Here is a 203,599-nt window from a genome sequence, read left to right as displayed (position 1 = left end):
AGCCACAAGTTTAATATTTGTACAATGTACGATTCAGAAAACCTGACGTAATCATGTAGAGATATTATGTAGAGATAATTAAATAATTTAATATTAGCGTATCTATTTTAGTATTTTCCCGAATTTACATAAGAATATATTTTTTGTACATAATCTAATAAACGAAATATCAAACAGTTATTAATCATTACTGTCAGATTAGCAAATTAGGTAGAATCTAAATATATAAAAGGAAAAGGTGACTGACTGACTGACTGATCTATCAACGCGCAGCTCAAACTTCTAGACGGATCGGGCTGAAATTTGGCATGCAGATAGCTATTATGACGTAGGCATCCGCTAAGAAAGAATTTTTGAAAATTCAGACCCTAAGGGGGTAAATTGGGGTTTTGAAATTTGTGTAGTCCACGCGGACGAAGTCGCGAGCATAAGCTAGTAAAATATAAGTTCGATTTTTATTGTTTATTCAAAGTGTTCGCACATAAAGACACAAATCACAAGAGCCATCAAAGCCGAAGGGCCGCCGAAACCGCAACACATTTTTAATAATAATACATGTACAAATGATTACATATCGAACTTTAAAAAGAGATAATCGGCAGCTTCAGCTTCGTAGAGCGTCGTCTTTGTCGCACATTTTGTTGCTGACTTGTCAAAGACAACGCTCTATGAAACCTCAGCTGCCGATTATCTCTTTCTAAAGTTCGATGTGTAATTTTTCCTGCCGCGTACTGTGTCTACTTACCAACCAGATTCGGGCAACCGAATCACGGTCAATGCAAATTGTCCGTATGCAATGCAATACCGAAACACTAATATGTCATAATGTGTTACGTTCATTGATGTTGGAATCCCCCTTCTAGGGTTACGTTCATACATCTTAGCATTACTATCTGAATGGCACTACTTATTATGTAATCTGTGGCATTACATGCGCTCGCGCTTTAATAGGTTGACATGACATGATCAACCCATTGCCGGCTCACTGCAGAGCACGGATCTCATCTCAGAGTGAGAAGGGTTTTGGCCATAGTCTACCACGCTGGCCATGTGCGGATTGGTAGACTTCACACACCTTTGAGAACATTATGGCGAACTCTCAGGCATGCAGGTTTCCTCACGGTATTTTCCTTTACCGTTAAAGCAAGTGATATTTAGTTACTTTAAACGCACATAACTCCGAAAAGTTAGAGGTGCGTGCCCGGGATCGAACCCCCGACCTCCGATTAGAAGGCGGACGTCCTAACCACTAGGCTATCACAGCTTTTAGTAGGTTCCTCGCCTACTAAAAATGCGCCTCTTGCTTTAGTGGCTCTTGCAACTCTATGATTGTCTCTTGCGATTTGTCCATCCGAACTTCTTTATTTCGACCGGATTTCGTAAACTTTAAGTAATAGGTAAATATATTCATATAAAATTCTAAATAGTTTCAAACATACAAACTAGCTTTACGTAATATACTTAAATAGTTTTCTTTTCAATAATTTCACAGTAGTTTTTTTTAGTTTTACATTTATGTGTCATGGAGTAGACATGTAAGTACGTCTCGATAGCTGTTATCTGGAACGTCAATATCGCGTTATCACAAATGATAACACTCGACACAGCTCGTTTGCAGACAACTCCAGCGTGTCTGGGCAAATATTTAGATAGCCAATGTCTGACTCTAATAAGGTCGGCCTCGTCTACTCTGTAGCTATCATGCCTTCAAATGTCCCACCTTTTGTTTAGTAAGCCTACCTATTGCGTTATTCAGGTTATTTACATAGAACATACTGTAGTTACTACTAGGCACTCGATTATTCAAGTATCAACTCTAATATTTAGGTATAGTACGTGACAGGCCGAGATGACAATCGGGGTATGAGGTTGGGGGCACTCCCGCACGTCACCCGCGTTATCCCGCACTGGGCTAGCTGCATCGCATCGCACTGCAGTGCACCACATCGCATCACATTGCACCGCATCGCACCACAGCGCACCGCAGCGAACAGCAGCGCACCGCAACGCACCGCATCGCATCGCATCGCACCGCACTGCACCGCACCACACGACACTGTACCACACCGCAATGCACTGCACCGCTTCGCATCGCACCACACCGCACCGCATCGTACCGCACCGCATCGCACCGAACCGCAGCGCAGTGCACCGCATCGCATTGCATCGCACTGCACCACACAACACCACATCCCATCGCCCCACACCGCACCACACCGCACCGCATCGCAACGCATCGTAGCGCACAGCACCGCACCACACCGCAAAACATCGCACAGCAGCGCACTGCACCGTAGCGTAGTGTACCGCACCGCACCACATTTTTCAGATTAATAGGAAATATTATAAAAGTGGACAAGCTCACACAAACATAAAGTCTTTGCTGCTGCTGATACCAGTAAAATGTCTTTGCTGATAGCTAACAATAAAATAAAATTATGAATCTATGTTTATGGTATGCATATTTATTAACATGTAGATTTGAATACGTCCCCGAGAATAAAGAACCGACAGTGCACAGCGGGGTCTCTTTCAATTACGCTTTACAATTCCCTCTGATCCGACTTCATGACGCCCGCATAACATGCTGCTCCTAATTAAGTAAATAATTATTTTACTCCCCAGTCATTTTCTTTTGCGACGGAGAAACAATGGTTCATCCCCGAGGTGAGGCTGTCGACATGGGCGGAAACAATTATTGAATGAATATATTTCCTTTGCGAAAAACCTACACGTTATTTTTTACGTTACGCGCGCTACTTTATACCTATCTACTTGTCTGGTTTTTTTTTTCCATTATGACATTACAAACCCCACCACATTACGAATTACCTATTTATATACCTTATTTAGTAACCTCTTCCGCAATTTTCTCAAGGGGAATTTAGTTTTTTTTGTAAATCCCGTGAGAACTCTAGCAATTTCCGGCACAAAAAATAGGCCGAGTCTGTCCCTAGGATACAAGCTATCTTTGAACCAATCGTCAGAATCGGTTACACGGATGGGTCATGAAAAGTCAGCAGACATACAGACAGACTCACTTTTGCATTTTATAAAAACTATCAAATAATAAAATGAATTATCTTTTTGTTAAAATAATCTCTTAATAACATCTGTTATTAAAATGTACAAACTGTTTGAGCAGTTTATTCAAATAATGATTCCATAATTAATTATTCAAACTTAATTGAGTTAAATACGCAAATGGATATAAACAAGACGAAGAAGATTATATTAATTAGGGGTTAATCTCTGTAATTAAGTCAGTTAAATTATTACAGTAGCCAAGCAATTATTACTTTGTGTTCGGGCACTGAACTATTTTTGCACTTCAACATTCAGTAGGTATTTACATCTTAATACTAAGCGTTCCGCACAACCTATCCACAAATTTTAGGTTGCATTTTTTCACAATTAATATGCATTATACTTACACCAGGAAAGCTTTCAGGTGGCTGAATTTTTGACTGAATTTAATCAACAGTTATTATCATCACAATAATATCATATAATAATATATGCCGTGTGGCACCGGCAGAGGAGAATGTTGCCACCCCTTTTCATCCCGTGGGTGTCGTAAGAGGCGACTAAGGGAATCGGGGAGCTGATTATTGTCAGCCAAGCCCCCCGAAATCTGGCGTGCTGGCCATAGAAACAGCCTCCTCGGGGACCCGAGTGGACCCCGAGTGATGTATCCACCACTCACCCCCCCCCCCTTTTTATGATGATGGAAAAAAATGAAATGAGTGTGCGAATAGGGCCGCTACCTGGGGGTCGCCAGGGCGCGCCTGGAGCTGGCGCTGGGCGTAGCAGCATACGGGCCGCCAGTACCATCAGTCGACCGGCACCGCCACCTAGCCGGTCGACACATCCATCATCCCCACCAGACGGCTTGGCTCCGACAGGGTCCACCAGGGCCCAATCTTCGGCGCCCGCCGCTGGTGGTGTACGCCGCATGAGATGGACGTCTCTCATGAACGAGAATGTCATGCGTGCGTACTACAGGGCGACGGGAGGGGAAACCGGACGGACTGGCTACCGAGCGGCAATGTACCGCGAGTTCCTGCTGCTCGAGCCGAACTTAACTGTCACGGAACAAAACCTGGCAGACCGGGCTCGGTATATTCAGCGCTCGAACATCTTTAACGCTGCCGAGCTCGAACGATTGCGACGTGAGGCTGTTCCAGAAGTGTCAGCACCAGTCACAGAGCAAATCGACTCCCAGGCGGTGCCTGTCCCCGAAGAGACGAATACCATCTCACAAGATTTGCCTGTGGAGGAAGACACCGAAGGAACAGTCTCCCTGGATATAGAGCGGATGAGAGGGATTCTAGAAGAGGCGATTTCTGAAATCCGGAGCGCTCCTCTAGAGAATCGTCCGCGGCTCTCCCGACTCACGCTAAATGTAGCGACGCGGGATGTCATTGAGGCCATAAACAAAATGCTGCCTCAACATCTGGAAAGCAGCACTGGCCTGGGTGATACGGCTTCTATCCTCTTCGGCGCGGCGCTCGCCGTGCACCGATTTATCGGTGCCAAGACTCCGGGACCGGAGCGTGCTGCTGCTGCAAGGCGCAGCGCGGAACCGGCCTGGAAGAAGAGAATAGAACGCCGTATCACTCTGGCCAGAGTCCTCATTGGCAGACTGCAAAGCTTCAGGTCGGGCAATACTAGGCCAAGGATTGTGCGCTCTGTTAGAGTTGCGTTTAATGGGTGTGGGGTCAGGCTGGACCAACCCAATATTGCGCAAAAGCTAACAGAGCGCATCGACGACCTGAAGCAGAAAATCGCTGCATGGGGGAACCGCATCCGACGATACTCGGAAAGAGTCGAGCGATTTCAGCAAAATCGCCTCTTCTTGAGTAATCAGAAAAGGTTCTACAAAAGACTGGAGTGCCCAGCAGTCTGCTCTACTTCTCAGCGACCAGACCCGGCCGACCTCGTCACTTTTTGGCGGGGTGTGTGGTCGAGGGAGGTGGAGCATGAGGAGGGCCCTTGGATTGCGGCGGTAGAGGAAGCATGTGCCTCAATAGAACCGATGAACCCGGTCGCCATCTCTGCGGAGGATGTAGCTGGTGCAGTAAGGCGGGCCCCGAACTGGAAAAGCCCGGGACCCGACGGACTGCATCACTACTGGCTGAAGGGTTTTTCGGTTTGCCATGCGACCTTGGCTCGACAATTTCAAGAGGCTCTTGAGCAGAGGGCACTCCCGAGCCTTTTCACTACTGGGATCACTCATTTAGCTCCAAAGTCCACCGATACCACTGATCCGGCTAAGTACCGTCCCATTACGTGTCTTACTACCATCTACAAGACACTGACATCCGTTTTGAGCCTCAAGATCTCCCGTCACGTAGACGAGAATAACATCATATCTGGGGCTCAAAACGGATGTCGGGGCGGTAGTCGTGGTACTAAGGAGCTCCTTCTCATCGACTCCGTTGCGGGCCAACTGGTCAAACGCAACCGTCGGAATTTCTCCGCTGCCTGGATCGACTACAGAAAGGCATTCGACTCGGTGCCTCATTCATGGCTCCTGAGGGTCCTTGAGCTGTACAAAGTCGATGGTACAGTCCGAGACTTCCTCGGGGCATGCATGGGGCAATGGAGTACGATTCTGTGTCTCCATGGCGAGCGGTTGGCGGCTGCCGATGACCGGATAAGGATAGGAAGGGGTATCTTCCAGGGTGATTGTCTGAGCCCGCTTTGGTTCTGTCTGTCTCTGAACCCACTCAGCACTCTGCTGGAGGGTTCGGGGACAGGCTTTCAGTTTCGGAGAGGAGGAACAAAAGTGCCTCACCTTCTCTACATGGATGACCTCAAACTGCTGGCACCCAATGCCACCCGCCTGCAGGAGCTGCTGAATGTCACCACTGACTTCAGCAATTCCATCAGGATGGAGCTTGGGCTGGACAAGTGTGCGGTCATGCATGTGGAAAGGGGACAGGTAACTCATTTGGCTGAGGTGAGTCTCGAGCCGTCCACCATCAGAACCCTCTCTGAAGCCGAGTCATACCGGTATCTGGGCATGTCACAGTCGCTAGGGGTAAAAGAGACGGACGTGAAACAGTCTGTTTGCGAAGCCTTTTTTGGCCGTCTGACAAAAATCTGTAAAAGTTATTTGTCAGGCGCCAATAAAGTCCGAGCTTATAACGGCTGGGTCATGCCCGTTCTCATGTACACCTTTGGCGTGCTCAGATGGACTCAGACCGAACTTGACGCCCTGGACAGAAAAGTCCGCACAACTATGACTCTTTATCGCATGCACCACCCAAAATCGTCTGTGATGAGGTTGTATATCCCCCGGAAGTGTGGTGGTCGAGGCGTATTGAGCGTCAAGACCATGCATAACCGGGAGATAGCCAACCTCAGAACCTACTTTGAGACGATGAGGGGGTCCCCCATGCATAGAGAGGTCATAGAATGTGATAAAGGACTCACCCCACTATCCTTAGCCCAAACCGAGTGGCAGAAACCGGTAGTACTTAGCACCTCTGACCGGGAGGCCGTATGGAGGGAGAAGGAGCTGCACGGACGCTTTTTTAAAGCTCTTAATGAGCCACACGTAGATAAAAAAGCGTCCGTGCAGTGGCTGCGCTTTGGTGACCTCTTCGGGGAAACCGAGGGTTTTGTCTGTGCGATACAAGATCAGGTGGTCAAGACGCGGAACTACCGAAAGTACATTCTGAAGGATGGCACTCACGACATCTGTCGAGCTTGTCGCCATCCCGGCGAGTCACTCAGACATGTGCTTTCGGGATGCTCAGCGCTTGCCAACACTGAGTATCTGCACAGACACAACCAAGCAGCCAAAATCCTTCACCAAGAGCTTGCTCTGAAGTACGGTCTCCTGGATGAGAGGCTGCCGTATTACAAGTACACACCGGTGCCGGTACTCGAGCGCGACGGAGTCCGGCTCTATTGGGACCGGTCCATCATCACGGACAGGACTATTCTAGCGAATAAGCCTGACATCGTGGTGGTGGACCGGGCACAGTCGAGGGTGTTTTTGGTGGACATCACCATTCCGTATGACGAGAACCTCGTGAGAGCTGAGACGGAGAAAAAGCGCAAGTATCTCGATCTGGCTCACGAGGTTTCCGACATGTGGCATGTGGAGTCCACTGAAATCATCCCAATCGTCATATCTGCGAATGGGTTGATCCCAGTCAGCCTCGCTCACCATCTGAGGCGACTGGGGTTCTGTGGCAGTTCGCTCGCAGCCAGGATGCAAAAAGCGGTCTTGCTGGACTCGGCTAGGATAGTCCGCCGATTTCTTCACCTGTCGCCCTGACCCCCGGCCGTTTGGTCTCCCCTGCCGGGGTGTAATCCTCCGCCCGGTACAAATATGTATGTATGTAATGTTTATGTAGGTTTATTTATTTTTGTGTATGTAAGTATATTATAAACTTTTTTGCCTTTTATATGTATCTATTTTGTACACGGGCGTGAGAGCAAATAATATATAATAATAATAATATATAATAATTTGATTAATAATAGTTTGTCCATAATAATTTGAGCCTCAATAGCTCAATCGGTAAAGGAGTGGACTGAAAACCGAAAGGTCGACGGTTCAAACCCCGCCCGTTGCACTATTGTCGTACCTACTCCTAGCACAAGCCTGACGCTTAGTTGGAGAGGAAAGCGGAATATTAGTCATTAAACATGGCTAATATTCTTTAAAAAAAAATTGCAATAAGTAACCTTTTTAAAATATCACCTTAACCTTGTCGCAGAATCAGTCTCTATCACATCTCTATCCTCCATCCTCATGGACTCAAGGTAACACGACATCAAATATTATGACATGACAAATTGACTGCACACGGAATATAAAGAGTAGATATTCGTCACTGGCAGCCAGCGAGCTGTAGCTTAGTGGTCAGAGCGTCTGGCGTGATCCCAGGAGACGCGGATTCGATTCCTGCCGGTCCGCAATTTTTGATATGTATTTAAAATTATTTAGAAATTTTCTTGAAGTGTAGTGTACCTACACTATAAAAATTATAAAAATACATATAAAAATAAGAGTAGATATACTTAAATTAAATTTAAATAGTGGCAATGTTGGTGCTTCTACCATAGTATGCCATGGAGCAGTGGTCACCTTTTGGGAAACTGTGACACTAAGAAAGAAACTGTTGAAAGGGATCGAGAGCGAGCTGGTCCTGCTTGGAAATGCAGACATCAGGATGGCAGTGATCAGCGCTCTGATCCATCCTTCCAATAGCTTTCGTCGCTGGGACTTCGGGTTAACGAGCGGCTGGAGTAGGGGCTCCAATCTATCCACCAACTACTATATGAACCTGGAAAGACGGCAGCTTGCTCCGGCACAAGCTGGCACTAGATTTACAAGTAGGTAGACCTAGGTACCTAAAATTACTGTCACCTATGTCTACCTACTTTTTTAATAGATATTATGTAAGTAGGTACCTATTGCAAATTGCAAATTCCCCTACTGAATGTTGAAAACGGCCAATGTGGCCAAATTGATCCAGACTAAGAGAAATCGTAACGTGTTCACTAGAAATTATGTACTTTTTAACACTAATTCGAACGGCTTGGTTCTTTTGAGCCTCCTTTTGATGTCCATGTTATCTAGAAGCTTCACAGCCTCCAAATTAATATGATGGCGAAGTCGATGTTGGTGAGCTTCTGCGTACTTTTGGATGATTTTGTTTACGAACTCTATCTTAAGGTCCCTGTGGAGATCGTGATTTCTTACATACCAGGGTGCATTTGTTATTTCCCTGAGTACTTTGTTCTGGAATCTCTGTATTACTTGAACATTGGTCGGTTTAGTACACCCCCAGAGTTGTATACCATACGTCCATACAGGCATCAGAACTTGCTTGTATAGCATAAGTTTATTATGTAATGAGAGCGTTGAATGCCTTCCAAGCAGCCAATACATTTTTTTGTAGCGTAATTCTAACTCCTCACGTTTCTTTTTAACATGAGCTTTCCATCGAAGCTTTGTGTCTAGCGTCATACCCAAGTACTTTGCTGTATTTACGTAGGGAATAAGTTGCCGATTTAGATAAATTGGGTGATATTTTGGTAACTTATTGGTAAAATCTATATGCATAGATTTCGACTCGTTTAGCTTAATTCGCCACTTTATAGTCCAATCGTTGACTTTATTTATGGCAGCTTGAACTTTTTCTACTGCTTCTTCGTGACTCTCTCCAGTTGCTATTATGGCAGTATCATCAGCGAATGTTGCAATAGTGTTATTTTCTAGTGCTGGAATATCACAGGTGTATAATAAGTACAGGACCGGACCTAAGACACTTCCTTGTGGTACCCCAGCTTTAATTTCCTTGAGTTCAGAATACGCATCTTCTTGACGAACTCTAAACCACCTATTTGAGATGTATGATTCAAGAATATCAGCAAATGACTTTGGTAGCATATTTCTGAGTTTATAGATAAGCCCTTCGTGCCACACTTTATCGAAAGCTTGCGCTACGTCTAAAAAGACTGTAGAACACACTTTCTTATTTTCTAATGATTTCTCTATTATGTCAGTAATTCTGTGGACTTGATCTATCGTTGAGTGTTTTTCACGGAATCCAAATTGGTGATCTGGTATTAATTTTCTCTCCTCTAGTATAGGTTTTAGTCTCTTGAGTAACAGTTTTTCAAATAATTTTGAAATAACTGGTAATAAAGAGATTGGTCTGTATGACGTTGTTTCATGGGGTGGTTTCCCCGGTTTAGCGATCATAATAACTTCAGCAACTTTCCATAACTCAGGTACATGTCTCAGTCTAAATGATGCATTTATGAGATTGGTAAGTTTCACTAAAGCTTTCCGAGGTAGGTTTTTTAAAATTTCTCCGGTAATGAGATCATATCCTGGAGATTTTTTTTTGCTTAAATTGAACTTTATTTCTTCAGTTACTTCCTTTGGTGTCACAAGTCTGATATTTTGCAGATCATCTTGTCTTTCTTCATTCTCACTGAAATCAATTGTATGGCCCTCATTTGGTTGGAATATATCTTCCAGATGCTGAGCGAATCTATTAGCTTTTTGAATGTTATTGATAGCCCATTTTCCATTTGATTCTTTAATAGGTGGTATATGTGTGATGGGTCTTTTTAAATTACCTGTTACTTTCCAAAGAGAATAGTCAGTTTCTCGGTCATTGGTCAAGCTTCGTAGGTAATCATTTAACTTAGTGTCATTATAACTTTTGATTGCTTTCTTGATTGTTTTCGCGAGTTTGTTCAGTATTCTTTTGTCTTGTGGTGATCTCGAAGCATGCCATTTTTTTCTCTGCTTTCTCTTTGTTCTAATGAGGTGTATAATTTCCTTAGGATAGGTGGTACCCTTACTCCATTTTTTTATCGATGGCGTATTATTCCAGGCTGATTTTTGTATGTCTGTTATAAATTTAGCTACTTCCATATTGAGCTGGTCTTGGCATTTTAAGGGGACCTTTAGGTTTATAGTACTGTCTAACTCTAGTTTAAAGCTTTCCCAGTCTGTATTGTTATTCACTAGAGTTATCTTGGTTTCTTTGAATGCAATGTTATGTTTATTCAATATTAACAATATTGGTGAATGGTCCGAATTCATGTCGTATTTTCCTTCAATATTTAGGTACCTTGGTGAGATGTTCTTAGATATAAAAAAGTCTATCAGATCTGGGGTTTTTTGAGGATCAGTAGGCCAATAGGTCGGCATACCTGTACTGATCACGTCGCATCCCAAGTCTTTGATCGCACTCAGCAATTCTTTACCTTTTGTTGTTGTTAGTCTAGAGCCCCAGAAAATATTTTTGGCGTTAAAATCTCCACCAATTATAAATCTGTGTCCATATTGTTTCAAGAAACTTAAGTATTCATATTTTTTTAGAGAATGCCTTGGTGGGCAGTATATGGCTACAATTGTAATTGGGTATCGTTCTGTTTTAATATTTACTGCCACTGCTTGGATTTCAAACTCTTCATATTTACTTTCTTCGTAGTGATAAATACTCTCTTTTATTATAACAGCACTACCTCCTCTGGCTGAATTATTAGGATGTAGGGCGTGATATACTTTATATCCATTAAATTTGATGTAGGATTCTTTTGTGAAATGTGTTTCGGAGATCAAACATATGTCGATATTTTCAGTATCTAGGACTACTTGTAGCTCATGTTGATGTTGGAATAGTCCATTAGAATTCCATGCCAATATTTTTAGTTCTTTTTCCATTATTTGGTTTTAAAAGGGGCTTTGTTAGTGCCATTTTCAAGTTTTCGCAGGCGATCATCGAATGATGACATAAATTTCAAGATCTCGTTTAGTTTATTTAAGGTAGGATCGCTCGTGTTATTACTGTTAGACATTTTGTTTGAGGCTACTTGTGCATATGTTACCTTTTTACTAGGATTTTCTTTGTTAATTTCGGGAAGTCGCACATTCTTAGCAACTGGAGTTTGTTTTGTAATATCACTTGTTGCTTGAGTGTTTTGAGAAGATGGTTTTTTGTATTTCCTGTTCCTGATGGATTGCATTTCCTTGGCTACTATGCAGCCTCTATAGTTAGCTGGATGAGCTTCCCCACAGTGTACACATTTAGGTTTCTGCTCAGCTGGTTTTTTGCATTCAACACTTAGATGTTTTCCAGTGCATTTGACACATCTTGGCTCTCTGGAGCAATACTTCTGGGTGTGCCCATACGTTTGACATTTTTTACACTGTGGTATGAGCTTCGATGATCTCAGTGGATGTATTTCCACTTTGCATCCAAGAATCGAGGTGATTCCATAAATTTTGTCGATGTCTTCTCCATTTTTGAAACTTAGCAGAAACATGTTTAGTGGTTCCTTGTTTTTCCACCTTAGCTTATTGACGGCATTTTCAACCTTAAACCCTTTATTCTGAAGGTCTTCGATTATTCTTTCTGGCTTACAGGTAAAATGCAGCTTTTTGGCCATGACTTTAATGGGCCTATCTTGCTTGTTTTCAAAAGAGTGCCACAGGAATTTCCCTGCAGTCAATGTTTTAGTGATTGACCGATATGTATCTTCATTGTAAGCATTTATTTTAACATTGTTGCCATTTAACATTTTAATTCGAAAAGAATCTCCAGAAGGACCTTCTGTTAATAAGTCATAGAATGACTGATAATTTGTAACGTCATCTACTATTATTGGCGGGGGTGGTGGAATTTTCTTTTTCCTTTCCCTACTAAGACTGGTCGAGGAATCATCATGCTGATTGATGGATGTGGACTGCTCGGGGGAGGTGTTCAATTTTCTTTTCTTCCTGCTTTTAGCTCTAATCCATTCTGTCTCTCTGGCTAATTCTTCTTCATCCGTTTGATATTCCGATGGTTGCGGTGAAGTTTCCTTGGTGGTATTATTCTGGCTCGTATCCATTGGGTTTTGTTTCGACAGAAATTTTATTTTATTCTGTAGCTCCAATATTTGCTTCTCCATAGTTGTAATAATGAGCTGAAGCTTCTCATTTTCTACCTTTTTCTCAGAGAATGCTTTAAAAAGCATATGCTCTGTTTCAGTTATTAATTTTATTTCTGTACCCATAGTTGCAGTATATAAGTAGTATAGCTGCGGTTTATTATTTTACAATTTATTCTGACACGACAAAACGCAAAACTAGGTCATTGTGTCGAACGCGGTCGATCGTCGGCGTCGGCGGCCGAGACGCGGCGTCAGCAGATTACGCTGCGATGCGCGTATTGCGATTAAGACACGGTTGTTTTCGACGAAAACCAAACACGGAATGAAAAAGTACATAAGTGCAGCGTTTGTGTAATAGTGCTTGTGCTACTTTATTTTTCTAGGTCACAAGAACATAGTGAACTGTAAGTACGTGTTAGAATAAACTAAGGACAGTTACTGGACTGTAAATTAGATTTAAAATTAATCATAAGTAGAAGTTTAAGCTAGAATAATATTACTAATTAGCCCATAGGCTAGATGGTAGTAGCAATAAAGCTACCATTTTATAATGGTGCTTTATGGTAGAAAAAAAAAAAAAAAAAAAACTAGAAATTATACCTAACACTTAGAAAGTGCGGCTGGTAATTAGGGCTGCCATCCATCCGGTTTTCTCCAGATTTGTCCTAGCGTGGGAGGGACGAGGAAGTTCGTAGAACAACCAGATAAAGTTTTTGTCAACGTCGGTTGACAAAAAAATAAACCGCGCTCGCTTCGCTCCTTCTTAAGAGAGATTCTAATTTTCTATTATTATTTAGGTAGTAAGTATAGGTATAATTATTGCTTAAGCCCCTAGTACGTTTTAACGTATTGTAACGCTAAATGGCTTGACATCTTTTGACGAAGGTTTAGGGGTAAATAACCCTGCTGCGGGTTATGTCACTTAACATCAGGTGAGATCGCAGTCAAGGGCTAACTTGTAATCAATCAAAAAAACGTATACACAAACTACACTTCAAAACAAGAGTGAATAGGCATCTTCTAGGCAAGCGCGCTGCAACCTAGACGTCATCATTGATTTTATTAAGCATGATGAGATTATCGTCAAGCGCAAGCCTATCAAGCGGTCAAAAAACCCTTCCGTAGTCGGGTAAACAGGACACGAAGTTTTCTCGAGGTGTTGTAGATGACAGCCCTAGGCTGGGTAATCGTCGCGACTCCGTGGCGGGCCGTGGCCGGGTGCTGAAGAGCTTTCAGGTGACGACTCGGAGCCGACCGTCTACCGTCTAGACGGCTGGCGCCTACCGTGTGTCGTGCTCGCGCCGGCACCACTCTCCAGTGCCATTCATTCTGCCTCGCTTGCAATTCTCGTACCTACGTAGTTAAGTTCATCCTCTTTGTTTATCTTAATAAATCTGTATCTATAATAACTAAATGGGATGAAAAGTCGCCATGCGGATTAAACTGTATTACTTATCCCTTATTGCTAACCCGCTCGGCTCCGAATTCGCTAAGGTGGCAGAGAAAACCTATACAAATTCTCAAGTTTATTGATCAGAAGTAGATACCTATTTGTTTTCTGACCACGGTAATTGTAAATTAGTCAGTTCATCCTTATTAGGTGACCATTATTAACTTAGTAATTTTTTGCCATCGTTGAGTTAATTTACTTAAAACTTCCTTGAGTTTTATAATATAACACATTCACATACGGGCCCCACTTTCTTACACATGGTTTTGATATAAGTACGGATAGAGATGTGACAGCCTAGTGGTCAGGACGTCCGCCTCCTAACCGGAGGTCGGGGGTTCGATCCCGGGCACGCACTTCTAACTTTTCGGAATTATGTGTTTTTTAAGTAACTAATTATAACTTACTATAACAGTGAAGGAAAACATCGTGAGGAAACCTGCATGCCTGAGAGTAATGTTCTCAAACGTGCGTGAAGTCTGCCAATCCGCACTTGGCCAGCGTGGTTGACTAAGGCTGAAACCCTTCTCACTCTGAGAGGAGACCCGTGCTCTGTAGTGAGCCGATAGTCATTTATTTAGTATGCATCTCTTATCGAGAGTTACATTTAAGTTCCGTTTGCCGTGGAGACCCTGGGGCCATGGAGTCTTTGCGCTAAAAAAATTACGAGACATTTCACCGCGTGACAGAAGGGCTGGCTCATTTTTTGCGCAACCAATCAGCCAGCGTGGAAATGCAGCCAGTATTCTTGTCACACTAGATAGGTACTATACCTACACTACTATACTACTATTTTTTGTTGGTACTAACGGATACGGAAGCAATTTATAAACATACTAGATAAATGATGATGCTTGCGTCTTCGTCCGCGTAATTTTAGATAATATTAATTTTAAAATCCCGTGGGAACTCTTTGGTTCCCCGGGATAACAGTAGCCTATTTCCATTCCGGGGTGCAAGCTATTTCTGTACCAAAACCAAATACAGTACGCGGTAGAAAATAATGTACATCGAACTTTAGAATGAGTTTTCGGCTTTGTAGAGCGTTGTCTCTATCACTCACACCTATGTGACATTTTGTCAGTCTCAACGAAAGAGACAATGCTCTACAAAACCGAAATCTCATTCTAAAGATCGATGTACATTATTTTCTGCCGCGTACTGTAGATGATGCCCATTCTGATGTAAAGGTCTTTTAAAATCCCGTGGGAACTGTTTGATATTCCGGGACAGCCTCGGGATGCAATCTATTTCTGTACCAATTTTGTCAAAATCGGTGGAAGTGAGGGGCGGTGAAAAGGTAGACAGTCATATAGAAACACTTTCGCATTCATAATATTCTCAGCATTCCGTCGCAAACTCGCTATTCCAGCGCCTTGATCCCCAAGCCTTAACGTCCATCCCAGCTATATTATGCCTCGCCTTTTTGCCACGTCATCTTAGAGGCGATTTGGATCCGACTCGTCGATCTCTATGAAGCAGTACATCCATATTTAATGTTCATAATTATAATATATTCATGTCATCTCCTGCCGTGTTCCGTAGCGAGGCGACATGCTCCGGTGCCTGGGAAAAACGCGTCTAGCAAGGAACTGAATCAATAGAAATAATAGACGCACTGCGCTAACGACCCCATTTCGTATGTCAAGAGGTCGTTCACTGGTATTGTTTCGTTGAGATCTAAGTAGAAATAAATTAAATTACAGTATTAAGAACTCTCGTTAGTTCAGTCAAGACAATTGTACGGAAACCTGACAGCATGACGCATTTTTAAGGGTTCCGTACGTTCGAATGAAAAAACGAAACTTTGATCACTTGTGTGTCTGTCTGCCCATCTGCCATAGCTAATTTGTTCCAAATCTGCTGGTCCGATTAAGTGAAAGGTACGCGTATGATTTTCTTTAACACGTATGATTTTGAAAAAAAAATTGAGAAAATAGTTTTTTACATAATATAGATTATAGGAAATTTTATAAGAAGTCTGAGGTTTTAAAATAACGTGATAAATCTTTCAATATTGTGCGTATTCGTCATACGGAGCCTGTGTACGGAGCCAACTTCACGCGAGTGCAACTCGCGCTTGTCCGGTTTTTTTTTGTTAGGATGGGTTCTATTATTTAGAAAACCACTTGTTTTGATCATTTTCCCGTCAAATTCAGGAAATGTGTACGTTCAGTGGTTCAAAAATGCTGCAACCTAACGCGGAGAATCAAGATAAGTCTGCGGGTTACATCAAAGTATTCAAAATAACTTTGTAATAAAGAGAGAGAGCCAGCGCGTGTCAGGCCTTCGTTATTTTATAAAAGCTGAAAGTTTATCTGCCTATTGTCCCAACACTGAGAGGAACGTACTTTGTTTGGATGTTTGTTTGGATCATGGTGGCTTTGAGAGATAACAGGTAATTAAGGTGTAAAAAACGTCTTACGTCAAAGTAAAAAGTCTTTTTTTTATATTTACTTTGGAGTAGATTTAGAAATTACGTCATGCATTGCCAGACAATTAGTATCATGGTAACCCCCCGCCAGACACCCTTTAAAGTTTAAAAATTTAAGGGTGTCTGGCAGGGGGTTTCCGCGACACTGTGTCTAGCAATGCATGACGTGATTTCTAATCGTCTGGCACGCGCTGGCTCTTAGTTCATAATATTGTGTACTTACTTATTCGACGCCACGCTCACCCACACGTCACCCGCGCTCTCCCACACTGCGGGCAAAACTTAAATCCACGCAAGCGAAGTAGCAGGCATCAGCTAGTAATATTATAAATCCGAAAGTGTGCCTGTCTGCTAACTTTCCACGGTCCATACGTTAACCAATTTAAACGAAAGATACACAGATAACTTACAGCCCGGGGCTGTAGGTAGGTCTCAGCTACTTTTTGTTTCGGAAAATTAAAGCGTTCCCACGGGGGCATCATCTATTTCAGACGGAGACGGTCATAGGCTACTTTTTATTCCGGAAAATCAAAGAGTTCCCACGGGATTTTGAAAAAGCGAAATTCACGCAGACGAAGTAGTGGACATAAAGGAACGTATAGGCACATAAGAGTACGTTTAGTAATATAGTTTAGTAGAATGTGAATGTTAAATTGACTGCGAGATACTAATGCGACGCGCAGCTCGTTAGTTCCCTGCACACGTTATTTGTTGGATTTAGGAGTAAATAAGCGTGACGGGCGCTGCAAATTGCTTTGCAAAAATACAAAAAGGCTCAATTATTTTGTGTTTTGAATATTTATCATAAACTCAAAGTTTTTCATCTTTAATATACTAAAGTAGGTACATAAATATTATACTTAGGTAGGTACTATCTGAAATCACCGAAAATTTTAAACTCACTCCCCGCTAACATTCGTAAATGTATTTTTTTTTTACAAAAGTGTGTACTCGTAGTTTGAAAATATTATTTACCAATTTACTTATATTATCATGTATCATTTACTGGCTAATGCTAGCGACTTCATTCGGATTGATTTACATTTTTAGGGTTCCGTACCTCAAAAGGAAAAACGGAACCCTTATAGGATCACTTTGTTGTCTGTCTGTCTGTCTAGACCGACAGACATACCTGTCGGTCTATCAAGAAACCTACAGGGTACTTCCCGTTGACCTAGAATAACGAAATTTGGTATGTCTTATAGCAGATATTAGGGGAAAAATCTGAAAACCATGAATTTGTGGTTATATCACACAAATAAAATTAAATTGTGGTCATAAACTAATAATTAGTATTTTCAATGTTCGAAGTAAGATATTAGATAACTATATCAAGTGGGGTATGATATGAAAGGTCTTCACCTGTGCATTCTAAAACAGATTTTTATTTATTTTTATGCGACATAACGACAAAATGTCGAATAAATACGACTGTAGTACGGAACCCTCGATGCGCGAGCCTGACTCGCACTTGGCCGGTTATTTTTTTAAATCTCGTGGGAACTTTTTGATTTTCCGCGACAAAAAGTAGCCTATGTCCGTCCCCGGGATGAACTTAAAGTCAAAATTGGTTAAACGATAGGCTGTGAAAAGCTAGCAGACAAACAATCAGATCAGACGGACACACTTTCGGTAATGGATGTGGTAAGTATATTCATTTGTTGAGTAGGTATATTTAGCCTTACATAATAATAGGTACATCATACAATTCGTGCACTCTGCTCTTCTCGCCAAAGGTAGTCTGTGAGAGCTAGCAGTACTTGCAGTTAGGTATAGGCAAAGATAATAAAATAGGTAAATGAAGAAGACTGGAAGTTTACATACTTTGTATGTTTTTATATTACCAATTTCCCGTTTCAGTCTGCAATAAAGAATACAATAACGATAATAGATTTATATTTTGATTAAAGTCTGATAAAAAATTAAATATTGACATAATATTATACTTATAACTTATTAGGCTATTATACTATAAAAGATTCCTGAAATTGTTTACAGTGAAACGTACTATTATTACCCTGAAAAGAACCAGAAGTTTCTAGAGAATGGAATTTAAGGTCATGAAATTCCATTCCAAATAAATAATAATAATTATATTTCTTGCACAAACTTCCAAATATACATGCAATTAATTATAGCTGATTCAAGTAAGAAGCAACATATGTTTGCGTCATTATTATTATCTTTTTGTCACGGACATGCGATTTTAGTTTATACTAGATGATGCCCGCGACTTCATCCGCGTAGATTGAAGTTTTTCTACCCTTGTATCTAAACCAAATCGTGTTCGACTGGAGTTCGACTCTTTTCGAGACGAGCTCAATTGGAGTTCGACTCTAGTTTGACTCGAGTTCAATTCTTGTTCGAATCTAGTTAAACTTGAGTTTGATTCGTGTTCGACTCTATTTCGACTCTAAGTCGACTCTTGTTCGACTCTAGTTCGACTCTAGGTCGAGTTTTGTTCGACTCTAGTTCAAATTGAGTTCGACTCTAATGTGATTCGAGTTCGAATCGAGTTCGACTCTTGTTCGATTCGAGTTCAACTCTAGGTCGAGTTTTGTTCGAAAATATTTCAAATCGAGTTTGATTCGAGTTCGACTCTTGTTCGAATCGAGTTCAACTTGAGTTCGAATCGAGTTCGACTCGAGTTTAAACTCTAGTTCGACTAGAGACGAACAAGTTCTAGTTCGGACAAGTCGATTCGAATTTCGAACGAATCATTCTATCTATTGGTGAAAGCCACATTAAAATTCGTTGCGTAGAGTAAAAGATCTACGCGTTCACAGACAGTTGGAAGCGACTTTATTATATTATACTATGTAGAGATGCATTCAGCAAAAAGTACTCGTAAAAAGGACCCGGTGAACACGAAATAAATACAAAAGAAGTGAACATTTTTTTCTAATTTGCACATAACAATATATTTTGTGTTATCTTTATATCCGTATAAGACATTGGTTATTTATTACATTTAAAACTGGTTACGTAAACGGTGTCTGATTTTATTAAGAGTGGCATGCCGAAATAATATCTGGAATATTTAAATTGCGTTGATATATATTATATTTCATTTTATTCTTAGTTTATGTTTATACCGTAACGGTACGGCACGGGTACGGTTCTTGCTCAAGCCAAAAGCCCAAAACCAAAAGATTCTCATTCTGAGAGGAGACCCATGCTCTGTAGTGAGCCGGCGATGAGCAGGTAGCTTATCATGATGATGAAGATGAAGTACCTACCTATACATCTATTATTTACGAATTTTTAAATCGATTTATTATTGCACTGACTCTACCCTGATTTTTGATCTTTTTTTATATTCATTGCAGGCAAACGCTTGACCACAATCACACCTGATGGAAATTGATGATGTGCCTAAGATGGGACGCGTTTACCTAGAAGATGCCTATTCACTCTTGTTTGAATGATACCCGGTTGAATCCGGGTTGATCAATTTTTTTGCTAATGCGCGTGGCCGCCATTTTAGCGAAGTTTCAAGCTGATGGTATATTTTTACTTAAATATAAGTCAAATGAAGTCAAAATGACGTCATTTCGATGTTAATGAGACATGGTTCCAGCGCAATAGCAATTTGCGGGACTAATAGGCATATTCCGCGACCCACACGTCAACCGCACTTGCCCGCACTGGGTTAGTGCGGGGGCTTTGTGGATGTGCGGGGCGTTTCCTCCCCGATTGCCATTTCGACCTGTCGCGTACTATAGGTAGGCACTTCACAAATAAGGATTTGATATCAAAAAAATCTTTAACTTTATCTCTTTAACATATTTTCGATATCTGTTACATTGTCAAACAGGTGAAAATTTGATTATTCTTTCAAGTTAAAGATTTAGATAAGTATATGTTATCCATCATGAACTCAGATCATGAATCATTATTATGATAGTGTCAATTTACAAATGAAGACAATATACCTACCTAGGTAAATAAAGGATATAATGTAACCTTTACCGATATCCATGTTGGTATTGGTACCTACTTACCAATCAGGATACCAGTAGAAAACTAGAAACTTATCCGTTACGGAGAAAACTATCATTGGTACCTAGGTGACAGCAACAAGTAGTACACCTGATTTGGTTGAATGCATGACTAGACCAAATCAGGTTGTCCGTTTTGGCAGATTAAGTATAGCGAATTAAGCTTGTGGTTCCTTATACAACAAAATTTACTTAATTGCAAAATCGTTAAACTCCTGAAGCGAAGCGAGTTTTTTTGCAAGATGACAACAAACATGCTAAATAAAAAGCAAATGATGAGGGTTCAGTTGGAGCTCGCTTACCTAAAGATGCCTATTCACTCTTGTCTTAAAGGTATTTTGGTTATACGAGGCAGGAAACATGGAAGGCGGAAGTTTATTACTTATTACACTCAGAAACGTTGAACAAAAACGTTTCGAGCGAGTAGAAAAGGATGCTTCTGCTTCTCAGACACCGAGCAAACAGTTGAGCATGTCCTGAACGAATGCCCACACTTTAGTGCACGCAGGTTGGAGCTCGAGTTCGAGGTTGACTCAGAAATTACAACCTCGAAATGGAATTCCCTGTTATGTGGTAAACGTTCAGACCAAAATTCGCTGATTTTTGCATCGGTGTCATGAGGGCAGTGAGAACCAATAAATAAATTTAACTATACCTACTATCTTATGAAATAACTAGCTTATGCTCGCGACTTCGTCCGCGTGGACTATACAAATTTCAAACCTCTATTTTACCCCCTTAGGGATTTAATTTTCAAAAATCCTTTCTTAGCGGACGCCTACGTCATAATAACTATCTGCATGCCAAATTTTAGCCCGATCCGTCCAGTAGTTTCAGCTGTGCGTTGATAGATCAGTCAGTCACCGTTTCCTTATATATATTTAAAGATAATTGAATAAACTTTCAAAGATTAAAGAAAATTTAATATTAAATTTACCGACATTCAAATATAAAATCATGGGTTTTGCCGAAAAAAAACTTAAGGATGCCAACGATCATGGTTTCTCGCTATTTTGGTAGAAAGGTGAAGGAGTAACAAGGTCGTGAAATCCTGAGCACACTCTCCAAAATATAGGTAGATATATCCGATAGACCGATAAGCGATAGCTAGGTATAAAATCTCACTGTTCACATGTTGCTGGCTATATACCTATTTAAAAGTTCAGGGTACCTATGTTGAGACCTGTATCCGGGGTAATACACTTTAATGTTTAAGCTGTGATCAGTTCATTGATTTCAATTGATCAGTGTACGCGGAAAACCGATCTACTGCGTTAGGTGATCGCATTCACTGAACCTCGGCAAATATGTTCATTCAGAGAAATCACGTACAATTCACTTGTTTATCCTTTGATGTTTGATTCCGAACGTACAGACTAACTACATTTTGCGCCATGAACGCTTTTGCTCTCAAATTACCTAGTAGGTACGCGTGCTTTGATGTTTACATTCCTCATAATTCTATGTTTAGGCTGAAAACTACACTACAGCCGATTTCACAGCTGAGTGCACATTTCAAGATGGGTGTTACAATTTAAAATATAGAGAACTAGTTTATGCTCGCAACTTCGTCCGCGTGAACTACATCTACATCATAATAGCTATCTGCATGCCAAATTTCAGCCCGATCCGTCCAGTAGTTTAAGCTGTGCGTTGATAGATCAGACAGTCAGTCACGTTTTCCTTTTATATATTTAAGAAGTAAGATCTCAAAATTTTAGATAACAGAATTGAGCTGATGCGCAAAAGCAACTTAAGTAGTTACTTTATCAATAAACTGAAAAAAAGCTATGAATCACCAAACAGTAAAAAGCAAAGTAGCAAATCGTTTATGAGTTTTTTTATGACTTTATGAGATGGTGGTTGGGCTATGTGCTCTCAATCAGAGATGCCTCATAATCAATAGCGCCGTGTTCCTTTGTCAGTCTGTCGGGGTAAATAACACAAAAGTTTACCAATTCATTACCGCTTTAATGATTTCTTTGACTCTAAGTTATAAACACAAATACAAGACAAGATAGGACCAGTGCACGCCGTGGCCGGGGAACAACTGCTTGACCGGGTTAAGTTTTACAAAAAGGCCAGCATGGCAAAACGCTAGGCGTCAGCAGTCCCCCCACAATAGCTTCTAAACTTTTTGGTGGACTACGATACAATATTCAGCATCATTTGAATATTTTTTGACCCATTACATCTAGATAGCACGAAGTACAGCCATTCGAAGGAAAAGTCAGTTAGTATTAGTAGTGGACCATGAATTTCTGAGGCCCAAGGCACGTGGCTCGAGGCTCATCTGGAGGCGTGCAAAACTGACCTTGCTAAGAACGGAATAGGAAAAGTTTTTATCAACTTGCTTTAGTCTGTTCGTTACAAATACAATAGTGATGATTAGGTAGGACTGGTATACTTTAAGCTATTTCACTTTAAGTTTTCGATAGCTTCCTATCCAAATCAAACTTACTTTAGCCTGATTTGTGATTTGACTAAAGTGGATTTTTCAAAATTAGAAGTCGCCAATTACTATTATAATTATTAATTAGAAGTGGGTACTTACGAAAAACCAGATAGAATTGAGAATCTCCTCCTTTGAAAACTCAAAACGTTGAATCTACTGTCGCAATAATTATTATTTATTTCTAAATGGTGCCCATAACTTCATCTGCGTGGATTAAGGTTTTTTTTAAAAATCTCAAGAGAATTTTGATTTTCCAGGATAAAAAGTAACCTAAAATCCGTATATGGAATGCAAGTTATCTTTGTATTCAATAGATGATGGCCGCGACACAGAGTAATAAATATAATAGTACTAACGTGCCGCGATTTTGTCCACGTGGAAGATTGATTTTCCGGGGGAAAAGTATCCTATCCCTGGAATGTACCTAAGCTATTTCTATACCACATTTCGTCAAAATCGGTTAAAGAGACGGACATACACTCTTTCGCATTTATTAACTCAAAACCTAGTATATGGAAATGGAATATAGATACCATAAATCTGTCCCGATTAGATAACTGATTTCCATTTTATTATCGTTTTGGCAATATCGTCATTTGCGGTTGGACCAGACTGGGTTGGACAGATATTGATTTGCGGTAGAGTTTGGCCAACGCTTACGTGGCTTTTGTAACTAACAGTGACGTTTTAATTATAGGTACAATACCTTACGTAGTAATATTATCTAAGTAGGTATATTAGCATGTATGCAGGTATATAATGCATTACGTTTATGATCACGCCTTGTTATAAATTCCTTCAGAAGTAAGTATTATCTATAGTTGCCGACTTTAGTACATGTTATATATTATATAACTGAAAATATTATAACAAATTGTAAATTGGAATGTTCACTAAGTAAGTAGTGTACCTTAGATACCTTCCGTTTAATATTTTTAGGGTTCCGTACCTCAAAAGGAAAAAAGGAACCCTTATAGGATAACTTCGTTGTCTGTCTGTCCGTCTGTATGTCGTATCTGTCAAAAAATCTTTTAGGGTTGACCTATAGAATTATGAAATTTGGCAGATAGGTAGGTCTTATAACTCAAGTAAAGAAAAAATCAGAAAACCATGAATTTGTAGGTACATCACAGGAAAAATGTTAAAATGTGTTCTGTGACTTATACGGATACCTTAAGTGAACAATGAAAGACTGACGCGGTGAAAGTTACGCAATTCTCCAAATCTAGCGCGTAAAATACGTGCGCGGAAAATCTCATCCTCCATTCAACATCGAAGTCATTCAAGCGTGATCGAGCAACGAATTTAAACACGGACAGATTGACATGATCAAGCCATTGTCAGCTCACTACTGATCACGGGTCTCCTTTCAGAATGAGAAGGGTTTAGGCCATAGTCACGCTGGCCAAGTGCAGATTGGCAGACTCCAAACACGTCCTTTGAGAACATTCGGGCCAGGGGTAGACTATTTTTTTTTCCTACTCACCCATTTCATGTTAGGGCGAGTTGCTTCGAAAAATCTATTTGTCCAAAATTTTATATGACTTTATGTAGCCGGTAATGGAATTCTACAAAAGTAAAAATATAAGTACCTACCTTACATTTACAACGTTTAGTTTACAAACTAATTGCCCGCGAATTCGTCCGCGTGGATGTAGGTTTTTAAAAATCCCGTGGGAACTGTTTGATTTTCCGGGATTGAAAGTAGCCAATATCACTCTTCAGGTCTTTGACTAAGTATATCCATGCCAAAAACTACGTCAATCGGTTGCTCAGTTGCTGCGTGATTGAAGGACAAACCAACATACACACACACTTTCGCATTTATAATATGGATAATGATTTTGAATGGCTGTGACACACAGACAGACAGACTGGACGAAACTGTGAGGGTTTCTAGTTTCACTACGGATTTCTAAAAACCAGTCAAGTGCGAGTCGGTCTCACACACAAAGGGTTCCGTAACATCGCAAAAAAGACGGACAGCGGAGGCCGAGTAATAGGGTCCCGTTGGCAACCTTCGGGTACGGAACCCTAACAAAAAGCGCATAAGTCTGGACTGTAACAGGTTAAGGGTGCGATGCAGGCTGTAGCCAGGTAGACAGGGCAGGTCGTGGCGAGCCGGGCGCAGGGTGACCGCCGGGCGGCGGACGCCGGGTGCCATATTCGGTCAGTGCACACTGTTGTTTACCGGCCGCGGTATCGCGAGGCCGCGTGACGTAGCGTCTAGACGGCCGCCGCCCCCGCCGCCCGCGCACCCCCCTCGCCGTGCACTCGATGCTCGAGCACCGGTTTATCTTTTCAAACGGTAATGCTGCAATGTAAAGCCTCGGATGCATCGGCCTAGACACAAATTAGGTAAAGCGCGAAAGGTCGCCGCTACACATTCGACAGCTCGGTACAATGCGAGCACAAATAACGTATTTTTAGGGTTCCGTAGTAAACAAGGAACCCTTGTAGTTTCGCTATGTCCGTGCGTCTGTCCGTCCGTCCTCGGTTAATCTCAGAGACTATTAGTGTTAGAAATCTTTAATTTAGCATGGGTATTTAAATATTAATCACGCCGACAAAGTGGTGAAATAAAATTTTGATACTTAAATATATTTTTTTAGGATAGCTCCCCCTACATGTAAAGTGGGGATGAATTTTTTTTTCTCATCTACTATCATATATTATCGGCTAGTGTGGGGTATCGTTGAATAGGTCTTTTAAAAATACTGTGGGTGTGGGAACATCATTTTTCGATTTTTAGATCTGTTTGTAAAATATGATGTTTTGAAGTGCTAATTTTTTGTTAGAGTAAAGTCCCCCCCCCCCCCTGTATCAGCTAAATCAGGTATATAGGAACGTGAAAAAATTCACAGCAGTAGTATATATAATCAATTTTAAAGGAAAACTATCATGGCTAAGTAGGGTTCACAGGTTAAGGAGTTATAATCTGTTTTTCGAGCATTGTGACTACGGAACCCTACACTGCGTGTAGCCCGCAACGCACTTGGCCGGTTTTTTATTTATAACTAGCTGACATCCGCGGCTTCCCCCGCGTTGATTTAGGTTATTACAAATCCCGTGGGAACTTTTGATTTTCCAGGACAAAAAGTAGCCTATCCGTAGTAGCCAGTAGGTAGTAGTAGTAGTAGTAGGTAAATTCACTTTACCAAATGTTAAGCAGGTGAAAACCACTGTGCAACTTAATAATGAGGAATTAGATTTAGTGGATACCGCTATTTTTCTTGGAATAACGTTAGATGCAAAACTTCAATGGGGCTCTCATATAAATAACTTATCGAACAGACTTAGTTCTGCCGCATATGCGGTAAAAAAGATTCGCCAGTTGACAGACATAGAAACTGTGAGACTAGTATATTTTAGTTACTTTCACAGCATTATGTCATATGGTATATTATTATGGGGTAATGCTGCTGATATTAATTCTATTTTTGTGCTGCAGAAAAGGGCTGTTCGAGCCATATACAGTATGGGGCCACGAGAGTCGCTGAGAACTAAATTTAGGGAAGTTAAAATTATGACAGTGCATAATCAATATATTTTTGAAAATTTACTGTACGTACATAAAAACATAAATAAATTTAAAAAAAAAGTGACTGTCATAATATAAATACTAGAAATAAAAATAAACTTGTAATTCCCGCCTCTAGGCTCAGTAAAGTTAGCAATTCATTTGCTCGTAATTCCATACGTTTCTATAATAAGCTTCCAGAAGACATATTGGAGATGTCTCTCAACAAGTTCAAAGTTTTCATAAAACGTAAACTAATTGAAAAATCCTATTACAATGTACCTAAAGGATTATTGAAATGATAAGTAAGCTTGGGAATGAGTTGCTTAACGCCTTTGTGATAGTTCTAATAAGTTTCAATAATTTTGTAAAGTGGTGATAATAAAAAGAATACCCGGCTGAGTTTGTTGTGGGCTCTTCTCAGACCTGGGCGCGTTTGGAACCCTCGTAGCTTTAGTTTTAAGTTTGCGTTATAATTATCACCACTATATTATCTTACAAATCTAACACTATACCAGACAATCAATAAGAGTAATTTATTACCTATTTTGAATAAATCATTTGACTTTTGACTTTTGACTTTTTAGCCCGTCCCCTAGATACAAGATATCTCTGTATACCCGTAAAACCATTTAAACGCATGAATCTTTAAAAATCCCGTGGGATCACTGCGATTTAAGAATGCAATTCCTTACAGTATCAGGGCTGAGGAGTTCAAGAAGTCCTTGGTAGGTACCTTCAATATCAATTATTCCTAACCGACAGTTTCTTAATCTCATCAGTTTTTGTGGTCAGGTCATGTACAGCATCAGGATTGAAAAGTTGGAATCCAAGTTTTTTATGGGACAATGTTGCAAAGTTATACAAAATATATTCAATTCGGTTCAGAAATCACGGAGATTTCGGTGTATAAAGGTAGAAAAACACAACTCCTCCAAAAGAACTTTCAAAAAATTGAAAGTCTGTTAAAAAGTAGCCTTGTTACTCCTTGATTGATTCTCTATTTGTCTGTGAAAGTCTCATCAAAATAGGTTCAGATGTTTCAAAGATTAGCCTGTTCAAACAGACAGACAAGCAGACAAACAGACAAAAATTTTCGACTCGCCCCTTTCATGTTAAGTTAAGTGGGTGCTCAAATTATTAAAATAAAATAAAAATTAAAAATTAATTTTTTTGAAAATTTTAATAAGTAGGTATAGTACGCGACAGGTCGAGATGGCAATCGGGGTATGACCACTCCCACTCCCACTTATAAGACCACAGCGCTGCTGGCTGCTGTCCAGTGTGCTAGGGAGGTCGTCAGGAGCCTACGTAGGTAGATAAATATGCTGCACTTTGCATCAAACTGAACATGTCTTGAGTAATCAGGTATATTGTACCTATAGGTAGTGGTAGCCTAGTGGTTAAGTTTTCAGCTTCATATTCGCGAGGTCCGAGTTTTGATCCCGCACGCACCATAACCTTTCAGAGTTAGGTAGGTAGGAGGTATATTATGTGCGTTTATTTTTAAGCAATTTGTAGTGTTCAAGGTTCAAGTGTATTTAATACTTGGCGGTGTGTAGTCTGCCAATCCGCACTTTGCCAGCGTGATGGACTATGCCTCAACCTTTTCTCTTTCCGAGTAGAGATCTGAGATTAGTAGTGCGCCGGCCGCGATGGGTTGAAATGATGAATTACGTACCTTCCCATAAAAACTGCCATACCCCTTCCAGGTTAGCCCGCTTTCATCTTAGGCTGCATCATCACTTCCCACCAGGTGAGATTGTAGTAAAGGGCTAACTTGTCTGAATGAAATGAAATTAAAAAAATACATCAGACGTAAAAAAACTAAAGAGCGAAGTTATTGGAGGCACAGTTGGAAGTAAGTAGGTACAAGGTAAAATAACATAACATACCTACCTAGTCGCTAACTGCAAATAAACAGATCACACGACGTGCTTGGTATGTTATTGTTTACTTTGAAGCAGACATCAGCTGCCCCTAATCGGTTCTCTGATTTACAGAACAAAACAACATTCATAAGTCATAAGATCATGCTTATTGAAATTAATAATGAATACTTAGGTATACGTAACTTTAACTTATCATCTATACCAAGTGTGATAACCTGGCGGTAAGAACGTCCGCCTCCTAATCGGAGGTCAGGGGTCCGATCCCGGACCTCTAACTTTTCGGAGTTATTAAATATCACTTGCTTCAACCATGAAGGAAAACATCGTGAGGAAGCCTGCATGCCTGCGAGTATCTCCATATTATGTTCTCAAAGGTGTGTGAAGTCTGCCAGTACGCACTTGGCCAGCGTGGTAGACTATGGCCAAAATCCTTCTCACTCTGAGAGAAGACCTGTCCTCTGTAGTGACCCGGCGATGGGTTGATCATGATGATAATGAACTTATACAAATACAAATTTCTTTATTGCGAATATGGGTAAACAGTGGAGATATGTTACAAAACAAAAAGGTACAGCCAAATTCAGCATGCAATATGTTATGATATACCTAACAACGTGTACATAGTCTTGATAAAATTATATTTAGTCACAAATTAACATTCAGAAAATAAAATATCTGGCAAAAGTAGAACTTGTAACTCTACTTTTGCCAGATACTAATGTTTTTAGTTTTAGTAAATTAGTAAAGACACGTTTATTTTTTGTAAGTTAACTGACCAAACGAAGCAAGATCTCAGAGCAGAGTCTACGTGGGTTTTCCAATCGTCTGTCTGTCTATCTGTCCATTTATCTGTCTGAGCCGTATATCTCTTGAATATTAATCCACATGAATATTTCAATCTTAGACCATTCAGGTGTTAATAGTAGGAATTTGTAAAGGTTGACTGGTAAAAATATAGTTTAAAGATTTGAAAAATAGGCATGATACACACCTTCAATATAAGTAAAAAGATTACATCGCATTCAGTGGCGTACACACGTTTGAAGCCAGGGTAGGCATTAGTTAGCTAGGAACCTGTTTATTGGCAGGTCATAATGAAAAATATGCATTGAGCTATTACAACTGGGGTAAGCAGTGCATTTATGCCTCTATGACGTGCACGCCCCTGATCGCATTTATTCCGATAAAGTGCACCTTAAACTGTTTCGGTTCCAGTCAACTGCCTCGCCCACTTTTTTCACGCCGCGTGACCGAGACAAAATATCATGACCTCCAAAATTAGTTATGACTATCTATTATGACGATTGGTTATTATAAGTATGCATATCTATAAATTAAAGTAAAATAAAAGCTACGATATTATTAAATACCTCTGCTAGCAGTCTTTTTATTTGAGTGGTGTAGTCGTAAAATAAGTAACTAAGAGATCTCGTATATTTGTGCGAAGTTGCGAGCCTCTGAAAGTTGTTAATAGCCTTCGTCTAGACAGCATAAGTACTAGGGCATAAGGAAATCTAGCGGGCACTGCGTAGTTAGACATCTCGATTAATTACGATTCCGTAATCTAGTCGTACCTAATTGACACCATAGATAACTGGATGCTTCAACAAATCCGTACTACACTCCATTTCATAATTAGGAGTATCGGTTCATTAGAAATTTTGGCGATAATTTATTTAATTAAAGTTGACACTAAATAAATGGTAACCCATTTCTCACTTTGCTAATGACTTGTATTTCTATTTTCTACCTTCTCGTTCCGTACCTTCGCCCTCAGTAAAGGGCCAATGATGGGTAATGATGACGATGATGATGAAGATCCGAAATGGTTGTCGTAGATGTCACCTGTTAGTGACATGTTTCGTAGTGTTGTTGGACTACAAAACGCTAAAAAATTACTATCAGACCGACTCAATAGTAAAATAAAATGAATGTGCAACAAAATTAATGTGCAGTCTATCCTGAGTAGGTAGGTGCGTTTTGGCACAAATTGCATGAGTAGATATAGAGGAAAAATAAGTCAACAACAAAACATTTTTAGAGACCTGTACTTATAAATAACCGTGCATGTGTAGGTGCATGAAACCTGTAAGTACTTGTTTTCAACATGTTAATATGAACTTACCACACCAAGGTAAGGCAGACCAGGACAATATTCATACTCGGCAACTAGGTATAACATAATATTATGTGCCATGCACACGCACAGTAATAAAAGTCCGCTATGAGGAAACATCAACATAAATTCTCACTCAGTACACGAGGCAGAAACAAATGACCTAGACAGATAGTTATCACGTCTGTCTGGGTCATAATTGTGTACCAGACAATTAAACTAAGTATCCACATACAACGCTACTAAACACAATTTTTACCAGTTATAAAAGTTCAGAGTTCGCAAACACTATTCGTATATGTACCTACCTACCTACAAGCGACCGCCCGTGGCTTCAATAGGTGAAAATATATATTTTTTTCCCTGTCCCATGGGCATTTCGGAAAATCCAGGCTTATTTCTTTTCAAAATATTATAAAGAGAATCTCTATACAACTTTCTAGGGTTAAGGTATTAGGCTGGGCAGGCTGTCAGTCACTAGGTGACTTATACGTATGTATCGATTGATTGATTTAGTAGTATTTAGTAGTAATCTCTACAGACGATGATCTGTACGAATACTCGGATGATAAATCCAATCCATCAGCTAGCATGTGGCCACTACTGAATCAAGGCCTTTTTGAGAGCTCGCCACCAAACATGGTCCTCCACCTTTCTCATCTACCCGCTTCTTGCCATCTTGTTCAGGTCATCGGTCCAGTGCTAGTATCAATAATTGTTAAGTAATATAAAACATTACTTAAATATTAAAAATTATGAAAGGAAAAGATAACTGACTGACTGACTGACTGATCTATCAACGCACAGCTCAAACTACTGGACGGATCGGGCTGAAATTTGACATGCAGATAGGCTATTATGACGTAGGCATCCTCTAAGAAAGTATTTTTAAAAATTCAACCCCTTAGTGGGTGAAATAGGGGTTTGAAATTTGTGTAGTCCACGCGGACGAAGTCGCGAGCCTAAGCTATTGTTTAAATATACCACGTTTTTACCAAACTGACGGGTACCAATGAAACTTTAGATAGGTAATAATCAACCAGGGAACGTATAAAACATGTAAACATAAGTATTTCAAAATACTTTTTAAGAAGTAGGTATGGTATACCTACTTTAAAAAAATGAGTTTGGAAAACTTGTGTAGTTTTTAAAAAAATGTTGCTATTTGTGAGACGAGTGATTTCAATCGCCAAAAAATCTTTAACTGACGAGTATTGACATTTTCTGCCCTACTCAGAGTCGCTTAATCGTTACTTAAGTTTAGTTAAAACGAGACAGAGCTAAATCTCTCACATAAATCTGTCTCGTTTTAACTCAATCTTAAGTAACGATTAGCGACTCAGAGTGCGGCTGTTAGATACATTTACACAACCCAGCATTTATAACGTTTACATTTACAATAAGTACATTAAGAGCGATCACGCACTCATCCAATCCGAGTCCGTGAAAATGTATTCCTAGGACAGACAAACAGATAGCTGTTTGTCTGTCTTTTCGTCTCTAGGAATCATTACCTTGGAGCCCATTTAGAAAATGGAAACCGTGTCTGATGGCGCACAAGCGTTAGTAGTCACCTATATATCGTCAGCTATAACTAACCGACATATCAACGTACCCACAATCACACCTTTTTCTGTATCATCATGATCATCGTCAACCGATAGACATCTACTGCTGGACATAGGTCTCTTAGGACATAGTCTGTCTCTGTCTGTCTGTCTCATAGGACAGCGGCTCCCTGCGACTCGTTTGATGTTATCTATCCAGAAACTTTTATCATACCACGAGTAATTTTTAGAAATTCCACCAAAGCAAAGCGGATCAACTAGTTCGAAATACAACTCTTATAGTTTTGTTTTTTATTAACGTCTGTCTAGTGCCTAAAGTCATTAACCAGACTGAAGGCAATTTAAAATCAGTAAAGAAAAAGAATGATACGTATCTTATTGCATAAGCTTCATATATGTATGTAGGCTAATAAAATCACTAAAACAAATGGCAAATGTGCACAGTTCCCCGAATGTTTTTGCCAACACGTCTCTGAACTCTTTTTTTGTGTTAATTAATTTATGTAGACGAACAAGCAAGTCCGTCTCTTCGCGTCAAAGGATATTTAATCTTAAACATAATAAAAAGGTTAAATTTTATAGTTCCGCTAAGAAATTATAGTGTAACTTAATAAATCAGTAAGGTATGTTTAAATTGTAGAGGTCCATGATTTAATTTTCTTCTATTTCTTTCTGGTCACCTCAAACGCATCAAAACCAACAACTGGTCAAAAGCGAGTTGGACTCGCACTCGAAGGGTTTATCATACAAGAAAAAAAACACTTTTTAATTATTATTTTTGATGTAACCACAAATTTATAAGTTTTTGGCTTTTTTCCTTTCAATTAAAAAAAATTTCAGCTTCAGTTCTAAGTATGGGGCCCCAAAATTTATTGGTTTTTTTTCTATCTTTGGTTGAAAATCTTAATGCCGGTTCACAGAATGCATCTACTTACCAAGTGACAACAGTATAGTTCTTATAGTTTCGGAAAAAAGTGGCTGTGACATACGGACGGACAGACAGACAGATCGACATGACGAATCTATAAGGGTTCCGTTTTTTGCCATTTGGCTACGGAAACCTAAAAACGGGCCGAATTGAGAACCACCTCCTATTTGGAAGTCTGTTAAAAAAGTGTACAATGGCACCCAACACAAGAGTGATACCTAAAATACTCTGATTATACAAGAGCGGCCCAGTAGAGAAAAAACTTTTGGAGAAATGAGCGGTTCTACTAGGAGGGTAATATTAGTATGGATTATATAAACGTGGATCAGCTGATTGAAAGCAAAGCCGAAGGCCACTACGTGCGGACATCTAGGCTGACGCGCCCGTCTAGCGTCTAAAGTCTAGACTCTAGACTTTTAGAGCAGAGGACTTGAACATTTTTATGGTTACGTCGCGTTGAAAAATTACATAAAAATATTTTGCATGGAATATTTTCTACACAGCAAACAGCAAGTTACTTTCAAATTTAAATTTGTATTTTATAGAGCTGTGTTATATACATGTTTATAATGATCCACGATAGTTTAAACACTCAGGTATAGATGAAATTGTGTACCTACCTAACATGTACCAACTATTTATGTGTGCTTTTCTATGGGTAAGTTATTTATTTATATTGTGTGGCTGTGTCATGATAATGCAATGATATTTAAAACTATTGCAGTTAAGACCCTAAAAATATAGTTTGACAAGCTTATGCTCGCGACTTAGTTGGGCCTGGGCCCCACGTTGGGCGCCACTGTAACGTTGCCACTCTTCTTACTTGCGTCCTAGTTGTGCGTTGCAGTAGTGGCGTTATCAGATTTGCTCTGTGCAGCTTGAGGGGTACCTCAGGTTATTTATGAAAACCACATTATATGTAAGAAACTATATCATTTAATAAGAGTTTATCAGGTTAGTATTTGATACACATATTCAGCTACACTCGACCGGCTTAACTCTATGCACAATATTTTATCAAGGGGTGCGTTCGTGCAACGCAACGCACTTAGTATTACACAGTATATCTACTTGTGTAAACCATCAATTCCTTTTGAATTTAATGATAATAAAACGTTCAAATATAGTAGTAAAGAACTAAAACACCTAACTTGGGATCTATTCCTCAGCGTGTCCACCACGCTCGATTGAAGGGAAATAACCTCGCGTTGTGAAGGTCCCCACGTGTCCCTTGCAGTCCTCGATGGCCACGCGTGCGACTAGCGACGGATTGCTCAGCTTGCGATGGATTAGAATCCTCGGAGCCGCGTGCTGACACACGAGATCTTGTTCCCCACGTCGCCCATAGTTTTAGGTTATTTCAAAAATAAATAAACAATATAAAATCCCATTTGTAATCAATATTGCCTACGGATGCCTACGTCATAATATCTATCTGCATGCCAAATTTCAGCCCGATCCGTCTAGTAGTTTGAGCTGTGCGTTGATAGATTAGTCAGTCAGCCACTCAGTCAGTCACCTCTTCCTTTTATTTAGTTAGATTGCATAAAAACTTTTAAAAAATACACCTTTATGTAATGAATTTTGTGTGCCAATGGTTTGCCAGCACTGAACTAGTCTAGCCGACCCGCCCGCTTACACAATGGACAATGCTAAATTATACCTCACTTCATAGGTTCAAAAGCAACCGTCGTCGGTTCAATACAGGTTCAAGGTTGAAGATGATACTCGCTTCATATATTTTACTAGCTTATGTTCGCAACTTCATCTGCGTGGACTACACCAAAAATCCTTTCTTAGCGGATGCCTATGTCATAATACCTATTTGCATGCCAAATTTCAGCACGATCCGTCCAGTAGTTTGAGCTGTGCGTTGATAGATCAGTCAGTCTGTCAGTCAGCTACCTTTTCCTGTTATATATTTAGACCAGCTTATGCTCGCGACTTCGTCCGCGTGGACTACACAAATTTCAAACCCCTATTTCACCCCCTTAGGGGTTGAATTTTCAAAAATCTTTTCTTAGCGGATGCCTACGTCATAATAGCTATCTGCATGCCAAATTTTAGCCCGATTCGTCAAGTAGTTTGAGCTGTGCGTTGATAGATCAGTCAGTCAGTTGCTTTTATACTTATAGTTAGACTAGCTTATGCTCGCGACTTCGTTCTCGTGAACTACAGAAATTTCAAACCCCTATTTCACCCCCTTAGGGGTTGAATTTTCAAAAATCTTTTCTTAGCGGATGCCTACGTCATAATAGCTATCAGCATGCCAAATTTTAGCCCGATTTGTCCAGTAGTTTGAGCTGTGCGTTGATAGATCAGTCAGTCAGTCAGTTGCTTTTATACTTACAGTTAGACTAGCTTATGCTCGCGACTTCGTTCTCGTGAACTACAGAAATTTCAAACCCCTATTTCACCCCCTTAGGGAGTTGAATTTTCAAAAATCCTTTCTTAGCGGATGCCTGCGTAATGTAAGCTATCTGCATGCCAAATTTCAGCCCTATTCGTCCAGTAGTTTGAGCTGTGCATTGATAGATCAGTCAGTCAGTCACCTTTTCCTTTTATATATTTGGATTCAGCCACCTCATATGAGGTGTGTATATGTAACTAGCGTAAATGCCCGCAACTTCAAACCCCTATTTTACCCCTTTAGGGGTTGAATTTCGAAAAATTCTTTCTTAACAGATATCCACGTTATAATAGCTTACGCACGTAATACTTGTAATTTAATATGAAACAGTTGAAATGTAATGTTACATTCTCGATTCTATTTTTGCACAGGTACCTACGCATGGTATAAGAAAGGTTTTCTCAATAACTACAATAATTCGCTGATAAAAATCAATCTGGTCTAAATAATAAACTTATTGATTAGGTAGGTAGGTACATGAGCTCGAGGAAGAATAAAATGCGGACGCATCGTCGTCGTCGTCGCTCGCTTCATTAGCGGTGTCGAATGTGCACGCGCGTGCCGATTATTTACCTGCTTACGTACCTACAAGTGAATGCGTTCGCGACTTGGGACGGGAAAGATCGCCAGACAGCTACCGAAATTTAGGTTAGCCGCTTTTTTGCTGCGCGGGCGCCGGTGGAAGCTCGGGCCGAGGTCGTTGAGCTTGAGCACACCTCGTCCCCGCACCCCCCTCCAACCCTCGCGACCAGTTCCACCACAAGGTGCAGCGCCCGCAGCCGCAAACCCTACATACCTACCACCTGCCAGACACTTTGTGAGTATAACACATGAAACAACCGATTCAACAGGAAATGGCCTGAATAAAGAATAGCTTAATTTTAACTAAGTAGGTACTTTAACAATCGATTCACGTGACCGTTTGATATATCTGTTGCGTATAAGAGAGATCCATAGATATTTTGATTCGACATAGTAAAAAAGTTTAGTTAAATGATAGTTAATAGTTATATCATAATTGCTTAGATTTTCAACTTTGATGTCTACGTACCTACTTAAATATTAGCTGTTTTAACCAACTTCCAAAGAGGAGGTGGTTATCAATTCTCACCCGGTTTTTTATGTAGTGTACACAGATTCTTCCGAGGTCCCATAAAAATTTATAGATCCAACTCCTTAATCCTGATGTTGCAGGGTTACTGCCCGCCTAAGTTATAAAGATTCAGAAAGTGTTCATAGTGAATTAGTATTATGGGTACCAAGCAACGACTTCATGCTTGAACTCCAACTCCCATCTCCTCAACCCTAATGAAGTAGGGTAGGTACAGCACTCCTAAACTATAGTGATTAGAAACTGCGGATGATGCAATATTATTTTAGGTAGCAAGCATAGACTACATCATTGAATTTCGGATCCCAACTTCTCAATCCTGGTGTTGCAAGGTACTGAACTCCTAAGCCGTGGGATTTAGGAATTTCTGATGGTAAATTGATATTTTAGGTATCAAGCACCGGCTTCATGATTACACTTTAAGTCCCAACTCCTCGAACCGGATGATGCAGGGTACAGCACTAATAAACCATAGAGATTCAGGAACTGTTCCTAGTGAAATAATATTGTAAATGCTGAGCATAGACTTTGTTATAGAATTCCAATCCCAACTCTTCAATCCTGGTGCTGCATTTGGAAAGTTTTGCTGGTGAACTGATAGTTTAGGTACCAAGCAATGACTACCTACTTACATTAAAAATCTTTAAAAAACCGACTTCCAAAACCACTACAAAGTAAAAAATGACTTTTGTGTCTACACGTGTATGTATGTTGAAGTCTGACGATCTTCACGCTTTGATTTCTCGTTTGTTTTATTATGCTTGCCCGACTTCATAGATACATAATGGGGCCGATTCTCTTGTCACAATCGCTAGACTAAACTAAATAAACAGGTCTAAATTTAGTGCTATCCTTTTCTGCAAACAACATTATGAAAGGCATAGCAATAGATTTAGACGTGTCATTTTAGTTTAATTTAGAGATTGTGTACAACGGAATCAGCCACAGTATAGAAACAAAAGTTATTTTTTACTTTTTAGTGGTTTTGGAAGTCGGTTATTTAATTTTTTTTTTTGTATAAGAAATACAGCGATTTAGCAAACAAATAGTAAAAAAAAATTCAAAGCTCCATGGGGTAGGTATACCGAAAATTCCAAATATTTTACATCATTCTCTAAAATACATAAAAGCACGACTCAAAGCCATCTTGTAGAAATTAGAGATTATAAAACAAGATTGATTTTATTTTAGTATCAAAATCAAATAAGAACTTGTTTGAAAACGTCATGATGTTTAGAATCATAGACAAAATATTGGTTCTGTAGACCACATCTACTCACAAATAATATAGCATAGTAATATAGTATGTATATTGTATAGGTATAACCTGTATAATACATCTACGATCTGTACTCTTCAAGCTAAACAATCTAATCTTTATAATAAGTTGTGTAGATATAGGTAAATTTGTATATTTTAGATCCAGCATATTGTTAGTTTAACTATATTGACCTTAAAATAATAACGCCGATTTTTACTGTGCCTTCCCTTCCGTCTTTCGTTTTATTTTGTTGATTTTTAGTTTTCCCAAATTGCCTACAAAAATATCTTTTCCTTTCTAATAAAAAGGCTTGAAGCATGTCGCTGGCACTTGGCAGATCAAAGTTTTAAAAGACGTCTGCGTCAATTATTGAGGTCTTCAACTGTTTAGAAGTGTAAAATGCACCGTCTGCTGGCGCGGGTACAACGTCTCAGGCTATAATAACATGTCTATACAATCCACATCTCCTAATTGCCAGTTTTGTTTTTACTGCAGCTGCTTTGTAAAAGCATTGCTTTTATTGCTCTGTCTCTGCCTCTGCATAGAGTATAGATTACATCTTAAATTTTTGAATTTGAACTTTCGTGACTCCTTAGTGTAGCAGGTGATGTAGGTACTCGTAGGTATAATAATATATCTGTAGTACAGCTCAGCTAATAAGTAGACTATGGCTAGCTATGGCCTAACATTGTTACCTGCTATCGTTTTAAAAGTTTTTGACTTAATTGGTCGCGGAATAGATACAAAAAATATTTTATGAGCGATCGGCCTTCTATTAGGGAGGTCCGATTGGAGGATCCGAAACTCTAACTTTTCGGAGTTTATGCGTTTTGAGCAATTTTGCCTGAAAGCTTTCCATAATGTTCTTAAAGGTGTGTAAAGGCTGCCACTATCGCACTGGGCCAACGTGGCAGATTATGACCTGGACCCTTCGTTATTCTGAGAGAAGGCCTCGTCCTTTAAAGGTTCGGTGATGGGTTGATAATGATGATGATGATGATGAAGAATTATTTTACTGACGTATTCTGCAGACAGATAGAAAAAAACATTTGCCAAAATAAGTGTAGACGTGCGTCTTGTCATGGCTAAGCGCATTTTGTCCATGTTTGTTTACGAATATGCGCGTCTAACTGAATGTGCTGCTAATAATGAATTACATGGCATCATGGCACACATTTTTATCCTCGTCGCCGTCTGTCCCCGCTTTAAATGTATATCGAATGATCTAAATTGTCGTTAAAACGCTGCAAGAATGACGTAACCTGGGTATTTAAAATAATAATGTATCGAATGAAGACAAGGATACGATATGTTTCCTTGTGTTTTTTGGAGTTTTATTAGTCTACAATCTACATACCTAAGGCGCGATGCGATATTCCGTGAACCGGTAGTTTTATTTGATCTACTCTGGTGAGCATTCTGAGCAACAAATTATGGCTGATGGTAATATGGCTAGAGGCAACCTATCCCGCAACGATAAATCCGCAATATGCACTAATTTCTTTTGTGACAGATGATTATGGACTAAGAGCCAGCGCGTGCCAGACCTTCGTTATTTTATACAAGCTGAAAGTTTCTCTGCGTTTTGTCTCCAACACTGGGAGGAACGTTTGTTTGGATCATGGTGTTTTATATTGATCCAGGTGTTTTATTTTCCTGGTTAAGCTTTAATTTAGTGTTCAATTTTATGATTTAAGAGGTTGAATTCAAGGCTAAAGACACAGGCGGAATTTTTCTTGTTCCTGCAGATCAGGCACTCCTCTAGGCTCTAATAATTCAATATTATAATTTTAGTATGTCATAGTGCATAATTGGCGTAGAATTTGGGAACGTAAAATTCCAATAGATATGTCCCTATAGCTTAATTCAGAATTTGGATAATTAATTAAAATTCTTGGGAAGTTAGTATAAGTAAGTACTTAAATATTTGTTAAGAGCTCTGAATCACTGACACGAAGGACATCGAACCCGTTTTTGATAAGAAAGGTGAGACACTCTGCACTTGGCTTCGAGTTAAATGTACACGGAGCACGATATTAAATATTTTAAAAATTATCAATTTTTCGTAAGTAAAATATGTTTTTCCATATTGTTTAGGTATGTACTTACTGTTATCATCAATATTGTGAAGAAATAAAAGGAATTAATTAGTATTTTGAATAACGTAAATGAAACCAAGTCGTAAATTTTTACATTTAGACTGACTGTTTATTATATTTTGACAGCCTCCTAAGCGTAGTGGTGAGCGCTGTGGTCTTATTAGTGGGAGGTCCCGGGTTGGATTCCTGGCAGGGGAACTATGGAATTTTATAATTTCTAAACTTTCTCTGGTCTGGTCCGGTGGGAGGCTTTAGCCGTGGCTAGTTACCAATTACCATCCTACCAGCAAAGCAGTGCCGCCAAGCGATTTAGCGTTCCGGTGCGATGCCGAAAACCAAAAATTTCAGGGATTTCCAAAAAGTACTCAGTACTTACGTCCTACCAAAACTCCTTTTATAAAAATCTATCATGCCTTTACTAACTTGGTACTTAAAAACAAACTTATTTTTTCGGCTGACAAATACAATTGAAAGTCACACATAAAATATTTATTAAGTAACCTCCACAACCAATGCCAATAACCTCTACAACTCATATTTTTCTGGTTTATATACCTACTTAACTTTTTTTATTCTGATAGGTAAGTAGATACAAGTGAGCCCTTGACTGCGATTTCATATGGTAGTAAATGATGAATTGATGCAGGCTAACTTTTAAGGGGTATGGCAGTTTTATAAAACCTTAGCCCTATTGTTTTTGCAAAATAAAAAACTTGCTAAAATAGTCAAGCTCCCAATTATTGATAGGTATTAACAATGAACAGTAAGTATGACGAATTATGAGCTCACAAACTAGGGGATAATAATTTTATATAGTTTAGATCTAACTTTATACAATGAGTAAGTAGTACTTAATTGACGTAGGAGGGGCAGGAAATTCGTATCTTCCAACATGGCAACCTGAATTCGAACATTTTATTAAACACAGTCATGTGTTTATATCAAAAACATAGCAATTATGTTTGTATATTTTTGTATTTAAGTACATAATAAAATATTACACTTGAATTATACCTACATGTCTACAAAGCTAAGCTATTTTCTCGTAATTGAGCAATGAGTAAAGATAAGCTGCATGATAATTTACATAATTAAATATATGTCAAAGTATCTAGGCCAAGAGAATCAAGAGATGGTAGTCTAGTAGTGGTTAGTTAGTCAGCCCCTCCATTCGAGGGCTCTAGGGTTCGATCCCGAGGACGCAATTCTAACTTTTTCGGAGCTATGCGCGTTTTAAGCAATAAAAAGTCACTTGCAAGGTATAGCGGTGAAGGAAGACATCGTGAAGACATCTGCACTCTGCATGCCTGAGAGTTCTCCACAGCGTTCTCAATTTATCACATAGAGTGCCCATGGATTGCAAAAAAAAACTAAATTCACGCGGCCAAAATCGGAGGCATCATCTAGTCAAAAATATATCAGAAAATTCCGTCATCAACACGAACGGATTCACAGGTAAACTACTAGTTGAATATTACAAAGTATTTGGTGTCACGTCACAATGTAAGCGGACCGCGTCTAGACAGACGGCAGACGAATTTTTAAACCGACGACGCGACCGCGGCTAGGCGCTGCGCTGCGTGATACATAGTCACATGTTAATGTCTAGTCACTCGATATAAAAGGATGACTTTTTGCGCAGCAAATTTTAATATCGTTAAAAATAATTGCACTCCAACAGTATGACATCAAATCGTCGGTTAGCAAACAATATCGCCTAAGTAGTAGGTACTTATTTGTTTTACTACTTTTCAGCAGAGATGAAACACTGTTTTTATTTTGGCAAACTTTTAGTTTGGCAGCTTGTAAACCGGAAAAAACAGGATAGCCGAATGGTGACTTGTGCGGTATTGTTGGCGACTTGTGAGGTATTAAGTAGGTATACCTACAATAAAATTGTGTTACAATTTTTTGAAAAACGGCTGCTAATTAATCGAAAAACTGCATCCAATGACATTTATTTTAAATGTCGGAACCGCCAACGAAATGTGAATCGTTTTATGAAAAATTATACAAGTTAGGTACCAACTTACTTCCTATTTATGAAAAGTAGCTACGAATTTCAATTGGATACTCTTAGGTAGGTAACGAAGGTGAAAAGAAGCATCGTGAGAAAACCTGCACGCCTGACAGTTCAATTTTTGAAAAGCTTGTTGAAAAACACACTGAAAGACTGACAGTCAGTCAGATAGACGGTGAAGGACTGGACGAAACTATAAGAGTAAAAAACTATAAGACTGTCCTTTCGTGTCTCATTAATGCGCGTCGTCTCTTTGCGTGGTCGTTTATAGCACCACCTCCATTGGCCATCGAAACTAAATTATCATGATCCCAGAACTCCCATGACAAGAAGATGTATCGTAGCATTACCTGAATATACCATACTAATATTACAAATTTGAAAGTGTGTCTGCCTATCTGTCTGTCTATGTGCTAGCTTTTCACTGCCCAACAATTTAACCAATTTGTTAGCTTACATCTCGGAGACAGATATAGGCTACTTTTTATTCAGGAAAATCAATAAGTTCATACGCGATTTTTCAAAAACATAAATCCACTTTGACGAAGTCTTGGGCCTTATCTATTTGGTACAGAGATAGCTTGCATCCCAAGGCGGGCGGCTATTTTTGTTCCGGAAAAATGCCCGGGATTTTTTAAAACCTGAATCCACGAAGTCACGAGCATCATCTAGTTGGGAAATAAATGGATGCGGTCAAGTTGGCATCGTTTTGACAAATTGTGCAAAGGCTACACCCAGCAGTAAAGGAATCCAAACCAATCATTCGTAAAAAAACAACCACCACAACTGGTTTATCCTTACAAGTCGCGGAGGTCAGATGGCAATAAACACTTATAAAAACAGGTAGCTTGTGAAATCTGGTTTAGGATAATACCTAACATACCCAGCGAAATTTTTTTTTGGTGTTCCGTAGCAAAACAACGAACCTTTAAAGGTTCATCCAGTCCGTCTGTTTGTCTGTATCTCACAGCTTGTTTATTCAGAAACTTATAAATGACAGACGTATTCAAATTTTGAAAAAATAACCTTTCAGGTTAGCAGCATCAGTCAAAAGCAAGATTCAATAGCTCTATCTCAGGCTGCATCCATACTTGCCAGCAGGTCTGATTGCAGCTAAGCCCTAATCTTTATAAATTAAAAAAATTGGCAAACTCTTTCGAATGAGACCTTGTTTTAAATGTATTATTATAGGTTTATCGAAAAGTGTTTTGAAAAATCTTTCATTTACCTATGTAATAGTCCTAGAGATGAGTGATTCGGTCTCTAACTTTTAAACTATTATAAAAAATTTAAGTACATACGAATCTTTGAGCCGGTGTAACTTTGAAACTATACATTTTACGGAAATCTGACAAACAATAGGAAGATATTTGTTTCTAGAAAGTGTCTATAAAGTTTCATTGAGTTTGATTGGTTAATATTGAAATGAGAACAAAACGAAAGTTTGTATGGAAAGCGCTGGGGAGCTATAGTCCACTACAGGTTGAGTTGGCAATCGGGGTGTGAGACGGGGGGACGCGCCGCACACCCGCACGTCACCCGCGCTCGCCCACACCGGGTTAGCACGGGCTGTGCAGGTGCGCGGGGCGTTCCCTCCCCGATTGCCATCTCGACCTGTCGCGTACTATAGGTTATTCTCTTAAATACACACTGAGAGCTCCTTCCTAAAAATGAAAAATACTTTAAAACAGAGGAAGAGAAAACCCCTCATTCCGAATCCAGTCATGGTAACCTACATTAAAGAAGGGGAGGGTTTCTATTCAAAGTATTTTTAAAAGTACCCATTATAATATTAAGATTGCCGTTATCAAATAATTACAGATGAATAAAAAGAATGCAGTAATTTTCACAAGCAGCCTAAAATATAGGTGTCTCGTGCATTGACATGCAAACAGGGTTACCGTACTATTATTATGTAAAACTGAAATATCCTAAGTAGTATATGCTTCACCGTGACATTTCCGTGCACGGACACCACACGGTGAAGCATGAACTGCTTCATATAAAATGTTCGAGATGTTTTGAATCCGTGCCACGTTCGCACTGTGTACGTGGCACGGCTCCTGCCCGCCACATAAATCATCCCTATTGCTACAATCTTAAAAGTAAGTAAAATTAGCCACCATGTACAAAACGATCTTTAAAACCTCCCGTTGATAACCCTGCATCACCTACATGCAAATTGCAAACAGCCGACCCCAACAGCTTTATTGATTGACAATCGCACAGCACAGCAACATTCGGTCAGTTGGCAGTCGTCGAAATTACTATGACTGTACGTTACTTACATTGACCTCTACTAATTACAACAAGTACGCTGGACTTGCGATTGCCTACCTGTTTTTGAAGCAACTTGATTTTCGCCATTTTGGCGCTGATAGCAGCGGAGAGCGTCATGTGAGTGAAATTGAAATCAAATGTTAGTGGTAAAACATCTGTCAACACGAAGACTATTAAAACACAAAGCATTAATTTTAATTCCCGCCTCCCGGTACGCTCGGTTGCTTCGAATAACGGCACAAAAAATAACTGACATTTGTATGCTTTGACAGTTCTAATAACTTTTATGTGATATTGTGAAATGGTAATAATAAAAAGAATACCTGGGTGAATTTATGTAGGCTTTTTCTTCAATTCGAAAATTGACAGCCAAAAAGTGTTTCGTGGTACCTATTTTGAATAAATGGCTTTAACTTTAACTATGGCATACCTTTTCCAGCATTCTTGTATATGTCTATTTCAGTGGTAACATACGAACGTCAGGTTTTTATGGGCATTGAGCGGGGGGGAAAGCCCGCCTATTTGCCAGCCACGTTTCTAGACTATGACTATGTGTCTAGACGTCTGTTCATGGAGGTCATGAGCCAGCAGCTTTCACGTGTATTCGGATAATACAAATTACGCCCTAAATTGCCATGACGCAATTGCATAACGCGATGTGTCTGTGCCTATTGTCTGGCGATTTCGATTGAAAACCAAATTATTCATTCGTTACATTGTTTATTCGAATCAAACTTGTGTGCTAGCAATACGTTCGTAGGTAAATTCTTACGTATATTATGCATGCTTCTCCGTAAATAGGCATTGAAAACAGGTTCATAGATAGTCACTAGTTTTAATATCATCATCATCATCATGATCAATCTATCGCCGGCCCACTACTGATCACAGGCCTCCTCTCAGAATGAGAAGAGTTTAGGCCTTAGTCCACTACGCTGGCCCAGTACGGATTGGCAGACTTCACACAGCTTTGAGAACATTACGGAGAACTATCCGGCATGCCGTTTCACCGTTTTAAAGTAAGTGATATTTAATTATTATTGTTGTTCAAGCAGGTACAGTAGCCAGCAAGAAATATTGTACATTGACCTTTAGAATGAGATTTGGGCTTTATAGAGCGTTGTCTATGTCACCCATGCCTATGTGACGTTTTGACGGTCTATCTCTCGATCTCTTTCTAAAGGTCGATATACAATATTTTCGCGCCGCGTACTGTACTATCAAAGATTCTCAGTCGCATCCAATATCTGGGATCCTGAGACGCCTCATTCCTGACGCAGACTGTGCCGCTGGGTATCCTGAGCAGTGCCAGCGAGTCCCGCTTTTGTGGCGGGATGCGTAAGTGCATTTTCCCCAGCGAAATAAAAAAATAGCATATACTTAATTCCGAAGACGCGTTTAGATAAGAATCGTCGCAATTTACATTAAGCGACTATGCGATCGAAATATTCTAAAACTATTTTGGAAGCCCAGGTAATAGTATTCCATACTTACGAGTACAAGAGTCTCGACGTAGTTAAATATCAAGCCGCTTGACCGGTTTGGAAGCCCTTAGGCTCAATAGACACGACAGACAGATAGACAGACAGACAACGAAGTGATCCTATAAGAGTTCCTTTTTTCTTTTTCAGGTAAGGAACCCTGAAAAGTGCTATCAAAGATAGACATTCTATATTTTAATCTCCGAGGTACACATATAGATATTATGGCTTGTAAAATGCGTTCCTTGTTGATCCCATGAATAAAAAATACAGGAAATTTCACCACTGCCAGGTGCATGCCTGGTTGCAGTCGCTGAGTGCCTTCGGCAGGTGGCTGGTTCAACTCTTATATGAATGTGGCATTTATTTATAACCACACGACTACTGTTTCCAAATATCCCAGATTAGGAGGGACGTTCCGACTTCCTAATTTATCAAACTGGAGGTGGGCGTTCACAACTGTAACACAGTTTCTAGAGAATAATAAAGATTTTTCATTTTTTTTTTCATTTTCATTTTCCGATTGACATTTGGTCTCAGATGATGTTTAGCTCATTTGACGGTATGCGATGCTGGAGATGTTTGGGCAGTGGGCACTAAGTCATCATGAAACACCGGAAATTGTGTTCATGTTCAAGGACATAGGTTTTGAAAGAAGTTTTTTTTTCAAATTTGAATATAAGTACGAAGGTATGTTTATGTAGCGGTAACTAGTTTCTATACCTATAGCTGTACCTAATTTTAACTTTACAGTTTTAATTGTCCAATTAAAAAAAAACTGCCTTTGAAAAACTTGGTGGATTAAAAATTCCAATCTTCAACCATCAAAAGTGGTTTTAAATCAATAAATGATTCTGCAGTCTTTGTACATTTCCGCATACAAAATAACTTAATAGATATAAAGTAATTGAAGTACTTAGGTAACTAAAATCATGTCCCTGCTGCAGAATCCTAACTGGCAACACTACTAACCACATACAATGTTGTGGTGCCGGCTTGGTTTATTTATTGCGCTACTTGGCCCGGCGCGGTGTGGTCGTACAACTCGCAAAGCCGTCCCGTAACTTACGAGTACCATTCCTGAATTCTACATCCTTTTTGTACGTCTGCGCCGCGCCGCTCTCAACTAGCTATGACTTGCCTCTTAAGTCTTGCCTAGAACTTTAATGCATCTACCGTTTGTTTTAATTACGTTAATACTTACTCGGTTTTCCCGGCTTAGCACAGTGGTACTGAAACTAAAGAAATTATTTGTAGTCTACTGTAAAATGAGTAATACAGTCATACTACTGACGAAAAATAACTAGCTTAAAATCCGTTTAGCAATTTTGAGATTATCTGTTAAAGATTTAAAACACTAACTAAAAGATAGATGCTTTTGAAATGTGGTGTTGGAGAAGGATGCTTCGGATACCATGGACTGCGAAGAGAATCCAACAAATCAAATCTTCAACAGCATCGTGTCGACATCAGGCTCTCGACTGCATAATACTTAGTTACTTTAGTGATTGATTTTGTACCTACTTATTAAGATTTCTTTTTGTAACCTGTCATTTGTGTTTCTGTGGTGCAATAAAGTATATACATACATACATTGATCACATTTACCGACGCCTACTAGTAACTTAGATAAGTCGTAGGCAAGATGAAATGCAAAAGACTAGGCGGCTGATCATTCAATTGCTGCTGGGCTAAATTAAATTATTGAGACTATTACAATTAAACTTAAAGCTAGCCTTATAAAATTACACTGCACAAATCATGCTCACGTGGAAGAACGTTAGCTGAAAAAATGTGCTAGCCGTACTGTCCCCAGAATATGAGTCTATTAATTGCGGTGAAATGTCTTAGTGCTAAATTATTATTTTTGCACTAAGACTACATGGCCCCAAGGTCTCCACGGCAAACGGATTAGAAATGTAACCTCTCGATAAGAGAGGCATCATATAGTTCTCTAACATAATATTCTAGGAGCCCCGGACATATCGTCATCAGCTTGAGGACAACGTGAAAGTTAAATACAAAATTTATTTATTTCATGTAGAACAACTAGTGTCTCCTATGTTCTGAATGCAGAAGATTGGTATCTGAGTATTTTCGATTAACATTGTTTCGGACCCTTATTGTAGGAACGGTTCCAGTAATAATCGGATGCTAGATATTTGCATATGCTATTCAGCAATTGGAGTTGGCAGCAGAAACAGCAGGTGGCCGGCGCAGTGAAAGGAGAGACCGCTGGAAGTGCAATGGGGAGGGGAGTCGGGGAGACTTAAGGCATGGCTCTCATCTACGCGACCAAAGCTAAAGCGAAACTATTTACCTATATAATGTGATCGTAACCAAATAAAAGAATCATCCAATAAAAAGTTGCGCCCAGCGTGTACATTGATAGGACAAACCTAGATAGGTCCATCTACGGAGTGTAACCACAACGCTAGCTAAAACTTAGCGTTATTGTTATACTACCTAAACACAATCCAATACCAATAAACATTTGCCTCATTTTGTAGTTTAGTGATTTAGAATTTTTAATCCCGCAGTGTATAGCGTGCAAAACTCGGGTCAATGCCCCACTTACGACGCGGCATTGACTCCAAGTGGCCTACTTATGCAACATTTGTTGCCCTCTAGCGTCAGTCAGATGTTTTATATACAATATATGTGAACTTTTACCAAATATTGGCTTTCTTTTATCATTTCAGTAATCATCAGTACTACCACCTGTCTTCGTTTTTGCTAGCGTTCTGGTTACACCCTGTATAAATAAACATACAGAACGAATCAAGAGCTCCTTTTTAAAATCGGTTAAAAAGCGCTAACGTGTAGAATTTTCAAAAACTTATGTTTCTAAAGAAGAATGCTACGTAAGATTTTCAGTTAGTTTTAGTTTAATTTTACGTAGCAAACTTTTTTAGAAACATTAGTTTTTCTAAATTTTTGCCGACCACTCATAAACTAAAAAACATTTAGCTGCTGTTTATTTAAAAAAAAACGAAAAGTGCGAATCAGACTCGCGCACCTGATGGTTCCGTACTCGGGTATGTTATCGACATTTTGCACGATAAATTAAAAACCACTATGCATAAAAATAAATAAAAGACGGTAATCTTGCGGCGGTGAACAAGACAAAATTGGGGAATTTTCGACTAAGGTATTTCTTGTAAAGTGACCAACAGTTTTGCGCTATAGCTCCGCTGTAGCTCCATTCACGCAGTTATAGCAGGTGCTTAATGCGGGGAGTGGTACGTGTGCGGTGGCGGGGCGAGGGGGGGTCGTCTAGACAGGCCGCAGACGCACGGAGGCTGCGCCGCGCCCGGCTCACTCACACACGCGCACAATGCATCGCCCGCCTGCATGCACACGGCGCACACTAACACATTGCAGTGACCTCTAATGCCCAAGGTACGATGCATCTAGAATCGATTAAAATACAGAATTCACTAAAGGTTTTTCTGGTGAACAATAGCCATAAAATATTAAGTCATTTTGCGAACAAAAAGTATTTTTCAATAATTCTATGTACCTACATCTACTTACCTACCGAGGTACCTAATAAATATTTTACACTAGCTGAGGCCCACGCGCGGATTTACATTTTTCATAATCCCGCGGGAACTCTTTGATTTTCCAGGATAAAAAGTAGCCTATGTGTTAATCCAGAGTATAATCTATCTCCATTCCAAATTCCATACAAATCCGTTCAGCCGTTTTTGCGTGATTGAGTAACAATCAAACATCCACACTTTCAGATTTATATCTACCTAAATAAACATAAGTAGGTAGGTACATATATAAAAAATAATTATTTATCGATGGTTTTTCGTAGTAATGTAACGTCTCGGTATAGGTAGATATCAACCTAGCAGCTAGCTCCTAGCTATATACTTACCTACAAATCTTTAAATATATAAAAGGAAAAGGTGACTGACTGACTGACTGACTGACTGATCTATCAACGCACAGCTCAAACTACTGGACGGATCGGGCTGAAATTTGGCATGCAGATAAGCTATTATGACGTAGACATCCGCTAAGAAAGGATTTTTGAAAATTCAACCCCTAAGGCGGTGAAATAGGGGTTTGAAATTTGTGTAGTCCACGCGGACGAAGTCACGAGCATAAGCTAGTTAATGTATAAAGTATGCGCAAGAGCTAATATTTTTTTACTGTTATTATTGGTACCTAATTAAAACGTGTTGAGAACTAATTGTAAAGATCATTTATTAAAGTGGCTTCTGTTGAATTACTGTATTCTGATGTCGGCATAATTATCGGTCATCCTTCTCTCTTCTTCCTCATAAGCGCCGATATATTTATCACTAGGTAGGTACCCATTTTATCACTGCCTATATTATAAAATGCGAAAGTGTGTTTATTTGTTGGTTTGTCCTTCAATCACGTCGCAACGGAGTAACGAATCAACGTTATTTTTTGCATGGGTATATTTAAAGACCTCGGGAGTGACATAAGCTACTTTTTATCTCGGAAAATCAAAGAGGCGGACAAAGTCGCGAGCATCAGCTAGTTATATTAGCTAGTTTTATACCTACTATAAAATTTTCACCATCTCGTCGCTAGTTATAGGATAGTCTGTAGATGAAAGGTTTTGATATTTTTTGTCGATTTAGCGCGCGTACAAACTACTTCGGGGTTTCTACGCGGTTAGATTCTACGTAGCATAGGTATCTGCCGTATAACTATAGGTAAATATAACTGCATTACGACAAGATATCAATCCTAAGATAGAAGTGGGCTTATTTGAAAGGGTCAAATAAGCCCACTTCTATCTTAGGCTGCATCGTCACAACAATCATAGTAGGTAAATGGCTTTTGTCAGCAATTTAAATACACCATTAGTATACCGCACTGATTTTGTGTGGGCTGCAAATTCTGCAATCATACACAAGTTTTAAAACGTTAAAACTCTACCTAATCAAACTTGTACAAAATAAGCAAAGCACAAATCAGAAGAAAGCACCGGCGGCGCCGGCTGAGAGCCAGGTCGTCGCTCGTTGCTAGATACAAGGGTTGATTGTACTTACCCAGTCATCAAAGCAATTCGTATTACAAGTAGCCGGGAAGAAATATTGTACCTACATCGACCTTTAGAAAGAGATTTTGGCTTTATAGAGCGTTGTCTCTGTCACTCATACCTATTTGACATTTTGTCGGTCTCAACCACAGAGACAACGCTCTACGAAACCGCTATCTCTACAATATTTTCTGCCGCGTACCTACTGTACTAAGCTGTACTTGTACTAAGCTGTGATAGCCTAGTGGTTAGGACGTCCGCCTTCTAATCGGAGCTCGGGGGTTCGATCCCGGGCACGCACCTCTAACTTTTCGGAGTTATGTGTGTTTTAATTAATTAAATATCACTTGCTTTAACGGTGAAGGAAAACATCCTGAGGAAACAAACCTGCATACCTGAGAGTTCTCCATAATGTTCTCGAAGGTGTGTGAAGTCTACCAATCCGCACATGGTCAGCGGGGTAGACTATGGCCAAAACCCTTCTCACTCTGAGAGGAGACCCGTGCTCTGTAGTGAGCCGGTGATGGGTTGATCATGATGATGATGATGATGACCTACTGTACTTGCATATTGTTCAACGTCCTTTACAGACATCACTTCAAGTTGAACAGCTGTTTGCAAAGCCCTTTTAATGACATTCCTGGAAAAGTGGTGAGCTCTGTGGTCTTATAATATGTGGGAGGTCCTAGGTTCGATTACCGGTATAGGGGCAATTTGGGAATGCATAATTTCTAAACAGTCTCTGGTCTGGTGAAAGGGTAACTCTCGTGGCTAGTTACCATCCTACCAGCAAAGCCGTGCCGCCAAGCGATTGGAATAAAGAGAATGTAATATTATGTACCATGTAAGTATAGAAAACGATAAGGATTACGAATCTAAATATATAAAAGGAAAAGGTGACTAACTGACTGACTGACTGATCTATCAACGCACATCTCAAACTACTGGACGTATCGGGCTGAAATTTGGCATGCAGATAGCAATTATGACCTAAGCAACCGCTAAGAAAGGATTTTTGAAAACTCAACCCCCAAGGGGGTGAAATAGGGGTTTGAAATTTGTGTAGTCCACGCGGACAGAGTCGCGAGTATAAGCTAGTTAAAGTGCCATGTGGCATACCTACCCCTTCCGAGTTAGTCCGCTTCCACTTAGACTGCATCATCATTTAACCACCTGGTGAGACCGCAGTAAAGTTAACTGAATCAAAAAGCAATTAATGTCTTTAGGTTGGCACAAAGTTGCACCGCCAACTTGTTTACCGTTCTGGTACGATGCCATGTAGGTACTGCTGCCAACGAGCTGTCTGCCAACTGGAACTTGGAAGGTTCTTTTTACTAAAGCCTGTCTGCCAAAACCTTAAAGAAAATTAAATTTTCGTAGACCTATCTTTATTCTTTACCTATGTAGCTAATTTGTTATACTGCACCAAGTTATTGAGAAGCTCATAATTATAGTCTATACTTCTTTACTAATATTATCAATTATCATCATCATCATAGTCATCATCATGATCAACCCATCGCCAGCTCACTACAGAGCACGGGTCTCCTCTCAGAGAAAAGGGTTTTGGCCATAGTCTACCACGCTAGCCATGTGCAGATTGGTAGACTTCACAGTTCACACACCTTCAGGGCATGTAAACCTTAAGATGTTTACCTTCACCGGTAAAGCACGTGATATTTTGAGATTTGTTTGATTTTTTGTAATCGATAAACTGAGACCACTGAACTGGTTTTAATAATTATTTCACTAATAGAAAGCTAATTTATCCAGAAGTAACATTTAAGACTATAATGTGTACCGCGGACACAGTTGAAGGCAAAGGTTAGTAAATAATAAAAATATTGGGTTGTACTAAGCTATTTTATTTTTATTTTACTTTTTTATTGGTTTGCCAACAAACAAATACACAGAGTAAATGTATTATACACACTATACTTACACTTATAAAGTAGGTACCTACATCAAAAGAATACAACTCAAACCAAAATCGTAGTAGAATCCCATTAGATTCTTATCTCATTATGTCTGTAGTCGAAATCCTTTTGTAGTATTTTTGTTCTGGTTTCGAGTTGAATCGTGGTATGAGACGGGGAAACGCCCCGCACACCCGCGCTTCCCGCACTGGATTAGCGCGGGGGTTGTGCGGGTGTGCAGGGCGTCTCCGCCCCGATGGCTATCTCGACCTGTCGCGTACTGTACCACACTACACACTCCACAATATAATACCTACTTGTTTCGAGCATACTAGTAATCGGAAATGTTGTATCAAAAGCCAAGCATAAAGCGGCAAATGCTTGATAGCTGATAACACCAGCCGTCAGCTGTGCTCACTGCCGCGACGCGACGCGTCGGTAGTACGGGTCAGCGCACGCTTATAGATAACACCGATTAAAATAATTAATTTACATTACTATAAACACCACAGCACGCTTCCGCCCACTGAGCAACTAGTGGCGGCCACTAAACGCGACCACTAGTGGTTAAGTCACTAGACGCAGCCACTAGTCGCAACTACTGGCAGCTGGATGCGGTCACCAGTGGCTCTATCCAGTCAGTGGATGATGGCTTCAAGCCACACTTTCTACAGTATTTGACAGGAGTCGGACGTGTTTATTTGTGTAAAATGGCAACAACCTTGATTTTATTGATTTTATCCATCGTGTGCATTCGGTCACGGTACTTGCAAGAAGACTGGATGGTCCGGCGCGGCGGAGAAGAGAAGCCACAGAATTGATCGAATGTGCGCGGGAGTCTCGCGTAAAAACGCGGCTAAAACTAGCGAGCGCTGTCCACTCCCGTGGCTCGGGCCTCAGACGCGGCCACTCAAACGATCAGTTTGCACCAGTGCCTGTTTGAAAAATCTCATCCGCAACTTGTCAAAGTCAAGGTCAAAGTCAAAGTCAAATGATTTATTCAAAATAGGTAATAAATTACTCTTATTGATTGTCTGGTATAGTGTTAGATTTGTAAGATAATATAGTGGTGATAATTATAACGCAAACTTAAAACTAAAGCTACGAGGGTTCCAAACGCGCCCAGGTCTGAGAAGAGCCCACAACAAACTCACTTGTGGTGGGAACTATAGGCGTCGCCACCCACGGTTCACTGTTCTTCAAACACTTAGGGCAAGCCCGCACTGCAAACTTTCATCGTGCATTTTTTAACGCCAAATTCTATGACATATCAAGAAATTATAATAAAACAGACCAAATTGACGAATATTATGTAGTACATATAGTTAAAAGTTTTTAAGCATCGATAATGTTTCTTTATAAAGATACAAATTGAATAATTCATGAAACCATTAAGTCAATAAATAATTTATGAACGCCTCCATCGTTATTATTATGCATTGTGCAACTTCTAACATTTTAGTTCACATAAATTTTGCTGTTGCAAAAATGAAGCGTGCTGTATATTGTATCTATTTTGAGAAAATAACCGGAATAACATGAAAATATAGCCATAAATCGACATTTAACGAACACGGTGTGATTTGTTTGCGGGAAAAAAAAATATTTATTCGCTGTGAAGACTAAGTTTTAGCATCATACCGGTGTCATAATTTCCAAGTGAAATGGCCACAAGCAACTCTTATTAAGAATAAAGGAAAGTTTCCAACATCAAATGCGGTCTGCACATACGAGATAACTGACAGTGAGGGCAAAAAGGTCATTGGCACATACGGTACCGTATGGACATATTATTATTACAGACATATGCTTGTACATACATGTGTAATCGTGCTCATCGCATTGTACATAGCGCTTATGTACCTAGGTACTTGTTTCTTACTTACTTTTACCAATAACAACTTTTCTTTAATTACATACTTTTATTTAAATTGAAAATCTAAATTTATAAAAGGATTGACTGACTGACTGATCTATCAACGCACAGCTCAAACTACTGGACAGATCGGGCTGAAATTTGGCATGCAGATAGCTATTATGACGTAGGCATCCGTTAAGAAAGGCTTTTTGTAAATTCAACCCCTAAGGGGGTGAAATAGGGGTTTGAAATTTGTGTAGTCCACGCGGACGAAGTCGTGAGCAAATCATGCCCGCGTGGAATGGTGCCAAGAATACCGCCTGCATTTCCCCGCTGGACAGTAAGGCTGATCCGTTGCGCAAAGAATGAGCCAGCCCTTCTGTCACCAGATGAGGCTATTAATCGCGGTTAAATATCTCGTAAATTTTTTTTAGCTGTAATATGTAACAAATATGTAACTCTCGAAAAGAGAGGCATACTAGCGCCGCTTGCCGTTTTCTGCAATTTCTGCTGCGGCTTCCGGTTTTAATGCTGTCTCCCTGATATGACACGGGGCCAATGTGTCAACGCACGTTGCGTCCCACATTAGCGCCCATCCCCGTTTCCAGGGAACCAGCGGTCAATTCATTAGGTCTCTTGCCATCATACCGACTTACCCTTTTTTTTTCGTAGGAGGGGAAAATCCTCATGGACATAGTGCCCCCGACTTACCCCTGTCGGCTCAATGAGTGCAGGAATGTCTATGGTGGTAAAAGTAACTTTACCTAATATTAATTTCGGCCATTAGATAAAACGAGATGACTAATTTACACTAAAAAGCTTAAAATAAAAAATAAATAAAAAAATCGACTTCCAAAACCACTACAAAGTAAAAAATAACTTTTGTTTCTAGTTTCTACACGTGAAGGTATGTATGTATGAAATCGGGCGAGCATAAAGAAAAACTAGAAATCAAAGCGTGTAGCTCGCCCGACTTCAACATACATACCTACACGTGTAGAAACTAGAAACAAAAGTTATTTTTTACTATGTAGTGGTTTTGGAAGCTGGTTTTTTTAATATTTTTTAATTTTAAGGACCGTGCCACGTGAAAATCTTAATGCGGTTCACAGACTACCAAGTTTCAACAGTATAGCTCTTATAGTTTCGGAAAAAACTGGCTATGACATACAGACGGACAGACAGACAGACAGACATGATGAATCTATAAGGGTTCCGTTTTTTGCCATTTGGGTACGGAACCTTAAAAATCTCTTTAAGAATGTAAAGGTAAAACTCTTTTATCACATGATACCCCACTTGATATAGTTATCTTACTTTGAAAATTGTTATACCTACTAATTATTAGTTCATGAACACATTTTAATTTTTTTTGAGAGGTATTTCACAAATTCACGGTTTTCAGACAACATACATCTACTTACCAAGTTTCAACAGTATAGTTCTTATAGCTTCGGAAAAAGTGGCTGTGACATACGAACGGAGAAACAGAGAGACATGACGAATCCTAAAAACGTGCTAAGTACACTAGGTACCTCAAAGGCGGCGTGGAGACGTGTGCATATTATTATGACGATTACAACTCTTTCAACTTATTGAATCGTTTTATCTCAAAAACAGTATTTCTCTTAGGAAAAAAGTATGTAGCCATTTTTGTAGATAATTATTTGATCTACAATTTTTGTCTAAGCTAATTTTATGATAAACTTACTGTTTTGCTAAAAAACGCGAAAAACCCGTTTTTGTGACCTTTGACCCCGGAGTAATTTTTTTTTCAGGTGTCGGATCAATGAGGACTTTCCACATTTCATTTATAATAGTATTTTGAACAATCCTACAAATTTTCAGCCAAGTGTGAATTATTGTAACCTTGGAGTCTAAATTGACCGGGCTATTTCGAAAATGCCTATTTACGGGCTAGTATAAAAGACATCAACGAGTTTTCATTTTTATTTTGGGGTGTACAAAACAATCATAAAATTATTCCAATTAAAACTATTCCTATATTATGTTTCAGTGGTAGTTCAAAATGATGGTTTATAAAACTGAAATATTACTTCTATCATACTATGTGAGGTATTTTGTAAATTGGAAGTATAGTAAGTAGAAGTAAAGTATAAGTACGTTTATATTACTTTTATAGTAAAGTAAAGGGAGTAAAGGCATAATATTAATAATATAATATGTGACATTGCTTTTGTTTTGGTATTAGTTGTATAAAGTCAACTCTATACGTAAATACATATTATCTATAGCACTGGAGTTCAATGTCAAGATAGGGCTTAGATAGGCTTCTTTAAGGGACCATTCAGATGACATGTGTCATATTTAACTTTTACGCAAAGCCTTTAAGGTTGAATATGATATGTCGTCTAACTGGTTCTCTATCTCTATGGGTTCTCTAAACAAGTCCCTATCTTGACTATGAATTCCAGTATTAGAGGCCACCATATTAATATCCGCCCTACCATTATATGTACCTATTCTATTGATTTGTTTGTTTGTAGTCGATGAAACTCAAAAACTACTGAACCGATATTAATAATTAACCATTATAAAGCCACTTTGACCAGAAGTAAGATATAACTATAAATTACATAAATATGTGATGTGGATGAAGTCACGGGTAAAAGCTAGCAATTAAAAAAGGGGTCATGGACTTTAAGGAATGTGAAATATGACGCAAAGGAAGTCAAAATGATAAGCACTATCTAAATATATAAAAGAAAAAGCTGACTGACTGATCTATCAATGCACAGCTCAAACTACTGGACGGATCGGGCTGAAATTCGGTATTATGACGCAGACATCCACTAAGTAAGGATTTTTGAAAATTCAATGCCTAAGAGGGTAAAATAGGAGTTTTAAAGTGTATTCCACGTGGAAGAAGTCGCAGGGATAAGCTAGTGGTAAATATTTAAGGTCTTACGTAAGTTTCAGTTTTTTTAATCTCGTAGGAACGTGATTATCTAGGATGAGTATATGCTACTTTTCATGCTGAATTTCAAAGAGTTCCCTTATATCGATAGATGCTTCATCTTTGATAATACAAGAGTAAAATAGCGTCGTAAATAAAAAGACAATTCGTTTGCGAAAATGTAATTGCAGGCGCTATAGCGGCGGGCGGCGAGCGAAGTGCTAATGAAAATTTAAAGTAACCGGTGCGGGCAGTCGGCTTGGCCCAAGTTATTGATGACATTTTTTCGTCACTATTTAACAATTTGCAAGAGTTACAGCTGATACTAATATTATAAATGCGAAAGTGTGTTTGTCTATATGTGTCTCTGTCGGTCTGCTAGCTTTTCACGGCCCATCAGTTTAATCGATTTTGATGAAAGGTACAAAGATAGCTTGCATACCGGGGAAGGACATAGACTTTACATCGCAGAAAATTATAGAGTTGATGCAAGCTATCTCTGTACCATATAGATTACAGATAATCTCTGTACCAAATGTCATCAAAATCGGTTAAAAGGGATGTACCGTGAAAAGGTAACAGAAAGACATACAGACAAACACTTTTGCATTGATAATATTGTATAGATAATGCACAAGAGCGTGCGCAGGCCACAAGCCAGGTGCACTCTTTGTTATCTCACTGTCACAGACCACAGTCCTATGGGACGGCTATCCGATACGATATCAGGCGCATAACCTGCTGGGTGATTCGCTAACTCAGTGTCTAACACTGAATAGTGAATCACCGAGCTCCTTTGACATTGGTTGGTTCTACATTGCTGCTTCATTGAGTGACATAAAAATAATTTTTCATTTGTCCTTAGCCAACATAGTCGCACTTGTTTACAAGGTCGTTTGGAAAGAGGGCCCTAACCCAGAATGGGCGAACATTCAAATCGTGAAAAAATCAACTATTCCGTAAAAAGTCATAAGCTATCCATTTGTCACTACAAGTTATTGTCTTAAGCCAACATAGTCGCACTTGTTTACAAGGTCGTTTGGAAAGAGGGCCCTAACCCAGAATGGGCGAACCCTCAAATCGTGAAAAAAATCAACTATTCCGTAAAAAGTCATAAAGCTATCCATTTGTCACTACAAGTTATTGTCCTTACCCAACATAGTCGCACTTGTTTACAAGGTCGCTTGGGAGGGCCCTAACCCAGAATGGGGCGAACCCTCAAATCGTGAAAAAATCAATTATTCCGTAAAAAGACATAAAGCTATCAAATGGTTGCGATTACCTTTTCGTGTAAAACGCATCAGCTTATGAATTGGGCCAAATACCATAAAGGGTGTGCGAAGTAAAGGCTTGGGTAGATACGACGAACGACGACAACATGTCTAACGTGGCTCCCAGAAGCCGTTACACAAGGAATTCTAAACTTCTGTTCGGGGGTCCAGGGTTTGATTCCGAGTATGCACCTCAAAATTTCGGAGTTATGTGTGATTGAAATTTCATATTTTTAAATTAAAAATCATATTTTTAACGTTGAAAGAAAACAACGTGAGAAAATTTGAATTCCTAAGAATTCTCCATTATGTTCTCAAAGGTTTATGAAGGCTATCTGAACTTGGCCAGCGTGGTGGACTATGATGGCCAAACCGTTCTTTTTCTGAGCTGAAAACCGTGCTTATAGAGAGCCGGTCAGGGATTGATGATGATAATGAATATTCTGAGGTTCTGCTGCAATATCATTCGTCACTTTTTCTTCTCTTTGCTGTCGTTACGCTCGTGATAGAGCAGTGGTTTGTGACAGTCCAGTGTTTTGTGTGCTATGCATCACAAATCGTGCTGTGCGGTGACTCGTACAAAAACGCCCTTACAGTCGACAATCATGACCGCTCGTCACTACTGTCGCGCAAAGACTGCCCAGGCCTTTAGCGGGTGGGGGGCAGTGGCCACATGCTGCGGTGCATCGCGACCTCAGTGCGCTGACCTGCCGCTAGTGCAGCTTGCAGCCTGTCACAGCCGCAGCCCGCATTCCTATACATCTACGTACATATACATTTTCAGTCATAATTATAAAGTAATGTTTCCGAAAAATTTTTTATAGTTCCCTTATAATACGCAGCCGTCGGTGTGGCTTTTAAGTTAATTTATGCCAGTTGAGACTAAAATTTCTTTATTTATTTACTAGATGATGCCTGCGACTTCGTCCGCGTGGATTTAGGTTTTTTAAAAATCCCGTGGGAACTCTTTTTTTACGGGATAAAAGTGCCTATGTCAAACTCCGAAACGCAAGCTATCTCTGTATATAAAAGCGGTTAAACGGATGGACATGTAAAAATCCCGTGAAAACTCTTTGTTGCTAATGCATACTGCCAGATACTTCACGTGTTCCTTCGGAGTTACTATCGCACCTTGAATTTTGAGTTCTATAGGGTCTAGTCTCCGCCTTCCACTGAATACAGTCGCCTCCGTTTTTTCTGGTGCAAGCGCCAACTGCTTTCTTTGCATCCAGCTACTTATTCGCGCGAGCGCCCTATTTGCCCGGATCATGAGGGAAGCCTCAGTTTTAGCCACCACTACAAGAGCCAAATCATCAGCAAAGCCCACCAGCTGGATGCCCTCCTCATGTTTTAGCTTGAAGACACCATCGTACAAAATGTTCCACAGAGTTGGGCCAAGTATTGATCCCTGTGGTACTCCACTGCTGACTTTGATCAGGTCTTCAACTCCATTACAGTCTATAACTATTATAGATCTGTCTTCTAGGTAGCTACTTATCAGGTTTTGGATGTAGCCTGGGAAGCCTCTCTTACGCATTTCCAAAAGGATCTCTCGCCAGGACGCATAATTAAAAGCATTCCTCACATCTAGACAGATCAGGGCACAGAGATTTCTCGTTTTAAGCGTTCCCTGTCTCGCCACCATTGCAGTCTGGACTACTTTTTTTATAGCCATCAGTGTGGACCGGCCCTGCCTAAAACCTTACTGATTGTCAGAGAGACCACCGTGGTCTGGCAAAAGCTTCTCTATTCTCTTAAGAAGGAGTCTCTCCATAAGTTTGCCATAACTATCAAGCAAACCGACTGGTCTATATCCGGCCGGGTTTTGCTTCTATCTAACGAGTTTTAACCTCCTTAATTTTATTGAAGCTGGCTTAAAAGAAGTCGATACATTACATGACTACGCCACATTGGTCACATTTGTAGAGCGCTACTATTGTATGTATATTCTAATCTCTAAGGTTTTGTATCTTCTGCCTTACTCATCAGCGAGCATGAATTTTATACGCCACGTAATATGAACGTTACATGGCTGGGGCATGTGGTTTAATGTCATTGTCATTCACTTTTTAATTCATCTTTCGTCAAAATAATTAAACCGTTCATTCGGGTGGGCGTTTCAAAAACAAATCATGTATGCGACGATGCGGAAGTTCACAGTTGACTTAAAAATACCGACACTTAAAAATCATTCAACGTATAAGTATAGATAGATATTATCTCTATGCGTGCCTATGGAATCCACCGGAACTTATTACTACCCAAATGGTGAAACCAAAATACATGGTGGCGCCGACCCTCACGAATAATATAAACGCAAGTCGTTTATACAAAACAACTTTAAAATAAGCATCCTGTCTCTTTCTTTAGTTTTGGCTTCGGACTAAACGCTCAGAGCATTTCTGAGGATTGCCTAATCCAATCGCGATGTGAAAGGATTTCGACTTTGGACTGTAACATATGCACAAACAATCACTATATGTATGTGACATGGGATAATATCGAAATATAAAATTACTAGATATTATTTTCCGAAAGGTTATTTATATCTTAATCTTTGAATTTTTATTTCATTTTTTTTAATTATTTTCTATATGGCGCGTGCAGCGGCTATCAGCGCCGAACAGGCCAAGAGGCGCAAATAGGAAAACCTCGACGGGAGCTTCATATTCGTGCCTTTTGGTGTGGAGACCTTGGGGCCGGGGCCCGGGGGCTCGAGCTCTTTTTGTGGAAATTTCAATAAAGGTTATCGATTCAACCGACCCGAGAGCTGGCAGCTACCTTGGTCAAAGAATTAGTTTGGCCATCCAAAGTGGTAATGCTGCCAGCATCTTGGGTACAATGCCTCGCTGCGGTGGTCTCCATGAGGTTTTAGTTTTAATTTAATGTTGTTTTTTTTTTACTTTTAATTTAGATATTTAAAAAAAATTCTTTGTATTGTAGTAGGTAAGTAAATAAATAAATCTTTGAATACCTACCTACATTTTTAATTTACCTACTTTAAATCTAGACCATATAGCTCAATCACTACCCAAATTATAAATGCGAAAGCGTGTTTATTAGTTAGTTTATTGGTTTGTTGTTTTGTCCTTCAATCACGTCGCAACGGAGCATCGGATCGACGTGATTTTTTGCATGGGTATAGTTTAAGACCTGGAGAGTGACATAGGCTATTTTTACCCCAGAAAATCAACGAGTTCCCATGGGATATTTAAAAACCTAAATCCACGCGTACGAAGTCGCAGGCATCAGCTAGTCTCTAATAAGTACTTAGTTAGTACCCTGTAGGTACTACGGTAATACAGTATATAGGTACTTATTTTTACCTAACCTAACCTAAACCTATAAAATTGTAAATCATTAGATTAAATGAATGGCTACTAAGTATAAACGTATTTATTTCACAAAATATATTCTTCGTGTTATTAATTTATTAATTAAAAATTGAATTATTTTTTCTCTAGATAAGATTTACAAAAACTACTTACTTCAAAACCGATTTCAGTTTAGTTACAAGTAGGTAGCTATACTTCCGATTCATCATGATAACCAACCCATCCCTGGCTCACTACAGAGTACGGGTCTCCTCTCAGTATAGAACGCCATGGTCCAACACACTGGCCCGGTGCGGATTGGCATACTTCCGATGAATGGATGAAAAATATACCTTTGGCGTAACGTAATTCGATTGCAGACAGGGTTGAAAGAACGCAAAGGCACTCGAGTACGTGGCAGATCGCCCATAAGATGGACATTGAGAACTGCGATGCATATTCCCTTGCATGATGCACGAGAAAGGTAGCTGAGGTAGGAATGGAGTAAACTATCTACGCTCCAACAGTCAAGTGACGCTTCTCAAGAGTGTAGCAGCTTAGCTGTTGTCTCCATCTCCAAAGTTATTCAAATTCTATGGCCTTATTCTGAAATCTTCACTACCCATATTATACATGCACAAGTGTGTTTGTTTATTGGTTTGTCCTTCAATCATGGCACAACGGAGCAATGGATTGACGTGGTTCCGTTTTTGCATGGATAATAATAGAAAGACCTGGAGAGTGACATAGGTACAAAGTCGCGGGCATCAGCTAGTAAACTATAAAAATATGATTCATTTAAATTGGTTCACTATAAAAAAACAGTTATCTGTGCACAAAGACGAAACACAAATTGTGGATACAAACATACATGCACATAATCGAATTGCCAACCTTCTTCTTTTTTTATATTGATTAAAGAATGTGGCATTTGAAGTAACTAGGTAGGTAATTATATTCGTGATTTGGATTTATTATATACCTAGCTCAGAAGTATTTTTTTATATGTAGGAATGTACATGTTATTTCTGAAGCAGTAAGGAATATTACTTATTTATACAGGTGGAAGTTCCCGACGTATGAGAGTTCAACGTAATGTCAAACACCTATCTATATCAGAAATAATTTTAAGTCTAAATATAAACCATGCATAAGAATTCACAACACAGTGCGCGAGACAGTGAGATAGTGCGAGTCTCTGTTTCCTTGCCAATTGCTGCGACATTGTATCTATTGACACGGGCCGCTCCGCGTTCGTCGACGACTATTTTAAGTGGAGGAGCGGCGCACGTGTCGCGCGGCTGCAGCACGCTCACGGAGCCCTCGGCCTTCGCCAGCCTGGCTTCATACCCGACCCTCTCAATGAGAACAGGATCTCCTCCCAGGAGCACGATGACGACCGAGGCTCGGACACCGCTGCGAGAGACCGTGGTACATATCGCATCACCGCCCGCCCGCAATTTCGCGTAAAATTGGCAGCACGCGGCGGGCGGGCTGCGGCGGCGCGGAGCGTCGCTCCCGAAATAGTGTTCGGACGCGGTCGTGCGCCGTCGGTAGCGGCGCCGCAGTCGCCGTGTGGCCGCGCGCGCGCACCCGCGTCGCGTCCTAGCCGCTGTCTGCGCCGCCGCACGCTCGCCGCCCGACACACCGAAGCACGAACGCTCTGCACGGCTCCACGGTGCGCGTATTTCGGTCGCGAGGAGGCCCCGGGCCGCGTCGGGCGAGCTGCCCGCGCGCTGGCCGCCGTGCTCTGGTGGTGGTGCGTGGCGCTGCTGCGGCTGGTCGCGCTCTGCGCGCCTCCCCCCGGCCCGTCCGGCGCCGGCGCGCCGCCGCCCCCTGCCCGCGCCGCAGAAGATGCGCCCTCAGCGGCGAGCGCGGCCTGCGCAGGTGCGCCCGCCAACTCTACCGAGCCGCCGCCGCCGTCCGAGCCGCCCGACCACACCGGTCAGTATGATCGCTACCAATCCCCGTCCGCTCTTATGTGACCACCACCATTACTTCGTGGCACACCAATTTCTTTACCAAACGTGCTCCATTGATTCCTTTATCTTAATCAACGCTTTATATTTAATGAACATAATATGTGAAATTGTGCAGAGTTAGTAAGTATAAGAACTATAGGGCCTACATAAAAACAATATCTAGAGTAACAAATGAAGAACCTGTGCGCAAGTTAAAACCTAGATAAGTAGATATTTATATTATACCTACGTATAGGTACCAAAAATTAGTAGCCGTCTAGCCAGAGGAGATGGTGAATTGTTCGGGTGAATATAATTGAATTATAGATGAGTAGGTACTTCTAATAACTAGGCAGGTATAATTGCTAGTTCATTTAATTATTAGCTGTAGAGTTAGTTCTAAGATCACGCTTCTAGTTGTTTCTGATCGAGTTACTGCAATCGGATGGAACTCACTTTATGTCAGAGTCCACCGAAGAGTGATGATTCCTTGATAGGTCTATGTTTACGGAATTCAAGTTTGCTGTTACTTTTGTTAATCACGTTCAATCACGTTTCAGTCGTAAAACCTGCATCAATCATTATTATAATCTCAATTGTTGTGATTGGCTGAATTTGTGCGATTCTTGTTGCAACAAAGCATTGTAGCCAATGCTGAGCGAGCATCAACCAATCAGAGGTGATTGCGATCGTAACACTGTAGCTGTCATTCTGCCGCAATCGAGCATGGGCTCCAAGTGTCATTAATAGTCCCGTGGTCATTATTAGAAGTAAAATAATGTTCCCTAGTAAATATAAATAATTAGTCGACTAATATCTAATACAAGATATTTAACTATTGACGAGTTATATGAGGCAGCTAGGCTTAGCTCGTCAATTATGTCAGTAATTCAATTGTTTTCTTATCACACCAAATATTGCACTTGCTCTATTAATCCTGGATAACATACTTTTTCTATTAAATCTGCTCTACAGAGCCAATTTTCTGTTACAATTTTATCGTAGATCCGCACCCTTTTGGTTAAAATCAATACAGACCACCGACTCCGCCCACACACTGGTTGAATTGACTTTGTCAAGTTCCATAATCCTTATAGGATCACCTCGTTGTCTGTCTGTCTGTCTGTTGTTTCTATCAAGCCCCGTCAAGGGAATAAAAACCTATAGGGTAGGTAGGTACTTCCTGTTGACCTAGAATCATGAAGTTTGGCTGGTACGAGTTGCCATTTCTTATAACACAAGTAAAGAGGAAAATCCGAAAAGCATGAATGTGTGGTTACAGCACAAAAAAAACTTAAGTGTTATTTCTTGTATGATCGATCATACGTTGCAACTTCTATGTGATAAAAAAATATTTAAAAAACCAACTAGCAAAACCACTACAAAGTAAAAAATAACTTTTGTTTCTACACGTGTATGTATGTTGCTTCACGCTTCAATCAATCAAAATCGGTTCATTCGTTTAGGAGCTACGATGCCACAGACAGATACACAGATACACCGACACACATCAAAGTTATACAGATTCACACCCCTCTTTTTCGGTCGAGGGTTAAAAAAGTGATGTTAGCCTAATGGTTAAGACTTCCTTTCGCTTTCTTTTGAGGGGGTCGGGGTTTCGATCCCGGCCATGCACCTCTAACTTTTCAAAGTTATGTGCGCTTTATAAGCGATTAAATATTAGAAAGAAAACATCGTAAGAAAATCTACATGCTTGAGAATTCCCTTTCTCAAAGGTGTGTGAAGTCTGCCAATCCACATTGAGCCAGGCGCCAGCGTATCAGATTATGGCCAAAACCGTTCCATTCTGACAGGAGACCCGTTCTCAGTAGTGGGCCGACAATAGGTTGATCGTGATGATGATGATGATTGATGATAATATGGCTGCGAATTGTTTCTTAGTTCGCCGATGGTAGTCACTTTATCGCGCAGACAGGTCACAATGACAATTACACTGAGATAACCGTTCGACAGCTCTGATTATTGGGAACAATGTAGTATAACGAACTCATATTATGTTTTCGCTTGATATACTTTACTTCTCCACTACCTATGTATAATATTGTCAGTTGTTTAAAAAAACGTGTTGAAGTCGGGCAAGCTGAACGCTTTGATTTCTAGTTTCTTTTATGCTCGCCCGACTTCATACATACATACCTACACGTGTAGAAACTAGAAACAAAAGTATTTTTTTACTTTGTAGTGGTTTTGGATGTCGGTCTTTTAATTAAAAAAATTTAAGCTTTTTATTGTAAGCAGTCATTGCTTGATACCTAAAATATCAATTCACCATCAGAAATTCCCGAATCCCCACGGCTTAGGAGTTCAAACCTTGCAGCATCAGCATTGAGGAGTTGGGATCCGAATTTCAATAGTGTAGTCTATGCTTGGCCCCAAAAATAATATTGCATCACCCGCAGTTCCTAAATCACTATAGTTTAAGAGTGCTACATCATCAGGATTGAGGAGTTGGGATTTGGAGTTCAAGCATAATGTCGTTGTTTGGTACCTACAACATTAATTCACTATGAACACTTCCTGAATCTTGATAACTTAGGCGGGCAGTAACCCTGCAGCATCAGGATTGAGGAGTTGGATCCAGAAATTAAAATGGGACCCCGCCACCTTACCATCCTCTGTAGATTAATAAAAAATTTGCAAATCGGTCCAGAAACCTGAAAAAAATCGATGCTACATACATTTTAAAAAAGTCCTAAATAAAGTAAAAAAGTCAGGAAGTCGTGAGATTACAACTCACTCTAAAACCAGGCCGTTAAATTGTAAGAAATAAAGTCGATTGACAATCTACCGTTTAATTATAATATCACTAGTGAAATTGTAATATCACGGCTTTAACAATATACCTGCGACATTTTTGTCTGTCCATTTTATCCCTGATGCACGCTTCACGCTGAAACTACTGAACGGATTAAAACGCAACTTGGCATAAAACATAAAAAATGTTTATTGTGCACTGATTTGAACGAAGTAAATGTTAATAATAAAAAGATCCTTGTTATGACTATTTCACTGACTACGTAGGTACGATGAATATTTAGCAAACATCCGTTATCACTTATCAAACGAATGTTATTTGATTTATCTTCTTTTTAATTATGTTTTCATTAACCTATCTCTTAAAGCAAATACCTGCCTACTTAAATGGTTCACTTTAAACGTATAAGAGCAAAATAATAAAAATCGTATTTTCAAATGTTTATTTTTTTTAAACAAAAGAAAGATTAGCAAGTTCTTAATTTTGAGATCAGTAATTTTAATAGCATGGAAACTACGAAAGTACAATATGTTTTTGCCCTTGCATTTGACGATTCAAAAGTACATACGTTCTTGTAAAAGTTTAATTGAATTTTAAAAAATAGAATCTAGAATAATTCTTCATCGAATCGAAATTCATCATCAACTTCATGAATCTTGATCAAGTTCCTTCCTCAAGGTTTCCTCTCAGAATGACCCTTTTATTTTCCGAGAAAAAAGTATCCCAAAATCATTGACCAGTGGTACCAATCAATCAATATCAATCAATATATATATATATATTATATACTTATAATAAAACTGTAACAGGTCAAATTCTGTACATTGAAGATATTTTGAAATTTTTTTTCGAGGGCACTCTATAATCGATACTGAACCCAAAACTGTAATTTTTTTCATTTTTGTCTGTCTGTCTGTCTGTCTGTCTGTCTATCTGTCTGTCTGTCTGTCTGTCTGTCTGTATCACGGCCGCGCATCACGCTGAAACTACTGAATGGATTCCAATGAAACTTGGTACGATTTGAGGTCATACTATGAGGAAGAATATAGGATACTTTTTATCCCGAAATTCAGCATGGTTACCGTAGGAGAGGGGATGAAAGTTAAAATGTATACGGAGTTGTAATTCATTAACGCATAGTCCGATTTCATTCATTCTTTTTTTGTTAGAAAGAGGATATTTTAAAGATTGTTCCGTAAATATTTCAAGGTCATCGGTTTTCAACCGACTGTCAAAAAGGAGGTGGTTCTTTTTTCTACATCGAATTTTTCGAGGTTTCTGGACCGATTTGCAAATTTTTTTTTTAAATCAACAAACAAAGTTTTCATGGTGGTCACATAAAAAATTCTGGATTCAACTCCTTAATCCTGATGCTGCAGGGTTACTGCCCGCCTGAGTTATCAAGATTCAGGAAGTGTTCATAGTGAATTCATATTGTAGGTACCAAGCAACGACTTTATTCTCAGACTTCAAGTCCCAACTCCTCAACCCTGATGATGTAGGGTACAGCACTCCTAAACTATAATGTTTCAGTAACTGCGGATGATGCAAAATTAATTTAGGTACCAAGCATAGGCTACATCATTGAACTTCGGATCCTAACTCCTCAATCCTGATGCTGCAAAGTACTAAAGTCCTAAATCGTGGGGATTTTAGAATTTCTGATAGTGAATTGATATTTAGGTATCAAGCAACGGCTTCACGATGACACTCCCAGTCCGAAATACTCCACCCGAGCGAAGCCGGGGCGGGTCAGCTAGTATGCAATATTTCTTTATGCCAATTTTTGTTAAGATCGGTTCAGCTGTTGAGCCATGAAAAGGACAAACAGAGCTTTCGCATTTATAATAGTGTGGATAATCTAGTCTTTGCAAAATAAGGTAGACTCATTTCCTTATAAGCGGTGGTCATAGAATTCGGTAATTCACATCGGCAGCAACTTTTATTACAGTAGAACTTTAAAAGGTTCGTGAATTTGCGACCTGTAAAATATCTGACTATTTATGTAACGGTTTGAACATATAGATGTTTTACAATTTGTCATGACGTGTATTATTTACCTAAGCTTTTCGATGACCTATGAAGTACATAGTTCTCCTGACCGAATTTCAGCCTCAGTAGCTAATCAAAATGGAAACTAGCCTGCAACTACGGAGGAGATATTACTAGCACTATAATATTACAGAGTAAGGATGATGTTATTAGGTATAGGTAATACCTATAGTTTGGTGTCTCCTTATATTGTGATAATAGTATGTGTGCAAACACAAGTGCACTCTCTAAATTACCTCACTATCATAGTCCTAAGGAACTGCAAACCGTAATCAACATGACACGGGAGAAACAGGACCAACAGTTTTACATGCTCTCAACTAACAATGGAAAAGTGTATAGTGGTACACATTTTGGATAAAAGGCTTTGACTTTGATATCTTTAAGGCACGAGATAGGCACGGGAGAGTAATACCTATGTACTTTCTAAATAATATCTGTCCCGGCTGTACTCACGTGTTTAGTCGACGTTAGCCCGACTAGTTTCGAACCCATCCGGGGTCCTTTTTCAAGGGAGTCCGTTCGCGCACGCGCCGCGGTTTTGACTGCGGGCCGCGCGTGCCGCTGCCCGTAGAGCCCGTTGTGAGGGTGGAAACTAGTCGGGCTAACGTCGACTAAACACGTGAGTACAGCCGGGACAGATATTATTTAGAATGGAAATCACTCACGGTAGTATAAACCTATGTACTTCCCAACTCCGAACTAAGAATTTCTAAGGATGGTTAGAATTCTAGGTAGCTATCGGAACAAGGAGGACTTTTAAGAGATCTCCACTAAGCACTATAAGTGGCCTTTTCAAATGGGAAGAAAATCATTTGGTTTAAGTACCTATAGAGGGGTACAATGTGAACAACTGTGACCCCTTACTTCTTTGATGAAAAAGTACCTAGCCGATATCTTGACCTTCTCCAGGTCTTCAACTATACCTATATTAAAAATCAGGTCGATCCGTTGCACCGTTGCAGCGTGATTGAAGGACAAATCAATAAACCAACAAACAAACATACTTTCGCATTTATATAATTAATTGCATTGCATCGAACAAAACCAGTATTGAAAATCATCACAAATAAAACCCACACAGTATTAATCAAGACAAGTTCTATAGATACACAAGATGGGCTTTACCTAATTCCAATAAAATCAACATAAATAAAGACTCAAAGCCTACAATATAAAACCGAAACAGGTATCAAAGCATAAATTTCAAAAAAACTAAATCTTATTTAATGCCGCCTATTGCACGTAAATAAGCCTCGACGAATCCTTTGAAAGCGAATCCCCAGAATCAGGGATTACTAGGAACATTTTGGTGTCTCCGGGTATAGGAAAACGGGGTGGTGGGGAGGGGAGAGGTTTGTTATGGCGGCAGGAAGCGGCCGGTGGCACGTGTAAGAGCGGCCTTGAGACGGCAGGTCGACGAACGCGGCGCGCCGCCGGCAGATGAAGCCGTCGGCCCGCGCCGCCCGCCGACCGCCGCCGCCCGGCTCGCGACGCCCAAGGGACGACACAGACACCATAGCCTTTGTCCCAAAACTCTATCCACACTTATTACAATCCACACGCCCGTTACAGCCTGAGAGACCAACGAACATTTCCAGTGGATCGAATATATTATATACCTAAATAATTAAAAAAACTCCTGATACAAAAAATAAAATAAAACCGGTCAAGTGCGAGTCGGACTCGTACACTTCCGTACCACCGTACGAGTCATATCACTATGTAATTTTGATTTTATTCTAGTTGGCATGGCGGCCATTTTAAATTCACCGTCTTGTTTTTTCATTATTTGCTGTTATAGCGGTAATAGAAATCTTGAAAATTTCAACTCTCTACCTTATTACAGTTCATGAGATAGAGCCTGCTGACAGACAGACGAATGCATTGCATTGCAAAAACTGACATAGACTACTTTTCAATCAGGAAAATTAGAGTCCCACCGAGTTTTTTAAAAACCCAATCCACGTGAAAGAAGATGCGGGCAAAATCTAGTTTTTACATAAGTATTATTTTATTTTTTCGACCCCCGTGAAATATTGAGACCGTCTCCGAGACTACTTCAATCCTGCCACAATTCCAACCGACGCGCCTCGCACCTTTATCGATCCCACTCGAAGCTCAAATATCCAGATACCTCCGATATAATTATAATGTTATCAGATTTCACGGACTCGTTTATTTGCACTCTGTCAAAGGTCAACTGGTCATTCGTTTATTTATATCATTTACTCAAATTCTTACATCAAAAATACAGGTCCTATTTGAATAATGTTGAATGTTCTACACGAGTCTCAAACAAAACAACACCCGTCATCGCAACAATGCACTATTCAACATGACGTCACCGCGAATAAATTCTTTGCGATTTTTGATGGGTACCAACTACCAACACTTGTATCCAATTTTGCACTGCTTGCGCTTTGCATTGCAATGGACGCTGTAAGTACGCTGGAAGAGGTGTGCCATACAAAATGACAGTTATTTTTTGTGCTGATTCGAAGCATCTCACTCACCAGCGTACCTGTACGCCTGTAGATGCTTCGAATCTGCCTAGTGCCTGCCTAGAATTAAAATTGATACTTTGCGTCAAATGGTCTTCATGTTGATTGTTGACACTACTCGTATGACGTAACTCAGCATCACCCTCATCACTAACAGTACGCTCAAATGACGCTTGCCTGCTGTTCCAAAATGGCATCAAAATGGCGAAAATCAAGTTGCTTCGAAAACAGGTCGGCAATCGCAACGCTAGCTTTAGTAAGTTCAGGGATTTCTCGTCTGATTTTATAGATAAGATTTTTTTTCAATTTATTTATAATAGACTAATAAAGAATAGAGAATTATGCAGAAAGATGCATTGGCTGTCAAAATCATTCCTACGAAAAAAACAAACTAAATAAAGACGTGTGGTTTTCCAAAAGTTGTTCGTAAAAACAAAAAAATTGGTATAAGTAAACAAAAATAAAATTTACAGTTTTTCAAAATACTTCCCTCCCGCCTATACAAATCCATTAATTTGACTAAACCAGCTTTCAAAACATTAAGAAAAAATCTTGCGGAAGATCGCCTGAATTTCTCCACTGCCTCTTCAGAAGAGTTTTCCACCTCGAAGATGTTTTATTGCATGCAAAAATATTTAACATTTTTTAATAGTGAGATCATAGACCTATAAATAGTGGTGGGAAGTAAAAAAACATAGTAGGGCTTTTGGACTGTCAGGCTTGGACACCTGTAGTGGCTAAAAGTCCTTTGCTCTAACTGGTTCTAGCGGCCGTGTCACGAAATATTCACGAAGTACAGATTGAAGATTTTTTTGTTGTTGTTGTGCCTTATCATGCGATCAGTCGATGGACTATGAGCAGATTAGTTGGAGGACAGGTTAGCGTGATTGGAGACAACTTCCCCAGCGGAAAAACTCCATGAGTCTCAGCTAATTATCCAGTATATGCTTTCTCTTTAGTCGACGGATCGCCTGCGGCATTGTCAACTGCACTGCCAGGCTATTTGGATGGAACAGATAGAAGATAATATAGTATCTAGTCATGGAAGTAGGAACTACTAAGTTTGTATCTACTAAATATTCACGGAGCACACTTATTGAAATCACATGAAGATCGCCGCAAAGACGAAAAAATAATTTAAAAATTAATTGTATATGATCCAAGCTTTTGAAAGAAGGAAAAAAGGAACCATTACCTATAGGATCACTTCGTTGTCTGTCTGACTATCTGTCTGTCGTGTCTGTCAAGAAACTTATACGGTATTTCCCGTTGACCTAGAATCATGAAATTTGGCAGGTAGGTACTAGGTAGGTCTCACGAAAACCGTGAATTTGTGGATATATCACAAAAAAATTAAAATGGGGTCATGAACAATTAAATAATTGGTATATTCAACTTTCAAGATAATTGGTATTTGCAAGTATAATATGAAAGAACCTATACCTGTATATTCTAAAACAGATTTTTATTTATTTTTATGCATAATAGTTTTTAATTTATCGTGCAAAATGACGAATAAATATGATTGTAGAGTGTAGTACGGAACCCTCGGTGCGCGAGTTTGACTCGCACTTGGCCAGTTTTTCCTAGGAGGTTTATTTGTTATAATGGGAGAAAAAATGAGTAATGTAATTCATTGGCTAAAACTCTCTTAACAACCCAGTGCTTTATTATGTACAACTACGTAGACAAGGTATCGACCGCGTGTCTGGGTACTTGGACGGAGACTTGTTATTATCAGGCTGATAAAGGATGAGAGAGGGCAAAGGCAGGCCTACGAAGGGGCGCGGCGGGGAAAATAGGTCGCGAGGCCATCGGCCGGGAGCGGCCCCGGCGCAAGCCGCAACTGAGTGCCAAGAAGCGAATGCGGAGTGCCGTCAAACCGCTTCGCTACCCCTATCGCAGCCTGCGCCAATTCCACGCTACACTCGTCAATCCTCAGCCTTACTTATTCTTATAACTCTTATAATTCTTACTCCAGTTTTAATTTTGGTATTTTATATGTACACCGCAAAAAAATTAGTACCTAGTTGTAGTTGAATTTCCAAAAAACATGAAACACTATTTTATAATTTTTAACCGTCAGCCTAATAATTATACTAATTTTCATCGATATGACTTGAAAAATAACTTTCATATAACTTTCATCCCCTATTTAATTCTCAGGGGTGGAACTACCAAAAATCTTTTGCGAGAGTTCCTATACGTTATAAAAGTAATCCATTGTCAATATTACAAATTTCTGGTAATGTACTGAACTAAAGATGAGCAGTGATTTACATAAGTATTATAATATTTTCAGTTACGTTCCGTTCAAACCTCGATGACTAGAATAATGCACATTATTTTCTTCATAGTAAAGTGATTCATTTCAAAATCCCGGGATCTCAGAAGCATATCGACATTAACAATGTTTGAGATCATGGAACGTAATAGTACATTACAGTCCAGGCCTGAAATAAGCGATTACTGGCTGAGTAATTATTGGAAGGCTGAGTGAAAGAAGAAAGTGATTTTGAAACTATGTACCTACATAGTTTGAGTAATACGTTGTTTAAACTTTTACTATCAGTGTCTACACACTAAAATCTACGAGTTCTTAGATAAGGTAGATAGTAGAATATGATTTGCCGCGATAAAAATAAAAACATAGGTATTACAAGAGACAACTGATAAAAGCTATTTTGCGATTGCGACTATCTTTTTTACCGCAGGAGGCATTCTTGATAAGGTGAATAGGTAGATATATTTTCAAAGATGAAATACTTTAATTTTCCGGGATAAAAATAGCTTATGTCCGTCTATATCCGGAACTCAAGCTATCTGTACCTGCCTACCAAATTTCGTCAAAACATTGGTTATATGGATGAGCCGTGAAAACGTAATTTACAGATGGACACACTTTTGCATTTAAGTATAGTGTTAAGTAGTTGGGATGCTTTTAGTTCCAGTTAAATATATGTATAGTGGGGGGCTATTTTAACGCCTGTTGTATGAAGTAATAAATAGTGAATAGGCATCTACTACATATGGATCCGAGACATGGTCGCTAACTGTGGGCCTCATAAGAAAGCTCAGATTCACTCAGCGGGCGATGGAGAGAGCTATGCTTGGACTTTCTCTACGTGATCCAATAAGAAATCATGAGATCCGCAGGAGAACTAGAGTAACCGACATAGCTCAACGGTTTGCGAAGCTGAAGTGGCAATGGGCAGGGTACATATGTAGTTCGTAAATCCGATAGACGTTGGGGTCCTAAGGTGCTGGAATGGCGACCTCGCACCGGAAGACGCAGCGTTGGAAGATCCCGCACTAGGTGGACGGACGACATCGGACGAGTCGCAGGGAGCCGCTGGATTCAGGCGGCGCAAGACCGTGGCGTGTGGAAGTCCCTACAAAAGACCTATGTCCAGCAGAGGACGTCTATCGGTTGACGATGGTGATGATCAAGTTGCATCATAACACAGTGGTCTGTGCTTGCCAGCAAGTCTGATTGTCTGTTGTGATTGCGAGTTGAGTTGTATCTTTATGGGAATGCACTATATTTAGGCACTATGTATAGTAGGTCGAGATGGCAATCGGGATATGAGGCGGGGGGACAGAGGTAGCGCGAGGCGTTCCATCCCCGATCGACATCTCGACCTGTCGCGGACTCTAGTTATAACGCAACACCCTACTAAACATTAATAAAACAGTGTCAGATCATCATCTCAATAAAATGAATTGAGAAGCCCAATAAAATTAATTAAGTTAAATTAGCCCGTGTCGTGTCATCGCAAAGGGCGGGCATATTAATTTATCAATTTAGCTCTTAGTACAAGTAAGTGTAAGTTTGTTTCATAGGTTTTAGAAATGTAGGCGTTTTGTAAAGAAACAAACACAACTGGCCCCTTTCTTGGGGTAGGATTCTAGCTTGATCATAATATCTAGACATAATAATATTGGATTATGTCTATGGACATAAAATGCGGTTTTCTTTCATGAACAGTTTTGTGATTGACGTAGATAGGAGTGACGTAAAGGTAGAAAGCTTGTAAATTAAACAAAACCGGTCAAATGCGAGTCGAACTCGTGCTCGGGTACTACAGAAGAAGTAAAACTGTAAGGATCACTTGTTAACGAACCTCAAAAATAACTTTGTTTGTACAGGTTTATTGTTATATAATATTAAAAAAACCATGATAGTTGGAGCGTTAGTTTTATTTTTCTATAAAATGTACCTACATAAAATTCTATTGACCATAATTATTTCAAACTAGATGATGCCCGCGAATTCGTCCGCGTGGATTTAGGTTTTTTAGGTGTAAACAAACATATCATGTTTGAGGCACAGGTTTGGGGTCATGTGGAAAACCAGTATCTAAGAGTATGATCCTAGTTTTTAAAAATATTGGTTTGCCAACTATTTATTTATGGAATAAACTTTATAATTTTAGCATTGAAACGCATGTTTATGTATAGCATAAACTTTAATTATTTGTATTACATAGGAACACAAAAGATGAAAATCAATTTATAGTTAATTTCTAACATAGACATCAAATTGACATAACGTCATTACGTCATAACAAAGACAAGTGTTGCCACAGAATATTATGTGTATTGAACATAAGTTGCCACCTCAAAATATGCTTATGCCAGAACTCAATATTGAGTAAGCGTTTGAGAATGCAATCTATGTTTACAACTTAACAACTTATTTATCAAAGCATAAACTACAAAATTATTAATTTTATTTATCACAATTTAAATGCAAATTGTAATAAAATGTATTAGACTATTTTTATTTTACAACTATGAATTATTAAGTCTTACAAAGAAATCTTAATCAAATACTAAGTTACACAAATGGATTTTTACTAATATGACTATTGAAGGCTATACAGTTATAATTTCCACAATGAGGTGTTTCTTTTTCTAATTTGATATAAAATTATTCATTTATGGGAAGAGGACATAATTATTTTCTTATATGAACGGCTAAAAGTTTTGTCAGAATTTGCAAATTTTAGCTCAACTACCCTTACCTTCCTTATCTTTGCCTGGAATAGTCTTTACTATTCTGGCCATTGGCCATTGTAATGGAGTCATATGGTCATATTTTACTATAACTAAGTCTCCTACTTTTAAATTATCATGGGGATACTTCCATTTCGGTCTGTTCTGTAACTGACATAAATAATCTTTCGACCAAGCTTTCCAGAAGTCTTGACTTATTTTAGTACAAACGTTCCAAAACTTTAATCGATTAATATTGACATTAGTAAGATCAGTTTCTGGAAAACTTGTTATTGGAGCGCCTATGAGGAAATGTCCCGGAGTCAAATAAGCCATGTCAGAAACATCCTGGCTCATAGGAAGCAAAGGTCTCGAGTTTAGCACAGCCTCAATCTGTGTTACTACGGTATATAACTCTTCAAAAGTGAGACAGAGATCGCCTACAACTCTCTTAAAATGAGATTTGACACTTTTGACGCCAGCCTCCCACAGACCTCCAAACTCTGGGGAATACCCAGGTATGAATTTGAATTTTATAAGATTTGTAGCGCAAAAGTTCTCCACGTTATCGCAAAATATCTTTGTGGGCATGCCTTTACGAGCAATTAGCCTTTTCAAACATGCTAAAAAAGTTTCTGTAGTAAGGTCACTAACTACTTCTAGATGGAGAGCTTTTGTGGTAAAGCATACAAATAATGCAATATATGCTTTACTAATTAAAGGCTTGCGTACCCTAGCTATTTTCATGTTGAAGGGTCCACAAAAATCTACCCCTACAAATTGGAAAGGCCGTGAAGCGGTTACTCTTTCGGGAGGAAGAGAGCCCATCAATTGCGATGCAACCTTAGCCTTAAGACGTGCACATTTCACACATTTATGAAGTACCTTTTTGACAGTCCTAATGCCACTGATAAGCCAGTATTTTTGCATTAGAGAACTTAAAACCAGCTTTGGACCTGCCCCCCAATTGTGTAAGAATAACCATTTCATGGCTATCGCAATCGTCAAGAAATTCTGCCTTTTGATTGGTTGATTCGCTGTTTACATTTTTTCACAGCCAATCAAAGGGGCGAATTCTTGACGATTGCGATAGCCATGAAATGGTTATTCTTACACAATTGGGGGGCTGCATGCAAAAGGCGTAAATGTTCCCTACTTACAATTAACTCAGTTACATGGCAAGACTTGGGCAAAATTATTGGATGCATCTTATTGTATTTAATATTTTTAGCATTTTGTAGCCTTCCTCCTACTCTTATCATACCATTTTGGTCTATGAAAGGATTTAAACTTGCCATACTTTGCCTTATATTTTTGCTAGAAATTAATGCCTGCTTTTCTTCCGAAAAATATTTTGATTGAATTGTTACAATAATAAAGGTGAGCGCATTTTCTAATTCTTTTGGAGATAGTGTGCCATGTAATTTTTCTTTTGGCTTTGAAATATTATGTTTGAATCGCTGAATGAAAGCTATTACTCGTAACAGTTTGTTCAAGTTAGAGAATTTTTCAAACACTTCCAAAAATGCATTCTCTGTAGTACACAAATTGGTGCTTAGAGTGGTTTCAGTACTATCTGTTTCATTCAATTTTTGATATCTTGAAATTTTGAAATCGTTTTTATATATGTGGTGTTCGAAATTCGTATCTAATAAATATTGCGGTCCCTGCCACCATAATGTTTGACTTTTAAGTTTAGTAGGATCACATCCTCGTGACAGTAGATCTGCAGGGTTATCAGAAGATTTCACATATGACCATTGATAATTTTTTGTTAAGGTCAGTATTTGGGAGACTCTACTGTTGACATATTTGTCCAATTTTATTTTTTCCGAATTGATCCAGGAAAGAACAATTTGTGAGTCCGTATACACATATATTTTCAGATCAAACCGATTTTTTAAAGTTTTTTCGACTCTGCTAATGAGCTGTGAAAGTAAAAGAGCACTATTGAGCTCTAGCTTGGGTATAGTTAACACTTTATTGAGTGGAGCAACTCTTGATTTAGAACACAGTAAATTGACTGCTATTTGCCCATTGCTGAGCTTCACTCTCAAATATACGCAGGCACCAAAGGCTTTAAAAGAGGCATCTGAATATCCTACTAATTCTGCTTTTACAATGTCTTTAAAAGCAAACCCCCCGTGGGACTTCTATTACACCCATTTGGACCAATTTTGATAAAAATTCATTCCAGCCCTCCAGCTGCTGTTTTGTCAGTATGTCATCCCAATGAACTTTTAGTTCCCACAATTTTTGAATAAATAGTTTGCCTATCACTATTATTGGGCCTATCAGACCCAGCGGGTCAAACAATTTGCTGATAGAACTCAATATCTTTCTTTTTGTATTATTGTCAGGAGCATCAGGAAATTTGTAAGTAAGAGTGTCTGAAGTTTGTATACTAAACCTAAAGTTTTTACTGTATGCTCCTTACTGAGCTCAACTTCATCAGCAAAATATTTTTTATCATCATCAATATCATTTAATGCCTGATCCGAGTTGGAACACCATTTATGGAGAGTAAATCCACCCTTTTTCATTATAGCAATTAACTGATTTTTTACTTCTGTCCATTGATTCTCCTCATTAGAACCATATATCACATCATCTACGTAAGTGTGTTTAAGTATAGCTTCAGCTGCAAGAGGGTACTCATCCCCATAACGACGTGCCAGTTCTACCAAACATCGAGTAGCGAGAAATGTGGATGCCTTAAGACCGTAAGTTACTGTTTGCAGCTGCAAGCAACTGATAGGCTCTGATGGGCTATCCCTCCAGAGAATATTTTGGAGGCATTTTTGATGTTCATTAATTTTCACCTGTCTGAACATTTTTTGTATGTCACACATCAAGATGTATAAAAAAGTTCTAAATAGCAAAAGAATATCAAACAGGTCATTTTGTACTATAGGACCATTCAGCATGACGTCATTGAGGCTGATTTTATTTTTTGATTTCATACTACCATTAAAAACTACCCTTAATCTTGTGGTTTTGCTGTGCTCATTAAGGACAGCATGATGCGCTAGAAAGTAAACAGGACCATTGTAGATGTTATATAAGCTGATATCAACCTTTTTAGCATGCCCAAGTGCCAAATACTCTTCAATGAACTGTTTGTATTCTTGCAAATAATCTGGATTATTTTTAAATTTTAATTCTAAAGACAGAAATCTTTGTAATGCTGCAGAAAATGAATCTCCGAGACACAAATCTTCCAAAGGCGAAGCAAGAGGCATATCTACATGAAATACATTTTGTTCAAGCTTCACTGAACTGGTAAAAGTCTCCTCTGCTTTTTGAAACTCGCTATAATTTTTTGTTGAAAGTGTATTAGGCAACTCTTCGGAGAGCCAAAACTGCTGCATAACATTTTCCAATTTATCAATATCACCAATAACCAGATTATTTGTTACATAGTTATTAGAATTACAAGAGGGCATATTGCCACCGACTACAAATCCAAATACTGTATTTTGTAATACTATACCACTTTTTAACTTAATATTGCCTTCCAACAATGAGTTGAAATAAACATCAGCACTTAACAAGAGATCAATGTTTGATGGTACATTAAACTCATCATCCGCAAGTGTTACATCTTCTGGTAAAACAAAGTCAGACAACTGAATATATTTTTGAGGCAATTGCGTTGTTATTGAGTCGATAATGTGGCACTGAATATTAAAATCAATATACTCATGAATCTGTGAGTGAATATTTATATTGACAGATTTATAACTTTTATTGTTTTTATTGCCAATACTAATTATATTTGTATGTTGAGTTCTAGGATTCAATCCTAATTTTTTCATAAGTGAGCTAGTAATAAAGCTAGCCTGACTCCCACTGTCAAACATTCCTTTTACTATTAAACAATTACCAGAGCTGTCATATACTTTAACCTTGACAGTAGGTATTAAAACTGTGTTGGACAGTGAGTTCGAACAGAAATTAGCTATAGAGCTACTACTTTCCTGGCTGTTATTGACAGCTGAATTTGCCACGACATTTTGAGTTGGTTGCTCCCCGTACTGCTCAGTACATAAAAGTGAATTGTGCAATTGTTTGCACTTTTTGCATTTAAATGTGAGTTTGCATTTTCCACCATGCGCCTTCATACATACTGTACACAGTTTATTGTCAGTGACAAAGGTCTGTCGCTGACTAACTGAGGCTAATTTGAATTTAGGACAACTATAAAGTTGGTGCGGAGATACTTCACAATATTTACAGTTTTGGTTCACAACTATGTTAGTTATCTTACTGTTTGAAGACTTATTATAGGAAGTCTTATATTGAAGTTTGGGCGCTGAGCTATCTTCCAGCGCTATAGCACGCTGTTCCAAAAATGAAATGAACCCAGATACTGTAGGTAACTCCTCACAGTCCCTATCTAACTGATATGCCCTAAGAGTATATGTGTCGAGCTTTCTACACAAAATTGAAATTAATATCATGTCCCATTTTTCAACGGGTTGCTCTAAATTTTTTAGAGCATACAACTGCTGTTGTATCTCTGAGATAAATGCCCTAATAGAAGCAGCAGTACCTTTCTGTACCTCTGGCAGGTCGAGGAGCAAGCCAATATGGTTACTTATTAACCGTGACTTGTTGTCAAATCTTTTTTTAAGTAATTCAAGAGCTTTCTCATATGAATCATTTACAATAGGTAAATTAATTATAATACTGAGTGCCTCATCAATTAAATATTTTCTTAGATAAAACAATTTTTGCACATTTGATAATGTTTTATTGTTGTGTATTAATGCTTCAAATAACTCGATGAATGGCTTGTATTGTGTGAAGTCTTTACCGGAGAAAACAAAGAGTTCTATGTGAGGTAGCTTTGAATTTGACACATTAGCAGTAGTAGTAGACTGAGAAGTTTGTTCTTTAATCAATTTATTTAGTTTTGACAGCACTGTAAAATATTTTTGTTCTATCACTGAAACATCTTCACTGTCCTTCTCATTGCAAATTAGTATACTTAACTGCGTTTCCTCGTAGGCTTGGAAGGCTGATAGTAGCCTGTCCTTACGCACCTCTAACAGTTCCAAACTTGTTTCCACTGATGCATCATTTACAAAGGTTTCCACCCGGGTAATGTTACCTTTTAATGTACTACGCTTTGTGCGCAGTTCTTGTAAACGCTCTGCAGACATTTTACGTTAGTTTGTTTTACTTGGTAAAGGTATGTCGTGTTTAATCTATGTCGCTGACTGTACCCACGTCACGCCGCACGCGCCGCCGCGCGCTGAGCGATGCTATTGTGAAACACTATTGCATCCAATGCAAAAACCGGTCCAGCGGCACCTATGTTGCGCGCTGTCCTATGCACGATGCCATTATAGTAAGTGTGCTTCCTACCTACTTATGTTAATATTGATAAACTTATCCCCAGAACAGTGCATAAAACTTATATTTAAAATTCAATTCATCGGATAATTTTATACAAGACTTAGATTCATTGGACAAAATTGTATGTACAAAATTAAATGACCCATTAGAACTTCAACAAAATCATTTTAATTTAATCAGAAAACATGGCAATTTAATGGTTTTAACTTTAAATATCAGAAGTGTATACTCAAATTTCGATCTATTTACTGCATTTACCTCCGGTTTTGACCTAGCAATAGATATTTTTGTGTTAACTGAATGCTGGATTGACAAAAACAGCCTAATACCAAACATTGTGAATTACCAAGCATTTTCCACTAAAAATAGCATAAACCAGAATGATGGAATTATTGCATATGTAAAGGATAAATTCAATGTTTATTGCCGGGAACCCACACTTCTGGAAGGGAATTGTCTAATTCTAGAATTAGTAAATATAAGCAGTACCATAATATGTTCATACAGACCGCCATGTTTTCACAACCCAACTAATTATATTAATGGGTTGGACGACATACTGCGTAGCGTAAAAAATAACAATAAGAATATTATTTTTACTGGGGACATAAACATAAACATTTTAACGAATAGTAGTAATAAAATACATACAGAGAATTACTTAAATCTAATGGCAACTCATGGACTGCGGCAAGCAGTCGACCAACCAACTCGGTTATACACATGCATCGATCACTTTATGATCAGAACACCAAACAAATCGCATACATTTATTTTTAACGAATTGACAGATCACTCTCCCATTTTACTAATAACGGAAGGTGCATCAAAGTTAAACCTAACATCTTTTCATAATAAACTAAAACTAAATTATGACGGTATAGGAGAAGACCTTAAAAAAGTAAATTGGGATGATTACTATATTATTAACGATACAAATGTGGCAGCTGACGTTCTATGTAAAACCGTAGAAGAAATAGTAGACCATAATAAAACAATAAAGCGTATTCCAAAAAAATATCAAATAATCAAACCATGGATTACAAAAGGAATGTTAAAGTCAATAAGGAAGCGCAACAAAATGTACCATAACCATAAACAACAACCTGATAACGCAGATTTAAAACAAATTTATTTAACTTATCGCAACAAATGTAACTACCTAATTAAAAAACTAAAAAATGAATACTACCGAACTAAATTTGATCTAAACTCACATAACACTAAAACTACATGGAATATCATAAAAGAATTAGGATACTATAACAAAAATAAAAGTATATCACAGGAACTATTAAATATAAAAGAATCACCACAACAATCACTAAATTTCGTAAACAGGTATTTTACAAGTATTGGGAGAGATCTGGCTAACATAGCTTATAATAAAATATCTCAACGTCAAAGCGGATCTTCACCCGATATAAATTCAACTCGGTCCTTTCTTCATTCATTTTCGTTTCTACCTACTGATTGCATTGAGGTTAAGAATATAATTCATTCGCTAAAAAATGGAGCTCCAGGTTTTGATAACATTACTACAATAATATTGAAAAAGTATTGGAACTACCTATTTGAACCTATCACTCATCTATGTAATTTATCATTAGTAACGGGAATATTTCCGAATATCCTTAAACAAGCCATCGTAACGCCGATACATAAAAGTGGAGACAAATCCCTACCCTCAAACTATAGACCGATCTCACTACTGTCAGCGATATCCAAAATTTTAGAAAAATTAGTCCATAAAAGAATGTTCTCATACCTAAATAAAAACAACATATTAGCTGACCACCAATTTGGATTTAGACCACAACGCTCAACAGAAGACGCAGTATTAAAAATTACATCTTTAATTACATCATACCTGGATAAAGGTGAAAAGTGTGTAGGTGTCTTCCTTGACCTTCAAAAAGCATTTGACACAGTATCAATACCTATTCTAATATCTTGCTTAGAAAAAATCGGAATACGTGGTATGCCACTACAATGGTTTACTAACTATCTCTCAAATAGAGTGCAACGGGTACGTGTAGGAGAGCACCTAAGTGAACACTCAGTCTGTGACTTTGGCGTCCCTCAGGGCAGCACACTAGGTCCGTTACTCTTCTTAATCTACATTAACGAACTCTGCTTGAGTAGTATACCGAATGCAGATTTAATTATGTATGCAGACGATACTGTATTATTGTTCCATGATATCTCCTGGGACAGTGTACAAGTAGCGACTACTAAAGGACTATGTACAATAAGTCTTTGGCTGGAAAATCACTTATTAACACTAAATACACAAAAAAGTTCTTACATGTGTTTCAGCAACAGCAGACCCGGCGCTGTGGGCACAACATTTAGTATACAAATACACAATACATCCTGTAGCAGTCATAATAACAGCCTTATGACGAAATCATGTGCATGTCCAAATCTCGCAAGAGTTACAACCATAAAATATCTGGGAGTTATAATAGACGACCAACTCTCGTGGAAGCCTCATCTTATGGCAACAGCGCTTAGGGTAAGGAAATTGATTATAATTTTCAAAAACTTGAGACCCATACTGGACAAAAAGCGGCTGATACAAATTTACAAAACTCTTTGTGAATGCGTATTAACCTACTGCATTACATCATGGGGCGGAGCGCCTAAATCGAATTTCCTTCTAGTAGAACGCGCACAACGGGCAATACTTAAAGTGGCGTTAAAACTTCCTTATAGATACCCAACTCATTTACTATATCAAGAAGCTGAGGTTCTTAGTGTTAGAAAATTGTTTATATACAAAAGCATTTTAAGATATCACAACGAGACTGTTCCATTGCTACCAGCAAACACTAAAAGAGTTACTAGATACCCAACACCAGCAGTAAAAACTGCGCTGGCTCAACGCCACTTTGCCTTCTTAGCACCTTTATTATATAAAGCGATTGATAGGAAAACCACAATTAATAATATTAACAACTACTCGGCAAAAACAAAAATAATTTCCTACCTCAAGAACCTTAGTTATGTGAGTATTGAAGAACTTTTAAGCGCACACCACATTTCTACGTAAAAATAATACACACACTTACTTACACACACACCCACACACACACACACACACACACACACACACACACACACACACACACACACACACACACACCCACACACCCACAAAATCATACACCCACACACATATGCATACACGCCATGTGAATTTTTATTTTATTCTATTTTATTTTACTTATTTATCTTATTTTATTGTTTAATTTAGATTTTATTATTAAGTAATAGTTAGATACTCAATAATTGTATTGTAAATTAAAAAAAAAGCTTATGTAACAGGGAAGGCACTGGCTCCCATGACACAGTTTATACTTCTTTGGGAGCCAGTGGTCAAAGTCTTATGTGTCAAACCTTTTTTGCAAATAAAGATATATGTTATGTTATGTTATGTTAATGTAGGACGTAACGTAATCACATAGGATTTGGTACTTAATAGGTACATACCAACGTCTCTCATTTCACAAACTTTTCGAGCACAATCACTTTAACGAAGGACCACATATTTATTTATGGAATAAACCTTATAATTTTAGCATTGAAACGCATGTTTATGTATAGCATAAACTTTAATTATTTGTCTTACATAGGAACACAAAAGATGAAAATCAATTTATAGTTAATTTCTAACATAGACATCAAATTGACATAACGTCATTACGTCATAACAAAGACAAGTGTTGCCACAGAATATTATGTGTATTGAACACCAACAGATAAATACTCAAGTGAAATAAATCAAAGCAAAAATTACAATACACAGAGAGAAAATATTTGATTTTACACCCGATTACTTGCAAAACAGTATAAATTATTATAGGTACTAGGTGACGCCCCCGATTTCACCCGCGTTAAGGCTTTTAAAAATCCCTTTTAAAAAGTCTGTTCGATTTTCCGAAATACAAGGATCCTTTGCAATATACGAGAATAATTTACTGAGAAGTCCTACAAAAAACAATAACAACTGGTCTACTTCAGCTTCCTCCTCATATAGGAAAAGGATATGACATCCTAAACACAGGAGTTATGAACAGACAGGAGTAAGGCCCCACCCACGCAATTCTTTCTTTGATTACAAAACATTTGTGAGTCTTTATAAACTTTTGTGTACGTACATAATACGTAATAAGGTAATAAATAATACACGTTTATATCAATATCTAGTAGTGATGATCGAATATCAAGGTGTATAGTGGTAACGTTTGTGGACAGTAGGACGTACACGAATGGCTTGCACCGCGCCGCCGCACGCGCCCGAAATAACCTGCGAAACACGACGAAAACAATTGAGACCGCGCTTGCGCCCTCACGCACGCGCAAAAATGACAGGGAAATATGCACGGACGAAGTGCTAGCTCACCATCTGACGCCAGTGAAAGTGCCACTTATGTTGTTATCTACAGGTTCCGAACGATCCAGTTTGACAAGTAACTCACGCTGTCATACCCGAATGATTGCAGTGGTGCATTCTTGCTGCATGCCAACACTAGCCTGACAACTTTTCTCTACCACTTCTCATTCTAGGTAGGTAATCTGCATACGCAAATGTAGAGTTTGTGCTATAAGGTGACTTTAATATTGTTTACAACTTCTTATTTATATTCTCAAGCGTCGCCGTGAGCTATTAATGTATCTTACAAGCTGTTGAACGCAAGGTATTTTAGTATGACTAGGTACCTACCGATAGTTTTCGCTGGTGAGCAATTATTTCAATTCACTTAAAATCAAACAAATTAAACATGCCAAGTAAACATGCTAAGCAACTGACCGTTTGACATACACTAGGTGAACAAAAATTCGGGGCCGCCTTCTATAAAAAACTGTTTTATTAAATAGGTAAGTAAATCTGGAATATGTTATTTGGTCGATATGAACCAAGAAAATGCCCCGCCGAAACCCGCCTAAATTGCTGGACAAAACTCTACTCAGCCCCGGACTTTTATATCTATTGACCAGTCATGGTTCTCTTACCTGGAAAATATTTGACTTTTATGGGAGTTTCTGCAGATACTGTAGCTTTAGTTTCAAGTTTACGTAAACATACAAAATTAGACTTTATACTTTGACGTAAGATTTTTACACCTTTATTACCTGTTATCTCCCAAAGCCACCACGATCCAAACAAACGTTCCTCCCAGTGTTGAAGACAATACGCAGAGAAACTTTCAGCTTTTATAAAATGCGGAAGGCAAGCGCTGGCTCTTATGCCATTAGAAACCCTGTTTCTGCCAAGTGCTTTTACTCCATCTCATACAATATCGTTGATATATTATGTACTTTTTGATAACAATAATCCTATTTTGTTGGTCTTAGTGTCAATCAGCTGATTGGTTTGGTTCAGTTTGTGTAATATGCACAAACAAGTAAAAATATAAAAATATAAAAAACTGCCTGCCATATTCTTTTTTTTCCAAAGAATTTATAACCAGTGTTACTCGGGAAAGGTAGGTATGATACCCCATACATCAAAAATTTTGAAGTTATGGTGGAATAAAGAAACCCACATATTATATACCTCATCATACATACCTTACCATACCTGAAAACATTACACTCTTTTTTTGGGCAATCGTGTAAAAAGAGAGCTATTATTTCATTGTGTCCGTGTCTTTTGTGCATGATATTAACTTCAGTTGAATTGAAGACGAAGTTTCATCGATTCTGCTGATGCAACCAGCAACATTGACAGGTTGGCTGAATGACCGTGTAAGCGACTTCGGATATCTCTGTTCCACTTGTTTTTATGCAAATAAAGCGAAAAAATCAATGATCTAATAGGTATATTCTATCTTTACAAACTTGGTTTTTATTTAATATTTGTGCGATCAAATAAAAAGAATAATGTGAATACTGTAAATACAAGATTCAGTATGACACTTGCGAAACTATAAGAAAAATCTAAAATACAGATATATCATGTATTATGCATAACAACTCACAATACACCTGTTTATGTGACTTTACTGCATATTTTCCAAACACTGGACAAAAAATGTAGTATGAACTCGAGTCATATACATAGGTAAATATTTATTTGTTATTGCTATTTTCTATTATTATATATTATCAATCATCAATACTTATAATAAAACTGTAACAGGTCAAATTCTGTACATTGAAGATATTTTGATTTTGAACTTATAATAAAACTGTAACAGGTCAAATTCTGTACATTGAAGATTTTGAAATTTTTTTTTCGAGGGCACTCTATAATCGATACTGAACCCAAAACTGTAATTTTTTTCATTTTTGTCTGTCTGTCTGTCTGTCTATCTGTCTGTCTGTCTGTCTGTCTGTCTGTATCACGGCCGCGCATCACGCTGAAACTACTGAATGGATTCCAATGAAACTTGGTACGATTTGAGGTCATACTATGAGGAAGAATATAGGATACTTTTTATCCCGAAATACAGCATGGTTCCCGTAGGAGAGGGGATGAAAGTTAAAATGTATACTGAGTTGTAATTCATTAACGCGTAGTCCGATTTCATTCATTCTTTTTTTTTGTTAGAAAGGGGATATTTTAAAGATTGTTCCGTAAATATTTCAAGGTCATCGGTTTTTAACCGACTGTCAAAAAGGAGGTGGTTCTTTTTTCTACATCGATTTTTTCGAGGTTTCTGGACCGATTTGCAAATATTTTTTTAAATCAACAAAAAAGTTTTCGTGGTGGTCACATAAAAAATTCTGGATTCAACTCCTTAATCCTGATGCTGCAGCGTTACTGCCCGCCTGAGTTATCAAGATTCAGGAAGTGTTCATAGTGAATTCATATTGTAGGTACCAAGCAACGACTTTATTCTCAGACTTCAAGTCCCAACTCCTCAACCCTGATGATGTAGGGTACAGCACTAAACTATAATGTTTCAGTAACTGCGGATGATGCAAAATTAATTTAGGTACCAAGCATAGGCTACATCATTGAACTTCGGATTCTAACTCCTCAATCCTGATGCTGATGATAAAGTCCTAAATCGTGGAGATTTTAGAATTTCTGATAGTGAATTGATATTTTAGGTATCAAGCAACGGCTTCACGATGACACACCCAGTCCGAAATACTCCACCCGGGCGAAGCCGGGGCGGGTCAGCTAGTTATATAATATCTGTCCCGGCTTTACTCACGTGTTTAGTCGACGCTAGCCCGACTAGTTTCGAACCCATCCGGGGCCTTTTCGCAAACGCTAAAAAACTATTTTCTAACTTGTGTTAAAAATAATAATCAATTACTATTTTAAATCATAGATGTGGGCCTCATAAGAAAGCTCTGACTGAGTTTTTCTTATGAGGCCCACAGTTAACGACGAGCTCAGCGGGCGATGGAGAGAGCTATGCTTGGAGTTTCTCTACGTTTTCAAATCAGAAATGAGATCCGTGGGTATAGGTACTAGAAAACTGTCTTAGCTGAACGGGTAACGAAGCTGAAGTAGCAATGGGCAATGCACATAGCTCGAAAAACCGATAGACATTGGGGTCCCTAGAACGGCGAACTCGCTATGACCTCGCCTGACCAGAAAGCGTTGATGGAAGACCCTCCACTAGATGGACAGATGATATCAATCGAGTCACAGGGAGCTGATGAATTTGAGCGGCACAAGACCGTGGCGTGTGGAGGTCCCCACAAGAAACCTATGTCCAACAGTGGACGTCTATCGGTTGATAATGATTTTTCCATTGATTTTAAGCGAGCAAACAAGTAGGGGTCACCTTATGTTAAGTGATTATCACCGCCAATGCACATTGCAGCCCCAGAGTAACCACCAATGATGATGATAATTATTATAAATACGCATTTCTGTGGCTAGGTGCAAGCTAATATACATAATGTGTCTGTAATTTCTTATATTATTATAACTTTACAACATAACGGTATTAAGTAGTCGAAGGATACCGGAACTGTCTGCGAGTAAAATACTTATTAAATGCGAGACATGTTCCCGCTGCAGAGCAACATCTACGAGGCAATTATAATTTTATCCATATTAATTTATAGCCCTTGCGTGTACCCGTACATATACAACAATGTTGTCGTACTCGAAGGGTATTTTGTTAGGCGTGCGTCTGATGGAAATAACCGTGGTTATTCTTAAAGACTCGCCCCCTATTACGACCGACGCTTTGCTTTTGCTTTGTGAAAAATATTCTGTAGGTACTTAGCTAAATACAGAACTAGGTAGGCAATTCACGTAATTTTAGGTCAACATTTATAATCATCATTATCATCATGATCAATCCATCGCCGGCTCACTACAGAGTACGGGTCTCCTCTCAGAGTGAGAAGGGTTTTGGCCATAGTCTACCACGCTGGCCATGTGCGGATTAGTAGACTTCACACACCTTTGAGAACATTATTGAGAATTCTTAGGCATGCAGGTTTCCTCGCGATGTTTTTCTTTGCCGTTAAAGCAAGTGATATTTAATTAATTAAAAACGCACATAACTCCGATAAGTTAGAGGTGCGTGCCCGGGATCGAACCCCCGACCTCCGATTAGAAGGCGGACGTCCTAACCACTAGGCTATCACAGCTTTTATTATAGATTGTGAAGACATTAAAGATTATTATTATTATTATCATATATTATTTGCTCTCACGCCCGTGTACAAAATAGATACATATAAAAGCCAAAAGAGTTATAATATACTTACTTACATAAAAATAAATAAACCTACATAAACATTACATACATACATATTTGTACCGGGCGGAGGATTACACCCCGGCAGGGGAGACCAAACGGCCGGGGGTCAGGGCGACAGGTGAAGAAATCGGCGGACTATCCTAGCCGAGTCCAGCAAGACCGCTTTTTGCATCCTGGCTGCGAGCGAACTGCCACGGAACCCCAGTCGCCTCAGATGGTGAGCGAGGCTGACTGGGATCAACCCATTCGCAGATATGACGATTGGGATGATTTCAGTGGACTCCACATGCCACATGTCGGAAACCTCGTGAGCCAGATCGAGATACTTGCGCTTTTTCTCCGTCTCAGCTCTCACGAGGTTCTCGTCATACGGAATGGTGATGTCCACCAAAAACACCCTCGACTGTTCCCGGTCCACCACCACGATGTCAGGCTTATTCGCTAGAATAGTCCTGTCCGTGATGATGGACCGGTCCCAATAGAGCCGGACTCCGTCGCGCTCGAGTACCGGCACTGGTGTGTACTTGTAATATGGCAACCTCTCATCCAGGAGACCGTAGTTCAGAGCAAGCACTTGGTGAAGGATTTTGGCTGCTTGGTTGTGTCTGTGCAGATACTCAGTGTTGGCAAGCGCTGAGCATCCCGAAAGCACATGTCTGAGTGACTCGCCGGGATGGCGACAAGCTCTACAGATGTCGTGAGTGCCATCCTTCAGAATGTACTTTCGGTAGTTCCGCGTCTTGACCACCTGATCTTGTATCGCACAGACAAAACCCTCGGTTTCCCCGAAGAGGTCACCAAAGCGCAGCCACTGCACAGACGCTTTTTTATATACGTGTGGCTCATTAAGAGCTTTAAAAAAGCGTCCGTGCAGCTCCTTCTCCCTCCATACGGCCTCCCGGTCAGAGGTGCTAAGTACCACCGGTTTCTGCCACTCGGTTTGGGCTAAGGATAGTGGGGTGAGTTCTTTATCACATTCTATGACCTCTCTATGCATGGGGGACCCCCTCATCGTCTCAAAGTAGGTTCTGAGGTTGGCTATCTCCCGGTTATGCATGGTCTTGACGCTCAATACGCCTCGACCACCACACTTCCGGGGGATATACAACCTCATCACAGACGATTTTGGGTGGTGCATGCGATAAAGAGTCATAGTTGTGCGGACTTTTCTGTCCAGTATGGATAGGAAGTCCTCATCAATAACATAAAATTATTCTCTATTGAATCCAGAAAGATAGGTGGGTGATTAAGATTTGTAGTATTGTTTTTTTATTTTTACCTAATCTCTATATCTCTATACATAAAAATGAATCGCTAACTGTGTTGCTGATCGCAAATCTCGAGAACAGCTGAACCGATTTCGCTAATTCTTTTCTCATAATATTCCTTGAAGTACGGGGATGGTTCTTCCGGAGAGAAAAATTTAAAAATTTCCTAAAAAGAATCGACTGTTAGGCGGTACGAAGTTCGCCGGGGCAGCTAGTTTCAAAAAATATACATCGTTCAAAATGATCATTCATTGATGTGGTGCAAGACACACACGCTAATAAAATATTATTATAATAGTCCATACTTTATATAATAAATGTGAAAGTGTGTCTGTCTGCTAGCTTTTCACGGCTCAACAGTTTAACCGATTTTGATGTAATTTGCTAGAGGTAGCTTATATCCCGGGGAAGGACATGGGCTACTTTTTATCCCAGAAAATCAAATAGTTCCCACGTGATTTTTAAAAAACCTAAATCCACGCGGACGAAGTCGCGGGCATCCTATAGTAAGAAATAAATAATAAAATAAAATATTATTAGCGTCTCTGAATTGCGAGGTTAAGCCGTTGGGCTACATAAGGGCCACTTGCCGTCTTGGGTCACCTCCACCTGTAGTTCGACGAGTTAGTAAAGCAGTAAAGCTGTCTGTAGCGTGGATCAACTTCAAAGTCGCGCCATTGTGTTTCGTGTCCGACGACCATTATAGGTCCAAGCTCCAGGGTCGCAACCACCACAAAGATGTATCCCTTACTCATAAGCATACGAATTATAGTCCGCTTTTCACTAGATATATAGAAAATGATTTTGAACATCCAGATAACAAAGATATCAACAAGTAGGGTACTTAATAATTAGGACTCGCAAATCATCATCTGCAACGAATGTAGTATTATTGTTACTGGGAGTTCATGGTATTATACCTATATTATAAATATTACCTATATTATAAATGTGTATATATTATAAATGCGAAGGTGTGTTTGTTTGTTAGTTTGTCCTTCAATCACGTCGCAACGGAGCCACGGATAGACGTGATTTTTTGCATGGGTATTGTTAAAGACGTGTAAAGTGACATAGGCTACTTATTATCCCGAAAAATGAAAGAGTTTCCACGGGATTTTTAAAAACCTAAATCCACGACGCGTACGCAACTCTTGGGCATCAGCTAGTCTTTAATAATCCAATAGAAAGCGTCACACTTACCTAATGGGAAATGTTTCGACGCACGTCAATCAATACACGCATTGACATTATTGAATAAGGAGCGAAAGGTGCATCGATAATTATCTTTAAAGTACTCGCTGATGCCTGCGACTTTGTCCGTGTGGATTTAGGTTTGATTTTGCGAGATAATAGTCGCCTATGTTACTTTCCATGTCTTCAACTATATCCAAACAAAAAATCACGTTGATCCGTTGCTCCGTTGCGACGTGATTGAAGGACAAACCAACTAACCATCGACCAACGAACAAACACACTTACGCATTTATAAAATGGGTAGTAATCCTATTGAACTAGAGTGACGAAACTCTCAGTTTGATCTGAATCGACATCTGTCAAATATTAGGCTAGTTCTAATATGGATGTAGGAAATAATAATTCCTAGGTATCTACTAGTACTTCCAAATTCTTTGGCTAGGGGTGAAGTCAAATCAAAGATACCTAGTCTTTTCATATAGTCTACCTAACGTGAAATGTATATTACGCAACAGATCGAGATGGCAATCGGGGTATGAGGCGGGGGACGCTCCGCACATCCTTACGTCACTCACGCTGTCCCCCCCCCACCGGGTTAGAGCGGGGGCTGTGCGGGTGTGCGGGTCGTCCCCACCCATTGGTAAAATTTGACGCCTGACAGTCTAGGTGAAGCCTCGACGTTTTGTTACAAGTTTCATCACTGTTATGAACTGTGAGTGAACCGTGAACCTAAGAAGGCAAGGTGTCGTGATATAATGCCGTCGTTATGTATTTAAGCACTGAGTGACGGTTCCATGCTATAAATCTAATATGAAAACAGGTTTCCACCATGCTACGCCACTACGACGGCACACTCTTCGTTAATTGATTCATCCACATGCGTTCTTTTCATTTGTTTACTGACGCGGATGGACGGTACCATCATCATTATCAACCGATAGACGTCCACACCCGGTGGAACCACCCCCACGGTGGTAGTTATAAAGCACCAGTGGCGGATTGGCTCTGATTCTAAGGGCCCTCTAAATCTTTGAATATCCTCTTTAGTCAAATCCTAAATAGGATTGAAATATTTTTTAAATAAGAGTTGAGACAAATTGAAAGCCTTCAAATATCAGAGTGAAGGTCGCAGTTGCACATTGCGGTCGCGTATAGGTAAAGTTCAAAGCGTAAGATTTAGCGTAAGTTTCAAGTTAAGATTTAAGCATTATGTAGGAACATAACATGGGCGTAAATCTGTCTCTTAGTATTACATAGACAGCCATAGTGATTCAACATGGCAATTTATAAGTTAAAAATCTGACACCGTTAAAGCCTGTCGTCTGAGAACGCTCCACTCTTACATCTGATTAATAAATAGCTTTGTATGATGGTGATACTTGAACTGTTAAAAACAATTCTTACAAAAAACGAATAAGGGTCCAAAAGCCCAAAACTAAGTAGGTACCGACGAAGTCTTACGACGCACCGGTTAAAATATAGATCTGATTTTGACCATCAAACGCAGAAAGGACAGTAATTTGGAGCATATTGTCAGACATGACCGGTTCCGTCTCCTTCAGACCATAATGATGGGCAAAACTGAGAGAAAGAGCAGAGAGTTGTGACTTAGGAACATCCGGGAATGGACCGAATAGCCAATGTAGTACTACTTTTCCGTTTAACTAATAGAAAATTATCTAACGAAATGATGGCCAACCGCCAATAGTGAAGATGCACGAGAAGAAGGAACACTATAAAGATGTATCTATTATGCTTTATTCTAGTAACTGATCTAGTAGTCTGACTTGGGTAATACAGAGCAGAATAGTGACTATGAAGTATGAAGTAGAACTGGAGAGTGGACGAAAACACGAAAACCCTATTTTTGGCCTCACTAGTGCAGAAAAAAGAGAAATGGTAACCCTTAGCACAAGCGATTGTTCGACGATCTGCCGCACTGCTCAGAGTTCCTTCCGAGTATTTATAGCACCGAGTGACCGCGTACATCAGCACCATGCGACGTTAGCAAACAACAGTACTTATAGCCAGGCATAGGTTCATGAACGAACCTACTCGTACTACCGCTCTCATCACTCTTTTCTACGTCGTCGTCGGCGAAACCATATTCTATGGGGATTAATGGAATAACGTATAGAAGCAGGCGTTACTTTGCGGAAGTCCATGTCCAAGCATGCATGCTGTATATGCTGCATGTTGCATCATACAGATTCGACCTGTTTCAGCGGATTACAGCAAATTAAGCTTTTGGTTCCTAAAATCGATGTGCGCCATCGGCCAAGTGCGAGTTAGACTCGCGCACCAAGGGTTCCGTACTTTCGGAGGATAGTATAAAAATAATTAATTATTTATTTCATATCAGTCTTATATCAGTTTAATATTATCGCCTAATATTTACGCAAAGATTGAAATTAATGATTTTCAGATTTTTCTCTTTACTTTTACTACAGGTAAACTTGGCATGGCTTTTTTTTAATATTTGAAAAATACCATTCCGATGGGAAATTAGATCATCTACAAAACGTATTAGGGTACACACAATTAATACATCAAAATTTTGCTTTGTTTACGAGATATATTGAAAAAACCAAAGGGGTGGTTTTTCACCCCCATCTTTAATTTCCACCCTCTAAGTTAATAGCACTCCGCGGTTTTATCTTCTTTTTAGGGTTCCGTACCTCAAAAGGAAAAACGCAACCGTTATAGGATCACTTCGTTGTCTGTCTGTCTGTCAAGGAACCTAGAGGCTACTTCTCGTTGACTTAGAATCATTAAATTTAGCAGGTAGGTAGGTCTTATAGCACACGTAAGGGGAAAAATCCGAAAACCGTGAATTTGTGGCTATATCACGTAAAAATTAAAATGTGTTCATGAACAAATGATTAGTATTTTCAACTTTCAAAGATAACTGTACCAAGTGGGGTATCATATGAAAGGGCTTTACCTGTACATTCTAGAACAGATTTTTATTGTTTATAGTTTTTGATTTATCGTACACAATTTCAAAAAAATACGACAGTAGTACGGAACCCTCGGTTCATTGAACGATTCCTGTAATAAAAACCTATGAACGTCTTAGTTCCTTTCTAGATGAGATAATCCATAGCCTAAAGTATAGGGCGAACTTTTGATAACGTTGGTAGGTAGCTACCATATTCTGTACTTATTTTAAAAGAAAACTTCAGAAGTTAATCGGAAAATAATATACATGTTCTACCTTTAGATAGATGGATATAAAATTCCTTACATTATTGCAGGTTTTTCTGTACCCTCGCTATTTATCTACCTGTTATGGTATTAATTAGAACATGACGCAAGGCCGCCACTGCCTACGCTGTACCTTCCTAATTACGCTCTGTCTAGACAGACGTCGCAGCTCCCGCCTGGCTAGTGGCTCCACCTCCCCTCTGACCACCCCATATCATTTGATGAACGGATTGCCACGTGTAAGGGGTTGATTTCAAGTTTATCTACCCCGCCAATAGGTTCCTGACAATTTATAACACAAGGTTACTTCTCTTCGCAATATAACATTTTGTAAGTCCTCTCATTTGTTTTCAGTCGAGAGAGAATTTTTCTGTAACACTATGAAGTAATCATTAATAAAGGGTATATCCCCTTTTCCCTTCGTTCTGTAATGTAGAAAAATAATCTATTGTCTTAGCTCATAGTTTGCGTACTGGGTATTACTAAAGAAATTCGCATTTTTAATTATAAGAGAAATATATGTATATAATATTGTTACGAGCTAGGGGTTCGTATTGAAATGCCAGTTTCCGAACAAGAACGTTTATTTACACACTGTACACTATTGTCCACAAACACTTAATACTAGCACTAATTAGCACTAAACACTTGTACTGAACTCAAGAAACACTTAGGATCACTCTTACTTGTCACTCACTTCGATCGCTCTTAGGATTCAATCGTACTGAACTGAACTTCGTCGGGCCGGTCTGAGGCACCGCTTTATATACAGTTTCCCCACCACCGATCAAACATTCTTTGCTATTCGACGAAACGTAAACAACCCCGCCCCGAAGCTTCCAGCGAGGCAAAAAAAGGTACCTACGCTAAAAGTGATGTAAACAATGAGGTAGGTATTTGTCTCAAAAACATAAACACGCAGGTAGGTACTCCAAGCTTCGAGACTTCCAGTTATTTGTAACACTATCCCCTCCTTAGTTGTGCTCGTCCCGAGCACCATTGGTCCCTCGATAAGGTGCTAGGCGATCCACATGGACAATCTTTGGCCGTTTTCTGTCTCCTTGTTTTATGCGGTAGGTAACGTCATTAATCCTGGTGACCACCTTGTACGGACCTTCTTGTAACTTTGGAGATTTGCCCTTTCTTCTTAAAGGGTTATGCAACCACACAGAATCGCCTTCCTTAAAGCCACTTGTATTGGCATTCCGATCATAGCGTGTTTTCATTTTCTCGCTGGTCTTTAGGCTCTGCTCACGAACATGTTCATGAATCTCGTTCAACTGTTTTTGCAAGTCTGCGACATAGTCAACAGTTGGCTTCGGAGAATCAGGGGGAGTGCCAGTAAGTAAATCAACTGGTAGGCGTAGCTCTCTTCCAAAGTTAACCTTAGCGGAAGTAAATCCAGTAGTTTCATGTACCGCAGAGCGATAAGACATCAAAAATAGAGGGATGTATTGATCCCAATCTCGTTGATGTTCTTCGACAACCTTAGCCAAGTGATTTTCCAACGTTTGGTTGAATCTCTCGACCATGCCGTCCGACTGCGGGTGTGCTGGTGTGGTCCGAGTCTTATGTATCCCAAGCAATTGGCACATTTCCTGGAATAGAGCTGACTCGAAGTTTCTTCCTTGGTCGCTGTGCAATTCCAGTGGCACTCCAAATCGGCAAACAACCTCCTGAATCAGTTTCTTGGCCACGGTCTTAGCTTCCTGGTTTGGGGTTGCAAATACTTCTGGCCATTTGCTAAAATAATCCTGTACCACCACAATGTATCGATTTCCGTCTTCAGTTTGTGGGAATGGTCCTGCGACGTCGATGGCGATTCTCTCCCAAGGAGCTCCGACATTGTATAGCTGGAGTTTTCCTTTTAAACGGGTTCGAGGTCCCTTTACTGAGGCACATGTAGAACATTTTCTGCACCAATCTTCAACGTCTTCACGGCAGCGCACCCAGTAGAAGCGTTCTCGTGCCTTCACTAAGGTTTTCTTAACGCCGAGGTGTCCTCCAGAGGTACCATCGTGCAACTGTCTCAACAGTGAGGCTACCTTACTCCTAGGAACCACCATCTGCAGAGTCTGTTCTTTCCCATTTTCTGTACAGGACTTCGTCCTCCAAGACGAGGCTGTCCCACTGAGCCCAATATGCCTTAGTAGTTGGGCTTGCGGCAGAGACATCGCTCCATTGTGGTTTTTGTCCTCGAATTTTCCATTCCATGATGAGCTTCAAGTCCGTGTCTTCATTTTGTGATTTACTTATTTCTTCCTTGCTCCAAGATTCATCCAATCCTTGTGTTCTCAGTAACTTTACTTGATCCTTTGACTCCTGCCTTAAGCAGTGATGGCAATCTGGATCACATGGTCTCCTTGACAGGGCGTCTGCATTAGCGTGTGATCTTCCACTCTGATGTTCTATCACGAAATTAAACTCTTGAAGTTGTTCGATCCATCTTGCTACTTGCCCTTCGGGATTTTTGAACCGCAGGAGCCATGTGAGGGCTACGTGATCGGTTCGTAAAGTAAATTCTCTTCCCAATAAATACTTCTTGAAGTGCTGCAAGGTCTTGACTATAGCCAGCAATTCCCATCGAGTTACGCAATAATTCCTTTCTGGTTTCGATAACGACTTGCGAAATAAGCAATCACCACTTGCTGACCATTTTGTTCCTGTGATAAAACTCCTCCAATTCCAGTGTTACTTGCATCTGTGTCTACCAGGAATCTTCCTTCTCTACTAGGGTAACCCAATATTGGAGCGGAGCAAAGGAGTTGCTTTAGTTGTGCAAACGATCCTTCGCAACCCAGGTCCCAAACAAAATTCCTCTTATCTTCTGTGAGTCGATGTAAAGGCTTTGCAACTTCGGAGAAGTTCTTCACAAAACGCCGGTAGTATGCACACAGTCCAAGGAAAGCTCTTACATCAGTTTTGTTCTTCGGTACAGGCCAATCTTGTACTGCCTTGATGTTATCCGGATCAGTTTGAATGCCTTGGTCCGATATGATGTGTCCCAAAAATGAAACTTCCTTCTTGAAAAAGTCACACTTCTTTGGATTTAGTTTTAAGTTAGACTCTCGGAACCTTTTAAATACCTTCTCTAAGTTCTGTAGATGCTCCTTGAAGTAACGCCCCATGATGATAACGTCGTCTAGGTATACTAGGCAAGCATCTCCCAAAAGCCCCACTAATACTCTTTCCATAAGACGCTCGAAGGTAGCTGGGGCATTACACAGCCCGAAAGGCATCAGTCGGAACTGCCAAAGGCCATTTCCAGTACCAGTGGTGAAAGCAGTCTTCTCCTTATCTTCCGGGTGAAGCTCCACTTGCCAGTAACTACTCTTCAAGTCTACAGTAGAGAACCATTTCATTCCTCCAAGCATGTCTAGTGTGTCATCGATCCGGGGCAAAGGGTAGCTGTCTTTCTTGGTCACATTATTTAACATCCTGTAGTCCACGCAAAATCTAGTGCTACCGTCCTTCTTCTTCACAAGCACGACAGGTGAGGACCATGGACTGCTTGACGGTTCGATGACCTTATTCCGTACCATGTCCTGAATCATTTCTGATACTTCTTTTTCCTTTGCCAACGGTACACGTCTAGGTCTCTGCTTGATGGGTGGTGTGTGACCAGTGTCTATCCGATGTTTCACGAGACCGGTTCTTCCAAGGTCGTTATCACTCCTTGTAAAAATGTCACTGTAACCTTTGAGAGTGGCGTCGTATTTATCCACACGATTCTTCACTTGTTCCAGGTCACCACAAATAATTTTTAACGCCCCACCAAATTCTTTAAATTTGACATTCATGGCGTCCGTGATTGCATCTTTCTGATCTTCAATTTTGGCATCCCGGTTTTTCCCGAGGCTTTGTATAGCGCCTAGCAAAGTCGCCGTGTCTAACCCGCTTGCCACGGGCGTTGGGACTGTGATGGACGCCTGGGCCGGAGTAATCTCTTGTTCCGCTCCGGCATGATCCGCCTGGTCACGTGACGCGTCCAACGCCGTCTGCCGTCGCGTACGTACACCTTCGTCCTGTTGCGGTGTGGCTGGCATCGCACTTCTGTCACCAGTTGTTACGGGTTCGTATTGAAATGCCAGTTTCCGAACAAGAACGTATATTTACACACTGTACACTATTGTCCACAAACACTTAATACTAGCACTAATTAGCACTAAACACTTGTACTGAACACAAGAAACACTTAGGATCACTCTTACTTGTCACTCACTTCGATCGCTCTTAGGATTCAATCGTACTGAACTGAACTTCGTCGGGCCGGTCTGAGGCACCGCTTTATATACAGTTTCCCCACCACCGATCGAACATTCTTTGCTATTCGACGAAACGTAAACAACCCCGCCCCGAAGCTTCCAGCGAGGCAAAAAAAAAGGTAACTACGCTAAAAGTGATGTAAACAATGAGGTAGGTATTTGTCTCAAAAACATAAACACGCAGGTAGGTACTCCAAGCTTCGAGACTTCCAGTTATTTGTAACAATATATTGATTTATAGAGGGAGATATATTATATTAATTTTTAAAGGTATGTCAACTGCGATATTTGTGGTACGACAGGCGATGTCCACATTGTCCAGTAGTGAGTAGTGACTAGTGGATAGATAGTGGATAGTAGTGACAGATAGTGGACAGATATAACGTGCAGATAGCAATAATTCTTGTGCAGAAACATAACATTAATAAATATGACATAGGTGGTTTTACGAGGCTTCAACAGAAAGTTTTGAATCGAATATTCTACATAGGCAGATATTTATTCATAGTATATTCTTCATTATAGGTTATTTCTTCAGTTGTGTATCTGTTGCATTCCATTACGCAATTAAGACTATGATAAAAATTAAGAAATGACATATATCCTTGATTGCATATATTATACCTACGAAAGATGTTAAAAGTAACATTTTCTTCTGAATATGTATATAAAACATATTTAAATAATAAAAGTGTTCCTCTGATGTAGGTATCAGTATGGCACTCGTATCTGACCTATCTTATCTTGTCTGGGTTGAGATCTACCAATTAATCAATAAACTACATGATGCCTGCGTCTTCGTCCGCGTATATTTAGATTTTTTGTAAGAAAAATCCAGAAACTCTTGATTTTCTGGGTCTATGTCACTCTTCAGGTCTATATCAATACATAAAATTCAGTTAATCCATTACCGCTGCTCCGCTGTGGCGTGATTGAAGGAGAAACCAACAGACAAACACACCTTGGCATTTATAATGTTAATAGAGAAGTAGGAATTATTGATTCAATTCAAGAAGGTATCAAAGATTTGTCTACAGCTCTATGAACGCGAAATAATAGGGGACGTCTCGAACATCTACTCGTCTATCTCGATGTGAGGTGTGATGGCAGCTATTCTGCTTATCGGCGATGGTAGGTGAGGCAGGTAAGCAGCACCGCCCGCGAGCTTGCCACGTGGCCAGGTATTGCCAGCTGGAGAAGCTATTTCGGTGATCGGTGGTAGGCCCCGGCAGACCGACACCAGACGTCGGCGCCGCCCCCGCGCCCCTCCTATCTCTAAAAATAGCCGCACTGTGCATTCTTGGGCGAACGATTTTGAATTTTTGTCGAGTACGCGCGTCCACATGCCGTTTGTTTTGGCCCAAGAGACCGGCCGCAACCTTCGACCGCGGCTGTAGCTACTGTGATCTCATTTAACATCCGGTTCACGTGGATCTTGTTTTCGCCGATATTGCAAAACATGCCATTCTACATAGTTAGATAGAATGTGAAATATACTTGCAACGTGCATCATCCATTAAATACTACTAATCTATATTCACTCGACAGTTAAGTGCATAAATTAAAAGAAGAATCTTATCAGCTTCTCATTATAAAATTGATCCAAAATCAAAACCCATTTTTATCATCATCTAAATATATAAAAGGAAAAGGTGACTGACTGCCTGACTGACTGACTGATCTATCAACGCACAACTCAAACTACTGGACGGATCGGGCTGAAATTTGGCATGCAGATGGCTATATTATGACGTAGGCATCCGCTAAGAAAGGATTTTTGAAAACTCAACCCCTAAAGGAGTGAAATAGGGGTTTCTCTGTGTTGTCCACGCGAAGTCGCGAGCATAAGCTAGTCATAATATAAAATTGCAGAACTATTCTCATGTATTTTGATTAAAATCCATTTTTGAGCTGTGAACAACAACAAATTATTATCATTCCCCTCCCCTACCTTTGCTAGCCTAGCTATCTGTTGAAACTTTGTAAGTAGATGTATTCTGTGAACCGCATTAAGATTTTTACACAAAAATAGAAAAAAAACCGGTCAAGTGCGAGTCAGGCTCGCGCAATGAGGGTTCCGTACTACAGTCGTATTTTTTCGACATTTTGCACGATAATTCAAAAAATGCATAAAAATAAATAAAAATCTGTTTTAGAATGTACAGGTGAAGACCTTTCATATGATACCCCACTTAATATAGTCACTCACTTCGAAAGTAATCTAGTAAAAATACTAATCATTAGTTCATATGACCACAATTTTTTTTTGTGTGATCTAACCCTAAATTCACGGTTTTCAGATTTTTCCCTAAATGTCAGCTATAAGATCTACCTACCTGCCAAATTTCATGATTCTAGGTCAACGGGAAGTACTCTGTAGGTTTCTTGACAGACAGACGGACAGACAGACAGACAGACAGACAGACAGACAGACAGACAACAAAGTGATCCTATAAGGGTTCCGTTTTTCCTTTTGAGGTACGGAACCCTAACAAAGTGGATGGAACCCTTATAGGATATTAGGGTTTTGTTTTTCCTTTTGAGGTACGGAACCCTAAAAACAATAAATTTTGGGGTTCCCCATACTTAGAAATGAAACTCAAAATATTTTTTTTCATCAAACCCATATGTGTGGGTACCTTCCTACCCATATCTATGAATACTTTCAAAAATGATATTGAGGTTTCTAATATAATTTTTTTCTAAACTGAATAGTTTGCGCCAGAGACACTTCCAAAGTGGTAAAATGTGTCTCCCCCTCCCCTGTAACTTCTAAAATAAGAGAATGATAAAACTTTAAAAAATATATGATGTAGGTACATTACCATGTAAACTTCCTCCGAAAATTGGTCCCCCTCCCTGCCAGGTCAATTAGGCATCGCTAACAAGAGAATGAAGAGAAACTGTTAACCATGTTACGAGGGTACACCGGCCCAAGCGCCGCTCTTCCCTCGGAAGGGACTCGCAACACTCAGGCACACGGGGAGGTTACCTGGCTGGTACCCCACCCCACACAGCCCCTGCGCTAGCCCGGTACGGGTGAGCGCGGGTCACGTGCAGGTGTGCGTCAAGGGCGTCCTTCCGCCTCATACCCCGATTGGCATCTCAACCTGTCGCGTACTATACAGACAGATTCGTTAAAAATTGTTCATAAGCATTTCGTGTTTATATTCTCTACATAGTATAAAATAAAGTCGCTTCCTGCGTCTGTATGTATGTATGTATGAACGCGTAGATCTTTTAAACTACACAACGGATTTTAATGCGGTTTTCACCAATAGATAGAGTGATTCAAGAGGAAGGTTTATAGGTATAGTTTAATTCTCAAAAAATTAGAAATCCCTAGGGAAATTGAAATAATGTGAATTAGGTCGGAAAAATTCTCTCATTTGAGAGTTTCCGAGGTGTGCGCTGCATAAATGGTCAAAGTTACACGAAAACAATGTATGGTGAAATTGTTTGTTGTTGTTGAAAAAAGTCCGCGATAGCATACATGCATCTTTTAAAGTTGGCTCACAATAATCGATTTTATGGATTTAAAATGTGATCTGAAACAAAGCCCTACTTTCGAGGGTGTTTTTACTGACATACTATTAATTCTTATCAAAATAAAATAGTTGATCATCTGAAATATTCTATTTAGACCAAAATTACCCTTTACATCATTAATTTAGAATAATATCTTACGAGATATCACAAAATTAAAATTATATGAAATATCGTAAAATTAAAACTAACGCGCAACAAAACGAGACGGAGGCGGTTGTGCCGCGGCGCCTATAACCTCCTCACTGACACCACATTAGTATCTACATTGCACCCATGCGAAGCCGGGGCGGGTCGCTAGTATATACATATACCTATTAGTCCCATCTGTGCACGACGAAAAAGTGCATAATACTATTTTATTAAAATCTATTTGTAAATTATGGCCAATTTTGGTAAAAACCTGGATGACTACACTTCTTTAATTCTTCCCTGGATCCAAAGGAAATACCTATCTTGTGCACGAAACGCCGTAACTATAGTGTCTTACAGATGGGAAACTATATTTAAGTTAGATCTGCTTATCGAACTAAATTAAAATATACTAAATCGTTATTGACCGAACGAAGCGAGGTCTCAGAGTCTACTTGAGTGAATTTACACTTGTCCAATAATGTCCATCCGTCCCTCTGCCAGTCTGTTATGACTTTTGAATTACTGAACAACTTAATTACTTCAAACTTAAAAATTCTTTGCGAGTGTTCGTGTGCGAGTTTCACTCGCACTTGACTGGTTTTATTTCTTCTTAAAATTTCCAGTACTACCTAATAAAATAATCTCTTGTTTATTCCAGGGTGGTGGTGGGCGGGCGCATGCGTGGGCGGCGCCGTGCTGCTGTGTGCCGCGGGCGCGCTGGCCCGCCCGCACCTGCGTCGCCGCGCTGCACCAAACGCCGCTACCAACCCCGTAAGGGATATTGCCATTGACTAAGAGCCGATTTACAAAACTGCGTTGTGACACGGTGCTAATTTGCAACGCATAATACTGCGATGCAATGTTATTTCGCGCCGCAAAACGTCTTGCTGCTATGCTTCGGAGTTCGGATATAACCTAACAAACCATTTGTTTAGGAATCGTGATCAGTAGAAAGGACTACTAGTAGTCCGTAAATTTTGTTATTGAGGCTTTCTTCAGTCGCATAAAGCGGTTTCACTCCTGTTATTAGTAAGAAACGAAGTAACATTTTGGTAGTATGCACGATGTAAATTAATTCGTGAGTTATTACGAAGCATTAGTACGAGCGAGCAGATTTTGAGGATGTATACCTACCTAAGTAGGTTTTCTTATATCTTATAATATATTATACTCTCTCTCAAACTAATATACTTAAGCAATAATCATAGAATACATTTTCATTTCTTCCCTGTTAGTAACAGGTTCGATTCGCTAAAGAAAATTTTATAGGTACATACCCAAACTTTTCAGTGCAATTAATATTATGAGTTTCACTATATTATCATGCAGAACATATTTTTAAGAGCGAGGTTTACATGTACAGTACCTAATTAATATATTTAAACACATTAATATTTCTCTATGGAATAGATAAGCCCAACCGTGCGAAGCCGGGTATACCTAGTTCTTTTTAACCGACTTCGATAAAAGAGGTGGTTCACAAATCGCCTCGTTTTTTCTATGTATGTAGGTACTACACCGATTTTTTGAGGTTTCTGGACCGATTTGCAAAATATATTTTTTAATCAAGAGCAGAAGTTTCCGTTGTGGTCCCATAACAATTTCTGGATCCAACTCCTTAATCCTGTTGCTGCAGGGTGACTGCCTATTAAGTTTTCAAGATACAGGAAGTGTTCATAGTGAATTAATACTGTAGGTACCCAGCAACAATTTAATGCTTGGATTCAAAGTCCCAACTCCTTAACCCTGATGATGCAGGGTACAGCACTCCTAAACTATAGTGATTCAGGAACTGCGGATGGAACAATTTTATTTTAGCTACCAAGCATAGACTACTTCACCGAATTTCGGATCCCAAGTACTCAATCCTGATGCTGCAAGGTACTGAACTCCTAAGCCTTAGGGATCCGGGAATTTGTGATGGTGATTTGATATTTTAGGTGTCAAGTAACGGCTTCATGATTATTGATTACACTCCAAGACCAAACTCCTCAAACCTGATGATATAGGGTACAGCACTCCTAAACCATAGATTCAGGAACTGTTCCCGGTGAAATAATATAGTGAATGCCGAGCATAGACTTTCTTGTTGGATTCCATGTCCCAAATCTTCAATCCTGATGCTACAAGGTACTGAACTCCTAAGTCATGTGGATTTGGAAAGTTTTACTGGTGAGTTGATATTTTAGGTAGGTACCAAGCAATAACTACATTTTCCATTAGGTATGTGCTACGCTCAGAGAAAAAAACTGCTCTCGGTAGCCTGGTGGCATCCATGCAAACCAAGTACCCCCACCATCTACAAGTTGGCCTTTCATAATCAGCGCCTCGAATCCCTTGATAACGTCAATGCTCGATTTTCTTAAACTTCTGAGTTTAGACCTTAGGTCTAAGGAGTCTAACCATTTGGTATCTGTTTTGTACAATCAGCAAACAAAAGCATAGATAAAAGTACTAGAAGGACAATGGTTTTATATACCACTAGCTGATGCCCGCGACTTCGTCCGCGTGGATTTACGTTTTTCAAAATCCCGCGGGAACTCTTTGATTTTCCGGGATAAAAAGCAGCCTATGTGTTAATCCAGGGTATAATCTATCTTCATTCCAAATTTCAGCCAAATCCGTCCAGTAGTTTTTGCGTGAAGGAGTAACAAACATACACACACACATACAAACTTTCGCCTTTATAATATTAGTCGGGATAGCTTAAATTGCAACTTCGCTTCGTTACGAATCACTTTTGGGTAGGCCATGGTGATTGGTGGTGTATGGGTAGGCATTTCACACTAACTCGAACGGTTTAGTTCTTTTATGTCTTTTGATATCTGTGTTATTGAGAAGCATTCAGACTGTCATGGTGGTGAAATCTAGGATGACAAGCTTCTCTAAGTATTCTTGTAAAAATTTATTAATGAACTCTTTCGTAAGATCCCTTCATTCTTAAGAATTTCTTACGTACCTCTCCTACGTATGTTGTTCGGAATCTCTACTGTACACTGCCATGTATACCATACATCTAAGAACACACGAAGACACCAGAACTTGTCCTTTATGTAATGACTAGCTTATTCCCGCGACTTCATCCGTGTAAACTACCTCAATTTCAAACTCCTAATTTACCTCTTAGGGGTTGAATTTTCAAAAACCTTTCTTAGCAGACGTCATCATAGCTATCTGCATAACAAATTTCAGCCCTATCCATCCAGTACTTTGAGCTGTGCGTTGATAGATCAGTCAGTCAGTGAGCTGTTCCTTTTATATAGGTACATAGACTAATGAACTTATGACATCTTCCGAGATTCCTAACATCGTTTAAGTGCAGATTATCACCGAAAAAACGTAAACTACCTCAAAGATTACAACACATGGCAATACAAAGTTTATGCTCCAACCCAATATCTACTCATGTGCCAATACTGCCGTTTGAGTCTTGTTCCAAACCAGGTTTGGACTATGTTTCTCCAACCTCATGAGTCCTCATTGCCCATTTTAAATTCTGTCATTTAAAAAATCCTGTTTTGAAATTCACAGCAACTGTACCGTATCCAAATATTCTTAAGGCATAATAAAATTATTAATTTATTGCCTCTAAGTTTACATTATTATTTTTAGAATTATCTAAGCACGTTCCGCATTTTTTACAATTTGCATTTTGCGCCGTCTTCTATCCGTACCTACTTAAACTCACTTTTTTCTACATATATATTACAAAAAACCGGTCAAGTGCGAATCAGACTCGCGCACTGAGGGTTCCGTTCTACAATCGTATTTTGTCGACATTTTGCACGATAAATCAAAAACTACTTACTAGATCTCGTTCAAACCAATTTTCGGTAGAAGTTTGCATGTCAAGTCAAGTCAAGTCAAATGATTTATTCAAAATAGGTAATTAATAACGCTTTTTGATGGTCAGATGTTGGATTTCTAAGATATAGTGGTGATAATTACGCAAACTTAAAACTAAAGCTACGAGGGTTCCAAACGCGCCCAGGTCTGAGAAGAGCCCACAACAAACTCAGCCGGGTATTCTTTTTTTGTACTTCCGGGTATTCTCATGGTAATGTACAATGTACATCATAATATATATTTTTTTTAGGTTTATCATTCTCTTATTTTAAAAGTTACAGGGGGGGGGGACACATTTTACCACTTTGGAAGTGTCTCTCGCGCAATCTATTCAGTTTAGAAACCAATGATAATATTAGAAACCTCAATATCATTTTCCTATCCATAGATCACAAGTATATATGGGTTTGCTGAAAAAAAATACAGTATAGCTCTTATAGTTTCGGAAAAAGGTGCTGTGACATACGGACATACGGACAGACAGACAGACAGATATGACGAATCTATAAGGGTTCCGTTTTTTGCCATTGGCTACGGAACCCAAAAAAGAGAAATACCACTCACTGACTAATCACAAAATCTCAGGAACTGTAAGGCCTACAAACTTGGAATTTAGAAGGTAGGTTCCTTCTAGAACGTAGATGTCAGCTAAGAAACGGTTTTGAGAACCTCCCCCACTAAGGGGGTGAAATGGGGGGTGGAAGGTTATATGAAAGTCCTATGTTTTTGAAGTTAGAGACGTGAAAATCGACATGATCTCAATCCAGAGCGAACAACTAGCTAGTGTTGTCTTAGGTATTCTATAGAAAGTTTTAGACTTTCTATGAATGCCTATGTACCTATACGTTTCCGATGTTAGCGAAATAAGTATTAAAAAATAGCATATTTATAATATCCATTTTATTAAATTCAGTCATAAACATTGTAAATTTTTTTCTGTTATGGTAGTTGTTACGTACGACTCTCGAGTAGGTACAGCTCAGCTCAATCATTGAGCAATGCCAACCGTCTCGTCTCACGAGCCGACAAAACGCGTCATCGCTTACTATTACAATAATTATAGGTGCGCATACATAAACGAGGCGGCGCGGCGGTGGCAGCAATCGAGTCTCATTTACATGTGTGCCCGCGTTTGTGTACACATGTGCTACACACACTACTGCAAGCACAACTCACACATTCTGTTTCATCATATCTTCGTGCCTCCGAATGAGCACACGAATGCATCTAGACAGATTGTTTGGGTGTGTGCGAGTCAACATTACACACCTCATCGCTGTGTGCGACGACATCGGGGCAGCCGGTGCACCGTCACCCGCCCGTTCTCCCCGCTACGCGACTGCGAAACCCGCGGCGCGGCGCGGCCGCGTCCGCGTCATTGAACAACAAGACTCGCTCGATGGCAGGCGTCTTCCTGCCAATATGAAAAAAATAGTGCTAAGCAACTCTGTTACAAAATTCGTGATAGTGGAATTTATATGTTATCTTTGTTTTACAAATTATTTATTTTTATAGTGTTATTACAATGAAAACCATATTTTTATTTATTAGTGAATGATAGTTAATTATTGTAAAAGCGCTTTACGGGTGTTATAATCTCCGTGTTTAGCCCTGTGATTGTTTTGTTTTAATATTTTAAGCTCCTATGAGCTAATTGCAAAATGTGTGGCAGTGTTTTAAAAAGCAAGCTCGTTCTAACCACGACAGTGTGATCGATTATGTCTACAAGTGAATCCAACGGCGTGTCATCGCAATAGAAACAAACAGCCGTGAAATCTGGAAAGCTACACAATAATTGTGGCCAACACTGATTCAAATAGTAAGTCAATCGTTTAGCATTACGATTCACATATTACCTACTGTGTATATTTCACTCGATTTAATGCACGTCAGTTCCCTCAGTTGCAATAATCGATAAATGCATGTCAGTCACGTGCGAGTTTTGCATGTAGACGAGAGATGATGTTATATAAATCTGACAGAGGTTGAAGACAATGTTTGAAAAAGCGAAATGGTCGACTAGACGCGAGTCGGGCCGAACTCCCAAGTGGCTGCGAGTTGGACGGGCGCTCGGGCGCTCGGGTCGCGAGACAACGAGAGCGTGCCAAGTGATAAGAGCCGCGCCGATAGCGACGTCACGCCCAGACGTTGTTTGTGTGAATTTAAATAAATTTTCATGACAGACAGTTCCGTAATCACCTCTCGCGATAGTCATGACATGCCAACTCAATAATATCTGTACAAGTCTTCTGAATATTTTCCTCCAGCCAACTGGTATCATTCCTCGCTTAGGTACATACATTGCAAACATTTCTTCCCTTCATGTTATTTCTCGTTACTGACCTTGATCTACCATTTTACACCGTACGCTAGGCAGTTTGAGATAATTTGGCACGAGGTATTTTTATTATTTTTATTTCACTGCACACATCTAGGTACTCTTACAATTTATAAAAGTTTTTGGACAAAAACATCAATCCAAAAAATAGTAAAATCATTAGGTACTTAATTACCCATATTAATAATTATTAATCTTACTTTGAAAGTTGAAAATCAGTTCAAAATACTAATTAAAATATGTTCATGAACATATTTTAATTTTTTTTGTGATGTAACCACAAATTCACGGTTTTCGTATTTTTTTCCTTTGGTTGTGCTATAAGACCTACCTACCTGCCAAATTTCATGATTATAGCTCAACGGGAAGTACCCTAAAGGTTTTCTTGAGTCTTGACAGACACGACCGATGTACAAACTGACAGACAGACAACAAAGTTATCCTATAAGGGTTCTTTTTCCTTTTTGAGGTACAAAACCCTAAAAACAAACTAGGTACATGTATTAGGAACATGATAAATTAATTAATTATACCTAGAAGCGTCAGTGGTCAAATTAAGATCTAAAAAGTATTCAAAGTATTATTTTATAAAATATATTAAGTATTAATTAAGTATGTAGATATCTTTGTGATTTTTTAAATTTAAACAAAGATTCAAGTTGCTAAATTAAGAAACTGTTGTCTGTTACTTAATCTGTTTAGAAATTGCAATATGCATTCATTTTGCTTGATGCCCTGGCTATAAATCAAAGTGCTTTAATTTATCACAACATTAAGTAGGTACTTACTTGTATGATTGATTAGGTTATATACTTATCTTCTTATATCTTATATATATATAGTTAAGTACTTATCTATTTTATAATTCCTAATATAAATTTTATATAGTACTTAGTCAACACCTGTTTTTATATCATTTGATCATTTAACTAGTATTCAAAAACTGTTAATTGCAAACTTTAAAAATAAACATAATTGTAATATAACATATATGTACCTATATAAGTAAGTAATTACATAATATATTGAATAATACATTGAAAGTGTAACTAAAATATTCTAAAACTAATTTAATTACTTAACAAAGTAAATTTTATAGTAAGCAAACATACCAAACTACAAATCAAAGATATCATCAAAACCACTATAACGATGCAGGTGTCCAATCATATTGCAAACATGCAAATGTAATTATTGGAATAGATATTGAAATATACATATAGTACGCGACAGGCCGAGATGACAATTGAGATACATCACCCGCGCTATCCCGCACCGGGTTAGCAATATTAAAAATCACAAATATCACCCATACCACCGATAACGAGGCAGATGCCCAAGTACATTGCCAATATAATTATTAGAATTTAAAAATATACAAAAAAAAATCCAGTCAAAATCCACTACTTTTGCTAGAATCTGATATAAGTACCTCGATATATACCTATTGACTTAAAACAAATGAAATGAAAATACACTTTTTTGTATACCTATACCTTACACAACAACCAAAAAATGCTTAGTGTTTATACTCAGGTAGGTAACTATATTCTCAAATATATTTAAACAATTATGAGGATGGGAATTACGTATAAGTAATCAGGGTGCGTATTATATTGCTTTGGCAGATTTTTAATAATAATATCAAAGTGAAGAACTTGAATATTTTATTAAAATTTACGATTCCTATATCTGGCGAATAAGATTTTAATTGTATCCATATGTTCTATACTAATACCTATCATAAATGCAAAGGTGTGTTTGTTTGTCCTTCGTTCACGCCCTAACTAAGCAACCATTCGACTTGATTTTTGGCATAGAGATACCTAGTTAAAAGGACGGACGGAGAGTAACACTTATCCCGCAAAATCAGTTCCCACAGGATTTTTAAAAACGAAAACGTTATGTGAAACGAGCTATCAAGTTCGCAAAATATTTTAAGGTACCATCTCGTTTTCTCTTACGTTTTTTATCCCTTTCCATGTTTGCTGTTTTACTTTTATTTGATAGAATAAGCAGAGCTGTTTACGTCAGTAACAAACGAAAATCAGTAACAACTAACACAAGATTCTACTGTCAAATATCTTTGGAGTTTAGACTTTAGTATCTTAGGAGTTTAGGGCTTCTTGGATCCAGTCGAAACGCTTAGTAGAGAAGAGTTGATAATTTTGATATTTTGAGTCAGACATCATTTATGTAATAAAAACCATTTTTTTTGTTCAAGGGATCTATGCCGTAATTAAATAAGTCTCATCATCGTCATCATCTCAATCAACCGGCTCAATACTGAGCACGGGTCTCTGAAAATAAGAAGAGTTTAGGTCATAGTACACCACGCTTGCCAAATACGGATTGGCAGTCTCACCCCCTTTGAGAACATTATGGAAAACTCTCAGGCATGCAGGTTTTCTCATGATGTTTTCCTTCACTGTTAAAACAAGATCAAGTTACTTTATATAGACGATTGAATTCGTACTTCGATTTAGATAGATGTCGCATTCTTTGCGGCTTATGCAATACTAGCTTATGCTCGCGACTTCATCCGCGTGAGCTACACAAATTTCAAACACCTGTTTTACCACTTTAGGGTTGTATTTTCAAAAATCCTTTCTTAGCGGATGTCTACGTCATAATAGCTATCTGCATGCCAAATTTCAGCCCGATCCGTCCAGTAGTTTGAGCTGTGCGTTGATAGATAAAACAGTCAGTCGGTCACCTTTTCCTTTATTATATTTAGATTGTAAAACATGCCTCACCAATACCACAAACAGCATAGATTCCCGATGTTTTCCTGACATAATATTTGTCGAGCGAGAACTCTAAATGTAACTTTTTCCTTTTTCTCTTTTCCGTGCTTAATCAAGTCTGAAACGTGATTTTATCTTAGTTATCTTATCAGTTTTTATCACACAGGTTGATGCATAACAGACAGAAATGAAGACAGGAATATGTACCTACCTAAATACGAGTTACGTTATCGCGTACTTTCATAATCTTGACACTACGATAAGACAATAAAAGTATGGCCTAAGAGCCAACGCGTGCCAGACCTTCCTTATTTTATAAAAGCTGAAGGTTTCTCTGCGTATTGTCCCCAACACTGGGAGGAACGTTTGTTTGGATGTTTGTTTGAATCATGGTGGCTTTAAGAGATAACAGGTAATAAAGGTGTAAAAAATCTTACGTCAAAGTATAAAGTATTTTTTTTTATATTTTCTTATATATATATCCAAACAGACTTTCCTCGCAGTGTTGGGGACAATACGCAGAGGAGAAACCTTCAGCTTTTATAAAATATAAGGAAGGTCTGGCACGCGTTGGCTCTCTCATATTAATATGTTCCAACCAATTTCTATACATAGTGTATGTATATATATTAATGATAAGCAAATTACTTTATAAAGACATCATAAGTTCACACACATTTTTAAATACAACTCGCATAGATCACAGATACAAATTCTGAAAGCCGTTAAAATAACCCTACCCGATAGTGACCCTAATAATTTAGACACGTTTGTCCGTAAGGTCTATCAGTCTGGCCATCTGTTAGACCTGTCTAGTATTTTAACGAAGTAAGTCTTCGTTAAAGTAGTCATTTTATTCCCGACTTGGTTCAATGTATAAAGTATAAAGTTGTCTTTTGAGGTTGTAGCTGTTCCTTAATAAATCAATTAAAAGTAAATCCTGAAAACAAAATACTATATCAGTTCAAACACGATTATCTAGCCCTATGCCACTAGGCAATTCGAGTGCCCACCTTTCAAATCCATCACTACCATTCCACTTTTTTTTGAATACTCAGGAAAACAAAGTAAAAAAGTCTAAACTCGTCTACCCTACCACAGACTATTACAGAGATTCAATGACCACCGCCCATTTCCACAACATCGGTAACCAATTCCGACGGAGCGACTACGAGGACGAACAAAGGAATCTAATGAAAAAGACAACGTTGCAAAAAGACAACGTTGCTTAGTCACCATCGTGATCAACCCTTCGCCGGTCCACTACTGAGTACGGGGCTCCTCTCAGAATGAGAAGGCTGGCCAAGTGCAAATCGGCAGACACCTTTTGAGAACATTATGGAGAACACTCAGGCATGCAGGTTTTCTCATTATGTTTTCCTTCACCGTTAAAGCAAGTGATATTTAATTGCTTAAAATGCACATAGCTCCGGAAAGTTAGAGGTGCGTACCTGGGATCGAACCCCGGCCTCTCTAATAGAAAGCGGACGTCTTAACCACTAGGCTATCACGGCTCGGACATAGTATATATAGTGCTAACAATAAGGAGGGCCACATAAGTGAGAGCAGTGTGTTGTGATTTACAGATGCTCTCGGTGCAAGTGCCGGGGTGTGCGGGCATGGAGCGGCTGGGCGCGCCGGGGGGACCGCGCTTACGGCACGACCACAGACACCATCATTCCACATTGTGAGTACCTTATCTAGTTCTACCGACTCTTTCAGTTCATAAAATACTTCAAGCTTTTCTTTTTAGTGGCTTTTAGTGCCAAACCAGCACAAACCAACTTCGTCAGTATCAAGTAGCTTGAAGAATTTTTGGCACAAATACATACCTTGGTAATCTCCATACCCAAGTCGATCGCATACTGCGCCAGAAGATATTATACTCAATGCTTACTGATTTTTAACCTATGATCCAACTTTTCAAGACAAACACTTTGTATTGTGTACTTATGACCTTATGAATGTTTAATATCGTTTACTGAAATAAAAAATGTGTAGGTATAACTGCATAATAAAACGTACGTACCCATGTATTATAATTTACATTTTTTATCTAATTTGTTGATATCACTTCGAGAATGATTGTCTCAATTAAGGACCAGATAAAAATACATCTATATTGTTATTACAATTTAAATGCATATCAATCTAAGCTACTGTAATGCGTGATTTCATTGTGCTGCACAATTTTTAAAATCAATGCGTCACTCTTGTGGATACATTTAATTCCCTTTTTTAATAGTGAAAAGGTAAGTAATCCCTGTTTTGTCCAAGAATAGTTAATTTCACAAGTATATCTAAGTGAGATCATTTAGATGTAAACCAGATGCCAAAAAGTACCTATCTTTATTTTCTGCCAATATGTAATTTTTTTAAGTTATATTTTAGTTAATTTTTTAACCGACTTCAAAAAAAGGAGGTTCTCAATTCGTCGGAATCTTATGTATGTTCCCCGATTACTCGATGACGATGATGATGACGATTTTGAAAATTCTTTTTTTGTTTGAAAGGGTATACTTCAAAGTTGGTCCCATTTAAATTTGGTGAAGATCTGATGAACGTCTTCGAAGATAGATACTGGAACTCCTCAACGGATAAGAGTAAATTGCTCGCGATCAGTGTAATAGCTTAGTAAACAGTAGATTTTTTACCAGTCATAGCATAATTCCATGGGGCCACTAAAAATTGTGAAATAAAAATTTTTTACAAAAAAAATAAAAACCGACTTCGATACACAAACACTAAAAATTGAAAAATAATTTAATTTATTACCGAATATATTAGGTATACAAGAGTTAATATAGTTCCATAATAATATTTTTTGGGGTCGGTGCCAATGAGGTGCCATTGTGGAGTCTCATAAAAATATGAAGTCTAGACGATTCGCGCAGCTAAAGCTAATTGGCACCGGCACCAAAAAGTATTATTATGGAACTATATTAACTCTTGTATACATAATATTATATTCGGTAATAAATTAAATTATTTTTCAATTTTTAGTGTTTGTGTATCCTATCGAAGTCGGTTTTTATTTTTTTTGTAAAAAAAATTTATTTCACAATTTTTTAAGGTAGGTATATTATGTGACTGTCCTTCCTGTGTAGTACCTGCCTACTCTGAAACTATGCATTTTACAAAAAACCGGACAGGTCGAATTGAGCTCGCGTGGTGTGGAGGGTTCCGTATCGGTACGATAAATATTATTATTTATTTAGAACGGCCATAAAGCCAATAACACTAATTAAACTACGAGTACAAACTAACATAAACATACTTACTAAAATTGTTAAAATTATAAATTTTAATAAGTATGTAAGTTTATACGTACAATATTGATAGATTTACTTACCATGTTATTTTAAGACCATAAAGGTCAATCTTAGGTTTTCTTGTAATCTATAGGTAAAGAACTACATATTTTCAAAATTTTTTCTATTCAAAACTATTTCTTTAAAAATTATTAAAAAAAAATTAAACCCCTCACAACAAGCCCTTTTACGTATATGTCATATAATTTGCAAAACTTTTTTTGTTTTCTAATTTGCCCCCCAAATGTGACCTCCATATTTAAAATTCATTTATTTCCGTTAAGTGTAACGCTGTTTAGATCACACAAATTCACATTATCATTCATTCATTCGACTTAAACGGCCCACTAGATTCGGAGCAAATTGGCTGTGATATACGAGCAGACAGACAAACACACGAGAGGTCCTTTAAGGGGTTCCGTTTTTTCATTCGGACGTACCCTAGAAAACTAAAATGCCGGAATTTTTCTCTAATTTAATTTATTGGATAATTAATTTTATCGTGAAAACAGTCTGAAAGGAAATACCGCCAAAAAGTAGTAGTTCACTCTGTTAACGACTGAAATTAAACTCGTGCATTGTATGGGATTCACAGGTTTAGCGTCTGTTTAATCCGCGCCTAAAATCTTTTTAGCCTGATAATTAATTTGTAAAAGAATTTCATAGGTTAGATGCTTATTTTTGTGACAAATGTTCAATTCGAACAGGTAGGTTTGAAAACGCATAGAAGTCATTGACTTTTGCAAATTTGCTTTGTAAATTAGGTACGTATTTTTCACACTTCACCGCGAGGTTAAACTCGGAATCAAGAGAGCTAGCCATCTATCTTATGATCCTACATACCTACTACTACCTACATAACCTAGCGGCACGGAATTTTAGCCACTGACAAATTTTACAATAACTTGTTTTCATAAACTAGCTGTTGGCCGCGACTTCGTCGAACTGTCTTTTTCCGTGGATTTTTCGAAAAAAATCGTTCACACCTTGTTCTGACAATAACGAACACTACAAAAAAAGAATTATCCGATTTGGTGCAGTCATTCGGAAGCTATGGCGCGTACATACATTTCGGCGATTTATTTTTATTTTTATTGTGATTAAAAAATTTAGGGGTACCTAGGGTAGCGAAATGTTAAAAAAAAATTTTTCTACTTCAAAAAAGTTTTAAATGACTAAACAATCCCGCGGTTCCCTGAGACTCGATTGATATCGTCTGTCTCATAGGCTTAGAAATTCTACTAGACGACTAGAAATTCTAGACTATTCTAAGCCTATGGGTCTGTCCACCTAGGCCGCTAGGTCTGCGTCTGCCAACGTTGCGCTTTTCAATGAGAGATCACCATTCCTCCTTAGGACCTCAACTCCAAACTGTTTTTTGAACTGTGTGTATCATCAGTTATCACTGCAGTTTAGCGACCATGTCTCAGATCAATGTCATTACTGGAAACACACACACTGTACGAAGACTTCGGTCTTCAATCATTGAGAAATTTCTTCTTTATAGTCGTTATTCCTCATTGCTAGGAGTCGCGACTCCTTTCCAATAATCACATAATAGCAGGAGTTCTTTTGGGATAAAAAAGCGGTGGGTTCTGAGATCCCTCCCCATACAACGCACTTAGAGAACGAGATTTCGATTCTTAGGTTGTACAGTTATTAGCAGATGTTAGTGATAATACCTGGGACCTTTGGCTTAACGTGCTCTCCGAGGCACACAGGAGACGAAGACACCGAATTTGTGAGTGGACCTCTGAAGTTAGTCACCCATCCAGTTACCGACTTGGGTCAATATTGTTTGCGATTGTTACGCAATCGATTGGTATGCGTTGTCACAACTAGGCCACACGTCCTTTTCTTAATTATATAACATCATAATAATTTCGGCTTGTATATTGGTTTCAGGGAATGGGAAAAACAGCAGAGGTTGCAGGCCATGGTGGGTCGCCTGCAGGAAATGGTGGAGCAGGAGACGCGCGCGCGGTCCGCCGCCGCGGCCGAGCGCCTGGGCCTACCGCCCAGCATACAGCTGCCCGACGGAGAGTACGGGCAGGATGCACATCTGCAGTTACGAGTCCCTTATCAGGTCCGTAAGTATTTTCATCTCATTCTATTTTAAAGCTTTAGGGCCATTACTTCAAATGCGCATGGTCTCATTCCTCCCACATAAGTACTGATTTTATGTTGTAACATGTCCTCTTCATCTAATCACATTGTACAACATTTTGTGGACGTCGTCCTATTTAACATTTGGCGTAAACAATAAACGGATGATCAATGACACATGTCGTCTTGTCAATAATCGGCTTGCGACATTGTCGCAACCTTCAGTAGGTACAAGTCGACAGATAAGAAAGCAGCCATTGTAACAATGTATTTTAACGCAAGCAGCAATAGTAGTAACATTCATTGTCCACAAGGTACAATAAGCTATCAGTCCTATCACATAACTAATGAATGTGTGGTGTAATGTTTCAGCAAGCCGAGCTGACGAGAAGCAGTTTTCAACCGCCACCGAACAAGTGCGTGAGCGACGTGCCCGAGTGGGCAGGCGCGGCGGACGCGCGGCGCGCGCAGGGCGGCGGCGGCGCGGGCGGCGGCAAGAAGGACGGGTTGCTGCAGAAGGCCACGCGCTGGTGGGTGCGCATGGGCGCGCGGCCGCCGCCCGCCTTCCTGCCAGCCGCGCCGCCGCCCTGCGTGATGGTACCGCGCCGCGCCGCGCCGTCGCCGCCGCCCGACGCGTGACGTCGCCGCGCCTCCGCACCTCTCTATCATATCACGCTTACATTCCATTATCGGGACGATCAGACTCGCCGGAGTGCACGCGCGTCCCGGAGTATTATAGACTTGGTAATTTATTTATTTGGGACTCGCGGGCGGTCGGCGGACGCGGACGCGCGCGCGTTTTGTGATATGTGCGACAGGGTCGTGTTGTGACAGTGCGGATCGTGCGGACCGTGTGGAGTGAGTCGACTCACTCGCGAGCGTTGCTAGTCTTGATACTTTAATCGGTTTAGACGTAGAGGTAATTGTTTCTATTGAAATTTTATGAAACGAGACGAGGTTTCACTGCTCGCTATTTGTGTTAAAGGTGTGTATGACGTTGCGTAGAGTGTACGTCCGTGTTCCTCGCACTGTCTTTGAGTTTTTGAAAACTAAGACTGAAATAAATAAAAAAAGATAACACTATAAAGTTTACATTGAGTATGTTGTCTTAGGTAAAATTAATTGAAATAGAAACAATTAAAATATATAATATTTAAAGAATCTTTCGATTGTAACCTTCGATGATATTGTATATTATGAACAAGGTCAGTCAATAGTATGCTATCAATGTCTTGCGGTGTACAGTTCACATTTAAGTAACCTATTTTAAAGTTTAATTTCTATCCAGCAGCTAAATCTGTGTTTAAACAACTTTTATATTTATTTAAATATAATGATGTATAAAATAATGCATATCAGTACAGTAATCACGAGGAATATTAATTTACAACGCATAGTAACTATTTTATTGTAAATATTGTCTCTAATTTAATATTAGATTATGTTATGACCAAAAGCCAAACTACAATGGTCATTTGATTGAGTGTTTTTTACATTCCATATTTATGTTGAAATATTTTCAATACTTTAACTGTACCTACTCGCTTTCATTTATCTGCTGAAAATCTAAGCAACTCACACATTTCACTATCTCGCTCTTTGCTTTTAGTTAACTACAATTCTGTCATGCTGACAATAAGTAAATAGTGAGTAATGTTATCAATGCAGATAAATCTCATTAGAGAATAGTCATTGACTATCTCGCTCTTTGCTTTTAGTTAACTACAATTCTGTCATGCTGACAATAAGTAAATAGTGAGTAATGTTATCAATGCAGATAAATCTCATTAGAGAATAGTCATTGATTATAAAATTGGTTGAATTAGTTTTAAATTAAGTATGTATTTATTACTTATCATATAAGGTCGGGTATTAATATGACCTGCTTGCAGGTTTAATATATTGAGATAACATATAGTTATATTCCTATCGGAAATTGTTCCAACTTTCCACTGTAGTCATTAAAAAGTGATATAGCTGAAATTAATTAATTTGCTGCAATAGGCGTAGTGTTCCAAAAAATCGTAAAGGTTTGTAAGCATAACTAGATAATAGAACTTTGGTGCTTAATCCAATTTTAACTTAAATAATTGTTAATATATTTGCTTTTCTGTGAAAAGGCACATATATTGTTTTATGTGTTAGGTATTATTGACTACAGTATTTTTAAAGTATCTATGTATGTGTTAAAATCGCCTCCTCTACATTTGAACAAATATATTCACAACTTAATGAGAAACATTAAACGGCTGCAAAAGTTTTGTTTAGCTTAAGTGAGTAATGGTTACTCATATAATAGAGGCACCTAATTGGGTCTCACTATAGCCAACTGAAGACAAAGTTATGACATATTTTAAAAACTTTTTAAATTCTCATCAAATATACCTATAAGTAAATTATATATTTCCTGCTTGAACTCAATGACTGTCTGTATTCATCAATATTGATGCATAATAGTCCATTAGAATAGGCATTTAAAAATTGCAACGCAAACTAAAAAAACTACTTAAGTTTACATAATCTGCATATTGATAAACTACAGTAATGTCATATAATTTAGTTATATTATCAAACCATTTAGAAGACTATTTGGAGGTCCCATCTGATGCATTAGTCTTATTGTTCAAATATAATTTGGCTAATGTAATCTCCCAAAGACAAGACTTACATCCAGGTATTTACTACAAATACTAAACGAAAGAGTAGAAAAAGTGTGTCTATTTTGACTGAAACAATTACAACCAGACCAAACAGTACCTTTATTAGGACAAGCGACAATTTATAAAATAAAGCATTGTTAAAAACATTTTTGGCTCATATAATTTCTGACTATAAAGTTGCTTAACGAATTTTTATTTGATCTGGTAAAATGGTTTAGTAAGTAGTGAGATTGAAGACAAAGCAAATCCATCTATCCATATAGTATTATAAATGCGAAAGTGTCTGCCTGTCTACCTGTCTGTTACCTTTTCACAGCCCATCCATGCTTAACCGATTTAATGAAAGGTACATAAATCATCTTGGAGACAGGCAAGGACTGTTTTTGCTGAAAAATCAGAGGTCCCACAGGATTCAAAAGCAACAAAAATAATCAATGTGGACGAAGTCACGGGCTTAATCTAGTTGGTAGTAAATGCTTGCGATAAGATAAAAAAGAGAAAGATTATTCGCTAGAGTGCTTACGATAAGTGAACGAAGAGAAAAAATATTCGCTGGAGTGCTTATGATAAGTTAAAAATGAGAAAGATTATTCGCTGGTGCTCTCACAATTATTTGCCAGTTTAATTAAAGAAGCAGGATACCCTAAGCAAGGTCATAAGAATATGTTTTTTGAATGAGTCTATAAAACATAAACAGCAACTAAATGAATAAATTGGTTGATTATTTGCTTAGTTAGCAAATTAAATTATTAATGTAAATTTTGTTCGTTTTATTTGTATAAAAAGCATAATTTTCATTCAATGATAAGAGAACTTAAAATTGTTTAAGATCTCTGGGTGAGAATTTGATTTTACAAAACATTTAAATTGACTATACAACATGTAAAAAAAGTACAGTAGACCAATTAAAAACCTTTGAATAAGATATTTATATATCAGCAATCAGCATCTACATTATGATGACTTCCTCTGTAAAATGCAAGAGCTCTTTTAAGATTTATAAATTAAACAAATAGCAATGATTGAAATAGAAATGAAGTTGTAAAATCAAGTTCTTATATTGTAAAGGATATTATAACTACCCTTCAAGTGTGTCAAGATTGCTGTTTTTCGCGATGTTGATAATGATTCTAAAACTGTGTGTCTCCAATTTATCGTACCTTACTATTGTAATAGATTTAAATTTTTAAGAGGTGGTAGTAAAGCTGTCCTTGTACAAAATGCTGATAAAAATATAAAAGTTGTTTAAAATAGTTTCACAGAATAGATATTTAATCTAGATATCAAACAATATTCCATTTGTCATATTAATAAGTAAAAGCAGAAGCAAATTTTTAATAATAAAAAATACATTAAATTATGACCTACCAATAATGAACATGTGATTTTGATTTTCATTGCCTTTATTTACCCAATTATTCAGCAGATAACCAGAAAGTCAAACAAATATTTAAAAAAAAATTACAAATAAAAAAAACCGACTTCGATACACAAACACTAAAAATTGAAAAATAATTTAATTTATTACCAAATATGTATACAAGAGTTAATATAGTTCCATAATAATACTTTTTGGTGCCGGTGCCAATTAGCTTTAGCTGCGCGAATCGTCTAGACTTCATATTTTTATGAGACTCCACAATGGCACCTCATTGGCACCGACCCCAAAAAATATTATTATGGAACTATATTAACTCTTGTATACATAATATATTCGGTAATAAATTAAATTATTTTTCAATTTTTAGTGTTTGTGTATCGAAGTCGGTTTTTTTTTTTTGTAAAAAATTTTTATTTCACAATTTTTAGTGGCCCCATGGAATTATGCTATGACTGGTTAAAAATCTTCTGTTTACTAAGCTATTACACTGATCGCGAGCAATTTACTCTTATCCGTTGAGGAGTTCCAGTATCTATCTTCGAAGATGTTCATCAGATCTTCACCAAATTTAAATGGGACCAACTTTGAAGTATATACCCTTTCAAACAAAAAAAGAATTTTCAAAATCGGTCCAGGCGTCTTTGAGTAATCGGGGAACATACATTAAAAAAAAAGTATCCGACGAATTGAGAACCTCCTCCTTTTTTTGAAGTCGGTTAAAAATAGATATTAATAGTTAGCTCATGTGCAACCATGTAATGTGTTCATGTAAATTATCCAATTGCTGTATATCATTGCAAAGTAAAAACAATATACAAAATAAAAAAACTGGCCAAGTGTGAATCGAAGGTTCCATACTCAGGTAGTTTTTTCAACATATTCACAATAAATCAAAAACTATTATGCATAAAAATCCATTTTAGAATGTACAGGTAAAGCCCTTCCATATGATAATTCACTTGGAATAGTTATCTTACTTTGAAAATTAAAACTTATTTTAATTTTTTAAAATTTATTTAACTTATTTTAATTTTTTTGCATGATGCAACCATAAATTCAAGGTTTTTGGATTTTTCACTTTACTTGAGCTACAAGACCTATCTACCTGCCAAATGTCACAATTCTATGACAACGGGAAGTACCCTATAGGTTTTCTTAACAGACGGACATACAGACAACGAAGGGTTCCTTTTGAGGCATCGAACCCTAAAAATGGGCTGGCAAGCCAAGTCAATGACAAGAAATAATAAAAATGGAATACAGAGTATATACCTACTATTACTACGCTAGCTTACTGGAAGATGCCTATGCCAAACTTAATAGATAGGTATATGATATTGTAGCAAACAGAAAAATCTTGATTATCGGTGATAAAGACAAACCAAGCTGTGACCTTAGAGTATTATATTAAACAACTACAAAAGCAAGCAAGTGTAAAAACAAAACGAACCTGTCCAGATTTACAGACTTGTCCAGACTTACTAATAGGTTTATCTTGAAGAACATATTGATGGCAATCTGTAAAGTGATAATTGCAAAGAGTATAATAATTTAAAACATACAGGGAAAATTGGTAGGTTTAGTCGGTTGACCAATGAAATACGATTCTTCAAAACGTCAACAGCGCCATGCTATTTCCTTCCTACGTAGCGCCATCTAAATTTTGCTTTCAGTTTATTGTTGTAGTCTGTACTCTGTAGGCGCTTCACGGCCTTGTACGTGTGGGTGTGTGGAACAAACCAACTGTTCCCTATTTCTACCTATAATTTTGCAATAATAGTAAAATGCAAAAGTTTAATATGCAGGAATTATTTACGTAGTAGTTCGGTAATTTCGACGAGCTCTAAAAGCCATCGATCTATACTAAAACTAAGTTTTAAGTTGCGAAAAAAGTACCTAATTTGAAAACTTACGTGAGGTGAATCACTTCACACTAAAAATATGCAGATTTACGTGGATTGGTAAGTTTTTCTACTATTAAAAATTCCGTTAATGAAACTATATAAATTGAAATCGAAAATTTATTCTTGTTCGGCGCTTTTTTTTTATATAATAGTAAAATAACTCCAATAATAATTGATGGCGCGACGGAAAATGACGGTTTTTTTCAAGTTGACAATTGAGACATTTTACTCTGTGAATCTGTGATTGACATTAATTATCAAAGAGAATGTACATAAAAAAATCGACTATAAGAAGCCCCGTAAACGGTCAAGCATGTTTATCTACGTTTTGTGACGTTTTGTTTGATGAAGGTCATCAAACACGAATACCAAACATCAAACAGTCGCTCTATAGCATAGACTATCTACTATATACTAGAAATAGATGTGCGACTCTAGATTTCTTTTTCAAAGTTACGCGTGTGCTCACATCTAGAGGGCATTAAAAGCGCGCTAGGCGTGCGAGAGCGCGAAAATTTAAATGCTATTTAAATGTACTTTACTAGAATATTTTATATTTTTGGAACACGTTTTAAATAAACATTAATAATTCCATTAACGTTTGTTTAAAACATGTTTAAAAATATATATTACAAGACTATGACTCTTTGAGCTACTTAATTATAACTATATTATAGAAAGAAAAAGGTTTTAAGGTTTTGTAAATATTTATTATCATAAATTCGTAACTAGGTAGATACATAAAATACAATAGAATAAAAAACAATACGAAGTGTATGTAAACACTATAAAATACATACCCGTCGAGTCCGTAAATCAATCCTTAGGTAGTTATCGAGGTGGTTAAAGGAAACACAGAGTCCAGTAAACAAAGCAGGGTCAGATAAATTTATCAGAAATAGAAATATTTAGAACCGCACAAACAACAATACACGAATACATGAAAAGTTTTGAACTTCAACGGTGACCAGGGTTGCCAGATATTTACCAATTGAATTCGCCCGATTTTGCCTGCTGAGTAGCCTAAAATCGCCCGTTTCTATCTTCCAGGGGCCCTACCGCGGTTGTTTGATAGCTTGTTACGATCACAATCATCTCTGATTGGTTAATGCTCGCTCACTATTGGCTACAATGCATTGTTGCAACAAGGATTGCACAAATTCAGCCAATCAGAACAATTGAGATTGTAATAATGATTGATGCCGGTTTTAGACAATCGCCCTACTGGTAGCCTAAATGGCTACTGGTAGCCAATCGGGATTTTTGGTCGCCGATTGGCCCCCCAAGGTAGCCTAAATGGCGGTAATTCGCCTAATCTGGCACCACTGACGGTGACTGTGGCTGTCAAATGTTTGTAATTTAAAATTACAACAATGTGCCCGCCATCTATTTACGTCTTTTATTAACTGTTATCTATTTGTTTAGCCGTGCTCGCGCTTAGATGGCACCACAAGCGAATTTCAATTTGCGATTTTTTAATGTTCTGGAGTTGCACCCCTATGCTCTATAGGCTTGTCAAACAAGGCGTCACTTTCGAAGCTGAATCACCGCAGAATTCATAAAGGGATTCCTACCGCACTGAGCATAGGCGCTGATTGATGAGCAGTAGCGGACAAAGGATTTCTTGCATTAACTTTAGCAATGTGTTCAAAAAAAGAAAAAAAGGAGACGTTGGGCACGAGAATGGTTAAACAAGCGAGATATATTCACACATGAAAATTTACTGAAAGAAATATAATAAATGGAGTGTTTGTTTGACAAACATGGCCGTACACCGTCAAGCATGTTTGACAAACACACCTTCCATCAAATTTGCCAAACATGCAGTTTGTTTGACAAACACGTGAAAAACGACCGCAGACGATCAAATAATTTGTGAAACACTTATGACAAACATGCTTGACCGTTTATGGGAGCCCTTAAGCCAATTTTCTCCATGCTCCAACCACCTCCAACAGCCGCCGCCCCCCTGTCAATTGCACAAGAGAGCCTTTTCGGAGCTTTTCGCACTCTAATCTTTGTAGTTTGTACTATTAATCTAGCAGCCAGCTACAAACAATGTCACGATCGCAATCGCCTCTGATTGGTTGATGCTCGCTCACTATTGGCTACATTGCATTATTGCATCAAGAATAGCACAAATTCAGCCAATCAGAACAATTGAGATTATAATAATGCATTTTAGTCAAGATTTAGTTTACGAAATCGTGAATCGAATCCCTCTTGTTTTTAAAATATCAGAGGATACAAATATCACATGGTGAAGGTGATTTGTGAATTTGAGCATTTTCTGTTGTGAAAATTTATGTAAAACTTAAACTATGGAGTAATCTGTAAAACAAACCAAACACCTAAAAATCTAGATTTTCCTAAAAAGATACGGACAAGAGTTTATTACAAAATATTATATCAAAGTAAGTCCCTTTTATTGTTCTTCTTTCAATATGTATTATGATAATATTAATTATATGTACACTGAATTCACAATACATTTATTTCGAATCAATTTCTTTTAGATATCTTTCTCTCGTCTGTAATGAAAAGATAAACCAAACATGGGGCCACCTAAAAAAATCAAAAAATATGATTCAAAAGCTGGAGGCGATAGATCAGGTATGTATCCATGCTACTTGGGATTGTGGAGTCGTTTTTATTCTAAAGAATCCATGTCAATACTAATGTTTTGCTAACGCAAATACTGAGAGAATTCACAAAGATGTTTTCTTGTTCCTTAGTTAGCTGATTGTGTTCTATAAATTCAAATTCAAAAATAATTTTAGTAAGTTTTCAGACAAGTGTCCGTTTACTAAAAAGGTGAATTACTTCGAACTAATATGGTTCAATTTTTAATGGAAAGTTCAACTATGCTTACTTAAGAAATACCCTAGGATGCATTCTGATCAGCCCAACTCCATGCAGTCTTGTTTGTCTTACCCTCTAGAGTGTTCTAGTAAAGTGCGAAGACATAAACTTGCGATAGAGGTACTGAAGAAAACGAGCATAACAAGCATGAATATAATGAGCAAGGGAGCGAAGCAGAGTAAGTGAGCAAAGAGACCCAGGAATATCCATTGAGGAAATGAAGATTGAAAAGATGTGCTGGATGGTCTTCTGACATAGCTCTTTAAAAAATTATAATAATCATTATTTCTTAACTCATCACTACTACTACTTTGATTAAACAACCTCTGGCATACTAGACACTCATTAAAAATTGAACCTATTGAGTTAAAGATACAAGTTTTAAAAGCTAATAACATCACTAGTAGCAGGATTTACTATTTAACCACTTGTGGCTGGCTAAACACAGCACAATATATTCAATCAAAATGCTAAATTTGAAATTGCCTTTTAAAGATAAAAATTGTAGATATAATTAAAACTATGAGGGTTCTTATTTCATTTGTAGGCAAGAAAAAGAAAGTAGAAGAAGATGTGACAATAGATCTGGTAGAAGATGATAATGGTGAGAATACCGGTGTGCCGGGGGCTGCTATGCAAGATGCTGAGAAGAATGACCAGGTCCCCGAAGATGAGTTTGGTGCCAAAGATTACAGGTAAACATAGATTCTGTATTTTGTATTCTTCATTGCTGAGGGTCATAATTCGAACCATAATTGTAAGGTGTTTTTAGAATAATAGGGATATGGTACATAAAACTTGAATGTAAGTTTGATTTAGTGACCAAGGTTAATGATTAATATCAGATGGTAGTAATATTAAACAGCACCAATATGACTTATAAGCAGCACTAAGCTATAGCTTATTGTGCTTGCTGTAATGGTATATTTATTGATTATATTTAAATTAAATCAATTGAATAATAAACAAAGTTGTTCAGCATATTAAAGGGTTCCTAAATTTTTTTTAAAACGTTTTTGCAGGCATCTATTTGGCACAGAGATGGCTTGCATCCTGCTGACGGACATCGGAAAATCAAAAAGTTCCCACAGTATTTTGAAAACCTAAATCCACATAAACGAAGTTGCAGGCAATGTCCAGTGTATACTAAATGTTTTTTTTTACAGATCCCAAATGGAATTAAAAGCAGACAATGCCAGTCGTCCACTGTGGGTAGCACCAAATGGCCACATATTCCTAGAAGCATTCTCTCCTGTGTACAAACATGCCCATGACTTCTTAATAGCTATCGCCGAACCTGTGTCTAGGTATAGTATTGTTGATTCACTTATTATATAGATCTTACACTTATTTAATTCACTCATTTCCAGCATAAATTAAAATGAAATGTTAGCAAAAGGTTAAAAAAGCCCAAACATCAATATCCAGTTCTACAATTTTAGTGTACCTACTTTATCAATTTAAGTAGTTAAACTATTTTTCTTATCTTTAAAGTATATATGTCCCCTATAGTAATGCGACAGGTTGGGATAGCAATCGGGGAAAGAACGCCCTACATACCCGTACAGCCCCCGTGCTAACCCGGTGTGGCCGAGCGCGGCTGACGTGTGGGTGTGCTCATACTAATAGAGGTATGAGGTGGGGGGACACCCCGTATCAGTTGCTTTAACCGTGATGGAAATCATCGTCAGGAAATCTGCAGTCTGACAGTTCTTCATAAGGCTCTCATAGGTGTGGCCAATCCACATTTAATCAACGACAGACCTATACCCTTCTCATTCGGAGAAGAAACCCGTGCTCGATAATGGGCTGACGCCGAGCGATACATTGATGGTAATGTGGTTGCGGAGCTTTTGTGATTCTATTCTAATTGATAAATACCTTGTTTTAGGCCTCAACACATTCATGAATATAAATTGACAGCATACAGCTTATATGCAGCTGTGTCAGTTGGTTTACAGACCAATGATATTGTGGAGTACTTACAGAGGCTCAGCAAATGTGCCGTTCCAGCTGGCATTATAGAGTTTATTCAGCTCTGTACATTATCGTATGGGAAAGTGAAGCTTGTTCTCAAACATAATAGGTAAGACTTACATAAGTATTTGATCTTAATGAAATCTCTACCTATAATGGCTTTTTACGGAAATTAATGGTTGTTGAATGGTCGGACGCTAGAGAAACTTTCTGCTTCAAAAACTAATATAGTTTGCCTGGAAGAGATCACCAAGTGCCGCCTTCGCACCTTAATTTTTATGTTATTTGTATATAATTAATTTGTATCTAATAGAGTTTTTAGAGCCGTGATAGCCTAGTGGTTAGGACGCCCACCTCCTATTCGGGAGGTCGGGGGTTCGATCCTGGGCATACACCACAAATTTTTCGGATTTATGTGCGTTTTAAGAAATTATAAATATCAGTCGCTTTAACGGTGCAAGAAAACATCGTGAGCAAACTGGCATGTCTGAGAGTTCTACATGATGTTCTCAAAGGCGCGTGAAGTCTACCAATCTGCACATGGCCAGTGTGGTGGGCTATGGCCGAAGAGGAGACCCGTCCTCTGTATTAAGCCGGCGATGGGTTGACCATGAAAGAGTTTTTAATTACTTTAGATATTACACCGATTATTTTCAATAATTTAAACATTTTATTTATTTGGTTGTATAAATGAGTTTTTATCCGTAGGTACTTAGTTGAGAGCAAACATGTGGAAGTGCTACAGAAGCTGCTGAAAGACCCCGTCATCCAGCAGTGCCGCCTGCGCCGCGACGGCGACGACGACCTGCTCGCCTCCGCGCTGCCTAGCAAGCCTGCCGCTGCGAACTCCAAGCCGGGTCTCTTACATAAATTAATACCTATAACTTCCTCATTCTGAATAATAATAAATTTAAAAACTAGTCGGGCTAACGTCGACTAAATACGTGAGTACAGCCGTTGAGAGATATTATATATAATGGAAATCACTCACGATAGTTTAAACGCTAAAATATATACCTACCTATTAGTTGTAATTTAAAAAAAAAAAAATTGTATGTCGAGGTTTCCTGACCGGATATGTTGGCTAAACTCTGTATTGTAAACACCTTGTCATTCCATATTCATACAAATAAACTATATCATTTCAATGAAGTTTCATAATATCAGGTGAGGACAAACCCGCTGCGAACGGAGCAGTTCCCGAAGACATCAGTCAGTTCTACCAGCAACTAGACAAAGACGACGACGAAGACGAGAACACTGACATTATGGCTAAAAACTCTGCCGTCGCCTTCGAAGTTGACCCTGACAAGATTGAGGTATCATTTGCTTAAGAAATATTTGACCAAGTTTTTTGCCAATTGGATAGTCATTCTTGAAGTTAACCGCAAGACGCGTCGCTATAGCATTTTTTGTGTTAGTGTGGTCTTAACGTACGGGGTATCTGCATTAGTGGGAGTGTTACATCTGTACACAGTACACGAACGCGTGGAACGATACCTGCTTGAGCTCGCGACTCGAGCTCGTCAGACGCGACTATTTATGTGCGTTCAGATTGGACTACTTTGTTAAGAGTTTTCTATTATGATACGCACTTGGCCAGTTTTTGAAGTGAAAACTTTTTAGGCGCGTTGGGCGATTTTGGGATGGACAAAAACTTCTCGGTCCTTCCTTAATGCAAATCAATAAGGCTCAGTTTTTAATAAACTATAACGATAACTGTCAGAAAGTTAGTCGTTGGAAAGTGTTACCTGCTTCATGCTTTGCGATTAAAGCACAATAGGTATATTTCACTATTTTCACATAGTAAAACATAGTACATCTGTAGATATAAGAATGACGTGTTGAGCGTATAATATGCGCTTTCGATAATAGGTATATATTGCAAAAAAAAAATTGATACTACAATTAATTTGAAAATCCAACAAAAAACCTCTGCTATTTCATAGTTTTCACTTCTGTCGGCAGTCCCTACTGACTGCCATTTTTTTTAAATAAAAGGTGATACAAAAGCGTTGCATCGAATTGGAATATCCATTGCTCGCGGAGTACGACTTTCGCAACGACACTGTCAACCCTGATATCAACATTGACTTGAAGCCCACGGCCGTGCTGCGACCTTACCAGGAGAAGAGCTTGCGCAAGATGTTCGGGAATGGACGTGCAAGGTTCATATAACATATTTAATTTTTCAAAACAATGTTCGCGATTTCTTCCGCTTGAATTTAGCTTTTTAATCCCATGGGAACTCTTTAATATTCCGGGCCAAAAAGTAGTCTAAGTCTGACTGCCGTCCCCGGGATGCTAGTTATCTCTGTACCAAATTTCTTCAAAATTAGTTAAACGGATGGTCGGAAAAAAGCTAGCACGACAGACAGACACACAGACGCACTTTCGCATTTACAGTACAACAGCTACTTGCATGCCAAAAAATCCTTTCTTAGCGGATGCTTACGTCATAATATCTATCTGCATGCCAAATTTCAGCCCGATCCGTCCAGTAGTTTGAGCTGTGCGTTGATAGATCAGTCAGTCAGCCACCTTTTTTTTTATATACTTAAATTACCCTCAGGTCAGGGGTGATCGTGCTGCCGTGCGGTGCGGGCAAATCGCTAGTGGGCGTGACGGCGGTGTGCACGGTGCGCAAGCGCGCGCTCGTGCTGTGCAACTCGGGCGTGTCGGTGGAGCAATGGAAGCAGCAGTTCAAGTGCTGGTCCACCGCAGACGACAGCATGATCTGTCGGTAAGATTTTTATACTAAACTACGGTCAGGTCAGAAGATTCGCTTTGTCGCTCTTTCAATCAGCTTCACCTACTCGGCCTTCGCTCCACTCGGCCAAGAACAAAAAGTGATCATTCGTCACGTTCTAATAAGAGCTTAAATGCAATTGCTCTAACAGTAAGAGACACAATACGGCTAATTCTGCAGTGAGCTTCATTCGGAATCCCCTTCGCGAGCTTCTGGCTACGCGAAAAACATTTTAGGGGTAGGACCGTTCATGATTTTTCGGAAAGCTCAGATGTCGTTCTGGTTTAGTTATTATTTATTCATTAATACTTCGACTTCGTTCTGGATCACACTCAACCTATTTATATGATTATGCAGAAGAACTTTTGTTGTTATGCAATCAAAAGTAGTTTTAACTGGATAAGAGTTTTGACTGTAACATACCTATACAATTGGCACGCTCAGCTTCACGTCGGAGGCGAAGGACAAGCCGATGGGCGCGGGCATCCTCGTGACCACGTACTCCATGATCACGCACGGGCAGCGGCGTTCGTGGGAGGCGGAGCAGACCATGAAGTGGCTGCAGGCGCAGGAGTGGGGGCTCGTGGTGCTGGACGAGGTGCACACCATCCCCGCCAAGATGTTCCGTCGCGTGCTCACCATCGTGCACTCGCACGCCAAGCTAGGTAGCTTTTTTTTATACATTAATTTTATAAAAAGGTTAAGTTTGTAAATTTGGATGTAGGAGGTAATCTCCGTAACCACTCATCGGATTTCAAAAATTCTTTCATTTGAAAACTACATTATTAAGATGGACATTATATGTATATCAAACAACGAGCGAATACAGGCGAATGCTAGTTTAAATATAAATAGCGAACAAACGAGCAGGTGGGTCACCTGATGATTACCATCGCCCATCAACTTTTTAGGAATGTATTGATCCGCTCTTGAATAACCCCATGTTGAAATCTAGTGGCAACACCGCCGTAGAAGTTGGTTCCATAATTTGCATATGCGTGGTAAAAACGGGTGGTTGGAGTACACTTGTCACTAAAAAAAGTGTATTTTGCGATTAGACAGTGTTAAAAGCTCTTGCATATTGTAAAAGAGTGACAGCAAAAAATTTAAACATTTTCTCATTTAAAAATTTCGTAGTAACACCACATGATTTTTTTAGGTCTAACTGCAACCCTGCTTCGAGAAGATGACAAGATCGCAGATCTTAACTTCTTAATTGGACCAAAGCTATACGAGGCGAACTGGCTAGAGTTGCAAGCTCAGGGGTACATCGCGCGCGTGCAGTGCGCTGAGGTGTGGTGTCCCATGATGCCGGAGTTCTATCGAGAATACCTCGTCCAAAAGTGAGTATTCATACATGTCCTCCCGACCGAATTTCAGCCACGAGCCAATCTCCACAAAGATTAGCCATCTGTTTGGGAGGTACTAGGTATAGTGCACAAGTGTGTGCGCAAACACAGGTGAACTCTCTATTTCCTTCACTCTCTGAGGTATGGGGGTGAAACACAGCCATCTTCCTAACTCTGGGATAGTATGTGTGACAATTTGTGTTCAATGTTCGAATTTGTCTTAAAATACGAATCTAGTTTATTTTGCGAACTGCTGAAAGAGTCACAGATGTGCAGTGAGACACTAATTGAAATAAATAAATTTTGATTTATGCTACCTTCGTTGCAGAATAAACAAGAAAATGTTGCTGTACGTGATGAACCCGTCGAAGTTCCGCGCGTGCCAGTTCCTGGTGCGCTACCATGAGCGGCGCGGCGACAAGACCATCGTGTTCTCGGACAACGTGTTCGCGCTGCGCCACTACGCCGTCAAGCTCAACAAGCCCTACATCTACGGGCCCACGTCGCAGAACGAGCGCATACAGATCCTGCAGAACTTCAAGTTCAACCCCAAGGTTGCTTTTATTTTTAGGGTTCCGTAGCTCAAAAGTACAAAATGAACCCTTATAGGATCACTTTGTTGTCTGTTTGTCTGTCTGTCGTGTCTGTCAAGAAACCTATAGGGTAATTCCCGTTGACTTAGAAACATGAAATTTGGCAGGTAGCCTGACCTTATAGAACAAGTAAAAGGAAAGATCCGCAAACCGTGAATTAGTGGTTCCATCACAAAAAAATTAAAGATTTTTGTTTCCGAAACAATCAGTTTACTAAATCACATCAAGATGGCGCTGTAAGGCATTAAGTTGCCATATTTTTTTTTAATTTCCCAAAGGTTAACACAATATTCGTGAGCAAGGTCGCTGATACGAGCTTCGACTTGCCGGAGGCGAATGTGTTAATACAGATATCTTCGCACGGTGGCTCGAGGCGACAAGAAGCGCAGCGGTTAGGTAAGTCAATTTTCAACTCATAGCAGGCTTACTACTGAGCACGGGTCTCCTCTCGGAATGAGAAGAGTTTAGGCTATAGTACAGCACGCTCGCCAAGTGCCGATTGGCAGACATCACATATCTTTTGAGAAGATTATGGAAAACTGTCAGGCATGCAGGTTTCTTTACGATAGTTTCCTTCACTGTTTAAGAAAGTGATATTTAATTGCTTAAAACGCATACAAAGCCAAAAGTTTGAGATACGGGGCCGGTATCAAAATCCAGGCCCCTTCGATTGGCATGCAGGTTTCTTCTCGATATTTTCCTTCACCATTTAGAAAAGTGATATTTAATTGATTAAAACGCGTACAACTCCGAAAAATTTGAGGTTCCTACCACAAACTTATCCTCTTATATCCCGGAGTTCGATCCCGCAGGGTGATTACGTAAAACTTTGCAGTAGCGACAGCAATAAATAGCAATCCGGCAGTTCATTTGCTGTCTCTCTTCTTCTTTTTCCTATTTTGCTTTGCGGCTATTGCTGTCTCTCTCTAGCCGGACGTTTGACAGCCATGATCGCGAGATTTACGCTTGTCGCAAGCCTGTCGCGAGATACGTAATCACCCCGCCGGTCTCGTGACGGGACCGAACTCCGGAACCTTATGAATAAGAGGCCTATGTTTAACTGCTAGACTAGTACCGCTATTTTTAAATTGATAACATGAAACTACTTACAGGACGTATTTTGAGAGCCAAGAAAGGCGCCTTAGCGGAGGAATACAATGCCTTCTTCTACACTCTCGTATCGCAGGACACGCTCGAGATGGCGTACAGCCGCAAGAGACAACGGTTCCTCGTTAACCAGGGTTACAGTTACAAGGTAAACTTTGGATATTTTTTCATTTATTCATTATAGGCGCACGCTAGACCACGATCACACTTGATGGGAAGTGATAATGTGGCCTAAGATGGGACGCGTTTTCCCAGAAGGTGCCTATTCACTCTTGTTTTAAAGATACTTATATCATTGCTATAAGTATATTTACAACAAGCTTTTAATATATTATTGCTCAGCCTTTCTGGCAGAGAAACTGTAAGCGTTGGCATACTTAAGCCGGGTCTCCTGCGCCATGTAACAAACAAAAACCGGCCAAGTGCGAGTCAGGCTCGCGCATTGAGGGTTCCGTACTACAGTCGTATTTTTTCGACATTTTGCACGATAATCCAAAAACTATGATGCACAAAAATAAATAAAAATCTGTTTTAGAATGTACACCTTTGAAGACCTTCCATATGATACCCCACTAGATATAGTCACTCACTTCGAAAGTTGAAAATACTAATTATTAGTTCATGACCACAATTTAATTTTTTTTTGTGTGATCTAACCCTAAATTCACGATTTTCAGATTTTCCCCCAAATGTCAGCTATAAGATCTACCTACCTGCCAAATTTCATGATTCTAGGTCAACGGGAAGTACCCTGTAGGTTTCTTGACAGACAGACGGACAGATAGACAGACAGACAGACAGACAGACAGACAGACAGACAGACAGACAACTAAGTGATCCTATAAGGGTTCCATTTTTCCTTTTGAGGTACGGAACCCTAAAAAAGATTTGAAACTACACGAAAAATGTATCTCTGGCGAACTTTGAACTTACTTCATGGTCCCCCCCCCCCCCCCCCCCCCTCAGCTCAACGTTTCTGATACGACCCCTTTTTCCTTTTTTCGATACGTGTGGGATGTATAACCATGAAGTACGTTCAAAGAAACAGTGAATAAGCAGCATCGCAAGCCTATCTTGCAATAAAAGTTAAAAACTGGTTTAGTTCACCTTATTGATTGTATTTTATGCTTGTTTCTTTTGCAGGTGATCACAGAGTTAAAGGGTATGGAGCAAGAACCGGATATGTATTATGGCTCAAGAGAGGAACAAGGAATGCTGTTGCAACAGGCAAGTATACCTACTTATTGATTTATTGACATGTAATGTTAATTAATAAATAATTATAAAAATTACAAAAAATTTCATACAGGCCTTTAAAGAAAAAATTTGCACTTGCTTCGCTCGTTCTATGAAGAAAGTTTTGTGCATGTTTATTTTAAATTATTATATTAATAATATTAATTTTCTAATATCATATTCCTACTGTCAACATTTCAAATTTCTAACCACCACTGGTTTAAGCTGTATTTTGATAGGCAGTCAGTGCGTAGAAAATAGCAATCAACGGCTACGTTTTTTATTTGGTTTAAAAGATTCGCTTTGGAAGTACTTGGCTATGCCTCGTCCTTCCAATATTACTCAACCGTTAATTGTTTTATTTCCGACCTGGACAGCTAATCAGGTAATGTCCGGCAGGACATAAATTCTTGCAAGTTGAACTTTAGAAACAGATAACGGTTTCGTGGAGCTTTGTCTTTGTCGCTGAGATCAACAAAACGTCACATATGTATGGGGGCAGATACGACGCTCTACAACGCCGAAATATCTTTCTATAGTTCGATGGCCAATATTTCCAGCCGGGTTTATTTAGCCGGGCAACCTATTTAATTACTTTAAACGCACGTAACTTCGAAAAGTTAGAGGTGGGTGCCCGGGATCAAATCACCGACCTCCGGTTAGAAGGCGAACGGCGCAATGACTAGGCTATCGAAGTAATTAAATATCATTTGCTTTAACGGCGAAGGGAAACATCGTGAGGAAGCCTGCAGGCCTGCGAGTTCTCTATAATATTCTCAAAGGTCTGTCAATCTGCCAATCCGTACTTGACCACCGTACTATGGCCAAAGTCATTCTCATTCTGAGAACCCATGCTCTGTAGTGTGCCGACCATTGGTTGATGATGATGATGTACTATTCCGACTTTCTGAAGCGGAACGCACTCGTCGCGAGCGCGAGGTTGTTATCATCAGTGTCACCATGTGCAGGTGCTGGCGGCGTCGGAGACGGACTGCGAGGAGGAGCGCGAGGGCAACGTGGGGGGTCCGGGCGGCGCGCGGCGCGCGGGTGGCAGCCTGGCCTCGCTGGCCGGCGCCGACGACGCGCTCTACCTCGAGCACCGCCGCTCGCACAACAAGCACCCGCTCTTCAAGAAGTTCCGATACTGACGCCTCGCGCCTCACATGTCACTTTAAGGTGAGATCACCGGCTTCAAGATCACGCCGCAGCCCACGGCATAGCTCTCGGTTTTATTATAGGTTCACTAATGAATGACAAAAACGTATGACAAATTATCAGTTCACCAAAAACTTTTGAAAAACTAATCAAATCACAAACGTCGTATACCGCAAACATATCATTTTACAAAAGATCATTTGACAAATATTCTATTCACAAATGTTTTACTTTGCAAATTTGCTGAATGTTAAAATATCATTTAAAAATTTATTATTTCACCAAATAATTTGTTTTTCAAATTCGCGATTTTACAAAATAATAGATGATAAATTTATTATTTGATAAAATAACTAATTAACAAAAAACACACAAAAAGTCTGTTTTGCATACATATGCAAACCCCTATGCAACGCAGCAATAATATCATGGGGCTCCTTTTTTCTGGGTGCGAAAAAAAGAAATAACCCACGAAGGGGATGGCGGGGTCTCAGACCTCGCCATCCTTTTCTAACCTAACCGTTCCGAGTCGGAGTGCCCCAAGTCCCGAGCTCGCTTCGCTCGCTCTTGATAGTGGGAGCGGGGGGGATGAGAGAGACCCCCCACCATAGTGGTGGTCTCTTCTCGTCGACCGGAAGCGGGGCTCCTTTTTTCTGCGTGGAAAGAGACCCCCCATTATAGTAAGCGGTCTCTTCCGTCGACCCGGTCGACATATAAAAGATTTGGTGAATTCTTAAAGTATTTATCAAACAGTTCATTTTATCAAACAATTCATTTTATCAAAAAAAAAAGTGCGATATGTTGTTTTACTAATTAACACGATTAAAGAAATCAATTGTTTGTCAAATGATATTTTATGAAATAACAATTTGTCTGGTAATTTGTTTTATCAAGTGAATTATTTGTAGAAACATAAGTTTTATAACGATCATAAAACGATTCATAATTTCGCCAAAATTTGTTTGGGAAATGAAACTTTGTCATTTGTTTTTTGTCAATTGATCGGTCACCTTTATTATATCTTCCAAAAATTTGATCATTTTTACCTAGTTCTGTCTTACTGCAACAGTTTGAGCGTTTACATCAAATGAAGTAAATACAACATGAATGAGTCATTTTGGTAACCTGTTTGTTAAAATTATCTTTTACTTTTACTCTTTTCAGAACTAAGGGAGTCAATTGTTCACCTAAATACAGGCAGTGATTTTGAAACACCAAAAAATCGTGTACAAAAGATCTTAGAAAGTCTCATATTATTCTAAAAGAAACGCTTGTTTTATTTTACTACCCTGAAGTCGACATATTTTCGAAAGCTTCTGTATATATAACTAACAAGAATCTTCATTTATTCCAGCAAAACGGAAACAGAGGGAGGGATTCCAGAATGGGCAATTATTGAGCTGCAAGGTCTTGTACAAATGAAAAAAGAAAATCAAAATGAACCGACTGTGGTTGGGGACCTACATTACTTCAACAGAAATCGCCAACCGGTCCTTATAATGGGCCACCACGTGCTCAACGGCAAAGAAGTCAAACTGGAACAACCGATGGCTGTCATTGAAAAAGCCACCGACGGCCAAAAACACTCGTACAAAGTGAAGGCTATAGTTAAGAAGAAACTTTTGTTCAAATCGAGACCTAAGCCAATAATTTCCAATGTCAGTGAAAAAGTGTGAATTAAGAAAAATTTGATTAAAATGCCTTTGTTTAATAATATGTTTTTCAATTTACAACTTTTTTGATATATCCTTTACTTACCTTACATTCCTTTCCTTTAGTGCTTTTAACTTACCTGTATCGTCGGTTAGCAAATATCGCTCAATCGTGTGTGCGTTCCGTTTTCTAAATTGCAAGCAGTTTTTTTGGCCCGTTTTTTTTATCTATCTATCAGATTCAACCATTCTGACCAGCCATATCAGCCGTTATTCAATAAATTAAAATTACGTCTTACTGTTTTTTCCTGGTATAGAAGCTGCGAAATTTTAAGTTTGACATGATAAACAGTTTATCGTCTCTCCTGAAAAGTAGTAAAATACTACAATGAATGTGCGGTATTCTTCGCTAATCGTCGATATGGCAAAAAAATACAAAGCCGACTAAGAGCTAGCGCGCACCACGGTGCGGTGAGTTTTAAAATCCATAAATTTGAATGTATCAAAATCCGGTGCGGAATTAATTCCGCAGTGCGCGCATTTCCATACAGTACTACAATAGTTCACAGATTTTGCGGGGGGAAAAACGTACGGAAAATGGTGGTGGGTACTAGCTCTTGGTCACACTTATTTCGGTCTAAATATGCTACATAAAAGTTATGGCAAATAAAATAATACATGACAAGCTTATTCAAATTTTGAATTTTTCAGTGCAAATACTTCCAGAATATGGAAGGCACGAGTGGATATCTTGTTAAATAGGTATTTTAAAATCATTGCGGTTTCTTTGACAGATGTTTAATACAGTTTCAGATGGCTAAAGGCAATTAGGGATAGGTACGTGAAAAAAAGTCAAAATACTATGAAAGGCACTTTATTTTTCTCAAGAAACAGAAATGTTGTTATTATACTTAAATGTATATAACTTATTTTCTGTAGGTATATTTAAAACTAAATAAATCCTAGACTGATTCGAAAAGTTTTTACTAACTAAAATTTTAACGTAAGGATTAATTTTGTACACAAAAGGAATGAATTGCACCTACCAAAACCATGAAACTAATGTTATGTAACATAAGCATGTTCGTTTAAACAATGTGAACTTTGGCTTATTATATTAATATTTATCTAAATGATATGATAAACTCAAATATAAATCTAAAACAAAGAAATAAACAACTTATTCTACAACATAACTTTAATAAGTAGCCTATCAAAACCTTCGTTTTTGACTGCTAATAAACGCCAATCGATCTATAAAAATTGTATGGTTTACAAGCCAAATAGAATAGAATATAATTAGGCAGTCTTTTTTTAATAAGAAAATTAATTAAAAAAAATTTAATAATGTTAAAATATCGTAGTTCGGCATCGATATCGAATTTGTGACACTGAATATTCAGAGAATGCTGACGTCATACAAAAATTTAAAAATACAAAAAGTGCAATGTACAGTAGATTTCTGCTGTAATGCGAAGATATCTCACATTAAGTGAATATTTGGAAAGCGAAACTTTTAATTCTAAAAACAATAAAAAGATTTACATTGTTTTTAGATTTAGAGATAAGGTGGGTCGAACACCATAACATGTAGGTACCTAGTGTATGTTCAAAGCAAGACTGAATAGGCAAGCACGCTTTAACCTATACTTTATCATTGCTTTTTTAACAGACTTCAAAAAAGGAGGAGGTTCTCAATCCGTCGGAATCTATTAAATAATTTAGTCAATAAAAAGTGGGGATACTAAATGTTATACAATTTGTTATAACGTTAGATAACATTGTTATCTAGTTCACAATTGTTATCAGAACTAATGAACAATTTTTGAATGGACACATCTTATCATTATTATTTAAATGTGGACAGGACAGTCCTGTTATATATTTCATTTCAATCAATAGAGCAATTATTTTGAGAAATAACGTTATATTCAAGTTTTATAACATGTTACTTAAACTGGACTTGAGTTCAAGTATAGCTTGGCCAGAAAAATAAAAACCTGCCCTTGGGGCGCCACGTTCGAATTTGTCTATGCCACAATACGGCTATCCTATAATTTGTTCCATGGTTTTCCGCAACATGGCGAGGTTTTTCATTTTTCTGGTCAGGCTTTAAAAGGAAATTAATTATAGTCCGTACAAAATGACTCTTCACGCGCCATTTCAACTCTATGGGTCAACTGTCATGTCAAAAGGACTAAAATCGTACTTTTGACATGAAATTTGACACAAAGTTACAATGGCGCGTGAGGAGTTAAATAAGCGCTCTGGTATTGTCTGGTATATTGGTAATTGTCGATTAAATGGCGAATTACGATATTTTTCATGTTATTTCTTGACATTAAACCAGGTATTCGAAAGACTACTCAAGTGATACATAAACACCCCTAAATGCACCTTAGGACTAAGTATAACAGAAAGTTAATAATATGTATTTTATTTATTTGCATACACACTTTTTTAGCAAATCAACCACAACTAACAACCTAATTTAACTACGGCAACGTACTGACTGGTTCTAACTTCTAAGCTCCAGAAACCTTATTATAATAGACATGTTAAGGTCTAGATGCTAAGAAATTCAACCACCAGTCTTGACGCGGCATCATACAGTCCACAAAGTCAAGAAATTAATCGCAAATACCAACATAAGTCCATATTTTATCCGTAACACTACGTCATTTCTTAATTCATTTACCGACACAATATTGTAACATTCAATAACACCATCCGTAATATAGTTTTATTTTTATTATTTACACATATAGGTCTTATTCTAACAACAAAACATAAGATTTCCCATGACAGTAGATATCCGTTGTTGAAAGAAATTTATAATAAAGAAAAATGTTTATAAAATACATAGCTAGTTAATAAGACAGTGCACACCAACCGATTAATATAATCGCCTAAGTTGTTAAATAGCCATACATTTAGATATAGAAACTTGAGGCCATCTGAAAATATAAGTTTGAGAAAACGCGTTACGCGGATTTCATTGTGTGGTGATGTTTGACATAAGAGCAGTGGCGTGCAGCTCGTAGAGGCATAAACGCACTGCTTACCCTCATTGTAATAAATCAATGCTTATTTTTCATTATAACCTGCTGTAAAATAAGTTCATACCTAAATGCATACCCTGACTTGAACTCCTGTGCACGCCACTGCATAAGAATAAATTTTAGCAGATAATTAATGTACAAAATATGCTAGCGGTAGTCAAATTATCCCTAAAAATTAGTATTTACCGATGGCGAACCTATTTTCAATAGTTCTCTGGTGAGAATGTTCGCTAGTGAGAAAGTCAATGTGGACACATCTCACGATGCGGCAATGTGCTTCAAAAGTAAAAAGAAAAACACAATTCGTGTATAAAGTTTAAAAGTAGTTTAACGGGAAACATATTTATGGTGCTGCTAAATAAAATCAACTAAAAGAAACAACTAAAGTTGAAGCGGAGTTTATATTAATATTAGATTGTGTGCGAGACTGCATATCTTGTACTTTATTGATCGAAATCGACAATCGCGAATCAGTTTCGTGCGTGCCAAGTAAGGTTAACATAGATAAGATAAATACGATGGGATGTGTTTAGGCGGCATCTAGAGTGGCTCGCAGCAACTCCTGCCCTTCGACGGACGTCCAGTACTCCACGAGGAGGTCGCGCTCGGACTCCAGGCACGCGAGGAATGTGAGCTCTGCTTCGCTGTTCATCTTCAAACTCAGCAGCTTTTTCTTTAGTAATATAGTCTGTAAATAAAAAGTTAAATTAATTATATATCACCGCCATCTGCAACGTTTGATAAATTTCACATCCTGTTTCCAAATTCAAGTACTCAACATCCGACCAGGTTTTTGATGCATCGGAATGGAATTTATTAGTATAGTAGTAATTTAGTATTTAAAATGTATGTTTGTTTTAATAATTAAACAAAGCAGGAATAGAGTTGTGCACTAATTTCTTTGTGTTTCCCTAATACAAAAAGTCTGTCACTTTCAGTGTGAGGGAACAAACACGACAAAATCTTCAGACACTATCTTAAATTTAGACGCATACAATCAAAATACTGAGTGGGCTCTTCTCAAAACTGGGCGTGTTTGGAACCCTCGTAGCTTTACGTAATTAGTTTTAAGTTTACGTAATTAGCATTATCGCCACTATCATCTATAAACTGACTATCAAAAAGAGTACCTACAATAGTACCTATACATTGAATAGGTAAATAATTTGAATTTTAAATACACACAGGGAGGTGCTATCAGTACACGACAACGTTGCGTCATTTTATTTTTATTAGTAGTAGTCCTTTCCACTACTGTTAAATACTTCTAATGTGCCTACCACCTTCCCACTTCTACACAACGGCAAAACTTAATCACTATGTGTCTACCAACGAATTGTCAATACAAATCCAAGAGCACAAACTACAAACTCAGTGAAACTGTGTTTCATATACCTATTATAGGGATTGAGTTCGTCTGAATCTTTCTAGTCATCAATACCGTTGGGACTGTTGGTCGATTATGGAAAAGCTGCATAATCATTGCTTCAATCGTGTTGATTGGCTGAATTCATGGTATTTTAGCTGTAACAATACATTTAGCTAATCTCAAAAGACTTGGCAAATTTCGTCAACAATCGGAACAGATATTTTCAAACATAGCTAAAAACCATCTCGAATAAACAAGCCTTCGAATAATAAAGCGGCAATCAAATAAGTCCATCCGATTGAGCGATCCGATTCTAAAAATATAGACAGGTTTCTGCTTTGCTGATTAACAGATCACTGTCTATAAGCAGCAATTTAACCTTAATTTAATAATTATCTTATCGATGTAGGTTATGACCTCAAAATCATGACGAAATGTTAGTTTAGCTTCAATACAAATACAAAAATCAACTATGGCTACATTAAACTTTTTGTTTTTACTGCTTTTGATAACTAATATACAGACGAACGACGAAAGTGAAGAACCTATTTTATATTACTATGGTCTGGTTAGTATTTTACATTTATTTTACGTATTCGTAATTAGCAATAACTTGAATGTTATAACTGCATAGTTTTTACTTTTTCTTAATTATTTCACACACTGAGTTGTAGATAACATTATTTAGATATGCCAACTTAAGAGAAGTTTCCCTAGCTTGCTCCCCAGCGCTCTCCATACAAACGTAATTTGGTTCTCATTTGAATATTAACCAGTCAAATTCGATGAAATGTAGACACATATCTTTAAAGCAAAATATACGGCCTTGAGCCCGATGATGATGATGAAACTAGATATTTTGACAGAAATCTGACAAACTACTGACACCTATTAGTTCCTAGAATGTTTCATTGAGTTAGACTGGGTAACATTTAAATGAAGCTAAACTATGTTTTTTTGGAGAGTAATACGAATAAACTCCTCTTAAACTTGTAATCGTAACATTATTTACTAATAGGTAATACTCTAATAGGATGAAAGTGAGCGTAGTTTGCCAACTTGCTCGGTCAAGCAAGCGTGCTCCGCGTTAGTGCAACGCTACTGGCGCCGCGCGGCGCTCGTGCGACTGTGTCGCTGCGGCCGGCGACTGCGCTGCGACGAGCCCGCGCCGCCCCAGCGACGCGTCGAACTCAACAACCGCGCGTATTTACAGGTATACGTATATGATATCAAAAGTTGACAATTCCTAAGCTATTTCTGCATATTGCACGCTATGGAACAATTAATCTGCCTATTCTGACACATCGATCACACACCATCTTCCACTGTCCATTTGTTCGTTTTCTCCCTAGTGTTAAGATTGTCTGGAAGAGATCGCTATTTAGCGATAAGACCACCTTATTGTACCTACATTTTAAGTTTACTTTTTTTGTAACCTGTTATTTGTGTTTTGTGGTGTAATAAAGTATATGCATACATTGCTAATCATGTATTGGCGTTGTACTCATCGTGTACACGACCTTTGACCCTTTCCTAGACACGCAGCTTAATTAAAATTCAATAGTGTATCTATACGCTCAGATTTACAATTAAGTTTACGCAGCGTGCCAGAACTACACTAGAACTGCATACTGAGTACTGACTCACTTGACTGCATGCGAACTGCGCAGTCAGTCAGCAGTTGCGACTTAGTTAAGCAATTGTACATAAATCGCCTTCAAACTGCAATTTTGTTGGCATGAGTGCAAATGCAGACCGTCTGCTCCACCCTAAAATATTGCTTGTTTTCAGTTTTGTCGCTCAATAACCGGATGGAGGGAATGTTCAGTCAACGAGACTCCTCTAACCGTTGAAACAACATACGAGCGAATGAACCCCGACGAACTGGAAGAGCTACATCACGAAAACATACAACTCACGCCGCCGAAGATCACTCTCGAATGCCGATGCCGCTACCCTAACTATTGGAGGCTTAGCAGTAACACATCCGAGCATGATAACGTGTTAGCATATCAGTGTACGTCTTTACCGCTGTGTAAAAGCGGTGATTTTTGTGGGAACGTCAACGACAACCAGCTTGCTCTATACCAATCTTGTTTGTGTCCTAGAAACCACATCTGTGTCCACAGTGGTGGTGTAGCACACATACAAATATCGGAGTTGTTGTATCGAGGAAAGGGCTGGAGAGCCTATTGTCAACCTATCAGTGACGATTACACTTACGAGGACTATTGAAACTGTCGATTGGGTTAAACATTTTCTTTACATTTTTAGAGTGCAAATAAAGGATGTTTATGAGCAGTGATAGCGTAGTGGCTAAGACGTCGGATTCGGGAGATCGGGGGTTGGATCCCAGACACGCACCTCTAACTGTTCGAAGTTATGTACGTTTTAAGCAATTAAGTACCACTTGCTTTAACGGTGAAGGAAATAATCGTGAGGAAATCGTCATGCCTGCTTTACGTCGGCCTATATCCGCACTTGGCTAGTGTAGACTGTAACAATAGGACTCGTGCGGTCGTTGTTGATGATAATGACAGTGTAGCTTTAGTTAAGTTTACGTATTAATTATCAGCACTATATTATTATCTTACAAATCTAACAATTTTGACAATCAATAAGAGTAACATGTTACCTATTTTGAATAAATAATTTGACTTTAACTTTGACTTTAGTGTAACCATCGCAATCACCTCTGATTGACTAATACACTCTTTCGCTATTGGTTAAAATCCATTGTCGCAAGAAGATACCATAAATTCAGCCAATTACAACAATTGCAATAGCAGCAATGTTTGATGCAGCTTTTTCGTAGTGGGCCAGCTGGTCTTACCTGCAGCGGTTGTGCGGCGATGTCTTTCGCAATGTCTCGAACCTGCTCATCGAATCTGTCGGGCCACAGCACGCGGCTAATGAGCCCACCTTGCAACGCCTCCGATGCGGAAAGTCGACGGCCGAATATAACCAAATCGTTAACCTGGAATTCAACGAAATGGAAAATGATTTAAAACTGTTATTTGGATGCTAAGAGTACCTACAATAGGCTACTTGACAATTTTTTTAAGTTGGTCTTAAATGGTTAATATTTGTCCTATTATATCAAAAAAATTAACACTATATTTTTTTGCGCCCTAAAAACCGTAAAACTTTAATTTAAAAAAATATTTTTCTTAGACAGGTGAAAACACTGTCGGCCATGTTTGGCCGATAGATTATCTGTGCTCTGACGTCATGCATTTGTAAACAACAGTATAACCACAGGGTTATACTGTTGTTTACAAATGCATGACGTCAGAGCACAGATAATCTATCGGCCAAACATGGCCGACAGTGTTTTCACCTGTCTAAGAAAAATATTTTTTTAAATTAAAGTTTTACGGTTTTTAGGGCGCAAAAAAATATAGTGTTAATTTTTTTGATATAATAGGACAAATATTAACCATTTAAGACCAACTTAAAAAAATTGTCAAGTAGCCTATCGCTGTAAGACCTGCAAGAACAGTTCATTGTCACGAAAGTTGTAATTGTAGCATATAAAATATTTTCTCGCGATAACAATGTTTGCAGTTGGAGATCATTTAAGCGACAAAATAATTAGCAACCCTTGGGTTGGCTAGTTCGACTCACGCTTGGCGGGTTCGTTTATGTTATATATTTTATACAAATATCGATGGCTTATAAAACCAAACCAATGCGACTAAATTGGCACAGCACTATCTTGAAATCGATTTTCAATCTAAAATCAGATATATTGCCGTTTGCGTAAAAATCCAAAAACGTCCATATCTCTGTCTACAATAATGTTTAATGTTTGTATGTAGATGGTAATCTCCAGAACTAATGATCCAATTCTGAAAATTCTTTCATTGATGTATAGCTACAATATCCCCGATTGCCATAGATTAAAAATCATATAACACGCAGGAAATCACAGGAAAAACTAGTCATTAATAAAGATTGAAGGTGTATATACCAGCGCCTGCGGCAGCGGGCGGCATCGCGCCGTGAGCGCAGCGGCACCGGGCGTGGCGGGCGCGGCGGCGGCGGCCAGCCAGAACGACGCGCCCTCCGACGCCAGCGCCACGTCGCTCATCGCGACTAGCGCTAGCGCCACGCCCGCCGCCGCACCCCACACGCCGCAGCACAGCAGCGCGCGGTGCCGCGCAGCCGCCGCCAGCAAGGACCTGCAAATTCAACATTATTCTATTCAAAAGCTACAACCAAAACCCCTACTAAAAAGTACGGACGTAAATTGAGATTTCACCTGACGCGTGCCATACTAACTGCAAAAAAGTAGAGTTTATCGAACACTATCGATTCATTTATTGTTTATATATTGGGTGGTGGGTGTAGAAAAACGCTAAATGGCTTGGCGACACGGCTTTGCCCGTAGAGTGGTAACTAGCCACGGCCGTAGCCTTCCACCAGGCCAGACTAGAGACAGTTAAATTTAAACTCCCTACTTGTAAGATGACAGCTCTCATCGCTGCGCCAGGGTCGTCAAACATAATATGATTAAAACGAACAGACCAGAAAGCCCAACCAAATCCAGTATAATTATGAATTATTCTAATGTGTCTAATGGTCCCATATATTTGCATCAAAATTACACTAGGCACATGAGAGCATAACATTAAAGACTCTCCCTTCATTATTAAATCTGTAGTTTAACTTTTTAACTGCAGGACTTCCTCACTCAAACACTAATAGGCAAAACTTCAACTCTCACTTGTAACCTTAGGTTAGGATCTAGCATACTTTAACTTTGCTCAGACTTAAAACATTGTTAAAACGAGACAGCGTTATATTGCTGATATAAATCTTCCTCATTTTAACTGATACTTAAGTCTCAGCAAAGTCAAAGTGCACTCTATAGATCTGCCTCGGACTTAACTAACTCTGGCAGCATAGTGGTACTGAGGCGCAGTATCCTTTTGGTAACAACTCAAATTCAGCTTTATTAACTTTGAGAACCCAAAAAATGTATGTAAATAATTGATAATAATTTAGATAATTTTATTTGATAGTTCTGTTCAGTTACCTTACTGATTCTGCGAGTTCATAGGCATGATTAGCTCTTACTTCTTTATTTTCATCTAGCAGCAGACTTAAATCTAGACTTGAGCATAGTGTTCCACATTGTGATTCTAACAGAGTGATCGATATGTCCTGCCTATTGTCAATACACTTGAGTGCTTCTTCCAATTCTTTCAAAATCTGTAATTAATAATGAGTTTATTTATACAAACTACTATTCATTATTATTTATTTATTTATTTATTCTGCCAATAATAAATAGATTTTCAGATTCCTTACCTCAACACAAATTTTTAGACCAGATTTTTTAATACATATTAAGGCTAATCTTTGATCAAAGGTGACTGAAATAAATTTTAATTGACTGAGCTTGTTGTCTTCATCCATGGGGCGAATAACGTTTTCATCAGTTTTTACAGTTTTCTTTTGCTTTGCTGGCTTCTCATTTTTAGAATTCTCTCGTTTTCGTTTATTTAAAGCAATGGACAATTTGGAATTTAATTTTTCTTTTATAGATAAACAATCATTCTTATTTATCATCTCATTACTTGATATTTTAGGTGATTCAGATTTAAAGACAATTTCCTCGTTGACAGGTAAATTAGGGTTGGTTTCAAGCTCTGGAACAGGGTGCTGGGTTATTCGAGTGGTGCTCTGTGGCTGCATGTTTGCGGCCTCGACGTCGCTGAGGCGCCGAGGACTCATACAACTGCTAGAATATGAACTTGAAGAGTGACGCCTGTAAATGATGGAATCGTCAGCACTATGAGTTTCAAAATCCTCACTGATCGCTGGAGATTTAACAGAGCTACTCAATGATGTTCTATGTTTTCCACCAAGAATCTTTTTGGCTTCCCCTTCTTCATACTTTGAATCTTTCTTTCTTTCTCTAAACTTCATTTCTTTAGTATCTGGAGTGCTAGAACTTTGAATTTTCTTAATGAATTCTGCTTTAGTTCTCACATTTTTCTTGCCTTTGAGTGCCTCGGGGGTTAGTTGGTATATCATATTCACCGCACCCTCATCCATTAGTAACCTGTCAACTTCCGACAAGCGTTTATGTTGTTTGGAATTTTTTGCAGATCCACTCGTAGGTTTTTTCCACTGCAATTTAGATTGTGGAGATTTTGATTTAGATCTTTTTATTGATTGATCTGGCTTTCCTTTTTTTGAAGGAGTTTGCTCTTTTGTGGTTGGTGTTTCTTTAGCTTTATTACTCTTACCTTTAGTGAATGTATCCGGATTGTCAGGGTCAAATATGACTTTCTTTTTTATGACTCTACTTAACCTACGTGTGGGAGCATCATCATCAGCTTTAGATAACTTAGTTTGGGAATCACTACCGGGTGAATCTGTATTGGTGCTCTCTATTGTTTCCTCTTTGGAAATTATACATTCCTGGCTGTTCTTAAGTTCTTCAGAGTCTTTTATTAGGCAATCTCCTTCTTTGATAGTTTCATTCACCTCATTGTTCTCAGCAGGCTCATCTTCCCAATCCATGACAAGAGATTTGACAATGTTGTCTGTATATAGTGTTTCCTGTTGGCCTGAGGCTTCCTGCTGTTCGTTGTCAATGTGGGACTGTTGATTATCAGCCACCAGGGACTCCTGTTCTGTTTCATTGAGCTGGGGTTTCTGCTCTGTGTTATCAGATTGGTGACTAGCATCTACATGAATGTCCTGTTTCATCTTATCTAATAAAGCTTGCTGTTTCTTTCCTTTTTCTAAATTTCTATTATTGCTAGATTTTAGAGGACTTTTAGATTTATCCTTTTTAATTTTAGATGCTTTTGAGTCACCTTTTTTTTTTGAAAGTCTAGAAAGTTGTTGCTTAGCTATCTCAGCAACTAAAACTTTATTTGGTTTCTGAGGAGACACCTCGGTAATTATATTGATAGACTGTTCCATGTTATCATTACCCTCCAAAATATCAAGTAACTCCTCTTTATTAAAAATCTCTTGCTTCACTGTACTATTATTGTTTTCGATGTTTTCACTTATATCCGATGAACGCAGCACTTCATTTAATTCAATATTTGGTCCCAACTCATTCATGATGTTATTTGTATGGTCACCTTCTTGATTGTCACCTAACAACTTCTCTGTAACATCATAATCATTTTGCTCTACTACTATTTCAGTTTCAAACTGAACAGTTGGTATTGAACATTCTATTTCAACCATAGACTCTGACAAAATTTCATCTTCAATACACATTTCCTTTTCTGACTCTTTTACAGTTTCAGCCACTACATCATGAAGTATCTCTTCTGTATGGATTATCTCACTTTCTTGTTGAATTTCTATGTTAGAATCTGGTTCATCGGTTGCTATATCTGTAGCGGTACTGTCATGATCGATGGGGATCTCCAGCTCAGCTTTGGATTCCGCCTCAGTCTTGACACAGCCGGACACATTAACATTTTCAGGCTTACTTTCCACCTCCGATAGATTTGGCTCTACGTCGGTTTTCGCTAGTTCGGAGTCTGGCTTCGCTGGTTCGGAATCAGGCTTCGCTAGCTCAGAGTCAAGCTTTGCTGGCTCATTAAGGAGTTCCGGTGGCACATTATCCGTCTCCGGGGGCACTTCATCCGCCTCCCGCAGTACATTATCTGCTTCGGAATGTTCACCTTCGGCTTGCACGTCGCATTCGACACCATTCGATTTTTGACACACATTTGACTCGTCGGCACTCACGTCCTCAACTCTATTTGGTTTTACAACATCAGTTGATGTATGAATTGGGTGTTCTTCCACAGTTTCCATTGTATTTTACACTCAGCTATACCTTATTCGTAATCACTTTTACCAAGTATAACCTAATTTGTTGATATAAATAAATAAAATAAACGCAAAACACTTGATGTGAAACTCAACTTTTTCGTTACATTATCACGTAAAAACTGTATCTAAATCCCCGTTATTTACATGGATAGAGTAAATCTATTTATTATACGTAAACGACGACAGAATACAATTTTCTAAATTCTATTTATCCAAGCGTCAGTCCATTTTATTTTCCAAGCACTTTTTCCCATAGATTAAACATTCATCAAAGAGTATATAATCACTACCATATCACTACGCCTTACGCATTCATCATACATGCTACCTACCTATGTCGTCTTCGAAGAAATCTCTTCGGACTATAATAACTAGCGCCAACTAGTGGTCATAGACATTTTTATTTGCAAGTGTTGCTACATTTTAAAATTCAATTAATTTATTAGTGGCCACATTGTCATAATCGCCACTGCCGCCATTGTCCGGTAGGAGTAAGGCTAAGCGCGCACTGCGATGCGATTTTTGTCCACATGTTCAATTCAAAATTTAATCGCAATATTATTATTCCTACGCGCACCACGATTTATTTGCATACCACGAAAGACCTACTGTACCTACTGTACCACCATGAAAACAAGACGTGAAGAACATTTAATAAATTATATCAAATAGAGTGAACATTTAAATATGGATTTAAAAAAGAAAATATGCATAATTATTTACTACTTAATATTACATAAAAGGAATTTGAAGAAGAAAAATTCAAAACGTTACTGGGTCCATCCTTTAACAGCATTAAGGCCTCTAAAAGGCTTTTTTACGAACGATATTATTATAATGGTCTTCGTGCATATAACAGGAAGTTCTTTGATTATTATCAAATTCGCATCGCACCGCAGTAACGAATATTAACCGCATGCGATCTTCGCAGTGCGTGGATGATAATGTATTTTGATGGTTCACAGATTTGCGATTTTTTTCGCAACGATTTATTTTCGCTGTGCGCGCTTAGCCTTATAGTGTTCTGACTGCCGGGCCCGGCGGCAACCATAGAGTCAACTTGCCGCCCATGCCGCCATTTGTTTTTGTATCTGCTGTCATTTCATCCGTGATTATTTTTCTAATAATTTTGGTGTGATTTCATGTGATTTCATTGCTAATTCGCGTCGAGTTGAACTATCCTCAAAAGTGTTCAGCGCACCAATTGTTGTAGAGATTTTGAACTACGTTTTATATTAAGTACGTAGGGTTAAATTCAGTGCACAAACTTGGACGAATATGTACATTACACAAACTGTTTTAGAGATTTTGGACTCATTTTCATATTTAAGTATAAGTATGTAAATATCAAGATGTCAAATTGCTTTGTTATACACGGACAAGGTAAATGTTTTGATTGTTTATTTTATTAACGGCTGAATTCAAGTAAATCACTCTACATGTAATCTGTCGATAAGTTACTTAGCAAAGTCAAAAAAACCGGCCAAGTGCAAGTCAGACTCGCGTACGAACGGTTCTGTACCAGTATCTATAATATCGGCAAAACAATCATGTCTGTTGAATGGGAGCCCCCTTAAATATTTATTTTATTCTGTTTTTTAGTATTTGTTGCTATAGCAGCAACAAAAATACATCTGTGAAAATTTCAACTCTCTTACTATCACAGTTCATGAGATACAGTCTGGTGACAGACTGACAGACAGACGGACGGACGACGGATTTGATGCAGAGTGCTAAGTGCAGATTAGCAGGCATGTAGGTTCCTCACAATGTTTTGCTTCACCTTCACAGAGCTGTGGAGTGGAAGTCTATCGGTTGAAACTAACAAATGTTGATGCTATCTCATGACTGCGTCAACGAACTCCTACATTTTGTGATCCAATGATAGATAATCTTATATTATTAATAAATAGTAGTGAAATAAAAGATGGCTTACTCGTAATATTATATTGTGGCCACTTTATACTCACATATCAGAGCCTGCAGTTTTACACTTCACAATGTTTCGCACCAAAAAAATCAACTGCGGAGCGGGGCGGCTTTCCTTTTATAGAAACTCCCCACTTATTAATTACCCTTTCTTCGTAAACGTCTCTGATTGGTCGAAAGAGCCACCGTTTCTGATTGGTCAAGAGAGTTGCCCCGCTCTAGCCAGTTGTGTCAATTCAAATACTAATTTAACAATAGCTAATTACGTTATTCTTATTAATACTTATCATAGACTTATTAAACAAAAGTTGAATGTAAACAGTAATTTAGGCAGTGTTGCGGACACATAATAATATAATTGTTAAGGTTTTGTACCAAAAATGTAAAAAAGCAATACTTATATTTTATTATTATGACTAAGTCTGTATGTCTGTCACACCTGCTTATTACAGTATCTACTTATGCTATTAACTTGAAATGACTATAGTTTTAAATAATGCAATGCAATTGCAAAATGTACGACTTTAAAGTGGAACATTATATGAAAGGGTTTCATTTACATTCTTATAAATAGGTTTTTATTTATTTTTAAGCAAAGTTGGGAAATTAAGGTGTAACACCCCTGTACCTCAGAGGACCACATACAGCTGTCTGTCCTGTTCCTGATCTCGCCTCTAGTTGCGCAAAGATGGCCATAGGCAAAATTCGGTTAGCAGGATATTTAATTTTGAAAAAAATATTATTTTTTTTACAGTTTTGACGCCAAATGAACTAAGGCTGAAGGAAATAATTACAAAGTTGAAGAAACAAGTGCGCAGAAAACAAGATAGCAAACAAGTCTCTTAATGATACAATCAGGTTTCTTGCCACATAAAATTATTCGTGCACTTTCGGGATGATCGCATGAGTCTCGATGGATTGACGCTAATTCCCTGAAAACAGCGAAGGACCCTTAATATGGAACACAACATTGGCAGTGTATTATATTTTGTCTCATTTGCTGTGGAGCTGGAGACCCTGAGGCCACGGCGTAGTGCCAAAAATAAGTGTAAGCCATAAGTGTTATTGTTAAATAAATCATAAAAAGTATCTATTGTTTTTGTTAATTTCCTTGATCCCTCCATTTTATTAATAATAATGATAAAGTCAGTCTAATGGAAACAGTGAAAATGGTGGGAAATCAAAAAATAAGTTGTGTATTCCCAGATTAACTAGGGATAAAGTATCAAATACGTTTTACAGTATTTGATACTTTATCCCTAGTTAATAGAGCTGGAGACCCTGAGGCCACGGCGTAGTGCCAAAAATAAGGCTAGCCATAAGTGTTATTGTTAAATAAATCATAAAAAGTATCTATTGTTTTTGTTAATTTCCTTGATCCCTCCATTTTATTAATAATAATGATAAAGTCAGTCTAATGGAAACAGTGAAAATGGTGGGAAATCAAAAAATAAGTTGTGTATTCCCAGATTAACTAAGGATAAAGTATCAAATACGTTTTCCTAGTTAATCCGATGTCACAACCTATTTTTTTTTATTTCCCACCATTTTCACTGTTTTCATTAGATCTATAGTAGACATTTTAAGAGAATTCAATATAGTACGTAGGTATATACATATATATCGAGTTTTGTCTATGACCACTAGATGGCGCTGCTTTCTAAGAAATAAAATTTGACGTGAGATGTACATCTATTTCAGGTATACATATTAATCTTTTTATTTCGTTCTTTTTTTTTAATATTACAATAAAACTTAAAGCTAGCCTTATCTAATTACTATATTATATACATATTAATCTATGCCTCCATATTACAAAGTACTCTGTGATGGCCTCCTAGGTCAGTGATGGCCTCATCCATAGATTATCTACTATATTACTAGGCCTCATCTCTTGTTTTTGACAGTCACTCAGTCCACAGAATGAATCTATATATCTCTATGATATACTGCACAGGTCTGTGGTAAATTTAGTGATTTATCCTGTATGTTATGATCTGTGGTGATTATTACTCTTTGCACAATTTACTTAGTTCAAAGCGTAGATAGAGTAATAAAGGTAGATAGATACAGGAACGTTTGCTTTCTCATTCACACTAAAAAGAGAGCACAGATAAAGTTACTAATGTGATAAACAGAGACGCAGCTAACCTATTTTTTGTCCTTTATCGTGTAACTGGATTTTTTCAAGAATACATAAAACTTACATTACAAGGCATGCAACTTTAGTTGCGAAACAAACTTTGAGAATTCGTGGCGTAATTGTATTTCTCATGGGTTATTTACTTGTTTTCACATTAAAAACGTTTAATACAAATATTGTTGATCGGTTAATACAAATATTGACTGCTAAACAATGGTAATAATTGTCGTGTTATTCATCGTTACATCGTGCTATCGCTATCTCATACGCAGTTACACAGTACTTAAATCTACCTATTATTCTATCTACGGTTCAAAGAGAATATAACGTTGTCACGTTACGATTCAATTAAATCAAAGAGTATAGTATAGTATATAGTCCTCTCTTTTCCTAACCCTTCGATCCTAAGATGTCTATGCAATTATATTAAGTTGTATGATATTAAATTATAATGTATCTCTAACATCAATGTTTGATGTTTTAACGGTCATGATATTATTAATTGTTATATTCCCTTTATGTTAAACTAAAATCATACTAATTGTCCAATGCATAAACTAACAACTTGTGTTGTCCTTGTGATGTCTAGGCAGTGTTGCCAACTCGGATTTTGAAAAAGGCGTAGACCACATTAGAAAAAGACGTAGATTTAGTAAAAATTTCGGATGAAAAGTTCGTAGATCTACGTACTTTTTTTCTGGTTAAAATGAAGAGAGTAAGGTAGTGTTTTGTCATACAATTTATTCATTTTCATCAATTTCAGCCTCACGCAAATGAAACTCATACATATTTGTTAAAAAATTCTTGCAAAGGTCACTGTTTTTTATATTTAATTTTTGTAAAAAGTAGGCCAGTTAGTGTTTAATTGAAAAGTCTGTTTCTTAAGTTTGTTTTCATTAAGTTGTTAGTCCGTTTGAATTTGAACTTTGAATCGAAATGCATAGTATCTCTATGATAGTACGACATAGTGCATACAAGGCTCTTTTGGCACTTGAATGACATTGATAGGGGGGTGTAGTTGTCGAACGACGGCTGCCAGCAAATAAAATCTCCTCAATTTTACGGAATATATTGAAAATGTCAATGTCGAAAGTCGAGTAAGTTTTATTTAATTTTAACTGAATAAGAAATTGGGAAAGCCGTCCCTGTTTCCAAATAGAGAAAGAATAATAAAAACCATTTATAGGCCATGGACTAGCTATATTAATTAGTTACCTGGTGCTAAATATAGCTATAAGATGCAGACACATTTATGCTGTACAATATATTATTAGGATATATTATCATGATGTTATTTAAATGGAATGGCTCTAATATTTATCAAAAACAGTGAATTTAATTTTTTTTTACTTAGCAACACTGCATTTAAGGTCACACCGTGATACTTCAAAAGATGGCGGCTTTATTTTCGCCACGCGCCAAAAGAGTCTTGTCCATAGGTCTTGTCGCGTATTTCTGACAGTGACACTAGTGACAATTTCTGCAAAGCGAACGTTCCATTTTACACAGTCACACGTATATTGTTGTAACTGTGTAAAAAGGGAACTTTTTTAATAACCTTTTTCATGAATGAAAAAGAAATTCAAATTATGCCCATTCAGCCTCAAAAGGCTAAGTATTCGATCACTTTGTACAATTTGATAAAAAATACGTAGATTCTGGGACTGAAGTTCGTAGGTTTGCAGGAAAGGCCTAAAGTTAGTAGATCTACGTAAAAAGACGTAGATGTGGCAACGCTGTGTCTAGGTCTAACAAAGGTTTATATACACTGTAGTCTGTGGGATAGAAAGAAAAGTCTCTCATGAAAGGAATTCAAGAACCAAATTACAACGATGTTCTCTCCACTGAATTGACATTGGCGGAATTATTGCGGACAACAAAACCGCAGTACATAGAGCCATAGACAAGAAAAGAAGAAAGAGTATATAATCACTACGTTTTAAATTAAATAAAATACATCGATGAATAAAACGAATATCTATAACGTTGTGAGAAAATAAGACATTAATCTACCTATAAAAAATGAATATACTTCCTAAGAAAAGGTAATTGTCTTTCCTATAGATATGAAATAATTACTTGGAATAATTTATTATTGATAAGTATTTCTTTTTACTTGCACTATCGTGCATTTTTTCTTTCTCCTTGTGTTTGTCCTGGCTTACACCAAGGTACGCTTTCCTACCAAGTTACTTTCACTTTGCACTGTCTCTCTATAGACCTATCCTCCCTTTAATGACTTTGCATTTGCAACCTTAGATTATATAAAGTTTGCAACGGCTTGTGTTTAATCTGACATCACAATTGTCACTACCAGGTTCATGCAGTTGTAATAACTTAAATATTTTGTTAAAAGGTGGCATGTGAGAACAAAAGAGAATATAGCACGAGTAAGAAAAGATGAAGCAGAAGCAGCAGAAAAGGAACGGCAGGAGAAGATTCGAATCGACAGAGCAGAACGTGAAGCTCGTCTGAGCACACTTAAAAATAAAAGCAAACAAAAGTTGATAGATCTAGATCTTCACCCACAAACTTCAGAAAAGGTTTATAAGGCCCCAGAACATATTAATTTTTTCTCAGACCTTGAACATGCTGTTCAGTCTACTAACAAAGAGCATGATAAGGAATTCAAAGACAAGAAAGAAGAGTACGAGAAAAAAATTGGTTATTTAACATATTTAGGACAAGACACTAATGAAGCCCTCGGTAAGAAAAATTGGTATGAGGTCCCTCCAGGTTTAGCACGATTTTCACGCCCCGGAGATGTTAAAGATACTTATGAAAAGCTTATCTTAAGAGATGCAGATGGAATACCAAAAGAAAAAACACTGGATGTAAAAAATGATGAAATTGCTTGGAAGGTAAAACAACGGTTAGACCCATTGAATACATTCAAGCATTATTGTAATAAGTCTAAAATAGAAAAAGATGGTAAATTAAAGCAAGAGGATTATGTGAAAATTACAGCAGATATAAAAAAGAAACATAAAAATAAATCAAAACACAAGGATGGTGATGAGTCTAAAAACAATCTCCAAAAATTGAGGGAAGCAAGATTGAAGCGAGAACAACAAGAGAAGTATAAAACTGAAATGTTCTTATCTAAACTTAGTGGTGTGAAACCTGAAAGTTCGAAACAAGATAACCCTAAGAAAATCCAACCTAAATACAATTCACAGTTTAATCCTGAACTAGCAAGACAAAATTATAGATAAAATAATGTGTTAACCAGTTGAAGTTCATAGTATTATTATTATCATTCATTGGGCAAAGTTGAAATAACTATAAAGCTTAATATGAATAACCATAACCATCTAATTATCACATATTTGTTATTATTATTATTATTTATTTATTATTTAATTAGAACGGCCATAAAGCCAATTACACTAATTAAAATACGAGTACAAACTAACATAAACATACTTACAAAAATTAACAACTTAAAATTATAAATTTTAAAAAGCAAAATTATAAATTTTCACAAAAGTGCAAGATCTGATCCATGAGGTCAGCCCATTTGTCAGCAAATATGTCACAGCGAGGGGACTCCTTCAGCAGTGCGTTGACCTGGAACGCGCTACCGTGCGACTAAACGGACTTACGAAAAATTTGGAGCGGTGGCGGAGATAGCTGTAATTAGAGGGTGCATAAACGCAGCAGAGCTTGTTGTGTAGTTCAGAGCAGTCAATCACACCCCTAAGAATTTTGCAAATTGTACCAATTTGGTCGCAGTCTTTGTTAAAGCTTTTATTTCACTTGCAATCTATGTAACTATGTCTGACCTATGTTTGTTCAGGTGGAATCTTGCAACTCAATTTTGAAGCAGATATCTTCAACAGATTGAGCTGAAATTTTGTATACACCTTTAGTTTAGATCACAATGCATGGCGGAACACCCAAGATGGCGGACTAGTTATTTTGCACTCCTACAATATGGGTATCAAATGAAAGGGCTTGCTGAGAATAACTCTAAAAATATAGTGACGTCACTCTAAATCCAATATGGCGGACTTCTAAAGATGGCCAAGATATCTTCACCGATTGAGCTAAAATTTTGTACACTTACACGTTTAGTTTTTATGCCAATGCATGGTTAGCTGTATGACATCATTCTGGGTGTCATTTTCAAGGTTATTGAGAATGAATATGATATTATTCTTGAAATCCAAGTTGACCACTGCACCAAAAGATTTTTGTAACTTGAACTTAAGGGGGTAAAATAGGGACATTTGAGTAGTCCTGGCGGATAAAGTCGTGGCCATAAGCTAGTTTATAATAAAATAAATTTATAGATATTTGTAAACCTAAGAATGAAAAATACCAAATAAGTTTATTTTAATAAAAATATATTCTATATTTTAAATATTCTTCATTAGGTACATATTTATATTAGTTATATAAATCTTAATTATTTCCTTAAAATGTATGTAACATTACACTCCTAACACTATACAACCCAAAATCGGGCGGGACAAGGACATTTTACTGAACACTACTAAGGTGTACCATGTAACCTTTATACACTAGGCTGGGTATAACCTACGCTGCGGGCGAAGGGGGAAGGAGGGTCGCTTCTTTTTGTAGTAATAAAGTTAGTAAGTATTCTTTGGTAATATTGTTTTATTTTTGTGAGGCTTGAGTTAATAAAACCAGTGGTAATTTATCTTCTATTTTGCAGAAGGAATAACTGAATGTTTCACAAAAGAGTTGCAACACTCTTATTATAAGTATGCCTTCATTAGTCGATTCTGCACATTTTAATCTGAAATTTTTTATTTTTTTTGTATAAAGCTTATAATAATACCCTTAATAATAATTGATGTACACAAAAAAGTTACGAGCTTAATACACATCACTACCCATATTAGAATACGAAAGTGTTGGTTTGTCCTTCAATCACGTCGCATCGGATCGTCGTGATTTTTTGCATGGGTAAAGTTAAAGACTTAGAGAGTGACAGGCTACTTTTTATCTCGGAAATCAAATAGTACCCAATGGATTAGAAAACCCTAAATCCACGCGGACGAAGTCGCGGGCATCAGCTAGTAATAAATAATGGCGCTAAAAAGTGTAATATTTGAAAACAGTTATGAACTTAGACATACTTCAATAAATAATCAATAACAAAATCGGTTTAAATAGAAAAATACTAACTTGTTCATAGTCACAACTTTAGCATATTTACAAAGAGCGTCGATAAAGATTTCAACACTTTCTGTCTTTGACTGGCGAAGCAATGTATAAATGCCAATCAAAAGAGGATAGCCATCAATATTTTCACCTGGTTTTTTATTTATTAAATCACCTGTAAATATTTACAATAATATTAGTAAAAATCTTAATGGTATTTACAAGGTCTCCCTTTGTTTTTAATCATATCCTGTAGTTTTCATTTTTTGTCATAGTATTAAGCAACTTAAATGTTTTAAAATCTTAACACTGACAGATAGACAAATGTTTAAAAAATTTAAAAAAATCAGTTGTATCATCGTTTTTGGGATTTCCACATGTTGCCGATGGGAAACCGCAACTGGAAAATGGCTACTAACAATATACCTAATATCTTTGTATTATTGATGTTCCTCAAATCAACAAACAAATTTATCTTCTTTGTGTATTGTAGTTTTGCCTCCATCTTTGCCATACTTACTCGTACCTACTAGTGCCAGTCAATGAAAAAAAGAGTTCCTTATAAATTCCTTCCGTAAATAAATATCCTATTACAATGTAAAGGATTATTTAAATGATAAGCAAGCTTGGGAATGAGTTGCTTAACGGCTATGTGATAGTTCTAATAAGTTTAAATAATTCTGTAAAGTGGTGATGATAAAAAGAATACCCAGTTGAGTTTGTTGTGGGCTCTTCTCAGACCTGGGCGTGTTTGGAACCCTCGTAGCTTTAGTTTTAAGTTTGCGTAATAATTATCACCACTATATCTTACAAATCCAACATCTGACTATCAAAAAGAGTAATTTATTACCTATTTTGAATAAATCATTTGACTTTGAATATTTACGATTTTTTTTTTTTAGATTAGTGGGTCTAGCATGCGCAGTAATTTTTATACGAACCAACAAGACTTTGGCAATTTTTTTAAACTTTTACACATTATCACTATACAAAAATTGCATATAAAAATCTAAAATCAAAAATTCAAACTGTACCTGTAGTTAGGCATATTTGCAATCTGGACAGCTGAGAAAATAAAACAACTGCCATCAGGCGTCCCATATCTGAATTTACAAATTCATGGGAATTTTTCACGTAAATCTTTTCAAATGGCTCATTTATTCCACAGCGAACCAAATATTCCTCTAAGCCGCGCAACAGTTCTAATGGAACTGATTTGGTTTGCGATTTAGTACTCTTTTTAATTTCATTTAGTAGCGACCTAAAACAGAAAGTATTTTAAGTTTTATTAACTGCCTATTTGAAATGCTTAAAGCTGGAAGGAAAAGCTGACTGACTGATCTATCAATGCACAGCTCAAACCACTAGACAGATCGAGCGGAAATATGGCATGCAGATAGCTATTATAACGTAGACATTCGCTAAGGAAGGATTTTTGAAAATTCTACCCCTAAGGAGGTAAAACAGGGGTTTGAAATTTTATGCGAACGAAGTTGCGGGAATCTCTTAAAATCTTACGTCAAATTATGAAGTCAATTTTTTTACACCTTTATTACCTGTTATCTCCACCATGCCACTATGATCCAAACAAACGTTCCTCGCAGTGTTGGGGGCAATATGCCTATGCATAACTTTCAGCTTTTACAAAATAACGAAGGTCTGGCACGCCTGGCTCTCTCTCTAAAAGGTTCGTGAATGCGATAAAACATTTTAGGCATAGCCAAGAAAGTAGGAACAACTTACTCATTCATGGTGCGCAAAGAAGCTTCTAAATGTGCGGAGTCAAATTTGCAGCTAGTATTTAGCTGATAAGCGATGTGTTTCCGCAGTATTTGTAGAGTGCCGACAACAACTATCAAATCTGACAGTTGCTGGTATGTCTTGTGCCCTTTAGCAATGACCTGTTGTTCACCAAAAAGTTATACAGTTAGTTAAACAATTAAAAAAACCGGTCAAGTGCGAGTCAGGCTCGCGCAACGAACTACAGTACAGGTTCGGTACTACAGTCGTATTTTCGACATTTTGCACGATAACTCAAAAACTATGATGCATAAAAATAAATAAAAATTTGTTTTAGAATGCACAAGTGAAGCCCTTTCATATGACATCCCACTCGATATAGTTATCTTACTTCGAAAATTGAAAATCCCAATTATTAGTTTATGACCACCAGTTAATTTTTTTCGTGATGTAACCACAAATTCCGTTTTCAGATTTTTCCCCTAATGTTAGCTATAAGACCTCAACAAGATGTCAACGGGAAGTACCCTGTAGGTTTCTTGAGAGACCGACAGACAGACAGACAGACAGACAGACCGACAACAAAGTGATTTTATAAGGGTTCCATTTTTCCTTTTGAGGTACAGAACCCTAAAAATAGTATTAACCATATTAATAATTCCGATTCTGTGATAGCCGAGGGACGTCGGCCTCCTAGTCGGAGGGGTCCAGGGTTCGATTCCAGGCAAGTGCTATTTTTCGGAGCTGTGCATTCTAAGCAATTCACTTGCTTTAACGGTGAAGGAAAACATCATATAAATAAACTTGCATCAGGTTTTTCAGTTCTCCATAATGTTCTCAAAGGTGTGTGAAGTCTACAATCTGCAATTGACCAGCGTGGTAGACTATGATTAAACCCTTTTCATTCAGAGAGGATCCCGTGCTTAGAAGAGAGAGCTGGCGTTGGATTGATCGTGATGATACTAGTAAATATATCGTAATATTAATAAATAGTTCCTTTTCTCGCTATTTTTATTTAAAAAATATATAAATAAGTGTTTTGCGAATTTTATCGATTCTGACAATATTTGCTACTGAGATAGCTTGGGTCCCGGAGAAGGATATCTAAGGCTACTTACTTTTTATCTCGGAAAACTAAAGAATTCCCTTGGGATTTTGAAAATTTGTATGGATGGGCCATACAACCCATTTTGACAAAACTTTGTACAGAGATAGTTTAAATCCCGTAGATGGACATAGAGTACTTTTTATCCCGGAATATCAAAGAGGAACTCTTTGATATCCCAGGATAAAAAGTTTGATATCTTCGCGGACAAAATCGCCGGCAATCATGTAGTGAAGTAATAAACAATTAGAATTCAATCATTAATGAAAATTGAAAACATTTTAATCGTTTTTTTTAATACCTGTTCCAAATCTTTCAAATCAGTGTTGCCAATTGAAATTTTGTCCGGACAAGTTCTGAAGATATTCTGAACATGCTGCAACTGGTTTTTTATCATGTAACCATAAAGAGTGTCTAAACCATGTAGACCAAGCACCCCAATCGCGTCGTTTAGCTTGGCAAATGTTTCCGTGTTTATGACTTCGCTATGGCTTCTAGCGTCGAACCAGGCAGCTGATATGTTTATGTAAATGCACATCCTGGAATTAATGTATTACCAAACATCCAAATGAGTTGATGATAAAGGCGGTCTTATCACTAAAACCGCACGCACAACAGACGGAAACGTTTAAGTGCGGAAACCAGCCCAGAGCGACGAAGAAATCACTAAAACTGCCCGAACATTGCAGGACAAGCATAATATTACATCGCACAACATATTACATACCTAATACTTATCAAATCAGAAATGAGGAAATTCGTAGGAGAACCACAGTAACCGACATAGCTCAGATTGCGAAGCTGGAGTGGCAATGGGCAGGGCACACTTGTACAGCTTGGCAGACCCCCACTAAGTGAACAGAAGACGAAGAGCCGCTGGATTTAGGCGGCGCAAGACTGTGACGTGTGGAAGTATCTACAAGGGACTCATATCGATGATAATACAATGAACCAAAAGCTTAGTTTGCTAAATTAAGCTTTTGGTTCATAGTATATCATGGATTTCCGCAAAGTAACGCCTGCTTCTATACGACGATGATAATAATAGTTCGTATACAACAAAACGTGTAATGTGTAAACAGAATAAGCAGCGATATCTTCTAAAAACTAACTACACTTGGTAAGGTGTGACTAAAGAAAAAACTTATCTACCTTGTATCTGTTATTTGGACGATCTGTCGCGCAAGACTTCCCATGAAACTAGCCGACGGTCCATACAAACTAACGCCTTTTCGTATACTGATTTCCTTCGCTACACTTTGATTGATGATTGCAGACACCTGTGTAATTAATATTATTTGTTTTTAAATGCTTTTTCTGAATTCATGACTGAGAATTGTATATAATATCTTACCTGTTTTTGCCAAATTCTTAAGCCATGAATGTTTATGTAATCTTGAATATATTCCAAGGATCTCTTATAACCGTCCATACTTTCAGCCAATTTTTGGAGGCGAGGCAACAGATTATTTGTCTTTCTCACATGTGGCTCAATGAATTCAAAGAACTTCTTACTGATATGACCATCTAGTTCTCTAAGTAAACCTTCTTCCAGTAATTCTGCGGGATCTACTCTTATTACTCCAACTAATGTTGATCTCATATCCAAAATGCCTGTAAACCGTAAAAAACCCCTCTAAAAAAACCGGCAATGCGTGGACGGTTCCTCTCATCTTGCTAATGTACGTGGGTGATGGTAATAGCTTTAATTTATCTTTATGTACAGTCAAAAGCCAAAACTCGTTTAGCACCTTAATGTTCAAATTCACTTGCACTGCACAGCACGGTTGTGCGAACATCTGACTGTTTGTGTGGCGTGTTTATAGAAAAAGGTCATAAGTGCAACTGGATGCAATGGTTTTGCAGAATTGCTACTCGAATTCTGAGGCCGACCGTACACTCATATCTATACTAATATTAAATGCGAAAATGTGTCTGTCTCGTCCTATCTGTTTAACCGATTTAGAAGGAAAAAGCATTCATCATGGAGACGACCCATAGCCGTAACCAATTCGGAAAATCAAAGAAATTCTACAGAGTTTAAAAAAATATTATTTAGTAATCAATAAATCAATATCAATAAATGGAGAACAAACCTCAAAATACCAAAGTCATTTTTTAAATAAGAATAAACATCTTGCCTGTTGTGAATGTTGAAGCAGAGTGTGTGAGCTTAGCAACTTCCATCCTATGTTCCATCTGAGCATATTCTCTCAATTTCTCTTTTTCTATTCTCGTTGGTACTTCTTTAATCGTCCAAGTTTGAAGGTCTATTATCTTTTCGACAATGTTAAAAACCATTTCTGGGATGATTTGCAATACTTTTTGAATATACTTGATCAGCTCACTGCTGTAATATTGCGAAACTGATACTAGGTCATCAGTTTGCGCCTGATTAATCCGTAGCAAGGGTATTTCCATAGCACTCGCTAACTTCAGAAATAGAGCTCGAAGTCTACTTGTGACTGCTGGGTTTTCTTTAATGCTGTCTTGCATGTACTTTGTGTACAAGTCTATCGTGCACCAGGCGTAACTAAAGTCCGCTACAGTTTCCAATGTCACCAGAGAATCTTCCTTTAATGAGGCAGCTCTCAAAACGTTTTTCAATGCATCTTTACTGTCACAAAGAAACTGGACCACAGTTGAAGTAGTTTTTATACTGTGAAATTCTTCCACATTATCCAATACTTGAAGAAGTTGAGTCACCTTTTTTACAGTTTTTGGTGTAATAGGTTCATTGAGCGATGAAATCTGTTTTGCTATGTTTGCAAACCAAAGCTTCAATTGCTCATTTTCAACTACTTTTGTATATGGATTCGATCCCGAAAATAATTCAGATAGATTGTTGATTGCCTCCAAAGCGAGCTCTTTATTTTTATTCCAAGTATCACTTCTAGAATCGAGCAACTTCCTCAAAAACTCTCTAACTTTTAATTCTAACTCTGCCGTACTTATCAGGAGCTCGAGAATTTTGAGTGGGTCATAGCTAGATTCTTTTGTAACTAAGTCCTTTAGTTGTTTACTCTTTTTGTTACTATCAAAGAATATAACATCACTGTTATGCAACAGTAACCAGCGCAAAACATGATTTGAATTCAAAATTACGTTTAAGATTTTGCTTATATTGTCTAGAACAAACTCATCAGTAAATGTGCCTTCCTTCAACAGTAAATGGGTCTTGTTGATAAGCAACTGTACAGAGTTGCCTCGTTTTGAATAAATTTCCTTGACCATTTTTGTATTACAAGTATTGCTGAGGGAATTTTTAGCAGCTTTAAAGTTTTCCCAGTAATCAACTAAATTCATGGTAACACCCATGTAAATTGGTATGATCCAGTTACATGGGAAAAACTTATCTACAATCTCTCTCATTTTTGTAGTGTCACTGTGCAAATAGTGAGGGGTAAAAAATAAGCAGACAACCAGCATACTGGCCTGAGTGGCGAGAGCAGACGCCTGGTGCTCGGGAATAGTATAAACAGCTAGCTGGTTGTATATATCTTCAGATCTCAACTTCCCTACAACCTTCTCCATAAAATCTGGATGGATTGGAACACGACTGAAACAAAATGATACATTAATATTGCTCTCTGTTTCTACCAATTCAATCATTTCAACTCACACTTCAGAAAATATCATATACATGCTTTTTGTTTAATTAATAAAAGATAACTACGAAAATCATAGAATACCTAAAATATTCAACTGGATAATCGGCAGGTCTTTTTGCCTGTATCTGATTATAGCCGGTGTCCCTCAGTAGCTTGCAAACATCGTCAACATTTGACTGAGACTGATTTGTGCTGTAGCGGTAGAAGGCAACTAGCAGCCTCTCCCTTACATATCCAGGTATGTACAGGTCACACAGCAGAAGCATAGCTCCATACAAATATAAGGATTCACACTGTAAATGTGGCAAATGAGCAGTAAGTAAATACTTGAGAATATTGCTTGATTTACTCAAGAAAAACTTGCTTAATTTATAAAAAACCTTTAATTTTTTTTTTTTTAGATTTAGCTCCAGACTTTTGTGAATCACTTCCGACTGACAATGAATGGGATCCTAGTTATTATTTACAAGATTTACATGTATGTAATGTTCCAGACAAAACTGTTATCTGGTGAAAGCTATGGGTATTCGCTAAAATAAACCATCAACAAATTCATAAATAATGCACATCAAATTAAATTAATTAAAAGGCCCAAAACGAAATCGAAGCACTCTGACTTCTCGCAATCTTATTTGTCCTACCTTTGAATCTCATTGCGATTCACAAAGAAATTCAAAGGTAGGAAGCTGGCGAAAGTCCTAAATGAAGCGACCCCACGAAAATAGAGTAGGTAAAGCTGAATGAAGAACGACGAACAGTCTTATTTAAAAACACATGGATGGATGCATGGAGTTTTTCAGACAAAATCATTGTTATCTGATATTTTTTAGATAAAACTACTTTTGAGCAAGCTCTAAAGTCAAAATTACTTTCGATTGTTTTTTGGAGTTAAAAGTAGTTTTGACCAGCGGGGCGATTGTCTAAAACCTGCATCAATCATTATTACAATCTCAATTGTTCTGATTGGCTGAATTTGAGAGATTCTTGTTGCAACAATGAGCAACAATGCATTGTGGCCAATAGTGAGCGAGCATTAATCAATCAGAGATGATTGCGATCGTGACATTGTAGCTGTCAAACAACCGCGGTAGGGCCACTGATAGAGTTTTGACTGTAACATATTATATTATATTTTTTAAATATTATATCAGGGTATCATGAGTTAGATATAAAGAGTGACTGTCATCAATAAGAATTTACATATATCTCTATTAATTGGGTAATCAATAGATATTATAAGTCAGGTAACATACCAACAGTTGTTTGCCCTCAATATCTTTCATTACTGTTTCGATAGTTTGTTGGATGAAAGCTCCATCGTGTAATTGTTCTACAAATGTATTCAGATCTACAATATACTGATAGATATTTTCAAAAAGTAAGTAAAATCGAGTTATCAGTTCAAGGTATTTTTCTTTTAAGTCATCATCTAAATCTTGTAGTTTCTGTAATTAGAGTACATATTCAAGACATTAATCTATAATTAGATATCTTTGCTCTTATTTCTAATCCTAAGATTTCGGAACTGTATACAAACAATCCCGGGATTTTAAATCGCAAGGAAAAATCGCAAAAATATGTGAAAATCTAAAGTTTTGGGTTTTTAAAGACCTAAATCTAAGCAGACGAAGTCGCGGGCATCAGCTAGTATGTAATAACATAATCAGTCACATTTCTCATAACTATAAGAATCTTATTTAAATTGTGAAGATACTAAGCTCTAACAAAAATAGGAATGCATAATTTTTATCTATATACTTTCTATTACTATATTACAAAATATGTGAATCTGTCTGTTACGTTTTCACAGACCAAAATTTGGTACAGAGTTAGCTTGCATCCCAGAGATGGACATAGGCTATTTTTATCCTGGAATATTCCCATGGTATTTAGGTAGTTGCAGAGAATGCACATTTAGGTTCAAATGAAATTGAAGGTACAGTCAATAATCAAACTTGTATTGAATTATAGCCCAGTTAGAACCTAATAGATTAATTCTTTCTTAATAATTTAAAAAAAATCACCAACACATTTTGAAATGAGATTGAAATAGGACTGCGATTCCAGAATTTTGGATTGAATCCTCTAACTATAATGTTATTTAAAAAATATATTAAGTTAATGCCTTACTGAATTTGTGCTAATCTTCTTTTCTTGAACTTCTGATACTTTAAAATAACTAAAGTCCATGATGACATCTTGATAATTTTGTTGAATCTCTTTACTTTCTAATCTGAAAGCAAAATATTAAATAATTTTATTTTTTAATGTACCTAGTTTTTGGTAAAAAAGTATGGCAGTCTATTTTAATAGTGTTGCATATATCAACTAACTGTAGTATAGCAACAAATAGTTTCATAGCATTTCCTTAGCAATTAATTTTATAATACAGAGTAAGTAGTCTGACAAGGTCGTACTACTCTGCAAGGGTGACTTTTGTCGTGGTGGCAATATAGATTATAGACATTACTGAGCCACACTTAATAATTATGTAGTCTAATTCCAATCCCTGAGCCCCAGCAGCATTGATGGGTAAGTGAACCGTGGCCTAGCGATCAGTTGCTCAAGCTCCGATTCCCAGATGCGAATCCTACCCCTACGTAAGTACGTTAAGTATTTAAAAATATATAAAGAAATTTCTTTGAAGCTTGGTAAACACTTAAATTACAATAATTATAAATAGTTAAATATACATACAAAAATACTTTGGGAATGTGATCTTTCAGCCTTAATATTTCAGCCAATATAGCATTTCCATGAGAAACAAGTTTTAGTAAATTTTGAGCACAAAGATTATCTTCTGCTAAGAATACCCGCATCTTATTAAAAATTGATCTCCATTAATATTAAATAACGCTAATTTAGCTAATGTACATTTCCTTGATAAACACCGACCAGAAAAAAATTGATAAACAAATTGAAAAACAACTGTAGTCTGTGGTGGTCTGTGTAGAAAAACAAAACAATAAACCGCAAAAGTGTCACAGACATGAGCATAGATAACACTATAAAGAAGTTGGAAGACATGAGCAATGTGGACATGAGACAAGCACCAAAGAACTTGCATGTACTAAACTAGCGGCACGCTATGATGGCCGGTTTGACGTTTGTCCGCTCATGAAGTTCCGTATTAATTGATAACGACTTTGAAGGAAATAATTGTATTACTTTATTGACGATAGTGATGTGCAGAGATTCATAAATTTTATCGAATGTAGTTTTAGGTTTAGGACTCAAAATTTATTTATTAAATTGATTTCTTAAATGTATACAAGTGTAGAAAAATCAGTTTGCACCATTTAAGGGGTGAATGTACTTGTGAATATGAACAATTTTCACTATGTGGACAAACCTCTGAAATCGCAAAAAAATATCAATAAATTTTTAAAAATGGAATCTAATACGATCGTCACATAGGATCGCTGGCTAGCACAACTACTACCTCCGGCAAACTCGCGTCAATGCTCAATGCAAAACAAAGCAGTTTCGAATTGACGTTGCTTCGAAAAGTATAAACTGTCAGTGCAATGCGATTGTGATATAGTTTTGACCTGGCTTTGGATTTCAAATATTGATACTGCATTACTGTTGACCCTTGCTCGTTAATTTGGACTCTGTTCAAGCCCTTTGTTGTGGATTTCGTCGATATGACCGAACGTACGCAGAGAACTGTTCTAAATAGTCAGACACGTGAGTTCCTAATACGCCTTCGTAACTATTTCGATCGTGAAGCTCAAAATGGAGGGCCAATTTTACCTATAACGTCAGTGGTTGAACGCGTAGCTGATGCGCTTAATATTGGACAACGAACTGTTAGACGGATAACTAAAAAAAAATATGGCGAGACTGGCACAGAAGAAAATAAACTTCACACACCAAAAAAGAGAAAACGAGCAAAACCAGTCGTAGGCATCGATAGCTTTGATGCCGATGCTATCCGAAGACATGTTTACGGCTACTATTTACAGAAGGAGTATCCAACAAGAAAAAAGTTGGTGCATTCACTGAAGGAAGCTGGATTATTCTTCGGTGGGGAAAGTTCTTTAACGAAGATTTTGAAGACCATTGGATTTCGATACAAAAAATGTAACAAACGCAAAATATTGATGGAAAGATTTGATATAGCGATGGCAAGGTATACTTTTTTACGGCAAGTGAAAGAAATCAAAAATTGGCAAAATGTTGTGTTCTTGGATGAAACATGGCTTAATGCTAACCATACTGTAGGCCGTTCTTGGAACGATGACACAGCAGCATCTACTTCCAAAGTTCCTGTAGGAAAAGGATCGCGACTTATAATTTGTCACGCCGGAACCATCAACGGGTTTGTCGAAGGTTCTCTCATGGCTTTTGCGTCAAAAACCACTGGAGACTATCATGAAGACATGAATGGAGAAAAGTTTACTGAATGGTTTACCTCAATGTTGTGTAGCCTCCCTGAACCATCTATTATAATTATGGACAACGCCCCATACCACTCGATGCAAATTGACAAGCCACCTGCCCAATCCCAAAAGAAAGCTGATATCGTCGCATGGCTTCGTAAAAATGGCGTAGATGCAAACATGAATATGTTAAAAGCGGAATTAGTACGTCTTTTAAAAGAAAACAAACCAACCAAGATCCGATACGTCATTGACGAAATAGCATTAGAACATGGGCACAGAGTTATACGGTTACCGCCTTACCATTGTGAGTATAATGCGATTGAGTTGGTGTGGGCTCAAATTAAGGGATATGCTGCAAGACACAATACAGAACCCCCATTTACCACAAAAAAAATGCTAAAATTATTAGAAGAAGCTTGTGAACATGTGACTAAAGGAGACTGGGAAAAGGTTGTGAATAGAACTGTTAAATTAATAAGGGAAGATTATGAAAGAGATGTGAAAATAGATAATATTATAGAAAACGAACATATAATTATTAATGTATGTGATGATAGCAGTGACGACAGTGAAAATAGTAGTATGGACGAATCTGATTAATTATGGCCTTTTGTGGCACCTTTTTCGGTATCTTTTGTATTCATATGTTTCTTGTGTGCATATAAAGTATGTATATTCATTTTCGTTCAAATATTCAGTTCGTTCAAATAAATTAAATAAACATATACATTTTTGTTTTATTAAACCTATTTAATCAGGTACAAAAACAAAACTTAATTGTTTTTTGTTCGAGAATAAATTGACATTCCACATCACTATTGTAATGTGTCAAACCGGCCATCATAGCGTGCCGCTAGTGTAGGTACTAATTATTCATCCAAGCAGACAAGGTTCTTATGGCACTTGATTGAAGTTGACAGAGGTGCGTATAGAACAAAGGCTGCCAGCAAAAAAATCTCCTTATTTTTATGGAATACCTATATTGAAAATGTCAAATGTCGAAAATCATGTAAGTTTTATTTAAATTTAACTGAATGAGAAATTGGGAAAGTCGTCCCTGTTTCCAAATCGAGAACGAGAACCAATAATAAAAACCATTTATAAGCCATGGATTTGCAACTTACCATGTTTACCTGCTCAAATACTATATTTACCTAATGCTAAACATAGCTATATGATGCAGACACATTTATGCTGTGTATAATATTATCAGGAATGGCTCTAATATTTAACAAAATAGTGAATTTCAGATTTTTACTTAGAAACACCGTATATAAGGGGACAGCGAGCGTGACACTTCACAAGATGGCGGCGTTAGTTCCGATTTTCGCCACGCGCCAAAAGAGCCTTGTCCTCAGACTGATTCAAGTCTAGTTATAACTATGTAATACCTATGTACTATGTACGATTTTCACCACGCGCCAAAAGAGCCTTGTCGCCATAGAGATTTGTCGCACTGTACGTTTCAAGTGCCAAAGCCATAAGGGGCATGTAATCACTTGTGCGTTCGAATCACGAATTTTGCAGGACTAGCAAGCATAGAGTAAAGTAATAATAGACTGAAACTCACAAGTTCGCAACTCGCAAGTCGCAACTCGTAGCACTGCACTTCGCAGTTCACTTCGCTCGCTTCGCTCCACACGAGCAGATATATACCAGAGGGGAAGAATCATACTAGCGGCTGGCTGTAGGTTCACTCACTCTAGCGCAGCTCACGCACACCACGACGTGTCACGGACGCTCCGTTTGCCGCCAAACTGGGCGCACGGAGCGTCCGTGGCACGTCGTAGTGTGCGTGAGCTAGTGTGAAGCTTCCCCTCTGGTCTATAATATCTACTCGTGTGCTTCGCTCTACACCATAAAGTAGGATGTATATAGGGATAGGGTAGGTATACACCACAGAGTACTTTTTACATACGGAATATCTACACTTCGTACCTACATATCGGTCACAGAGTACTTTGATATCGGTGGTACTGGGTACATATTTTTCGTGATGGTTGGATCAGTGGGATGTTAGCTCGCGGTTAGGATGTTACTTAAAAAAATAAATTTTAAATTATGTGATTAAAAAATTACGAGTTTTAACAAGTTGGTGTTGTGTTCTTTAATTAGTTAGTATTTAGTTCAATCTGTAGTTAAAAGGTTCGACATTTAAGTATTTGAGCAATTTTTTATTTGATAAAATAAAATTTATCCTTATAGCTATGGCTTCGTCATTATTAAGTTATGAGACTCTAGTTCATGCATTGGCCGGTGCTACGGTAAGTAAAAACTAATCAATTTTTATTCTGTACCTACTGTAATAAAAATAATGTTAGTTACTTACTTTCAATATTAATATTTTTTCAGGGAAGTGTTGTTGGAATGACAGCATTTTATCCTTTGGACACAGTACGATCAAGAATACAAGGTTAATTTCCTACTATTAGATAATATTTAAATATTGAACAGAGCAAATACAAAAATAAGCTTAATATTGCTTATGTAGTTTGGCATACCTAATATCATTGTAAATTGAATATTTGAAAAGAGCAACCGCCGAGTTTCTTGCTGGTTCTTCCCGGAAGGAACGGCATTCTGAATCAGTTGTAAAATATTTTGACGATTCAAAGGCACTTATAAAAGTTTATTTGAATAAAAATCTATTCTATTCTATTAAGGTATTTATATATATATATATTATAAGGTAAGTTATTCATATAGTGAATTAATTTCTTTACAGTTGAAGACTCTATAAAACTGTGTGGATCACCAATAGAAATACTTATTAAACTAGCGAATGAAGAAGGCATTGAATCGTTATATCGGGGCTTATGCCCTGTTCTACAGTCTCTCTCAGCATCAAACTTTGTTTACTTTTATACATTTCATGCATTACGAAGAGCTACCTCAACTAGCAATTCAGCCTTGAGAGACCTAATGTTCGGTATGCTAGCCGGTAGTGTTAATGTACTACTGACATCACCTCTGTGGGTAGTTAACACTAGAATGAAGATGGAGAAAAATTCATATTCAAACTTATTTGAAGGGCTCTTTGATGTGTTTCAAAAGGAAGGTGTGAAAGGATTATGGTCTGGCACTGTGCCATCATTATTGTTGGTTTCGAATCCTGCTATTCAGTTTATGGTATATGAAGCATTGAAGAGAAAATTGACATCTAGAGGACAGTTTGACACTTACACTGCATTTTTTGTTGGAGCTATAGCAAAAGCAATTGCAACAACTGTAACATACCCTTTGCAGCTGGTACAATCAAGACTAAGAGCTGGCACAAGCTTGAGACCCTTAGTAGGGACTATAAAATCAAAACCTACAATGCTGTTTCGTGGTTTGGAAGCCAAGTTGCTACAGACTGTTCTGACTGCAGCATTAATGTTTTTAATTTATGAAAAAGTGGTCCGTATGGTTTTAACTATAATGCGTATAAAGTTAACCAAACATTGATAGGTATATCACAAGATATAGTATTTAGCCTTTGCATTTAAAAAATTAACTGGTGTTAGATATTTTTAATTTTTACTTCTGAATAAGTTATGCTAATTACGAAACTATTATAAAGATAATTGATAACAAATGAGGAGAATATAGATGTGTGTGTGCTCATATCATTTTGTTAAATTATCGCCTATATTATGTTATATACTGTGATAAAAGCCAAATACATGACCAAATTAGCAACTTATTATTTATTTAAATTAATTTTTTATTGGGGCGGGTGGTGTCAACAAATGGTGATGGAGAAAGGGGGCTGAAGGTTTATTAATAATCGGCAATTGGCAATGACAATTATTTTATTCTTATTTAAATAAACAAATTTTAATTTTAATTTCAAGTTTTAATTTGCGCCAACTTCATGTCCTCTGATGTTCGTATTACTATTTTCATGTATTCCTCCACAAGGGACTTCAGGTCATTATATACCTAAAACAACAACATAATAATACACAAATGCATAACTAAATATATATCACACGTAAAATTTAACTCCTTACGCGCCATTTTAACTTTGTGTCAAATTTCATGTCTAAACTATGATTTTAGTCCTTATTTTAAAGCTGAACCCTATTTTTGACGGGGGACGCCCCGCACGTCACCCGCGCTCGCCCGCACCAGGTTAGCGCGGGGGCTGTGCGAGTGTACGGAGCGTTCCCTCACCGATTGCTATCTCGCCTGTCGCTACTTTAGGTGTTGGGAGTCCTCTATCCAAATGTATATATAGATTCATGGTATTGACCTGTTGGACGTGGGGATGGTGCGCGTGGTGAGGCAGCTCACTCAGCAGCAGGTCGGCAAGCGCGAGCGGCGCGGCGCTCGGAGCGGGCGCGGGCGGACACAGCGCCAGCGCGGCTTTGCGCAACGCCTCACAGCAAAGCTCACCCGCCTCCAGCGCGCGCCCGCCGCTCAGCAAGGCGCGCACGCACAGGCTGCCCTCTACCTCCTTCAAAACAATATTATCAATCATCATCATCATCATGATCAACCCATTGCCGGCTCACTACAAGTACAGAGCACGGGTCTCCTCTCAGAGTGAGAAGGATTTTGGCCATAGTCTACCACGCTGGCCATGTGCGGATTGGTAGACACCTTTGAGAACATTATGGAGAACTCTCAGGCATACAGGTTTCCTCACGATGTTTTCCTTCACCGTTAAAGCAAGTGATATTTAATTATTCAAAACGCACCTAACTCCGAAAATTTAGAGGTGCGTGCCCGGGATTGAACCCCCGACCTCCGATGAGAAGGTGGACGTCCTAACCACTAGGCTATCACAGCTTCAATAGGTAATAATATTATCAATAGGTTATTATAATTAAGGTGCATCTCCGAGCAAAACGTTGCGCTAGTCTATCATTATACACTAGTGTCAAACGAAAGTTGATACTGATTTGACTAAAGATATTATCTTTAGTCAAATCTGTATCAGCTTTAGCGCTCTCTCTTTTAAGTAAACCCATACAAATAACAGAGCCAAAAATTTCAATGGTGCGTTAACCATTTTGTAGTCATCAACCAACCACATCGATAAAATAAAAAAAAATACCATAAATCTCGTGAGGAACCACTTAGGTAGAAACTGGCTAGTGCTGATTGTTCTCTTGGTCACAGCCAATAGGGTTTCCGCATCTGCCTCTTTCAATTTTGGATATAAACTTTCAAAGTCTATGTTCTCCGTTCCTGCAAAAAAATATGAACTAGATGATGTTTTTGAAATCCCATAGAAAGTCTTTAATTTTCCGGCACAAAAGTAACCCATCCATCTCCAAGACGAAAACTCTTTCTGTACCAGTATTCGTAAAAATCTGGGCCATGAAAAGGTAACAAACAGAGACACTTTCGCTTCTATAATATCAGTTTGGATATTGATTAATGAACAAAATTAAAGAACACAAAATAAATCGGTATCTACTAATCTACGTTACTCGTTAAAAACATAAGTCGAAGGTTGAAATTGTAATAATAATTTTAATTATCATCATTAAAATCCCACGTACATGATAGTTAGTATAATTAAATACGAACAAAGACATGAGTTATGGAAATTCTTAAAATGGAATAAACAACGTACCTATTACACTATTAAAATATTATGTTGTACTTACTAAATAGCGCTTGTTGAACTGAATCAAAGGCTTCCGGTACTTCTTGACGCAGCTCGGCGGCCAATTCTTCTGGACCAATCATCTGTTACATAAAACAAGTGTTTTATGATTTTAATCATGTGAAATGTATGGGCCTTCCACATAATTCTATCAACTGCTCGTCCAGCCAAATCCGGCGAGTCCAAACTCTATGGACCTATATTTATTAGGACTGAGTTACTGTGATCACCTGCTATAAATGAAAATGAAAATGAAAATGAAAATCTTTTTTATTCGTATAAACTTTTACAAGTGCTTACGAATAGTCGGATGCATCTATCTACCACTGGTTCGGAATGCCTTTCCTGCCGAGAAGAACCAGCAAGAAACTCGGCGGTTGCTCTTTTCAAATATTTGATATAGGTACAAAATTATGCCATGTATAAAATAGTATTTGCAGTCTTGTGCGTTGCTGGAACGAGCTGCAGGTCAAATCCACGCTCTTTTATCATTTAGATAATCTTCAATTGTGTAATATGCTTTTTTCAGGAGCATATTTTTAATAGATTTTTTAAACTTGTGCAAAGGTAAGTCCAAAATAGTTTGCGGGATTTTATTATAAAAGGTAATACCAATACCCACAAATGACTTTTGGACTTTCCTGAGGCGGAAGGCAGGAGCTGCAAGTTTGTCTCTGTTTCTAGTTAGCCTATTGTGTATATCGCCGTTAGTATATCTTCAAACCCTTTCTAAACCTTCGCTTGGCAGTCCAAGTGGGATAGCGATACGTAAAAGTACGCGGAGATACCAAATTTATAGAGCACTGTCTCTGTCGTTGAGACCGACAAAACGTCATATAGGTATGAGTGACAGAGACAACCCTCCGATGGAGGCCGACGTACATTACTTTCGGCCGCGTACTGTAGGTACTTTGTAATTGTGAATTGTAAGGTCATCTCCTGATGCTTCAGTGTTGGCGAATCGTGCGTCGAGAGTGTGTTGGGATTTGTGTGGTGTTGCGTGGTGGTGGTGGTGCGTATTGCTTGCCTGGTGGCTGGTTCTTCCAGCACGTTTAGCAGTGGAAGGGTAGGCGGTGCATGTCGCATGTTGCACCATACAAATTCGACTTGTTTCAGCGGATTATAGCAAACAAAGCTTTCGGTTCATTCGATACGTAGGCGTTGGAAGTAAAACCTATTTAGGCGGGCGCTGCGCCTAAGACACTCGTACCTGCAGCGCTCTGGGCGAGGAGGGCTTGGCGAGGAAGGCGTGCTCGGGCGCGGCGAGGCGCAGACACGTGATGGCGGCCGCCAGGCAGCGCCGCCGCCACGCCGCGCCGCCGCGCTCCGACGCGCACCGCGCGGCTCGCTCGTACATCACCACCGCCGCTGTGGGAAATACGGAATAAATAAATAAAACAACGTAATTAAAAAACTAAACAACCAGACTCATAATAGGTCAATAGTAATTGGCACCTAACTGAAAAGGAAAAAACAAGCTTTGTCTATATCTATACTAATATTATAAAGAGAATGTCAAAAATTCTTTCACCAATAGAAAGCTACATTATTCTTGAGTGACATAGGCTATATTTTATTTTAGAATTTTTAAAGAATCATGCGTTTAAATGTTTTTACGTAATTCGGCACTCAGATATCTTGCATCACGGGGACGGGCTACTACGGATAGGTTACTTTTTGTCCTGGAAAATCAAAAGTTCCCACGGGATCTTTAAAACCTAAATGGGATCAGCTAGTAAGTTATAGAATAGTAAAGAGTGCGACAGAAAGACAAACTTAAATATCCACAGCCTTCTTTACTTACAAGCCATGCTATTAAGTAGTATAAGTTTGGCAACGTCGCAATTAGGATCCGCCGTGAACCGATAGAGCTACAAGTGTACTAGTGGACAGCTTTCTATAGGCTGTATCTAGTTACACTACGTACCTACTTACATTATAAATACATAAAATCATTAGTTTTTGGAATTACGTATTGGACACATACAGCCACCTACCCTATAATTTAATGTAAGGCAGTAGAATGTCTTACGTAATAATGTAGGAACTTAAAACTTGTATGAAACTTTGAAGGTCTACTATTTCACTAAAATAAAACATAAATTAGATTTTTTTTATTTCTTGTTATAATTAGAATTCGTAGATTTAAGTTTTCATTTATTTCGGACTATTTAGGTTTTGCAAGTACATAAAATCAAATAATTCTTTACATCAGAGTTAGTTCGTTCAATTGTTCATTCCCGATATAGTTCAGCAATAGCGCATCACTAGACGTCATTTCAAAATAAAGTCACGTGATCAGTACTGCCATATTTGTTATTGTTAGTTTTCAATTCTATTGGCATGGACTGTATAGTACGCGACAGGTTGAGATGGTAATGAGGAGTATGAGGCGGGGGACCGGCCCGCACACCCGCACGCCACCCGCGCCATACTTGGATTATTAGCTTGCCCCCGCATGCCTAGGAGTTTGTGTAGGTATTATGTGGAGGACACCTCCGGAATCACTGTGCCTGTCACACTGATATTGCTCATAGGTTGAATAGTTGAAATTATGGTACAACTTAATGGGCAAATAATACAACAGATGGGACGCGAGCGAGTTTAAAAGAAAAAATGCGATTGTACTAAGGAATCCTTGGGGATTCCTTAGTACAATCGCATTTTTTCGACATTTTGCACGATAAATCTAAAACTATAATGCATTTAAAAAAAAAACTGTTTTAGAATGTACAGGTAAAGACCTTTCATACGATACCCCACTTGGTATATTGAATATCCAATATTGAATTGGTATCTTTGGAAGTTTGAAATGAGAATGAGAAATTTCAAAGTTTGGAAATTTCTAGAATCTCTTGGAGTTGGTAAAGCGTCCCCTAGTTCGCCTCATCAGAATATTGACATTGATCTCCTTAATAAACATTTTACTTCAGCTAGTACAATCGATAACTCAGATAAGGATCGCACTCTGAGTATTCTTTCATCTATGCCAGCTCCTGATTATCAACCGTTTAATTTCAATCCTTTCACTGAATGTGATGTTAAAAAGAACATATTATCAGTCTCGTCTAATGCCGTGGGTGATGATAGCGTTAGTCGTAATATGATCTTACCTATCCTTGACGTTGTTATTCCTGTTCTAACACATATTTTAAATGTATCTATCTCAACGTCTAAATTTCCTGAAGCTTGGAAAAGTGCTCAAATTATTCCTCTCCCAAAAAAGGCTCATGCCTCACATTTTTCTGAATTTCGCCCTATTTCAATTCTCCCATTTCTATCTAAAGTTCTTGAGAAGCTAGTTTTCCACCAATTGTACCTATTCCTAAACAGAAATTGCCTTCTAAATCCCCTTCAGTCTGGTTTCCGGTCGGGCCATAGTACGGCTGAGTCTGTTACGTTCCATTAACATATCTCCATCAGTGGTTGGTTGGTTTCAGAGTTACCTCAGTGGGCGGCGGCAGCGTATTCGCATCGAAGGTATGTTTTCATCTTGGTGCAAATTGCGTGCTGGGGTTCCTCAAGGTGGCGTGTTGTCTCCTTTACTCTTTGCTATCTTCATTAATTCAATTTCCCAAATCATTACTTCTCTCTATCACATGTACGCAGACGATCTCCAAGTGTACACTCAGTCAACTCTCGAAGACTTGCCCTCTGCTATCTGTACTATTAATAGGGACCTGGCGGCTGTCAGTGAATGGAGTAAGAGTTATGGTTTAAAAGTGAATCCTTGTAAATCCCAGGCTATTATTATTGGTGGTGCTGGCTTGATTTCGAGGGTTGATTGGGATAATCTACCAATACTTACATTAAATGGTGTTGTTATACCTTATAGTGCTACTGTGAAAAATCTCGGTGTCTACTTGGACACTACTCTCTCGTGGTCTCATCAATTAAAGGAACTCAGTAGAAAGACCTTTGCTGCCATGGGTTCTCTCAGGCGCCTACGTTCTTTGCTTCCCATTCCTACTAAGATTATGTTAGCTCAATCTTTACTGCTCTCTATTCTCGATTATGCAGACGCAAGCTACATTGATTTAACCGAGGACCAACTTAATAAACTTGAGCGAATTCAAAACCTTGCTATTAGGTTTATATTTGGCTTGCGCAAATATGACCATGTCTCCGAATTTCGTTCAAAGCTCAAATGGTTACCCATTCGCTTTCGCCGGAATCTGCACATTGTTTCTCTTCTGTACTGTGTATTGTTCAATCCAATGACTCCAAGTTATTTAAAAGAAAATTTCAAATTTCTAGGCCATGACAGACCAGATAGAGTTTTACGATCAGCGGGAAAACTCATTCTAGCGCCACCTACACATCGGACAAAATACTTTAAGAATTCCTTCACGGTCACTGCTATCTGTTTATGGAACGAGCTTCCCTCGCAAATCCATCGTGCTGAATCCCTTAACAAATTTAAAATTGACGTCAAAGATCATTACCTATCTCTTTGCTATCATCAGTAACGGCATAGTTTATTTAGTTTAAATCTATATGTGTATATATATCTATGTAGTCTTATGTATGTCTATTATACTTTATTTGTATGTATTAGTGTATTAACAATATGTATTTTATATTCTTATTATATGGTTTAGTTTATTTAGCTATTGGTATTTAGGTTTATTTTACACCACCTCCCATTGTCCATTTGTTCGTTTTTTCCCTAGCGTTAAGGTTGTCTGGAAGAGATCGCTATTTAGCGATAAGACCGCCTTTTTGTACCTACTTATTAAGATTTCTTTTTGTAACCTGTCATTTGTGTTTCTGTGGTGCAATAAAGTATATACATACATACATACATATCTTACTTTGAAAGTTGAAAGTACTAATTATTTGTTCATAAACACATTTTTTTTTGTGATGTAACCAAAAATTCACGGTTTTCAGACAACAAAGTGATCCTATAATGGTTCCGTTTTTCCTTTCCTTAATACGGAACCCTAAAAATGCCCCACCTTTCCTGTAATGATGCCGGGAGAGGTGCAGCGCGTAGAGGAAGTCGTAGTAGGGGTTGTGCGGGTGCGGGTCGTGCAGCTTGGCGCGCGAGGCCGCCGCGCGCTCCGCCTCGGCCGCCAGCGCACCGCACGACACCAACGCGTCCAGCTGTTTGCGCTCCGCTACAGATATTTAATCATACAAGTTAATTTAGTTTTTGTTTTGCCCGGACTTCTACTTGTAATTTGTTTATCATTAATTTTTTAGTTTTCTTAAAAGTAGCTGATATGTGAAAAAAAATTTAGAAAAGATAAACCAGAATGCTAACAATATCTTTACAATAAGTAAGACATTTTTTCAATAATTATAACTGCTGAAATTTTTGGTCTATCAAGACCAAATAATTCTAAAACTATAATTAGATTGCAATCAGTACTCTTATTATAAATACGAAAGTGATAAAGACCTGGGAGAGTGACATAGGCTACGATTTATCCCAGAAAATCGAAGAGTTCCCACGGGATTTTTAAAAACCTAATTCCACGTGAACGAAGTCGCGGGTATCAGCTAGTCAGACATAAAGTGAACCTTGATCAGATTCGTGTGATGGTGTGGATTGACATTTTAGTGCAAATAGGTTTAATTTTGAATTTCGGCTTTGAGCTCGTTAATCCTACTTCCTTGAGGTAGTATTGAACTGATGCCAGGTTAACAGTCTAACGGTTTATCTGTTCGGAGTACGGATAAGTTACCGAGCGTAGTGAGGAGCGTGGCGGCGGCAGCGACGCGCGCGTGCGGCGCGGGGTTGGCGGCGGCAGCACTGAGCGCGCGCGACACGCGCCCGCCCGACAGGTGCCACTTGAACACTACCCACTGGAACATCGCCTGCCGAACAAATATATCCACTATTCAGTAAAGTTTTCAGGTTAAAAAATAGTCCAGGGCCCTAATTAACAAAAATTGACAATGTAACCGATTTGTCAAAGAATTAATCGCCAAAAACGGAGACAGTTGCAATTGATATATAAGTAGAAGAAGTATATTTCTTGTGCATAGTGGTTTTTCTGAGTCTAAAAACCATTTTCTCACTATTGCCTTTCTAATGAAGCTATTTAATAAATAGAAATATGCCTGCATGTACTCAGTAATGTTTCAAACCCTTAATTCATCCAACTTCAAACCTCGTCAGCGAGTGAGTGGCGGAAATGCTTCAGTCATTTGCTTGATGTTTGTCTGCGTTTATTTTTCAGCGGAACATTTTTTTATTTTCATTATACCTACCTTGTGCCGATACCATGCAATGGTGGATTACTTAAGTAACACATATTGTGTAATATACTACAATAAAATGGATATTTCTTACCAAATTAGGATCATCCTTATCGGCAATGCTGATGGCCGTCTCGGCCAATCTCACGACGCACGCACCAGCGTCGTGTATCTCGAACAGTTTTATCACCTGACAAACAAATATACAGCCGTGTTAACAGCACATTCACACATTGCGCTTGTGTAGTAGTCCAGTCACTTTGTAGTTTTGCTTCGAAAGTTTTCCGGGAGTTTTGAAAATTGATGATTTTATAGATTTCGACGTGCTCTTTCCGAGTTTTCATTTTGCCACCTCGTATCATTACCGCTCGCGCCGCCATCTTAGAAAAATAGCGTCCAAAAACTGTTTTTTTACGATAACTTCTTTCAGACTCGATGTATGATAAAAATGGTTATGTAATAAATTATACTAGAGACAACTTGCTACAATTTATGTTGTCATCTTTTTTTAGAATCAATAGGCGATTGGTTGTTGACTCAAAATAGTTTACGCCCACTGAGTTTTTTGTCTTTCTCATTTGTATGGAATTTTGTAACAGAGCCCTATACTAACTTCTCTCTGTGGATAGAGTATGGTATGACAAGAAGTGTTTCTCGCGAGCTGACCTTCATGTAGTACAAGACGAGAGCCTGGTGCTGCGTGAGGCCCACGTCGTGCGCGGCCACCAGGCTGCGCAGGAAGGGCTCCGTGCTGACGCCCTTGGCGGCGCGGCAGAACGCCGTGTATGCGCCCTCCGCATCCTCTAGTTCCAGCAGAGCCAGCCCCAGGATAAACTGGCCTGCATTATAGAATACATAATATTACCTTCACGGTACGCTAAAAAAGTTTAAATATTGGATAGAAGAGGCGTTAATTTGCAGAAGTACATGATACACAAGAAACAATAAGGAAATTGCTACAATCTGCTAAAGCAGACAAACGTGCAGTATGCGAAATGCACCGCCCATCCCGCCACTACTAAACATGCAGAAAAAGCAAGCAATGAAAAGCAAAGCAATAAGCACCACCACTACACAACGCCACAACGTGGTGTTGAATGGTGGTGGTTACTTGCTTTTCCTGGATGTGTAATAGAAGCAGGGCGGATGTTTTTGTTCCTTGAGAAGTTTTAATAAATAGCGACTCTTATCACGATGCAATAAAGTGCATTTCAGCTCTTACAGCGCTGGGGTGTAAAATTATACAAACGCCTCTCTTTCTATCGCACAAGCCATAAACTCTTAATCAATTAACTACCTTCTTCCGCACATTTGGCACATTGTGAAAGGGATACCAAGTCCATTCCAAAAGATGGCAAAAAAGTCAAATAATTATTGAGACTGAAATCTACAAAGCGTACTTAAACTGCTCAGACTTTTAAGAAACAGTTAAATCGAGACAGCGTTATATTGCTGACATAAATCTGTCTCTTCTTACTGAAACTTAAGTCTGAACAAAGTCAAAGTTAGCTCTATAGATCTCAGCCTTACCCCCCGTTCCCACTTGTCGTTTGTCGCTTGATGTTCAAGTGGCAGTACATTTTGATACAAAATCAATTTCCGACAAGTGTGAATAGCGTCATATAAAATGTTCATCCACTGGAACATCCGATTTAAATCCGGGGCCGACAAACGACAAGTGGGAACGGGGGGTAAGTGAAGTCGGAAGAACACATAAAAACTATACTTACGGGAGCAAGCATTCCATTCGCACCAGGGTTCCAAGAGAGCCACGTAGCTTTGCACAAGACGCGGCTGGTTTATGGAGGTGAGCCACCAGCCAAACTCAAATCCGCCGCTAACAGCCCAACTGAACTTAGTTCAGGAAATAAATAATGAGCACAAAATAAATATTGGTTGAAAGTATCCGATATGTACGTCAAAAAAAACGGTAGAATTCGCACACTGAGTACCACCGTACAAGAAATATCATCTTTTTTTATTATTTGTTGTTATAGCAGTAATAGAAACACATTCTGTGAAATTTTCAACGCTCTACCTGGTCTATCACGGTACACGAGAAACAGCCCACGGACGGACAGCAAAGGCTTAGTAATAGGTAGTCCGTTGTCACCGTTCGGGTACGGAACCCTAAAAATGAAAGGTGCTTCGGGTTGGTGAGAAACGAAAATTATATAGTATATACATTTTAAAATCAGAGATTTATTCGAAACCCTTCACATTCTGAGAGGAGACTCGTGTTCAGTAGTGAGCCGCCGATGATGGGTTGATGATGTGAAGTAAAGGATACAGCTGATGAGCGAGGTGGTATGCCATGAGCGGCAGTGCCTGGTGCCAGTGCGTGGGCGCGCGCGCGGCCGCGAGGTGTCGCCGCGCGCGCCGCCCGCCCGCGGCCGCCGCGTATGCCGCTGCCGCGCCGCCCGCGCCCTCCGCCGCGCTCGCCTCCGCGCTCTCGCCGCCCAGCGCTGTCAGCTTCAGCCGGAACACGTCCGACGAGCCCGCCGCGCTGGTGAAGTGATGATTATAATTAGAACACCCGGTTGATTTCGTTGTGGGCTTTGAGACGAGAACAAAACATGAGAGGGATACGCACGGACGCTGCAACGTGGCTGCTCTTAGCCACAGCAGCGCGCGGTAGGCCTGCCAGTGCACAGCGCAGTGGCCCGCGCCCGGCACGCCGCCCGCGCCGCGCGCCACGCCCAGCGCGGCCAGCGCCCCGCGCACTACGCGCGATCTGCACGAAAAACTAGTTATTGTACTTGCAAACATTCAGGACTCTGGGGACTACTTCGAGGATCCAGGGACTAGTTTTTTTAGGGATCCAACTACTAGGTATTTATGAGCTCTGGGTAAGCAAGTACTCTGGGTAATTTGTATTAACTCATAAAACTAGTTCGGGGCTCCAGAGACTATAGTTTAGGTTCTGGGGACTTTGGGAGATTCTACTCTTTCTAAGCTCTGGGGTCTTGGGCATGGCTCTAAAAAGTAGTTCGGGGCTCCATGGATTAACTAGTTTGGGCTCTGGGGGCTTCGAGGCTCCAACTACTATTTTTAAGCTCTGTGTACTCCAGACTCCAGAGTCTACATTGTGGCACCAGATATTTCATCTAAGACTCACCAGTTCAGGCTCCGGGGATTAATTCGGGCTCCAGGGAGTTCTAGACTCCAGACATACTTGAAAAACTATACTTGCCTCATTTCTGCCATTTGACGTATTGCTTCAGTAACGATAGCCACTCCCAAATCGCTAGCAAACAAGTTATCATACTCGCTTGTTTCTTCATCATCGGCTGAAATATAAGCTCAATTTAACATTGTTTTTGTACAACAAATTATAATATACTAGACGCTGCTAGCGACTTCGCGTAAGTTACGGTTTTTAACGATCCCGTGCGAAATCCTTGATTATCCAGGATAATAAGTAGCCCAAATCCGTCTCCAGGATGCAAGCTCTGTACTAAATAGATGCCCACGACTTGGTCAGCGCAGATTAAGGTTTTCAAAAATTCTGGTGGAAATTTAATTTTCCAGGACAAAAACAATCCCGTGAGAAATCCTTGATTATCTAGGATAATAAGTAGCCCAAATCTGTCTCCAGGATGCAAGCTCTGCACCAAATAGGGGATATTTAATTTTCCAGGACAAAAATTAGTAGCCTATGCCTTTTCTGAATTCCCGGGATGCAAGCTATTTCTGTAACAATTTTCGTCAAAATTGGTTCAGCGGCTGGTCCGTGAAAAGCTTGCAGAAAGGCAGAAACATTTTCGCATTTATAATCTTAGTATGCATTAATAAGAAGAGGCATTGAAAACTTTTTTCATGGCAACTTACTTTTACAAGTATCAATTTCGGGAACATCCAATCTTAAAGCATCATTTAACTCGAGGACTGCATTTTGTAAATCCTTGATAGGCTCCAAAATGGATGTAATTTCATCAATCTGCTCAGGTGATAAGGTCTGGAAAAATAATAGAATATAGAATGAATATAAATATTTTAACGATTATTATTATTAATCTCTCTTTTATCTGCCCCCGTTTGGAACCCTTGTAGCTTCAGTTTTAAATTTACGCAATTAATTACCACCACTATAATATAATTCTAAAAATCCAACAACTGACCACCGCACCGCGCGCCACCGTAAGGAATTTCACCCTCACCTGGGTGTCTGGTGCACTTCGACCGTCCGCTGTGCCAGATCCTTCTTTCCACGCACATGCAAACTGTGGAACCGACGCCATCGGCGGTGTTCCCACTAGATTACAACATGGGGTTATTCAAGGGGCGGACCAACAAATTCCTAAAAGACCGGCAACACATCGGGGGTTCCTCTGGTGGTGCTAATGTTCATGGGCGGCGGTAATCACTTAACATCAGGTGACCCCGCCTGCTCGTTTGCTCGCTATCAAAAAGAGTACAACAAGTAATGAGTACTTAAGAGTAATTTTGAATTTGATTTTTAAATGTTGTTCAAATCGTGTTTTTATGTGTGTTGGTAGTGTACCTCTGAGCGAGCAAGATGAAGCGACTGATGATCGACGAAGATGAAGAAATGACTTTATATGAGGCATCAGGTGTCACTGCACCTCTTGGATTGTAATGAACATGTTGCCAACTTCATGTACAGAGTTAGTTAGATGGTTTTCACCAATAGAAAGAGGGATTATCTAAGCAGATTATAGGCTATAATTATTCATGAACATTTTGCGAAAATAAGCTACCGATATTATTATAATTGTGAATTAAGTCGGCAAAAATCATCTACGAGAAGCTGCTATCATCTGGCTGTAGCTGAGCTACCCATTCGAAGATAGGCGGGTCGCTAGTTTAATGTAAAACTAACAGAGGACATGGAATTTTAAGTATTTTAGAAGAACTTCGTTTTGATAATCACTAAGAAATAATAAAATTTATTTTTGACATAGGCAACATTCCTATTGTGATAGTTACCGGTGCGGGGTGATCCTGCGGCGTGGCGGCGAGCAGCAGGTGCAGCAGGCGTGGCAGCAGGCGATGCTGCGGCGCTGCGCACGCGAACAGGCGCCGCTCCAGGTCGGCCGCGCCCGCCGTGGTGGCCGCTCGTTCCCAGCGCGCGCCCGCCACCACCACCCGCACCGCATCCGCCGACAACTCGCCTGTCTCACCTGTGTTATCCACGAACCAGTGAGATGTCTCACGTCATACTATTATTATAACGTGTAAAGTAATAAAAGCCAGCACTCTTTGCGCCGCACGTCAAGGACGAGGAGAGAAAACTTCACTTAGTACTATCCCTCCAAAATCAATACGAGGAACATGGACCATGTACACATACCATAGAGTACAAGTACAAGAGATGGGAATACCCAAGGAGCAGATAAACCAGATCCTGGCTAGGGGGAGAAAAGTAGCATACTCCACATCTACATCTGCTAAGAAGACTCCCAAGCCAAGGATGCCAATAAAAATGGAAACAATATAATTGTTTTTTTTTGTCATTATAGGCATTAGGCAAATGCTTGCTCAATCACACCTGATGGAAAGTGACGATGAGGCCTAAGATGGGTCGCGTTTACCTAGAACATGAAGATTCACTCTTGTTTTAAAGATACCCGGGTTGTAATTGGTAGGAAACACAGATCGTGGAAGAGTATTCCAAACCTTAGCCATGCGTATGAGGAATGATGACGCAAAACGTTTCGTGCGTGAAGATGGAATGTAGACGGCATAAGGATGGAAACATATTAGTAAACGAAGTAGCATAGTACGGATAAGTGAAATAGTGTGTTATTTATTTGTACGTAGTTTATACTCGGGCGATAGCATGATGGCTCAAACTATTCCAACTGCCGCACCATCACCTGCTCCCCACCTCGCCGCACTCAACAGTGTTATAATATAGGCAGTTAACGCTCATGTAATGAAAAGAGCGAACTGCAAACTGATGTCCATGACAACTGTCGTAGGGAGGAAGGTCACATTTTTCCTTCACCTACAATAAGGATCCCTCTATGAGTTACCACAATTGATCCTCGCAGACGGAAAAAGGGCACCTGGCCGTCAAAGGAAGTGATTCGATGATATACGGGAGTAGAGTGTAGACCAGGCATAAGTACTCGGAAATGAAGCAAATTGCGCAAGACCGAAAAAGTTTTTTCTGGGTGACCGTCAACCTTCAGTTAGAAGTTGGTACCGCATGATGATAATGATTGAGTCTACGTACCCATGGTTGCGCGCGCGTCGGGCAGCGTGTCCTCGGGCTCGGGCGACAGCATGATGCGCTCGAGCGGCTCCAACTGCCGCACCAGCGACACGCCCGAGCGCCGCACCACTGCGCACCACCAGCCACTTTCCGCCTCGCCGCACTGAACGCACCCAACACAATAACGTTATAAAAGCAGACATGTACACGACAGGTCGAGATGGCAATCGGGGAGGGAACGCCCCGCACACCCATGCAGCCCCCGCGCAAATCCGAGCGCGAGTGACATGCGGTTGTGCAGGGCGTCCCCCGCCTCATACTACGACTGCCATCTCAACATGTCGCGGACTATACGGGACCACATCTCCGCATCGTACGGATGTATGTACATTTCAAAGTTATTTTAGAACTAGTTGATGCCCGCGACTTCGTACGCGTGGATTTAGGTTTTTTTAAAATCCCGTATGAACTCTTTGATTTTCCGTGATAAAAAGTAGCCTATGTCACTCTCCAGGTCTTTATCTATACCCATGCAAAAAATCACGTCAATCCGTTGCACGGTTCGGAGCGATTGAAAAACAAACCAATAAACCAACAAACCAACAAACAAACACACTGTCGCATTTATAATAAGAGTAGGTACTGATTCTTTATATAGTTAGTCACACTGCGTCCACTGGTCCGCACCGCACGGACCGCAGGCATCGGCCTGGCGGTAAAGCCGACGTAATTTCTCGGAGTGATAACTGTTCCGATGTATGTCGATGACGATATACAGATAGCCGCTCCAGTCGAAGCACTCGCGAGCCTGCCACCATCGTGTCTATGATATTATTATAGTAGCCTACTATGTCCGTACACAGGATGAAAGCTATTTCTGTTTTGTTTGATTTGAACTCTTTATTGCACATAAAAAAATAGAATATACATAGCCGAACTTAATACCTAGAGATATTCTACATATCTGTGTACTAAATAGATGCAACTTATCGTCTATGTAGAATTAGGTTTTTTTTAGAATTCCTCGGAAACTCAAGCTATCGTTGTACCAAATATTATCTTAATCGATTAAATCGAGCCGTGAAAAGCTAGCAGGCAGACAGATAGACACACTTTGGCATTTAGGTATATTACTACGGATAAAACAAAGACACAACCAGCACGGAACTCATGTCAAACACGAATAACAAAGTATAGGTATTTTAATGATTGTAAGCTTATTTCGTGGTTTAACGACATATAAATATCGACAAATAAAAACAAAAATTAATCGTGGTATGTACCCGTTTTATACATTAAAATATAGGTATTTTTTTCACAATGCATATAAACTAGCGCGTATACGCCATCATAACATACATTTATGTGGTGTGTATATGTACATTTATGTGATGCAACAATAATTTAGCGTAAAATAAATTAAACATACATGTTTCGACACCATAAGACCGAGTGGTTTCTGCAAACCTTCCATATATTGCATGCACCAACTGTACAAATCTGACCAGCATCTAAAAAAAAATTAAACCTGTATAAACTTGTGTTAGCTTAATACACAATACAATATAACAATATTTGACTCATCCGATGTCACGCGATCTGTGGCGGGGAAGCCATCTTGAATCGATTTGTATAAATACCGGTGTTTGAAGGTTTTTAAGCCAGTCTCGTTCCGACTCGAGACTCGACGACTATTCAATACTTTTTGTGTTTAGGTAGCTATTTTGATTATGTGGTTGCAATAGCAATTGTGCCCTAATCAAGTTAATATTGCAGTTAGGTTATTATAAAGATTAAAACTCTCGATACGCCTCTTCGCGTTGTGATCTATATCCATGTGCAAGCTTTATATGAGGGAACATTTTAATAACTTATAAAATTAGTTAAATTACACCTGCTTTTCTGACTTTAGCTTAAACTAGCTTATGCTCGCGACTTCGTCTGCGTGGACTACACAAAATTTCGAACCCTTTTACACCCCCTCAAGAGTTGAATTTTCAAAAATCCTTTCTTAGCGGATGCCTACGTCATAATAGCTATCTGCATGCCAAATTTCAGCACGATCCGTCCAGTAGTTTGAGCTGTGCGTTGATGATCAGTCAGTCAGTCACCTTTTCCTTTTATATATTTAGATTTGTAGTTCACGAAGTCGAGCTATGTAATAGGGAAGTGAAGAATCGCACGTCATGGTCGCTACTCGCAACTAGTTACGCACGTTCACGTTGCGACCAAAATATCAGTTTTATGTCGCTCGTACGGTGCGGACATTCATGTATGTCGTTTGATGCTTCTTACTTCCTAACTCACCTCTATGGATACTAAGGACAGAAATGTTGAAAATATGGCAGAACCATTTATTATCAACTTTGAGTCAACTCAGTCACTTAAGTTAATCAAAAATTCAACAATTTCAAGTATTTTCTATTTAGGAGTTTTAAGGCTTAGCTTTAATTTTGTAGTTCTTATCATCTGTATTTTTTTCCTTCATTTATTTATGTTATTTTTTGCACTGTATAATTGTACACTACTTAAATCGTTATAAAAATAAAATACTAATCTCATAATTAGTTTTATTCTCACAAGTCACAAATTAAAGCCTACTTAATCTTTAAGATATTTTGTAGTGAGCAACATAAACAAAAATGGCATGTTTGTGTGTGTACGTAGCGCATGATAGCGGACAAAATGGATAGTCCTCTGATGGGGAAACTCATGCAGAGGACTAAATCCCTTTTAGTTATTAAGTACTAACATAGTGATTAAGTATTTTTGTTACAAACTCCTTAGTGTTTGGATGTGTGTGTCTGTGTCTTAGTGATGGATCTTTTGTTGTCCGATTAAATAAATGAATTGAATTGAATTGTAGCGACTTACTTATGCATGAGCTGTGAATGGTCGAGCGTAGTGGAGCGTGCAGCGAGGTTGCGCATGCGCGCCTGCACGGCGTCCATGCAGGACTCCCTCAGGTCGCCGTCCGCTCCCGTCTCGGCACCGCCCCAGGTCCGACGGTATATCTGTTAACATTATACCACGCTATTGTGGTTAATTCACCCCTTTCATAATACTCTTTGCGGAAAAAGATAGCACTAGATTAACATCTGACAATTTTATTGATTTCCATATGCAATTTTCCTCAAACTCGTCGATCCCTGTAAGATGTCGTAACTGTCATAACATAAAAAAGGGGTAAAAGTCTTATGGATGTCCGTCAATTTTCTAGTTATATCCATTTGACATTTCCATACATATTTATTGGGATTCAGTTAAAACTGGAGACGTGTTTCAGAATTACGCTCGTGGGAAGCCGGAGCGGGTCAGCTAGTTATTACATACCACGAGAGCCTTTTTGACGAGCGCCTGGGGGAAAAGGCCTGGCGCGAGCAGGCGGTCGCGGTACTGCTGGTGTGACGCCAGCTGCGGCAGCGCGCCCGGCGCCTCGCGCGCCGCCACCGCGCGCCAGCTCGCCTCCGCGCCAATCGCGCTGCCTGTGCGCCATACAATACTGTAAGGCTGAAATCCATAGAACACACATTGACTTTGCTTAGACTTAAGGCACTGTTTGAATGAGACAGTGTTATATAACTGGCTTAAACTTGTCTCGTTTTAACTGAAACTTAAGTCTGAGCAAAGTGAAAGTACGCACTATAGATTTCAGACCCCCTGCTGACTATGCAGCCTGGCTGCGGCAGGTCAAATATTGAGCAACCAGTTTTAGGAACCAATCGACGTAGCTAGTCATGGTCCTTTAATCGAGCGTTATGACGTGGTAGAGTAGACATGATATTTATTTATCGTTTATAATGTGTGCGACTCGTTGGGCCTAAATAACGGGTACATACCACGTCTCAAAATCATCGTATGAATCGTTGTACGTACCCGTTATTTACATTATAATATGTTGTTAAACCACGAAATAAGTCTAAAATCATTGGCTTATTTATCTTTTGTCAAGCAAAAAACTAGTTGGCTATCCTCTGTTGAGAATTTGAGAATTGAGTTGACTTTTGTGGCCGATATCAGTCGCTTGACTGAAAGTCAATCTATAAATTTGTAAATGTTATGTAACTTTTTTCTTATGTTATCCATACCCATATTATAAAATATGAGAAAGTGTATTTGTTTGTTGGTTTATTGGTTTGTCCTTCAATCAGGTCGTAACTGAACAACGGGTTGACGTGGAATTTTGCACGGGTATAGTCAGACCTTGAGAGTGAGATAGGCTACTTTTTACCCTAGAAAATCAAAGAGTTCCCACAGGATTAAAAAATACCTAAAACCACGCGACCGAATTCGCGGGCATCAAATGTGTTACTTACTTATTAACTGCCATTATCATAAAGTGTGATGCATTATGCTCATAATCAACTCACTTGTCACAACCGCGTCACCGTCCGGCTGCGTCCACAGCGCCCAGATAACGTGGCTGCCTTCCCCATAGCCAACTGAGTAATCCAGGAGATCCAGCTAAACAGTGATACGCTTATGGCATTCAATATGAATAAAATCAAACATTTGTGCAAATATGAATTATTAGTCCCGCAAATTGCTATTGCGCTGGAACCATGTCTCATTAACATCGAAATGACGTCATTTTGACACATTCACGAAATAAAAATATACCATCAGCTCGAAACTTCAGTCTAGCGCTGACGTCACTAAAAAAATTAGCAATTTACGGGACTTATACAACCCATATTATAAATGCGAAAGTGTGTTTGTTTGTTGGTTTATTGGTTTGTTAGTTTGGCTTTCAATCAACGGAGTAACGGATCGACGTGATTTTTTTGCATGGTTATTGTTAAAGACCGAGTGGCAAAATCTACTTATTATGCCAGAAAATCAAGAGTTCCCACGGGTTTTTAAAAACCTTAATCCACGTGGACGAAGTCGCGGGTATCAGCTAGTACATAATATGTGGATATAAATATAGAGCCTCAATATTTTTTATAATTTTTTTTAGTGTTTTACTACACTTCAAGGAAATTACTAAATAATCCAATTTCGTCACTGGCAGTAAGCGAGACCGTGGCCGAGTGGTCAAGGCATCGGGCGCGAACCCAGAAGATGCAGGTTCGATTCCTGCCGGTTACGCAATTTTTGAATGTATTTAAAATTATTTAGAGCCTCAATAGCTCAACGGTTAGAGGAGCGGACCGAAATCCGAAAGGTAGCCGCTTGAAACCCCACCCGTTGCACTATTAAGCACAAGCTTAACGCTTAGTTGGAGGGGAAAGGGGAATATTAGTCATAATTGGCTAATATTCTAACACCAAGCTCATCTTAGCTCTAGTATGGTGGGGTGGTATGCTTCCCATATTATCCTACTTCTGATGTAAGACATCGTATCTGTTTGAAGAAGTAACAGGTAATTAACCTCCACTCCATCTTGCTTAAAGTGTCCGGACGGGCACGACATACAAGCATTAAAGTGCTGCTTACCGTTCTTAATTTTCATTTATCATTATACCCTGCCAATAAATAGGTTCCTACTTATTGCCTAACCTGGCTTCAAACCTTGCGCACACCACAAGTGACTATATATTAAAAGAGTCAGTTAGCTCAGTTAAGCTATGAAAATGCAGTGTTTATATTGCTCCGTTTCATACAAATACTTTACTACATCCTATTGCTAGCACACACATAATTCCTGGAGGAAAGATAACCTACAACTAATGCCATCCTAATCACAATATGCTATAAAAAAAAGACAGCATGATATAAAGTTGTAAATGTAGCTTAACTGTATATTACCTGGGGTCCAAATATGTGACATATCTGTGAGAATTTAATGGCGCCGGCGCCTCCATCGTGCATTTTCATCACCATAAATTCACATTCATTGGGAAAAGACAGATATGCCACTAGCAATATACTCCCGTCCAATGCAGTTGCATACTGCAGCATGTGGCCATGTGCTGTAAAACATAATCATTTTGAACCTCTGAGGACTAGGATATTAAAAAAAAATAACATCATATTCTTTTATAACTGTACTAATCTATTGTATTATATAAAAGGAAAAGTTGACTAACTGACTGACTGACTGACTTACTGATCGACTGATCTTTCAACGCAGAGCCCCAAACTACCGGACGGATCGGGCTGAAATTTGGCATGCAGATAGCTATTATGACGTAGACATTCACTAAGAAAGGATTTTTGAAAATTCATCAACTTACGAGGAGGTTTAGGTCTGTCTAGCGTCTGTGACAGCGGCGGCGAGACTGCGGTGGGCGCGCCGCCGTCGTCCAGCAGCCACGCGCGGAGACAAGTGTCACCGCACACCGCGACAGCCAAGCCATTGATGAGCACCACGCCGTATGTGTCTACACCATCGCTTTTTCCTCTAAAACACGATATTCTATTTAGAGCAAGCCCAATTTGTCAAGTTTAAGAGATGCCCAATTCTCATTCCCAAGGTTAATGTTGGAAGGAAGAATTGCAGGCAAAAGAGCTCCAGGTTGCAAAAGACAAATGGTTGGATGATATAAAGTGGTGAATATGGGCTTAGTCACCCAAAGCAGCTTTAGATACAGAAGCTTTTCGCATGACAACTGCTAGCTTCATTTCGACGAGTGCACGCGATGTTGATTATTATGAGTTATGACTAATTTTAGGAATAGGTCTTTTTTTCCGTCCGTTACGGTTCCGTACGAAAAAAAGAACCTTTACATTGCGAATTTGGCTGTCCATCTATCCTTCATAGCTGCTTATTTCAACAAATGCTATATTGATTGAGGTATAGTTTTAAGCAATGCTTGCTTGACCTTATTGCAAAGGAAAGATTATATGTTGAAATAAGGGGTCGAAATTTCAAAGTTCCATTCCAGCAGTAATCCTTTACAAACATAGTTATGTGGTTCCAAACAAAAGAGATTTGTTTTTTGAGGCAGTCCAATAATGCAATCAATTTTTTTTTTGTTTTCTTTCATGGTACAGATCACTCAATGTCCGATTCTGATTTTCACTTGGCCAGTTTCTAAATACAGTCAAATTATGTCTTATGTGTAAAAAATTGTGATTAAATTCTGGAAATTTGTATAATTTCTGTGTTATAAACTATGTACTACGTATTGTTATACCTTAATGCTCCAGTAATCCCATGTAAAAATCGAGGCACCGTAGATTCCCGTTTGAGTAATGTGGTGACTGCAGAGCCAGTGACTGGCAGCTTGACCAACAGCAGGCCTCCTTCACCTCCATAACCAAATGCCAAGGCAAATACTGCCTCACCGTTGTCTCGCAGTAAGGAAGCACAGGAATGTACTACGCCAGTGTCTATAATAATTATAATTTGGTATGTTTATGCTGACTGAACATAATTAGGATGTATAGTACGCGACAGGTTGAGATGGTAACCGCGCTAACCCAGTGTGGGCGAATGCGGGTGACGTGCGGGTGTGCGGCGAGTGCCCCGCCTCATACCCTCGACCTGTCGTGTACTACAGTTATGTTTTATAAGGATTATATTCAGGATTCTGAAAATCTTTGCTTTTCCACTCTCATACCTGCCACAAGCAACAAATAATTGGATCGATTGGCAAAGGGAAACGCCCATTCGTCAAAGAGTTTTGGCCAAAGTACATCCATCAAAGAAATGAATGAAAGGCATTAGGACTGAGATCACAGATCAAGAAACAAGCACTATTTCGGACATAGAACTGGGAGGAACCTTTTTGTTTATATGTTTTCTCAGTAAGAACTATTGCAATACCTACATTGCCAAGATTGTCATTACGAGCGGAATTAGTTGAGTGTCTTTTAATTACGCCAGAGTGTTACACACAAACCATTATGAGCAATATTTTTGCCATTTGGCTACGGAACCCTATAAATGTGTCTAAATTCATCTGCAATAGTATTATAAAAAGGTTTCATTTAATAGTTTGTGAGTTTGTATGTAGGGGTTAATCTCAACAACTCCATTATTCTGAAAATTATTTCTCTGTGAGAAAGCTCTACACTAGTTCTGAGTACTATAAATTATATCATGCAAATGAAGTTGTAAGCAAAAGTTAAAAATAAAATATACTGTTTTACTTACTTGTGTTTGAATATTGATTGAGAATGTAATAATTGTTAGGATTGTTTACTGCACTTGTATCAATAAATATTGATGGTGTCATATTGCCCGTTGATCCAATAGCCGTCTGCAATTTGTTAAAAAATAATTATAGTAAATCTATATAAAAGGAAAAGCTGACTGACTGACTGATCTATCAATGCACAGCTCAAATTACTGGATCAGCTATCTGGAGATAGTTACTGCGATGTAGACATCCGCTAAGAAAGGATTATTGAGAATTCAACCCCAAAAGAGGTAATATAGGGATTAGGGGTTTGAAATTTATGTAGTCCACGGACGAAGTCGCGGGAATAAGCTAGTATACTTATACTTTCGACTTTATTATGCTGTCCAATTGACAAATACTGTCCTTAATAAAGCATGCCTATTGCCTATACATAATACAGATCTTTGCAATAATTATTAATTACTATTTCAAGACAAGTAGGTATTATACTTAATATTCTATTTTTGTATATTTATTTGTTTGGCTTAAATAGTTATTAATCAGCCAGTTAATAAATCTTGAGGTCCACCAACCAAAGCCTAAGCAAATGAAGGCAAGCCCAAAAGCTATTTGCTAATCATGAATTCTCATATAATTGACTTCACCCATATGGATTAAAGATTTTTAAGAATCCCATGGGAACTCTAATAAATTTCCAGAGTTTTCCGGCTCATACCCAAGATGCAAGCTGTCTCAGTACCAAATTTTGTCAAAATCAGTTAAACAGATGGGCCGTAAAAGCTAGCATATAGATACACACTTTCGCATTTACAATATTATAATCTAAATATATAAAAGGAAAGGTGACTGACTGACTGACTTGACTGATCTATTAACGCACAGCTCAAACATGCAGATAGCTATTATGACATAGACATCCGCTAAGCACGTATTTTTGAGTATACAACCCCTTAAGAGGTAAAATTTGTGTAGTCCATGCGGATAAAGTCGCGGGCATAAGCTAGTATGATTATCAAAGTTTTACAACAGGGGTGCTACTATGGGGGCATCTTGAATATTTACATAGTTAAGGGCCGGTTTCACAACCGCCAGATGAACTTAATCTAACTTATAAGTTTGATATATTCCCAATACAAAAACTATCATAATGTTAAATTAATTGGTTAGATAATGTTTAACTGTTTATCTGGAGGTGGTGAAACAGGACCTAAATTGTCTTACCTTTCTATCCAACCTAAAGTCCAAGACATCAGGATGAGGGAACACTAGTCTATGCACTGATGAAACGGTAGCTGCTAGTATAACAATTTGCTGAGAAGCTGTTCTCTCATAAAATGCTAAGTTATTTAAAGGAGGTGTCCCTGGTGCTACTTTGCATCTTAAGTTACATCCAGCTAGATTCACATCTAAGGAAGCTTCTGATAGTTCTATAGAATCAGATGTTGTTTGCCTAAAACATGTTCAATATTAACGATAGAACATAATTTAAATTTTAATAGTAATAATATTGTAAGTTAAGACAGTGCTTAATTTTTAATTATAAACATTTTTAACATGTTTCCTTTAACATTCACATATTGAACATGAATATTAAATGTGATCTTTACTGTTCTGGTGATTGAAAATTTTAATTTTTAGGTGTCTTTAACCAACTTCAAAATCTTTCATTTTTATTTTATACTAATACACATTAATTGTACAGTATTCTAAATATATAAAAGGATTGACTGACTGACTGACCTATCAACACACAGCCCAAACTACTGGACGGATCGGGCTGAAATTTGGCATGCAGATTATGCCGTACATTGCCATATATTACCGTATGCCGATTATGACGTAGGCATCCGCTAAGAAAGTATTATTGAAAATTCAACCCCTAAGGGGATGAAATAAGGGTTTGAGTGTAGTCCACGCGGACGAAGTCGCGAGATAAGCTAGTTCTAATATAATTTGTGTTTTCCTTGTGATGTCTAGGTCAATCTCTCAAGAATAGCTCTCTTAAGAAAGTAATTCAAAACTGAACAACTATCACACTATTTATTGATATTATATATTTCCAGAATCATTAAAAGCAAAAACCACAGGACGAACAAAAGAAGAAGAATATGATGTGACTTGTTTGCTATCACATCACACTTAATTTATTGCCCAACCGTTCCAACACCCCAACGTCTATCGGTTTCATGACGCAAGACTGTGGCGTGTGGAAGTCCCTACAAGAGGCCTATGTCCAGAAGTGGACGTCTATCGGTTGATGATGATGAGTTCCAAGACTAGTTTGATATACACCAACTCATGGCCAACTGGCCATGAGTATAAACTGTCTAGGTTGTAATATTACCAATATATAAATCGATTCCTTGTATTTGCCTTTTTGGAGTCTCTGTACCAGTAACCACCAGCTTTCTGAGGTAGTTTGATATCTTGTAGTGTACTATGTGTACCACCTGAAATACAACATGATATTGTATGAATCACATCAATAAAGCTAGATGAAAAAACTCACCAATAACTCAATTTCGTTTCACTGACCTGTATTTAAGACAACTTCTTTCCATTTTTCTGGAATATTATGGTTTGGTGTAATTTCTTTGAAAGTAACCGGTATTGCTTCAATGAACTCCATGCTTCAAAAGGCAATAAAATACCAATATAAAAAGGTTTTTTGAACTAAAGTTCTTGTTATCTATGTGAATTATTTTTAAAGCAAACAAACACAAGAAATAATGAATTTATGCAGATATTAAAACATGAGATTCTCAATTTTTAAATTGTTATCCATCAAGAAGGATCAAGGAACCAACCACAGAGTACATTATATATACTGGTATAGAGACGACAGCTAATCTTTCGTAGTGGCGCCATCTGTTTCTAATTGCAGTAACTATTGTATGTAATTTATTTTTAATTTTTTCCGGCCTTGGATACTAGTTTTTTAAGGTCAACTATATAGCTATACGTATAACAGGTATAACACGTGTGCAGGTTTGATTCATATATTATTTTTTATAGGTAGTGACTTCAAAGAAAATACGAATCAAAAATTATAATCCCGCTTAGGTACACGTCGCAATATGGCAGAAATTCAGTCTTATTCTTAGTTCGGCCGCATTTTTTATTATTTTATACATTGAAAGAAGTACTTTCAGTACTAAAAGTTGAGGTAATAAAACAAAACCCGTAATTTATTATTCAAAACTAAATTTTCTTTTTTTCTTTACACATGATTTTTGTACTGCTTCTCTATAGGTATTAGGTTATGTTGAATTTAGCATGATTTTAAAAGTGAATATCCCAGCAGTACACTTGAATGGATGGATCACGGATGCAGTAACACTGCGTAAACAAAAATGTGGCACAAACATGGATGTCAAGGTTGCTATAGTACCCTTATTATAAATGCGAAAGAGTGTTTGTTTGTTTGTTTGGCATGGGTATACTATAGACTATACATATAGTCTATGGGTATAGATATAGACCTAGAGAGTGAAATAGGCTACTTTTTATCCCGGAAAATCAAAGAATTCCCTCAGTGTTTTTAAAAACCTAATTCCACGCGGATGAAGTCGCGGGCTTCAGCTAGTAGCATAGGAGTAATAGTGTCCTGTGGCTAGTAGCACCTAGTAGTAAATAAAACTTTTTGAGTCGTAGAGATCTTCTTCTTCTTTTTAATTTGCTTTATGGGAAGTCGTAGAGATACCAGATTACAGTGCGACAAGGCTCTCTTGCCACTTGATTGACATTGACAGGGGGGCGCTATTGGAGAACAAAGGCTTAGAATATTCAAACAAGAACAAAGGGGACACTTGACGGCACCGTTAGTTCCGATTTCGCCACGCGCCAAGATAGCCTTGTCGCACCGTAATTTATTTTTTGATAAAACGCCATCTAGTTCTAATTGCACAAACTAAAATAATGGAGATTTTTTATACTAAACAACATTAGTTCTATCTGTTAAGACCCTGGAACCAACCATGAACCAACAAACAAACATATTTGGCACTTGAATGACATTGACACTTGACAGGGCGGCGAACCTTAGATGAATGATTACCTGGATGGATACTAAACTCCAAATGCGTGTCAATTCATTTATGTGTGCGTGCGTCATCTTGTCACTGTGTGCACCCATCTACGGTTGGGACGACGAATTTTTGAAGGATATCGATATTACAGCTTAATTAATTATTCTCTATGTTCAGATAACGGAACACTTTCATTAAAAAACAGTAAATCTCTTCGAATATTTTTTATTTATAAATGCGAAAGTGTGTTTGTCCTTCCTTCACGCTCTAACTAAACAACCAATCGACTTGATTTTTGGCATAGATATATATGAAAGGACTGAGAAGTAACAAAGGAAAGGTACTAATCCTCGCGGACGAAGTCGCGGGCATCAGCTAGTACTTAGTATAAAAGGAAACACATTTTAATTAATTCAAATCAATTTATTGAGTAAATAGAAGATAGGCAAACAGTTTGTTGGTTCTACTTCCCACCACTTCAAATGTAGGTAGATAAGAAATGTGACTTGTTTTAGGATCGTCTTTATACGTGAAATAAATCCAGATCTGAGTTGAGATCAGCTGGCATATTATAGCTGCTCGATACTCTCTAGGATAGGATTTCCACACGCCACGGTCTTGCGCCAACACCATCCGACTCCCTGCGACTATCTTTACAATCTGTTAAAAAAAAAACAAGTAATAAAATTAAAAAGCTATAAGACTCACGATGAACTACAGTGACCCTGGTAAGTTCTATTTTCCTTATTACTGACCAAAAATAGATGCATTTGACGATTCAAAAGTAAGAACTTCTAAAAGTTTATAATTGAATAAAAAATTATCCTCAATAACAGTCTTTACCTAACTACTTACCTACTCTTGCACCATGACATTGAGAAGTTAAATTTGTGATTAGTTGTTACAAAGTTTATACCTACCTGGCAGCCAGCCTGGGTAGCCTAGTATCGATTCACAATCAGCAGACCCAAGGCTTCTAAGGTAGATAAAGTTCGACTTGTTTTGGTTTCACTATTAGCCAGTGTGACGTGTATCTTGACGTGGTTTTAGTTTCTTTATAACCTGAAATAAAATTTCATTTGTCATGCTTTTAAACATGCAAATATCCTTATGATCGTCATAGGGATTTTTGCATTTTTAACAAAAATTAAAAAAAAAACTGTAAAACATAAGAAATAATTTACTTCCTCAATACTGCAAATTAATAGTTGGTCTCTTTTTGTTTAACTATGGTCAAATCAAGAAAATTGCAATGTGCTACTTATCTAGTAGTAGACACCTACCGGCTACCTACATACAATTTGAAAGTGCTTAGTACACACTGGTTAAAAATACCTAACTATTTAGGATATCCTTCAAATGTACTGTTACTGCAGCTAATTCTGATTTTTTTATTTTAAACCAAAAATATAGTTAACAGGATTTTCGAAATGTTTTGAACATAGGCGAGAATGTTTCTTTGCCTCCCAGTTTTTTCGTTTTATGGCCCTGATTATTTAGAAATGTGTGGCATTTCTAATTTCAGGACATTTTGGAAATCTACAAAAGTATGCAAATATTATTAAAACGATAAATTTGATTTTATCGATAAAGTATGTACACACATCACTACAAATGAGGCCCAAAAGAATGCATTTAAATAAATATTAAATTACGCTATGAAACGTGATTTTGTTACTTTGTCACGAGATGATTACACTTATAATATGCAATATCTTTAATTTTCAGCGATTTTCGGAGTAAAAATCGCGGTTGGTAGCGATGAAATAATTATTAAAGACTAACCCGTGAAAATACAATTCTGGAACTTTTACGCCTCCTTTCGTAGATCTGGATGCACAAAATACAGCTTCACACATTTTGTTTCCACTTTTTAGTGTAATTTTGACCCTGATTTATCTGATTTTTAAATATTTGGTAAAAATGTTGCATCAAACCCCAATGTTTTGTCTGCTTAAGGGGGCACCTGGCAACTATACTGGTCATTATTTTCACCGATAGAGCGACGTTGCCAGACTTATATGAGCTATCGCTTTTACACGAATGGAGGTTCCCTGAAAAAGACGGAGATAACAATACCTCTTTGACACATAGATGTACAAGAGCGGCAACACGTTATGGTTACCTCTATGTATACTATCTCTATGCGGCGAACAGTGTAGAACGTAGATAGAATAATAGGTAGATTTAAGTACTGTGTAACCGCGTATGAGATAGCGATAGCACGACGTAACGATGAATAACACGACCATTATTACCATTGTTTAGTAGTCATTGTGGCTAATTCCTTTGTACACAATCTCTAAACTAAACTAAAATATCACGTCTAAATCTATTGCTATCCCTTTCATTATGTTGCTTGCGGAAAAGGAAAGCACAAGATTTAGACCTGTTAATTTAGTTTAGTTTAGAGATTGTGTACTAGAGAATCGGCCCCAATATTTGTATTAACCGATCAACAATATTTGTATTTAACGTTTTTTATGTGAAAAAAAGTAAATAACTCATGAGAAATACATACGCCACGAATTCTCAAAGTTTGTTTCGCAACTAA

At 38.5% G+C, this 203,599-nt stretch overlaps 10 protein-coding genes across 13 annotated transcripts; 7 read left to right on the top strand and 3 right to left on the bottom strand.

The window, feature by feature from the left end:
- The first annotated feature begins 6,035 nt into the window (after positions 1-6,035).
- Positions 6,036-196,889, top strand: LOC138403290 (uncharacterized). The gene is made up of 2 exons (XM_069503195.1): positions 6,036-7,363; positions 196,878-196,889. The coding sequence occupies exon 1, from the start codon at positions 6,164-6,166 to the stop codon at positions 7,292-7,294; it is 1,131 nt and encodes a 376-aa protein (XP_069359296.1). The 5' UTR covers positions 6,036-6,163; the 3' UTR covers positions 7,295-7,363; positions 196,878-196,889.
- Positions 62,229-118,853, top strand: LOC117988191 (uncharacterized). Its single transcript, XM_034975309.2, has 6 exons — positions 62,229-62,241; positions 62,943-63,701; positions 104,376-104,488; positions 114,235-114,335; positions 117,865-118,045; positions 118,438-118,853. The coding sequence occupies exons 1-6, from the start codon at positions 62,229-62,231 to the stop codon at positions 118,702-118,704; spliced, it is 1,434 nt and encodes a 477-aa protein (XP_034831200.2). The 3' UTR covers positions 118,705-118,853.
- LOC117988050 (chromosome transmission fidelity protein 8 homolog) lies at positions 123,925-138,749 on the top strand. The gene is made up of 2 exons (XM_034975139.2): positions 123,925-124,067; positions 138,393-138,749. The coding sequence occupies exons 1-2, from the start codon at positions 124,048-124,050 to the stop codon at positions 138,712-138,714; spliced, it is 342 nt and encodes a 113-aa protein (XP_034831030.1). The 5' UTR covers positions 123,925-124,047; the 3' UTR covers positions 138,715-138,749.
- hay (ATP-dependent DNA helicase hay) lies at positions 126,197-138,532 on the top strand. Its single transcript, XM_034975135.2, has 17 exons — positions 126,197-126,424; positions 126,527-126,623; positions 127,420-127,567; positions 128,039-128,179; positions 128,764-128,958; positions 129,558-129,706; positions 130,017-130,168; positions 130,851-131,017; positions 131,422-131,592; positions 132,043-132,263; positions 132,758-132,941; positions 133,276-133,501; positions 133,819-133,936; positions 134,653-134,795; positions 135,791-135,874; positions 136,852-137,059; positions 138,393-138,532. The coding sequence occupies exons 2-16, from the start codon at positions 126,566-126,568 to the stop codon at positions 137,029-137,031; spliced, it is 2,337 nt and encodes a 778-aa protein (XP_034831026.1). The 5' UTR covers positions 126,197-126,424; positions 126,527-126,565; the 3' UTR covers positions 137,032-137,059; positions 138,393-138,532.
- Positions 139,549-151,243, bottom strand: LOC117988045 (micronuclear linker histone polyprotein-like). 2 transcript variants are annotated; one of them, XM_034975133.2, is made up of 5 exons: positions 148,438-151,241; positions 148,163-148,338; positions 147,095-147,305; positions 145,955-146,098; positions 139,549-142,440 (listed from the first exon to the last, which is right to left on the bottom strand). In XM_034975133.2, the coding sequence occupies exons 1-5, from the start codon at positions 150,922-150,924 to the stop codon at positions 142,282-142,284; spliced, it is 3,177 nt and encodes a 1,058-aa protein (XP_034831024.1). In that variant the 5' UTR covers positions 150,925-151,241; the 3' UTR covers positions 139,549-142,281. The 2 variants fall into 2 exon arrangements, with proteins under 2 accessions (XP_034831024.1, XP_069359284.1); XM_069503183.1 differs by lacking the exon at positions 139,549-142,440 and having other exon boundaries at positions 145,957-146,098; positions 147,095-147,160; positions 147,262-147,305; positions 148,438-151,243.
- LOC117988049 (uncharacterized) lies at positions 143,574-145,676 on the top strand. The gene is made up of 3 exons (XM_034975138.2): positions 143,574-143,689; positions 144,155-144,334; positions 144,913-145,676. Exons 1-3 carry the CDS (start codon positions 143,594-143,596, stop codon positions 145,354-145,356), a joined length of 720 nt encoding a protein of 239 aa, XP_034831029.1. The 5' UTR covers positions 143,574-143,593; the 3' UTR covers positions 145,357-145,676.
- On the top strand, positions 156,781-159,630 carry LOC117988047 (leukocyte receptor cluster member 1 homolog). Its single transcript, XM_034975137.2, has 2 exons — positions 156,781-157,059; positions 157,371-159,630. The coding sequence occupies exons 1-2, from the start codon at positions 157,037-157,039 to the stop codon at positions 158,227-158,229; spliced, it is 882 nt and encodes a 293-aa protein (XP_034831028.1). The 5' UTR covers positions 156,781-157,036; the 3' UTR covers positions 158,230-159,630.
- Strump (WASH complex subunit strump) lies at positions 159,343-169,536 on the bottom strand. 2 transcript variants are annotated; one of them, XM_034975183.2, is made up of 12 exons: positions 169,301-169,536; positions 168,734-168,836; positions 167,857-168,048; positions 166,685-166,896; positions 165,134-166,551; positions 164,347-164,606; positions 164,145-164,272; positions 163,294-163,531; positions 161,891-162,048; positions 161,182-161,408; positions 160,172-160,322; positions 159,343-159,779 (listed from the first exon to the last, which is right to left on the bottom strand). In XM_034975183.2, exons 1-12 carry the CDS (start codon positions 169,420-169,422, stop codon positions 159,638-159,640), a joined length of 3,351 nt encoding a protein of 1,116 aa, XP_034831074.1. In that variant the 5' UTR covers positions 169,423-169,536; the 3' UTR covers positions 159,343-159,637. The 2 variants fall into 2 exon arrangements, with proteins under 2 accessions (XP_034831074.1, XP_069359283.1); XM_069503182.1 differs by lacking the exons at positions 159,343-159,779; positions 160,172-160,322; positions 161,182-161,408; positions 161,891-162,048 and adding an exon at positions 162,115-162,849.
- On the top strand, positions 172,995-174,820 carry PMP34 (Peroxisomal Membrane Protein 34). 2 transcript variants are annotated; one of them, XM_069503196.1, is made up of 4 exons: positions 173,024-173,105; positions 173,197-173,255; positions 173,344-173,404; positions 173,717-174,820. In XM_069503196.1, exons 2-4 carry the CDS (start codon positions 173,199-173,201, stop codon positions 174,436-174,438), a joined length of 840 nt encoding a protein of 279 aa, XP_069359297.1. In that variant the 5' UTR covers positions 173,024-173,105; positions 173,197-173,198; the 3' UTR covers positions 174,439-174,820. The 2 variants fall into 2 exon arrangements, with proteins under 2 accessions (XP_034831075.1, XP_069359297.1); XM_034975184.2 differs by having other exon boundaries at positions 172,995-173,255.
- On the bottom strand, positions 174,768-199,831 carry Nup160 (nuclear pore complex protein Nup160). Its single transcript, XM_034975188.2, has 27 exons — positions 199,553-199,831; positions 199,362-199,467; positions 198,239-198,467; positions 197,029-197,134; positions 196,067-196,262; positions 195,164-195,330; positions 194,736-194,899; positions 193,355-193,448; positions 192,318-192,469; positions 191,859-191,998; positions 190,414-190,495; positions 189,006-189,147; positions 187,754-187,947; positions 186,635-186,761; positions 185,997-186,093; positions 185,397-185,537; positions 185,094-185,309; positions 184,534-184,652; positions 183,470-183,642; positions 182,898-182,993; positions 182,287-182,419; positions 181,555-181,716; positions 177,804-177,961; positions 176,595-176,676; positions 176,036-176,169; positions 175,229-175,432; positions 174,768-174,915 (listed from the first exon to the last, which is right to left on the bottom strand). Exons 1-27 carry the CDS (start codon positions 199,644-199,646, stop codon positions 174,823-174,825), a joined length of 3,801 nt encoding a protein of 1,266 aa, XP_034831079.2. The 5' UTR covers positions 199,647-199,831; the 3' UTR covers positions 174,768-174,822.
- Between the last annotated feature and the right edge of the window lie 3,768 nt (positions 199,832-203,599).

This window comes from Maniola hyperantus, chromosome 14 (genome assembly GCF_902806685.2).
Source record: "Maniola hyperantus chromosome 14, iAphHyp1.2, whole genome shotgun sequence".
Taxonomy (NCBI): domain Eukaryota; kingdom Metazoa; phylum Arthropoda; class Insecta; order Lepidoptera; family Nymphalidae; genus Maniola; species Maniola hyperantus.
Note: the sequence above shows the minus strand (reverse complement) of the source record. Positions and strands in the feature narration are given on the sequence as shown.

Bases quoted from the DNA above. Each gene is read 5' to 3' on its own strand.
- LOC117988049 (XM_034975138.2), top strand. From the start codon at position 143,594: ATGGCTACATTAAACTTTTTGTTTTTACTGCTTTTGATAACTAATATA. The intron at 143,690-144,154 runs GTTAGTATTTTA...ATACTCTAATAG, and splicing joins TTTTATATTACTATGGTCTG to GATGAAAGTGAGCGTAGTTT. The intron at 144,335-144,912 runs GTATACGTATAT...GCTTGTTTTCAG, and splicing joins ACAACCGCGCGTATTTACAG to TTTTGTCGCTCAATAACCGG.
- LOC117988045 (XM_034975133.2), bottom strand. From the start codon at position 150,924: ATGGAAACTGTGGAAGAACACCCAATTCATACATCAACTGATGTTGTA. The intron at 146,099-147,094 runs GTATATACACCT...GTTGAATTCCAG, and splicing joins GCCCGCTGCCGCAGGCGCTG to GTTAACGATTTGGTTATATT. The intron at 142,441-145,954 runs GTAAGACCAGCT...TTTTATTTACAG, and splicing joins TCGCCGCACAACCGCTGCAG to ACTATATTACTAAAGAAAAA.
- LOC117988047 (XM_034975137.2), top strand. From the start codon at position 157,037: ATGAATATACTTCCTAAGAAAAG. The intron at 157,060-157,370 runs GTAATTGTCTTT...TTTTGTTAAAAG, and splicing joins AATATACTTCCTAAGAAAAG to GTGGCATGTGAGAACAAAAG.
- Strump (XM_034975183.2), bottom strand. From the start codon at position 169,422: ATGCGGGTATTCTTAGCAGAAGATAATCTTTGTGCTCAAAATTTACTA. The intron at 168,049-168,733 runs GTAAGGCATTAA...CTCTAATTACAG, and splicing joins AGAAGATTAGCACAAATTCA to AAACTACAAGATTTAGATGA. The intron at 166,552-166,684 runs GTATTCTATGAT...ATTTTGTTTCAG, and splicing joins TATCCAGTTGAATATTTTAG to TCGTGTTCCAATCCATCCAG.
- Nup160 (XM_034975188.2), bottom strand. From the start codon at position 199,646: ATGGAGTTCATTGAAGCAATACCGGTTACTTTCAAAGAAATTACACCA. The intron at 190,496-191,858 runs GTAAGTCGCTAC...ATTTTTTTTTAG, and splicing joins CATTCACAGCTCATGCATAA to ATGCTGGTCAGATTTGTACA. The intron at 176,170-176,594 runs GTAAGTACAACA...ATTTTTTTGCAG, and splicing joins AGTTCAACAAGCGCTATTTA to GAACGGAGAACATAGACTTT.
- LOC117988050 (XM_034975139.2), top strand. From the start codon at position 124,048: ATGCAGATTTACGTGGATTG. The intron at 124,068-138,392 runs GTAAGTTTTTCT...CATTTATTCCAG, and splicing joins ATGCAGATTTACGTGGATTG to CAAAACGGAAACAGAGGGAG.
- hay (XM_034975135.2), top strand. From the start codon at position 126,566: ATGGGGCCACCTAAAAAAATCAAAAAATATGATTCAAAAGCTGGAGGC. The intron at 128,959-129,557 runs GTAAGACTTACA...TTTTATCCGTAG, and splicing joins CTTGTTCTCAAACATAATAG to GTACTTAGTTGAGAGCAAAC. The intron at 131,018-131,421 runs GTTCATATAACA...AATTACCCTCAG, and splicing joins TTCGGGAATGGACGTGCAAG to GTCAGGGGTGATCGTGCTGC.
- LOC138403290 (XM_069503195.1), top strand. From the start codon at position 6,164: ATGCCCGTTCTCATGTACACCTTTGGCGTGCTCAGATGGACTCAGACC.
- LOC117988191 (XM_034975309.2), top strand. The intron at 63,702-104,375 runs GTCAGTATGATC...TGTTTATTCCAG, and splicing joins CGAGCCGCCCGACCACACCG to GGTGGTGGTGGGCGGGCGCA. The intron at 118,046-118,437 runs GTCCGTAAGTAT...GTAATGTTTCAG, and splicing joins AGTTACGAGTCCCTTATCAG to CAAGCCGAGCTGACGAGAAG.
- PMP34 (XM_034975184.2), top strand. From the start codon at position 173,199: ATGGCTTCGTCATTATTAAGTTATGAGACTCTAGTTCATGCATTGGCC. The intron at 173,256-173,343 runs GTAAGTAAAAAC...ATATTTTTTCAG, and splicing joins ATGCATTGGCCGGTGCTACG to GGAAGTGTTGTTGGAATGAC. The intron at 173,405-173,716 runs GTTAATTTCCTA...ATTTCTTTACAG, and splicing joins AGTACGATCAAGAATACAAG to TTGAAGACTCTATAAAACTG.